The sequence below is a fragment of the Phyllobates terribilis genome, unplaced genomic scaffold (genome assembly GCF_046119375.1).
Source record: "Phyllobates terribilis strain yellow unplaced genomic scaffold, ASM4611937v1 Scaffold_1__5_contigs__length_1240528914, whole genome shotgun sequence".
NCBI lineage: Eukaryota > Metazoa > Chordata > Amphibia > Anura > Dendrobatidae > Phyllobates > Phyllobates terribilis.
In genome coordinates, this window is record NW_027362761.1 from 1,140,693,025 (window position 1) to 1,140,941,773 (window position 248,749).

The 248,749-nt window shown below is 45.9% G+C and overlaps 3 protein-coding genes across 7 annotated transcripts; 2 read left to right on the forward strand and 1 right to left on the reverse strand.

The window, feature by feature from the left end:
* Positions 1-111,756: 111,756 nt before the first annotated feature.
* TRMT44 (tRNA methyltransferase 44 homolog) lies at positions 111,757-151,588 on the reverse strand. Its single transcript, XM_073647756.1, has 11 exons — positions 151,052-151,588; positions 144,294-144,411; positions 139,685-139,904; positions 138,371-138,439; positions 136,029-136,136; positions 134,606-134,677; positions 131,291-131,397; positions 130,390-130,573; positions 128,850-129,225; positions 126,761-126,877; positions 111,757-112,041 (listed from the first exon to the last, which is right to left on the reverse strand). The coding sequence occupies exons 1-11, from the start codon at positions 151,359-151,361 to the stop codon at positions 111,809-111,811; spliced, it is 1,914 nt and encodes a 637-aa protein (XP_073503857.1). The 5' UTR covers positions 151,362-151,588; the 3' UTR covers positions 111,757-111,808.
* Positions 145,974-147,174, forward strand: LOC141167139 (CCR4-NOT transcription complex subunit 6-like-A). Its single transcript, XM_073654527.1, has one exon. The coding sequence runs from the start codon at positions 146,182-146,184 to the stop codon at positions 147,172-147,174; it is 993 nt and encodes a 330-aa protein (XP_073510628.1). The 5' UTR covers positions 145,974-146,181.
* Positions 151,589-151,823: 235 nt separating the features above from the next.
* On the forward strand, positions 151,824-243,555 carry ACOX3 (acyl-CoA oxidase 3, pristanoyl). Of its 5 annotated transcripts, none has more exons than XM_073647722.1 (18): positions 151,824-151,974; positions 163,055-163,223; positions 164,195-164,428; positions 165,969-166,043; positions 166,810-166,899; positions 170,629-170,772; positions 174,020-174,108; positions 190,982-191,078; positions 191,905-192,087; positions 193,808-193,930; positions 200,228-200,348; positions 203,096-203,218; positions 204,534-204,647; positions 224,634-224,749; positions 226,327-226,501; positions 235,443-235,510; positions 240,497-240,583; positions 242,524-243,555. In XM_073647722.1, exons 2-18 carry the CDS (start codon positions 163,077-163,079, stop codon positions 242,641-242,643), a joined length of 2,106 nt encoding a protein of 701 aa, XP_073503823.1. In that variant the 5' UTR covers positions 151,824-151,974; positions 163,055-163,076; the 3' UTR covers positions 242,644-243,555. The 5 variants fall into 5 exon arrangements, with proteins under 5 accessions (XP_073503823.1, XP_073503841.1, XP_073503850.1 ...); XM_073647740.1 differs by having other exon boundaries at positions 151,837-151,974; positions 163,052-163,223; XM_073647731.1 differs by lacking the exon at positions 151,824-151,974 and adding an exon at positions 161,176-161,330 and having other exon boundaries at positions 163,052-163,223.
* The last annotated feature ends 5,194 nt before the right edge of the window (positions 243,556-248,749 follow it).

Consider the following 248,749-nt stretch of genomic DNA (forward strand, 5'->3'; position numbering starts at 1 on the left):
GAGAGGAATGATGAGGCTGGGGAGAGCAATAATGGGTCTGATGGGGCCGGGGAGAGGAATGATGGGGCTGATAGGGCCGGGAAGAGAAATGATGGGGCTGATAGGGCCGGGAAGAGAAATGATGGGGCGGATGGGGCCGGGGAGAGCAATAATGGGGCTGATGGGGCTGGGGAGAGCAATAATGGGGCTGATGGGGCTGGGAAGAGCAATAATGGGGCTGATGGGGCTGGGGAGAGAAATGATGGGGCTGATGGGGCTTGGGAGAGCAATGATGGGGCTGGGGAGAGGAATGATGGGGTTGATGGGGCTGGGGAAAGGAATGATGGGGCTGGTAAGATGGTAATGATGGGGCTGGGAAGAGCAATAATGGGGCTGGGGAGAGCAATGATGGGGGTGCTGGGAGAGAGCAATGATGGAGGTGCTGGGACAGAGCAATAATGGGGGGCTGGGAGAGAGCAATGATGGGGGGCTGGGACAGAGCTATGATGGGGTTGCAGGGACAGAGCAATGATGGGGGGCTGGGAGAGAGCAATGATGGAGGTGCTGGGACAGAGCAATGATGGGGGTGCTGGAAGAGAGCAATGACGGGGGTGCTGGGACAGAGCAATGACGGGGGTGCTGGGACAGAGCAATGACGAGGGTGCTGGGACAGAGCAATGACGGGTGTGCTGGGAGAGAGCAATGATGGGGGTGCTGAGAGAGAGCAATGATGGAGGTGGTGGGAGAGAGCAATGATGGGGGTGCTGGGAGAGAGCAATTATGGGGGTTTCACTTTGCTTGTACTGTGAAGCCTTGTATGTTTTCTGTGTGCACATAGCCTTACAGTTAATTGGGGAGAGTCACAGAGACTGAATAATTTATATTATTGGCTGGTGGAGATTATAGTTAATGGGGGGCACAGTGCTGCTTATCACTTTATATTTTTATTACTAAGTGGCTAATAGTATACTAATGGGGGAGGGGGTACATATCTGTAGTCAGGTGTGCAGTGTGGGGAGACACATGTATGTATACAATATCTGACCTTGTTATTTTCTAGGCTGGAGATCATCGTGACAAGATGAGTCGTGGCTGGGAGATGTCGACATGAAGGTCCGACCAGATGGAGAAGAAGCAGCAGAAACCGACTCTGATCATATGACACGTCAGCGGTAAATGCCTGGATGTAAATATTATTCTGTATCTGCACTGTGTGACTTGGAGTGATAATGTTATCTGTAAAATCCCTTAGGCTGCATTCTCACATTTGTGTGAAATGTCCGTGTGCTGCCAGATTTTTTTATAGGATGGTCTACGGACTCGTACAGTTTTATAGATCCATTCACACATCCATGAAAATCATGGATCTGAGAATGAGATCTAAGAGGGTCAGACAATGTCCTGTTCTGATCCGATTTTGAGGATTAGAATAGGACATGCTCAATGCGTTGGTAAAACAGGGCAGCACACCGACACTGCACACAGATACAGGAATGTAGTCTTATTATGTATAGCACAGTCCCTTAGTATATAGTGTACTCACTTATTATGTATAGCACAGTCCCTTAGTATATAGTGTACTCGCTTATTATTTATAGCGCCATCCTTAGTTTTATAGTTTCCTCTTTTATTATGTATAACACCCTCCCTTATTATGTACCATCCTCTCTAGCTCTAGGGGCTCACAGTTGGGGGATCATACTGTGTTGGGGTTAGCATACTTTGCCCTAGGAGTTGAGGTTGGGTATAGTAGGGTCATTATTAGTGTTGAGCCACCCCCGTAGTGTTCGAGTTCGGTTCGGTTCGTCGAACACCCGTGTGTTCGCCGAACTGTTCGTCGAACTGTTCGTCGAACACCTTCGAACACCGTTAAAACCAATGGCAGGCAAACAAAAACACATAGAAACACATAGAAAACACCTTCAAAGGTGTCCAAAAGCTGACAAACTGCTCAGAAGACATAACTAACACATGGAAAAGTGACAAGTACATATAGTCATGCGAAAATAAAAGAGGTGGAGGAGTAAAAGGAGGGGGAGACACAGATATAGGCATGTCATGCCCTTCTAAAATCCAAAAAGTGAGAAGCCGACACGGCCAGTCCGCTCCTGCCCGTGCCACCTCCGTGTCGCCGGGTTTGTGCCAGAGCCGCGGTGAACCCTGACGGCCAGCCCCCCTCTCCCAATACTGGTGCCTGTCCGCTGGTGGGTCGAGCGAGCCCCCCTGTGGTGGAGGCAGCTCTAAGCTTTTTAATTTAAATTGTCCCTCTAATTTGAATGAATACACTTTAAATCCATTTACAAGGATCTATTGGAGGGCAAGTCTCATGCCAGCAGCCGCGTAATTCCAGCTCCAGTAGCGTCCACTAAAGCTGCTGCAGTTAAAAAGCTTTTATAAGGATCGAGCTCGGCTGTCCACCGCAAGGCATCCTACTGCCAGTCCCAGCCCCTATGCCCTGGGGTGCCTCCTGATGCTCTTCACTGAGTATCCCGTGGTCCCGAAGCATTTCCTTTGAAAAAATGAAGTGTCCAAACTACAGGTGGTGTAGCTTGCTTAACAGCCGGGATAATCCGCTGACTAGCAGACCCTGCTACTATGCACAAAGTATTTCCTGGGCTAGATGCAGTTAAAAATTTGTAATTAGATACTCTCGTTGGATGCTGAGAAAGCATTCCATAGAGTCTCCTGGCACGCCATATATGATTCTCTTAAAAAGCTTGGGGTAGGGGTCTAGGGGACCCTTTTATAGCCAAAATCACGGCCCTGTATCGCAATACGTCACCTAGGCTGAAGATAAATGGAACTGTAGCACCCTGAGGGCTCGGTTGCTACAGAGGTATTGCACCTCACCCAGAGGTGTGATATCTCACTCTCAGGTAAGGATGTAATGTGGATCAGGACCCGACACCTGCATGCATTACACCACATTGCCGTGGGGCAGGGCGACCAATATGCCCCTGAGATGGGCACGACAGTCCCTGTCCCTGGCTGGAGTGGGGGGAGGGAACACTGAGGAAGGGGAACCCTGTAGTGCAGGAGCAGGGAGGAAGCAGTTCCTGGGTGCATTGAGAAGGGAGTATAAAAGGTGGGCACCATCTTAGTTCAGTGCAGAGAAGTCTGAGCAGAAGTGGCAGGGAGCAGGGGCTCTGCATGAGCTCTGCTCCGGAGGCGGGCCTAGTAACAGAGGCCCAGGCCTGGAAGAGGGAGAAGGAAGGAAGAGGAGCGGAGAAGGCTCCAGGAACGAGGAATGAAGGGATCTCAGGGGTGCGGACGGGCGAGTCGCCACCGCACGCCAGAATCCACCTGCGTGGAGGAGTCAGGCCAAAGGGGGAGACCGGTCCCCGAAACTAGTGGAGGCAGGAAACGACCCTCAGCTAGAAACAGGAGGCTGTGACATTTTATGTGGCGCAGCCCCTCGCTACACCCGCTAGGAAGGCACCACATAGGGTCAGGGAAACTGGTGCCAAGTTTACCAAGAGGAGGCCCGAGGCAGCCGGACAGAAGGGTTGGTAAGAAAGGCCAGACAAAGGACACACAAAGGGGGTCCTGTGAAGCACTCCAAAGTTATCTGGGAGTTGTCTGAGCCCCTCACCTGGTGAGCACAGTACGACGTGGGCAGCCGTTACCTGCAGACGTGGTCTGGATAATAAGAACTGTGAGTAAAGGCCCTGGACTGCATCACTGACTCCGTGTCATTACTGCTGCTGCCCTGCACCATAACCCCCATCCTCCGCATACACTGCCCTGAGGCTATACTCCTCCCGTGGGGAGTTATGCTACGCTCTGCTGCACCCACAACACCAGCCTCAGCGGTCTGCCCAGGAGCGGCGGTTCACTCTGACCGCAATCCACGGGTGGCGTAGTCGGACATTTAAACATCAAAACCACATAAATAGTTCCGCCACTGGTTTGACCGCCCTGAGCCACGGAACCGGGTTGCCGCCACGGAGACTACAACCACCAGCATCCACCAAAAAGGGTCCGGCTCCGGGTGTCCCAAGGCCCAGGGGGCGCGTCAGAACATTTTCATCACCTTTCACAATCACCAATGGGACAAGGCAGGGATGTTCTCTGTCCCCTCTCTTATACATCCTAGTGACGGAGCACCTGCTCTCATCAATTCGCCATAACCCCAATATTAGGTGGATTGAGGTGGGAGGCACCGAGTACAAGTGCTCTCTATTTGCTGATGATGTCCTAGTATATATCACTCAATCACATATATCCATCCATGCTGTTATGGCTGAAATAGATCACTTTGTTACATGGTCAAATTTTAAAATCAATGCAGCGAAGTCTGAGGCCCTCGATGTCTCCCTCCCCAAATCCATATAGGATTCCATCCAGTCCAACTTTCCCTTTGCCTGGCCCTCACAGGGTATCAAATACTTAGGAATTCCTATTCATAGAGACCTCTCCCATCTATGTTATCTTAATTTTGGGCCCTTTATTGAACAACTCCATACAGACCACGGTTGGCAAGTTAGAACTGTAAGATTCACTACGTGAACCACTGGTGTTTTGTGGAAAAGCACATGTACACCGCGTTCCAAATTATTATGCAAAAAGTGTTTAGGAGTGATAAGGGAAGAATTTGTTTGTTTGTCAGTTAAACTCATTGATGGTGATGTGTGTCAGGGCTCTTTATATCACTGTAAGCAATTGCAGACACCTGTGCTAATTAGTTTGGCAGGTGTGTCCAATGAAAGGCAAGACTACTTAAGAAGGCTCTCTCACATTATTAAGCAGCCTACACTTTCTGCCAAAATGGGAAAGAAAAAGGATGTGTCGGCTGCTGAGAAGCAACAAATTGTGGAGTGTTTAGGTCAAGGCATGACTACAATCAACATTGTGCGATGATCAGGATGAAGTGTCTTGGCAATCAAGAAGTATGTAGCTGATTCACAGTACACACGTGTGCGTGCTGATAAGGGCAAATTGAGGACTCTTTCCTACAGGCAATTACGTCAGGTTGAAAGAGCAGCGGCAAAAAAGCCTTGTCATAGCAGCAGACAAGTTTTTGAAGCTGCTTGTGCCTCCAACGTCCCCAGAACAACAAGATGCAGGGTCCTTCAGAGGTTTGCAGCTGTGCATACGCCATCCTGTCGACCTCCTCTATCCACTTCACACAAGCAGAAACGGCTCCAGTGGGCCAAACATTACATGAAGACTGATTTCAAAACTGTTTTGTTCACGGATGAGTGCCGTGCAGCGCTCGATGGTCCAGATGGATGGAGTGGAGGATGGCTGGTTGATGGACACCCCACGCAAACACGGCTACAGCGCCAACAAGGAGGAGGTGGAGTAATGTTTTGGGCTGGAATCATGGGGAGAGAGATTGTCGGCCCCTTTAGGATCCCTGAAGGCGCTAAAGATGAACTCCATAATGTATGTGGATTTTCTCAAACAGCACTTCCTGCCATGGTTCAAGAAGAAGAACCGTGTATTTCACAGCAAGATCATTTTTCTGCATGATAATGCACCATCTCATGCTGCACATAAAACATCTGCATCTCTGGCTGATATGGGCATAAAAGGGGACAAACTTATGGTGTGACCCCCATGCTCCCCTGACCTCTACCCCATTCAGAACCTTTGGAGCATCATTAAAAGGAGTGTCTATGATGGCGGGAGGCAGTTCACATCTAAGCAACAGCTCTGGGAGGGTATTCTGTCCTCATGCAAAACAATTGAAGCAGAAACCATCCAAAACCTGACAAATTCAATGGACGAGAGAGTTCAGAAGCTCCTTTCGAACAAGGGGTCCTATGTGAAAATGTAACATCACCTAGAATAAAGTTTTGAGTTGAAAACTGTTTGATTTCAGTTTCTAACAACCTGCTAATGCTTATAATTTCAAAAATGACCATTTTTTTGGTCTTTATTAAAATGAAAAGGTTGATCGAAAAGTTTGGGGGATCTAAGAGTGTGGCAACCCAGTAGTCATGATTACTTCGAATTCTGACAATATGAGGGTCATGCTGCAGGTAGTGCAGCAAGAAGGCACTTATGTGTCTTGCGCATCTCGGAGCCCCAAAATTATTTTCCGGGCTAGATGCAGCTAAAAATTATTTTTAATTTTAAATCTGGTGAAGCTTTAGTATAGATGGCCTAATAGGATCAGTGCTGCACACTGCTACAAAGCCCAAATTATTTTCCAGTCAAGATACAGATAAACATGATTAGTAATTTGAAAGCTTAAAATGGTTGGTAGGGTGATTTTAACCAATCATCAAGCTTTTACTCTCCCCAGGATGACACAGGGGTAGAAAAGTCGTTTCGGATCCATGATTTGTTCATCTTTATGAACGTGAGTCTGTCTACATTATCAGTGGAGAGCCGCGTGCGCTTATCTGTCAGCACACCACCAGCAGCGCTGAACACACGTTCAGACAGAACGCTGGCTGCGGGGCATGACAAGATCTCCAAGGCGTAAGTGGCTAGCTCCGGCCATTTATCCAGATTGGAAGCCCAAAAAGAGCAAGGGTCCAGTGACACAGTCGTGGCTTCAATGTTTACTTGGAGATACTCCTGTACCATCGTCTCTAGGCGTTGACTATGTGTCAGACTTCTTGTCTCCTGTGGCCTTGCAAAGGATGGGCTAAAAAAGTGATGAAATGATTCCGCAAAATTGATGTTACCAGCAGATACTGTGGTTCTGTTACGGTTTGAGTGCTGAACACTTGACGGTCCCACGGTTGGCAAGTTGGAACTGTGAGATTCACTACGTGCACCACTGGTATTTTGTGGAAAAGCACATGTAAGATTCTGCAACAGTCTCTGCTGATACTCCTGCATGCGTGCATCCCTTTCTATGGCAGGAATAATTTCTGCAAATTTACTTTTGTACCGGGGATCTAACAGTGTGGCAACCCAGTAGTCAGGATTATTTCTAATTCTCACAATTCGAGGGTCATGTTGCAGGTAGTGCAGCAAGAAGGCACTCATGTGTGTTGCGCATCCATGAGCACCAAGTCCCTGTTGTGTTGGTGGCGAGGTAACAATCATGCTTCCTTCCTCTGTCCTCTCCCCCCAACCTCGCACAACAGAAATGTGATCAAGGTCTCCCTCATCTGATGAGTCTTCCATCAGTTCGTCCTCCACTTCTTCCTGGGCTCCTGCACCTTCCTCACTAGTTTGGCTGCTACCATGCGCCCTGGTAAAACCATCTCCCCCACCCTCACATGCCTGCCGCCTTGGTGCTGCCGACCGTCTGGACCTTGCAGATGTTAGCCCTTCCGCATACAACTCCTCCTCCTCTACTTCCTCCACCTCCTCTTGTGCTACCACCTGACTCCGAATTCTGTTTAACATGTGCTCCAGCATGTAAATCACCGGAATAGTCATGCTGATAATGGCATCGTCAGCACTAAACATCTTCGTCGCCATTTCAAAACTGTGCAGAAGGGTGCATAGGTCCCTGATCTGAGACCACTCCTCCAGCGTGATTTGCCCCACCTCTGAATCTCGTTGGCCCAGGCTATACGTCAGAACGTATTGCACCAGGGCTTGTCGGTGCTGCCACAGTCGCTGCAACATGTGCAGAGTTGAATTCCACTGGGTAGGCACATCGCATTTTAGCCGGTGAAGTGGCAGGCCCAACGACTTCTGTAGAGATGTAAGTCGCTGAGCTGCGGGATGCGAACGGCGGAAGTGAGCACACAGCGACCGTGCCCTCTGCAGAAGGCCATCTAGTCTGGGATAGTGGGCTAAAAATTGCTGGACAACCAGGTTCAACACGTGAGCCATACAAGGCACGTGTGTGACATTGCCCCGGAGAAGGGCCGCACCCAGGTTTGCAGCATTATCGCACACGGCCTTCCCTGGTTTCAGGTCCAGTGGAGACAACCATTCATGAAATTGGTTCTCCAGAGCTGACCACAACTCCTCAGCTGTGTGACTCACATTTCCCAGACATTTCAATGTAAAAACCGCCTGATGACGTTGAGCCCTACTGCCAGCATAGTAAGGAGGTGTGCAGGATCCCTTCTGCGCAGTTAGAAAGCTTGTGGCATGACCAGACAGGCTTTGGGTGCAGGTGGAAGACCGAGAGGAGGTTGAGGAGGCAGAAGCAGTGGAGGAACTTTGACATAAAGAGGATTGACGCACAACTCGTGGGGACGGCAAGACTTGGACAGCAGCCCCTTGTCCTGCTGTCACCATAGTTACCCAGTGCCCAGTCAGCGACATGTAACGCCCCTGTCCATGCCTACTCGTCCAAGTGTCTGTGGTGAAATGCACCCTGTCACACACAGAGTTTCTCAAAGAAGCGGTGATGTTGTGTGCGACATGCTGGTGGAGCGCAGGCACACCTTTCTTTGAGAAGTAGTGCCGACTGGGCATCTGGTACTGGGGCACTGCGACGGACATAAGGTCTCGAAAATCCTCTGTGTCCACCAGGCGGAAAGGCAGCATTTCTGTAGCCAAGAGCTTGCAGATGGTGAAATTCAACCTCTTAGCTTTCTCATGGCTAGGAGGAAATGGTCTTTTACTTGTCCACATCTGAGGGACCGAGGGCTGGCTATTGTGCTTAGACGGGGTTGATAAGGGTGTCCCCGGCAAACTGCCGGTCTGTGAGGAAGATGCAGGCGGACATGTTAGGTTGCCTTGATCCAAAGGTGGTGCTATCGATGTCGGACAGCGCTCAACACCAGCTGCTGTTACCACCTCCAAAGAAAATGATGACCTGCCAATCACGCTGGCTGTTGCGGGTAAAGAGGTGGCAGGTCTGCGCCCCAAAACAGGTGTGACTGCTGTCCCCCCAGTCACAGAGGATGAAGAGGCCGCGGATGCACAAGATATGGCAGACGGTGGTTGGCCCGGCCGGCTAGGCCGCATTGTAGCACACTGAGCTTCCCACTGCAACTTATGCTTCATGTCCATGTGCCGGTTCATGCATGAAGTACTCAAACTATGTATTTTTTGGCCTCTACTTAGCTTTTGCTGACAAATGTTACAGATAACACGAGTTCGGTCATCTTTATCGATCTGAAAAAATGCCCAGGCTATGCAAGGCTTAGCACCCATGCGACCTGAAGAGCCACCACGACTTGTGGTGAGAGGCAGAGTTGTGTTTGAGGATGCAGTTGTTGACGTGCTTCCAGTACTACGTCTCTGTCCAGGAAGGCGCAACCTGACCTCGTCGTCACTAGCATCTTCCTCCACCTCCTCTGCTGACCTCATCTCTTGGCTGACTGTGGGTTGACAGTAAGTGGGATCTCCAACCTCATCATCATCACCCTGTGTGTTATCACACCCGTCGTCCTCAGAGCCAACCTGTTCCTGCCCTGACAAAAAACTAAAGTTGTCGCTCCAATCAGGTATTTGAGTCTTATCATCGTCTTCCTCATTGTCTCCACCAACAGGAGTTACAGTTTGGGAATGAGGGTCTACATTATGGTCAGAACCTTCTGCGTCTGGTCCTGGATCCGACTCATAAAGATTCTGGGCATCAGTGCAGATCATTTCCTCGTCTGGATTCACAGAAGCGCTGGAGTCGACCTCTGATTCCCAGGCTATAGTATGAGTAAACAGCTCTGCAGACTCAACCATCTGTTCTACCTCATACTCAGACGGGCAGCTGGAGATTTGGGAGCTGTGAGGAAGCAAGTGCGATTTGGGTGACACCTTTGAGGACTGGAGTATTTGTGATGTTGAAGTTGATGTGGAGGAGAGCCCACTTAAAGGAGCACTTGATATCCGTTGAAGCACCTGCTGTTTTTGTGCCTCATCTGGAATTTGTAGCGATTGGCGTGGCCGTAAGAAAGGGATCTTATCACATTGTCCGCTAAAAGAAGTAGACATTTTAGTTTGGCTGGAAGATGGTCTTTCTTCTGCAGATGTTACTGTTGCTTTAACACCTACCCCACGGACACAGCCTTTTTTCCCCTTCCCAACACACCTATTCCCCTTTCCACCAGCAGCAGGCCTTTTTCCACTCATTTTGGTGGTTAACTAATTCACAACTCTGGAGTTGTTTGCACAAAAAAACAATGGATGGTAACCGAGCAGAGCTGAGTGGCCAAACTGTGGTATTAGGCCAAAACTATTGGCTGGGTTAGATGCAGAAAAAAATATATTCAGTTTGCAACCTGATGGAGGTCAGTATAGATGGACTAATACAACAAGTCCCACACACGGCTAGAAGCCCAAATATTTTTTCAGAGGTACTGTAGATGCAGATAAAAATTATTTTTAATTTGCAACCTGATGGAGGTCAGTATAGATGGACTAATACAACAAGTCCCACACACAGCTAGAAGCCCAAATATTTTTTCAGAGGTACTGTAGATGCAGATAAAAATTAGTTTTAATTTGCAACCTGATGGAGGTCAGTATAGATGGACTAATAGAGAAAGTCCGACACACTGCTAGAAGGCCAAATATTTTTTCAGAGGTAGATGCAGAAAAAAATATATTCAGTTTGCAACCTGATGGAGGTCAGTATAGATGGACTAATACAACAAGTCCCACACACTGCTAGAAGGCCAAATATTATTTCAGAGCTAGATGCAGAAAAAAATATATTCAGTTTGCAACCTGATGGAGGTCAGTATAGATGGACTAATACAACAAGTCCCACACACAGCTAGAAGCCCAAATATTTTTTCAGAGGTACTGTAGATGCAGATAAAAATTATATTCAATTTGCAACCTGATGGAGGTCAGTATAGATGGACTAATAGAATGATGCTATGCCCAAAAGATTTTACTTCACTAGGTGCAGTAAAAAAATTGGTATTCTATACACAGGTGGTATATCTTGCAACACAGATAGGCTACTCCACTGACTAACACACTCTGCAATAGGCCAAAAAGGATTAGCTTTGCTAGATTCAGCCAAATGCTGTGAAAAAAACTTGCACAGCACTGGCACAGACCTGCCTGGCAAAAACTGATAGGAACTGATGTAACCTAGTCCTGAAAAGGACTGCAATTACAATTAGTCTTTACTCCCACAACCTATCTATTTAAGAGCACAGACCTCCCTGATAAAAGTCGTAGGAAATGCTGTAACCTAGTCCTTAAAAGGACTGCAATCACAACTATTCCCTACTCCCAAGCTATCTGTATATTTGTGCGAAAATTGGCTTGAAATTAACAAGGTATAGCGCACACAGCAACAGCGGTGCCGTCTAACACGCAGCTGCAGCAGTGAGAAAATGGTGGCGACGGGGAAAATGGCTTGGTCTTATAGGGCAAGGACATGTGACATACACTGCCAATCACACATGCCCTTGCTTGTGTGAAAAAAAGCACTTCGCTCCGTGTGTGCGCTGCTGATAGGCTGACAGATTGCACCTCCCCACTGCAAATGCGGGAAAGAGAAAAAAAAATGGAGATCTTCATTGTTCCTGCAGAGATCCATCCCCTGCCCCTCCCCCCACCCCGCTGTACACTCAAACTGCGTATTAACATTAATTTTCAGCATTACTGAGAAAAAATCCAGTTATGATTTTGGTGCACGAACAGTTATCGAACATAACCTCGAACAGCCGAATTTTTCTCAAATTGTTCGTGTTCGCCGAACGGCTCGAACACCGCCCAAAACAGCTCGAATTTGAGATTGGCGAACAGTTCGAGTAGAACAACGCTCATCTCTAGTCATTATACTGCGTATGTGGAGGAGTTCACCATGGGGGTATCATACTGTGTTTGGGGGGCCCTTTTATTGGCATCACACTTTATGGGGCAATGAAAGAGATCTAGGACTTCAGCAGGAGGAAAATTACTGTGTAAAGGATGGAAAGTTGTGAGATCTGATCTTTGGTGACCCCCGACTATTATTTACATTTTCTTTTTTGGGGGGGGGGGCCCAATAAGAGCTTCTGCTATGGGGCCCCATGATTCCTATGTACGCCCCTGCTATAGGGGCTGCAAAGGTCACAATTATGTCCGGAACCTGGTGCTCAAAGTCTTCTCTTCCACATAAGAAGACACCTGTATTATAAATGGCACATGCCAAGTGTTGGGTTTTATTTTAGTTGTGGCGTTGGGGCGTTCAGGTTATGCCTCTCACGTACTTTTGTTTTACTGGACAGATTTGCCTTTCAGTCCTCTAAGCCTGAAGAACATATCTCCCATATCAGAAATATTTAAAATAATTGCGTACATCAATGCATTTTTAGAAATGTACCTTTTTGTATTAGTCAGCGCCGACTTTCAAATCTTCTCCTTGTCCTCCTCCCTCCTCCTCTAAAAGCCTCCGTATATTTCTATATCATTTCAATCTGAGACTGATAGAAGACTCTCATTTGCCGTTTTTCCTACATAAATCTAGATTTTCATCCGCCGAGCGCACTTTGTGAGTCGCGGTGATAGACGACTAAAAACAAAAAATGTATATTTAATGAGTATTTACTGTTGTGTCGTTCTAATGGATACAATTACTTGCTGAGCCTTTCCCCTCGGATCCTTCCTCTGTTAGAGATATATTCGGAGGAGATTAAACCCTTCGGCGCTCCAGAGCTGTCTTGCTTCAGGCCTTGATATTCCTAAAAGGACAACGCATGCAATATTTAGCGGCTGCAGAAAGCTTTTCTCCGATTTATTTTTAATGCCGTTTATTTTGGTTTCGTTGTTATGTTGGGTGATTTACGGTCGGAGTCATAAGCGACTCCCTATTTTAAAGTTTAGTGAGGCACTTAGGATGAATTTAGCACTGGGGCTATTGAATGTTCTTTTATTAAATGCTACAGAGTGTATCAATTAAGCAAAAGAGCTGAAAAAAGCATAGATGAAGTAGATACTGTTTACCTGCCGATGCCAAACCATGAGTGGCTTTCCGTGGATTGCCAGCGCCTGGGGTAAGGCAAGTAATTTACACCCTGAAGCCCATGAACCTTTAGCAATTCCTAGCACCAATCCAATATTGAACCCCTTAACCCCCAAGTCCATGTATTGTAATTTGTGGAAAATAGTGATCTAATTATAATTTGCACTTTGATATCCTTTTTTTCTACTTTTTACAAAACTTTAAAAGTTGTACATTGTTATATCTTTTTTTTTTTTGCACTTTAAGTTTTATTACACTTTTTTTATATAACAATTTTATTACCACAGTCCCATTTCTACACCTAAGCCTAACCTTTACCCTGAGCTTAACCCCAGCTTAAAGCCCAGCTCTAACGCTCACCCAATCCAAAGCCCTAACCATAATCCTAGTAAGGGCAGGTTCAGACGAGCATATTTTCTGTCCAAGTGCAATTCAACAAAACATCACATTGCACTCAGAACAATGTTATTCTATGGAGCCATGCACGTCCAATTTTTTCCTTGGACCAAGTCTGTCCAAGGAAAAAAATCACAGCATGCACAATTTGCATTATTGCATGGCCAAGTTTGATCCAATTTGCATTGCACTTTGTGGAAATCATTGGACTGCACTCGGATGACATCTAAGTGCAGTCCGATTTACGCACAATGGAGAAGATGGAGAAATTTTTTTCTCCTTCTTTTCCTCATCCAAGAGAATCGGATCACACTATGCTGACACTTTGATCATACTCTGATCAGAGTTTGATCAGAGTGTCATTTGCATAATTGGCCTGATTCTCTCGGATGAGAGAATCTACGGCCGTCTGCACCTGCCCTGAGGTTTGAAAAGAATTGTAAAAATATTAAAGCAACTCAGGGATCATCGTGGGACGTCCATATTATGGAGTACAGTGGACCCGCTGGGTTATTTTTTTTGCTAATAAATTGCTAAAAAAGGGTAATTGTTGGGGAGTGCTTTTTATAATTAAAGGACTTTTCTGTGTGTGTGTTTATTTCTTTTGACTATAAGGTCTGATAGACACCTCTTCATTACTAACCCCTGGGCTTAATGTCAGCAGACATTACACAGCTGTCATCAACCCCAAAACCATTACCACGCTTGCCAATGCACCAGGACAATCGGGAAGAGCCGAGGCTTTGTGCCAGAATTGGCGCATCTAATGGATGCATCATTTCTGGGGCAGCTGAGGGCTGGTGTTATTAGTCTGGGAAGGGGCCAATATCTATGGCCTTTCCCAGCCTATTAAAATCAGCCTGTAGCTGTCTGCTTAGCCTTTGCTGGTCATTAAAAATAGAGGGGACCCCACATAATTTTTTTTGGGGTCCTCCCTTTTTAATAACCATTTAACTCTAAGGAGACAGCTTTGAGCTAATATTAATAGGCTGGGAAGCTACATGGGTGTTTTTCCCCTTCTCAGATTAAAAAGACCAGCTCACAGCTGTCTGCTTTCCCTCAGCTGGTTAGTAAAAATAAGAGGAACCCCACAGCATTTTTTTTATTTATTTATTTAATTATTAGCTACATATAAGTAATAATAATAATAATAATAATAATAAATACAAGTACAGAAAACTACACACACAAAGCACTGATTATATATCTCACTGACATATTTCTATCTATTCTATTCTGACAAATCGTGCTGTGAATTCACTGTACTTGGCCGATGAAATGTCAGGTTTCCTTTGAGATGTGTGCGTAAAAATCATACAGCACACGCATGGTCCGTGCACCATGCAATTTATTTCTCGCACCCGATTCTCGCAGACAATCGCAGCATGCTGCAATTTTTTTCTGAGTCCGATCTGAGCTGAGAAAAAAGTCACAGACGAGTACGGAAGCATTGTATAACATTGGTCAGAGTACAATGCGGTATTTTCTTGCATTGCACTTGTCTTTGTATCCTGACATGAGCATGGATGTTAATATTAGTACAGTTTAATTAAATTAGTGATGTGTGTAAAAGTAAACAATGCCCTACCAACTCAATGCCCTACCAATGTTTGAAAGTAAACAATGCCCTACCAACTCAATGCCCTGCTAATGAGTGAAAGTAAACAATCCATGACCAATTCAACTTCCACCTGCTGTTTTTACATAAAAAAATGTTTTATTGTTTCACATACTTCTTGCAGTGGTGGCCTAAAACTTCTCTGTATTATACACTAATGTGAGCGAGCCCCTAAAAAATGGTGGTCACCTGAATATCGGGGTGGGCCTCACCATGTATGTAGCTATGTTACTGCTAACAGATAAATCTCTGCCCCATGATTCCTACATTATTTTACATACCTCCAATGGTTCTGCCATGAATTTCTGTAAGCTTCTGTCATTTGGTGAAGTGGTCCTTTAAATGAATAGTGACCTTTGGATGTCTTACTATAACATCCTACTACTAGACAGATCAGATTATGTATGACTTATAGCACAGATCTGGATTCTGTACAAGCGGCTTCATATTTTTACATATTTTTACTGGTGTTGTTTTTTATGATTTATAATTATTTTACATTTGTAGGAATTTTATCTAGAAATATCTGGAACTAAATGAACAGAGTTTATCAGTTATCACACATGCCAAAACCTTGGCTGAAGAAAAGTATTCATATCACATTCTCCAGGAATATTATATATAAACTGTCAGTGCGTTAGCAACTCCCATACTTTAGTCGGTCTGTCTCATCCATACCTGGAATGGCTAAAATCATACTAACAGGTTGAAAGTCCAATAATTAAAAAAAAAAACAATAAACCTAAGTCTGGTAACCTAATGAAATAATGTTTGGTCACCACCAACTGGCAACCTAATAATATAAAGTTTTGTCTAGCGATGGGAGAGCACTAAAATGCTCGGGTGCTCGTTGCTCGGGTCGCTCACATTGGAATACTCGGGTGCTCAACCTGAGCAACGAGCCCAATGTAAGTCTATGGGAAACTCAAGCATTTTTCCGCCGGCTCCCCCCGCCGGTCAGCAGAGGGTCTAAAAATTGCCCAAATCGATGGGAACAGTGCTCAAATGGCATGGTGGCATGGGAACAGCATGGGGAAGACCCCTGGAAGCATTTCTGACTCCCAGGTCAACAATGTTGTCAGAGGTATTACGCCACTTTTACGGACTCACAATAAAACATACAAAAACAAAACCAAAATGGATTTTCCTGGGAAATATGTTAAGGAACATCCTTTCAGGGGTAATGACTTATATAAACGCACCTGAAACACAGCAAGGACGGCTGAAGCTGTAATTGACTTTCTAAAATGGGCACACAGGCGGCGTACTTTAACAATCAGTTTCGGCAGCTTCGGGTAGGATTTGAGAAACCGCTGAACCACGAGATTAAGCACATGGGCCAGGTATGGTACGCGTGTGAGCTCGCCTCGCCTCAGAGCCGCCACCAGGTTCCGGCCATTGTCACACACGACCATGCCTGGCTGTAGGTTCAGCGGTGTCAGTCACAGATCTGCCTGCTCTTTCAGAGCTGTCCACAACTCTTCAGCATTGTGCGGTTTGTCACCTAAGCATATTAGCTTCAGCACAGCCTGTTGCCGCTGCAGTGCTGCAGTGCTTTCAGTTTGTGACTGATGTGGTCATTTCGGAGATGGAGGCTGAAGAGGAGGAGGAGGCTGAGGAGGATGAGGTGCAGGAGCTGTAGACTGTGGGGTCAACCCTGATTGACCTAGGGCCTGCAATCCTTGGCGTCGGGAGGACGTGTTCCGTCCCAAGATCAGACAGGGTCCCGGCTTCCACTATGTTAAGAGGCCCGAATCGATAAATGGAAAAGTGAACAGCTCTTCAGAGTGTCCAAGTGTGGGATCAGTTGTCTCTGGGTACTCGGCATGGTGGGAGGAAGGAGGCTGTAAGCCATAATCATCAACATTAACAGAAATAAACACTTGAAATAGATCACTCTGTTTCTAATGACTCTATATAATATATGAGTTTCACTCTTTGTATTGAAAAACTGAAATAAATTAACTTTTTGATGATATCCTAATTTAGTGAGAAGCACTTGTATTTACAACTACTGGGTGAGCTGCATCAGTGTGTTGGATCCAATTTTCATCCATTTTTGGCATGGGAGTCAATTTTTGCCCAAAAAAAAGCATGTGAACAGCAGAAAAAGACTAAGGGCCACTATGGGACCCGTGAGTTGGGTGGGCCTAGTATCAAGTGGCATTGCCCCTTATCCTCACGGTGCCACAATTTCAACATAATCTTCAAACATAAGCTGCATACACAGTTAAATTCAATGGTGGAACAGGGAGCTTTCAACTCTCTGTTCCACCATTCAGCCCGTGCATCAGAGTCTTAGAGCATCAGGTGTGAATTAGTCACTAGAACAGGTCTGCTGCATGGAGCCTTTGTCCACGAGATGAATAGTCCAGAGCAGCACATAGTATTTTTTTTCCAATTTTGTCAGTCAGTCAGTACTTGTGATGTGGGGGCCATCATACTTTATGGGGGGTGAGGAAGCATCATACTAAGAGCAATCATACTGTGAACTGTGGGGACCATCATACTGTGTGGGCAATGATATGTTTGAAGGGGCTATTGGGGCAATCATAAAATAGGGAAGCTGTGGGGGCATCATACAGTGTAGGGGGAAACTGTGAGGAACATTAGACTGTGAGTGGGGGTCATTGTACTGTGTTCAGGGCTGTGAGGGTAATCATACTATGTGTGTGCACTGTGGGGTCATCCTACTGTGCCTGTGAGTGCTACTGTGGGAGCAAGTTGTGTGGTGGTATCATACTATGTCTGTGTGTTGGGGGCATCATTCTTTATGGAAGCCATGAAAGGGGCATCATAGTGGGTGAGAATACTAGGAAGCTTCAGTTAGTATGTAACTACAGCTCAGCATACACCCTACTTCCCAAGATGGCAAACATTGATAGAGGAATAGGGTGTAGTTACAAAACTAGTTAAACCTAAGGTGTAGTCAGGCCTTTGAGACTTCCAGAATGGATCAACTTCCTGTACTCCCAAAGTCTGCCTGGTTCGGTCAGTTGACTCGCGATATGCTGGAGAAGACTTTCTCCAATGGCCCTTCCATTAGCACTCACTGAGCAGCCCAAATTTGCACAGGCAGTGCTCCTTCACTCCCCTGAATTCAATGAGGCCAAAATGTGGGATCAAAATTTGCTTAGTTTCGCTATTAATAATCAATTTCTCCTTCCATGGAGTATCTCAAGCCGCATCCATCCAAAACAAGTAGCTTAGCTATATAGCACATGCTGAAGCATAAACCAAAGAGCCCAAAAATCTCAAAAACACTCTTGTTTAAACTCATTTTATATGAGCACCATTGATCTGCATGGTGACATATTGTATTTCTTAGTACATAATTCGTCCGATCAGCATCTTTCTCCATTATTCTGCCACTTTTTCGGCTAATTACCGCTCTGAGGACACACATCATCACACAGCAGGCCGCAGTAATGGCTCCCTTACTTCACAATGATTTTGTAAAATGTTCAAAGCCTTTGAGATTTTGTTTTATGTTTCTTGACCGGAGAGATCATAGTGCGATATTCTGTTTCATCTAGAGCTTCAAATCTTTGCAGTTATACAATCCATAATATGGAAATGAATCCTTTCAGCTGGAAGTGAATAAATAGTAGAAAATATTATACTTATGGTCCACAAATGATGCAATACCACATGCAGTCTACGGACAAAAGGGGCGCTGTTTATGGTCATGTTTTTAATAACTTTTTTAATCTGACTGCACATTTAGATTTTGACAGTGACACAGACAGAGAAGGTACCTCTGGCAACCAAAAGATGCCTTATTTTTTCTAGAATGTGAGGAAATGAGAGACCATAGCAAAACAAGTGTAAATAAGAATCAGATAAAAGAATTGAAGAATATATGCATTCTGGCAAACACAGTGCCCATGACCAATCCTGGCTACATGACCAAAGTTATTTGGAAAATATCTGTGCTCCTTACAGGCAGCATATTGGGTTGCCACCTTTATACCACTCCTCGGCTTCATGGGGGGACCGACATGGCAGCTTTTTCAACCCATCAGCACCCCACAACTGCGTTCGTGGGGGAGGGGGTACAGTGGGCACAAGGAACGTCTGGACAGTGTGCCTTGAATGCTGCCGTCAGATTGACAACGGCATTTTAGGAGTTAGCAGCTTAGCTCTAATTGTTGCTGTTACACACAGATGCCAGCTGTATAACACAGCCAGCATCTGCCGGATATAGTGCAGGCTTACTACGCCCTATGTCTGTATGGGATTAATATTATTTTAATTAGTAAAAGGGTGGTCCAAAACTAATTTTTACTTTACTCCTAAATCTCTATTTAATGCCATAATCTAATCTTTTTTCTAATATACTTTAATTAAAAATTCCCTATCCTACTCTAATTACACTATCTAACTTCTTTATTTTTTTTCTACTACTTTGTCTTTGATTGTGCTTCGTTTGAGAATCCTATGCTGGGAGTCATCATCAGGGGGCAGTGGCTGTGGTCACTGCACAGCCTCTTCTCCGTCCTCAAAACAAAACATCATCAGTGACCTCCGTTTCAGGGGCCGGGCTGGTCCCTGCTGTACTGAGCATTTCAATCCCAATGGTTTCTCAGTAATAACTTGTCACTGCACTGCTCTTCTCAGTGCACAGTGACAGTTCGCTTTCTTGCCGGCTGTGATAGGAAGTGATGAGCTAGCAACAGAGTGCACTGTCATTGCACATTTTAAGTAAAGATCAATCTAACAGTGATGTCACTTGCAGGGAGTAGTTTCTGATCACCCGTTTAATCATTTTGCTGCCAGGACAATTTGTAGGCATATGACATAGATAAAAAAACTAAATTAGAAATTTAAAACTTCATCTTATACCCCCATACTTATATATTTTTTTGAAAGTAGACACCTGGCACATTTAAAAAAAATGCCACCCAGCACTCCTAATTCATGGTTTGCAAGAAATGTTTAAAAAGTTATGCTTGTAGTTAGTTAGACGTCTGACCAGAGAAGAACCTGGCTGAGATGCACCAAAAATTCTAAAAAGAAATGTTTAGAATGTGCAAAGTTTCACATATAAGGACTTGATCTGAGTAGACCAAAAAAGTGCTATGATCCAGTTAAGAGTTGTCAGGAGACACCTGTAAGTGAACAAATATCCTGATTAGGTGAGGGAGGTGATTACATCTGCAAATGCTCATTCTTTCAATCCTTTAGTAAAACCCCACTGTATGTAATCAGAGGGCACGTCTCCTCCTTGATTGGTATGAGGGTGATAACTTGAAGAAAAGTTCCTGTGCCTCCTCAGAAGCCCTACCTGCCGCACCACAATACCTAAGCTACGTCTCTTCTATTTAATATAATTTAAAAGTCCTAATAACACACTGTATTACATATGTCCCCGGCAGTAAACGGGGTTAATATTCACTTTTGAAACGGAACACTTTCCCTTTCACATTTCATGCGTTAAATGCCATACAGCGGTGGGTACATGCCTGGGTAATATTTGCAGGTGTTTATTGCACTAGATTTCTCTCCCGTCATCTGGAGATTGTTATGAAGTGCTGTTTAATGTCTCTTATCAGGACAAATGAGATTTGTGGCTTTTGACCTTTCGAAACTAAATGTAAGATTTGGTTCTTTATTAACTACGTGTGCAGGAGTGCGATTTCTGGTTCTATCTTCAGCATTCCAGGGTTAGACAAAAAGAGGGATCAATTGAATGAGACGCTGTGTAATCCTGAATCAATCAACACCTGGCAGTAGAGTATTCTCAGACAGGAATCTTTATCTGGAAAGTGGGCACTAACACTGCTGCAACAATTATTTGACAATCATGGACTAAAGCAGCTGCTGTAACTACATAGCACTAGAAGATTGTTTTATTTTTTATTTTTTTTACCTTTGAGCCCCTGGATAATACATTAAAGAGAACCTGCCATTTAATTCCTGGAGCCCCGAAGACAGCAGCCATGAGTGCAAAACAGCTTAGTGATGACTGTCATACGTTTTATTGTGCAAACTTCATTATCTTTTCTACTATGCTTGCATCTTATTAAAATCGTATGTATTACTGTAGCGTTGCAGTCATTTGTCTATTCTACTTCTGTGAGGAAGTCTGAGTCCTATTTCCTCCTCCCCTTGAAGACAAAGCCTTTGAGCCCTTCGTTCGCTACACATGCATAGAGAAAACCTGTTAAGATTTGAGAGTCCTCAATGGTTGATACCTTTTAATGGCTAACTGAAAAGATGGTAACAAATTGCAAGCTTTCGAGACTACTCAGGTCTCTTCATCGAGCATAGTACTATGCCTGATAGTACTTCATTTGTACTATGCCTGATCTTAAAAAATGTTCTATCTAGTGGCTAACACGGTACAAATATATACATTTTCCCTGTAGAGAAAACCTGTGAGTCTTACATTCCCCACCCTCTCACAGAGAAAGCCTGTGAGTCTTACATTCCCAACCCTCTCACAGAGAAAGCCTGTGAGTCTTGCTTTCCCTGTCCCCTCAGAAAGAAAGCCTGAATCCTGCTTTCACTGCCCCTTCAGAAAGAAAGACTGAATCCTGCTTTCACTGCCCCTTCAGAAAGAAAGCCTGTGAGTCCTGCTCTCCCCACCCTATTGTAGTGAGCTGGCCGACTCTGGCTGTTCTGTGATAATTGATATAGAGCCTGTTGCAGAAGTGATTACACAGGATGATGTTGCCACCTTGTGGCCAGAGGTTGCACCTGCGCAGGGTGTGATGACAGAGAAAGAGACTGAGCCTCCTGTGTCCCGCCCTAGAGAGTCACGTGACCAAAGTGGGAAGCAGGAAAAAGCGCGCGTAGAGTCTGCTGTGGTCTGTAAAAAGAGCCAGGACGGTGTGCAGGCCCTCGTGTGTGGCGCAGGAGAGACTCTCAATGTGATTTCTTCTATCTGACACCTTATCCTCGGAGCCTCCCCCAGCCCCTGCACTGCTGAAGGATACAGCTATTACACTCCCTGCTACTGGAGTGTGGACTACATAAGGGAATCCACAAAAGCTGCTATCCGGATCAGAGAGACTGTAAGCGGGACCTCTGGCGAGAGGCCGAAGTATCCCTTCCTTTCTTTCCGTGAATTCTGCTGTTCCTGTTTTTTTTTTCCGGCTGGGACGCCCTCCTGCAAAGACAGACAGGCCTGCGACGGGGGACACATCCTTCTGGAGTAAAGGACTGGTAACGTGTGAGTAGGGACAGTGAGGGTCAGCTTATAAGTACACGTTATTACTGTGCATATTTACGGTTGTCATTTATTGTTTTTTTTTGCTGTGTTAAAAATGTATACGAGTAAAGATACGGTTATCAAGATAGAGTCTGTGTGTGGGGATCTTGCTGGGCCAGATCATAGATACCAATGCGCAGCCTTGCCCGCGGTCACTTCACTATCATAAAAAAAAACCCTGTGAATCCTGCTCTCCCCACCCACTCATAGAGAAAGCCTGTGTGCCCTACTTTTCCTGTCCACTAATGGAGAAAGCCTGTGTGCCCTGCTTACCCTGTCCACTGGTAAAGAAAGCCTGTAAGTCCGGCTTTTCCAACCCTATCATACAAAAAAAACTGTGAATCCTGTTATCCCCACCCACTCATAGAGAAAGCCTGTGAGTCCTACTTTTCCTTTCCACTAATGGAGAAAGTCTGCGTGTCCTGCTTACCCTGCCCACTCATAGAGAAAGACTGTGAGTCCTGCTTTCCTTGCTCACTCATTGAGAAAACCTGTTAGTCCTTCTTATACCTTCCCTTATAGACAAAGCCAGTGCAACATGAAAGGAGGACTCGCAGACTTTTCTATGTGGAGGGAAAAGAAGCAAAACTGACTTTCTTGAGTGGGCCAAACCAGACAAACAGGATTTCTCTTTGAATAGAAAGGTAAATGACACGCCCCCCTGGGCCGTGGGGTACTCGGCAGCCGGGCCTATGGATGCCGGTATGGGGGAGATATCACGGTGGCTGGCCCGGTCCGTGACCCAGGGCGGTCAATGAAAAGGGGAGTTATTATATGGGGTTTTGGAAAGTTCGTGACGCCACCTGTGGATTGCGGCTAAAGGAAGCAGCCGCTGCGGTGTAGTTCCTCTGGAGCTGGTGTTACTGCAGCAGGGATGGTGTGGCTCTCCACAGGTAGAGCTTGCTCCAGGGCAGTGTAGGTGGTGTAAGTTGCGCTGGGCGTTGTAGTGCAGGGGGAGAGATGGCGCAGATCAAAGAATGGGCAGAGGCAGAACGGTGCAGTCATACGAGTCTTTACTCACATTCATTATGATGGTTCCACTGGTGCACCGTACGGGTGCTAGCCTCCCACGTCGCGCTGCGTTCACCAGTCAGGGGTCCAGTTCTTCCTCAGGCAGATTAGGAGTACCTGGCAGAACCCCACTTTCTTATGTTCCTAGCTAGACCGTCTTCACGCTGGGTCTTTCTCCCTCCTGCCCTGCGCTGCCCACTCTCAATCCTGCTCGGGTGCTCTGAAGTCCCTCCTGTCCGTCGGAGTTCACAGACTTGCTTGACCTTCACGGGGATTAGAATGCGGCATACGATCCCTCTGTCTTCTGACCCCCTAGGATCCCTCTCAACAGAACGGAACCTACTCCCTGGTCCCCTCCTGGGCCCCTAACACTAGGCCCTAGTTGTGGAGCAGAGCTCCTGATGAGACTCTGCTCCCAAACTGTTCTTCTGAACTGTCCTCTCACTGTCTGATCTGCCACCCTAAGATGGCTTCTCTATTTATATCTCTCTTTAACGTTACAGGTTACATTTTTCAAACATTATAAAACACTTTTCATAACGTCCTTGTAACAGGTTACAGTACATGCTGTAACCGGGTGTCCATTTTACTTTTAAACAGGGGCAACAAGTAGCTCAAGGGCGCCCCATCCTGGGATGCGCCTGGTTATGGGAGGTGGGTGTCCTGTTCCAACAGTTCCCTCATCCTCTGAACATTTAGGGCATGCTGTAGAGCCATGGGCACCATCCGTGACACAGCTCCTGCTGGTTTGGCGACTGCTCCTGCCTGAGCAGCGCCGGGCGCAGGTTGGGCACCAGGAGCGTTAACCGGTGCTCCGGCGGCTTGCTGGTCGTCGGCCATGGTTGCACCCCCCTAGTGAACCGGAGCCTACCTTCTTAACTTTCTTTATCAGGTAGGCCGCAGCTCCGCAGGCGACGGTCTTCTTCCAGGACCTTGCGTCGCTCGCATCTGACGTCAGAGCGTCCTCTGGACTCCTTCCAGGATCTGACGCTTCCTGGTTCGACGTCAGGGGTGGGGCGTGTCCTAGGCTTCGCGCGCTTCCAGCGGTTACGCCTCTCTTCTTCCGGCGGTTACGCCCCTCTTCTTCCCGCGCGGCGACAGGGAAATGGCGGTAAACCTCGGAAATGGCGGGAAACCTTCACCACAGTGAGTAACACAGTCTTTTAAGGCGCACAGTACCCGGTGGCAACGGGCACGGAATCCTGTTTGTGACGCCAGATCTGACGCGCCCCCAGGGCCGTGGGGCACTCGGCAGCCTGGCCTAGGGCTGCTTGCAGGGGATATCACAGTGGCTGGCCCGGTCTGTGACCCAGGGCGGTCAATGCAAAAGGGGTTTTATTTAATTGGAATTTATAGAAAGTTCGTGACGCCACCTGTGGTGCCTGGTGAGGATCACCAGCGCTGCAACAGTCCTCTGAGGCTGATGTTAGGGCAGCTTGTGATGGGACGGCTCCCCACAGGTGGAGCAGGCCTCAGGGCAGTGAAAGTGAGAGCGAGGGTTGCACTGGGCGTTGTAGTGCAGGGGGAACAATGGCGCTGATGAGAGAATGGACGGAGGCAGTACAGTGGAGTCATCCGAGATTTTACTCACAGTTCTTAAGATAGTCCACAGGTGCACTCTACAGGTGCTGGCCTCCCACGTTGCACTGCGTTCACCGGGCAGGGGTTCAATCCTTCCTCAGGCAGCTTGGGAATACCTGGCAGAACCCCACTTTCTCGTGTTCCTATTTTGACCGACTTCACACTGGGTCTTTCTCCCTCCTGCCCTGCGCTGCCCACTCTGAATCCCGTTCGGGTACTCTGAAGTCCCTCCTGTCCATTGGAGTTACACAGACTTGCTTGACCCTCAGGGGATTAGAATGCGGCTTACGATCCCTCTGTCTTCTGACAGATGCGGGGCGACGGGTGCCGTTCTGCACTCGCCGTACCCCCTAGGATCCCTTCTTAGAATGGAGCCTACTCCCTCCTCCCCTCCTGGGCCTCTAGACCATGCAATACCTGTGGAGCAGAGCTCCTAATGAGACTCTGCCCCCGGACTGTTCTTCTGAACTGCTCTTCTCTACTGTACTGAACTGTTCTCTTCAGACTTGGGCCTCACTGGCTAGGTCCGCCTCTGGAGCAGAGCCTCTGCTCCTCTCACTCTCCTCCTCTGACTGAACACACTCTCTAAGATGGCTTCCCTATATATACCTCCTTCTACAAGTGCTCCCTCTAACTACTTCCTCCACCCACACCCACTACTGGTTCCCCCTACCTTTGGGTTCCCCCCACTCCAGCCACGGACAGGGCTCAGCAGAAAACACATTGCATCTTGCCCTTCCAGCCGACCTGGAGTAGTGTAGTGTTGGATGCAGGTGTTTGGGGTTCCGGGCAGCACTCCTTCCTTACCTGAGAGAAGGGAGACACCACACCTCTAAGTGAGGTGCAGTACCTCTGTGGCGACCGAACCGTCAGGGGCGCCACATAAACAAGACTCATAAACTTTCATTGTGCATCCTGACTTGACAGTATTTAAAGAGAACCTATCACCAAATTTTTCATGTTTAACTGGACATACAATGTAATAGTGGTTGCAATGCGGCATAAAACTTTTTTTCATTTTTTTTATTTCACCTCTCAGTTGCAGAGATATTAGCAATCAAAGTGTTTGGCACCTAATGAGTTAACTTTAGTTAAGTCAGAGTGGGTGTTATTAGATTGTTTTCACTGTGGGCTTGTTCTTCTTCCCCCTCTTTGAGTTGCTATCTGATAACACTCACTTGGACTTAACAAAAGATAACTTAAGGCTGTGAGCCCACTATGTGTTTTTTAAGTGTTTCCGCAGCGGCAATTCCGCTGCAGAAACGCTTAAAAAACGCTTGATAGAAGGTCTGCTATGTTCCCCAATGATAATCCGCATGTGCTGTGCACATGCTGCGGAAATTTCGGCTGCGGATTTTCATTGCAGAAAAAAACGCAGCACTACCAATTATTTTGCGGAATCACAGCGATTTTGCTGCCATTGCATCGCTTAATATCCGCATCACTACATGTGCACATGCGGATATTAAGCGATTCAATGTGCGGATGGTACCCGGGTCGGGAGAAGAGGAGACTCTCCTCCAGACCCGGGTACCATAGTACCTGTAAAAAAAAAGAATTTAAAATAAAAAAAACATTATACTCACCTTCTGATGGCCCCCGGTCTCCATAGCGATGCGTCCTGGCTCCCCGGCAGCTCGCGTTGGTCTAAAAGGACCTTCCATGACGTCATTTAGTAATGTGACGGGTCACGCGACCGCTGACATCGGAGGTCACGTGACCTGTCACATGACTAAATGACGTCATGGAAGCTCCTTTTACACCACCACGAGACACCCAGGAGACCGGACGCATCGGATAAGGAGACCGGGGGCCATCGGAAGGTGAGTATATGTTTTTTTTGTTTTTTTTTACCATTTTTATTCTTTTTTTAACTAACTTGGTCACACTATATAAAATCCATGCCGGTTGCATGGATTTATATAGTGTGGCCAAGTTGTTAAGCACTTTTCCAAGTGATCCTAAAATCGCTTGCTTGGAAAGGCGCTTGACAACCCGCATGCGTAATCGCATGCTAAAAACGCTTCACAAACGCTTGTCCCTGGCTGAAAAAACGCATGTACAATTCGCATGCATTTTTCTGCCAGGGAGATACAGAAACGCTCAGGAAAAACCCGGAGCATTTCTGCATCGTGGGCACATAGCCTAAGTGCCAATACTTTGACCAGAGTGACACTAGCAAAGTTTGATGCCACATCAACACAGCGTGATGTCCCCTTAGCCCTCTAAACACAGTAAGATGGGCAACATCCCCCTATACATAGTGTGATGGCCCCCACAGCCCCCCTATACATAGTGTGATGGCCCCCACAGCCCATCAATGCACAGTATGATGTCCCCACAACTCCCTATATAGAGTGTTACGGCCCACAGCCCACCTGTGCACAGTATGTCCCCCAGCCCCACTATACACAGTGATGGTCAACAGCCCCCTATACACGGTATGATGGCACTCATAGCTTCCTATATACAGTATAATGTCCCCCCAGCTCCATATAAACAGTATGATGTCCCCACAACTCCTCTATACAGAACATGATATCCCCACAACTCCCTATATACAGTATGATGCTCCCCACAGCTCACAATATACAGTATGATGACCCCCATAGCCCCTGTAAACAATATTATGTCTCCAACATCACCCTTGGTGCAGTATGATGTATATGTAGTATGATGGCCTCCACAGTTCCTTTGCACACATCATGATGGCCCCCACAGCTCCCTATATACAGTATAAGGCCCTCATAGCTCCCTATATACAGTGTGATGGTCTCCACAGCTCATTTATACAGTATAAGGCCGTCACAGCGCCAAATACACAGTATTGGGTCACTTATGGGGGTTTCTGCTGTTTTGGCATTTCAGGGGCTCTTCAAATGTGACATAGCACCCGCACTCTATTCCAACCAAAATTGCACTCCAGAATTCAATTGGTGCGCCTTCCTTTCCAACCCCTGCCGTGAGCCCAAACAGTAGTTTTCCACCACATACGGGGTATCGGTGTACTTAGGAGAAATTGGACAATAACTTGTTTAGTCCATTTTCTCATTTTACCCTTGTACAAATTAAAACTTTGGGTAAAAAAAATATATATTTTTATGGGAAAAGTTTATTTTTTTCATTTTCACAGCTCTCCGCTATAAAATTCTATGAAGCACTTGTGAGCTCAAGTTGCTCACTACAGCTTTAAGTAAAATCTTTGAGGGATGTAGTTTCCAAAATTGGGTCACTTGCGGGGGGTTTCCACTCTTTAGGCACATCTGGGGCTCTCCGAACACAACATGGCGTCCTCTATCGATTCCATCCAATTTTGCATTCCAAAAGTCAAACGGTGCGCCTTCCCTTCCAAGCCCTGCTGTGTGCGAAAACAGTAGTTTTTCACCACATATGGGGTATCAGCATACTAAGGAAAAATTGCACAACAAATTATATGGTCCATTTTCTATTGTTACCCTTGTCAAAATGCCAAATTTGGGGCTAAAGCTAAATTTTTATGGGAATTTTAATTTTTTTTCTCTCACAGTGCTTAATTCCTGTGATGCACCTAAAGGGCTAATATTCGTCTTGAATGTTGTTTGGAGCACTGTGAGGGGTGCATTTTTTAAAATGGTGTTACTTTTGGGGATTTTCTGTCATATAGCCCCTGCCAAGTCCTTTCAAATGTGATTTGTCCCTAAAAAATGGTTTTGTAAATTTTGTTGGAAAAATTAGAAATCGCTGATAAACTTTTAAACCTTCTAACGTCCTAACAAACAAAATGATGTTTCAAGAATGATGCTGATGTAAAGTAGACATGTGGGAAATCTTATTTATTAACTGTTTTGTGTGATATAATTCTCTGGTTGAAGGGCATAAAAATTAAATGTTTGAAATTTGCTAAATGTTCAAAATTTTCACCAAAATTCAGATATTTTTACAAATAAACGGAAAAAATATCAACCGAAATTTACCAGTAACATAAAGTACAATGTGTCACAAAAAACAGACTGAGAACCAGTGGAATATGTTGAAGCGTTCCAGAGTTATTACCTCATAAAGTGACAAGGGTCAGAATTGTAAAATTTGGTTAGGTCAGAGGGTGAAAGGGGTTAAAGGGGCCATGGACACTGCTATGTACAGGTCTGTACATTATTTGTGCTTGGTATTGCAGCTCATTCTCATTGTCTTTCATTGATTGTAACACGAGGCTGAGCTGCTACAAAATATACATTTTTGGAATGTGGAAGAAAAAATGAACAAATAACTTTTTTCACAAAAATGTTAATTTAGACCCAATTTTTTTTATTTTCGCAAGGGTAACATGAAAAAATGGACCCCAAAATTTTTTGTGCAATTCCTCCTGAGCATGCCAATACTCCATACATAGGGGAAAACCACTGTTTGGGCGCACGGCCGGGCTCGGAAGGGAAAGAGCGCCATTTGACTGTTTGAATGTAAAATTTGCTTGAATAATTAGTGGATTCCATGTCACATTTGGGGAGCCCCTGATGTACCTAAATAGTGGAAACCCCACACACTGACACCATTTTGGGAACCTCAGGGAACTTATCTAGCTGTGTGGTGAGCACCCTGAACCCCCAGGTGCTTCACAGAAGTTTATAACGTAGAGCAATGAAAATAAAAAAATCAAACTTTTTCCACAAAAATGATGCTTTAGTCCCAATTTTTTTATTTTCATTAGGGTAAGAGGAGAAATGGACCCCAAAAACTGTTGTGCAATTTCATTTGAGTACGCCGATACCCCATATGTGAGGAAAATGCAATGTTTGGGCACTCAGCAGGGTTCTGAAGGGAAGGAGCGCTGTGTGACTTTTTGAACGCAAAATTGGCTGGAATCGAGAGAGGACGCCATGTTGGGGAGCCCCTGATGAGCCTAAACAGTGGAAACCCCCTACAAGTGACCCCATTTTGGAAACTAGACCCCTCAAGGATTTTATCAAGGGGTATAGTGAACATTTTGAATCCAGAGGTACGACACAGAATTTGATAACATTAGGTCATCATATTGAATAAGTTGTCATTAGTCTTGAGCGCAAGTGCTCGCTACTTGAGTTTGCATCGGGTACTCGGGTATGCACCATGTATCAAGGGTGCTCGAGTCCCCACTCGCATGTTTCACGGTTATTAGACACCCAAAAAAAACATGCAGGGATCGCTGGAGCATGGCAGGCAATCCCCGCAAGGTTTTTTTGGCTGTATAAGTCGCGAAACATATGGGGCGGAGACTCGAGCATGTCACTCGAGCACCCATGATAGTCGGTGCATACCTGAGCACCCGATGCAAACTCAAGTAGCGAGCACTTGCGCTCAACACTAGTCGCCATATCGTCATCTTTTTTTTTTCTTTACTTTTGAAAAGATCCCAACCCTAACGCTAGCGCAACCCCAAACCCTAGTACAATCCTAACCCTAGTACAACACTAACCCTAGCACAAACCTAACCCTAGAATTTATTTTTTACGCCTTTCCTCGTGTGGTATAAGTGATTAGACGACTTTATTCTTCAGGTCGGTGCGATTACAGCAATACCAGATTCATATCGGGTTTTTATGATTCACAGCTGTCACACACTAAAAAAACATTTTTCTTGCAAAGACTAGTTTTTGCATCGTCATATTTTGAGAGATATCATTTTTCCATATTTCGGCTGACAGAGTCATGTGATGGCTTGTTTTTTGCGGGACAAGTTGATGTTTTTATTGGTACTATTTTCAGGCACTTGACATTTTTTGATCGCTTTCTATTCCAATTTTTGGGAGGCAGAATAAACAAAAACCAACAGTTCAGGAATTGTTTTTTTTTTTGTTTTTTTTTAAGTCTTTCTGCTTGTGGTAAAATTGATGAGGCAGCTTTATTCTTCGGGTCAGTACGATTACAGCGGTACCACATTTTTATATTTTTTTATGTTTTGACGCTTTTACACAATAAAAACTGTTTTATAGAAAAAAATAAAAATTTTTGTATGAATTTATTCTGAGAGCTATAACTTTTTGATTTTTCGGCTGATGGAGCTGTATGGCGGCTTGTTTTTGCAGGAAAAGATGACGTTTTCAGCGGTACCATTTGCAACATACCTGGCGGCGTCCTTGCATAGTGGTCCATCTCCCACTGTGCAAGAGCGCGCACTTGATCTCCAGTCCAGACTGCCACTCTGGCTTCTTTCCATGGCGTCTGCTTTGCTTTGCTCTTGCTGTTTAGGGCGACGCCCGCCGAACTTCCTGATTCTTGTAGCTGCTGCAGACACACCCCTAATGTGTCCTCAGCCTATTGCTGTCTGTCACCTGGTATTTAAACCAGCTTCTTCTTGGAATCCATGCCTGAGCATCTTGTTCTGTCGGTTGGCTTCTGGTCGCTGACATGCCAGGTCCTGTCTATGTTTCCTGCCTTACGGTATCAGTTCCCGTGTCTGAACTGTGTCCTGTCTGTGCACTCTAGCCAGCTGTCTCTCTGCCTTCCTGGAGGCTGTATTTCCAGGCCTGTCTGAACACGTTCCTAGCCTGTTTGTCTCGCCCTCTGGGGGCCGCATACCCAGACTCGCTCCTGTATTTGTTGCAGTACAGTTCCTGTCTGAACTGTCTCCTAGCTTCCTACCTGTTTTGTCTTTATGTCCGTTTCTTCCCTTTTTCTGCAGTGTCTGAACCAGCGCTTGGCTTTACCTAGGCTCGTTCCTGCATTTTGTTGGAACAGACAACTGCTCTCAGATAACTGCTCCTTCACCCATATCCCACTGCCGCCCCCAATTACTCTCCCCTCTTTTGAAGTGCACTGCGTGCGCATCTACTCCCCGTCCAACCTCCAACTGGCTATCATCTACCGCCCCCCAGGATCAACCACCACTTTCTTTGACCACTTCACCGCCTGGCTCCTTCATTTCCTCTCCGTTGACATCCCCACTATCACCATGGGCGACTTTAACATCCCCATTGACACTTCCCTCTCAGCTGCCTCTAAGCTTCTATCCCTCACTTCCTCCTTTGGTCTTACTCAGTGGTCTTCCACACCCACCCACAAAGACGGCCACACGCTGGACCTCATCTTCACCAGCCTCTGTTCCCTATCTAACCTCTCTAACTCACCTCTCCCTCTTTCTGACCACAACCTACTCACATTCTCTTCTCTCTCCTCCCCGGGGCAACAATCCCCACTCCACAAACTTGCATACCCTCGTAGAAATCTCAAACACCTTGACCTACACTTTCTCTCTGAATCCCTCCTCCCTCTTACAGACATTAGTTCCTTACATGATGCAGATGCTGCTGCCTCTTTATACAACACCACAACAGCTGCAGCTCTCGATTCGGTCGCCCCCCTCACGCATACCAAGGCTCGCACAATCAACAGACAACCCTGGCACACCAGCCTAACTAAAGAACTGCAACGGGCCTCCAGGGTTGCTGAACGTAGATGGAAAAGGTCCCACTTCCATGAGCACTTCATCGCATTCAAACAGTCCCTCACTACCTTCAAGTCCACACTCACTGCAGCAAAACAAACATACTTTGCATCTCTCATATCCTCCCTGTCTCACAACCCTAAACAACTATTCAACACCTTCAATTCTCTCCTCCGTCCCCCAGTGCCTCCTCCCTCTCCTCTTATTTCAGCCGAAGACTTTGCCTCATTCTTCAAGCAGAAGATTAACACCATCAGACAAAGTTTTTGCCTAAAGCCCCCACCGCACCTCCCCACACCTACTCAACCCTCCTCCTCCAAAACTACATTTTCCACCATTTCTGAAGATCAACTTTCCTCCTTACTCTCCAAATCACACCTCACCACCTGTAAACTTGACCCAATCCCGTCCCACCTCATCCCAAACCTTACCACTATCTTCATCCCAGCCCTAGCCCACCTCTTCAACCTGTCACTAACAACTGGTGTCTTCCCCTCATGCTTCAAACATGCCTCAATCACACCCATCCTCAAAAAGCCCTCCCTTGACCCATCCTCCGTGTCTAGCTATCGCCCCATATCACTTCTCCCCTATGCCTCAAAACTACTGGAACAACATGTCCATTCTGAACTGTCCTCCCACCTCTCCTCCTGCTCCCTCTTTGACCGCCTACAATCTGGTTTCCGACCGCACCATTCCCTCTTACTCCAGACTCTCTCATCTCTCGGCATCACAGACTTGGCCCTATCCTGGATCTCCTCATACCTAACAGACCGGACATTCAGTGTCTCCCACTCACACACCACCTCTTCATCTCGCCCCCTATCTGTCGGTGTCCCCCAAGGTTCAGTTCTAGGACCCCTGCTCTTCTCCATCTACACCTTAGGCCTGGGACAGCTCATAGAGTCTCATGGCTTTCATTATCACCTCTATGCTGATGACACACAGATCTACCTCTCTGGACCCGATATCACCTCCTTATTAACCAAAATCCCACAATGTTTGTCTGCTATTTCATTCTTCTTCTCTGCCAGATTTCTAAAACTTAACATGGACAAAACAGAATTCATCATCCTTCCGCCATCTCATTCAACCCTCCCAATTGACCTATCTATCAACGTCAATGGCTGCCCACTCTCCCCAGTCCCTCAAGCTCGCTGCCTTGGGGTAACCCTGGACTCGGAACTCTCCTTCAAACCACATATCCAAGCCCTTTCCACTTCCTGGCGACTCCAACTAAAAATATCTCCCTGATCCGCACATTCCTAAACCATGAATCTGCAAAAACACTAGTGCACGCCCTCATCATCTCCCGCCTTGACTACTGCAACCTCCTGCTCTGTGGCCTCCCCTCGCACCCCTCCCATCTATCCTAAACTCTGCTGCTCGACTAATCCACCTGTCCCCCCCGCTATTCCCCGGCCTCTCCTCTCTGTCAATCTCTTCACTGGCTCCCCATTGCTCAGAGACTCCAGTTCAAAACCCTAACCATGACATACAAATCCATTCACAACCTGTCTCCTCCATATATCTCCGACCTAGTCTCCCGTTACATACCTGCACGCAACCTCCGATCCTCACAAGATCTCCTGCTCTACTCCCCTCTTATCTCCTCCTCCCACAACCGTATACAAGATTTCTCCCGTGCTTCCGCCCTACTCTGGAACTCTCTACCCCAACGTATCAGACTCTCGCCTACCGTGGAAACCTTCAAAAGGAACCTGAAGACCCACCTCTTCCGACAAGCCTACAACCTGCAGTAACCACCGCTCCACCACACCGCTGCACGACCAGCTCTACCCTCACCTACTGTATCCTCACCCATCCCTTGTAGATTGTGAGCCCTTGCGGGCAGGGTCCTCGCTCCTCCTGTACCAGTCGCTGTCTCATTGTGTTCAAGATTATTGTCATTGTTCTTGTATTATACCCCTTTTTCACATGTAAAGCGCCATGGAATAAATGGCGCTATAATAATAAATAATAAAAATAATAATAACTGTTCTTGTCTGAACTGTCTCCTAGTTTCTTACCTGTTTTGTCTTTATGTCCGTTTTCTCCCTTTTTCTGCAGTGTCTGAACCAGCACTTGGCTTTACCTAGGCTCGTTCCTGCATTTTGTTGCAGTAACTGTTCTTGTCTGAACTGTCTCCTAGTTTCTTACCTGTTTTGTCTTTCTGTCCGTTTTCTCCCTTTTTCTGCAGTGTCTGAACCAGCGCTTGGCTTTACCTAGGCTCGTTCCTGCATTTTGTTGCAGTAACTGTTCTTGTCTTAACTGTCTCCTAGTTTCTTACCTGTTTTGTCTTTATGTCCGTTTTCTCCCTTTTTCTGCAGTGTCTGAACCAGCGCTTGGCTTTACCTAGGCTCGTTCCTGCATTTTGTTGCAGTAACTGTTCTTGTCTGAACTGTCTCCTAGCTTCTTACCTGTTTTGTCTTGATGTCCGTTTGCTCCCTTTTTCTGTAGAGTCTGAACCTGCACCTAACTTCTACCCGTTGTCATTGTACTTCCGTTTGTGAGTTGGAGTCCTTTCGCTACTTCTTTGCAAGTACCTTGTGTGTATCTGGTTCTGCTTTTCTTTTCCAGTCTGTTCCGTGTGAACAGAGCCCTATCCCTTTTGCTTTGTCTTTGTTTACCTCTTTGGCGATTTATCTCAGCCTTGTCCACCGCGTCTGCGGTTTCTCTCTGCTCAGCCTTGTCCACCACGTCTGCGGTTTCGCTCTGCTCAGCCTTGTCCACCACATCTGCGGTTTCGCTCTGCTCAGCCTTGTCCACCGCGTCTGCGGTTTCGCTCTGCTCAGCCTTGTCCACCGCGTCTGCGGTTTCGCTCTGCTCAGCCTTGTCCACCGCGTCTGCGGTTTCGCTCTGCTCAGCCTTGTCCACCGCGTCTGCGGTTTCACTCTGCTCAGCCTTGTCTACCGTGTCTGCGGTTTCGCTTTACTCTGTTTGTTTACCGCATCTGCGGCTCTGAACTCGTCTCCCAGTCTGTACTGGACCCTACCCAGCCTGCGCTCTAGTCTGCCTGTTCCTGTATTCCCTGGTGTGGGTCAACAGCAGTGTCCGGAGTCTGACCTGGAGTAGACCCTGGTCCCTCTTCTCGGTTCCTCCCTGGTGCACTGGCGTCGTATGCCGTCATGCGACCTTGGTCGGATCGGGCAGATGCTTAGTTACGCCCCTCCAGGCACTCTCCGGTTCATGGCACAGTGGAACCACTAAACAAGCACACGCCAGTCAGTCCGGGCGTGTCCATTACAGCATGCTCAGGCCATGGTTCCCGTTGAGCCCCACGGCCTTCACTCTTTGAGACTTTTTTCAGTGAATACATGCATCTAGAGGAAATTTATTTATTTATTTTTAGCTACCAGCTGAATTCCAGGCGAATTACGCACCCGTCCAGATGGATCTATCAGCACTCGTTCCTGCGGATCTGCCACGGTACTATGGGGATCCAAGACTGAGTCGTGCATTTGTGGAGCAATGCTTGCTACACTTCAAGTTCTACCCTCTTTATTTTCCCACCGATCGGGTTAAGGTGGGATTCATGATGTCTTACCTAGCGGGTGATGCCTTGAAATGGATCACCCCCCTATGGGACGCACAGGATCCTATCGTCCTGGACCTGCAGGCCTTCCTGGTGGCCTTTCTAATGGTCTTCGATGACCCTGACCCGGAAGCCCCTGCTGAAGCTTCACTTCCCAATATCCCGGAGCAGCCCCGATCGGTAATGTGTGTGGGTAGCGCACTAGTCCTCCTGCCCGAAGAGCCTACTGCCCACCCAGTATCCACACAGGATGACTACGCTCTCCGGAATACTTCTCCCAACCTCAAGAGGCAGTCCAGACGTGCTAGGCGTAGAGGCAAGCCGTCACCCCAGGGTCTGTCCTCCCAAAGACCTCCTGACCCCAACCTTGAAGTCCCTGCTGAAGCTTCACTTCCCAGTATCCAGGAGCAGCCCCGACGGGTAATGTGCGTGGGTAGCGCACCAGTTCTCCTGCCCGAAGAGACTGCTGCCCACCCAGAATCCACACAGGAGGACTTCCTGCACCCGGTATCTGATACTTCACCCACTTTAACCGGTGAGCCTGTCCCAGGGTACTCCGAAGCAGTGATTACCTCCGAGTCCGTGCACCTCTACAACCTGGCGGAGGACCCCCTGTTGCCTCCTGAATCCTCCGGGATACCACTTGATGACAAATGGAGAGAGACTTACCTACACCCGGTACCTGATACCTCGCTCACTTCGTCCAGTGAGTCCGACCTAGTGTACTCCGAAGCAGAGGTTACCCCCGAGTCTCTACACCCCTCCGACCAGGCGGAGGACCTCCAGTTGTCTCCTGAACCCTTCGGGGTGCTACCTGGTAGCGAATGGACAGAGACTTTCCTATACTCTGCACCTGATGCCTCGCCCGCTTCGTCCAGTGAGTCCGACCTAGTGTACTCCGAAGCAGAGGTTACCCCCGAGTCTCTACACCCCTCCGACCAGGCGGAGGACCCCCTGTTGTCTCCTGAACCCTTCGGGGTGCTACCTGGTAGCGAATGGACAGAGACTTTCCTATACTCTGTACCTGATACCTCGCCCGCTTCGTCCAGTGAATCCGACCTAGTGTACTCCGAAGCAGAGGTTACCCCCGAGTTTCTACACCCTTCCGACCAGGCAGAGGACCTCCAGTTGTCTCCAGAACCCTTCGGGGTGCTACCTGGTAGTGAATGGACAGAGACTTTCCTATACTCGGTACCTGATACCTCGCCCGCTTCGTTCAGTGAGTCCGATCTAGTGTACTCCGAAGCAGAGGTTACCCCAGAGTCTCTGCACTCCTCCGACCCAGCGGAGGACCTCCAGTTGTTTCCTGAATCCTCCGGGGTACCACCAGATAACAAAGGGACAGTGACGTTTCTACACCTTGTACCTGATACCTCGCCCATTTCATCTTGTGAGCTTGACAAGATGTACCCCGAAGCACAGGTTACCCCCGAGTCTCTGCCCCCCTCCAACCTGGCGGAGGACTTCCAGTTGTCTCCTGTACCCTCTGAGGAGCCACCTGAAAATATGTGGAGAGAGACTTCCTTGTGTGCTGTTCCTGGTACTCCACCCATTTCGTCTGTTGCTGAGGATGGCTGGATAGGAGGTAGCATCCTAGCTACCCAGATGAGACCAGTTTTTTTCTGTGGACAGCAGAAGTAATCTCCTTGAAGTGAAGGATTGGCCCTCGAATTCCCTGCGGAAGATTCTGGGAGGCCTGAAGAAGCGGGGGCGTAAGGGGGGGGTACTGTAACAAACCTGGCGGCGTCCTTGCATAGTGGTCCATCTCCCACTGTGCAAGAGCGCGCACTTGATCTCCAGTCCAGACCGCCACTCTGGCTTCTTTCCATGTTGTCTGCTTTGCTTTGTTCTTGCTGTTTAGGGCGACGCCCGCCGAACTTCCTGATTCTTGTAGCTGCTGCAGACACACCCTTAATGCGTCCTCAGCCTACTGCTGTCAGTCACCTGGTATTTAAACCAGCTTCTTCTTGGAATCCATGCCTGAGCATCTTGTTCTGTCGGTTGGCTTCTGGTCGCTGACATGCCAGGTCCTGTCTATGTTTCCTGCCTTACGATATCAGTTCCCGTGTCTGAACTGTTTCCTGTCTGTGCACTCTAGCCAGCTGTCTCTCTGCCTTCCTGGAGGCTGTATTTCCAGGCCTGTCTGAACACGCTCCTAGCCTGTTTGTCTCGCCCTCTGGGGGCCGCATACCCAGACTCGCTCCTGTATTTGTTGCAGTACAGTTCCTGTCTGAACTGTCTCCTAGCTTCCTACCTGTTTTGTCTTTATGTCCGTTTGTTCCCTTTTTCTGCAGTGTCTGAACCAGCGCTTGGCTTTAGCTAGGCTCGTTCCTGCATTTTGTTGCAGTAACTGTTCTTGTCTGAACTGTCTCCTAGTTTCTTACCTGTTTTGTCTTTATGTCCGTTTTCTCCCTTTTTCTGCAGTGTCTGAACCAGCACTTGGCTTTACCTAGGCTCGTTCCTGCATTTTGTTGCAGTAACTGTTCTTGTCTGAACTGTCTCCTAGTTTCTTACCTGTTTTGTCTTTATGTCCGTTTTCTCCCTTTTTCTGCAGTGTCAGAACCAGCGCTTGGCTTTACCTAGGCTCGTTCCTGCATTTTGTTGCAGTAACTGTTCTTGTCTGAACTGTCTCCTAGCTTCTTACCTGTTTTGTCTTTATGTCCGTTTGCTCCCTTTTTCTGTAGAGTCTGAACCTGCACCTAACTTCTACTCGTTGTCATTGTACTTCCGTTTGTGAGTTGGAGTCCTTTCGCTACTTCTTTGCAAGTACCTTGTGTGTATCTGGTTCTGCTTTTCTTTTCCAGTCTGTTCCGTGTGAACAGAGCCCTATCCCTTTTGCTTTGTCTTTGTTTACCTCTTCGGCGATTTATCTCAGCCTTGTCCACCGCGTCTGCGGTTTCGCTCTGCTCAGCCTTGTCCACCGCATCTGCGGTTTCGCTCTGCTCAGCCTTGTCCACCGCGTCTGCAGTTTCGCTCTGCTCAGCCTTGTCCACCGCGTCTGCAGTTTCGCTCTGCTCAGCCTTGTCCACCGCGTCTGCGGTTTCGCTCTGCTCAGCCTTGTCTACCGCGTCTGCGGTTTCGCTCTGCTCAGCCTAGTCCACCGCGTCTGCAGTTTCGCTCTGCTCAGCCTTGTCCACTGCGTCTGCGGTTTCGCTCTGCTCAGTCTTGTCCACCGCGTCTGAGGTTTCGCTCTGCTCAGCCTTGTCTACCGCGTCTGCGGCTCTGAACTCGTCTCCCAGTCTGTACTGGACCCTACCCAGCCTGCGCTCTAGTCTGCCTGTTCCTGTATTCCCCTGTGTGGGTCAACAGCAGTGTCCGGAGTCTGACCTGGAGTAGACCCCGGTCCCTCTTCTCGGTTCCTCCCTGGTGCACTGGCGTCGTATGCCGTCATGCAGATACTTAGTTACGCCCCTCCAGGCACTCTCTGGTTCATGGCACAGTGGAACCACTAAACAAGCACACGCCAGTCAGTCCAGGCGTGCGCATTACACCATTTGTATTTACATTCATCTTTTTGATCGCGTATTATTTCATTTTTTGTTTGGCGGTATGATGATAAAGCATCGTTTTTTGCTTCTTCTTTTTTTTTTTTTTTTTTTTTTTTTTTTACCATGTTCATTAAAGGGGTCAACTAGTAGGACAGTTTTATAGGTCAGGTCGATACCAAATATGTATACTTTTATTGTTTTTTTGTTTTTTTTTTCATAATAATATTTTTTTATGTGTACAGTATATTTTAATTTTTTTGGATTATTTTTTCATTTTTTTTTAAATATTTTTACAATTTTTTTTTCACTTTCTGATACTTTTTCTTACTTTTACACTTTGTCCCAGTATGGGACTTTCACTTTTTGCAGTCTGATCGCCTGTATAGCATAGAGAGCAGCAGCAGCATCTCTATGCTATACAGCCTGTCAGCCTGATCGCGCACTGCGCATGACCAAAGTAACTTCCTGTTGTCTGGTGCCCAGATGTCACCACATTGGGTCACATGACAACCACCACCAGGACCCGGCAGAAACAGCACGGGACGCCGGAGAGGAGGTAAGTAAGCGGCGCATACCTCCCCTTGCCCCTGGAAAGCTGCGATGGACTTCGATCGCAGCATTTCAGAGGTTAATGTGCAGGGAGTAGTGCAACACCACTCCTTACACATAGTACTTGTGTCAGCTGTGACAATCGCGCCCTCACAGCCTCGTGTATCTAGCCCAAAAGGCCCAGGGCGCAGATACATATTTATATGCCCCACGTCAGAAAGGGGTTAAAGAGTAACCATAGTTTTAATTTTTATTTTATTAATCAATAACACGCATGAAAATAAGCAACTTTGTAATATATTTTATCAGAAAAATCTACTTCGTTTTACTAATTAATTCTCAAATTTCTGAATTCATGGGTATAATCTGTATTCAGTGTTAATTTTCTACATTACTGAGATAGGAGATGACAGTTGGTACTGATAAGATTCTATGTAGATGGCAGGAGGGAGGAGCTCTGCCTCTAGCTCCTCCCCTCTCCATAGAATCTAATCAGCACCAACTGGCATCTCTTATCCCAGTAAAGTAAAAATCTGTCTTCACTGAATACAGATTTTACCCATGAATTGAGAATGAATGATCAGTCCAGGAGGAGAAAGAAGCTGATTTCTCTGATAAGATATATTACAAAATTACTTATTCTTATATGTACTATTTATTTATGATTTACAAATTAAAACAATGATTACACTTTAAATAAAGGGTTTTGAAAGGGGGAAGGGGTAGTTGAGACATTAGAACAAGAGAGACCACTTTGTATTAAAACAAGATGCCAAATATGCTTCTTGATATAAAAATGTATCATCAAATCATTTTAAAATAAAGTAAAAAAAAGAATAAAATAAAATAAAAATAGATGCAAATATTGTAATTACCCAGCATGCCTCAGACGCCTCTAAAAACTAATTAAAGTTTGCTAAATCAATTCCAGGTTGTCACATAATTGACAGGCAGAGTTAACAAATGACAAATAACTCTTAACATATGCCATGTGATTATAATCCCCCGCAGCGTACGTATATCTTGTTTAAATGCCAAATGCTGACATTTAAAGTTTAGCATTGATTTCCAGCCAGAATCCATATGTAGTGATATTATTATTAATTACATTGAAGAAGTCATTTTAACCGGAGTTTAAATACAGCGGGAGGAGGACAGGAAGAAATGGCCAATACACATATAATAAAATGACAGTCTGTATTAAGTGGGGGGCAAGTGAGATTTGGGTTTGACAGTAATAGTACAGGTTGTCTGGAGACGGAACTGTGAAATAGCAGTAACCGTATCAAACTGGTGACACGTTGTCAGAGGATCGGAAACTATTATTTTATGCTAAATGTATGCAGCGTACATCCAATTTTATTGTCAGTCCACGGTTGTCGAATGACAAGATTTATTACAAAACACAAAAAAAATACCAATATTATATAATATATAGCTGAGCATTAAAGGGGCTGTCTCAGAAGCCCTTTTCTTCTTGCATAAATGAATAGTAGAACCAAATGCATGACATTTCTGATATACCTTGTCAGAGAAATATGCTACTTTCTCCACTTATGAGCCACTTCCTCTCCTGCTTCCTGGATCCATCATGCACTATAAACAACAGCTAAAATCTGTCCTGCTCAAAGCGACACATACTACTGGATTACTAAAAAAAAAAAATCAGATTACAGCTGCCTATCGATGTCTCTGGAGAGGGGAGTGTTGTGAATGCAAGTCAGTAAAATAAGAAAACTATAACTGAAGGAAAATTCTTAAAGGGAATCTGTGAGCATGTTTTTGTTATGTAATCTGAGAGCAGCATGATGTAGGCTCAGAGAGCCTGATTCCAACGATCTGTTACTTACTAGGCTGTGTTTTGCTGTTTCAATACAATCAGTGTGTTATCAGCAGGAGATTATTAGTACAGGACTAGGTGTCTCATGCCTCATTATCCATCCCTGCCCCCAGCACTTATTAGCAGCTTTCTGTCAATATAAAGGTGTACACAGAAAGCTGCCAATCAGTGGTGTGGGCGGGGTTATACAGAGCTCAGCATTCAGAGCTCTGCTAGATCTGCAGCAGAGAAAACTCACAACTCCTGCACCCAGTAAACTAAGTGACACCTCGCGGGAATCAGGGTCTCAGACCCTATTCATGCTGCTATCAGACTTAGAAGCAGTAACAGATTTCCTTTAAGATGTTAAAATTACAGTCAGGCTGGGTTCTTAGCGAGTCACATGGCTATCCCCATTCACCACCTCTCCAAATAAATAAACAAGCCTCACTTTATAAGTCTTTGTGCTCATGATGAAGACAAGATTCAATAATGCACTTTAATAGAGATTCAGTTTCTGTGTGGTGAGGTCTTTGGGACCCTCAAGTATTGGCTCCTGGTCACATAGATATACCACTGCCTGTAGCATGGAAAAAATATCTTGCAGAGCAACAATCTGCTGCTTTTAAGTAAGTGTGTATCTCATCCCAGAGATGGATTCACTGCTACACTTTTCAGTTCTGGATATTTAATGTCTTCCATGTTGCTTTCTAGTAAGTATGTATCTCATCCCAGAAATGGGTTCACTGCTATACATATCAATTCTGGCTATTTAATGTCCTCCATGCTGCTGCTTTCTAGTAAGTATTTATTTCATCTCAGAGATGGATTCACAGCTATGCCTCTCAGTTTTGGCTATTCTAAGTCCTCCAGCTGATGCTTTCTGGTAAGTGTGTTTATCATGACAGAGATGGATTCACAGCTATACTTCTCAGTTATTGCTATTTAATGTCTTTTAGAGTGCTGCTTTCTAGTAAGTGTGTATCTCATCCTAGACATAGATTCACAGATATATTTCTCAGTTAAGTTATGGATATTTAATATTCTCCATGCTGCTGCTTTTTAGTAAGTGTGTATCTCATGCCAGAGATGGATTCACAGCTATACTTCTCAGTTATGCCTATTTAATGTCTTTTATAGTGCTGCTTTCTAGTAAGTGTGTATCTTATTCCTGAAATTAGTTCACAGCTATAATTCTCAGTAATGGCTATTTAATGTACTGAATGCTGCTGCTTCTGAACATGTGCTACATATAGACAGGAAAACATAACCTAGAATAAAAACAAAATGAATAAATACCATGCAGTAAGTAAATAATTAAATGAATAGCAATAGTACATGCGAATAGCGTAGTATACTTAGTTGATACTGTTTAAATAAAAAAAGCAAATAGGTCATCCCACCGCGACAAGGTGTACTCACTCAGGATGGTCCTATCTCTGAAGTAAAACCTCTCTATGTGCCAGACGGCTTCAATAGATGTGGTCAGAGCAGGACCCAGGTCTGACTGCTTAAACACCTGCCTGTGGAAAATTATATAAACTACTGCAAATGCACAGTCCAATAAAGAGAGAACCACGCCCCTGACTGAATAAAGTGCACAAAACTGAAACAACACCAAAGAAATGAGCTGGAACACATGTTGATATAAGTGTAATGTGTAGGTGCACATACACACTGTTTTTTTGTACTTGGTACAAACAGCAGCATGGTTCACCCTTTTTTGGGTTTTGCATTTATTCTATATAGCTTTCCATGAGCACGTGTTTGAACAGTCAGGTCTGGGTGCTCTGCCCATATCTATTCAGGTCTGCTGGCACATAGAGAGGTTTATTTTAGAGATAGGACTATCCCAATTGGGTTCACCTTGTCGGGGTGAATTGGCTTATTTGCTTTTTTGATGAAAACAGTGTCAACTAAGCCCCCTATGTCATTCACATGTACTGTTACTATTTACTTACTGTAGGGTATTTATTCATTTTATTATTATTCCAAGTTATGTTTGTTAATGGCCACAGGGTGAACGTGCACCTTCCCATTACACCTTTATCAGCATGTGCTCCAGCTCATTTCTCCAGGAATTTCTCTTGTTATTGTATGTAGAGTGTTTTTACAAATGTGGCAATGGGACTGAACGGAAAACCTAAATTGAGTGATTAAATCATGTGTCCCTATACTTATTCCCCTCCTGTCACGCACTAGGAAATAAGCAGCATCTTGTATATTGTAGTATGCATGTAAATTATTTCTGAGTATTTCTCAGGGAAAAGCATTGGTGTCTTCTCCTTACAGGTTCCTCCTTGTCAGAATAAAGGACAATCCGGAGCCCTATTATAGATCTGATGTGTATCTGCGGGAACACCTCTGGGATTATTATTTCCATTGGATGCGTGTAAGGTCAAAGCAGAGGGGAATGTGAATAGCGGAGAGGAGGCTGAATCATGTTCATTGTACATGTATTGTGGCGAGGAACAATTAATTAAGGCCACAGACGTTCTCACTTTATTTTTAGCACTGATCTATGACTTCTTCGCACAGGGCAGATGCTGCTACATGCTACATTTACTCTCAATTTAGGAGAATTAATGGTGGCGCAGTAAGTAAATAGCGTTAGGTGTATCCTGCACTACCACACTAAGGGAAGGAGATAAATGAAGAAGCTCTAGGCTGCATATAAATGGCGTATACCATGGGCGAAATGGTATTCTGCTTCCTGCAAACGAGACATTCACTTATCCTGCGCCCAATACAATATAAGAAACGCCAGGAGCTGTTCTACTTGCAAGTACATGTAAAGGTAGTAGAGATGAGCTTGTTATTTAGCCATTTGGGACCAAATGCAAGGACATGCTGATATAGCAGAGATGAATTTGTCCTTTGAACCACACTTGACATTGAAGAGACCTGCGCGACCCCTTCTGCACACATCTGTGGAAAGACCTGAGCTGCTTCCCCTTTTCCCCACATCTGTGCCGAGACCTGGAGCTGCTTCCTCTTCTGCATTCATCTGTGCATAGACCTGCGCTGCTTCCCCTTCTGCACTCATCTGTGCAGAGACCTGCGCAGCTTCCCCTTCTGCACTCATCTGTGCAGAGACCTGCGCTGCTTCCCCTTCTGCACTCATCTGTGGATAGACCTGCGCTGCTTCCCCTTTTCCCCACATCTGTGCATAGACCTGCGCTGATTCCCCTTCTGCAGTCATCTGTGCAGAGACCTGCACGGCTTCCCCATCTGCAGTCATCTGTGCAGAGACCTGAGCTGCTTCCCTTTCTGCAGTCATCTGTGCAGAGACCTGTGCTGCTTCCCCTTCTGCAATAATCTGTGCAGAGAAAAGAGCTGCTTCCCCTTCTGCATTCATCTGTGCAGAGGCCTGAGCTGCTTCCCCTTCTGCAGTCATCTGTGCAGAGACCTGCGCTGCTTCCCTTTCTGCAGTCATCTGTGCAGAGACCTGCGCTGCTTCCCCTTCTGCAGTCATCTGCGCAGAGACCTGCGCTGCTTCCCCTTCTGCATTCATCTGTGCAGAGACCTGTGCTGCTTCCCCTTCTGCACTAATCTGTGCATAGACCAGCGCTGCTTCCCCTTCTGCACTCATCTGTGCAGAGACCTGCGCTGCTTCCCCTTCTGCATTCATCTGTGCAGAGACCTGCGCTGCTTTTTCTTCTGCATTCATGTGTGCAGAGACCTGCTTTGCTTACCCATCTGCAGTCATCTGTGCAGAGACCTGCGCTTCTTCCCCTTCTGCATTCATCTGTGCAGAGACCTGAGCTGCTTCCCTTCTGCATTCATCTGTGCAGAGACCTGCGCTGCTTCCCCTTCTGCACTCATCTGTGCAGAGACCTGCACTGCTTCCTCTTCTGCACTCATCTGTGCAGAGACCTGCACTGCTTCCACTTCTGCAGTCATCTGTGCAGAGACCTGAGCTGCTTCCCCTTCTGCAGTCATCTGTGCAGAGACCTGCACTGCTTCCACTTCTGCACTGATCTGTGCAGAGACCTGCGCTGCTTCCCCTTCTGCAGTCATCTGTGCAGAGACCTGCGCTGCTTCCACTTCTGCAGTCATCTGTGAAGAGACCTGCGCTGCTTCCCCTTCTGCAGTCATCTGTGCAGAGACCTGAGCTGCTTCTGTGGCACCCCAGGGGTCTGGTTTCCACAGTAACAAGCAATGTTATGTCTGAGAGCAGGTGGGAGGTCTCTTGGCCAGGGATCCTGTGCATGCCACACCTCCTGCCCAGTCTTGGGAGGGGAAGACCTTCCCCTATATAAACCCGGGGCTGAAGCAGGGTTAGTCAGTCAAGGAGAGTAGAGACAAGAAACAGTCACAGGAAGAAACAGCAGAAGCTCAGTGGGAGCAATACTACTACAAGTCAGGGGCTGGCAGCTGCAGAGCTCGCCCTGACTGAGAAGCTTTCTTACCGGACCCGGCGTCCGAGGCTGTGGGGACTAACTCTTACCCAGCAGCAGAAGCCGACCGGCAGGGGATTTCAGGTCCTCAGGCCCAGAAACCCGAAGGCACGGTCACACGCGTGGGACCAGCGCCGCCATCGTGGAGCGGAAGCCATTAGAAGGCCCCGAGTTACCGGCCATACGGGTGAGCACCACACGGTACACTCAGGGACGTGGGCTACTTATATCCGCTTCTAGCAAGGTAGCCAGAAGAGTACAGTCAGTTTGGGAGGCCTACAACTCCGCCTGGCCAGGGGAGATCCCATCTGCTCAAGGACTGACCAGGCCCCGTTCGCTAGCAAGTACTCCGGGAGGGTCTATCGTTGTTACCAGTAAAGACCCTGAATTACACCGCACCGTCTCTGAGTGGTTCCTGCTACCCTCATCTTCCACGTCGGCTGCCCTGAGGCCATACCCCTCCCGTTGGGGGTTATACTATCACGCTGCACAATTCTACACCGGCCTCAGCGGTCTGCCCTGCAGCGGCAGCTCCATAGCTGCAAATCAACGGGTGGCGTAGTCGACACTCAAATAACATCTATCAAGACTGCCACACACTGAGCTGACTCCCTGGGCACGGACCGGGTCCCCGCCACTCGGAGACTACAACCCTCATCTGATCCGGTTCCGGGTAAGCTCCCGTGCGCGAGACGCTGCGCGACACAGCAGGCCCAGGGGCGCCTCAACTTTGGCGTAGTCGGCAGGATTTCGTGCCCGCAACCACCGGGTACTGCGTGCCTGAAAAAGAGACTTTTAAAACTTACCATCCGTGAAGTTTTCCCGCCATCGGTGAAGATTCCCGCCATCCGGCGCCATTTTCAGCCTTCTTCCCGCCATCTGTGAAGATTCCCGCCATCCGGCGCCATCTTCAGCCTTCTTCCCGCCATCCGTGGAGTTTTCCCGCCGTTGGACGCCATCTTGAGGACGCCGCGCGGGAAGAAGAGGGGCGTGGACTCCGAAAGCGCGCGAGAACTGAAGCCCCGCCTCACGTCCGGACGTTGCGTAAGGTCCTGGAAGGAGCCCAGCAGACGCCGACGTCACCGGAGCGCGACGGAAGGTCCTCAACCCTGACGATCTACTGCGGAGCCGCGGCCTACGGAACAGGATCATCGCAAGGTAGGCCACGGTCCACTAGGGGGGAGGAAGATGTCGGATGCAGAAGAGAGCTTCATTGCCTCAACCCCCGCCAGCGCCACCGCTGCTGCAGTTATGCCCTTCACCATGCCCTATATCCCGGGAGCAGCTTGGCTACCCCAGTACTCAGGGGAGTCACATACCCTGCATGACTTTAGAGAAAAGCTGGATAGCCTCTTCCAGGTGTACCCCCTCACAGAAGAGCAAAAAGTGAGCATCCTGGTGGCCCAACTAACCGGGGCAGCCAAAAGGGAAGTAAAATCCTGGCCACCTGGGAGGAAGACTGTCGCAGGGATACTAACCCAGCTGAAGGATACCTTTGATACCCGCACCTCAGCCGAGATTAAGCTTAGATTCTACGGGTGCAAGCAGCGAGCGCATGAGAGTATAAGGGACTATGCACTAAACCTACAAGAGGCCCTGAGGGCCATTAAGCAGACCGACCCTGATGGAGTGGGAAACGAGGATAGGCTGTTGACCGAACAATTTATAGAGGGACTATATTGTAATGCCCACCGAACCCAGTTGCGGGCGATGGCCTTACAGGATCCCCATCTGGGCTTTGCACAGTTCAAGGACAGAGCCATCCGGGTGCTCCGAGAACCGGCACCGGGTGGCGTTGTGACCCACAGGCGCCCAGCTATCACTTACCACCAGGAGGCGGCGCCCTTGTCGGCAGGGCCTGTGGGAGCTGATGCGCAGGCTTTGGACAATGACCCGGCTCCAGACCTACACCATCAGGTCCAAGAGCTAGCTAAGAGCGTTGCTGCGCTAACCCGAACTGTGCAGTCTTTACAGGTTTCCACCCCAGGGAAGATCCAGCTGGCATCCGGACCGGAGGACATCCCGTGGCGTCGACCAAGGAGGACCCCACCGGCCAGAGGAAGACCCAGTGACCGATACAGCGAAGACGGACGACCCATCTGCCGCCGCTGCAATCAACCCGGACATATGGCAAGGTACTGTTCTTTAAACGGGCACAACCTGGGGTAGAGGGCCAACCCCCAGGAAAAAGATCACCAGGCCCATCGAACTGGCGCGACAGATATGTGGGAGGACGTCCAGTCTTGCCTGTGGTACTGGATGGCATTCCCATGAGTGCCCTACTGGACACCGGGTCACAGGTCACCACCATCCCGTACGTGCTCTTTAAGCAGTACTGGAATGACTCGGATATTACCCGCTACCCTGACGACGACTTGAGTATCATCGCCAGCAATGGCCAGCCCGTGCCACAGATCGGATTTAAAGAGGTGACCATCAAAATCGGTAGAGTCGAACTGGCAGCACAGGGACTGATCATTGTAGATATTGACAAACATGAGAGTCACCCAAAAATAACTCTAGGAACTAATGTAATTGAAAATTGTCTTGCAGAGGTGATTTTCCTTTTACAGCAGGTTGCCAAGAACGCCAGCTCCGGCGAGCAGCGGGTGCTCCAGAAAGAGATCCGGGCACTGATGCGACGGCAACAGGTGGAACTCTCCGGCGGTGAGATTGGTAGCGTAAGAATGTGTGACCCTTTTCCTATTGCCATGCCCCCAAAAAGTGAAATGATGATTTGGTGCCGGGCAGCTATTGGTCTGAGAGGTAGAGATTACCAGGCAATGGTAGAACCAGTTTACTCAGACAGTAGGCCCACCATCTTGACAGCACGGGGGGTGGTTAATGTACGCCATGGGAGGTTGCCCGTTCGCATAATCAATATCGGGAAGAGGGAAGTGTACCTGCCCCGGTATGCCACGCTAGCCAAATTATATACCATTAACCAAAATGCTATACAATCTGTGGAACCCTTGCCTCCATCTCACCCGGAGGAAGGTAACGGCTCTAAGAAAACAATGGAGGACTGGTGTCAGCAACTACATTTGGGTACTGACTCCACTCCCTCACATCAGAAACAGGGAGTCTATCGGGTAGTTCAAGAGTACGAGAGAGTGTTTAGTAAACACCCGTTAGACTTCGGGCGAGTCAAGGGGGTAGAACACCACATCCCCACGGGAGACCATCCTCCCATAAAAGAGAGGTATCGACCCGTACCCCCTGCACACTACCAACACGCCAAGGGGATGCTTAGAGACATGAAGGAGGCTGGGGTGATCAGGGATAGCTGTAGCCCCTGGGCAGCTCCACTAGTCTTAGTCAGAAAAAAAGACAACACCATGAGGATGTGTGTAGATTACCGGAAAATCAACGGTATCACACACAAGGATGCGTACCCCTTACCAAGGATAGAGGAGTCATTGGCTGCTTTAAGATCTGCTAACTTTTTCTCTACCTTGGATCTCACTAGCGGGTACTGGCAGGTTCCTGTAGCAGAGGCGGACCGGGAGAAGACCGCATTCACCACCCCGATGGGACTTAGCGAGTTCACCTGCATGCCGTTCGGACTCTGCAACGCACCAGGAACCTTCCAACGACTAATGGAGTGTTGTCTGGGCCACAGAAACTTCGAGACGGTCCTGTTGTACCTGGACGATGTCATCGTATATTCCAAGACGTATGAGGACCACCTGAAACACCTGGCGGAAGTGTTCGAAGCTCTGGCGAGTTACGGCCTAAAGGTGAAACCCTCCAAGTGTCACCTCCTGAAACCAAAGGTGCAGTACCTGGGACACGTGGTGAGCGCTGACGGAGTGGCTCCCGACCCTGATAAGATCACCGCAATTAAGGAATGGCCAAGCCCCTCCAGCGTAAAAGAAGTGCGGCAGTTCCTCGGGTTGGTAGGCTACTACCGAAGGTTTATTCCCGGTTTCACCAAAAAGGCAGCACCTATGCAGGACCTCCTGATAGGCCAGTCCCGGAAGGCCAAGAACCAGAAGCCGCCCTTCAAATGGGAGGAGCTGGAAGAAGAGTCCTTCCGCCAGCTGAAGATGGCCCTCACGGGGGACGAAATCCTGGCGTACCCGGATTATAGCCAGCCCTTTATCCTCTACACCGACGCCAGTAACATCGGGCTAGGAGCCGTACTGTCCCAGATCCAGCAGGGGAAGGAACGAGTAATCGCCTACGCCAGCCGAAAGCTGCGACCCACCGAAAGGAACCCCGAGAATTACAGCTCATTTAAGCTAGAGTTCCTGGCCGTAGTATGGTCAGTCACCGAGCGCTTTAAGCATTACCTCGCTTCTTCCCGGTTCACCGTGTACACGGATAACAACCCGTTGACACACCTGGACACGGCAAGACTCGGTGCCCTGGAGCAGAGGTGGATGGCCCGTCTGTCCAACTACGAGTTCACAATCAAATACCGGGCCGGACGCTCCAATACCAACGCGGACGAAGGAGAAGATCCGGAGGGACTGGAAGAAGTTGAACTCCCTGCGTTCCACCGTCATGGGACTATCCAGTACTCCCACCGGGTAAGGAGTAAGCAGGCTGCTACGTTGAACCCCTTACCTCACTACAACTGGGCGGAAACGCAAGACAGCGACCCTGCCGTCCGACTGGTGAAGGAGATGCTGACTCGCCCGGAGGCTTGCCTTGAACCAGACGCTCCGGAGGAAGCCAAACAACTATGGGCAGAGAGGAGTCGACTGTTCCTTTACAAGGGGAAGTTGTGCCGCAGAATGGTTAACTCCCGGACGCATGAACTACTCTGGCAAGTAGTGGTGCCACGAAGAGACGCAGCCATGGTGATGGAGGCATACCACGACGGAGCTGGACACTTCGGGTGGAAGAAGCTGGAGTTCCTGCTGCGCGAGCGATTCCACTGGGTAGGCATGAGGGGAACCATTGAGAAGTGGTGCAGAGACTGTGGCCCGTGCAACCTAAGAAGGAAGGACCGTGCCAGCCAGAAGACTCCCCTGCAGTCCATCGTCACCCGGCAGCCGTTGGAACTGGTAGCCTTGGATCATGTAAAACTGACCCCAAGCAGAAGTGGCTACGTCTACGCACTAACCATCGTGGATCACTACTCCCGGTTCCTGGTTGTCGTCCCCGTCAAGGACTTAACAGCTCGAACAGCAGCGAGAGCCTTCCAGCAGCATTTCTGCCGTCCACACGGGTACCCGGACCAAGTGTTGACAGACCAGGGACCTGCCTTTGAAGCGGAGGTCTTCCAAGAATTCTGCACTCTGTATGGCTGCCGGAAGATAAGGACGACACCCTATCATCCGCAAACTAATGGACTTTGTGAGAAAATGAACCAGGTGGTAATGGATCTTCTGAAAACGTTGCCCCTGGAAGAACGCAGTCTGTGGCCTGAGAAGCTGCCCGATCTGGTGGACCTATACAACCACATCCCGGTAGGTTCCACCAACTGTACCCCGGCTTACCTAATGAGGGCAAGACCTGGTAAGTTACCTGTTGACCTGGAAATGGGAGTCCTGACACCCGAGGACACTTCACCAGAAGCAGACTGGGACACAGAGAGGCAGCAGCAGTACCGGAGAGTACAGGAGAGCGTGGAGCGAAGTCTCTGTCAGGCTAGGGAAAGACAAGAGAAAACTTACAACCAGTATGCTCCCGCTGTTCCCCTGGTACCCGGAGAGCAGGTCTTGAAGAGGAAGAGACGGCTCCACAAGTTGGACGACCAGTGGGAGAAGGACCCGTACACCGTACTGCCCTCAAGCCACGAGAACCCGAAGGTTTGTACCATCAGTAAAGACGGAGGGGAAACTACAGCCATTGTATACCGGGACCACCTGAAGAAGTGTCCCGAACAACTGAGGAACCCTGAAGAGGAGCAAGAAGACCATCGACCCGTAGAGGAAAGGGAAGATATGGTTAGTACTGTGCTCGGAGACTTCCCTCGGTCTTGGACTCAAGTCAATGGTGCAGTTGTGGTACCCGTACTCACCTTCCTCCAACCAGCATCCCAAGCACCTACGGAGCAACAGGTAGAGCTGGAAGAACAGCCGGTCCAGGAGGCAGAAGACCCCACACCCGCAGACCAGGAGGATCAACCCTCTGCTTGCAGTGAGCCTGCCATATCCCTAGTGAGCCAAAGAGCCGGTAGACAGCTGCCCAGTTTACCCTTGACAGCTCCTACACCCTGTAGTTCAGGGCTAGACAGTCAGCTCCGTAGGTCCACTAGGGCCACTAGAGGCCAGTTACCCGCACGCTGGAGGATTTAAAGTGTATAAATTGTTTTATTTATGTTTACCTGTGTATTGTTGCTTGTGTATAATTTTGTGTTTCTAGTTATTTTTAGGAATCCTTGGTGGATCTACCGGGAATCCTTGTACAATTAGTTGGAGCGTAACCCAGGATGGACTAGAGACTGTTAAGGACTCGGGGTAGGACAGACCCCTACCTGGTTACGTCTCCCTGTTTTGGTGAAATGGACACCTTTGTTTCTTCAAAGACTGCACCCGGTTACGGACATGCCGTGACCACCTTTATGTGTTTCTTTATTGTATTGTTATTGTTATATCTTGTTATGTTTTTCTAAAATATGTTTAGTCCCGGAGTACTAAATTTCACTAGGGGGGAATGTGGCACCCCAGGGGTCTGGTTTCCACAGTAACAAGCAATGTTATGTCTGAGAGCAGGTGGGAGGTCTCTTGGCCAGGGATCCTGTGCATGCCACACCTCCTGCCCAGTCTTGGGAGGGGAAGACCTTCCCCTATATAAACCCGGGGCTGAAGCAGGGTTAGTCAGTCAAGGAGAGTAGAGACAAGAAACAGTCACAGGAAGAAACAGCAGAAGCTCAGTGGGAGCAATACTACTACAAGTCAGGGGCTGGCAGCTGCAGAGCTCGCCCTGACTGAGAAGCTTTCTTACCGGACCCGGCGTCCGAGGCTGTGGGGACTAACTCTTACCCAGCAGCAGAAGCCGACCGGCAGGGGATTTCAGGTCCTCAGGCCCAGAAACCCGAAGGCACGGTCACACGCGTGGGACCAGCGCCGCCATCGTGGAGCGGAAGCCATTAGAAGGCCCCGAGTCACCGGCCATACGGGTGAGCACCACACGGTACACTCAGGGACGTGGGCTACTTATATCCGCTTCTAGCAAGGTAGCCAGAAGAGTACAGTCAGTTTGGGAGGCCTACAACTCCGCCTGGCCAGGGGAGATCCCATCTGCTCAAGGACTGACCAGGCCCCGTTCGCTAGCAAGTACTCCGGGAGGGTCTATCGTTGTTACCAGTAAAGACCCTGAATTACACCGCACCGTCTCTGAGTGGTTCCTGCTACCCTCATCTTCCACGTCGGCTGCCCTGAGGCCATACCCCTCCCGTTGGGGGTTATACTATCACGCTGCACAATTCTACACCGGCCTCAGCGGTCTGCCCTGCAGCGGCAGCTCCATAGCTGCAAATCAACGGGTGGCGTAGTCGACACTCAAATAACATCTATCAAGACTGCCACACACTGAGCTGACTCCCTGGGCACGGACCGGGTCCCCGCCACTCGGAGACTACAACCCTCATCTGATCCGGTTCCGGGTAAGCCCCCGTGCGCGAGACGCTGCGCGACACAGCAGGCCCAGGGGCGCGTCACTTCCCCTTCTGCAGTCATCTGAGCAGAGACCTGCGCTGCTTCCACTTCTGCACTGATCTGTGCAGAGAAATGCGCTGCTTCACCTTCTGCCCTCATCTGTGCATAAACCTGCGCTGCTTCCCGTTCTGCACTCATCTGTGCAAAGACCAGCGCTGCTTCCCCTTTTCCACGCATCTGTGCCGAGACCTGAAGCTGCTTCCTCTTCTACACTCATCTGTGCATAGACCTGCGCTGCTTCCCCTTCTGCAGTCATATGTGCAGAGACCTGCGCTGCTTCCCCTTCTGCACTCATCTGTGCAGAGACCTGCGCTGCTTCCCCTTCTGCATTCATCTGTGCAGAGACCTGCGCTGCTTTATCTTCTGCATTCATGTGTGCAGAGACCTGTGCTGCTTACCCTTCTGCAGTCATCTGTGCAGAGACCTGCGCTGCTTCCCTTCTGCATTCATCTGTGCAGAGACCTGTGCTGCTTCCCCTTCTGCACTCATCTGTGCAGAGACCTGCGCTGCTTGCCTTCTGCATTCATCTGTGCAGAGACCTGCGCTGCTTCCCCTTCTGCACTCATCTGTGCAGAGACCTGCACTGCTTCCACTTCTGCAGTCATCTGTGCAGAGACCTGAGCTGCTTTCCCTTCTGCAGTCATCTGTGCAGAGACCTGCGCTGCTTCCCCTTCTGCACTGATCTGTGCAGAGAACTGCGCTGCTTCCCCTTCTGCAGTCATCTGTGCAGAGACCTGCACTGCTTGCCCTTCTGCAGTCTTCTGTACAATGACTTGTGCTGCTTCCCCTTCTGCACTCATCTGTGCATAGACCTGCGCGGCTTCCCCTTCAGCAGTCATCTGTGCATAGACCTGTGCTGCTTCCCCTTCTGCACTCAACTGTGCATAGATCTGCTCTGCTTCCCCTTCTGCACTCATCTGTGCATAGACCTGTGCTGCTTCCCCTTCTGCACTCATCTGTGCATAGACCAGCGCTGCTTCCCCTTCTGCACTCATCTGTGCAGAGACCTGCGCCGCTTCCCCTTCTGCATTCATCTGTGCAGAGACCTGCGCTGCTTTTTCTTCTGCATTCATCTGTGCAGAGACCTGCGCTGCTTACCCATATGCCCTCATCTGTGCAGAGACCTGCGCTGCTTCCCCTTCTGCATTCATCTGTGCAGAGACCTGCGCTGCTTCCCCTTCTGCATTCATCTGTGCAGAGACCTGCGCTGCTTCCCCTTCTGCATTCATCTGTGTAGAGACCTGCGCTGCTTCCCCTTCTGCAGTTATCTGTTCAGAGACCTGCGCTGCTTCCCCTTCGGCAGTCATCTGTGCAGAGACGTGCGCTGCTTCCTCTTCTGCATTCATCTGTGCAGAGACATACGCTGCTTCCCCTTCTGCAGTCATCTGTGCAGAGACCTGCGCTGCTTCCCATTCTACATTCATCTGTGCAGAGACCTGCGCTGCTTCCCCTTATGCCCTCATCTGTGCAGAGACCTGCGCTGCTTCCCCTTCTGCATTCATCTGTGCAGAGACCTGCGATGCTTCCAATTCTGCAGTCATCTGTGCAGAGACCTGAGCTGCTTCCCCTTCTGCAGTCATCTGTGCAGAGACCTGCGCTGCTTCCCCTTTTGCACTCATCTGTGCAGAGACCTGCGCTGCTTCCCCTTCTGCATTTATCTGTGCAGAGACTTGCGCTGCTTCTTCTTCTACAGTCATCTGTGCAGAGACCTGAGCTGCTTCTCCTTCTGCATTCATCTGTGCAGAGACCTGTGCTGCTTTCCCTTCTGCATTCATCTGTGCAGAGACCTGAGCTGCTTCCCCTTCTGCATTCATCTGTGCTGAGACCTGCGCTGCTCCTCCTTCTGCCCTCATCTGTGCAGAGACCTGCGCTGCTTCTGTGGCACCCCAGGGGTCTGGTTACCACAGTAATAGAAATATTACGTCTGAGAGCAAGTGGGAGGTTTCTCTGGTCAGCAGCCCTTAAGCATGCAACACTTCCTGCCCAGACCTGGGAGCGGAGGAATTTGCCCTTATAAACTGGGTCTGGGGCGGGATTAGGGAGTTGAGTCAGAGCCTGGAGACAGTTCCAGACACAGGGAGAGTTACAGCAGGAGCTCTGTAGGAGCAGTAGCTGAAGACCAGGGGCTGGAAGCTAAGCAGAGATATAGCTCGCCCTGGCAGAAGACAATAGGAACCGGACACAGGAGTCCGATGCTGTGGGGACTGATATTCACCCAGCAGCAGAAACCAGCCGGCAGGGGATTCCAGGTCCTCTGGCCATAGAAGTCCGGAGGCTCAGTCACAAGGAAGGGACCAGCACCGCCATCCAGGAGCGGAGGCTAACAGAAGGCCCCAAGTCACCAGCCATACGGGTGAGCACCACACGGTATACTCAGGGACGTGGGCTACTTCTACCCGATTACAGCAAGGTAGCCAGAAAGAGTGCAGATAGACGGGGAGGCCTACAACTCCACCTGGCCAGGGGAACTCCTGTTTGCTCGCAGACTGACCAGGCCCCTTATGTTAGCCAGTACTCCCGGGAGGGTCTGCCTTAATATCACCAGTAAAGACCCTGAACTGCACTGCAAAGACTCTGAGTCGTTCCTGCTTCATTGCCGCACCAGCACTACTAGTGCTGGGACTCCCATGCACTATCACCCTCACCATCAACTACACTGCCCTGGGGCTCCACTCTTCCCGTGGGGAGTCACACTACCTCAGCTGCACACACCATCAGCCCCAGCGGTCTGCCTTGCAGCGGCGGTCCGCGCTGACCGCAATCCACGGGTGGCGTAGTCGGACAATTAACCTAAAACCCCCACAAAATACCGCCATTGGCCTGACCACCCTGAGCCACGGGACCGGGTCACCGCCACGGATTCTACAACCCCCAGAGACCCGGCTCCGGGTATCCCACACACGTCCACACTAGGCCCAGGGGGCGAATCACTTCCCCTTCTGCATTCATCTGTGCATAGACCTGCACTGCTTACTCTTCTGCCCTCATCTAAGCAGAGACCTGTGCTGCTTCCCCTTCTGCAGTCATCTGTGCAGAGACCTGAGCTGATTTCCCTTCTGCACACATCTGCGCAGAGACCTGCGCTGCTTCCCCTTCTGCAGTCATCTGGGCAGAGACCTGCGCTGCTTCCCCTTCTGCAGTCATCTGTGCAGAGACCTGCGCTGCTTCCCTTTCTGCATTCATCTGTGCAGAGACCTGCGCTAGTTCCCCTTCTGCAGTCATCTGTGCAGGGACCTGCGCTGCTTCCCCTTCGGTATTCATCTGTGCAGAGACTTGCACTGCTTCCCCTTCTGCAGTCATCTGTGCAGAGACCTGCGCTGCTTCCCCTTCTGCAGTCATCTGTGCAGAGACCTGCTCTGCATCCCCTTCTGCATTCATCTGTCCACAGACCTGCGCTGCTTCCCCTTCTGCATTCATCTATGCAGAGACCTGCGCTGCTTCCCCTTCTGCCCTCATCTGTGCAGAGTCCTGCTCTGCTTCCCCTTCTGCATTCATCTGTGCAGAGACCTGCGCTGCTTCCCCTTCTGCATTCATCTGCGCACAGACCTGGCTTGCTTTCCCTTCTACATTCATCTGTTCAGAAACCTGCGCTGCTTCCCCTTCTGCCCTCATCTGTGCAGAGACCTGTGCTGCTTCCCCTTCTGGATTTATCTGTGCAGAGACATGTGCAGCTTCCCATTCTGCCCTCATCTGTGCAGAGACCTGTGCTGCTTCCTCTTCTGCACTCATCTGGGCAAAGACCTGCACTGCTTCCACTTCGCCGTCATCTGTACAGAGACCTGAGCTGCTTCTCCTTCTGCATTCATCTGTGCAGAGACCTGCGCTGCTTTTCCTTCTGCATTCATCTGTGCAGAGACCTGAGCTGCTTCCCCTTCTGCAGTCTTCTGTGCAGAGACCTGCTCTGCATCCCCTTCTGCATTCATCTGTCCACAGACCTGCGCTGCTTCCCCTTCTGCATTCATCTATGCAGAGACCTGCGCTGCTTCCCCTTCTGCCCTCATCTGTGCAGAGTCCTGCTCTGCTTCCCCTTCTGCATTCATCTGTGCAGAGACCTGCGCTGCTTCCCCTTCTGCATTCATCTGCGCACAGACCTGGCTTGCTTTCCCTTCTACATTCATCTGTTCAGAAACCTGCGCTGCTTCCCCTTCTGCATTCATCTGTGCAGAGACCTACGCTGCTTATCCTTCTGCAATCATCTGTGCATAGACCTGCGCTGCTTCCCCTTCTGCACTCATCTGTGCAGAAACCTGCGCTGCTTCACCTTCTGCAGTCATCTGTGCAGAGACCTGTGCTGCTTCCCCTTCTGCACTCATCTGTGCAGAGACCTGCGCTGCTTCCCCTTCTGCACTCATCTGTGCAGAGACCTGTGCTGCTTCCTCTTCTGCACTCATCTGGGCAAAGACCTGCACTGCTTCCACTTCGCCGTCATCTGTACAGAGACCTGAGCTGCTTCTCCTTCTGCATTCATCTGTGCAGAGACCTGCGCTGCTTTTCCTTCTGCATTCATCTGTGCAGAGACCTGAGCTGCTTCCCCTTCTGCATTCATCTGTGCAGAGACCTACGCTGCTTATCCTTCTGCAATCATCTGTGCATAGACCTGCGCTGCTTCCCCTTCTGCACTCATCTGTGCAGAAACCTGCGCTGCTTCACCTTCTGCAGTCATCTGTGCAGAGACCTGTGCTGCTTCCCCTTCTGCACTCATCTGTGCAGAGACCTGCACTGCTTCCCCTTCTGCATTCATCTGTGCATAGACCTGCGCTGCTTCCCCTTCTACATTCTTCTGTGCAGAGACCTGGCTGCTTCCCCTTATGCCCTCATCTGTGCAGAGACCTGCGCTGCTTCCCCTTCTGCACTCATCTGTGCATAGATCTGCGCTGCTTCCCCTTCTGCATTCATCTGTGCAGAGACCTGCGCTGCTTCCGTTTCTGCAGTCATCTGTGCAGAGACCTGAGCTGCTTCCCCTTCTGCAATAATCTGTGCAGAGACCTGCGCTGCTTCCCCTTCTGCAGTCATCTGTGCAGAGACCTGCGCTGCTTCCCCTTCTGCATTCATCTGTGCAGAGCCCTGCGATGCTTCCCCTTCTGCCCTCTTCTGTGCAGAGATCTGCGCTGCTTCTTCTTCTGCATTCATCTGTGCAGAGACATGCGCTGCTTCCCCTTCTGCCCTGATCTGTGCATAGACCTGCGCTGCTTCCCCTTCTGCATTCATCTGGGCGAAGACCTGCGCTGCTTCTCCTTTTCCACACATCTGTGCCGAGACCTGGAGCTGCTTCACCTTCTGCACTCATCTGTGCAATATACCTTCGCTGCTTCCCCTTCTGCAGTCATATGTGCAGAGACCTGCGCTGCTTTCCCTTCTGCACTCATCTGTGCAGAGACCTGCACTGCTTCCCCTTCTGCATTCATCTGTGCATAGATCTGCTCTGCTTCCTCTTCTGCATTCATCTGTGCAGAGACCTGCACTGCTTCCCTTTCTGCAGTCATCTGTGCAGAGACCTGCACTGCGTCCCCTTCTGCATTCATCTGGGCAGAGACCTGCGCTGCTTCCCCTTCTGCATTCATCTGTGCAGAGACCTGCACTGCTTCCCCTTCTGCACTCATCTGTGCAGAGACATGCGCTGCTTCCCCTTCTGCACTCATCTGTGCAGAGACCTGCGCTGCTTCCCCTTCTGCAGTCATCTGTGCAGAGACCTGCGTTGTTTCCCCTTCTGCATTCATCTGGGCAGAGAAATGCGCTGCTTCCCCTTCTGCATTCATCTGTGCAGAGACCTGCACTGCTTCCCCTTCTGCACTCATCTGTGCATAGACCTGCGCTGCTTCCCCTTCTGCAGTCATCTGTGCAGAGACCTGAGCTGCTTCCCCTTCTGCACTCATCTGTGCACAGACCTGCGCTGCTTCCCATTCTGCAGTCATCTGTGCAGAGACCTGCGCTGCTTCCCCTTTTGCAGTCATCTGTGCATAGACCTGCGCTGCTTCACCTTCTGCCCTCATCTGTGCAGAGACCTGAGCTGCTTCCCCTTCTGCAATAATCTGTGCAGAGACCTGCGCTGCTTCCCCTTCTGCAGTCATCTGTTCAGAGACCTGAGCTGCTTCCCCTTCTGCAGTCATCTGTGCAGAGACCTGAGCTGCTTCCCCTTCTGGCCTCATGTGTGCAGAGACCTGCGCTGCTTCTTCTTCTGCATTCATCTGTGCAGAGACCTGCGCTGCTTCCCCTTCTGCCCTCATCTGTGCATAGACCTGCGCTGCTTCCTCTTTTCCACACATCTGTGCCGAGACCTGGAGCTGCTTCCTCTTCTGCACTCATATGTGCAATATACCTTTGCTGCTTCCCCTTCTGCAGTCATATGTGCAGAGATCTGCGCTGCTTCCCCTTCTGCATTCATCTGTGCAGAGACCTGCGCTGCTTCCCCTTCTGCATTCATCTGTGCAGAGACCTGCGCTGCTTTCCCTTCTGAATTCATGTGTGCAGAGACCTGCGCTGCTTCCCCTTCTGCAGTCATCTGTGCACAGACCTGCGCTGCTTCACCTTCTGCATTCATCTGTGCAGAGACCTGCGCTGCTTCCCCTTCTGCAGTCATCTGTGCAGAGACCTGCGCTCCTTCACCTTCTGCATTCATCTGTGCAGAGACCTGCGCTGCTTCCCCTTCTGCATTCATCTGTTCAGAGACCTGCGCTGCTTCCCCTTCTGCATTCATCTATGCAGAGACGTGCGCTGCTTCCCCTTCTGCAGTCATCGGGGCAGAGACCTGCGCTGTTTCCCTTTCTGCAGTCATCTGTGCAGAGACCTGCGCTGCTTCCCTTTCTGCATTCATCTGTGCAGAGACCTGCGCTGCTTCCCCTTCTGTATTCATCTGTGCAGAGACCTGCGCTGCTTGTCCTTCTGCAGTCATCTCTGCAGAGACCTGCGCTGATTTCCCTTCTGCAGTCATCTGTGCAGAGAACTGCGCTGCTTCCCCTTCTGCATTCATCTGTTCAGAGACCTGCGCTGCTTCCCCTTCTGCATTCATCTATGCAGAGACGTGCGCTGCTTCCCCTTCTGCCCTCATCTGTGCAGAATCCTGCGCAGATTCCCCTTCTGCATTCATCTGTGCAGAGGCCTGCGCTGCTTCCCCTTATGCCCTCATCTGTGCAGAGACCTGCGCTACTTCCCCTTCTGCATTCATCTGTGCAGAGACATGAGCTGCTTCCCCTTCTGCATTCATCTGTTCAGAAACCTGCGCTGCTTCCCCTTCTGCAGTCATCTGTGCAGAGACCTGCGCTCCTTCACCTTCTGCATTCATCTGTGCAGAGACCTGCGCTGCTTCCCCTTCTGCATTCATCTGTTCAGAGACCTGCGCTGCTTCCCCTTCTGCATTCATCTATGCAGAGACGTGCGCTGCTTCCCCTTCTGCAGTCATCGGGGCAGAGACCTGCGCTGTTTCCCTTTCTGCAGTCATCTGTGCAGAGACCTGCGCTGCTTCCCTTTCTGCATTCATCTGTGCAGAGACCTGCGCTGCTTCCCCTTCTGTATTCATCTGTGCAGAGACCTGCGCTGCTTGTCCTTCTGCAGTCATCTCTGCAGAGACCTGCGCTGATTTCCCTTCTGCAGTCATCTGTGCAGAGAACTGCGCTGCTTCCCCTTCTGCATTCATCTGTTCAGAGACCTGCGCTGCTTCCCCTTCTGCATTCATCTATGCAGAGACGTGCGCTGCTTCCCCTTCTGCCCTCATCTGTGCAGAATCCTGCGCAGATTCCCCTTCTGCATTCATCTGTGCAGAGGCCTGCGCTGCTTCCCCTTATGCCCTCATCTGTGCAGAGACCTGCGCTACTTCCCCTTCTGCATTCATCTGTGCAGAGACATGAGCTGCTTCCCCTTCTGCATTCATCTGTTCAGAAACCTGCGCTGCTTCCCCTTCTGCCCTCATCTGTGCAGAGACCTGCACTGCTTCCCCTTCTGCACTCATCTATGCAGAGACCTGCGCTGCTTCCCCTTCTGCAGTCATCTGTGCAGAGACCTGAGCTGCTTCCCCTTCTGCACTCAACTGTGCAGAGACCTGAGCTGCTTCCCCTTCTGCAGTCATCTGTGCATAGACCTGCCCTGCTTCCCCTTCTGCAGTCATCTGTGCAGAGACCTGAGCTGCTTCCCCTTCTGCAATATTCTGTGCAGAGACCTGCGCTGCTTCCCCTTCTGCAGTGATCTGTTCAGAGACCTGAGCTGCTCCCCCTTCTGCAGTCATCTGTGCAGAGACCTGAGCTGCTTCCCCTTCTGCCCTCATGTTTGCAGAGACCTGCGCTGCTTCTTCTTCTGCATTCATCTGTGCAGAGACATGCACTGCTTCCCATTCTGCCCTCATCTGTGCATAGACCTGCGCTGCTTCCCCTTCTGCCTTCATCTGTGCAAAAACCTGCGCTGCTTCCTCTTTTCCACACATCTGTGCCGAGACCTGGAGCTGCTTCCTCTTCTGCACTCATCTGTGCAATATACCTTTGCTGCTTCCCCTTCTGCAGTCATATGTGCAGAGACCTGTGCTGCTTCCCCTTCTGCACTCATTTGTGCAGAGACCTGCGCTGCTTCCCCTTCTGCATTCATCTGTGCAGAGACCTGCGCTGCTTTCCCTTCTGAATTCATGTGTGCAGAGACCTGTGCTGCTTCCCCTTCTTCAGTCATCTGTGCAGAGACCTGCGCTGCTTCACCTTCTGCATTCATCTGTGCAGAGACCTGCGCTGCTTCCCCTTCTGCAGTCATCTGTGCAGAGACCTGCGCTCCTTCACCTTCTGCATTCATCTGTGCAGAGACCTGCGCTGCTTCCCCTTCTGCATTCATCTGTTCAGAGACCTGCGCTGCTTCCCCTTCTGCAGTCATCGTGGCAGAGACCTGCGCTGCTTCCCTTTCTGCAGTCATCTGTGCAGAGACCTGCGCTGCTTCCCTTTCTGCATTCATCTGTGCAGACACCTGCGCTGCTTCCCCTTCTGTATTCATCTGTGCAGAGACCTGCGCTGCTTGTCCTTCTGCAGTCATCTGTGCAGAGACCTGCGCTGCTTTCCCTTCTCCAGTCATCTGTGCAGAGAACTGCGCTGCTTCCCCTTCTGCATTCATCTGTTCAGAGACCTGCGCTGCTTCCCCTTCTGCATTCATCTATGCAGAGACGTGCGCTGCTTCCCCTTCTGCCCTCATCTGTGCAGAGTCCTGCGCTGATTCCCCTCCTGCATTCATCTGTGCAGAGGCCTGCGCTGCTTCCCCTTCTGCATTCATCTGTGCAGAGACCTGCGCTGCTTCCCCTTCTGCATTCATCTGTGCATAGACATGAGCTGCTTCCCCTTCTACATTCATCTGTGCACAGACTTGGCTTGCTTCCCCTTCTGCATTCATCTGTTCAGAAACCTGCGCTGCTTCCCCTTCTGCCCTCATCTGTGCAGAGACCTGCGCTGCTTCCTCTTTTGCACTCATCTGTGCAGAGACCTGCGCTGCTTCTTCTTCTGCAGTCATCTGTTAGGAGACCTGCGCTGTTTTCCCTTCTGCAGTCATCTGTGCAGAGACCTGCGCTGCTTCCCCTTCTGCATTCATCTGGGTAGAGACCTGCGCTGCTTCCCCTTCTGCATTCATCTGTGCAGAGACCTGCACTGCTTCCCCTTCTGCACTCATGTGTGCAGAGACCTGCGCTGCTTCCCCTTCTGCAGTCATCTGTGCAGAGACCTGCGCTGCTTCCCCTTCTGCATTCATTTGTGCAGAGACCTGCGCTGCTTCCCCTTCTGCATTCATCTGTGCAGAGACTTGCGCTGCTTCCCCTTCTGCATTCATCTGTGCAGAGACCTGCGCTGCTTCCCCTTCTGCTTTCATCTGTGCAGAGACCTGCGCTGCTTCCCCTTTTGCACTCATCTGTGCAGAAACCTGCGCTGCTTCCCCTTCTGCATTCATCTGTGCAGAGACCTGCGCTGCTTCCCCTTTTGCATTCATCTGTTCAGAGACCTGCGCTGCTTCCCCTTCTGCATTCAACTGTGCAGAGACCTGCGCTGCTTCCCCTTCTGCACTCATCTGTGCAGAGACCTGCGCTGCTTCCCCTTCTGCAGTCATCTGTGCAGAGACCTGCGCTGCTTCCCCTTCTGCATTCATCTGGGCAGAGACCTGCGCTGCTTCTCCTTCTGCATTCATCTGTGCAGAGACCTGCACTGCTTCCCCTTCTGCACTCATCTGTGCAGAGACCTGCGCTGCTTCCCCTTCTGCAGTCATCTGTGCAGAGACCTGAGTTAATTCCCCTTCTGCACTCATCTGGGAAGAGACTTGTGCTGCTTTCCATTCTGCAGTCATCTGTGCAGAGACCTGCGCTGCTTCCCCTTCTGCAGTCATCTGTGCAGAGACCTGAGCTGCTTCCCCTTTTGCAATAATCTGTGCAGAGACCTGCGCTGCTTCCCCTTCTGCAGTCATCTGTGCAGAGACCTGAGCTGCTTCCCCTTCTGCAGTCATCTGCGCAGAGACCTTCGCTGCTTCCCCTTCTGCCCTCATGTGTGCAGAGACCTGCGCTGCTTCTTCTTCTGCATTCATCTGTGCAGAGACATGCACTGCTTCCCATTCTGCCTTCATCTGTGCATAGACCTGCGCTGCTTCCCCTTCTGCATTCATCTGTGCAAAGACCTGCGCTGCTTCCTCTTTTCCACACATCTCTGCCGAGACCTGGAGCTGCTTCCTCTTCTGCACTCATCTGTGCAATATACCTTCGCTGCTTCCCCTTCTGCAGTCATATGTGCAGAGACCTGCGCTGCTTCCCTTTCTGCACTCATCTGTGCACAGACCTGCGCTGCTTCCCCTTCTGCATTCATCTGTGCAGAGACCTGCGCTGCTTTCCCTTCTGAATTCATATGTGCAGAGACCTGTGCTGCTTCCCCTTCTGCAGTCATCTGTGCAGAGACCTGCGCTGCTTCACCTTCTGCATTCATCTGTGCAGAGACCTGCGCTGCTTCCCCTTCTGCAGTCATCTGTGCAGAGACCTGCGTTGCTTCACCTTCTGCATTCATCTATGCAGAGACGTGCACTGCTTCCCCTTCTGCAGTCATCGGGGCATAGACCTGCGCTGCTTCCCCTTCTGCAGTCATCTGTGCAGAGACCTGCGCTGCTTCCCTTTCTGCATTCATCTGTGCAGAGACCTGCGCTGCTTCCCCTTCTGTATTCATCTGTGCATAGACCTGCGCTGCTTCCACCTGTGTAGAGACCTGCGCTGCTTCCCCTTCTGCATTCATCTGTGCATATGTAGCACCCCGAGGGCTCGGCTGCTACAAGGGTATTGCACCTCAAACCAGAGGTGTGATATTCCACTCCCGGGTAAGGATGGAGTGTGGACCAGGACTCAGTAAGCTGCATGCACCACACACACCCCATTTCCGAGGGACAGCTCAACGGTGCTCCCACTAGACAGAAGTGCAGGCACGACAGCATCTGTCCCTGGCTGGAGTGGGGAGGGGGGAGGAAAACCCAGTGATGTAGGAGCAGATAGGGGTGGGTCTCTGGGCATAGGTAGGAGCCCATTGGTTGCAAGTCACCTGGGCTCGGGTGTCAGAAGGAGGTATATAAGGTGGGCACCATCTTAGGACAGTGTTCAGTCTGAGAGAGGAAGTGACAGAGCAGGGCCTCTGTGGAGCTCTGCTCCGGAGGCGGGCCTAGCCTGTGAGGCCAGAGACAGCAGAAAAGACAGGAACAGAAAGGAAAGGAAGAAAGGGACAGAACACCAAGAGAGGCCCAGAGACACGAAGGCAGAAGGAACCTTAAGGACCCAGGAGATTGCGGGTGACGGGTTGGCAGAACAGGGTACCGGATCCCAAATTGGTGGAGGCGACTAATCCTCAGCCAAGGACCGGCGGTCGTGACTATATCTCGGTGCGACCCCTCAATACACCTACCAGGAAGGCACAACACATAGGGTCAGGGACGCAGAGATCAGCGTGCCCAGAGAAGGCCCGAGGCAGCTGGACAAACGTAGAGTCACTGGTGGGGCACGGCCAGAGAAAGGAAGAGAAGGGAGCCCTGTGCCACGCTCTGGAATTGCCTGGGAGTTGGTCGAGCCCCTTGCCTGGTGGACGCAGCACGGCTTGGGCAGTCACCGCCGGTACCAAGGTGACTAGGACCAGTAAAGAACTGTGAGTAAAGCATTGGAAACTGCAACCACACGTCTCTATGTTTCATCGCCGCACCAGCACCATTAGTACTGGGACGCTCACACCATCACTCCCATCATCCACACTAGCTGCCCTGAGGCAATACTTCTCCCGTGGGGAGTTATCCCATACTCGGCTGCGCAAACTACATCAGCCTCAGCGGTCTGCAGCGCAGCGGCGGTCCCCACTGACCGCAATCCACGGGTGGCGTAGTCGGACACTTATTATAACACCAATAGACTGCCACTGGTTTGACCACCCTGGGCACGGACCGGGTCACCGCCACGGAGAACTACAACCCCCAGCGATCCGGCTCCGGGGGTTCCCCAGCACAGCACAGGCCTAGGGGGCGCGTCACATAGACCTGCACTGCTTACTCTTCTGCCCTCATCTAAGCAGAGACCTGTGCTGCTTCCCCTTCTGCAGTCATCTGTGCAGAGACCTGAGCTGCTTTCCCTTCTGCACTCATCTGTGCAGAGACCTGCGCTGCTTCCCCTTCTGCAGTCATCTGGGCAGAGACCTGCGCTGCTTCCCCTTCTGCAGTCATCTGTGCCGAGACTTGCGCTGCTTCCCCTTCCGCATTCATCTGTGCAGAGACCTGCGCTAGTTCCCCTTCTACATTCATCTGTGCAGAGACCTGTGCTGCTTCCCCTTCTGTATTCATCTGTGCAGAGACCTGCACTGCTTCCCCTTCTGCAGTCATCTTTGCAGAGACCTGCGCTGCTTCCCCTTCTGCAGTCATCTGTGCAGAGACCTGCTCTGCATCCCCTTCTGTATTCACCTGTCCAGAGACCTGCGCTGCTTCCCCTTCTGCATTCATCTATGCAGAGACCTGCGTTGCTTCCCCTTCTGCCCTCGTCTGTGCAGAGACCTGCGCTGCTTCCCCTTCTGCATTCATCTGTGCAGAGACCTGCGCTGCTTCCCCTTATGCCCTCATCTGCGCAGATTCCTGCCCTGCTTCCCCTTATGCATTCATCTGTGCAGAGACATGCGCTGCTTCTCCTTCTGCAGTCATCTGTGCATAGACCTGCGCTGCTTCCCCTTCTGCACTCATCTGTGCAGAAACCTGCGCTGCTTCCCCTTCTGCACTCATCTGTGCAGAGACCTGCACTGCTTCCCCTTCTGCATTCATCAGTGTATAGACCTGCGCTGCTTCCCCTTCTGCATTCATCTGGGCAGAGACCTGCGCTGCTTCCCCTTATGCCCTCATCTGTACAGAGACCTGCGCTGCTTCCCCTTCTGCACTCCTCTGTGCATAGATCTGCGCTGCTTCCTCTTCTGCATTCATCTGTGCAGAGACCTGCGCAGCTTCCCTTTCTGCAGTCATCTGTGCAGAGACCTGAGCTGCTTCCCCTTCTGCAATAATCTGTGCAGAGACCTGCGCTGCTTCCCCTTCTGCCCTCATCTGTGCAGAGACCTGCGCTGCTTCTTGTTCTGCACTCATCTGTGCAGAGACCTGCGCTGCTTCCCCTTCTGCATTCATCTGTGCAGAGATCTGCGCTGCTTTCCCTTCTGCATTCATGTGTGCAGAGACCTGCGCTGCTTCCCCTTCTGCAGTCATCTGTGGAGAGACCTGTGCTGCTTCCCCTTCTGCATTCATCGGTGCAGAGACCTGCGCTGCTTCCATTTCTGCATTCTTCTGTGCAGAGACCTGCGCTGCTTCCCCTTCTGCAGTCATCTGTGCAGAGACCTGCGCTGCTTCCCCTTCTGCAGTCATCTGTGCAGAGACCTGCGCTGCTGCCCCTTCTGCAGCCATCTGTGCAGAGACCTGCGCTGCTTCCCCTTCTGCATTCATCTGGGCAGAGACCTGCGCTGCTTCCCCTTCTGCATTCATCTGTGCAGAGACCTGCACTGCTTCCCCTTCTGCATTCATCTGTGCAGAGACCTGAGCGGCTTCCCCTTCTGTATTCATCTGTGCAGAGACCTGCGCTGCTTCCTCTTCTGCTCTCATCTGTGCAGAGACCTGAGCTGCTTCCCCTTCTGCCCTCATCTGTGAAGAGACCTGCGCTGCTTCCCGTTCTGCATTCATCTGACACGCCCCTGGGCCTGTGTCGCGCTGCGTTGCACACGCGGGAGCTTACCCGGAGCCGGATCTCTTGAGGGTTGTAGTCTCGTGGCGGTGATCCGGTCCGTGCCCAGGGAGTCAGACTAAGTGGCGCTGTATTAGCGGTAGATGTTGGACGACTACGCCACCCGTTGAGTACAGCTAAGGAGCTGCTGCTGCAGGGCAGACCGCTGAGGCCGGTGGTAGGATAGTGCAGCGTGATAGTATAACCCCCAACGGGAGGGGTATGGCCTCAGGGCAGCCGACGTGGATGATGGGGGTAGCAGGAACCACTCAGAGACGGTACGGTGTAGTTCAGGGTCTTTACTGGTGACAACGATAGACCCTCCCGGAGTACTGGCTAGCGATTGGGGCCTGGTCAGTCCTTGAGCAGATGGGATCTCCCCTGGCCAGGCGGAGTTGTAGGCCTCCCAAACTAACGATACTCTTCTGGCTACCTTGCTGGAAGCGGGTATAAGTAGCCCACGTCCCTGAGTGTACCGTGTGGTGCTCACCCGTATGGCCGGTGACTCGGGGCCTTCTAGTAGCTTCCGCTCCACGACGGCGGTGCTGGTCCCACGCGTGTGACCGTGCCTTCGGGTTTCTGGGCCAGAGGACCTGCAATCCCCTGCCGGTCGGTTTCTGCTGCTGGATAGGAGTTAGTCCCCACAGCCTCGGACTCCGGGTCCGGTGATAACTTCTCAGTCAGGGCGAGCTCTGCAGCTGCCAGCCCCTGACTCCTTGTAGCACTGCTCCCACAGAGCTCCTGATGTTCTTTCCTATATCTGCTTCTCTTCTCTGTCTCTACTTCTTCTCTACTCACTAACCCTGCCTCAGCCCTAGGTTTATATAGGGGAAGTTCTTCCCCTCCCAGGACTGGGCAGGAGGTGTGGCATGCACAGGATCCCTGACCAAGAGACCTCCCACCTGCTCTCAGACATAACATTGCTTGTTACTGTGGAAACCAGACCCCTGGGGTGCCACATTCCCCCCTAGTGAAATTTAGTACTCCGGGACTAAACATATTTTTTAGAAAAACATAACAAGGTATAAACAATAATAATACAATAAGAAAAACACATAAAGATGGTTACGGCGTGTCCGCAACCGGGTGCAGTCTTTGAAGAAAACAAAGGTGTCCATTTCACCAAAACAGGGAGACGTAACCAGGTAGGGGTCTGTCCTGCCCCGAGTCCTTAACAGTCTTTTAGTCCATTCCTGGGTTACGCTCCAACCAATTGTACAAGGATTCCCGGTAAATCCACCAAGGACTCCTAAAAATAACTAGAAACACATAATTTTTTACAAGTAACAGACAGGTGACCACAAATAAAACAATTTAAACACTTCAAATCCTCCAACGTGCGGGTAACTGGCCTCTAGTGGCCCTAGTGGACCTACGGAGCTGACTGTCTGGCCCTGAACTACAGGGTGTAGGAGCTATCAAGGATAAACTGGGCAGCTGTCTACGGGCTCTTTGGCTCACTAGGGGTATGGCAGGCTCACTATGAGCAGAGGGTTGATCCTCCTGTTCTGCTTGTGTGGAGTCTGCTGCCTCCTGGACCGGCTGCTCTTCCAGCTCTACCTGTTGCTCCGTAGGCACTTGGGATGCTGGTTGGAGGAACGTGAGGACGGGTACCACAACTGGACCATTGACTTGAGTCCAGGATCGAGGGAAGTCTCCGAGCACAGTACTAACCATATCTTCCCTTTCCTCTACGGGTCGAGGGTCTTCTTGCTCTCCTTCTGGGTTCCGTAGCTGTTCGGGACACTTCTTCAGGTGATCCCGGGATACAATGGCTGTGGTTTCCCCTCCGTCTTTACTGATGGTACAAACCTTTGGGTTGTCGTGGCTTGAGGGCAGTACGGTGTACGGGTCCTTCTCCCACTGGTCGTCCAACTTGTGGAGCCGTCTCTTCCTCTTCAAGACCTGCTCTCCGTGTACCAGGGGAACAGCGGGAGCATACTGGTTGTAATTTTTCTCTTGTCTTTCCCTAGCGAGACAGAGACTTCGCTCCACGCTCTCCTGTACTTTCCGGTACTGCTGCTGCCTCTCTGTGTCCCAGTCTGTTTCCGGTGAAGTGTCCTCGGGTGTCAGGACTCCCATTTCCAGGTCAACAGGTAACTTACCAGGTCTTGCCCTCATTAGGTAAGCCGGGGTACAGTTGGTGGAACCTACCGGGATGTGGTTGTATAGGTCCACCAGATCGGGCAGCTTCTCAGGCCACAGACTGCGTTCTTCCAGGGGCAACGTTTTCAGGAGATCCATTACCACCTGGTTCATTTTCTCACAAAGTCCATTAGTTTGCGGATGATAGGGTGTCGTCCTTATCTTCCGGCAGCCATACAGATTGCAGAATTCTTGGAAGATCTCCGCTTCAAAGGCAGGTCCCTGGTCCGTCAGCACTTGGTCCGGGTATCCGTGTGGACGGCAGAAGTGCTGCTGGAAGGCTCTAGCTGCTGTTTGAGCCGTTAAGTCCTTAATGGGGACGACAACCAAGAACCGGGAGTAATGATCCACAATGGTTAACGCGTAGACGTAGCCACTTCTGCTTGGGGTCAGTTTTACATGATCCAAGGCTACCAGTTCCAACGGCTGCCGGGTGACGATGGACTGCAGGGGAGTCTTCTGGCTGACACGGTCCTTCCTTCTTAGGTTGCACGGGCCACAGTCTCTGCACCACCTCTCGATGGTTCCCCTCATGCCTACCCAGTGGAACCGCCCACGCAGCAGGAACTCCAGCTTCTTCCATCCGAAGTGTCCAGCTCCGTCGTGGTATGCCTCCATCACCATGGCTGCGTCTCTCCGTGGCACCACTACTTGCCAGATTAGTTCATGCGTCCGGGAGTTAACCATTCTGCGGCACAACTTCCCCTTGTAAAGGAACAGTCGACTCTTCTCAGCCCACAGTTGCTTGGCTTCCTCCGGAGCGTCTGGGTCAAGGCGAGCCTCTGGCCGAGTCAGCATTTCCTTTACCAGCCGGACGGCAGGGTCACTGTCTTGCGTTTCTTCCCAGTTGTAGTGAGGCAAGGGGTTAAACGTAGCGGCTTGCTTACTCCTTACCCGATGGGAATACTGGATAGTCCCATGACGGTGGAACGCGGGGAGTTCGACTTCTTCCAGTCCCTCTGGATCTTCTCCTACGTCCGGTAGGTTTGGCATCCTGGACAGGGCGTCCGTGTTGGTATTGGAGCGTCCTGCCCGGTATTTGATTGTGAACTCGTAGTTGGACAGACGGGCCATCCATCTCTGCTCTAGGGCACCGAGTCTTGCCGTGTCCAGGTGTGTCAACGGGTTGTTATCCGTGTACACGGTGAACCGGGAGGAAGCGAGGTAGTGCTTAAAGCGTTCGGTGACTGCCCACACCACTGCCAGGAACTCTAGCTTAAATGAGCTGTAATTCTCAGGGTTTCTTTCGGTGGGTCGCAGTTTTCGGCTAGCGTAAGCGATTACTCGTTCTTTCCCCTGCTGGATCTGGGACAGCACGGCTCCTAGCCCGATGTTACTTGCGTCGGTGTAGAGGATAAAGGGCTGGCTGTAATCAGGATACGCCAGGATTTCATCCCCCGTGAGGGCCATCTTCAGCTGGCGGAAGGACTCTTCTTCTAACTTCTCCCATCTGAAGGGTGGCTTCTGGTTCTTGGCCTTCCGGGACTGGCCTATCAGGAGGTCCTGCATAGGAGCTGCCTTTTTGGTGAAACCGGGGATGAATCTGCGGTAATAGCCTACCAACCCGAGGAACTGCCGCACTTCCTTTACACTGGAGGGACTTGGCCATTCCTTAATTGCGGTGATCTTATCAGGGTCGGGAGCCACTCCATCAGCGCTCACCACGTGTCCCAGGTACTGCACCTTTGGTTTCAGGAGGTGACACTTGGAGGGTTTCACCTTTAGGCCGTAGCTTGCCAGAGCTTCGAACACTTCCGCCAGGTGTTTCAGGTGGTCCTCATACGTCTTGGAATATACGATGACATCGTCCAGGTACAACAGGACCGTCTCAAAGTTTCTGTGGCCCAGACAACACTCCATTAATCGTTGGAAGGTTCCTGGTGCATTGCAGAATCCGAACGGCATGCAGGTAAACTCGCTAAGTCCCATCGGGGTGGTGAATGCGGTCTTCTCCCGGTCCGCCTCTGCTACAGGAACCTGCCAGTACCCACTAGTGAGATCCAAGGTAGAGAAGAAGTTAGCAGATCTTAAAGCAGCCAAAGACTCCTCTATCCTTGGTAAGGGGTACGCATCCTTGTGTGTGATACGGTTGATTTTCCGGTAATCTACACACATCCTCATGGTGTTGTCTTTCTTTTTGACTAAGACTAGTGGAGCTGCCCAGGGGCTACAGCTATCCCTGATCACCCCAGCCTCCTTCATGTCTCTAAGCATCCCCTTGGCGTGTTGGTAGTGTGCAGGGGGTACGGGTCGATACCTCTCTTTTATGGGAGGATGGTCTCCCGTGGGGATGTGGTGTTCTACCCCCTTGACTCGCCCGAAGTCTAACGGGTGTTTACTAAACACTCTCTCGTACTCTTGCACCACCCGATAGACTCCCTGTTTCTGGTGTGAGGGAGTGGAGTCAGTACCCAAATGTAGTTGCTGACACCAGTCCTCCATTGTTTTCTGAGAGCCGTTACCTTCCTCCGGGGAAGATGGAGGCAAGGGTTCTACGGACTGTATGGAATCTTGATTGATGGTATACAATTTGGCTAGCGTGGCATACCGGGGCAGGTACACTTCCCTCTTCCCGATATTTATTATGCGAACGGGCACTCTCCCATGGCGTACATTGACCACCCCCCGTGCTGTCAAAATGGTGGGCCTACTGTCTGAGTAAACTGGTTCTACCATTGCCTGGTAATCTCTACCTCTCAGACCAATAGCTGCCCGGCACCAAATCATCATTTCACTTTTCGGGGGCATGGCAATAGGGAAAGGGTCACACATTCGCACGCTACCAATCTCACCACCGGAGAGTTCTAGCTGTTGCCGTCGCATCAGTGCCCGGATCTCTTTCTGGAGCACTCGCTGCTGGCCGGAGCTGGCGTTCTTGGCAACCTGCTGTAAAAGGAAAATCACCTCTGCAAGACAATTTTCAATTACATTAGTTCCTAGAGTTATCTTTGGGTGACTCTCGTGTTTGTCAATGTCTACAATGATCAGTCCCTGTGCTGCCAGTTCGACTCTACCGATTTTAATGGTCACCTCTTTAAATCCAATCTGTGGCACGGGCTGACCATTGCTGGCGATGATACTCAAGTCGTCGTCAGTGTAGCGGGTGATATCCGAGTCATTCCAGTACTGCTTGAAGAGCACGTACGGGATGGTGGTGACCTGTGACCCGGTGTCCAGTAGGGCACTCATAGGAATGCCATCCAGTACCACGGGTAAGACTGGACGTCCTCCCACATATTTGTCGCGCCAGTTCGATGGGCCTGGTGATCTTTTTCCTGGGGGTTGGCCCTCTACCCCAGGTTGTGCCAGTTTAAAGGACAGTACCTTGCCATATGTCCGGGTTGATTGCAGCGGCGGCAGATGGGTCATCCGTCCTCGTTGTATCGGTCGCTGGGTCTTCCTCTGGCCGGTGGGGTCCTCCTTGGTCGACGCCACGGGATGTCCTCCGGTCCGGACGCCAGCTGGATCTTCCCTGGAGTGGAAACCTGTAAAGACTGCACAGTTCGGGTTAGCGCAGCAACGCTCTTAGCTAGCTCTTGGACCTGATGGTGCAGGTCTGGAGCCGGGTCATTGTTCAAAGCCTGCGCATCAGCTCCCACAGGCCCTGCCGACAAGGGCGCCGCCTCCTGGTGGTAAGTGGTAGTGGGGCGTCTGGGGGTCACAACGCCACCTGGTGCCGGTTCTCGAAGCACCCGGATGGCTCTGTCCTTGAACTGTGCAAATCCCAGATGAGGGTCCTGTAAGGCCATTGCCCGCAACTGGGTTCGGTGGGCATTGCAATATAAACCCTCTATAAATTGTTCAGTCAACAGCCTGTCCTCGTCTCCCACGCCGTCAGGGTCGGTCTGCTTAATGGCTCTCAGGGCCTCTTGTAGGTTCAGGGCATAGTCCCTTATACTCTCATGTGCCCGCTGTTTGCACCCGTAGAATCTAAGCTTGATCTCGGCTGAGGTGCGGGTATCAAAGGTGTCCCTCAGCCGGGTTAGTATCCCCGCGACAGTCCTCCCCCCAGGTGGCCAGGACTTTACCTCCCTTTGGGCTGCTCCGGTTAATTGGGCCACCAGGATGCTCACTTTTTGCTCCTCTGTGAGGGGGTACACCTGGAAGAGGCTATCCAGCTTTTCTCTAAAGTCATGCAGGGTATGTGACTCCCCTGAGTACTGGGGTAGCCAGGCTGCCCCCGGGATATAGGGCATGGTGAAAGGCATGACCGCAACAGCGGTGGCGCTGGCGGGGGTTGAAGCGGTGAAGCTCTCCTCCGTATCCGACATCCTTCTCCCCCCTAGTGTACCGTGGCCTACCTTGCGATGATCCTCTTCCGTAGGCCGCGGCTCCGCAGTGGATCGTCAGGGTTGAGGACCTTCCGTCGCGCTCCTGTGACGTCGGCGTCTGCTGGGCTCCTTCCAGGACCTTACGCAACGTTCGGACGTGAGGCGGGGCTTCAGTTCTCGCGCGCTTTCGGAGTCCACGCCCCTCTTCTTCCCGCGCGGCGTCCTCAAGATGGCGTCCAATGGCGGGAAAACTCCACGTATGGCGGGAAGAAGGCCGAAGATGGCGCCGGATGGCGGGAAAACTCCACCGATGGCGGGAAGGAAGCGGAAGATGGCGCCGGATGGCGGGAATCTTCACCACAGGTAAGTTTGAACAGTCTTTTTCAGGCACGCAGTACCCGGTGGTTGCGGGCACGAAATCCTGCCGACTACGCCAAAAGTTGACGCGCCCCTGGGCCTGTGTCGCGCTGCGTTGCGCACGCGGGAGCTTACCCGGAGCCGGATTTCTTGAGGGTTGTAGTCTCGTGGCGGTGATCCGGTCCGTGCCCAGGGAGTCAGACTAAGTGGCGCTGTATTAGCGGTAGATGTTGGACGACTACGCCACCCGTTGAGTACAGCTAAGGAGCTGCTGCTGCAGGGCAGACCGCTGAGGCCGGTGGTAGGATAGTGCAGCGTGATAGTATAACCCCCAACGGGAGGGGTATGGCCTCAGGGCAGCCGACGTGGATGATGGGGGTAGCAGGAACCACTCAGAGACGGTACGGTGTAGTTCAGGGTCTTTACTGGTGACAACGATAGACCCTCCCGGAGTACTGGCTAGCGATTGGGGCCTGGTCAGTCCTTGAGCAGATGGGATCTCCCCTGGCCAGGCGGAGTTGTAGGCCTCCCAAACTAACGATACTCTTCTGGCTACCTTGCTAGAAGCGGGTATAAGTAGCCCACGTCCCTGAGTGTACCGTGTGGTGCTCACCCGTATGGCCGGTGACTCGGGGCCTTCTAGTAGCTTCCGCTCCACGACGGCGGTGCTGGTCCCACGCGTGTGACCGTGCTTTCGGGTTTCTGGGCCAGAGGACCTGCAATCCCCTGCCGGTCGGTTTCTGCTGCTGGATAGGAGTTAGTCCCCACAGCCTCGGACTCCGGGTCCGGTGATAACTTCTCAGTCAGGGCGAGCTCTGCAGCTGCCAGCCCCTGACTCCTTGTAGCACTGCTCCCACAGAGCTCCTGATGTTCTTTCCTCTATCTGCTTCTCTTCTCTGTCTCTACTTCTTCTCTACTCACTAACCCTGCCTCAGCCCTAGGTTTATATAGGGGAAGTTCTTCCCCTCCCAGGACTGGGCAGGAGGTGTGGCATGCACAGGATCCCTGACCAAGAGACCTCCCACCTGCTCTCAGACATAACATTGCTTGTTACTGTGGAAACCAGACCCCTGGGGTGCCACACATCTGTGCAGAGACCTGTGCTGCTTCCCCTTCTGCAGTCATCTGTGCAGAGACCTGCGCTGCTTCCCCTTCTGCATTCATCTGTGCAGAGACCTGAGCTGCTTCCCCTTCTGCATTCATCTGTGCAGAGACCTGAGCTGCTTCCCCTTCTGCATTCATCTGTGCAGAGACCTGAGCTGCTTCCCCTTCTGCAGTCATCTGTGCAGAGACCTGCGCTGCTTCCCGTTCTGCATTCATCTGTGCAGAGACCTGCGCTGCTTCCCCTTCTGTAGTCATCTGTGCAGAGACCTGCGCTGCTTCCCCTTCTGCATTCATCTGTGCAGAGACCTGCGCTGCTTCCCCTTCTGCATTCATCTGTGCAGAGACCTGAGCTGCTTCTGACGCGCCCCTGGGCCTGTGTCGCGCTGCGTTGCGCACGCGGGAGCTTACCCGGAGCCGGATCTGTTGAGGGTTGTAGTCTCGTGGCGGTGACCCGGTCCGTGCCCAGGGAGTCAAACTGAGCGGCGATGTATCAGCGGTAGATGTTGGACGACTACGCCACCCGTTGAGTACAGCTAAGTAGCTGCTGCTGCAGGGCAGACCGCTGAGGCCGGTGGTAGGATTGTGCAGCGTGATAGTATAACCCCCAACGGGAGGGGTATGGCCTCAGGGCAGCCGACGTGGATGATGGGGGTAGCAGGAACCACTCGGAGACGGTACGGTGTAGTTCAGGGTCTTTACTGGTGACAAAGATAGACCCTCCCGGAGTACTGGCTAGTGATTGGGGCCTGGTCAGTCCTTGAGCAGATGGGATCTCCCCTGGCCAGGCGGAGTTGTAGGCCTCCCAAACTGACTGTACTCTTCTGGCTACCTTGCTAGAAGCGGATATAAGTAGCCCACGTCCCTGAGTGTACCGTGTGGTGCTCACCCGTATGGCCGGTGACTCGGGGCCTTCTATTGGCTTCCGCTCCACGATGGCGGTGCTGGTCCCACACGTGTGACCGTGCCTTCGGGTTTCTGGGCCTGAGGACCTGAAATCCCCTGCCGGTCGGCTTCTGCTGCTGGGTAGGAGTTAGTCCCCACAGCCTCGGACTCCGGGTCCGGTAAGAAAGCTTCTCAGTCAGGGCGAGCTCTGCAGCTGCCAGCCCCTGACTCCTTGTAACACTGCTCCCACTGAGCTCCAGCTCTTTCTTCCTATGACTGTCTCTTGTCTCTACTCTCCTTGACTCCTAACCCTGCTTCAGCCCCGGGTTTATATAGGGGAAGTTCTTCCCCTCCCAAGACTGGGCAGGAGGTGTGGCATGCACAGGATCCCTGACCAAAGGACCTCCCACCTGCTCTCAGACATAACATCTCTATCACTGTGGCAACCAGACCCCTGGGGTGTCACATTCCCCCCTAGTGAAATTTAGTACTCCGGGACTAAACATATTTTTAGAAAAACATAACAAGGTATAATAATAACAATACAATAAGAAAAACACATAAGATGGTTACGGCGTGTCCGCAACCGGGTGCAGTCTTTGAAGAAAAGCAAGGTGTCCATTTCACCAAAACAGGGAGACGTAACCAGGTAGGGGGTCTGTCCTACCCCGAGTCCTTAACAGTCTTTAGTCCGTCCTGGGTTACGCTCCAACTATGTACACAGGATTCCCGGTAAATCCACCAAGGACTCCTACAAATAACTAGAAACACAAAATTATACACAAGCAACAATACACAGGTAAACATAAATAAAACAATTTATACACTTCAAATCCTCCACCGTGCGGGTAACTGGCCTCTAGTGGCCCTAGTGGACCTACGGAGCTGACTGCCTAGCCCTGAACTACAGGGTGTAGGAGCTGTCAAGGGTAAACTGGGCAGCTGTCTACCGGCTCTTTGGCTCACTAGGGATATGGCAGGCTCACTGCAAGCAGAGGGTTGATCCTCCTGGTCTGCGGGTGTGGGGTCTTCTGCCTCCTGGACCGGCTGTTCTTCCAGCTCTACCTGTTGCTCCGTAGGTGCTTGGGATGCTGGTTGGAGGAAGGTGAGTACGGGTACCACAACTGCACCATTGACTTGAGTCCAAGACCGAGGGAAGTCCCCGAGCACAGTACTAACCATATCTTCCCTTTCCTCTACGGGTCGATGGTCTTCTTGTTCCTCTTCAGGGTTCCTCAGTTGTTCGGGACACTTCTTCAGGTGGTCCCGGGATACAATAGCTGTGGTTTCCCCTCCGTCTTTACTGATGGTACAAACCTTCGGGTTCTCGTGGCTTGAGGGCAGTACGGTGTACGGGTCCTTTTCCCACTGGTCGTCCAACTTGTGGAGCCGTCTCTTCCTCTTCAAGACCTGCTCTCCGGGTACCAGGGGAACAGCGGGAGCATACTGGTTGTAAGTTTTCTCTTGTCTTTCCCTAGCCTGACAGAGACTTCGCTCCACGCTCTCCTGTACTCTCCGGTACTGCTGCTGCCTCTCCGTGTCCCAGTCTGTTTCTGGTGAAGTGTCCTCGGGTGTCAGGACTCCCATTTCCAGGTCAACAGGTAACTTACCAGGTCTTGCCCTCATTAGGTAAGCCGGGGTACAGTTGGTGGAACCTACCGGGATGTGGTTGTATAGGTCCACCAGATCGGGCAACTTCTCAGGCCACAGACTGCGTTCTTTCAGGGGCAACGTTTTTAAAAGATCCATTACCACCTGGTTCATTTTCTCACAAAGTCCATTAGTTTGCGGATGGTAGGGTGTCGTCCTTATCTTCCGGCAGCCATACAGATTGCAGAATTCCTGGAAGACCTCCGCTTCAAAGGCAGGTCCCTGGTCCGTCAGCACTTGGTCCGGGTACCCGTGTGGATGGCAAAAGTGCTGCTGGAAGGCTCTAGCTGCTGTTTGAGCCGTTAAGTCCTTGACGGGGACGACAACCAAGAACCGGGAGTAATGATCCACGATGGTTAACGCGTAGACGTAGCCACTTCTGCTTGGGGTCAGTTTTACATGATCCAAGGCTACCAGTTCCAACGGTTGCCGGGTGACGATGGACTGCAGGGGAGTCTTCTGGCTGGCACGGTCCTTCCTTCTCAGGTTTCACGGGCCACAGTCTCTGCACCACTTCTCAATGGTTCCCCTCATGCCTACCCAGTGGAATCGCTCGCGCAGCAGGAACTCCAGCTTCTTCCACCCGAAGTGTCCAGCTCCGTCGTGGTATGCCTCCATCACCATGGCTGCGTCTCTTCGTGGCACCACTACTTGCCAGAGTAGTTCATGCGTCCGGGAGTTAACCATTCTGCGGCACAACTTCCCCTTGTAAAGGAACAGTCGACTCTTCTCTGCCCATAGTTGTTTGGCTTCCTCCGGAGCGTCTGGTTCAAGGCAAGCCTCCGGGCGAGTCAGCATCTCCTTCACCAGTCGGACGGCAGGGTCGCTGTCTTGCGTTTCCGCCCAGTTGTAGTGAGGTAAGGGGTTCAACGTAGCAGCCTGCTTACTCCTTACCCGGTGGGAATACTGGATAGTCCCATGACGGTGGAACGCAGGGAGTTCAACTTCTTCCAGTCCCTCCGGGTCTTCTCCTTCGTCCGGCAGGTTGGGCATCCTGGACAGGGCATCCGCGTTGGTATTGGAGCGTCCGGCCCGGTATTTGATTGTGAACTCGTAGTTGGACAGACGGGCCATCCACCTCTGCTCCAGGGCACCGAGTCTTGCCGTGTCCAGGTGTGTCAACGGGTTGTTATCCGTGTACACGGTGAACCGGGAAGAAGCGAGGTAATGCTTAAAGCGCTCGGTGACTGCCCATACTACGGCCAGGAACTCTAGCTTAAATGAGCTGTAATTCTCGGGGTTCCTTTCGGTGGGTCGCAGTTTTCGGCTGGCGTAGGCGATTACTCGTTCCTTCCCCTGCTGGATCTGGGACAGTACAGCTCCTAGCCCGATGTTACTGGCGTCGGTGTAGAGGATAAAGGGCTGGCTATAATCCGGGTACGCCAGGATTTCGTCCCCCGTGAGGGCCATCTTCAGCTGGCGGAAGGACTCTTCTTCCAGCTCCTCCCATTTGAAGGGCGGCTTCTGGTTCTTGGCCTTCCGGGACTGGCCTATCAGGAGGTCCTGCATAGGTGCTGCCTTTTTGGTGAAACCGGGAATAAGCCTTCGGTAGTAGCCTACCAACCCGAGGAACTGCCGCACTTCTTTTACGCTGGAGGGGCTTGGCCATTCCTTAATTGCAGTGATCTTATCAGGGTCGGGAGCCACTCCGTCAGCGCTCACCACGTGTCCCAGGTACTGCACCTTTGGTTTCAGGAGGTGACACTTGGAGGGTTTCACCTTTAGGCCGTAACTCGCCAGAGCTTCGAACACTTCCGCCAGGTGTTTCAGGTGGTCCTCATACGTCTTGGAATATACGATGACATCGTCCAGGTACAACAGGACCGTCTCGAAGTTTCTGTGGCCCAGACAACACTCCATTAGTCGTTGGAAGGTTCCTGGTGCGTTGCAGAGTCCGAACGGCATGCAGGTGAACTCGCTAAGTCCCATCGGGGTGGTGAATGCGGTCTTCTCCCGGTCCGCCTCTGCTACAGGAACCTGCCAGTACCCGCTAGTGAGATCCAAGGTAGAGAAGAAGTTAGCAGATCTTAAAGCAGCCAATGACTCCTCTATCCTTGGTAAGGGGTACGCATCCTTGTGTGTGATACGGTTGATTTTTCGGTAATCTACACACATCCTCATGGTGTTGTCTTTTTTTCTGACTAAGACTAGTGGAGCTGCCCAGGGGCTACAGCTATCCCTGATCACCCCAGCCTCCTTCATGTCTCTAAGCATCCCCTTGGCGTGTTGGTAGTGGGCAGGGGGTACGGGTCGATACCTCTCTTTTATAGGAGGATGGTCTCCCGTGGGGATGTGGTGTTCTACCCCCTTGACTCGCCCGAAGTCTAACGGGTGTTTACTGAACACTCTCTCGTACTCTTGAACCACCCGATAGACTCCTTGTTTCTGGTGTGCGGGAGTGGAGTCAGTACCCAGATGTAGTTGCTGACACCAGTCCTCCATGTTTTTCTTAGAGCCGTTACCTTCCTCCGGGTGAGATGGAGGCAAGGGTTCCACAGATTGTATAGAATTTTGGTTAATGGTATATAATTTAGCTAGCGTGGCATACCGGGGCAGATACACTTCCCTCTCCCCGATATTTATTATGCGAACGGGCACCCTCCCATGGCGTACATCAACCACCCCCCGTGCTGTCAAAATGGTGGGCCTACTGTCCGAGTAAACTGGTTCTACCATTGCCTGGTAATCCCTACCTCTCAGACCAATAGCTGCCCGGCACCAAATCATCATTTCACTTTTTGGGGGCATGGCAATAGGAAAAGGGTCACACATTCTTACGCTACCAATCTCACCGCCGGAGAGTTCCACCTGTTGCCGTCGCATCAGTGCCCGGATCTCTTTCTGGAGCACCCGCTGCTCGCCGGAGCTGGCGTTCTTGGCAACCTGCTGTAAAAGGAAAATCACCTCTGCAAGACAATTTTCAATTACATTAGTTCCTAGAGTTATTTTTGGGTGACTCTCATGTTTGTCAATATCTACAATGATCAGTCCCTGTGCTGCCAGTTCGACTCTACCGATTTTGATGGTCACCTCTTTAAATCCGATCTGTGGCACGGGCTGGCCATTGGTGGAGATGATACTCAAGTCGTCGTCAGGGTAGCGGGTAATATCCGAGTCATTCCAGTACTGCTTAAAGAGCACGTACGGGATGGTGGTGACCTGTGACCCGGTGTCCAGTAGGGCACTCATGGGAATGCCATCCAGTACCACAGGCAAGACTGGACGTCCTCCCACATATCTGTCGCGCCAGTTCGATGGGCCTGGTGATCTTTTCCCTGGGGGTTGGCCCTCTACCCCAGGTTGTGCCCGTTTAAAGAACAGTACCTTGCCATATGTCCGGGTTGATTGCAGCGGCGGCAGATGGGTCGTCCGTCCTCGCTGTATCGGTCACTGGGTCTTCCTCTGGCCGGTGGGGTCCTCCTTGGTCGATGCCACGGGATGTCCTCCGGTCCGGATGCCAGCTGGATCTTCCCTGGGGTGGAAACCTGTAAAGACTGCACAGTTCGGGTTAGCGCAGCAACGCTCTTAGCTAGCTCTTGGACCTGATGGTGTAGGTCTGGAGCCGGGTCATTGTCCAAAGCCTGCGCATCAGCTCCCACAGGCCCTGCCGACAAGGGCGCCGCCTCCTGGTGGTAAGTAATAGCTGGGCGCCTGTGGGTCATAACGCCACCCGGTGCCGGTTCTCGGAGCACCCGGATGGCTCTGTCCTTGAACTGTGCAAAGCCCAGATGGGGATCCTGTAAGGCCATCGCCCGCAACTGAGTTCGGTGGGCATTACAATACAGTCCCTCTATAAATTGTTCGGTCAACAGCCTGTCCTCGTTTCCCACTCCATCAGGGTCGGTCTGCTTAATGGCCCTCAGGGCCTCTTGTAGGTTTAGTGCATAGTCCCTTATACTCTCATGCGCTCGCTGCTTGCACCCGTAGAATCTAAGCTTAATCTCGGCTGAGGTGTGGGTATCAAAGATATCCTTCAGCCGGGTTAGTATCCCTGCGACAGTCTTCCTCCCAGGTGGCCAGGATTTTACTTCCCTTTTAGCTGCCCCGGTTAGTTGGGCCACCAGGATGCTCACTTTTTGCTCTTCTGTGAGGGGGTACACCTGGAAGAGGCTATCCAGCTTTTCTCTAAAGTCATGCAGGGTATGTGACTCCCCTGAGTACTGGGGTAGCCAAGCTGCTCCCGGGATATAGGGCATGGTGAAGGGCATAACTGCAGCAGCGGTGGCGCTGGCGGGGGTTGAGGCAGTGAAGCTCTCCTCCATATCCGACATCTTCCTCCCCCCTAGTGGACCGTGGCCTACCTTGCGATGATCCTGTTCCGTAGGCCACGGCTCCGCAGTAGATCGTCAGGGTTGAGGACCTTCCGTCGCGCTCCGGTGACGTCGGCGTCTGCTGGGCTCCTTCCAGGACCTTACGCAACGTCCGGACGTGAGGCGGGGCTTCAGTTCTCGCGCGCTTTCGAAGTCCACGCCCCTCTTCTTCCCGCGCGGCGTCCTCAAGATGGCGTCCAATGGCGGGAAAACTCCACGGATGGCGGGAAGAAGGCCGAAGATGGCGCCGGATGGCGGGAAAACTTCGCGGATGGCGGGAAGAAGGCAGAAGATGGCGCCGGATGGCGGGAAACCTCACCACTGGTAAGTTTGAACAGTCTTTGCTTTTCAGGCACGCAGTACCCGGTGGTTGCGGGCACGAAATCCTGCCGACTACGCCAAAAGTTGACGCGCCCCTGGGCCTGTGTCGCGCTGCGTTGCGCACGCGGGAGCTTACCCGGAGCCGGATCTGTTGAGGGTTGTAGTCTCGTGGCGGTGACCCGGTCCGTGCCCAGGGAGTCAAACTGAGCGGCGATGTATCAGCGGTAGATGTTGGACGACTACGCCACCCGTTGAGTACAGCTAAGCAGCTGCTGCTGCAGGGCAGACCGCTGAGGCCGGTGGTAGGATTGTGCAGCGTGATAGTATAACCCCCAACGGGAGGGGTATGGCCTCAGAGCAGCCGACGTGGATGATGGGGGTAGCAGGAACCACTCGGAGACGGTACGGTGTAGTTCAGGGTCTTTACTGGTGACAAAGATAGACCCTCCCGGAGTACTGGCTAGTGATTGGGGCCTGGTCAGTCCTTGAGCAGATGGGATCTCCCCTGGCCAGGCGGAGTTGTAGGCCTCCCAAACTGACTGTACTCTTCTGGCTACCTTGCTAGAAGCGGATATAAGTATCCCACGTCCCTGAGTGTACCGTGTGGTGCTCACCCGTATGGCCGGTGACTCGGGGCCTTCTAATGGCTTCCGCTCCACGATGGCGGCGCTGGTCCCACGCGTGTGACCGTGCCTTCGGGTTTCTGGGCCTGAGGACCTGAAATCCCCTGCCGGTCGGCTTCTGCTGCTGGGTAGGAGTTAGTCCCCACAGCCTCGGACTCCGGGTCCGGTAAGAAAGCTTCTCAGTCAGGGCGAGCTCTGCAGCTGCCAGCCCCTGACTCCTTGTAACACTGCTCCCACTGAGCTCCAGCTCTTTCTTCCTATGACTGTCTCTTGTCTCTACTCTCCTTGACTCCTAACCCTGCTTCAGCCCCGGGTTTATATAGGGGAAGTTCTTCCCCTCCCAAGACTGGGCAGGAGGTGTGGCATGCACAGGATCCCTGACCAAAGGACCTCCCACCTGCTCTCAGACATAACATCTCTATCACTGTGGCAACCAGACCCCTGGGGTGTCACACTTCCCCTTCTGCATTCATCTGTGCAGAGACCTGAGCTGCTTCCCGTTCTGCATTCATCTGTGCAGAGACCTGAGCTGTTTCCCCTTCTGCCCTCATCTGTGCAGAGACCTGCGCTGCTTCCCGTTCTGCATTCATCTGTGCAGAGACCTGCGCTGCTTCCCCTTCTGCAGTCATCTGTGCAGAGACCTGCGCTGCTTCCCCTTCTGCATTCATCTGTGCAGAGACCTGCGCTGCTTCCCCTTCTCCATTCATCTGTGCAGAGACCTGCGCTGCTTCCCGTTCTGCATTCATCTGTGCAGAGACCTGAGCTGCTTCCCGTTCTGCATTCATCTGTGCAGAGACCTGAGCTTCTTCCCCTTCTGCCCTCATCTGTGCAGAGACCTGCGCTGCTTCCCGTTCTGCATTCATCTTTGCAGAGACCTGCGCTGCTTCCCCTTCTGCAGTCATCTGTGCAGAGACCTGCGCTGCTTCCCCTTCTGCATTCATCTGTGCAGAGACCTGCGCTGCTTCCCCTTCTGCATTCATCTGTGCAGAGACCTGAGCTGCTTCCCGTTCTGCATTCATCTGTGCAGAGACCTGAGCTGCTTCCCCTTCTGCATTCATCTGTGAAGAGACCTGCGCTTGTTCCCCTTCTGCATTCATCTGTGCAGAGACCTGCGCTGCTTCCCCTTCTGCATTCATCTGTGCAGAGACCTGAGCTGCTTCCCGTTCTGCATTCATCTGTGCAGAGACCTGCGCTGCTTCCCCTTCTGCATTCATCTGTGCAGAGACCTGCGCTGCTTCCCCTTCTGCATTCATCTGTGCAGAGACCTGAGCTGCTTCCCCTTCTGCACTCATCTGTGCAGAGACCTGAGCTGCTTCCCCTTCTGCATTCATCTGTGCAGAGACCTGAGCTGCTTCCCCTTCTGCACTCATCTGTGCAGAGACCTGAGCTGCTTCCCCTTCTGCATTCATCTGTGCAGAGACCTGCGCTGCTTCCCGTTCTGCATTCATCTGTGCAGAGACCTGCGCTGCTTCCCCTTCTGCATTCATCTGTGCAGAGACCTGAGCTGCTTCCCCTTCTGCATTCATCTGTGCAGAGACCTGCGCTGCTTCCCCTTCTGCAGTCATCTGGGCAGAGACCTGAGCTGCTTCCCCTTCTGCATTCATCTGTGCAGAGACCTGAGCTGCTTCCCCTTCTGCAGTCATCTGTGCAGAGACCTGCGCTGCTTCCCGTTCTGCATTCATCTGTGCAGAGACCTGCGCTGCTTCCCCTTCTGCAGTCATCTGTGCAGAGACCTGCGCTGCTTCCCCTTCTGCATTCATCTGTGCAGAGACCTGCGCTGCTTCCCCTTCTGCATTCATCTGTGCAGAGACCTGAGCTGCTTCCCCTTCTGCATTCATCTGTGCAGAGACCTGAGCTGCTTCCCGTTCTGCATTCATCTGTGCAGAGACCTGAGCTGCATCCCCTTCTGCCCTCATCTGTGCAGAGACCTGCGCTGCTTCCCGTTCTGCATTCATCTGTGCAGAGACCTGCGCTGCTTCCCCTTCTGCAGTCATCTGTGCAGAGACCTGCGCTGCTTCCCCTTCTGCATTCATCTGTGCAGAGACCTGCGCTGCTTCCCCTTCTCCATTCATCTGTGCAGAGACCTGAGCTGCTTCCCGTTCTGCATTCATCTGTGCAGAGACCTGAGCTGCTTCCCGTTCTGCATTCATCTGTGCAGAGACCTGAGCTTCTTCCCCTTCTGCCCTCATCTGTGCAGAGACCTGCGCTGCTTCCCGTTCTGCATTCATCTGTGCAGAGACCTGCGCTGCTTCCCCTTCTGCAGTCATCTGTGCAGAGACCTGCGCTGCTTCCCCTTCTGCATTCATCTGTGCAGAGACCTGCGCTGCTTCCCCTTCTGCATTCATCTGTGCAGAGACCTGAGCTGCTTCCCGTTCTGCATTCATCTGTGCAGAGACCTGAGCTGCTTCCCCTTCTGCATTCATCTGTGAAGAGACCTGCGCTTGTTCCCCTTCTGCATTCATCTGTGCAGAGACCTGCGCTGCTTCCCCTTCTGCATTCATCTGTGCAGAGACCTGAGCTGCTTCCCGTTCTGCATTCATCTGTGCAGAGACCTGAGCTGCTTCCCCTTCTGCAGTCATCTGTGCAGAGACCTGCGCTTGTTCCCCTTCTGCATTCATCTGTGCAGAGACCTGAGCTGCTTCCCGTTCTGCATTCATCTGTGCAGAGACCTGAGCTGCTTCCCCTTCTGCAGTCATCTGTGAAGAGACCTGCGCTTGTTCCCCTTCTGCATTCATCTGTGCAGAGACCTGCGCTGCTTCCCCTTCTGCATTCATCTGTGCAGAGACCTGAGCTGCTTCCCGTTCTGCATTCATCTGTGCAGAGACCTGCGCTGCTTCCCCTTCTGCATTCATCTGTGCAGAGACCTGCGCTGCTTCCCCTTCTGCATTCATCTGTGCAGAGACCTGAGCTGCTTCCCCTTCTGCACTCATCTGTGCAGAGACCTGAGCTGCTTCCCCTTCTGCATTCATCTGTGCAGAGACCTGAGCTGCTTCCCCTTCTGCACTCATCTGTGCAGAGACCTGAGCTGCTTCCCCTTCTGCATTCATCTGTGCAGAGACCTGCGCTGCTTCCCGTTCTGCATTCATCTGTGCAGAGACCTGCGCTGCTTCCCCTTCTGCATTCATCTGTGCAGAGACCTGCGCTGCTTCCCCTTCTGCATTCATCTGTGCAGAGACCTGCGCTGCTTCCCCTTCTGCATTCATCTGTGCAGAGACCTGAGCTGCTTCCCGTTCTGCATTCATCTGTGCAGAGACCTGCGCTGCTTCCCCTTCTGCATTCATCTGTGCAGAGACCTGCGCTGCTTCCCCTTCTGCATTCATCTGTGCAGAGACCTGAGCTGCTTCCCCTTCTGCACTCATCTGTGCAGAGACCTGAGCTGCTTCCCCTTCTGCATTCATCTGTGCAGAGACCTGAGCTGCTTCCCCTTCTGCACTCATCTGTGCAGAGACCTGAGCTGCTTCCCCTTCTGCATTCATCTGTGCAGAGACCTGCGCTGCTTCCCGTTCTGCATTCATCTGTGCAGAGACCTGCGCTGCTTCCCCTTCTGCATTCATCTGTGCAGAGACCTGCGCTGCTTCCCCTTCTGCATTCATCTGTGCAGAGACCTGAGCTGCTTCCCCTTCTGCATTCATCTGTGCAGAGACCTGCGCTGCTTCCCCTTCTGCATTCATCTGTGCAGAGACCTGAGCTGCTTCCCGTTCTGCATTCATCTGTGCAGAGACCTGCGCTGCTTCCCCTTCTGCATTCATCTGTGCAGAGACCTGCGCTGCTTCCCCTTCTGCATTCATCTGTGCAGAGACCTGAGCTGCTTCCCCTTCTGCACTCATCTGTGCAGAGACCTGAGCTGCTTCCCCTTCTGCATTCATCTGTGCAGAGACCTGAGCTGCTTCCCCTTCTGCATTCATCTGTGCAGAGACCTGAGCTGCTTCCCCTTCTGCTTTCATCTGTGCAGAGACCTGCGCTGCTTCCCCTTCTGCATTCATCTGTGCAGAGACCTGCGCTGCTTCCCCTTCTGCATTCATCTGTGCAGAGACCTGCGCTGCTTCCCCTTCTGCATTCATCTGTGCAGAGACCTGAGCTGCTTCCCCTTCTGCACTCATCTGTGCAGAGACCTGAATTGTGACCCTTTGTCAGGGTTGTGGGGGTCATGGAGATCAGACCCCGACTAATCATTAAGTGCTGACATATCATAGCTTAACTCCTTCCCGACATATGAGGTAATAGTGCATGCTACGTCAGGTGTGGGTGTATAGAGGAGCTGAGCCTACTGTTTATCCGGCAGATGCCAGCTGTACCATGTAGACAGCACCTGCCTATAACAACAGCTACTGGAGCAGGCGCTGATCGCAGGTGTTTTACGCTTTAGATGCCACTGGCAATCACTGACAGAAGCATTTAAATACTTTGCTTGTTGGGGCACCAGCTCCCATTGGCTTCTCGATGACAATGGGCTGCCATCTTGGTCCTTCATAGAACATAAGTTTTACTACATACTGCAGTACATAAAACGATCAAATGATCAAAGGTTTACAAAGAACTTAAAAAAAAATACAAAAAAAACAACATACAGTTTATTGTAGGGTAAACAATATAAAAAAAAAAGCGTCTGTCAAAATGGAAGTCATTAAAAAATGCAACAAAAAAGGTTTGAAAAACAAGCCTTCCTATAGGTCTATCGATGGACAAATAAAAAAAGTTGGCGATGCAAACCTCAAAAATTATTTTTACAAAGGACGTAAAACCAAAACCCAAAAAAACAATGGCAGAATTGCGTTTTTATTTATTTTTTTCTCCATTTTCTCACTTGGAATTTTTTTTTCCCGTACATTGTCATTCAAAACTACAATTCGTCCAGCATAAAAAAAAACAAGATTTATACGGCTTTGTCGATAGAAAGTTTTGGGTGTTTGGAAGAAGGAGAGTAAAAAAGAAAAGCGGAAAATGAAAAAAAAAATAATCGCCCTGTTCTGAAAGGGTTAATGCTATCACTTACTGTAATGGAAATACCCTTTTAAATCTTTTTTGGGGGGAGGCGGTAATACCTAAATTGACCCATTATTATATATATTATCCATATATTCAAGTTAATGTCATCTTTTTCTTCCATTTCTAAGCCACTGACATGTCCATCTGCCTTAACTTCCTATTAATAAATGTATGTACCCCCCTCTGGACGCCTCCGAATTTAAATTTGATGGCGCACTGATGTAACATTAATTATAAATAACATATTTGTATTAGACGTGTCCTCGTATTTAGCCTCCTATGCTGCTACCTTGTAATTATAAGTGACAGCATAAAAATATGCGCGGAATTAAAGAGCGCGGAGGTGAGAGGACACGGGCGGACTGTGAATATTGATTTTGATGTGCCTTGTTCGGCTGGAGAACTGGCTGTGCTATAGATTGTCCAAAATATGAGAACGTCCTCGCGTGTCCCCACCACAGAGCAAATCCTGTAACTAATAATTGTTTGTTTCAGGAGATTAAGGTGAAATCTATAGTGACTAGCGGGGGAGAAATTAATTATATCTTCAAATCACACGGTGGAGACAAGAGACGCGGCAGAAATAGGCATTTAACTAGGGCACTGTCTGCTCACCAAACACTTCGGATCACATGGCTGATGCAGATAACATTGCTCAAATACGGGACAAAGTAGGGCGGCCGGGTGTTATTAACAAACACGAGATTTTCCATCTATGTTTGGCAAGGTTAGAAATCTGGAATAAAGGAAAGCTCTACTTATATTTCATATATTCTGCGGTTATATTCACTTAGAAAATTTGTAGTATACCTTAGATCACACATTGGTTGAAAATATACTAGTACCTGTAATATTCCTGGTGAACTAGAGTGGAATAGCAGCACATGCCTAATATCTCTGGTGCTAAGGGTAAATAAGGGGTTAAAAATTATATCCATTATCCACAGACTTTAGTAGCTATGGGGGAACAACTAAGATCCCTGGTGGTCTAGCGTAGCTATAGATTAATAACTAATATCTCGGATGGTCTAGGATAGCTATGGGGGAATAACTAATATCCCTGGTGGTCTAGGGTAGCTATAGGTTAATAACTAACATATCTGGTGGTCTAGGGTATGTAAGGATGAATAACTAATATACCGGGGGTTCTAGGCTTGCTATAGGTTAATAACTATCATCTCTGGTGGTCTAGGGTACGTACGGGTGAATAACTAATATTCCTGGTGGTCTAGGGTAGGTATGGGTGAATAACTAATATATCTGGTGGTCTAGGGTACATATGGGTGAATAACTAATATCCCTGGTGGTCTAGGGTAGGCATGGGTGAATAACTAATATCCCTGGTGGTCTAGGGTAGCTATGGGTAAATAACTAATATTCCTGGTGGTCTAGAGTAGGTATGGGTGAATAAATAATATCCCTGGTGGTCTAGGGTAGCTATGGGTAAATAACTAATATCCCTGGTGGTCTAGGGTATCTATGGGTAAATAACTAATATCCCTGGTGGTCTAGCGTAGCTATAGATTAATAACTAATATCTCGGATGGTCTAGGATAGCTATGGGGGAATAGCTAATATCCCTGGTGGTCTAGGGTAGCTATAAGTTAATAACTAATATCTCTGGTGGTCTAGGGTATGTAAGGATGAATAACTAATATCCCGGGGGTTCTAGGGTAGCTATAGGTTAATAACTATCATCTCTGGTGGTCTAGGGTACGTACGGGTGAATAACTAATATTCCTGGTGGTCTAGGGTAGGTATGGGTGAATAACTAATATATCTGGTGGTCTAGGGTACATATGGGTGAATAACTAATATCCCTGGTGGTCTAGGGTAGGCATGGGTGAAAAACTAATATCCCTGGTGGTCTAGGGTAGCTATGGGTAAATAACTAATATTCCTGGTGGTCTAGAGTAGGTATGGGTGAATAAATAATGTCCCTGGTGGTCTAGGGTAGCTATGGGTAAATAACTAATATCCCTGGTGGTCTAGCATAGCTATAGATTAATAACTAATATATCGGATGGTCTAGGATAGCTATGGGGGAATAACTAATATCCCTGGTGGTGTAGGGTAGCTATAGGTTAATAACTAATATCCCTGGTGGTCTAAGGTATGTATGGGTGAATAACTAATATCCCTGGTGGTCTAGGGTAGGTATGGGTGAATAACTAATACCCCTGATGGTCTAGGGTAGATATGGGTGAATAACTAATATCCCTGATGGTCTAGGGTAGGTATGGGTGAATAACTATTATCCCTGGTGGTCTAGGGTAGGTATGGGTGAATAACTAATATCCCTGGTGTTCTAGGGTATCTATAGGTAAATAACTAATATCCCTGGTGGTCTAGGGTATCTATGGGTAAATAACTAATATCCCTGGTGGTCTAGCGTAGCTATAGATTAATAACTAATATCTCGGATGGTCTAGGATAGCCATGGGGGAATAGCTAATATCCCTGGTGGTCTAGGGTAGCTATAGGTTAATAACTAAAATCTCTGGTGGTCTAGGGTACGTATGGGTGAATAACTAATATCCCTGGTGGTATAGGGTAGGTATCGGTGAATAACTAATATATCTGGAGGTCTAGGGTAGGCATGGGTGAATAACTAATATCCATGGTGGTCTAGGGTAGCTTTGGGTAAATAACTAATATCCCTGGTGGTCTAATGTAGGTATGGGTGAATAAATAATATCCCTGGTGGTCTAGCATAGCTATAGATTAATAACTAATATCTCGGATGGTCTAGGATAGCTATGGGGAAATAATTAATATCCCTGGTGGTGTAGGGTAGCTATAGGTTAATAACTAATATCCCTGGTGGTCTAGGGTATCTATGGGTAAATAACAAATATACCTGGTGGTTTAGGGTAGCTATGGGTAAATTAATATCCCTGGTGGTCTAGCGTAGCTATAGGTTAATAGCTAACACATCTGGTGGTCTAGCGTATGTAAGGATGAATAACTAATATCCCGGGTGTTCTAGAGTAGCTATAGGTTAATAACTAATATCTCTGGTGGTCTAGGGTATGTATGGGTGAAGAACTAATATCCCTGGTGGTCTAGGGTAGGTATGGGTGAATAACTAATATCCCTGGTGGTCTAGGGTAGGTATGGGTGAATAACTAATATCCTTGGTGGTCTAGCGTAGCTATAGATTAATAACTAATATCTCAGATGGTCTTGGATAGCTATGGGGGAATAACTAATATCCCTAATGGTCTAGGGTAGCTATAGGTTAATAACTAACATATCTGGTGGTCTAGGTTACGTATAGGTGAATAACTAATATTCCTGATGGACTGGGGTAGGTATGGGTGAATAACTAATATCCCTGATGGTCTAGGGTAGGTATGGGTGAATAACTAACATCCCTGGTGGTCTAGGGTAGGTATGGGTGAAAAACTAATATCTCGATATCCCTGGTGGTCTATCGTAGCTGTAGATTAATAACTAATATCTCGGAGGGTCTAGGATAGCTATGGGTGAATAACTAATATCCCTGCTGGTCTAGGGTAGGTATGGGTGATTAACTAGTATCCCTGGTGGTGTAGGGTAGCTATGAGTAAATAACTAATATCCCTGGTGGTCAAGTGTAGGCATGGGTGAATAACTAATATCCCCGGTGGTCTAGGGTAGCTATGGGTAAATAACTAATATCCCTGGTGGTTTAGTGTAGCTATAAGCAAATAACTAACATCTCTGGTGGTCTAGGGTATGTAAGGGTGAATAACTAATATCCCGGGTGTTCTAGGGTAGCTATAGGTTAGTAAATAATATCCCTGGTGGTCTAGGGTAGGTATGGGTGAATAACTAATATCCCCGATGGTCTAGGGTAGGTATGGGTAAATAACTAATATTCCTGGTGGTCTAGGGTAGGTATGGATGAATAACTAATATCCCTGGTGGTATAGGGTAGGTATGGGTGAATAATTAATATCCCTGGTGGTCTAGGGTAGGTATGGGTGAATAACTAATATCCCTGGTGGTCTAGGGTATCTATGGGTAAATAACTAATATATCTGGTGGTCTAGGGTATGTAAGGATGAATAACTAATATCCCTGGTGGTCTAGGGTAGGCATGGGTGAATAATATCCCTGGTGGTCTAGGGTAGCTATGGGTAAATAACTAATATCCCTGGTGGTCTAGGGTAGGTATGGGTGAATTACTAATATCCCTGGTGGTCTAGGGTAGCTATGGGTAAATAACTAATATCTCTGGTGGTCTAGGGTAGGTATGGGTGAATAACTAATATCCCTGGTGGTCTAGGGTATCTATGGGTAAATAACTAACATATCTGGTGGTCTAGGGTATGTAAGGATGAATAACTAATATCCCTGGTGGTCTAGGGTAGGCATGGGTGAATAATATCCCTGGTGGTCTAGGGTAGCTATGGGTAAATAACTCATATCCCTGGTGGTCTAGGGTAGGTATTGGTGAATTACTAATATCCCTGGTGGTCTAGGGTAGCTATGGGTAAATAACTAATATCCCTGGTGGTCTAGCGTAGCTATAGATTAATAACTAATATCTCGGATGGTCTAGGATAGCTATGGGTGAATAACTAATATCCCTGCTGGACTAGGGTAGGTATGGGTGAATAACTAGTATCCCTGGTGGTCTAGGGTAGCTATGGGTAAATAACTAACATTCCTGGTGGTCTAGGGTAGGCATGGGTGAATAATATCCCTGGTGGTCATGGATAGCTATGGGTAAATAACTAATATACCTGGTGGTCTAGGGTAGGTATGGGTGAATAACTAATATCCCTGGTGGTCTAGGGTAGCTATGGGTATATAACTAATATCCCTGGTGGTCTAGCGTAGCTATAGATTAATAACTAATATCTCAGATGGTCTAGGATAGCTATGTGGGAATAACTAATACCCCAGGTGGTTTAGGGTAGCTAAAGGTTAATAACTAACATATCTGGTGGTCTAGGGTACGTATGGGTGAATAACTAATATTCCTGGTGGTCTAGGGTAGGCATGGGTGAATAACTAAAATCCCTGGTGCTCTGGGGTAGCTATGGATAAATAACTAATATCCCTGGTGGTCTAGCGTAGCTGTAGATTAATAACTAATATCTCGGATGGTCTAGGATAGCTATGGGTGAATAACTAATATCCCTGCTGGACTAGGGTAGGTTTGGGTGAATAACTAGTATCCCTGGTGGTGTAGGGTAGCTATGGGTAAATAACTAATATCCCTGGTGGTCAAGTGTAGGCATGGGTGAATAACTAATATCCCTGGTGGTCTAGGGTAGCTATGGGTAAATGACTAACATCCCAAGTGGTCTAGCGCAGCTATAGATTAATAACTAATATATCGGATGGTCTAGGATAGTGATGGGGGTATAACTAATATCCCTGGTGGTCTAGTGTAGCTATAGGTTAATAACTAACATCTCTGGTGGTCTAGGGTATGTAAGGATGAATAACTAATATCCCTGGTGGTCTAGTGTAGCTACAGGTTAATAACTAACATCTCTGGTGGTCTTGGGTACGTATGGGTGAATAACTGATCTCCCTGGTGGTCTAGGGTAGGCATGGGTGAATAATATCCCTGGTGGTCTAGGGAATCTATGGGTAAATAACTAAAATACCTGGTGGTCTAGGGTAGGTATGGGTGAATTACTAATATCCCTGGTGGTCTAGCGTAGCTATAATATTAGTAACTAATACCTCGGATGGTTTATAATAGCTATGGGTGAATAACTAATATCTCTGGTGGTCTAGGGTAGGTATGGGTGAATAGCTAATATCCCTGGTGGTTTAGGGTAGCTATGGGGGAATAACTAATATCCCTGGTGGTCTAGGGTAGCTCTAGGTGAATAACTAACATATCTGGTGGTCTAGGGTATGTAAGGGTGAATAACAAACATCCCGGGTGTTCTAGGGTAGCTATCGGTTAATAACCAATATCTCTGGTGGTCTAGGATACGTATGGGTGAATAACTAATATCACTGGTGGTCTAGGGTAGGTATGGGTGAATAACTAATATCCCTGGTGGTCTAGGGTAGGCATGGGTGAATAATATCCCAGGTGGTTTAGGGTAGCTATGGGTAAATAACTAATATCCCTGGTGGTCTAGGGTAGGTATGGGTGAATTACTAATATCCCTAGTGGTCTAGGGTAGCTATAGGTTAATAACTAACATATCTGGTGGTCTAGGTTACGTATAGGTGAATAACTAATATTCCTGGTGGTCTGGGGTAGGTATGGGTGAATAACTAATATCCCTGATGGTCTAGGGTAGGTATGGGTGAATAACTAACATCCCTGGTGGTCTAGGGTAGGTATGGGTGGAAAACTAATATCTCGATATCCCTGGTGGTCTAGGGTAGGTATGGGTGAATAACTAATATCCCTGGTGGTCTAGGGTAGCTATGGGTATATAACTAATATCCCTGGTGGTCTAGGGTACGTATGGGTGAATAAAAAATATTCCAGGTGGTCTAAGGTAGGCATGGGTGAATAACTAATATCCCTGGTGGTTTAGGGTAGCTATGGGTACATAACTAATATCCCTGGTGGTCTAGCGTAGCTGTAGATTAATAACTAATATCTCGGATGGTCTAGGATAGCTATGGGTTAATAACTAATATCCCTGCTGGTCTAGGGTAGGTATGGGTGAATAACTAGTATCTCTGGTGGTGTAGGGTAGCTATGGGTACATAACGAATATCCCTGGTGGTCAAGTGTAGGCATGGGTGAAAACTAATATCCCTGGTGGTCTAGGGTAGCTATGGGTAAATAACTAACATCCCTGGTGGTCTAGCGCAGCTATAGATTAATAACTAATATATCGGATGGTCTAGGATAGCTATGGGGGTACAACTAATATCCCTGGTGGTCTAGTGTAGCTATAAGCTAATAACTAACATCTCTGGTGGTCTAGGGTATGTAAGGGTGAATAACTAATATCCCGGGTGTTCTAGGGTAGCTATAGGTTAGTAAATAATATCTCTTGTGGTCTAGGGTACGTATGGGTGAAAAACTAATATCCCTGGTGGTCTAGGGTAGGTATGTGTGAATAACTAATATCTCAGGTGGTCTAGGGTAGGTATGGGTGAATAACTAATATTCCTAGTGGTCTAGGGTAGGTATGGGTGAATAACTAATATCCCTGGTGGTATAGGGTAGGCATGGGTGAATAATTAATATCCCTGGTGGTCTAGGGTAGGTATGGGTGAATTACTAATATTCCTGGTGGTCTAGGGTAGGCATGGGTGAATAATATCCCTGGTGGTCTAGGGTAGCTATGGGTAAATAACTAATATCCCTGGTGGTCTAGGGTAGGTATGGGTGAATTACTAATATCCCTGGTGGTCTAGGGTAGCTATGGGTAAATAACTTATATCCCTGGTGGTCTAGCGTAGCTATAGATTAATAACTAATATCTCGGATGGTCTAGGATAGCTATGGGTGAATAACTAATATCCCTGCTGGACTAGGGTAGGTATGGGTGAATAACTAGTATCCCTGGTGGTCTAGGGTAGCTATGGGTAAATAACTAACATTCCTGGTGGTCTAGGGTAGGCATGGGTGAATAATATCCCTGGTGGTCATGGATAGCTATGGGTAAATAACTAATATACCTGGTGGTCTAGGGTAGGTATGGGTGAATAACTAATATCCCTGGTGGTCTAGGGTAGCTATGGGTATATAACTAATATCCCTGGTGGTCTAGCGTAGCTATAGATTAATAACTAATATCTCAGATGGTCTATGATAGCTATGGGGGAATAACTAATACCCCAGGTGGTCTAGGGTAGCTAAAGGTTAATAACTAACATATCTGGTGGTCTAGGGTACGTATGGGTGAATAACTGATATTCCTGGTGGTCTAGGGTAGGCATGGGTGAATAACTAATATCCCTGGTGGTCTGGGGTAGCTATGGATAAATAACTAATATCCCTGGTGGTCTAGCGTAGCTATAGATTAATAACTAATATCTCGGATGGTCTAGGATAGCTATGGGTGAATAACTAATATACCTGCTGGACTAGGGTAGGTATGGGTGAATAACTAGTATCCCTGGTGGTGTAGGGTAGTTATGGGTAAATAACTAATATCCCTGGTGGTCAAGTGTAGGCATGGGTGAATAACTAATATCCCTGGTGGTCTAGAGTAGCTATGGGTAAATTACTAACATCACTGGTGGTCTAGCGCAGCTATAGATTAATAACTAATATATCGGATGGTCTAGGATAGTGATGGGGGTATAACTAATATCCCTGGTGGTCTAGTGTAGCTATAGGTTAATAACTAACATCTCTGGTGGTCTAGGGTATGTAAGGGTGAATAACTAATATACCGGGTGTTCTAGGGTAGCTATAGGTTAGTAACTAATATCTCTGGTGGTCTAGGGTATGTATGGGTGAATAACTAATATCCCTGGTGGTCTTGGAAAGCTATAGGTTAATAACTAATATTACTGCTGATCTATGGTAGCTAGGGGTTAATAGCTTATATCCATGTTGATGTGGGTAGCAGTGGGTTAATTTCTAATATCTCTGAGGTCCTACGGTAGCCATGGGTGAATAACTAATATCCCTGGTGGTCTAGGGTAGCTATGGGGGAATAACTAATATCCCTCGTGGTATAGCGTAGCTATAGATTAATAACTGATATCTCGGATGGTCTAGGATAGCTATGGGGGAATAACTAATATCCCTGATGGTCTAGGGTAGCTATAGGTTAATAACTAACATCTCTGGTGGTCTAGGGTATGTAAGGGTGAATAACAAACATCCCGGGTGTTCTAGGGTAGCTATAGGTTAATAACCAATATCTCTGGTGGTCTAGGGCACGTATGGGTGAATAACTAATATCCCTGGTGGTCTAGGGTAGGTGTGGGTGAATAACTAATATCCCTGATGGTATAGGGTAGGTATGGGTGAATAACTAATATCCCTGGTGGTCTAGGGTAGGCATGGGTGAATAACTAATATCCCTGGTGGTCTATGCTAGCTATACTATGGGTAAATAACTAATATCCCTGGTGGTGTAGGGTAGCTATACTATGGGTAAATAATTAATATCCCTGGTGGTCTAGGGTAGGTATGGGTGAATAACTAATATCCCTGTTGGTCTAGCGTAGCTATAGATTAATAACTAATATCTCGGATGGTCTAGGATAGCTATGGGGGAATAACTAATGGGTAGGTATGGGTGAATAACTAATATCCCTGGTGGTCTAGGGTAGGTATGGGTGAATAACTAATATCCCTGATGGTCTAGGGTAGCTATGGGTATATAACTAATATCCCTGGTGGTCTAGGGTAGGTATGGGTGAATAACTAATATCCCTGGTGGTCTAGGGTAGGTGTCGGTGAATAACTAGCATCCCTGGTTGTCTAGGGTAGCTATGGGTAAATAACTAATATCCCTGGTGGTCTAGGGTACGTATGGGGGAATAACTAATATCCCTGGTGGTCTAGGGTAGGTGTGGGTGAATAACTAATATCCCTGATGGTATAGGGTAGGTATGGGTGAATAACTAATATCCCTGGTGGTCTAGGGTAGGCATGGGTGAATAACTAATATCCCTGGTGGTCTATGCTAGCTATACTATGGGTAAATAACTAATATCCCTGGTGGTGTAGGGTAGCTATACTATGGGTAAATAATTAATATCCCTGGTGGTCTAGGGTAGGTATGGGTGAATAACTAATATCCCTGTTGGTCTAGTGTAGCTATAGATTAATAACTAATATCTCGGATGGTCTAGGATAGCTATGGGGGAATAACTAATGGGTAGGTATGGGTGAATAACTAATATCCCTGGTGGTCTAGGGTAGGTATGGGTGAATAACTAATATCCCTGATGGTCTGGGGTAGGTATGGGTGAATAACTAATATCCCTGATGGTCTAGGGTAGCTATGGGTATATAACTAATATCCCTGGTGGTCTAGGGTAGGTATGGGTGAATAACTAATATCCCTGGTGGTCTGGGGTAGGTATGGGTGAATAACTAATATCCCTGGTGGTCTAGGGTACGTATGGGGGAATAACTAATATCCCTGGTGGTCTAGCGTAGCTATAGGTTAGTAACTAATATCCCTGGTGGTCTAGGGTAGCTATGGGTATATAACTAATATCCCTGGTGGTCTAGGGTAGGTATGGGTGAATAACTAATATCCCTGGTGGTCTGGGGTAGGTATGGGTGAATAACTAATATCCCTGGTGGTCTAGCGTAGCTATAGGTTAGTAACTAATATCCCTGGTGGTCTAGGGTAGGTATGGGTGAATAACTAATATTCCTGGTGGTCTAGGGTAGATATGGGTAAATAACTAATATCTCTGGTGGTCTAGGGTACGTATGGGGGAATAACTAATATCCCTGGTGGTCTAGCGTAGCTATAGGTTAGTAACTAATATCCCTGGTGGTCTAGGGTAGGTATGGGTGAATAACTAATATTCCTGGTGGTCTAGGGTAGATATGGGTAAATAACTAATATCTCTGGTGGTCTAGGGTATCTATGGGTAAATAACTAATATCCCTGGTGGTCTAGGGTAGGTATGGGTGAATAACTAATATCCCTGGTGGTCTAGGATAGCTATGGGTAAATTAATATCCCTGGTGGTCTAGCGTAGCTATAGATTAATAGCTAATATCTCGGATGGTCTAGGGTTGCTATAGGTTAGTAACTAATATATCTGGTGGTCTAGGGTATATATGGGTATATAACTAATATCCCTGGTGGTCTAGGGTAGCTATAGGTTAATAACTAATATCCCTGATGGTCTTGGAAAGCTATAGGTTAATAACTAATATTACTGCTGATCTATGGTAGCTATGGGTTAATAGCTTATATCCATGTTGATGTGCGTAGCAGTGGGTTAATTTCTAATATCTCTGGGGTCCTACGGTAGCCATGGGTTAATATTTAATATCCCTTTTAGTCTAGCATAGATCTGGGTTAATATGTCTAATATTCTTGGTGGTCTAACATAACTATGGGGTAATAATAGTATAGGGTCAGGTGGTATAGGGTCAGGTGGTATAGGGTCAGGTGGTATAGGGTCAGGTGGTATAGGGTCAGGTGGTATAGGGTAGCTGTGGGTTCATAACTAAAATCCCTGGTTTCTAGTGTAGCTATGGGTTAATATTTGATATTCCTGCTGGTCTAGCATTACCATGGGTTAATAATATACCTAATATCCCCTGTGGTCTAGATTGCTGAATTTGATAATTTTTTTTATAATTGTTTCTAACCAGCGTCCCAGACATGAAAAATACAAATAACTTCAAATGAATCTCATTTTACACCAATGGAAAGAAAAATGGAAAAAAAAGTAATAAAAAGTGAAATAAGAATAAAAAAGAAGAGAAGGAGGAATTCTTATTATGATAATCACAAGAGACCCCGATATAAATTAGTGTCAGAAATACCAGCAAAGGAAAAGTGCTGTCTAATATTGCAATCAAACCATTCGAGTGAAAATTAGAATATTATAACTGAAGGAAAAGGACACAGAAAATTCTTAAGATGTTAAAATGACACTAAGGCTGGATTCTTACAGTCACATTGCTACACCTGTTATCACTACCCAAGTAAATAAACCTCAAACAGGGACATACATAGAAATCATGGGGCCCCATGGCAGAAGTACTAATTGCCCCCACCCTCCTACTACTGGTGCCCCGTGATTCTCCTTTCATTGCACCCATAAAATATGATACCAACAAAAGTGCCACACAAACACAGTATAATACCCCCAGAGTGAATTCCTACACAGCACCCTCCATACGCACAGTATAATGACCCTACTGTACCCCACCTCAATTTCCCTGGGAAAGTATGGTGACTCCAACACAGTATGATCCCCCAACTGTGACCCCCACACAGCCCTCTATACAGTTGTCCCCCATATTTCACCACACCGTAAAATGGCCCCCACTAGCCCTCCAAACAGTATAAAGGCCACACACAGCCCTTCACACAGTAAGATGATCCCCACACAAACCTTGACACTGTATAATTGCATAATTGCTTGCATACAGTATAAAGGGCCTCCAAATATTATAATGGCCCTCACATAGCACTACATATAGTATAATGGGCCCCATAGTGCTCCATATAGAATACTGCACCCTATAATTCTCCATATAGTATAATACACCCCCATAGTCCTCCATATAGTATAATATACCCCCATAGTCCTCCATATAGTATAATACACCCCCATAGTCCTCCATACAGTATTGTGGCCACCACAATGTTCTCACTAATTTAAAAAAACAAACAAATAAAAACAACAATACTCACCTCTTCTCCTCGCTCCCGTGCTGCTCCGGGGTAGTGACGTCATCGCGCCCTCTGCGTTGAGACATCACACACAGAGGGAGAATGATGGAGGAGGGCGCGTCTGGTGAACAGATGCCAATACAGTTGAACGTGCAATGCTGGCACCGGGCCTCCCCCGGCTCACGGGCCCCATAGCAGCCGCGTGGCCTGCCGCCATTGGTGATATGTCACTGACCTCAAATCTCACAGGTCCAATTTCTGTGTGGTGAGGTCTTTGGGACCCTCAGGTATTGGGTCCCGGTCACATCGCTATACCACTGTCTGTAGCATAGAAGAAATATCTTGCAGAGACAAAAGCCATAAACCTCTGTTCTCTGTCGTTTAACTCGATAAAGCTAATTAAAAAATGTTAATAAAAACCAGTGAAAAAAGCATAAAAGTAACGTTTCTTTACAGTGGTTCAAAAAACACTAAAAAAAAATCATATATTTGATATAATCATAACAACTTGCATGATAAATTTATCACATTAAGGTGTTTTGTCAATGGCATAAAAAAATGTATGAAATGTTAGTTGAAAAAATATATAATTTGTGGAAATGTATTTTTTAAAAAAATTTTCATGATACATATTAAAAAAAATAGAAGACTTGCAATTTTCGCACTAGCCACTGGGGCTTTTCAGACCTCATCTTTTGTAACGAAGCATCTAAAGAGCGTGTGCAAAGGTCATTGTGCAGGAAGGGGGAAGAGGTAAGCTGTGACTTAACTTGATGTGATTGCCTGCGTTCTCAGCTGTCTATCGAGATGTTACTTGTCATTTGTAATCATGGCTGTAATGATAAAAAGTCTTCTGTAAAGACCATGAAGTGCGAGTCTAGAATAACCACATTGGCCAGTATGAAAGCTGCAAGATTCTTATTTTTTATTTTTAATGCAGATTGCGATTCGGAAAAAAAAAAACATAATAAAAGAAAAACAATTTTTTTTAAATGACATGATTCAAAACAATGGGTCATTTTCTGATGGTTAATACTTTTTAATACATTTTCTACATTGACCTAAAATTATAAAAAATATATGTATTTATAAAATAAAATAAAAATCTTTTGGCCTTTACAGAGGTTGCAAAAAAACCAAAAAAATAAATTCACATACCCTATATATTAAAAAATTATGAAGGTTGGCATCAACATATTTCTGACCTTATAATTTGTCCATAGTTGATACCGTATAGAAAGATCGTCTCTCTCTTTCCGGAGGACCAGTCCTGTCTTGCAATGCTCAGACAACATTTGAATGGCTTTGTGTAAAGCTTAGTTTGCCCTGCGGAGTTGCTGTACGGAAAACGAGCACAGATCACAACTGATCATTATGGATCACTTTCTGATCCACCTATTTTAAAGGAACCCTTCTAAAAAGCTGGAATTGTACAAAGCAGACAGTCCCCTTAAAATCAAGTATGGTCAGGTCTTCGAAGGGATATTGTTACACATCTATCTCGGGTATTCCAGGCTCAGCTCCCTTCTCCCTGGTCAACTGCCCTCTGTTGTGCTCCACGTTGGGTTTAGCAGGTTGCCCAGGGTGGATCAATGACATCATCTCTTAAGACCCATTGACACGCACACCTGTGTCTTGGGATTGAGACTCTAGTGTTCTTTGTTTGGTACAGTTGTGTTTCAACTTGCATCCATCCCTGCGGGGTTCCTCTCCATCTGTCTGTCTGCTCCTGAGATTTCAGATAGTCCTAGTCTCCAAGCATCCTCTGGAAGCTGCACCAACGCCTGGGGTTTGTGTTCCCATCTGAACCAGAGGCTTAGGAAATCGACCTCCCTTGCAGATATAGATGTCAAAAGTTTTCAAAAATGGGAAGAACTTCCACAGGTCTTGTAAAGTGTGTTCATTCTTATCAATGATAAAGGGAACAGGAAAAAAGTTTTCTCCAAAAGTTAAACTTCACATCAGAGAACGTCAGCGACAGATCCGACAAAATCAAAGGCGACACAAAGTAATCATCCTTCCACATCTGAGCCCAGAAATTATTTATGACGGTAACATTTGGATGAAAGTGATGAGGCAGAGGACATGTTCTCCTCAACCTCTGAAAACCAACAGGGAAGTCTATCTAATTGGAAGAGATTTGTTGAGTAGAGTGTCACCGGCGGTGACATGAGGTGGGGGGTAATCATCGCTTCCTCCTGATGACATTGCTTTATGGATTGAGGAGTGTGTGGGAGAGAAAGAAACACAGAGAGAGACCTTCAGCCACTTATCAATTATACATAAAGCAGGGAAGAAAAAGTTTTTGACAGCTGAAAGATTATGAATATACCTCTTATTTCCAGAAAATATTGGTCTTGACAATATGGAAAGAACAAGCATGGCGTATATTTTGTCAATGAGAAAAGATCTTTCTTAAAAGACTTTTATGGTTTTGATAGGGAAAATATATATTCTTGTACCGTGTTAGCCAGTAGATAGAAAAATATTTAGATTTGAGAGTCCATCTTTTCAGTTAGCCATTAAAAGGTAACAAATTGCAGGCTTTCGAGACTACTCAGGTCTCTTCATCAGGCATAGTATAACACAAAATCTGAAGAGTCACATATTTATACACAATAAGACACACAAGGAAAAAAAAAATGCAATAGGTAAGACAGGTGATGAAAAGCAGAGTTATTATAGAAGAGATAAACAGTTCTGGCTATAAATATTTTAGCAGTTAATAGATAAGGAGTGTGAAGGTTTTATTGTCCTGTGACCAGGTCCAGTGTTGTGATGGCCTCACAATTCTGAGGAGCACATTCCTCAGAATTGCTCAGAATTAAAAGGTATCAACCACTGAGGACTCTCAAATCTAAATATTTTTTTATGGTTTTTAAAAATTATTGGGACTGTTTGATTAAAAAATTTATGGACACAGCAATAAATAAAAGTTAATGGACAATAAAGTGTCAATAGACTAATCCAGAGTTCTGGAAGAGTACACCCCCCTCTGCCTGAGACCATGGAGGGTCAGGAAAGACTAACAGAGCATCATCTCTGTACATTGGGTTGCTACACTTCCTTATCCAGGCATCTAGATCTACAAAAGAAAGATCATTAATAGGGATGCCTTGAGTCTATCATATTACATGGTCTACAGTTGATGTCAATGGTGGAGACGATTGGGTTAAAACCGTCACCACCTTGCGATTTTCCATTTTTTTGTTTTTTTCTCATCTTCTTCTAAGAGCCATAACTTTTTTTTTTACTTTTCCAGCCATATAGCCTTATGATTTGTTTTTTGAGGGGCGAGTTGTACTTTTGAATGACAGTGAAATTGCTAAAAAAAAAAAAGTGCAATTACACTTTTTTTTATTTATTTATTTATTTTCAATACATAGTAAAACTGACCTGGCAGTATGATTCCCCAGGTCTGTACGAGTACGCAGATACCAAACATGTATAGTTTTTTTTTTATTATTTAAGTGGTGAAAAACAATTCAGGAATTTGTCAAAAATTTTTTGCTTTTGTTGACATTTTCCAAGACCTTTAACGTTCTCAATTTTCGGAATCTGTGGCTGGGTGATAGCTTATATTTTGTGCCCTGAGCTGACGTTTTTACTGATACCATTTTGAGGTAGATACTATGTTTTGATCACCTGTTATCGCATTTTATTGCAATGCTGCGGCGGCCCAAACAACATAATTTTGGCGTTTTAATTTTTTTCTCATTACGTCGTTTACCGATCAGATTAATTTATTTTATATTTTGATAATTCGGAAATTTCTGAATGCGGTGATACCAAATATGTGTGTTTTTTTAATTGTTTTATTTTTAATGGGGCAAACTTTTGGGAACTTGTGTTTTTTTTTATTTTTTTTAATATTTAAAACTTTTTTTTTGTTACTTTTTACTGTATTTAATAGTCCCCTTGGGAAACTTGAAGCTGCGATCATCCGATTGCCTGTGGTATATATAGCAGTACACCAGCCCAGCTCAACAATACAAATACAATAGTGTTCAAAATAATAGCAATGTGTTCAAAAACATGTGTTAAGCAGAAAATCTTTATACTAGTTTTGATTTCCATGCACACTGTTTTCTAATTCAAAACATGAAGAGAAATGTATATAATTTTTAACTTTACAGAAAACAAAAAATGAACATTGGGCTGTTCTAAAAAATAGCAGTGTCTGCATTTGTCTTTACAAACTCACAATATGTACTCTTTTTTTTTGAGGATTTAGCATGTCTGTGAATCACTAACCTAATATTTAGTTGTATACCCACAGTTTTTTTAGAGCTGTTCACATCTATGTTGCATAGAGTCAATCAACTTCTGGCACCTGTCACGTGTTATTACAGCCCAGGATGCTTTGACTACATCCCACAATTTTTTGGCATTTGTTGGCTTTGCCTCAGAAACAACATTTTTGATGTCACCCCAAAAGGATTCTATCAAATTAAGGTCCGGGGATTGGGATGGCCATACCATAATCTCAATTTTGTTGGACTGGAACCAAGATTTTGCTCATTTACTGGTGTTTTTAGGGTCGTTGTCTTGTTGAAACACCCATTTCAGGGGCATATCCTCTTCAGCTTAAGGCAACATGATCTCTTCAAGTATTTTACTATACACAAACTGGTCCATGATCCCTGGTATGCGGTAAATAAGTCCGGCACCATAGTAAGAGAAACATGCCCATATCATGATGCTTGTACCTCCATGCTTCACTGTCTTCAGAGTGTACTGTGGCTTCAATGCAGAGTTTGAGGGTCGTCTGACGAACTGTCTGCGGCCCTTGGACTCAAAAAGAACAATTTTACCTTCATCAGTCCACAAAATGTTTCTCCATTTCTCTTTAGGCCAGGTGATGTGTTCTTTGGCAAATTGTATCTGCTTCAGTACATTTTTTTTTTTAACAGTGGGACTTTGCAGGGACTTCTTGCTAAGAGATTAGCTTCACACAGGGGTCTTCTAACTGTCACAGTACTCACAGGTAACTTGAGACTGTCTTTGATCATCCTGGAGCTGATCATTGGCTGAGCCTTTGCCATTCTGGCTATTCTTCCATCCATTCAAATGGTAGTCTTCCGTTTTCTTCCACGTCTCTCTGGTTTGCTTTCCATTTTAAAAAACTGGAGATCATTATAGCTGAACAGCCGATCATTGTCTGCACTTCTTTATAAGTTTTGACCTCTCCAATCAACTTTTTAATCAAAGTACGCTGTTCTTCTGAACTATGTCTCGAACGACCCATATTTCTCAGACCTTCAAAGAGAAATGCATGTACAACATGTGCTGGCTTCACCCTTACATAAGGACCACCTGATTCACACCTGTTTCTTCACAGAATGATTGACCTCACTAATTAAACTCCACACTGCTATTATTTTGAACACACCACCTTTCAATTAATTATTCAAATACACAGACTCAAAAACCAGCAGATCCTGAATGCGGAGTCTGATGGTTCTCTTACAATCTACTGCACCAACTGGTAAATTGATTTACATGTGGTAATATAATTTATACCAAAAACAGTGAGTAATCTGGTTAGTCATATTGGACTGCTATTATTTTGAACACTACTGTAGGTGATATAAAGGCAATTGGGGATTTTGTTTTTCTCTTGGGTGTTGTCTGTTTAGTGGCCAGTGTGAACATGCACTTACATGCTTCTTGCACACCAATTTATATTCCAATTCATTGCTTTTGCTTTCTGTTTCAGTCTCTGCACCCTGTGCAGATAGGGGCATGGCCTCCCTTTTCTTTGAGTGGGACATTACCTTTAAGAAGCTCCCCAAGTGTCCATTAGGTCTGTTTCACATGTCAGTGTCTCCAGCAAGTGTGGTGACAGTTTTCACATGTACTGTAGACACTTACACACTTAGACCTATTCAAATGAATGAGTCTGCACACATATCAGTGTGTTTCTATGGACCCTGTGACCGTGGGCAAAACACGCTGACATGTCCGTTTTTGCACACAGCACAGGCCGCAAAATGTCCCACACACGTGCACATCTATATGTCATCAGTGTGACACGCAGCGGCGTTACAGTTCGCGCTGTTCCCAAGCACCGGGTGCTGGAGGCAGCTCTCATCACTGTCCCCTGCTTGCGCAGGGTTCATCGTCAGCAGGGGACAATGTTGACAGTAGTATTCTGCCCCCGCTGTCTACATAATTTTACACTCCATGAATAAAATGAAAAACACAATATACTCACCTTTACACCTAATTCCATGAAGCCATTGTCCCCTGTAAACAAACCAAAACTAGAAAAACACGCTATTCCTCACCTGTCTGAAGATTAAATAATCCAGTGTCCCACTCCATAATCCTTCTGACCGCCATTTCTTCATCAGCGTGCACAGCTTGAGGCGACCGCATACGCTCAGGACCAGGGGAGAATGACACACTGTAGCGAGTGGGCCCCTGAACTGCGCTGAACTCACTGAGTGACAGGACACCGCTCACTGAGTTTAGCGCAGTTCAGAGGCCCGCTCGCTGCAGTGAGTGATTCTCCTCTGCTTCTCAGCCTGTGCAGTCATCTTAAGCCACCGCGCACGCTAATGAAGAAATGTCGGTCAGATGGATTATGGCGTGGGACACTAGATTATTTCATCTTCGGACAGGTGAGGGATATTGTTCTTTTAAATTTTTGGTTTGTTTACAGGGGACAATGGCTTCAGGGAATTAGGTGTAAAAATGAGTATAAGGTGTTTTTTATTTTATTCTTATTTTTACACTTGTTGGAGACAGCGGGGGCAGAATACTACTCTCAACATTGTCTCTTGCTCGCGCTGATTGCAGCACAAGCAGGCGACAATGATGAGAGCTGCCTCCAGCACCCGGCACTTGGGAACAGCGTTAACTGTAAAGCTGATTCCCAGACGCCGGTACGTGTAATTCTGATGCAGTACACGGTTGCCACAGGTACACACGGACATTGCCGGTACTGGAAAAATCAGTGTGGAAAAAAACTATATCAGGATGTGTGGAAGAGGCCTTAGTAGGGGTCTTGGTCCTGTTCGGCCCTTATTCATATTTATGCAATTTGACATATGGTAAGGTTTTAATACTAGTGGTTAGGACCATCCCGAATAGGGTCACCATGACGTAGTGGGATGGCTTTCACATCTTTTTGATCAAAAATATGTTAACCAAATATCCTATATTATTTTCATGCACTGTTGCTATTTAGTCATTTACTGCAGGCTCATTTTGTTTTTCTCTTGGGTTTTGTCTATTTAGTGGCCAGTGTGAACATGCACTTAAATGCTGCATGCACACCAACTTATATTCCAGTTCATTGCTTTTGCTTTCTGTGTTATACACAGCAGAGCTTCAGCACAGCTCAATACAAATAGGAGATATAAAGGGGATAGGGAATAATAAATGCCTAAATCTAATTTTGGTGTGCTGCTGGATTGCTTAAAAACATTGAAAATGAAAGTGGCAGTCACAGTCTGGGAATAATAATAATATAAAGATTCAAGTGATAGGGAAGTGCAGGACCTGCAGAGTCAGTGTGACTGTGAGATGATTGATCTGTGATATACAGCAGTACAGCATCTTAACACGATTTTTTTTTATTCTTGACGTACTGCAAACAAAGAAAGAAGTTTAATACCCCTCTAGTTTTGCTACTGAAGAAAAATCCTGAAACCAAGACTTGTGTGACAGAGAGTGTGATTCCTGGGCTTGTGAGATGAACCTTAAGCAATATTTCTTTGTGGCTTTTTTGGTAATTTTTTGTTTTAAGAAAAATCTCCACATTGCAGAAATGTAAACACAACTGTCTACTTCAAGTGTACAAGTTGTATAAACAAAACGTAAATTTTTTTGCACATTTCCGTGGTGTAATAGTCCAATATTACACCTGTACACATCAACGGAATACACTGGTCTGTTGCACGTGCTGGCTTTTGTGAAGTAAAACTACCTAACTTTTCCCTTTTTTCTAGTGAAGGATCAGGAGTGATGTTATCGGTTTTAAAAAAATCTTTAACAATAATTACAAATTTTAATTTTTTAATACCTGTTTTAAGAGTCCAATTTAGCAACCACACACCCCAGGCCCATTCTGCACGCTGTTGCTGCATGTTTTTTTTTCCATGAATGTATATGTAGCCACTTAGCAATGAATCATATTTAGACTTTGGAGCATCTTGGTCAAGCGGGAGATAATTTAACCCCCCTCCCCTCAAAGAATACACAAAAATAAATGATAAAATACACAAAAAACGACTACATTTTTGCATTATTGTTTTGCTGGTCCAATTTAACTGTAAATGCCACAACCAGACTGCTGAATGTTGCCACAACCACTGTAGTATTCTTGGTCAGATATTTTTGTCAACCAAAAGGGGGGGGGGGGGGTAATGACGAAAAATATATATTATTTTAAAATATTTTACACACATTTTACTTTTTTCATGGCAGTTTTATCAGCAGGATGATGTTACCTCTGACAGTGACACGGTCAGTTAGAGTGTTTTGTATAGTCAATCTCCTAAACTGCAAAAACATCTAATCCTTTACACGCAGATTTTCAGGTCCATCAATGAAACTTCTATTCATTCAGCTCTTTAGTCCACTAAACAATAGCTCCCTGGTGCTCAGGAAGATATTTCACAAGAACAACTTCTTTCTGTTGATTTACTGGATGAGATGGAAAGTTAGCCAATGACATTGGGTACGAAATGAAGGAGACAAATGACATGCCTGTGTTGCAGTCTAGAGAAGCTGTCGTAGTACGGGTACTTTGAGTCAAGGCAAATATCAATGTGTGAATGAAATAGGGTCAACGAGCTCTAAACATTTCCAACACTGCCTAGTCATGGATAATGCTTTTGATAATGAACCAAATTGGGGAGCCGAGGAGGTTAAGTCATCAGAGGGTGGAAGCTGGTGGAGTCGGCGTTAAAGAGCAGAGCCGATGTTCCACAGATGATCTACTTTTTCCGCGAAGCTCGGTAACAGGTGATGTTGGTATAAGAAGATCACCAGTGCCTGAAAGCTCTGTGGGTGGTCGTGGCCAGTCCTAGGTGCGAGCGGATGGGAATTCTTGCTCAAATGGGAAAAGCAAGTGGACCAGCAAGATGAGCAAGACTCAAGTTGACCTTTTTCTCCACGCAATCATCTTTCTGGTGACCAGTCCTCATCAGCAAGTAATGCCTTGTTGTGATCATCAGCCCTGTCATCATCTTCATCCACTACTTTCCATACTTTTCCTCCTTCCTATACATTGCATCACCAGTTCATATTTTGTGTGCCCAAGAAACATGCGTTCAGTCATCTGCTTGTGTGGAAACTGAACTCCCACATGTCCATGTTCACTACAATCGACTCCAAGTCACCTGGATTCCACTGCCTTTTGCTAAAGAATTGTGAATGCTCGGCCTCAGTGCCAGACACGAAGCCATCATTATTTATTAAAAACAGCCGTCCCTGCCAGGTCTGGGCACAAAACGCAAACATTTTTCAAAAACAAAAAGTTATTGTGTTCTGTGCATCAAATTTTTGTTACGTCTCAGCTTCTTTAATATGTTTGGTGAATCATTTTTTTGTGACTGCACCGGTGGTGAACTCCACAGATCGGACACTGCGCAGGATTGACCCCCCTGCGAAAAGATGGCCACAAATGGAAAAACTGATAAAAAAAAATAAAAAAAATGCTTGGTTTCGATGTACATTTTTTGTATTCGATACACAAAAGGTTACAAGGCTTAATATGTCTAAAAAAAAATAGGAAAATAACAGACATACATAAAAGGTGCAAAAACAGGAAAGTTCTATACTAAGCACTCCCCTGCTCCCAGGGACATGGGTTACATCAGTGTTACCCAAATTCAAGAGTCACCGACAGATCATGTTTTCTTAAGTCCATCACTATCAATATTAAGGAAATCCTGAAAACATGATCTGTTGGTGACTCTTGAGGACTGGAGTTGGGGACCACTGGGTTAGAATGTGCACAAGTCCAATTTGGGTCCCCAACTAGGTTACTAATTGTACCCACATTGCAAAAAGTTTAGGCAAAGTGAGAGATAACAGCAATGCTTTTGGGCTGTGTAACGGCCATACAGCTATTAAAAGACAGTATTTTTCAGACCACAAGACACAATCTTAAGCAATAAAAACAAAATTCCAAAGTTAGAATATCTCTCCGGTTGTAGTGGACGATCATGGAAGATAAGACATGTCTATTTTAGTAAGTCCAGGAGGAACAACAGAGCAACACGATAATGGAAAGTATTGTCCTCTTACTGGGGTTCTTCGAGTGGAACCCAAATTTCTGCAGCGTCACCAGCACAATACAGATTGTCGAATCCGGAAAAGGATTCTGCTCTGTTGTCAGCTCTAGTGGTTGACGGGTGACGAGACCCCCAAAGCCGGCGTCGGGTGAGGAGTCCCCAAGAGCTGGCAGAGGCACTGCAGAAATTTAGCCCGGAAAACCCCATTAAAAAAAAATAGGGTGGGTACCTAGAGTGTCTGACATTGTCCAATCAGCAAAAAAAATTATGGAAAAGGATTTTTTTTTTTTTTTTTTTAGCATCGCCGAATTAAAGGATTAAAAGCTGAATAATTGAAATCGGATTTAAAATCAACAGGGTGATCATCCATATACAAATATCATGGGTTTTGGAATACAATGATCCTTATTCAGAGCATTACTATCCAATCAATATTCAAGGACAGACATTATTGATCAGGTAAAGACCCAGTTTTCAATTTAGTAATACATTTCCAGGAGGAATAACAGAGGACAATCAGAATTATGAAAACTAGCTCCTTATTGAAAAAATAAATGCTTTGTAGGACCGTTATTGCATAGAACTTGTCTAGTAACATGAATAAAACCAATCCGAGGTATAAAAGACATCCCGACATGGACATCTGGAAGTGCTCAGGTAAAGCGTGCAGAAGAAAGTGCGTCAGTGCGAAATGAAGGTTAAATGCTCAGATTGTTCCAGTGTTCTAGTCACCAGCCTAATTGTTTAAATGCGGCTTCTCGCAGGGTTCAGTAGGCAATAATTCACCCCGCACCTTATTGTTCTTCGACAATAGACATAAGAATTTAATATCCGCCAGCCACTTTTTCCTCATACTTCAACCAAAAAACAATTATAACATAAAGATCCTAATTATAAGAAAATCAAAGTCATTCACTTCTATTGAGTTTCGACGGAAAAAGAGCAAAAAGAATGAAAAAAAGGCAAAAAAAAAAAAAATAGAATTAACATAAATAAAAAACAGACAATAAATTACAGCAATAGAGAATTGATCGGAACAGAACATTTAATTAAAAAAACAACAAAATATAGATGGATCGTCATTGTCTATGTTTTTTGGGAAAAGAAGACGGCCGTAGTTCTTCAGCTCCGTGTGCGTAAGGGCAATGGATGGCGGCGCGCGGGCAGCCACCGGGGTGGTTGATATAGAACCAGCAGAGTCGTGTCTTTACTGCGTCGGCTGACAGTTTGCGTTTGGCTTCTGTCCTGTGCTTATCGGAAGCGGTTTGTGTCTCTTGGGCCCAATCACGAATGGAAACCATTGAATTCATCACTTAGAAGAAAAAAAAAGGAGAAGAGATCAATATCTAGCAAGGAAAAGGATTTGGAGAGATCAGTGGATGGTAAACTTAAAAGTTATAGACACCTGGCGGGAAGATGTTTTTTCTTAAATGTATGAATTTAGGGATAAAAAATAATTTTTGCAATTAGGTTACATTAAAAAAATGTTGCATCGTTTGGCTTTTACAGACTCTTTACTTCCCTGCACATCGCTGGCTGCAGAATGAGTTAACCGAAAATCAGTCAGTGACCTTAAAGAGCAGTGCGCAACTCTTATTAGTCTTTTTCTTAAAGGGAAATTCAGCCCAGAATGACTGTTCAAACCAAGCACAGACACTCAGTGCGCCCTTGGTGTGGCCAAACAGTTCAAAGCAGCCAAAGCAGCTGGGGCAGCCATCACACTGCGTAGGGGGGCTGGGGCAGCCATCACACTGCGTAGGGGGGCTGGGGCAGCCATCACACTGCGTAGGGGGGCTGGGGCAGCCATCACACTGCGTAGGGGGGCTGGGGCAGCCATCACACTGCGTAGGGGGGCTGGGGCAGCCATCACACTGCGTAGGGGGGCTGGGGCAGCCATCACACTGCGTAGGGGGGCTGGGGCAGCCATCACACTGCGTAGGGGGGCTGGGGCAGCCATCACACTGCGTAGGGGGGCTGGAGAAAAAAAAAAAAAAAATCACAGTGTGGGGGAGGGTGGGTGCCCACCATACTCTGTGGGGTTTTTGGGACCATCATGTTATGTATGAAGAAAAATGTGAGGGGGATTTTTGAAATACCATACTCTATGGAAGCCATGGAAGTCGTATTATAGTGGGTGAGAACACCAAGGGGCTACAGTAGGGGCAAAAGTGCTGCAATACATCCCACTCCCCATGTCTTTAACCCCTTCACGACATATTACGTATAAAACACGTCATATGTAGTGTTTCCCACTTTGATGCGGGCTCTGGCATTTTTTTTTTTTTTTTTTTTTACAAACTTTGGATTTTATTTTCACCACGTAAATAAAAAAGAACATATACATGCTTATTATCTACAAACTCAATGACCTGAAGAATCATAATGGCAGGTCAGTTTTAGCCTTTAGTGAACTCTTTTTTTTTTTTTTTTTTTTTTTTTTAACAATTGTTGAATTGCACTTTTTTTTTAAATTTCACCACACCGATTTTTTTTCCTGTTTCCAGTACATGATATGGTAAAACCAATGGTGTCATTCAAAAGTACAACTCGTCCTGCACGAAAACAAGGCCTCACACGGCCATATTGACCGAAAGAAAAAAAAAAAAAAAAGTTATGGCTCTGGGAAGAAGGTAAGCAAAAGACTGAAGTGCAAAAACTGAAAAAGGCCCGGGGGTGAAGGGGTTGAATGTTGTGAGGTACGCCCCTCTGTGACTGCGCCTGTGTACCGTGATAGGGCTTTGGCTATGGGGTTCCAGGATTTTGGAGTACGTCTGTGCTCAGAGGCATTATTATATGGAGGCACAATAGAGGGGAGGGGGCATTATTATATGGAGGCACAATAGAGGGGAGGGGGCATTATTATATGGAGGCACAATAGAGGGGAGTGGGCATTATTATATGGAGGCACAATAGAGGGGAGGGGGCGTTTTTATATGGAGGCACAATAGAGGGGAGTGGGCATTATTATATGGAGGCACAATAGAGGGGAGGGGGCGTTTTTATATGGAGGCACAATAGAGGGGAGGGGGCATTATTATATGGAGGCACAATAGAAGGGAGGGGGAGTTTTTATATGGAGGCACAATAGAAGGGAGGGGGAGTTTTTATATGGAGGCACAATAGGGGGAGGGGGCATTATTATATGGAGGCACAATAGAGGGGAGGGGGCATTATTATATGGAGGCACAATAGAGGGGAGGGGGCATTATTATATGGAGGCACAATAGAGGGGAGGGGACATTATTATATGGAGGCACAATAGAGGGGAGGGGGCATTATTATATGGAGGCACAATAGAAGGGAAGGGGCATTACTATATGGAGGCACAATAGAGGGGAGGGGGCATTATTATATGGAGGCACAATAGAGGGGAGTGGGCATTATATGGAGGCACAATAGAGGGGAGGGGGAATTATTATATGGAGGCACAATAGAGGGGAGGGGGCATTATTATATGGAGGCACAATAGAGGGGAGGGGGCATTATTATATGGAGGCACAACACGGGGAGGGGGCATTATTATATGGAGGCACAATAGAGGGGAGGGGGCAATATTATATGGAGGCACAATAGGGGGGAGGGGGCAATATTATATGGAGGCACAATAGGGGGGAGGGGGCATTATTATATGGAGGCACAATAGAAGGGAAGGGGCATTATTATATGGAGGCACAATAGGGGGAGAGGGGGCATTATTATATGGAGGCACAATAGAGGGGAGGGGGCATTATTATATGGAGGCACAATAGAAGGGAAGGGGCATTATTATATGGAGGCACAATAGAGGGGAGGGGGCATTATTATATGGAGGCACAATAGGGGGAGAGGGGGCATTATTATATGGAGGCACAATAGAGGGGAGGGGGAATTATTATACGGAGGCACAATAGAGGGGAGGGGAAATTATTATACGGAGGCACAATAGAGGGGAGGGGAAATTATTATACGGAGGCACAATAGAAGGGAGGGGGCATTATTATACGGAGGCACAATAGAAGGGAGGGGGCATTATTATACGGAGGCACAATAGAGGGGAGGGGGCATTATTATATGGAGGCACAATACAGGGGAGGGGGCATTATTATATGGAGGCACAATACAGGGGAGGGTGCATTATTATATGGAGGCACAATAGAAGGGAGGGGGCATTATTATATGGAGGCACAATAGAAGGGAGGGGGCATTATTATATGGAGGCACAATAGAAGGGAGGGGGCATTATTATATGGAGGCACAATAGGGGGGAGGGGGCATTATTATAAAGAGGTACAATATGGGGAGGGGGCATTATTATAAAGAGGCACAATATGGGGAGGGGGCATTATTATATGGAGGCACAATAGGGTGGGTGGGGGTATTATATGGAGGCACAATAGTGGGGAGGGGACATTATTATATGGAGGCACAATAGAAGGGAGGGAGCATTATTATATGGAGGCACAATAGAAGGGAGGGGGCATTATTATATGGAGGCACAACAGAACGGAGGGGGCATTATTATATGGAGGCACAATAGGGGGGAGGGGGCATTATTATAAAGAGGTACAATATGGGGAGGGGGGCATTATTATAAAGAGGCACAATATGGGGAGGGGGCATTATTATATGGAGGCACAATAGGGTGGGTGGGGGTATTATATGGAGGCACAATAGTGGGGAGGGGACATTATTATATGGAGGCACAATAGAAGGGAGGGAGCATTATTATATGGAGGCACAATAGAACGGAGGGGGCATTATTATATGGAGGCACAATAGGGGGGAGGGGGCATTATTATAAAGAGGTACAATATGGGGAGGGGGCATTATTATAAAGAGGCACAATATGGGGAGGGGGCATTATTATATGTAGGCACAATAGGGTGGGTGGGGGTATTATATGGAGGCACAATAGTGGGGAGGGGACATTATTATAAAGAGGCACAATAAGGGGGGAGGGGGCATTATTATATGGAGGCACAATAGAGGGGAGGGGGCATTATTATATGGAGGCACAATAGAAGGGGAGGGGGCATTATTATATGGAGGCACAATAGAGGGGAGGGGGCATTATTATATGGAGGCACAATAGAAGGGGAGGGGGCATTATTATATGGAGGCACAATAGAGGGGAGGGGGCATTATTATATGGAGGCACAACACGGGGAGGGGGCATTATTATATGGAGGCACAATAGAGGGGAGGGGGAATTATTATATGGAGGCACAATAGGGGGGAGGGGGCATTATTATAAACAGGTACAATAGGGGGGAGTGGGCATTATTATAGAGGCACAACAGGGGGAGGGGGCATTATTATAAAGAGGCACAAGTTATCATTATAGGAGAGCACAGGAGGCATTATGGTTATTATAAGGAAGCACAGGGAGGGGTTGTATTATTAGAAGGAGGTGCAGGGTCATTATTAATATAATAAAGGGTCCAGGGGAGTTAATACTAAAGGCGGCACAGGGGAGATTATTTCACGACCATTTGTTATGCTTGGCTCCTGCCGTGGTGTCCCTGGTGCAGTCGCTGTCACATTCACGCGCTTCTGACATTCTCTTCCCACATGGACGTTGTGTCTATTCCCAGCCGCATTACACAGGACGGTCAGACCCAGCTGACGGCACCCGACGTTCTGTTCCGCACCGGATGATCGTTATTGCATTTTTTTATTGTGTTTTTCTGGCTTTCTCGCTCTCCGGCCTTTTTCTCAGACAGAGGTTATTACATTTAGTAAGGTCGTAGTTTACATTTTTGAAGAAATTGCATTTCTGTTCCCCTTTCCGGTTTACATTTAGCCCCAGGGTCCGTCCACCTGGCGGAGGAGCGGAGGTCAGAACAGCAATTTATTCTGACCCAGAAATGTACTGATGGCTCAAACAGAAGGTGCTCCTCCGAATGCGGAGAACGTCTTTATCATCTTATGTATCGTCAAAAAAAAGTCAGGCGGATGAGAGGTTAAGCCACGTGGACAACAGTGATTAACACAGTCTATGGTCGTGGCGTGAAGAACCCAGCGTCAGTGATAGATCCGTATTACCTGGTTATTTTCATTAGTTTCTTCTCTGCAGTGTAGGAAACAACATTCTTGCTACCTGGAACCTGTCAGCAAGCAGGGAATCTGCCTCTTACAGATTTAATGATGCCCTTCATTATTAATTATATTCATTTTGGTTCCGAATGTGGTCATTTACTCTAGTTATTGTTCTGCATCTTAATGCAGCTTTACTTACACTGCCGATTTTGTACGTTTTCCCACCTACAAAGAATGGAGAGGTCTGTAATTTTTATCGTAGGTACACTTCACCTGTGAGAGACAGAATCTAAAAAAATCCAGAAAATCACATTGTACGATTTTTACATATTTCATACAATAAAATGCTAATCAATTAAGTATTTGATACAATAGTAAATCAGAACTTAATATTTGGTACAGACAGGGCTGTGGAATCGGAGTCATGGAGTCGGAGCCCATTTTGGTGGAATTGGAGTTGGTATAAAATGGACCGACTCCAACTCCTAAAATATATAATAAATTGGGTACAGTAGTTCAATGCAGTTTGTGGGGAATATTTTATTCATAAGAATTTGGGAACGTTATGAAATGTCCTATAAATGTCTGTCCTATTCCTGATCTAAGGGTCTAGAGTTTTAGCTGAGATGAATCTGTGCTACAGTAAATTTATCACTTAAACATGAGCCGTGTATGAGGGAGTCGCAGTCGTGGAAATTGAGGAGTCGGAGGTTTGGCTTACCAACTCCACAGCCCTGGGTACAGAAACTTTTGTTTGAAATTATAGAGGTCAGACGTTTCCTGTAGTTCTTGACCAGGTTTGCACACACTGCAGCAGGGATTTTGGCCCACTCCTCCATACAGATTTTCTACAGATCTTTCAGGTTTCGGGGCTGTCGCTGGGCAACATTAAGTTTCAGCTCCCTCCAAAGATTTTCTATTGGGCTCAGGTCTGGAGACTGACTAGGCCACTCCAGGACCTTGAAATGCTTCTTACGGAGCCACTCCTTAATTGCCCTAGCTGTGTTTCGAGTCATTGTCATGCTGGAAGCCACAACCCATCTTCAATGCTCTTACTGATGGAAGGAGGTTGTTGGCCAAAATCTCAAGAAACATGATCCCACCCATCTTCCCTTCAATATGGTGCAGTCATTTTGTCCCTCTTTACAGAAAAGCACCCCCAAAGCATGATGTTTTCCCCACCATGCTTCACGGTTGGGATGGTGTTCTTGGGGTTGTACTCATCCTTCTCCCTCCAAACAGGGCGAGTGGAGTTGATACCAAAAAGTTCTATTTCCGTTTCATCTGACCACATGATCTTCTCCCATGCCTCCTCTGGATCATCCAGATGGTCATTGGCGCACTTCAAAAGGGCCTGGACATGTGCTGACGTGAGTAGGGGGACCTTGCGTGCCCTGCAGGGATTTTAATCCATGACGGTGTAGGGTATTACTAACAGTAATGTCTGAGACTGTGGTCCCAGCTCTCTTCAGGTCATTGACCAGGTCCTCCCGTATAGTTCTGCGCTGATTCCGGACCTTTCTCAGAATCATCCTTGCATCACGAGGCGAGATCTTGCATGGAGCCGCAGACTAAGGAAGATTGAAATTCATCTTGTGTTTCTTCCATTTTCCATTCACCCATGACAGCACACCTGAGAGGATTCACCCATCGAGGACAGGAAACCATCTGAAATAAAAGGGTGGCACCTCTCCCCCACTTCAGTTGGTTTCCTGTCCTTGATGGGAATCCTCATGAAGTAATCGGCAGCGGTCATGCTAAGAAGATTTAGCCAGGCCTGTCCCGGCACTGGAACAGCAGGCTCTTGTCCGTGGCACCGGCCTTCAGGTGCTGGTAGCGCCGTCTGCAGGTTTCCCGGGGACCTGTTGCATGTGCGGGCAGTGCAGAGGTCCTGGGCTTCTGTACACCGCCGCGCCACCCTCCCCCTGCCTCCCATGTGACCGGAAGTGGCCGCGGTCATGTGCCTCCGACGTCGTGGTGCAGGGCACGCTGGGTAGGGCGTGCCTCGATGACGTCGGGGGCGGCGCCGGAAAAAAGATGGTGGCGCCCTGTGCAATGCCGGCCGGCATGGCAAAATGCTGGCGGCGGCTGCTGAAAAGGCGGGCAGGGGGAGGGGGCAAATCACTGGAAGGAGACCATAGGGATCTGGAGGTGGCTGACCCCACTCATCTCCCTATATAAAGGAGCACTTGGGGTCAGAACGCTGCTCAAAGTCTTGTCATAATGTCTGACACAGAGCAGCAGCAGCTGACGCCACGGCCACAGTCGCTACCACCTTCACTACCACCTCAGTCTGCTCGCCGGTCTAGAGGGTCCAGTGGAAGGAGCAGCAGTCGTCCCAGTCAGAAGGGTAAAGCTTCTCAGGACTCCACGGTCCAGGAGGGATGAGTTGCGTATCCTGAAACAGTCTTCAATTCCGGTATCCGCGGTAGCGGGGTGAGTGATCTTCATGAATGTCACTAGATATATTTGCTAATGGGACTCCTATTGGGTGTTTAAATCACCAGGAGGAACCCAGGAAAGTTACCGCCAAGAAGCGGAACAGGGAATGTGCGAAATGCAAATACCCCCTAGCAATAGACTGGCAGAAGGAGCTCTGCTCGGACTGCATTCAGAGAACCATTTGGGAGGGTTCCCCGGATTTTGCAGCTAGCCTCAGGTCTGTCATCAGATCGGAGGTAGAGGGTTCCCTTAAAACAATTTTGAGGAAAATTTTAGAAAAATCATATCTGATCCTTCTTCTGACTCCTCTGTTATCAGATGGACAGAGTCGTAGTGGGGCCTCATCCTCTTCAGACAGTGATAGAGGGGGGGAGACCATGCTTCCCTTTGGAAGACACAGATAGATTGGTGAAAGCTGTCAGAACCACTATGGGGCTAAAGGAAGATTAATCTGTTAAGTCCCTAAAAGACATCATATGTTTGGAGGGTTGGAAGAGAAGAAAAAACGCATCTTTCCGGTGAACGCTAAGGTCCAGGCACTTATCAATAGGGAATGGAGGAAGCCTGAGAAAGTAGGGGCCTTGCCTTCATCCTCAAAAAGGAAATATCACTTTGGCCAAAAGGACTCTGAAAACTGGAATAAGGTGCCAAAAATTGACGCTGCTGTATCTAGATCAAAGAGATCGGCACTCCCTCTTGAGGACTTAGGGGTACTTAGAGACCTGTTAGACAAGAAGGCAGATGCCTTCTTAAAGCATACTTGGGAATCAGCAGCAGGAGGTCTAAAACCAGCCATTGCAGGATCGTGTACCGCTCGTTCCTTTATGGTATGGTTACAGCAGTTGGAAAATCAGCTGAAAGATAAAAAGACCTCAAGGGAAAAAATTCTAGCCAACCTTCCCCTATTGCATGGTGCGTCCGCCTTCCTAGCAGATACCTCTGTGGACTCTGTAAAACTGGCAGCTAGGTCGGCTGGTCTATCAAACTCGGCAAGACGAGCTCTGTGGCTCAAGGGATGTCCTGGGGACTTACAATCAAAGTCTAGATTGTGTTCTATCCCGTGATGGACAATTTCTCTTTGGCAAAAAATTGTAAGATGTCCTTGAGAAAGCGAGCGACAAAAAAGGAAGATTCCCTGGGTTTTCGGCGGACGCCAGGGAGACCTATTTTCGGAGGGGGAAATTTAGTAGAGGTCGCCCCCATGGGAGAAAAAAGAAAGTGGGATTTGAAGAACAAGAAAGAGTCTGGATATATGTTCGGAGGTCCCTCCGCCGCCTCCAAAAAACCTCCACAATGACGCCAGGCCACAAGTAGGAGGAAGACTGTCTCATTTTGTTCAGGCCTGGGAAAACATTTCCTCCAGTCCCTGGGTCCTCAACATAGTGTGGGATGGATTAAGGATTCAATTCCTTCAGCGACCAAGGCGCTCGTTTGTGATGACCACTGTAAGAAAATCCCCAGACGAACAGCTGGCCCTAGAATCAGAGATCTTGAGCCTCTTGAACAAACGAGTGCTATGCGAGGTTCTGGTCAGTCAAAAAGGAAGGGGATTTTATTCCCCTCTCTTTCTAATAAAAAAACCCAGACGGTTCATTCAGAACTATTATAAATCTAAAAGGCCTCAACCGATTTGTAGACAACCATATATTCAAAATGGAATCGATAAATTCAACAATAAAGCTTCTTTTTCACAATTGCTTTATGGCGGTGATAGAGCTCAAAAACGCGTATTATCACGTCCCAATTCACTCAGACCATCTGAAGTATCTAAGGGTTGCTCTTTACATCCAAGGAAGTTGCAGACACTTCCAATTCCAAGCTCTTCCCTTCGGGTTATCGATTGCTCCAAGGGTATTCACCAAGCCAATAGCCGAGGTGACGTCCTTTCTCCGCATTCAAAACACAGTCATAATACCATATCTGGACGACTTCCTTATAGTGGGGAATTCAGAGAGCCACTGTATTTCACAACTGAAACAAGTCATGGTTGTCTTGCAGAACTTAGGCTGGTTGGTCAACACCCAAAAATCAAGACTAGAACCCGTAAGGGTCCAGGCCTTTCTGGGATTTAGTCTAAACTCCGAGTGTCAGACTTGTCTTCTACCCGACAGCAAAATAGACAGTCACAAATTTGGTCTCGGCAGCCATACACACCCCAGACACGTCCTTGAGGAAGGCTATGTCCCTGCTAGGTACTCTAACATCATGCATTCCGGCGGTCAAGTCGGCCCAAGTTCACACAAGAAACCTTCAGTGGGAAATCTTGTCAGCACAAAAATTGTTAAAAGGGTATTTAGAAGGAAAGGTACATCTCTCCTTGCGAACCAGGAAATCCCTCTTGTGGTGGACAGACAGGTCAAATTTAACTTTAGGGGTCCAGTGGGACCCACCAGTACAAAACATCATCACGACCAAGTCTCTTGGTCATTTCTAGAGAAAGAGGGGTCGTCAAATCTAAAAGAGCTATGGGCAGTGAGGAACGCTTTAAAAGGCTTCCTCCCTTTACTCCAGGGTCGTCATGTTTGGGTTGTCAGACAACATAACCACCATGGCTTACATAAACCACCAGGGGGGAACAAGATCTCATTCTCTTCTGGAAGCAGTAGGCAGGCTTTTTCAAATAGCGGAGCAAAATCTCCTATCTCTTATGGCGCTACACATTAGAGGCATAGAAAACACGAGAGCAGACTTCCTAAGCCGCAACAAGTTGAGACAAGGGGAATGGGCCCTGAATCTCAGAGTATTCTGACAGATAGTACAGCTATGGCGTCTACCAGCGATAGATTGGTTCGCAGACAAAAACAACAGGAAAGTGGAAAAGTTCTGCTCACTAGACCAAAGGGGAAACCCATTGGTAATAGATGCTCTCCAGATTCCTTGGCGTTTCCTCCAATAGCTATGATACATCTGGTAGTGAGGAATATCAGGAAGGATCAAGTGAGAGTGATTCTCATAGCCCCCTTTTGGCCAAAGAGACCATGGTTCTCCCTCCTGAGAATTATGTCACTATCATACCCATGGATTCTACCAGAGACCTTGGACCTTCTGGCACAGGGACCAATATTCCACTCTCAAGTGAAGGGTTTCCACCTAGCAGCGTAGAATTTGAGAGGGCAATATTGAGGGGCAAAGGTTTTTCAACAGGTTTAGTGTCTACTCTATTAAGAAGTAGAAAGCCCATAACCAGCAAAATCTATGCTATGGTAAAATTTTTAGATTTCCTAGGAAAGCAGTTAAGCCAAAAACCTTCAATTAATTCCATCCTGGAGTTTTTACAGAAGGGGTTTGAGTTAGGTCTGGCTACCAGTACGTATAAGGTCCAGGTTTCTGCCTTGGGTGCGCTATATAACCGTAATCTCGCAGCCAATAAATGGATTACAAGGTTCATTAATTCTTGCGGTAGATCTAGGCCAGTCTCAATACCCAAAGTTCCCCCATGGAACCTGAATTTAGTGCTTGACGCCCTAACTATAAAACCCTTTGAACCAGTTCCAGTTCAGGAGTTGTCTGCAAAATACATAACTCTCAAAACAATTATTTTGGTGGCTTTAACATCAGCCCGTACAGTAAGTGATTTGCAGGCCCTATCCATAAATCCTCCATATACACAATATTTGAGGATAGAATAGTATTGAGGCCTGATCCAGCCTACCTTCCCAAGGTTGCGCTCAAGTTTCATAGATCTCAGGAAATTGTTCTGCCCTCCTTTTGTAACAACCCGAACAAAAGTTTCATAACCTTGATGTTAGAAGGGCTTTTTTACAATACATAAATGTAACTAGCCAGTGGAGGCGCAGCCAATCCCTGTTTGTAGCCTTCCAGGGGAGTAGGAAGTGTTATGGTGTGACAAAAGCAACTATATCCAGATGGATTAGGGAGGCCATTTGCTTAGCCTACTCTACTAGTAACACCCCGATCCCTGACAGCATCAAGGCGCACTCCACCAGAGCCGTGGCTACCTCCTAGGCAGAGAAGACAGAGGTATCGATATATCAGATCTGTAAGGCCGCTACCCGGTCATCACCATCTACCTTTTTCAAACCCTATCGTTTGGATCTATCCTGCCTATCTGACTTAACCTTTGGTAGAAGGGTGCTGCAAGCGGTGGTCCCTCCCTAAGGTGTTTCTTTCTCCAAAATTCTCTCAGGTGTGCTGTCATGGGTGACGGGAAAACACCAAGGAAACTTACTGATAGCCGGTTTTTCCAGAACCCATGACAGCACCCATATATCCCCCCCCCTTCTTTCTTTATCACCATATGGGTGTGCACGTTTGTTGGGTGCTATATGATGTGGTGTTGGATTTTGTATATAACTTTTTTATGGAGGTCCTCTCAATGCACTGTAACCAACTGAAGTGGGGGAGAGGTGCCGCCCTTTTATTTCAGATGGTTTCCTGTCCTCGATGGGTGGATTCTCTCAGGTGTGCTGTCATGGGTTCTGGAAAAACCGGCTATCGGTAAGTAATCTTGGTGTTTTCAACAGCTGTTGACTTCTCACCAAGCTGCTTGCCTATCGTCCTGTAGCCCATCCTAGCCTTGTGCAAGTCTACAATTTTGTCTCTGGTATCCTTAGACAGCTCTTTGGTCTTGGCCATGGTGGAGAGGTTGGAGTGTGATTGATTGAGTGTGTAGACAAATGTTCAAACAGATGGAATTAATACAGGTAATGAGTGCAGAGTAGGAGGGCTTCTGAAGAAAAACTAACAGGTCTGTGAGAGCCAGAATTCTTGCTGGTTGGTAGGTGATCAAATACTTATTTCATGCAATAAAATACAATTTTATTATGTAAAAATCATACAATGTGATTTTCTGGTTTTTATTTTTAGATTCAGCCTCTCACAGGAGACGTCTCCATTCTTTGTAGGTGGAAAAATTTGCAAATTTGGCAGTGTATCAAATACTTATTTTCCCCACATTTTCCAGATTATCATATGCTACAAGTTTAGAAAATCCGAAAACAAGTAAATAAAAACATGTCAAATCACGTAAAACCTGGCTGGTGGTCTGAGGTAGTGTAAAGGGTTAATGGCACCAGGTTTGGAGGTCTATAGTGAAAAGCTTAATATTCTAATCCCTGGTGGTATAGGATAGGAGAAGGGCTATTATTGTATGCCCTGGTGGTATAAGTAAAGAAAGGGTTAATACTGTATTCCAAAGTTGACTTGGATAGAGGGCTAATAATGCACTCTTTGGTGGACTAGAATAGTTGAGGGTTATTATACCCGTTTTACGCTAGACCACCATTAATATTTTATTTCTTTGTAGTCTACGTTAGAATGGGGGTGGACGCGTAGGTTAATATTGTATTTCCTGGTGGTCTAGAATAGGAGTTAATATTATATTCTCTGGTGGTCTAGGGTGAAATAGAGGTTTATATGATAATGTATGTAGAGCGCTGAGGAATATGTTGGCGATATATAAAAATAAAGATTATTATTATTATAATCCATGGTGCTCTAGGAAAGCAGAAAGATTTATATTATAATCCCTGGTGGTCTAGGGTAGAAGAAAAGTTTATAGTATATTCCCTGGTGGTCTAGGGTAGCAGAGAGATTTATATTATATTCTGTGGTGGTCTAGTGTAGAATAGAGGTTTATATTATATTCCCTGGTGGTCTAGGGTAGAATAGAGGTTTATATTATATTCCCTGGTCCTCTAGGGTAGAAGAAGTGTTATTATTGTATTCCATGGTGGGCTAGAGAAGAACAAGGGATAATACTTTATTAGCTGGCAGACTAGGGAAGGACAGGGATAATATGGTATTCTATATAATGGGCTAAGACAGAAGGGTTAACAGTGTATTCCCTGGTGGCGTAGGGTAGAAGAGGGAGGTTGCTACCTGGCGCTCTTGTGGTCTTTACACGCCTCCTGCTTAGTCCTGTCTTTCACAGAAACTTGAATGCTATATTGTGACGAGACAGAATTTAATCTTAAATATCCAGATGTCTATTTTCAGTAGGACAGGAGACATGGGGTATTGACTGAATGTTGACTATTGAATTTGTGCGTTTTTCTTCGGTTGGTCAAGAAACATGGCCTATTGTCATAAAAGTGAATTTTGACACTAGAATTAATGTTTGTGAAATTTCAGAATGGTTGCTGTGTACCTCTTGTAACAGCTCCTACAGGTTAGTGTCTGCTATTTTTGCAAAACAGGGATGCAGGGTCATTGAACAATCGATATTTGCTAATATGCTGATTAGCCATTGGGTAAGTCCATGTAGTTTGTTGACCTGCAAAACGGTGGAGGACAATCTAAATACACAAACAATGAGAAACTAGCCTCTCTCACCTTCCCCCTGACCTGTGGATGATGGCTTGAAGGACAGATCTGAACTATAACAGGGGGATCTGCCTCTGTTCCAAGAGAGATACAAATTTGGGACATTACAAAACCACAACCAGAGAGACTCTACAAAAGCAACTGTCAGGACACCATGGCTCTATCAAGGGGACTTTACAAAACCAGAGCCAGGAACCCTCTGCAGGACAGCTGCCAAAACACCATGGCTCCATCAAGAGGGACACAGATTTGACATTCTATAGGATGCCAGCTTAAGGACCAATGTCCTAACTGCAAGAAAATAGATCTGCTCCATTTACCATCACGGAAGCCATGGAGACGTTTGGGGAAGCCAAGTTGGGACCCTCCGGACACCTAGTCACGTACCTCAATTGTCAGCTTGCTAAGCTTGTCATTACCTCCTCTCTGTGGGTGCACACCAAAAGCAGGGTGCCAATGGTGGGGGTAGTTGACCTTCGAAGGCCCAAGGTCGCAGCTGCACTGAATCCCCGCGAGTCACAGAAGGGTGAGACTGTCATTTTGCACCATCTTGTGTATTTTCTGGGACTGTACTACATGTTTTATTGTATGTTGGTGGTTGAATAAAGTATTGCCATACTGTTGTCTGAATAGTTTTCTGCCCACGGGAAAGGAGTGTGGGCATTCAGTGGGATGAGCCCTTGTCCATGCGGTCTAGGGCTAGCGGACGAGAGCACCCACTGACTCCCCCCGTGTCTCCACATATATACATACCACGTTCCACTGAGCTCAATGATTGGCTGCAGTGCTGTCGACTTGACGTCAACATTGCAGGCAAACAACAGAAACCGAAGCAGCGGCAGAGACACAGCTCTGGACCCGGGGAGGGCGAGTAACACTTTTTTTTATATTGTTACAGCAACCTATTACAATAAGTTTTCTGAAAAGGGCAACACCTTTAACATTAATGAGCAGGGACGCTTCATGCTAAAGGGGGAAACCGCTTTATTGCAAAGCACCGTGGTCCGATATATACAGTCACATTGGATTTCGCCACCATGTAACAAAAACCAGGTCCTGATATGTATGTTAATGTGAAGGTTTAAAGGACACCTAACATTGGTCATCCATAGGAATATTTGTGATCCACTTAAAGTGGTTCTCCACCCTGTACACTGCCAGGACACACAATATCTGCCAATTGCGCAGCGTCTCAGCAGTTGTGTGCAGAAACCCAGGGACGAGGGGACGCCGGCCCCCAACCCAGGGACGAGAGGATGCCGGCGGTGGTAATGTATTAACGTTACCTTGAAACACCTGATGATTGTTCCTGAGCAGGGTCTGCAGACCTCCGCACTCCTTCTTCAGTCTCTGTAATGTTTCCTTTTCAAGGACTTCAGCTACTTCCCGCAATGGAAGACTTCCTATAATGGATATGAAAAAACATCAAAACTGGCATCCTCGTGCTCCAAGTAAGACACATAAGTGTCCTCTACACGTGCCTTGTTGCTGCCATATACTAGAACACACACCGCACCGCAAAAACCTCAGGTACTAGTCCTAGATAACAAGGCAGAATTTACAGGGTATCAATCTAGGTCGACTATTTCCTAAGGAGCCTCCAATGTATGTAACCGCCAGATGCGACTTTAATACTAATGCCTCTCCTGTACAGCATTATTATTTGGCATCGTGTGACTGTATTGGGCTCCACTTACATCATCTTAGAGCTCCATGTTTGTTTTTTACACTAGAAAAAGCCTAGGCCCCTTCCAGTAATAATGTCCCCTATTCCGGGCTCTTTCCTGTAATGGGCTCCTTCCTGCAATAATTGTTCCTCGATCTGGGCTCCTTCCTGTAATAATCCGTCCCGTCCCCCTTCTGGGCTCCTTCCTGTAATAATCCCCCCCCCCCCCTTGTTCTGGGCTCCTTCCAGTACTAATGTCCCACATTCTGGGCTCCTTCCAGTAATGGGCTCCTTCCTGCAATAATATCCCTCGTTTTGGGCTCCTTCAGTAATAATGTCCCCCCCTGTTCTGGACTCCTTCCTGCAATAATGTTCCCCGTTCTGGACTCCTTCCTGCAATAACGTCCCCTGTTCTAGGCCCCTTCCAGTAATAATGTCCCCCGTTCTGGGCTCCTTCCTGTCTTATTGTCCCCTGTTCTGGGCCGCTTCCAGTAATGTCCCCTGTTCTGGGCTTCTTCCTGTGTTAATGTCCACCATCAAGTGTATTCATAGGGCTAAGAAACTGAAACTATCCTTGAGCGTGTGTGCTTCTTGTAGTCCGGAGACAGCTTCTTGTGATGCAGGAGAACGCTGAAACCACCCCCCTCCCAATCAGAGAGAGCTGCTGTCTCTCCTCCTGTCTGACATGGATCTATGTGATCAGTGCAGAGCAGGAGACGAAGCTGCTGGGACTGAACGGAGGCAGCAGGACCTTATGCAATTGTAATTGCAGGACCTTTCAGGTCATGTGACTGATTTAAGACTTGAAATGTGCTTGAGTTAATCATGTGGACGGTACTGCAACTGCTCAACTCCTACAGCCTCCGTACAGGTCCTGATCAGGAACTGCAGGAAGTAATATATAGTGTAATGTGAATATGTAGCAGAGCTGTGTGTGTGTTTTTTTAGGTGCATATGTAGCAGAGCTGTGTGTGTGTGCGCATTTATAGGTGCATATGTAGCAAAGCCGTGTGTGTGCGCATTTATAGGTGCATATGTAGCAAAGCCGTGTGTGTGTGCATTTATATGTGCATATGTAGCAAAGCTGTGTGTGTGTGCATTTATATGTGCATATGTAGCAAAGCTGTGTGTGTGTGCATTTATATGTGCATATGTAGCAGAGCTGTGTGTGCGCATTTATATGTGCATATGTAGCAGAGCTATGTGTGTGCGTCTATATGTGCATATGTAGCAGAGCTGTGTGTGCGCGCGTCTATATGTGAATATGTAGCAGAGCTCTGTGTGTGTGTGTGTATGTGCCTATGTAGCAGTGCTGTGTGTGTGTGTGTGTATGTATATGTGCATATGTAGCAGGTGTGTGTGTGTGTGTGTGTGTGTGTGTGTGTGTGTGTGTGTGTGTGTGTGTCTATATATGCACATATAGCAGAGCTGTGTGTGTGCATAACACTGCAGAGAAACACTAACAACAGATTTATTACCTCCATATTCTCCCCTAGTACAATAAAATGAGTGATAATGACCCCTGTACTTTACATGGCCAGGGAAGTTTTAATTAACAGGAAAAACTGTTTTTTTCCTCTTTTCTACTGTCTAAACCTGGGGTGCGTCTTACGGTAAGAAGTGTCTTATAATCCGAAAAATAAGATATTCAGTGAGGGGTGCCGGACAACCCTCAACAAAGGGTTAAAAAGAAAAATGCCGATGCTTACTGCCATTGTTCCAGGTTTGCTGGGCTCCTCCGTCTGTAGAGCGGTCGTACTTCTCTTCTAGTAATAGCTGTGCGACCTGCAGCACCACCTTATCAGTGAAGTCCCTGGGCAGTAAGGCGCAGTTCCTGACTTGTTCCACTTTGTCTCTGGGCCTGAACCCCAATATCCAGTTTGCAGGTTCTGGCTTTAGGCAATGGTTAGTGCCATCCGAGGTGACATCGGTGGCATCGTGTGCAGAGTCTGTGTTATGTCCACAGGTCCCAGAAGCATGTGTTATAGGGTCAGCGGCATGACTGGATATGTACTGAGACCTCCGGGCATCGGCCTGTGGCTCCTCTGCAGGAGAGTAACCCCGCGACTTCCCTATAAGGCACACCTGCAAATAGGTGATCAGAAAGGAAATTATATTATTTATCTTGTACTCTTACATCCTGTATTATACTCCAGAGCTGCACTCACTATTCTGCTGGTGGGGTCACTGTGTACATACATTACATTACTGATCCTGTACTGATCCACAGTTACATCCTGTATTATACTCCAGAGCTGCACTCACTATTCTGCTGGTGGGGTCATTGTGTACATATGTTACATTACTTATCCTGTACTGATCCAGAGTTACATCTTGTATTATACTCCAGAGCTGAACTCTCTATTCTGCTGGTGCAGTCACTGTGTACATTACATTACTGATCCTGTACTGATCCTGAGTCCTGTATTATACTCCAGAGTTGCACTCACTATTCTGCTGGTGCAGTCACTGTATACATACATTACATTACTTATCCTGTACTGATCCAGAGTTACATCTTGTATTATACTCCAGAGCTGAACTCTCTATTCTGCTGGTGCAGTCACTGTGTACATTACATTACTGATCCTGTACTGATCCTGAGTCCTGTATTATACTCCAGAGCTGCACTCACTATTCTGCTGGTGCAGTCACTGTATACATACATTACATTACTTATCCTGTACTGATCCTGAGTTACATCCTGTATTATACTCCAGAGCTGCACTCACTATTCTGCTGGTGCAGTCACTGTATACATACATTACATTACTTATCCTGTGCTGATCTTGAGTTACGTCTTCTTATATTATACTCCAGAGCTGAACTCTCTATTCTGCTGGTGCAGTCACTGTGTACATTACATTACTGATCCTGTACTGATCCTGAGTTACATCCTGTATTATATTCCAGAGCTGATGATCAGTACAGGATAAGTAATGTAATGTATGTACACAGTGACTGCACCAGCAGAATAGTGAGTGCAGCTCTGGAGTATAATACACGATATAACTCAGGATCAGTGCAGGATAAGTAATGTAATGTATGTACACAGTGACTGCACCAGCAGAATAGTGAGCGCAGCTCTGGAGTATAATACAGGATGTAGCTCAGGATCAGTGCAGGATAAGTAATGTAATGTATGTACACAGTGACTGCACCAGCAGAATAGTAAGTGCAGCTCTGGAGTATAATACAGAATCAGCACGGAATGTGCTAAAATATCAGAGAGAGGAGGGGGGCACTTACCCTTTTAGTGGATGGAATTCTCAGACAATCCTCTTCCACAATGAATCCGCATTGAACGCCAACTTCAGTGACAAAATCAAGGTATTCTCGGTACTGAGTCTTTTTACTGGATTTCCGGTTGTATTTTCCATAGAAGTTGAAGAAGCAGCACGGCAACACAAAGAAGCGGCAAGAATAAGATGACCTGGAGGAGAAGACGTCGTTCAAGGCAAGAAACAAGCAGGCGCCCTATCCACTCACTTACTACTGTAGAGGGACCCTGCGCTGTCATCACACACAGCGAGCGGCTCCTCCTTGTATGAGGGATTGTTTTTTGTGAGACAAACAATCCTCAGACAGTTCTCTTCTCCTCTTTCTGTTCTCCATGCTTAGTGTGGCACACACTGCAAAGATTTTTTTTAACTGGTTTCAGGTGTGATTTTCATATTGCCTCCACCTTTTACTTGCCATGGGTGCGTTTGAATGAGCATCACATGCTTGAAACAAAGTTGTTTACCCACAATTTTGGACAGGTGCAAGCAATTTTGTCCGGCCCATTTTTGAGGTTTTGTGTGAAATTATGTCCAATTGAGAAATACTTAATGTTCTATGTAATGAGATTAAGGTGTTGGGATGGGAGCTAGCTCTGGTTGCAGCAGTTACTGCTAGGTGCCTGCTGTGTTGCACTGCCGACACCTGTGCTGAAGGGAGCAGGCTCAGCTACTGAGCCCGGTCCATACAAGCAATATTTACATCTGTTCTACATATACAGCGGATGTCACTAAGGGTTTAAAGACACACATCAGGGGCACCCAGAGTCTCGGAGGCCCATACAGTCAGGTATGAATGGCTGATTACAGAGAACAGTAGCTGCACAGCCTATATGCAGAAGATAGGCCAGACATGACGCTTGTTTCATTACCGAGCAGCGATTACAGGAAGCCACGGTGTGAGCTCATCAGAATGGTTACCAATTATCCAATCCGTGTCTGGAAATAAGTCATTATCACTGGGCGTAATGGCAGATTCCTGGGGAAAGAAATAAATCAATGTTATTTGCTATGGGATATTAGAAAAGAACAAAGCAAGAATCCAGTTTCTGCACAAAAAAAAGAAAAAAAAAAAAAAAAAAAAAAGGAACAAGGACTTAATAAAAAGTAGATTGATAATGAGTATTATGCTGGGGACACCCGCAATATCTGGGCCTTTATGCAGTCTGGAGACTAGTGCAGTCAGTGACGGAGTAAAGAAGCATGGATAATACAACAGCTACAGTTTAGTTTCTCGTGGGCGAGTAATTTTGATTATTTTAGAATTTTTTTTTTATGTATGCACAGATTAATTAAAGAGGTTAAAACAAGCTTTCGCTAGGACCAATACAACGATAGTTTAAAAACCCCTTTAAAAAAGGAAATGTCACAATATGTATTTTTTTTTTTTTACCTGGTGTAAATGCCGATGTTTTCCTGAATCCGGCGCTGTTTTTCTTTTGTTCCTGCGCCTCTCTGTTCCGGAGATATGGCCTCCTGTATAAATCATAAATCTGGCCTTGTTAGCTAAATGGGCGTGATCCTATAGATGACGACTCCCACTTGGATAACAAGACTAGATTTATGTATAGGGTAAAAAAGGTCATAACTCCGGAATGGAGAGGCGCAGGAACAAAAGATAAACAGCTCCGGATTCAGGAAAACATCGGCATTTACACCAGGTAAAAAATAATTACATATTTATGGAAAATAACAGGTCCCATTTAAGGGTAGAGACTGATTGTCACCGGGAATCTCTGTGACATGATCAGAGCTCCAGGGCAGTTTGACCATATTCCTGTGGTTAGAACATAAATATGACCTTATAACTATGTGTACTAGGAGTATTCAGCCTTATATTCAGATATACAGTGAAGGAAATAAGTATTTGATCCCTTGCTGTTTTTGTAAGTTTGCCCACTGACAAAGACATGAACAGTCTATAATTTTAAGGGTAGATTAATTTTAACATTGAGATAGAATATTCCCCCAAAAAATCATGAAAATCACATTGTATAAATTAGATAAATTTATTAGCATTTTGCAGTGAGAAATAAGTATTTGATCCCTCTGGCAAACAACACTTAATACTTGGTGGCGAACCCCTTGTTGGCAAGCACAGCAGTCAGACGTTTCTTGTAGTTGATGATGAGGGTTGCGCACATGTCAGGAGGAGTTTTGGTCCACTCCTCTTTGCAGATCATCTCTAAATCATTCAGATTTTGAGGCTGTCACCTGGCAACTCAGAGCTTCAACTCCCTCCATAAGTTTTCTATGAGATTAAGGTCTGGAGACTGGCTAGGCCACTCCATAACCTTAATGTGCTTCTTTTTGAGCCACTCCTTTGTTGCCTTGGCTGTATGTTTTGGGTCATTGTCTTGCTGGAAGACCCAGCCACAACCCATCTCCAATGCTCTTACTGAGGGAAGGAGGTTGTTGGCCAAAATCTCGCCATACATGACCCCATCCATCTTCCCTTCAGTGCGGTGCAGTCGCCATGTCCCCTTTTCAGAAAAGCACCCCCAAAGTATAATGTTTCCCCCACCATGCTTCACGGTTGGGACGATGTTCTTAGGGTTGTACTCATCCTTCTTCTTCCTCCAAACATGGCGAGTTGAGTTAATGCCAAAGAGCTCAATTTTTGTCTCATTTGACCACAGCACCTTCTCCCAATAACTCACAGAATCATCCAGGTGTTCATTGGGAAACTTCAGACGGGCCTGCACATGTGCCTTCTTGAGCAGGGGGACCTTTCGGGCACTGCAGAATGTTAAACCTTTAAGACGTAATGTGTTACCAATGGTTTTCTTGGTGACTGAGGTCCCAGCTGCCTTGAGATCATTAACAAGTTCCCATCGTGTAATTTTAGGCTGATCTCTCACTTTCCTCATGATCAAGGATACCCCATGAGGTGAGATTTTGCATGGTGCCCCAGATTGATGTCGATTGACAGTCATTTTGTATTTCTTCCATTTTCTTACTATTGCACCAACAGTTGTCTCCTTCTCACCCAGCGTCTTACTTATGGTTTTGTAGCCCATCCCAGCTTTGTGCAGGTCTATGATCTTGTCCCTGACATCCTTAGAAAGCTCTTTGGTCTTGCCCATGTTGTAGAGGTTAGAGTCTGACTGATTAATTGAGTCTGTGGACAGGTTTCTTTTATACAGGTGACTATGGAAGACAGCTGTCTTTAATACAGGTAACGAGTTGATTAGGAGCATCTAACTGGTCTGTAGGAGCCAGAACTCATAATGGTTTGTAGGGGATCAAATACTTATTTCTCACTGCAAAATGCTAATAAATTTATCCAATTTATACAATGTGATTTTCTTGATTATTTTTTGGATATTCTATCTCTCAATGTTAAAATTAACCTACCCTTAAAATTATAGACTGTTCATGTCTTTGTCAGTGGGCAAACTTACAAAAACAGCAAGGGATCAAATACTTATTTCCCCCCCTGTATATATACATACTGTATGCTGGTAAATAACAGCTGAAAAATAAAAAAGAAATTCAACAAGGGATTAAAAAAAACACAATACCTTAGTAAATATTAGTCCCAAATCATTACATACAGTCCATATGATACCAAATGTGCGTGGAACAGTCTGTTCTGTAAATGTATAATGGCCAAGTTTATATGTATCAAAAATTGGCACCTACATAAAAGTACAAGTCTAGAATAATAAAAAAATAAAAAAATAAAATAAAATACAGCCCCAAAAAGCAAAGAGGAAAAATCAGGTGAAAAAAGCTCTGATCCTCAAGACTAAAATTGGCCCGTCCCTCAAGGGGTTACGCGGATTTTCCCTTGAAAGCAAATATACATTAAAATAATAATACGTTTTGTGTTTAAGAGAGAAGCGGGGGTCTCGTCATGCGTTGGCGCATGTGAAGGTCCCCGGCCATCATGTGCCTACTACTCATGGAAATAATACCCCACCCAACGGCGCCCGCCACCGTCACCCCCGGGGTCACTGCTGATTGCTACAGTAAAAGGTTTTAAGAGGTAAATGTAATTGATGTAATCGCTCTCACCAGAGACAAATGTCCCTGATCTATCGGGGTGCGGGTTTTGGAGAATTAGCCGGAGGTAAATTAAAAAGGGGAAAATAAGAAGCGGAGCTCTTCTAGGCAACAAAAGCTGAAATATAAAGCCGCGCACATCTCCTGTATAAATATCACAAGCAGCAGATACTGCTTACCTCTAAAATTGTTTGTGGCCCGTACATATCCCAGATTTTTCTCCTGCGGACATCTATGCCTCGACCTGGGTACTTTTTTTTGTAAAAATATAAAATAGACAAAAAAATATTATGTAATCTCCACCTGCTAGCCTAGTTTACAGCTCCTCAGCGTCCCTCCTCCCTGCTGTTGCAGAAGGTCTACCTGCTAGCCTTGTGTACAGCTCCATCAGTGTCCCTCCTCCTTGCAACAGTTTCCACATGCTAGCCTAGTTTACAGATCCTCAGTGTCCCTCCTCCCTGCTGCTGCAGAATCTCCACCTGCTAACCTTGTTTACTACTACATCAGTGTCCCTCCTCCCCTGTTGCTGCAGAATGTCCACCTGCTAGCCTTGTTCACAGCTCCATCAGTGTCCCTCCTCCCTGCTGTTGCAGAATCTCCACCTGCTAGCCTAGTTTACAGCTCCATCAGTGTCCCTCCTCCCAGCTGTTGCAGAATCTCCACCTACCAGCCTTGTTTACAACTCCATTAGTGTCCCTCCTCCCTGCAGCAGAATCTGCACCTGCTAGCCTAGTTTACAGTTCCTCAGTGTCCCACCTCCCTGCTGCTGCAGAATCTCCACCTGCTAGCCTAGTTTAAAGCTCCTCAGCTGTCAGGTTGTGTAGGCTGAATACATTTGGACTTATGAGCTCTCACTCTAACTGAATTTATAAAACATTCATTTATAGATCAGTATTATGCAGTAGAGATGAGGGAATATATTTACAGGATTCTGGTCCAGCGACTGCATCAGTATTCTGTTGGCGCCAGATGAGAGCCCTGTGAGCGGCCTTCTACCTGCCGGCATCCCCCGATTACCTAGTCTGGTGCAACATCCTTGTAGCGGTGTGGCGCATGACGTAGTGCTGGGCCAGCAAATCAAAACAGGATCCGGGGATGGTGACAGGTAGGAGGCAGCTAACAAGGCACCTAGCAGCCAGAGAACACTGGAGCAGTCGCAGGACTGGGGTCCTGGTATTCAATTCGATCATCTCCATTAGTGCGATATTTATTAACTAAGTTTCAGTCTGCAGTTATCATTCATTCTCAGGCCCCCAATATACAGTTTGCAGACTGATCCAAATTTCAGATTTTTCTCTTGTGGGATTGTCTCTCCGAGTAATATAGGCTGGACGTGAGCTCTGTGTGCTGCTAGCTTCACTGCTCATATCAGCACAGCTTCTATCCTGCACTTATTTCCTCCTTGTCTATAGCCTGTTTTCTCTGCCTTTCCTGAAACTGTACAGGCTTTCTTCTCTCTTTACCAGCCTCTCCCTTCTGCTATTAACTATTAATTACTAAATACAAGATAACAGAACATGTACAATAAAAGACAAAACACGGGGATTTGGAAGGAGAGACCTGAATACCCACAAAATCATAAAAACACAAATTTATATTTACCCCTTCATTGCTTAAAATATGCACCAGGAGCCCATTTCCACATCCCAGGTCCACAAAGGATTGCTTCTCAGCAAGTTGGTTTTGTAATCGCTCTTCTTCCCAAAGAACCTAAAATCAGCACAAATAATCAAAAAAAAAATCCTTGAACGTAAAAACAAACCTGATTATAAACTATATTCATATTTCTATAATCCCAACCCGCTTGAAAAAACACTCATATGAGTATCGCAGTGTTATATATCTCCGTGTGCTTTCCTCCTTGTCTACGACCTGTTTTCTCTGCCTTCCCTGATACTGTAAATGCTTTCTTCCCTCTTCACCAGAAGTCTGTGTACAACCCCTTTCCATGCTGCTATCTCTAATACTGAGAAAAGGGAATTTAAGAACAGAGAGCACATCAGAACCAGGACCCAAAGTCATCTCTGGCGAAAAAGAGGGCATCAGTACGGGAATAAACTACAGAAGACTGGGTGGTATACTGAACAGAGGCATAACACCGCGATCGGAAAGTTCTCACGATGCCCCTAGTGGTGGACATTATTTGCCCCCTAGGGGTGGATGGAAAATGAAATATCCCTAGTGGTGGCTACAGGTATTATTTTTAATATACACCCATTTCCCCCTAGTGGTGGCTGCAGGTATTGTTTTTAATATATACCCATTTCCCCCTAGTGGTGGCTGCAGGTATCATTTTTAATATATACCCATTTCCCCCTAGTGGTGGCTGCAAGTATCATTTTTAATATATACCCATTTCCCCCTAGTGGTGGCTGCAGGTATTATTTTTAATATATACCTATTTCCCCCTAGTGGTGGCTGCAGGTATCATTTTTAATATATACCCATTTCCCCCTAGTGGTGGCTGCAGGTATTATTTTAATATACACCCATTTCCCCCTAGTGGTGGCTGCAGGTATTATTTTTAATATATACCCATTTCCCCCTAGTGGTGGCTGCAGGTACTGTTTTTAATATATACCCATTTCCCCCTAGTGGTGGCTGCAGGTATTGTTTTTAATATATACCTATTTCCCCTTAGTGGTGGCTGCAAGTATCATTTTTAATATATACCCATTTCCCCCTAGTGGTGGCTGCAGGTATTATTTTTAATATATACCCATTTCCCCCTAGTGGTGGCTGCAAGTATCATTTTTAATATATACCCATTTCCCCCTAGTGGTGGCTGCAAGTATCATTTTTAATATATACCCATTTCCCCCTAGTGGTGGCTGCAAGTATTATTTTTAATATATACCTATTTCCCCCTAGTGGTGGCTGCAGGTATCGTTTTTAATATACACCCATTTCCCCCTAGTGGTGGCTGCAGGTATCATTTTTAATATATACCTATTTCCCCCTAGTGGTGGCTGCAGGTATTATTTTTAATATATACCTATTTCCCCCTAGTGGTGGCTGCAGGTATTATTTTTAATATATACCTATTTCCCCCTAGTGGTGGCTGCAGGTATTGTTTTTAATATACACCCATTTCCCCCTAGTGGTGGCTGCAGGTATCATTTTTAATATATACCTATTTCCCCCTAGTGGTGGCTGCAGGTATTATTTTTAATATACACCCATTTCCCCCTAGTGGTGGCTGCAGGTATCATTTTTAATATATACCTATTTCCCCCTAGTGGTGGCTGCAGGTATTATTTTTAATATATACCCATTTCCCCTTAGTGGTGGCTGCAGGTATTATTTTTAATATATACCTATTTCCCCCTAGTGGTGGCTGCAGGTATTATTTTTAATATACACCCATTTCCCCCTAGTGGTGGCTGCAGGTATCATTTTTAATATATACCTATTTCCCCCTAGTGGTGGCTGCAGGTATTATTTTTAATATATACCTATTTCCCCCTAGTGGTGGCTGCAGGTATCATTTTTAATATATACCTATTTCCCCCTAGTGGTGGCTGCAGGTATTATTTTTAATATATACCCATTTCCCCTTAGTGGTGGCTGCATAAAACATTTAAGCTCCAACCATTATAATGAGAATGAAGAAATTAATCGGCACATCATTTTGGCAGGGATTATAAAAGGTGAGGATTCCCTTTAAGTTTCTTGACATATTATCTGGCCAGATGAGCAGCTCTTGTCACTTTTTGTTCCCAGAGCTCAGTAATGATTCCTACAGAACAACGTTTAATATTTTTATTGCCAGCTGCAGACTCATTTCATTCTTGTGCTCGATACAAGTTTCCCACGTGTCGCTCATTGAAAGCCGACGCGATTCTGGCAAAGAAATTGGCCACTCGAGACCAAAAAAAGTCGGGTCACGTCCTGGGCAAAGTGTAAAAGCCGGGAGAATCATTTGTCCAAACACAAAGACTTACTAACAGGTACGTTGCAATAGCGACATCTTCATATACAAACTTCTCTGGATCTGTCACTTCAGGCCAGACCTTCGGGTGGAAGAAAAAACAAAAACAAAAAAATGGATATATTAATTAAAAAACTACATTTTCATCGCTCCTTTCCTGACAAATAATCAAAGAAAATATATATAATATAATAAAAATATATAAATTATAAAAATAATATACACACACAAAAAAAGCAAAATAAACAAAAAAAAACGAAATAATTATAATATAAATATAGAAAATAATGGCATTGCAGTTGCAACCTCTTTTCTCCCCATAAGAGCTAGAGGAACCTTTGGGCTGTGCTCAGTTACAAGAGAGAATGTCTGTACCCTCCACGGCTACTGTAGATACATTTAGGTGGCATATCAAAAACATAGGCAGAGGGGCTCCAGTACCCCCACCCACAAAATGATCCCAAATCTATGTATTGTTCCATGTAACATGAAAATTACTCTAGCTATAACCTTTGGCCAATCAGATGTGGCGAAAGAGATCACATGGTACAAAATTCCGCCCATGAGGATCCAGCCAGAAACAGATGTAAATAGAAAATGGGTCCAGGGGGGTAAAAATCTGCCCCTCTTTAGCAGAGATGGTTTGGAGGTTAATTTTGGATGTCCTGGAGCAGAAGATGGCGGACTGTGAGGTCGGGAAACAATTCCCTGCTCTGATATAACGTGTGTGGCGCAGTGACGGATATAACGTGTGTGGCGCAGTGACGGATATAACGTGTGTGGCGCAGTGACGGATATAACGTGTGTGGCGCAGTGACGGATATAACGTGTGTGGCGCAGTGACGGATATAACGTGTGTGGCGCAGTGACGGATATAACGTGTGTGGCGCAGTGACGGATATAACGTGTGTGGCGCAGTGACGGATATAACGTGTGTGGCGCAGTGACGGATATAACGTGTGTGGCGCAGTGACGGATATAACGTGTGTGGCGCAGTGACGGATATAACGTGTGTGGCGCAGTGACGGATATAACGTGTGTGGCGCAGTGACGGATATAACGTGTGTGGCGCAGTGACGGATATAACGTGTGTGGCGCAGTGACGGATATAACGTGTGTGGCGCAGTGACGGATATAACGTGTGTGGCGCAGTGACGGATATAACGTGTGTGGCGCAGTGACGGATATAACGTGTGTGGCGCAGTGACGGATATAACGTGTGTGGCGCAGTGATGGATATAACGTGTGTGGCGCAGTGATGGATATAATGTGTGTGGCGCAGTGATGGATATAATGTGTGTGGCGCAGTGACGGATGAGGCGGGTACCTTCACCATATCTCTGTACTTCTCCTTCAGGCTCTGATACCGCTTGCCATATTGATCCACGGCAATGAGGGACAGGGTGCTCTTAAAGTCGCTCCTCTTGTCCTCCGTGCACCACTTCGCCAGCCGAGACAGCAGCTCATTTTTCATCCAGGAGATTTTAGGATATAGAACGCCATCCGATTCCCAGCCGTCCGCGTATAGGGTGTACAGGGAGAGCGACCTGGAAAACAGGGACTATGACTGGGACCAATCCTGCGGGAAATGCTTTCAGGGACTTTAACCCCTTAATGACGCAGCCAATTTAAATTTCTGCAGTTTTTTTCCCCTCGCTATCTTGTAAAAGCCAAACTTTGTTTATTTTACCGTCATTTTTGGGGGGATTTGTTTGAACGGCAGCACAGTAACAATGACCTGGAAGCAGGATTATCTAGGGCAGGAGAATTACCGGTGATACCAAACTTGTATTTTATTATTATTACTTATCATCATCATCATTTTTCTGCTGCTTAACATAAATGTGTAACTTGGCAAAAAAATAAAAAAATACCAGTATATACACCCACTATTTATATACAGGTGCATCTCACTAAATTCAAATATCCTAATAAAGTGAATTTATTTCAGTTCTTCAATACAAAAAGTGAAACTCATATTATATAGAGTCATTACAAACAGAGTGATCTATTCCAAGTGTTTATTTCTGTTAATGTTGATGATTATGGCTTACAGCCAATGGAAACACAAAAGTCACTATCTCAGTAAATTAGAATAATTAACAAAAAACACCTGCAAAGGCTTCCTAAGCATTTAAAAAGGTCCCTTAGTCTGTTTCAGTAGACTCCACAATCATGGGGAAGACTGCTGACTTGACAGATGTCCAGAAGGCAGTCATTGACACACTCCACAAGGTCCCACACTGCCAAACGTACCAATACCTGGTTTACACACAACAGTACCACTGTGCTTGATTGGCAGCAAACTTGCCTGACCTTAACCCCAGAGAGGATCTATTATAGAGAATCTATGGGGTATTGTCAAGAGGAAGATGAGAGACACCAGACCCAACAATGCAGACGAGCTGAAAGCAGCTATCAAAGCAACCTGGGCTTCCATAACACCTCAGCAGGGCCACAGGCTGATCGCCTCCATGACACATTGCCGCATTGATGCAGTAATTGATGCAAAAGGAGCCCCGACCAAGTATTGAGGGCATTTACTGAACATACATTTCAGTAGGCCAACATTTCAGATTTTAAAAACATTTTTTCAAGCTGTTATAAAGTATTCTAATTTACTGAGATAATGACTTTTGTGCTTTCATTGGCTGTAAGCCATAATCATCAACATTAACAGAAATAAACACTTGAAATAGATCACTCTGTTTGTAATGACTCTATATAATATATGAGTTTCACTTTTTGTATTGAAGAACTGAAATAAATTAACTTTTTGATGATATTCTAATTTAGTGAGATGCACCTGCATATAAACATACACACAATTATATATCTATATATAAATAACACATGCTCAATCTCCATTAATGGAGCAGTGAACACTTGTGTTTTAAGTGCCAAACTATAGAATATGCTCAATTTTAAAGATTTTTTTAATATTTATAAAAAAAAAAAAAAATTAAAAATGTAAATTACTTTTCACAGGGACTTGAACCTGCGATCGGTTGACTGCCTGTACTACTATATAAACAAGGGCCTTCTGCAGGCAATCGTTATGACACCGCAAAAGCTTTTATTGCATCGTGCCACTTCAATTCCATTGTCAGAGATATCCTGCAGCATTTAAGTGGTTAACAGCAGTGATCAGAGTTGGCTCTGATTGCTGCTGTTACAGGGCAGGTGCCGGCTGGATAAAACAATCAGCACCTGCATTGTATGGCGCAGGATCACCTACACCCTCAATAAGATGTACTACAGACTCCTGGAAAGGGACTAACAATGGTGACCGTGCCTTACAATAGGACATATTCGATCAGTGGCAGCTGATCAGCTTGTAGATGGACCAGTGATTGCAGCCTCCTCTTCACCAGTTACCATACACAGCGCCATACATTCTGTAGTGGTTGACGCAGGTACTGCAGCTCTTTGCAACTCTGTTCCATTCAAACATAACAGGGCCGCAGTACCAGAAACAGCCACTACAAAACATAAGGCGCTGTGCCAGGTAAGCAATGAAAATTTACGCAGCATTGCGCCCCCCCGCTGCCCCTCTATCAGCTGATCAGCAGTGGTGCAAGAAGTCGGCCTTCCACCAATGCGATTTTTATGACCCTCACCAATTTTAATGACTCAGAAAAACAATTTAATACATCTCTAAAATCGGGGTGCCAAGAACCCCTTTGTCCTGACACGGAAGGTGGCCGCATTCCCGTCTCAGACATTTACAGCATTCTCGCACCCGATCTGCACGGTTCTGTGCGCTGTATAGTGGCCATTCTTGGGTACTACAGCTCAGTTCCTATTTAAAGGGGTTGTCCACCTTTGGGGACTTTTTACTTAAATGCATGGAATTGGGGCTAAAAATAATTTTTGCAATTGGGCTTCATGAAAAATTTCACCCCGTTTGACTCCTATAGCCGCTGTATTGAAGGAATAAGAAGCTAGCTGCAATACCACATGCAGCCTGTAGAAAGGGGTGGCACTGTTTTTTTCAATCTGGTGAACCCCTTTAATTAGGTTTTGAAAAGGTTCACACAGGAGGATGGAAGGAAATCAGGGCCCAGATCAGCTGTAAATCCACAGAAGAAGCGATTCCATAGATGCCACATTGATTTGTGCCGTCACTTGCTATTTAGCCGGCGACAAATGTCCTGACCGCGCGGCTCTATATCGATAAAGGGCGGCTGACATAACGAGGCGTCCGTCTTGTAGCGCACATCCAGGGGGTTAATGAGAAAAAGCACAACCTGTCTGGCAGAGCCTTATTAATCAACAGCCGGTAAATAATAGAGGAGACGCGGAGAATTAGCAATGCTCCTGCTGACGCTGACGCGCGCCAAGGAGAACAAAGAGCCCAGAGACTTAAGCAGAGAAGAGAAAATATGGAGGCGCGAGCCGGAACAAAAGAACAGGATCTTCATTAACATTTTAACAAACTGACGAGGAGCCGCAGACTAATGTGCCGATGCCCCGGGAGATAAATGTGCTGGCGGATTATCCTACATGAAGACGGCACGCGAAACCAGGAATAGAGGTCACCAGGAATAGTAGGGTATAGGGGCGTCCTACAACTGGGGACCCCTATCTATGAACCACTAACCAGCGGCATCTCCAGCTCCAGTGGGCTCTTATCTAACTGCCATTTAATAATACTTTCCCCCCAAAAAACTAACTGATTGACACTCAACCCTGAAACAGCGCCACTCTTGTCCATTGGTTGCATCTGGTATTGCATCTCAGACCAAACAGTCAAAAGGACAAGAGAGCTCTAATCATATCTTATATAGTGATGGGGTATCGCCGATTTTAGTGCTGCGGTCGTCTTCACCATTTACCTCCCACCATCACCATGGGTCCCGACCACCTACCTGTGCGGTGGAAATGCAGGACAGTCTCATCTAAGGGACCACCCTGAAGCCGCCCGCACAGATGGTCACCCAGGAACGCTGCAATGCAGGGAAAAGTCAGTGCTGAAGCCCCTTCGTTTTTAGGATTGTTGGGGGTCCAAAAATCAGACCCTGAACCGATATCATATCCAGACCCCCACCACATAATTTCCAACGTTCCCTTACTTAGATTTAATGTCTGATTTACTAATAAATGGCTGTTTTTTGGTAGAAATGTTTTTACTCCATAGAGAGGGCTCAGTAAGTAAGAGCGCTACAGGCCAGGGAGGTGTCTGCTAGCTCTGATCGCTGCTATTTAACCACCTAAATGCCGCTGTCAATCCCTGCCCGCGGCATTTCAGTGGTGCGATGACGGCTGCTGAAGTCCTCAATCATCGTCATCATAGTGTATTGCGGTACTTGATACTTCAAGTCCCTTAGGGGGGGGAACTAAACAAATAAAAGTAAAAAGTAATTAAAAAAAGTTTTTCAAACTATAATAAAAAAAAAAAGTTTAAGACTACACAATTTAACCTATCCAAAAATAAATAGATAAAATAAAAAAAAATGTTCACTATGACTAAAGGTCCGATCAAAATGAAAAAAAAAAATAAAAGTTCACAAAGAAGTCGATTGATGGGCAAAGAAAAAACAGAGCAAAATGACAACTGGCTGCGGCATTAAAGGGTCATTGGGGGATTTGTTAGATTGAAGCAGACACGGAGGGTCGGGCTCCTGCTGATTTGGAAATGGGAACATATTAAAATATCGCCACCAAATGTCTCCTGTGTAGTAATGGCAGGTGCTGAACATCGCAGGCGCCGCCACCTCCTGTTTATCTGCTGATCCCTGGCACAAAATCAATGCAAAACAGAGAGAAAACAGGGGGCAAAATGAAGAAGTGGATGCAGAGACGTGAGCGCCGCCGGACCGCCCGTAGAATAAACCCGCGCCATTAATAAGTGATAGGGTCTCGCCGGTCACTGGAGGCGTACATCACCGCCGAGGGACCCAACGCTAATGTATGCAGCGCAGAGAAGCGCTCACCATTCATCATCCTCCACGTGTGCCAGACGGATCTGATAGATGTTATTTCTCCTGACCTGGAAGTGTCCGCGGCTCGGCTCCTCCAAAGGCACAAATGTCGCCACGCTGCCGGAGACGTCTGGAAAGGGACGTAGGAAACAGGGAGCGTTACTCATCTGTCATCACAGACAGTGGATCAAAACATTGTCAGATACACTTTGTATGAACTGGTTTTCAAAGCTTCTCGTTCCATAGGAATCGTCATTGGTTACTTTTAAAGGTAAAATAAAAAAAAAATCAGAGGTGGTCCTGTGAGGGTGGACAGCGCGTCCCCTACAGAGATCTGAGATTACCTGCGAGTCCATCACACAGAGTTGTGTCTAAACTTTGCGACTTTTCAAAACTTTTTGAGCCAGAATTCCGGTGTGAAAGTTTTGATGAATCGGACCCAAAAATCTTTGTAGTCCCTTGAAGCAACCACAGGTCAGGCTTCATTTTTACTATAAACGGCAATACTAAAAGTATCACGACCGCAGGTTTATAGGCCCCTAAGGGGACATTAAGAAAAAAAGTTTTCAAAAGATATTAGAAAAAAAAAAAAATTAAAAAGGTTTAGGCTCACCCTCCTTTTCTCAAATGAAGAAAAAAAAAATAATAATAATCATCTTTCGCCCTGTCCATATCAGACTGATTTATCAAAACATAAATTTAATTAACTCATATGGTAAAGAAAAAAAAAAAAATATATATATATATATATATATATATATATATATATATATATATCAAAACGTTGAATGTGCCCCAAAATGGTATTAAATAAGACTACAACGTTATTGGAAAAATGAAAAATTTACGGCAGAAGAGAATGGCAGCACATACCCAACTTTTTTTTTTATTCTTCTTTTTCTTTATTATTTTCAAAAAAGTTCAACATTTTTCACTGGCTTCAAAAAGCGAGTAAGTAGTCCACCAAAAGTACAGTGAACGCCCTATATTAAAGCGTGGGAGAAGGCGGAAAAAGAATTCACACCATTAGAAATATGTGGAATTAATGTGATGCCCATTGATGTCAATGGAGCTCCTGCCTTCTGTTCACCCATTATATTGTTTTGTAGTCCTGCATGTGAATGATGTTTATGTCCATTCATGACTAGTGTTGAGCATTCCGATACTGAAATATCGGGTATCGACCGATATTCGCGGTATCGGAGTTCAGATACTGAGTTCCGATACTTTTACAATATCGAATACCGGAATCGGAAGTTCCCATAATGCCTGCGCTCTGCAGTGTCTCTGAAGGATGACAAGCTGGATGGCAGCGCTCAGCTGCGATCCAGCCTGTCATCAGAATGCCATCCCAGCGTGGGAGAATTCTCCTGCTCAAGCGCTGACATTACATTATCTCCCTTACATTACAATTAAATAGAATAGCAGGAATTAATATTTTTTTAAGACGTTAATGCCACAGCCATGGTGGTTGTGGCATTACAGTGATTGCCCAAATCGATGGATCAAGGAATCAAGGAAAGAAAGGGTTTATTTTCATTACGATATTTGTGTCCCATTGACTTGCATTGGTTTCCGGTATCGGAATCGGCGATATCCGATACTCAAAAAGTATCGGCCCGATCCAATCCGATCCGATATTTCCTGATATCGGAAGGTATCGCTCAACACTATTCATGACCCTATAGCGCGGTGTGGAGAGCAGCCCGATACCTGGAGCTAGAGAGCTGAGCGCGGCCAGTCCCGCACCGCCTGCCGCCGCTGACTGCATGTATTTACTGTCTAGTGGCTCCCACTTATCCCGCCGCCGCCGCCAGCAGCAGCACCCAGGCCCGGAAGGACCGCGACAAGAGAAGCGCCTGAGCCCGGGCTGTGAGGTGCTGAATGCAGATTAACAGGGATGCCCAAAGAAAAATATGACCCTCCTGATCCTCGTAGAATATATACAATCATGTCAGCAGAAGAGGTGGCCAACGGCAAGAAGTCTCACTGGGATGAATTGGAAATTTCTGGGAGGGTGCACAGTTTAAGCACATCGCTTTGGTCATTGACTCACTTAACTGTGTTGCACCTCAGTGATAACAACCTCTCTCGTATTCCACCTGATATTGCCAAGCTCCACAATCTGGTTTATTTGGACCTCTCTTCCAATAAGCTCAGAAGTTTACCAGCAGAGCTAGGGAACGTTGTGTCTCTCAGGGAATTGCTTTTAAATAACAATCTGTTACGGGTTTTACCTTATGAGCTGGGGCGACTGTTCAGGCTTCAGACCCTGGGGTTAAAAGGCAATCCTTTATCACAGGATATTCTCAGTCTGTACCAGGAACCAGATGGGATCAGAAAGCTACTTAACTACATGCTTGACAATCTAGCAGTTCATCCAGAACAGCTTCCTCAGAGGCCGTGGATAACGTTAAAAGAACGAGACCAAATTCTCCCCTCAGTTTCCTTCACAGTTATGTGCTACAATGTCCTTTGTGATAAATATGCTACAAGGCAGCTTTATGGCTATTGCCCTTCCTGGGCATTAAATTGGGAGTACCGGAAGAAAGGAATCATGGAAGAGATTGTCAGCTGTGATGCGGATATCATCAGCCTTCAGGAAGTTGAAACCGAGCAATATTTTACCCTTTTCCTGCCAGCATTAAAAGAACGTGGATATGATGGTTTTTTTTCTCCAAAGTCACGTGCCAAAATAATGTCAGAGCAAGAGAAGAAGCACGTGGATGGATGTGCAATATTTTTCAGAACAGAAAAATTTTCCTTGGTGGCAAAACACACTGTGGAATTCAACCAGGTAGCGATGGCAAATTCCGAGGGGTCAGAAGCTATGCTGAATAGAGTTATGACAAAGGATAATATTGGCGTATCTGTTTTGTTAGAAGTTTCATGACCCTATATGTAGATTTTGCATTTTATAATCTGCCATTGTTACTGCCATTTCAATTGGCTGATCATATGAGGTTTACAGAAATATGTGGGGGTGTACTCTGTTTTCTAGGGCTTGATAAAGACCTATCCAATATGTAAGGTTGAAACATTGCCGTCTCCCTGTATTATGTGATGTACTAATAAAAAAGAAGATCCTTTTTGCTATTGTGGAAGCTGTTGTCGCTCTCTTCCCCTTTGGATCTTACGGAGGATTGGGATCATCCTCTTTTTCGCATACTTGCAACCACTACCTACATATCAATGTATTTGTGCTGAGGTACAGCCTTACACTTGTATTTTTCTAAATGTGCTACCATAGCCTGCAGCATCTCTGGACTTGTCTCCCATCGAGCACACTTGGGTCATCATTGCAGAGGGAGCTGCCTGCAGCGGATCTTGATGATTTGTCCAATTGCACAGGGAGCTGCCAGCAGCGGATTTTGAGGATTTGTCCAAAAGCACAGGGAGCAGCCAGCAGCGGATTTTGAGGATTTGTCCAAATGCACAGGGAGCTGCCAGCAGTGGATCTTGATGATTTGTCCAATTGCACAGGGAGCGGCCATCAGTGGATTTTGAGGATTTGTCCAAATGCACAGGGAGCTGCCAGCAGCAGATCTTGATGATTTGCCCAATTGCACAGGGAGCTGCCAGCAGCGGATTTTGAGGATTTGTCCAAATGCACAGGGAGCTGCCAGCAGCGGATCTTGAGGATTTGTCCAATTGCACAGGGAGCTGCCAGCAGCAGATTTTGAGGATTTGTCCAAATGCACAGGGAGCTGCCAGCAGCGGATCTTGAGGATTTGTGCATTCGGCGTAGCAGAATGTTCCTCAGATGACGATTAATGACCTCGCTGATAGCAGCCGAGACTGTAGGTGCGGGGATTTCTGCACATGGCGCTCATACTCCGTACATCGAGATGTTTTGAAAATGTTGTTTCTTTTTTTTCACCATTTGCAGATCAGTATCGTCTGCATCCTGTGATTTCCGTAATTCCACGACTTTTCCTTCTTGGTGTTTCAGTGTTAATCTTGAGGAGTGTGACATACAACGACATAATAGTATACGGTGTCCGCCCCGCTACTCATCACATCTTACACTATGTTAATGAACCTCCGTCTTGCTCCTCGCTCTGTATACTGAATCAATGCAGCGCGCGGCCATCAATTCTCTCCAGGACGGCACTTTGTGGAATTACTATTGATTTCCGTCACTACAAATCTGCTAACAACACAATGGAAATAAGGAAAGCAGGAATTACTGCAACACAAGAATGGCAAAGAGCCCCTCGGGAATCCAAAGGGAATCTGTCAGCAACTCTTGCTATATAATCTGAGGGCAGCATGATGTAGGGGCAGAGAGCCTGAATCCAGCGATGTGTCACTTACTGGGCTGTGTGCTGTATCTTTACTACAATCAGTGTTTTATCAGCAGCAGATTATCACTGCAGGACTGGCGTCATGTGTGGACCAGTCCAGGTAATCTGCATAACTCTTGCCCTCATCACAGATCAGCAGCTTGCTGACAATGCACAGTGTACACCGGAAGCTGCCAATCAGTGGTGTGGACGGGGTTATACACAGCTCTGCATTCAGAGCTCTGCTACATCTACAGCAGAGAAAACAGGTATTTCATTAAAACTGCACCAACCAGACCAGTAAGTGAAACATCACTGGAATCAGGGTCTCTGCCCCTACATTATGCTGCTCTCGTGTTACATAGCAAAGACCTAGTGACAGATTCCCTTTAAACCAGGGATCACTTGATCGCCCATATAACACTGTAATAGTCACTCTATTGTATAATTACCAGTCCTCTATAAGGCGCAGCTAACATGACAGACATGGGGGCCATGGCATCCCATCAGCAAACTATGTCGCAGGGGAGAGGTGGTGTTGAGGGACCTCAAAAGAATGGCCCCGCTTCAAACTGCCTAATTGCTACTTTTACAATTGAAAGCGGCATCTAAAAGGTTAAACTGCTGTGATCGGAGCTAGCTCTAATCACTCTTAGGTGGGTTTCGCATTTCCGGATATTTCCGGTACCGGAGATATCCGTGTCTGTGTGGAGCACACGTACCGGCGCCTGGGAATCAGCAGTACAGTTAGCGCTGTTCCCAAGTGCCGGGTGCTGAACGCTGCCCTCATCATTGTCCCCTGCCATCTCTGCGATCAGCACCAGCAGGGAACCATGATGAGAGTCGTAGTGTCTGCTCCTGCAGTGTCCACCTGGAAAAATAAGAATACAATTAGAGAGCGGCCCCGGACCTCCGCTGCGCTGTGAGTGACAGGACACCGCTCGCTGCAGGAGTTATTAGTTGGGAACAGCGCTAACTGTACCGCTGATTCTCAGGCGCAGGTCCGTGTCACACGGATGGCATCTGTGTGCGCTACGTGTTTACATGGAGCCATTGACTTGAATGGGTGTGATCTGTGCCAAAACCCACGGTCCGTGGAGACACACTGACATGTGCACAGACCCATAGATATGAATGGGTTTACGTGTGGAAACTGTCACTACACGTACCAGAAATACTGTCGTGTGAAAGAAGCCTTAGGTGCCTGCTGTATAACACAGCCAGCACCCACTCCACGGACTGATGGTGCTATTCTGCTGCACCTGGGGCACTACACAGCCAGCCTTAGAGGATTTTCAACAGAGCGGAGGGACAGATTTCAACACTAAAAGTAAGATTTTTGCAGGGGCCGAGTATGAGGTTCCTTTAAAAGTGGGCAACTCGATGGCTCAGTGGTCATCATATATAAGTATAGTACAGACCAAAAGTTTGGACACACCTTCTCATTTAGAGATTTGAAAATTGTACATTCACACTGAAGGCATCAAAACTATGAATTAACACATGTGGAATTATATACTTAACAAAAAAGTGTGAAACAACTGAAAATATGTCTTATATTCTAGGTTCTTCAAAGTAGCCACCTTTTGCTTTGTGACTGCTTTGCACACTCTTGGCATTCTCTTGATGAGCTTCAAGAAGTAGTCACCGGAAATGGTTTTCACTTCACAGGTGTGCACTGTCAGGTTTAATAAGTGGGATTTCTTGCCTTATAAATGGGGTTGGGACCATCAGTTGTGTTGTGCAGAAGTCAGGTGGATACAGATATGTTTACAGAAAATTGTGGGAAAGTTATGAAATGTCTGTCCTGTTCCTGATCTAAGGATGAATCAGTGCTGCACTTTATGTACACGCTCAGTAGCGAGGCAGTGAGGAGGAGTCAGGGAAATTGAGCAGTTAGCGGTTAAAAACTTATATTTTTGGCAATATTTTTTTTTAAATTTTTATATATATATATATATATATATATATATATATATATATATATATATATTTATTAATAAACTTGCAATTTTCACATTGGGGTTTTTTTCGACTCATACTTAGTCTTTAGCAGTCTCCTTATCATCACAGACAGGATTACAAGTAACACCTCTATACACAGCTGATAACACAGGGTCCACCAATCACAACAAGCAATGTCACATCTCACCTCCTCCTCCTCCCATCACAATGACTTTTCCACGCCCATTAGATGCTTCAATACAAAACTTAAGGTCTGTGCATCTGACCCCTGTGTCTAATGCGCGTGTGCAGACAGAGGCCGTACGGCCTATAGTGATTGGTGGATCCTGTGTTATCTGCTGTGCATAGAGGTGTCACCTGTCTGTGATGATAATGAGACTGCTGAAAAGTCTTCCTGATCGGACAGGAGTATGGACACGCCCCGGCTGCTGGAGTGAAAATTGAAAGATTTACATCAAACATTTTACAATAGAAAAAGTGATAAAAAAATACAGGAAACCCAGAATCCTCTGCGATCACCTGTGAGGAGCAGCTCGGTGCCGGGTTCGCCGCTCTTGGGGATGAGGCTCCGCAGTGTGACCTCCCTGTCTCCGCCGTCCTCACAGCCCCTGATCCGGGCCAGCACCTCCTCATCTCCTCCCGGGCACTCCAGCCCTGACAGCAGCCTCCGCACAGCTGCCGCCTCCTCTTGGCCCCTCTTCACACAGGATCCGCACAGTCTCTTATTCAGCACCTGCGGTTTCTCCCACCACACCGCCACCGCAGCCCAGAACCCCGAGGGCAGCAGGGAGCCCGGATCCCGCACACCGATCCTCCCCAGCTCCGGCATCTCTCAGCTACCACGTGTGTGCGGCGCCTAGTAGTGACGTCACCATCTCAACTGTCAAACCAGATGTCCCCTTTGCATCGGCTATTGTACATGAGACTACTTCCCTCTTTTTCCCAATATTATCGGTCTTCATAAAATAGCGACCAAATGGATCCAATAATTTGTCCTCTAGGTTCAATCATGAGTGTTTCCGTAAATCCGTACGGCGCATGAGGATGACGCAATAATGGTGCCATTACTAGCCGCCATATTGTTTACTGGCAATGCGTGACTAGACTAGGTAAGACCGTGATTTATTATTAAAATCCTCAATGGCGGCCATCTTGGTTGTGGGCAAACAGTTTGATTCGTCCTATATAAACCATATATTATATACAGGAACTTACATAATCGTTTCCACCTTTCCCCCCGATTAATATATGTTGTGTGTACCCCGCACCACACCTCTCCACGAAATTAGAAAATCACAATCATAAATTTTGCCCATAACAAATATGGCGGAAGAGACTTCCTTTTCTTAGATTAGAGCTGTGCCTGCTGGGAGTGGAGCCAGTTTCTGGCTGTCAATTGTGGACTCTGCTCTGTACAATCTGGGAGGTCGTGGCTGGTAAAGGTGAGCTGTGAGGGGCTTAATATGGCTGCAGGGAGGGGGGCATCATCATCATCCCATTGAGCTCTGATGTGTTCAGCTGTGGTTGTACCACAAGTCTCAGCATGTCACAGGGGGAGATCTCACTTGTCCAATTGAAAAATGACCAATCACACCGCAGTTTTCTGGCGCTAGGTTGCTATGGGCAACAAGGCCTGCCTTACTCAGTTTTAATGCATGTGAGGCAATGTCGCAGAAAATAGCTGGGAAATTATTGGAGAGACTGTAAGACGGCCAATGGCTGATTACAGGAGGATCCGCTGTACAGTGTCCATTTTAGGACATGATCAGATATCAAAATCAAACATCAGAATGATGTCAGTTTGAGGCTAAATACCCTGTCTGAGAACTGATTCTGACGAGTGACTTTTACAACTGTAATAATAATAGTTAAAAAAAAAAAAAAAAGTAACTGTTCGCTGAGGGGACTTGAACGCAAAATTCCGTGTCCCAAAGCCGGTGCACTAACCACTAAGCTATTAACTTGGTTGTAAAAACCTTGGAGTTATATTTGGTTATATGATTTTCAGTGCAAACTTGTCTAAAACTCATTGGGACTTATGCACAGACTGCAAGCAAGCCAAATTCAAATGATGTTTGGACAGTTCAGCCAAAATGACCGGAATAATAATTTTTATTTTTATAGCGCCAACATATTCCGCAACACTTTACAATAACATTTTTGGCGAGGCGCACACCACTGTTAAGATGCAACAAAATCATTATAGGGGTTGTCCAGGTTTGGGCTCTGTAGTCATTCACACTCTGAGAGCAGACAGGCATGTGTCCATAAGTATGTGATTTGAATACATGCGGTCACATGCCGACTAAACGTGTCAGGCCTCACTCAGTACAAGCGTATTGAACAAGGCCGGACACATCTAGTCGGAATGTGGCCAGAAGGATGCAAATCACATGACTGCCGGCACTGGAGAATCCTAACAGCGCGCACTCTGCAAGCTGTGAGGATACACTGGTCTGTTATCACATAGAGTGACTGCGGACTTGAACCCCAAGCCTGGACAACCTTTTTAGACTCCTGCACATCGTTATTGCCACCCATGAAGGATAAGTACATAACGGGAAATATCTCCTGAAAAAAATGAATCAAGTGAAACAGCTTTTTGGATACAGCACTCGTGTTAAGTACAAAAGAGCAAATGATAAGCAATAATTTAAAATAAAAAAACAATAAGAGGGAAAAATAGAAAACCTAAGGCTGCGTGCCCACTATGCGTTTTTCAAGTGTTTTTGCCTCGGAATTTCCGCAATGAAAACGCTTAAAAAACGCTTGGTAATTTGTGCCCCATGGTCCCCAATGATAATCCGCATGTGCTGTGCACATGCTGCGGAAATTTCCGCTGCGGATTATCATTGCGGAAAAATACTCAGCATGTCCATTAATTTTGCGGACACTCAGCGTAATCGCTGCCATTGACTTGCATTGAATCGCTTAATATCCGGAGCACTACATGTGCACATGCGGATGTTAAGCGATTCAATGTGCAGATGAGGAGGAGAAGAGGAGACTCTCATCCAGACCCAGGTACCATAGTACCTGTTAAAAAAAGAATTTAAAATAAAAAATGAACATATACTCACCTTCCGATGTCCCCCGGTCTCCATAGCGATGCGTCCGGTGTGTTGGGCGGCTCATGGTGGTCTAAAAGGACCTTCCATGACGTCATTTAGTCATGTGACAGGTCACGCGACCGCTGACGTCGGGAGTCGCGTGACCTGTCACATGACTAAATGACGTCATGAAAGGTCCTTTCACACCACCGCGAGCCGTACAAGAGACCGGACGGAGCGGAGAAAAGACCGGGGGCCATCAGAAGGTGAGTATAATGTTTTTTTTTTTATTTTTTACCATTTTTTTATTCTTTTTTTCAACTATTAACTTGACCAAGTTGTCTAGCACTTTTCCAAGTGATGCTAAAATCGCTTGGAAAAGCGCTTGATAACCCGCATGCAGAAATGCATGCAAAAACGCTTGACAAACGCTTCTACCTGGCAGGGAAAATGCATGTAAAATCCGCATGCGTTTTTCCTGCCAGGGAGAGGCGGAAAAAATCTGAAGCATTTTTGCATCGTGGGCACATAGCCTAAAGCTTACTGTGACACTGGTATTGGCACCATTTACATTAATTTAGAATGGAAACACATTTTGACTCGCCTATGGTAAATCACAAAAGAGATTCTCTAGTTATTAATTGTCGATGCCCATGTGACATGAATTAGCCAATGAATGATGACTTCAGTGTTTTAAAAAGCCACATGATAGGCTCTGAACTTTGTCACAATGGTGAAGACAAAAGAGCTGTCTGAGGGCATCAGAACTGCTATTATTAGCAAACACAAGACTTATAAAGTGTATAAGGCCATCTCCAAACACTTTGGTATCCCAGTTTAATCAGTGCACAATATTATTAAGAAGTTTGCCCAGCATGGAACCGTCAAGAATCTCCCTGGACGTGGGGGAAAGAGGAAAATTGACAAGAGATGTCTTCGAACATTGGTGCGAATGGTGGAAAAAACACCACGTCAAACATCCAACCTGGAACAGTCTGGGGTCATGGTTTCAACAAGTACCATATGCTGCACACTAGACCAAGCAGAGCATTATGGGCGAAGGCCAAGGAAGAATCCATTGCTGAAAAAAACACATAAAAAGGAACGACTGATCTTTGCCAAAGAGTTCCTTGACAAACCACAATCCTTCTGGGAAAATGTTCTGTAGACAGATGAAACAAAAATAGAGCTTTTTGGCAAAGTAAAGCAAAGGTTTGTTTTCAGACGGCGCAATGAAGCTTATAAGGAAAAGGACACCTTACCAACAGTTAAGCATGGTGGAGGATCCATAATGCTGTGGGGTTGTTTTGCTGCGTCTGGTACTGGAGGCCTTGACCGTATCACAGGAATCATGAAATCAGAGAATTATCAAGAGATTTTAGAGCGAAATGTCCTACCCAGTGTAAGAAAACTTGGTTTGAATCGAAGATCATGGGTCCTCCAGCAAGAAAATGACCCAAAGCACACATCCAAAAGTACACAGGAATGGTTGAAAAAGAAAAAATGGACTGTTTTAAAATGAGCAGTAATGAGTCCTGACCTCAATCCCATTGAAAATCTTTGGGGTGAGCTGAAATCTGCCATTGAGAAAAAGAACCCTGCAAACATTCAAGAGCTTGAACAAACTGCAAAGGAAGAGTGGGAGAAACTTCCAGCTGAGAAGTGCAAGAAGCTTATAGATGGCTACAAGAAGCATTTGGAGGCTGACAAAAATGCCAAAAGGTGTGCAACCAAGTATTAATTAGGGATGCCTTTATTGCTGCACATGCTGCTTATTCTGTTTCTGCTTTGAAATTGCAACATGAAAGCTGAAAAACAATGTTTTATTGTTGTATTACTTAGGACCACGAATTAAAAAATCCTGAGGATATAACTTTGGTACATTTCCATTTATTTCTGAAGATATTGTACAGTCTATGAAAAAAATGAAGGGGTGCCAATAATGGTGATCAGCACTGTAGCAGCGTATGGTTCTTAAATGGAATACGTCAGCAGGGTTTTGCTGTGTAATCTGAGAGCAGCAGGAGGTAGGGGCCGATGTGTCACTTGCTGGGCTGCTTTCTGTCATTTTGATACAATCACGGTTTTCTCTGCTGCAGATCTAGCAGAGCTCTGAATGCTGAGCCCTGTATAACCCCGCCCACATCACTGATTAGCAGCTTCCTGTGTACACTGTGTATTGACAGAAAGCTGCTAATCAGTGGTAGGGGCATGGTTGGACCAGGAGGCATGAGACACCTAGTCCTGGAATCTCCTGGTGATAAAACACTGTGTTCAAACAGCAACGTACAGCCTAGTAAGTGACACATCGCTGGAATCGGGGTCTCTGTCCCTACATTATGCTGCTCTCCGATTGATATCCAAAACCTGCTGTCAGATTCCTTTTAATGATTCGGACACCAGTGTTCAGTGCATTCCCTCCACGTGGAATTATAAGCATTACATCGGTTGGATTAAAACTGATGATTTGTCTGTGTAATACAGGATCGATTCTCCGGACAGGAGACACTTTTTATTACTCCTCTCCAACCCCCATCACTGAAAGAATCTTACTATAAACTTTTATTAATACGCAATAAATAAATACGCAAACTGTGCACGGCCATTAAAATCAGACAAGACAACTGTTCCCCTTCAAAATCCCCCCCGGCCTTCACCCTACACCTTATAGTCTTCTCACAGCTTTGTGCATTGTATTTCTTGCTAGCTTAGCAGAAGAATACTTACTGCAAATGTGTAGATTTCCTTTAGTACGTTGCTGTACCCCTGATGTGTGAGGTTTACACAAATGTATCCTGTGTCGCCACCGTAATGGGCAGCACGGGATGTCGGTAGTGTTTCATTGGGCAGTGCGTATGCCCAGCCGTGGGGCGGCGCGCATGCCCAGCCGTGGGGCGGCGCGCATGCCCAGCCGTTGGGTGGCGCGCATGCACAGACGTGGGGCGGCGCGCATGCCCAGCCGTTGGGTGGCGCGCATGCACAGACGTGGGGCGGCACAATCTCGGCAAGTTACGCTGAGAGCTGATGATGACTGCCACACCGGTTACATTTGCTCAGATACATCCTATATACGTCTCGCTTTTGCCAAATATTCCCCCATATTGTGTTTGGGTGAAACTGAACTTAAAGGTATTGTCTAGTTTTCACCAAAGGTGATAACCGATTGGCAGAACGGCAAATTTTTATTCCAGACGGGGAAATTTGATTCTTGTTACCAAGTATAGCAGCAGGTGAGATTGTTTTTCTTATTATTATTTATATAGCACAGTTGATTCCATGGTGCTGTACATGAGGAGGGGTTACATACAAAATACAGATATCAATTACAGACGGGTGCAGAGGGAGGAGGACCCTGCCCTTGCGGGCTTGCATTCTACAGGATGATGGGGAAGGAGACAGTAGGTTGGGGGTGGCGGCAGCTCCGCTGTTGGTGAGGCGGCAGCTCCGCTGTTGGTGAGGCGGCAGCTCCGCTGTTGGTGAGGCGGCAGCTCCGCTGTTGGTGAGACGGCAGCTCCGCTGTTGGTGAGGCGGCAGCTCCGGTGTTGGTGAGGCGGCAGCAACTAAGCTGGTGGTGAGGAGGCAGCCGGGTCATTGCATGTTGTAGGCTTTCTTGAAGAGATGGGTTTTCAAACTCCATCTGAAGGATCCGAACGTGGCAGATTAGCGTATGTGTTGGGGCACAGAATTCCAGAGGATGGGGGATATTCAGGAGAAATTTTGGAGGCGATTGGGTGAGGAACGAATAATTGAGGAGGAAAGAAGGAGATTTTGAGAGGAGCGGAAATTGCGTGAGGGGGGATTAGTTCTGAGATATACAGAGGAGAAAGGTTATGGATGACTTTTTAGTTCAGTATTAGTAGTTTAAACTGGATACTCTGGGGAATTGGGAGCCAGTGAAGGGATTTGCAGAGGGGAGAAGCCGAGGAATAGCGAGTAGAGAGGAGGAATAGTCAGGCAACAGAATTAAGGATGGACTGGAGGGGTACGAGAGTCTTAGCAGATAGGCCACAGAGGAGGACATTGCAGTAGTCAGAGCGGGAGATGATGAGGGCATGCACTAGTATTTTAGTAGATTGAAGGTTGATGAAAGGACGGATTCTGGAAATATTTTTGAGCTCTTTTATTCATTCTCTATGGGGCTGATGAAAAAAGCCATCAATTTCTAGTTAATTTTTTCAAATGAAAAGAAAAAATGTACATTTTTCCCCTTCTGATCTGTGTCCTATGTTCCTTTGTGAATAAAATATGGCTATATATATATATATATATATATATATACAGTACAGGCCAAAAGTTTGGACACACCTTCCACTGAAGCATCAAAACTATGAATTAACACATGTGGAATTATATACTTAACAAAAAAGTGTGAAACAACTGAAAATATGTCTTATATTCTAGGTTCTTCAAAGTAGCCACCTTTTGCTTTGATGACTGCTTTGCACACTCTTGGCATTCTCTTGATGAGCTTCAAGAGGTAGTCACCGGAAATTGTTTTCACTTCACAGGTGTGCCCTGTCAGGTTTAATAAGTGGGATTTCTTGCCTTATAAATGGGGTTGGGACCATCAGTTGTGTTGTGCAGAAGTCTGGTGGATACACAGCTGATAGTCCTACTGAATACACTGTTAGCTGCTTTTTTCTTGCCATAATACATATTCTAAGTAAAGAAAAACGAGTGGCCATCATTACTTTAAGAAATGAAGGTCAGTCAGTGCGAAAAATTGGGCAAACTTTGAAAGTGTCCCCAAGTGCAGTTGCAAAAACCATCAAGCGCTACAAAGAAACTGGCTCACATGTGGACCGCCCCAGGAAAGGAAGACCAAGAGTCACCTCTGCTTCTGAGGATAAGTTTATCCGAGTCACCAGCCTCAGAAATCGCAGGTTAACAGCAACTCAGATTAGAGACCAGGTCAATGCCACACAGAGTTCTAGCAGCAGACACATCTCTACAACAACTGTTAAGAGGAGACTTTGTGCAGCAGGCCTTCATGGTAAAATAGCTGCTAGGAAACCACTGCTAAGGACAGGCAACAAGCAGAAGAGACTTGTTTGGGCTAAAGAACACAAGGAATGGACATTAGACCAGTGGAAATCTGTGCTTTGGTCTGATGAGTCCAAATTTGAGATCTTTGTTTCCAACCACCGTGTCTTTGTGCGACGCAGAAAAGGTGAACGGATGGACTCTACATGCCTGGTTCCTACCATGAAGCATGGAGGAGGAGGTGTGATGGTGCGGGGGTGCTTTGCTGGTGACACTGTTGGGGATTTATTCAAAATTGAAGGCATACTGAACCAGCATGACTACCACAGCATCTTGCAGCGGCATGCTATTCCATCCGGTTTGCGTTTAGTTGGACCATCATTTATTTTTCAACAGGACAGTGACCCCAAACACACCTCCAGGCTGTGTAAGGGCTATCTGACCAAGGAGGAGAGTGATGGGGTGCTACGCCAGATGACCTGGCCTCCACAGTCACCAGACCTGAACCCAATCGAGATGGTTTGGGGTGAGCTGGACCGCAGTGAAGGCAAAAGGGCCAACTAGTGCTAAGCATCTCTGGGAACTCCTTCAAGATTGTTGGAAGACCATTTCCAGTGACTACCTCTTGAAGCTCATCAAAAGAATGCCAAGAGTGTGCAAAGCAGTCATCAAAGCAAAAGGTGGCTACTTTGAAGAACCTAGAATATAAGACATATTTTCAGTTGTTTCACACTTTTTTGTTAAGTATATAATTCCACATGTGTTAATTCATAGTTTTGATGCCTTCAGTGTGAATGTACAATTTTCATAGTCAAGAAAACACAGAAAAATCTTTAAATGAGGTGTGTCCAAACTTTTGGTCTGTACTGTATATATACAAACTGCTCAAAAAAATAAAGGGAACACTTAAACAACAGAATATAACTCCAAGTAAATCAAACTTCTGTGAAATCAAACTGTCCACTTAGGAAGCAACACTGATTGACAATCAATTTCACATGATTTTGTGCAAATGGAATAGACAATAGATGGAAATTATTGGCAATTATCAAGACACACTCAATAAAGGAGTGGTTCTGCAGGTGGGGACCACAGACCACATCTCAGTACCAATGCTTTCTGGCTGATGTTTTGGTCACTTTTGAATGTTGGTTGTACTTTCACACTCGTGGTAGCATGAGACGGACTCTACAACCCACAGAAGTTGCTCAGGTAGTGCAGCTCATCCAGGATGGCACATCTATGCGAGCTGTGGAAAGAAGGTTTGCTGTGTCTGTCAGCGTAGTGTCCAGAGGCTGGAGGCGCTACCAGGAGACAGGCCAGTACACCAGGAGATGTGGAGGGGGGCCATAGGAGGGCAACAACCCAGCAGCAGGACCGCTACCTCCGCCTTTGTGCAAGGAGGAACAGGAGGAGCACTGCCAGAGCCCTTCAAAATGACCTCCGGCAGGCCACAAATGTGCATGTGTCTGTACAAATGGTTAGAAACCGACTCCATGAGGGTGGTATGAGGGCCCGACGTCCACAGATGGGGGTTGTGCACACAGCCCAACACCGTGCAGGACGCTTGGCATTTGCCACAGAACACCAGGATTGGCAAAGTCGCCACTGGCGCCCTGTGCTCTTCACAGATGAAAGCAGGTTCACACTGAGCACATGTGACAGACGTGACAGAGTCTGGAGATGCCGTGAAGAGCGATCTGCTGCCTGTAACATCCTTCAGCATGACTGGTTTGGCAGTGGGTCAGTAATGGTGTGGGGTGGCATTTCTTTGGAGGGCCGCACAGCTCTCCATGTGCTCGCCAGAGGTAGACTGACTGCCATTAGGTACCGAGATGAGATCCTCATACCCCTTGTGAGACCATATGCTGGTGTGGTTGGCCCTGGGTTCCTCCTAATGTAGGACAATGCCAGGCCTCATGTGGCTGGAGCGTGTCAGCAGTTCCTGCAAGATGAAGGCATTGAAGCTATGGACTGACCCGCCCGTTCCCCAGACCTGAATCTGATTGAGCACATCTGGGACATCATGACTCGCTCCATCCACCAACGTCACGTTGCACCACAGACTGTCCAGGAGTTGGCGGATGCTTTAGGCCAGGTCTGGGAGGAGATCCCATAGGAGACCATCCGCAACCTCATCAGGAGCATGCCCAGGCGTTGTAGGGAGGTCATACAGGCATGTGGAGGCCACACACAATACTGAGCCTCATTTTGACTTGTTTTAAGGACATTACATCAAAGTTGGATCAGCCTGTAGTGTGCTTTTCCACTTTAATTTTGGGGGTGACTCCAAATCCAGGCCTCCATTGGTTAATAAATTTGATTTCCATTGATGATTTTTGTGTGATTTTGTTGTCAGCACATTCAACTTTGTACAGAACAAAGTATTCAATGAGAATATTTCATTCATTCAGATCTAGGATGTGTTATTTGAGAGTTCCCTTTATTTTTTATATATATATACTGTATATTGTATTGTGTCTTAAAGTGGACGACCCAACCGGATTACCCTAAACCCACTGTATGCTTTCCTCCATGAGTGTCACAGCCCAAGGTCCGATAAAAGACAGAGAAGGACTTTCATACCTCCACACTGCAGAGTCCCAAGTCCGGATATCTTATCGATGCGATCAGGAAAGTCAGCAAATATTACCTTAGTAATGTGTTACAGCGCTGTGGTTACATAGGATCCGAGCTGGAGACGTCGCCTCCTCCATTATCTGCTGCTCGTAGTCTGCGGGGTCCGGATTAGTCTCCTCTTATTAGTAAGTGTGATGCTGCCTGTAGCTAAGGGTTGAAATGGCTTTAATATTTCTAAGAATAGTGGAAACTAGTTATGGGGGTGATCCAGGACTCATTGAGCTTTTGGGGATGTCATTAAAAGGCTGTGTCCACTGATCGTATGGATAGACAAAATATGGACAAGCAAAGACCCTCCCAAACCCCTATAGTAGCCGGGACAAGGCTCCATTCACAACCTCTGTTACATTTTAGGAACAGAGAGATGAAGTTCATGCCGGGGATTGACTTTAACGGGATCTGTTGGCTTTTCTATCATGGTGCTGTCATTTTATTGGGGGTGAATACATATTAAAGCATTTAAGAAGCTTCTTAGAGGAGGCCGTCTCTATCTGTCGGTCGGTGCCCCAGGGTGCGATCGTGGGCTTGACAAACACGCTGATGTGTGCCGGAAACATCGGGCTCGGATGTGGTGAACAGGCGACAGGAAAAGTTCTGGCTTCTTACATAACATGTAAATGGCCTCGTAGGAGAGGAAGAATTCTTGAACTCTAGTGTCACCTAATGGAAGCAGCGATTCTATAAATCATTATCGACCCTTTAACGAGCCTTGCCACATGACTTACGATAAAAGCCAAACCAGAATCTCAAGTTGCAGACAAATTTTTTGGTGTGTTGCCCCTCCTCAGTGCAAAGCAATAGATCTTATTTGGCTGTATGAGAGGCATCTGACTAGGATCTAAGGGGAAACTTCTCTCCTTGTGGAGAGTGACATGCCGGTGTAAAGAGACTTATAGGCCATGTCATGCTCTTCTAACTTGGAAGAGAAGGAGAGAAATAGTAACTTGTATTATTACTGATCACTGCACTGTGCGATGTCACTCCGGCCACCTGGAGACCTGAGACTCCTTAGGGTGTTCCCATTTTCTAAAATGATGGTGTATCGCTAGGATGTGCCGTCACTCCATGGTCAATGTAGCCCGACTTCTGTATACCCGGTGATCCTGAAAAAAATGAATTTCAGCACTAATTTAGCTCTGCGCCCCCTTCACTTTATTTCTCTGCGCAGTGGTGCTCCTGCAGGGTAAACAGGACGCAGCACATAATCTCACGACTGATTGGGCCAGACGGGTCGGAAGCCCACCAATCGTAATATAAAGGCGTATGCTAGCAGAACTCAAATAGCAATGAATGGAGAGAGCTGGCACATGTGCGGCCATCTCTGCTTGTCGGATGTCAGCCGGAACAAATGATTAGGTGACCCCGGTACTGGACATAGATGAGGGTCCCACCTTTAGGACACGACCCCCTAAAACAATTATGGCATATTTTATGGATATGCCATAAATATTTGATGGGATCAGGTGAGACGGGTCTCTCCCTTTAACCGCACGGTCGTAATGAATCATGTGAATGTATACTTTGGCGGCTGAGACTATCCGGTTATCTTCACATTATAACCACATATTGTTTTTTAGGGGTGACATGAATGCGGGCTCCAAAGCTAGTTTTTATAGATTTGTATCTCCATGATTGAGGCGCCTGTCTCCCAAATAAATGAGCGGGCCACAGCTGGAATAGTATAAGATTTCAATAATCCAGAATTTCTGATATTCTAGCATCTGATTAGATTAAGGGAGTATTACTGCATTGTTCTTCTGATGTGGGATACGGCCGGTGACGACAGACATGTTTGTTCGGCTTTTCTATCATATTACTCCATGGTATGATACATGGTTTTATCCAGCAGAATTAGTACGATTACTGCCAAGATGACAGATGCCAATGAGGCCACCTCCCGGATTGAACTGCTGCCTGATTTACCCTATGGACCACTTGCTGAATACCGCAGGAAGGCGTCCTTCAGCTGGAAGGACATGGTGATATTTCTGGATGATGAAGACATTGTCGCTTTTAAGGTACGAGTACTATCGACCTCCAAGCTGCGGGGCTTCAGAGACACAGGCTGAGGAACCTTGTAAATTAATGTGTAATCAAGCCAACTCCTGTCCAGAACTGGTACGGCAGGTCCAGGATGAGACTGTATGTCTGCACTGAGTACACTAAAGAGGACCTTGCTAGTATAACTTACTTGGCGCATTCTTGAGAAATCTACTCTTGAAGTCTTATTCTCAAGTGCAGCGGGGCAGGCACCTCACTCCTCTGTAATTTGCGGGTGGCCTCTGGTCATTGTCCAACAAGTCACCCTTCCCTCAGTGACCTGTCTTCTCTGTGCAGTTGCCGTCATTGCCCAGGTTTGTTTCATCAGAAGAGGCGGCACCGGCCCAATGAGCTCCTGTTGATATTGTAGTTGCTGCCGCAATGTCATTCAGGGCAATGATGGCTCCTGCTGGAAGAGAGACCTGTCAATCAACAACCGGTGGTGGGAAGAGCTGAGGAGCGAAGTGGACCACCCCAGTGCACTTGAGAATAAAACTTTAAGAATAGATTTCTCAAAAATACCCCAAATAAATTCTACTAGCAAGGTATAAATGGAATAACAATAAAAGGGCTTTACGCTTTAATGTCCTCTTTTGTCAAGTTGTAAAAAAAAAAAAATGTAAAATTGAATAATTGGATTTTTTTGGGAAATTTGTAAACCTGTCGTCCATTGCTCTAGGGTCCTACTTATAGAAATGTTATAAAGTTATGTCATATTGGTAGGATGGGCCTTTTTCTTGCTATCAGTGAATGGTCTCATCTGTGGGATCCTCACAACACTGAAAATAGAGAAGTTGCAGCTCTGTTTTAGTTCTGCGCCCCCTTCAGCGCAGCGTGGCGCCCACTACCAGGCCGTGGTGTCCCCAATATGCCATACCCATACTCAAAGCTCCAGTAGCAGAGATATAGAGAAATTTTGACAGCCTCTTCTTTTTTTTTTCCGTTTCAGAAAAAGATCTTCTCCACTCTAGAGAATGATCCGCTGTTCTACCGCCAACCCGGGGAGGATCTGCCCCTGGAGAAGTACAGAGAGCTGACGTTTCTACGATGCAAGAAGATATTTGAATACGACTTCCTGACTTTCGATGCCACCATGGAAAAGCCTCAGAAGCTACTAATCCTTATTAACTGCCTGGGCATGTATGACTGGTCCCTGGCTGCTAAATATTTCCTGAACACGCAGGTTAGTCCAAAGACTTCTCCACTAAATGATGAGAGGTGAGAAAAGAGCAAATCTCGGGAGTGACAAAACCTGGGAGTCTGAACTGAAACGTAAATTGATGTGCATGCAAAATGTAAATGCATGTTCACATAAGGCCATTAGACAGAAAAAAAACAAAGACAAAAGCGAAATACACAAATAACTAAAAGTAAATGGATAAATCGCACAGTGCATAAAAATAATGATAAATAATAAAAGGTATTTAGTTAACACAAATTTTGATTGTAGTCTAATGTGCAGTAGTGCATATAAGGGTGTGGCCGCCCTTTGCCTGAGCTGAAAGGTTCATTCTGCCTCTCAGGTCCATGCTTCTACTAAGGGTTCAGTCTCTCTGCCCTCATCCATATGTATGTCACTTGACAAATGGTAAGGTTTTAATATTAGAGTTAGGACTGTCCCATAAGGGTTGCCGTGACGTGGCGGGATGGCTTTTACATTATTTTGATCAAAATTTATGTTAACTGTGCGATTTATCCAAATCTAGGGAGTGAGTCTAGTTATGGACAGTGTGAGGCCAACGTACACACTTTGACACTTTTCACTCCCTCCTCAGTCCTAAAGTGAAGGTCTTGACCACCACTCTCGATGGTGACGATCTGGCCACCTATTTAACCCCTTTCTGATGTGAGACGTATCTATATATCCCCGTGGCCTGGGCCTTAACAACCAGGTACTTATAGATACGCACAGCCTCTGTGACAGCCGACACCCGGCACTCAGTACCAGGAGCGGTGCCTGCACCGCTCCCAGCACTTTAACCCCTTATATGGTGCACTTCATGTAGCCTTGCGGCTGAGCGTTACCAGGGTGGCTCAGGTCTCACATATTGAAGTGGTTTTCTGGCTTTAGGGTACATGTCTGCAGTCACGTTTGCTTGCTGTGAAGATTCTCCAGGCGCCTGACCGCAAGTATGTGATTTGCATACATGCAGTCACATGCCAACTAGACTTGCTTAGCCTGGATACGTCTAGTCGGAATGTGGCCGGAAGTATGCAAATCGCATAAAAAGCGGTTACACTCGCGCTGTGAGGATTCACATACAGTGACTACAGACTTGTACCCTAATGCTTGACAACCCTTTTAACGATCTATCTGTAGCATAAGATTGGTGGGGTTCTGATACCCATCACCCCCAACAATCAGCTGTTATCAGCTCCGGTGGCAGCCGGATGTAAACATTGTACAGCTCTATTATGTTCTAACCGTCAAGTCATCGCCTCTCTCCTGCACAAATGAAGAAGAAATCAGTCTGGACAGTAGAAGGTATTTGAGTTTGGGAACATGAAGCAATTCAGCAAAGATAGAATCCAACTCCTACACTAATGTATTTAGAAGGGTCGGTCCCTGATGCCGTATTGGTACGAGTGCACCTGATGCCTATATATACGGGCTGTGCCAGGAACACGGCCATAACGTTCCTCGTGTATCGGAGGCTGTTGCGTGTATATATAACTATGCAGCTCTGCTCCTATCGCCACATAAATGTTTTTCCATTTCCCAGGTCTTCGCCGGCGCCGTGGGAAATGCGGGCTCAGAGAGGCACGAGACGTTTCTAAATCAGACGCGAAGCATGGAGGTAGGTCCATGATGTATGTCCTCGTCACAGGAAATATCTCACATCCGCTTCTATTAATAATGGACCTCACTATCTAATGTCCCCATCACACATCAGGACCAGATTCATAGAAAGAGGCTGTACCGAGCTCCTCTTACTGTAAGAGGCCGAACGGATCGCGATTATTATACCTTTACTTTATTGGGTTCCATGGAATTCAAGAAACATCACAGAAAAAGACTCCCGAATTTACCAACACCGGGTCCCAATATTAATGCACTGCAGTCCAGTATTACACATGCACAGGGATGAGGCACGTACCGCCGGGGTGCTCCGCAGATCACAGATGATCACTAAGGTTTCCCAACAGCAAAACAACCTGTGATCATCATCTTAAATCAGATCCGTCACCAAATTTCACAATACATTGTTCAAAAGATTTCTTCGATCTGATGAGGCTGGTGAACTTATTTTGAAAATTAATGACAGTCCTTTGGGAAAGTTTTCCCTGTTCACTGCGTGGTCCGGATGGGCATTTGTTCGCCACACCTCATTGTCACAGACTTCTACATGTCCTCTTGGATGGAGCAGGAAGGGCAGAGACCAGAGAAGGGGAGGGGGGGTGGTCCCGGGAAGCGTTGCATCAAGAGTAGCAGAAGACTAAAGTAATTTAAGTTTTTTTTCTTATAAAAAAAAAAAAAACGTTTTAAGTGGCCGGACAATCCCTTTAAATTTTGGGGGCCTCGGTTGGTGTTATGTGCGCTGTTACAATGTTTTCTTCCTGCAGATTTTCGGCTGCTTTGCACTCACAGAACTAAGTCACGGCAGTAATACAAAGGCGGTTCGGACAACTGCGACCTTCGATGCTTCCACCAAGGTAAGAAGAGAGCGGACGGCATCCGATTACTGCAGTTCTGTTGTATGTAATATAAAGAGGTTGCCCACTACTTTTTTTAGGTTAGGTCATCAATGTCTGATCGCCCGGGGTCCGACACCTGGCACCCCCTCCAATCCAGCCGCCTGCCAAAATTGCTTGATTGCAAAGGTGCTCCGTCTTCTGATTGATCTTATTGATTTGAATAGGAGGCAGATGTGCAGTATCTGCCGCGGCCACTATCAGAAGATGGGTCAGCTTCTCCATCGCGCAGCTTTGGCCAGTGGCAGTCGCCATCTGCACCAGTAACAGCTGATCGGCCAGGTTTCCAGGTATCTGACTCTGACCGATCATACATTGATGACCTATCCTAAGGATAGATTAGCAATGATAAAGTAGTGGACAACCTCTTTAGGAAAACTCTGTCTCTTTCTCCGTTAAAACCTAAGATTTCCGGTGTCTGATATTTACACTGTAGGAAACAGTTTTATGTGTGTTCATTCCTCGCTAGGATGTCGAAATGAACCCAGTTAGTTTCAGACTCAACTGATAAAATATGGTAACATAGGCCAACTAACCCTTGCTCGTACCCTTCCTATCATAGGATGCACCGGTACATACAGTGTCAAGTCACCTTCTTTGATACAGGCTCAGGAGTTGAGTCTGCGCCATTCCCGGCAGATGATGGATTTGTTACATAGCCATCATCTGCCTTGAATTGTAGCAAGTGCAGCTGAACTCTGCTTTCTGCTGTTAACCACTTACATGCTGCTGTGAGTCTCTGACAGAGGCATTTAAAACAGGCGGTTGGGGGCCACGCGATGACGGTATTACGGTGTACCGATTGTTTTCCATAATAATCTGAAGGCCGCCATGCCTACCATTATAGTGCTCTTGTTAAGACGAGTCTGCGCCTGGCGTTCATAAGAGACTATGATTTTTTAAAATATATAGTAAACTGTGGTATAGCAGTATATAGTATAAGCGATCGGAGGATTGCAGGTTCAGGTCCCTTAAGGGGACTAAAATATACAACAAAAAAATAAAGAAATGTTTTTAAGAATTTGAATCACCCCTCTTCCCACCGCCCCCCAATAAAAATAAAGAAATTTATAGTAAAATTTAAAAGAAGTAAACTTCTTTGGTATTGCTGTGTCCATAACAGTCTGATCTGTCAAAATGTTAAATTATTAAACTTGATCAGTAAATCAGTTAAAAAAAAAAAAAAAAAGCGCCAGAATTGCAGTTTTTCGGTTGCTGCAAAAAACAAAACAGATAAGCAATCAAATGATCGTATCTACCCCAAAGTGCTATCGTAAAAAAAGAATCTTGCCACACAAAAGAACAAGCCCCCACCTAGCTTTATCTACGGAGAGATGAAAGCTATTCAGGCATCAAAAAATTGGCGACACAAACTTTTTTTTTTTTTTTCCATGAATTTCTCCATTTTCTTTCACCATTTAAAAAAGAAAAAATTAAAACTACACACGTTTGTTATCTTCATAATCGTACTGACCTGGAGAATCAGGTTGTTGGGTCATTTTTTGCTGCACAATGAATGTTGTATAAAAAAGGTAAAATTAAACCATTGCGGAATTGCTTTTTTTTGCACACTTTTTTTTTTTCCTGTTTTCCAAAACTACATCTCATCCCACAAATAACAAGCCTTCATATGGCTATGTCAATGGAAAAAATATACAAGTTACAGCTCTTGGACGACGGAAAGGGAAAAAAAAGCAAAGGCTCAGATATGGAAAGGTCACCAGGTCAGAAAGGGATTAAACTGTCTCAGTACTTTTGACACAAGTTGACCTCATTTTATGGATAAGATGATGAATAAATAATCTGCAAATCACTTTATTTATAAATTACATTGTCTTACCCCAAAAATGTCACGGTAGAGTACCGGCCGCTGGGTGTCTCCTTTCTGTGTAACTTGCAGTCCGCTGCCTGTTGTCAGGTGTCATCCTTCTCCAGCAGCAGAGACACCGGGAAGGATCACACGACTTAAGGTAGCGCTCACCGTTTCTTCTCCATAAAATCGTTCTTCCAGATGTCCAAAACAGTTTAAAGGAGGCTTCATCAGAGAAAAGAGCTTTATCCAATTTTGCAGTCCAATTCTTATACTTTCTGCAAAATTATTTTCTGTGATGAAGCCCCCTTCAGACTTTTTAGGACATCTGGAAGAATGATTGTCTGGAGAAGAAAAGGTGAGCACTACGATGAGTTCTGGGTTTGCCAACAGTAAAGCCTCCTGAGACCATTCATGTGTGGGGGCTTTTCATCCATGGAGGGGGTTTTCTTCACAATTTTGCCATGAATAGAGAATGGGATCTAAACGTCCTCCAAGAACAACTTCGCCCAACGATCCAGGAGCAATTTAGTGATGTTCCCAGCATGATGGAGACCATATCACAAGCTAAAAGCGATAACTAAGTGGCTCAATGAGCAAAACATTGACATTTTGGGTCCATGGTCAGGAAACTCCCCAGATCATAATCCCGTTGAGAACCTGTTGTCAATCCTCAAAAAGCTGGCATCACGCCAGGTGTGGTAAAGACTTAGTGCAACACAGAGGGAAAGGGAGCCCAGACACTAGGGAATGGGGGGAGTGGAGACCTCCTAGTCTGGTCTAGTGACACCCTGTCTCAACTACTGTCTCTATATTCGCTCTTCAGCAATAGCCGCACGCATGCCTCGCCCTGACTTTCCCTGGCGTATGGCTGAGGCTAGGGAAGGAAGGAGATGAGCACTAGTCGATCTCCACTAAACACTATAGACAACAAGGGTAGACAAACAGGGGGAAATTGCTTAGCTTTAGACGACTCCAAACAAATATGCACACGTCCTCAAGCTCCTGAGAGGACGGAGTACTGCTCTTGCTAAAGTCTCACAAGTAGAAATTAATATCGCTGGCACCTCCCTCTCAGACACACCAGGTATTTATACACCCAGGCCAGGGTGCTAATTAGCCAGAGGGAGGTAGCCGCTGGGTCCTAGAGACCCTAAGAAGATGTCTGTAATACCAAACGTAGAGATCTCCTGCAACCAACTGCAGGCGACTGTCTGTCACCTCTGACACACCCGAGACAGCGGGAGGACAAACAAAAACACAGGCATTGTGAAGAATTCCAAGCACTGATTAGAATGGGCGGTCATCAGTTAGTTTTTTTTTTATGTTTTTTTCATTGATCTTTTTAATAAATGTTATTTTTATATATTGAAGATTATTTTTATTCGGTGCTGGATTCACAACCCCTTCTCCCCAATCCCCTATCTTGCCTATGTAACTATTGAGTCTTTACATAAACTTGATGTATTTGTCAATAAAAGTTTAAAAGATTCTGAAATGCCGGTAATTGTACTGCAGTAACCGTAGAAACATCCGTCAAAAAGATCAAAAAACACCGAAGCGGAAAATATGTGAAAACCAAAATTTATGTCAGTCTGAAGCCTTTTGGGTCAATCGTGTTACACTTCTCTAAAATAAAAACTGCTGGAGTATACAACAGCTTCAGGCTTATGCGACAGGCACCGTGCTGAGCAGACAGCAGATGGCGCTGTGTTCAGTGTTACAGCTCAGTCTTTTCTATACTGTAGACTGTACTGTATGACCTCTGTCATTGTGTGCACTTCTCTTCCTATGACGATGATTGATCGATGATTCTGTTCTGCTCCTGAGCGCCGGTGTAGGCTATAGTCATTTTAATGGGATTGTACGTTTATTTCCAGGAATTCATCCTCAACTCTCCAGACTTCGAGGCCGCAAAATTCTGGGTGGGTAACATGGGAAAAAACGCCACCCACGCCGTTGTGTACGCCCAGCTGTACTCTACGGACGGACGGTGTCACGGACTGCACTCCTTCGTGGTACAGGTAAGAAAGGTTTAGTATGGACAGGTGAGCTAGAAATCATGAAAAGATGACAAATAAAGCAAAGCATAAAAATAGTATTGATTTGCTTTAATTTAGTATATGGTAAGTTACACATATACATCGCTTCCTAGTTATTCCTTCAATTGAAAATGTAACATTTTGACATATAAAAATATATATATATATATATATATATATACACAGTACAGACCAAAAGTTTGGACACAGCTTCTCATTTAAAGATTTTTCTGTATTTTCATGACTTTGAAAATTGTACATTCACACTGAAGGCATCAAAACTATGAATTACCACATGTGGAATTATATACTTAACAAAAAAGTGTGAAACACCTGAAAATATGTCTTATATTGTAGGTTCTTCAAAGTAGCCACCTTTTGCTTTGATGACTGCTTTGCACACTCTTGGCATTCTCTTGATGAGCTTCAAGAGGTAGTCACCGGAAATGGTCTTCCAACAATCTTGAAGGAGTTCCCAGAGATGCTTAGCACTTGTTGGCCCTTTTGCCTTCACTCTGCGGTCCAGCTCACCCCAAACCATCTCGATTGGGTTCAGATCTGGTTACTGTGGAGGCCAGGTCATCTGGCGTAGCACCCCATCACTTTCCTTCTTGGGCAAAAGCCCTTACACAGCCTGGAGGTGTGTTTGGGGTCATTGTCCTGTTGGAAAATAAATGATGGTCCAACTAAACGCAAACCGGATGGAATAGCATGCCGCTGCAAGATGCTGTGGTAGCCATGCTGGTTCAGTATGCCTTCAATTTTGAATAAATCCTCAACAGTGTCACCAGCAAAGCACCCCCACACCATCACACCTCCTCCTCCATGCTTCACGGTGGGAACCAGGCATGTAGAGTCCATCCGATCACCTTTTCTGCGTTGCACAAAGACACGGTGGTTGGAACCAAAGATCTCAAATTTGGACTCATCAGACCAAAGCACAGATTTCCACTGGTCTAATGTCCATTCCTTGTGTTCTTTAGGCCAAATAAGTCTCTTCTGCTTGTTGCCTGTCCTTAGCAGTGGTTTCCTAGCAGCTATTTTACCATGAAGGCCTGCTGCACAAAGTCTCCTCTTAACAGTTGTTGTAGAGATGTGTCTGCTGCTAGAACTCTGTGTGGCATTGACCTGGTCTCTAATCTGAGCTGCTGCTAACTTGCGATTTCTGAGGCTGGTGACTCGGATAAGCTTATCCTCAGAAGCAGAGGTGACTCTTGGTCTTCCTTTCCTGGGGCGGTCCTCATGTGAGCCAGTTTCTTTGTAGCGCTTGATGGTTTTTGCAACTGCACTTGGACACTTTCAAAGTTTTCCCAATTTTTCGGACTGACTGACCTTCATTTCTTAAAGTAATGATGGCCACTCATTTTTCTTTACTTAGCTGCTTTTTTCTTGCCATAATACAAATTCTAACAGTCTATTCAGTAGGACTATCAGCTGTGTATCCACCAGACTTCAGCACAACACAACTGATGGTCCCAACCCCATTTATAAGGAAAGAAATCCCACTTATTAAACCTGACAGGACACACCTGTGAAGTGAAAACCATTTCTGGTGACTACCTCTTGAAGCTCATCAAGAGAATGCCAAGAGTGTGCAAAGCAGTCATCAAAGGAAAAGGTGGCTACTTTGAAGAACCTAGAATATAAGACATATTTTCAGTTGTTTCACACTTTTTTGTTAAGTATATAATTCCACATGTGGTAATTCATAGTTTTGATGCCTTCAGTGTGAATGTACAATTTTCATAGTCATGAAAATACAGAAAAATCTTTAAATGAGAAGGTGTGTCTAAACTTTTGGTCTGTACTGTATATAATATATATATTTATTTATTATATTATATATATACCGTATTTTTCTGATCATAAGACTCACCTAGGTTTTAGAGGCGGAAAATAAAAATGCAAGCAAAAAATGTGGTCATGATGCACTTTTAAGGGGTAGGGGGGTCTTCTGCTGACACTGGTATACGGGTAATGTCCCCCAATTCTGACAATATCCCTCATCCTGGTATATATGCCGCCGCCCTTCCTTTTATATGTGGTCCCCATCCCCATCCTGGTATGCCTGGCATCCCTCCATCCTGGTATGCATGGCACCCCTCATGCCTGTCCTGATATGCATAGCACCCCTCATCCCTGTCCTAGTATGCATGGTACCCCTCATCCCTGTCCTGGTATGCATGGCACCCCTCATCCCTGTCCTGGTTAGCATGGCACCCCTCATCCCTGTCCTGGTTAGCATGTCACCCCTCATCCCTGTCCTGGTTAGCATAGCACCCCTCATCCCTGTCCTGGTATGCATGGCTCCCCTCATCCCTGTCCTGGTATGCATGGCACCCCTCATCCCTGTCCTGGTTAGCATATCACCCCTCATCCCTGTCCTGGTTAGCATGGCACCCCTCATCCCTGTCCTGATTAGCATGGCACCCCTCATCCCTGTCCTGGTTAGCATGGCACCCCTCATCCCTGTCCTGGTTAGCATGGCACCCCTCATCCCTGTCCTGGTATGCATGGCACCCCTCATCCCTGTCCTGGTATGCATGGTACCCCTAATCCCCATCAGGCTGCACATTAAAAAACAAATAAACACTCCTACTCACCTTTCTTCTCTCCTCCAGCGCTGCATCCTGTCTGCCCGCACTGATCTCTCCATGTGAGCCGCGCATGACGTCACTGCCATGCGAGGCACACAAGGAGAGATCAGCTGCCGGAAGTCAGTGCTCCCCACGCCGGGTCTGTGTGCGCGGGGAGCAGTGACTTCACACTCCTTCATAGCCGGCACACAGCGGAGCCGCGCTGCGGCTGCTGCTGCTGCCGGCTATCTCCTGTGCCCGCTCATGAAAGGGCATGAATATTCATCCTCTCCCCACACCCATGGGCGTGGAAAAAGGTTGAATATTCATGCCCTTTAACAGAGGGCACAGGAGATAGCCGGCAGATGCAGGAGCCGCAGCGCGGCTACACTGTATACCGCTATTAAGGAGCATGAATACTCAGTGCTCCCCACGCCCCATGGGCGTGGGGAGCAGTGAATATTCATTTTCTTTAGCAGCGGGGACAGTGTAGGCTGCAGTAGGCGCTGCTGCCTCCTGTGCCCCGCTCCTCCACCGATACCGCTCCCCCCACACCACACATGATTATACACCACCCCCAACATTCGGACTATAAGACGCACCCCCCATTTTCCTCCAAAATATATATTATACACATTTTTTTTGCTGTTTAGATTCGGAATCCCAAAACTCTGCTTCCTATGCCCGGAGTGATGGTGGGCGACATTGGCAAGAAGCTTGGCCAGAATGGCTTAGATAATGGGTGAGTAGCATCTTGCATACAGTCATGGCCGAAATTGTTGGCCCCATTGAAATTGTTCTAGAAAATGAAATATTTCTCTCAGAAAACTTGCATTTACACAGGTTTTGTTACACATGTTTATTTCCTTTGTGTGTATTGGAACAACACAAAAAAAAATAGTTAAAAAGGCAAATTGAACATAATTTCACGCAATACCTCAAATATTGATGACGCCTTTCCATAATTGTAGGTAATCAACTTTGTTTCAAGCATGTTATGCTCGTTCAGACTCACCTGTGACAAGTAACAGGTGTGGGCAATATGGAAATCACACCTGAAAGCAGATAAAAATGGGATAACGTGGCTCAATCTTTGCAGTGTGTTTCTTTGTGTGCCACACTAAGCATGGAGAACAGAAAGAGGAGAAGAGAACTGTCTGAGGACCTGAGAACCCAAATTGTTGAAAAATATCAACAATCTCAAGAGTGCCAACACTTTTGGCCATGACTGTATATTTGTTAAAGGGGTTCTCCTCTCTAGACGACCTCTACTTGTTGGAAAGCATCACACAATAATCTCATTTTCAGAAGTTGTTCTATCATCTTGATGGGATAAAATTGCAAAAAACCTTTTAAAAGAAATTTAAAAAAAGCAACTTTGTAATTTATCGCTAATTAAAAATCCTCTCCATTCTCAAAACCGGAGGGATTTTTAACTATAGTTTACTGCTCCTCTCTTAGGCGAGCAACACTGCACCTACAATCTCTTTTCTTTGGTCGATGCTGCAGAGCTTTTGTTTGCAGCCTCGTAGAGCGCAGAGTTTGGACCAGCGGCGCAGCATGCCTCCAATTTTGAACTGTCAATCTTCAGAAAGAAGATGAGAAAATGTCTTTAAGAATCCCACCGTGCTCGTGAATGTGTGATGCAGGACTGGACATTCTTCCACTATTCTTCTGCTTGATTCTACTCATTTTTCCTACTACTTCATCATGTGTATACGAATTGCAGTCACCAGGTGGCGCTACCGTGTCATAGCATAGCAAATGGAATTTTTGCATTCTACAGCAATTCACACTTGCTGCTTTTAAAGGAACCCGTCAGCTGGTTTTCCAAATACTTTCATGATCTGGATCCATAGCCGACTTAAGGCTTGTTCACAGACTATACTTTTGCCGTGTTTTTTTTCCCACACGTTTCTGCTGCAGAAAAAACGTGGAGTTTTATGGCTTATGCACACATTGTATACTTATCGCAGTTTTTTTTTTTTTTTGGGGGGGTGGGGGGGGGGTTTCTGCACAGATTTTTAGCAAAATCTCAAAGATTTCCTGTTGCCAATAAAGTGAATGAGAATCCTGAAGTCTCTTGCACACGTTGCTTATTTTTTCCTTGCTGATTTTGGAGCAGATTTAAATCTGTCAATTCTTACAGCGTTTTTGCTGCAGATTTCACCCGAACTAATAAGTTGGGGAAAAACTGCACCAAAAACGCATGTATAAATGCATAAAAAATAAGGCAAAAAACGCGCTTATTGTACGCTGCTTTTTTCCTACCAAGAGATGCAGAGATGGTGCAGAAATTTCTGCACCAAATACTTAACGTGTGCACAGACCCTTAGGCTATGTTCACATATCGTGTTTTTTTCAGTGTTTTTGATGAATTTTTTATGAAAATTTTCAGCTGCTTTTTACAGTACCAACAAAGTCTATGAGATTCCAGAAATCTCATTCACACATCTTGTTTTTTTTTATCATGATTTTGTGCTTTGCATGTTTTTTTGCAAAATAGAGCATGTCACTTCTTTCAGCGATTTTCACTCATTAGAAGTAATGGGTAGTGAAAAAATGCCTAGTGTGAACAGGGTAAACATTGGCTCACCAAGGTGTGAGATTGAACAATACCTGTGGCCCAGGGAGGTGTGAAATTGAGCAATTAAAAAAAAACGTACGTAAAGTCCACTCACCATTGGGGTGTGGTGCAGTCTCGGCCTCCCTTGGATCCAGCCAGGGCAGCCTGGTTCATGAATCAGACCATGATTAAGACTGTAGGTCGAAATGCGTAGGTCGAGACAGCTGTGATCCTTGTGTGCACAAAGACTGATTATGGTGGTAGCAGCATTTTTTAATGACTCAATAAAAGCTATGTTTTATTCAAGTTTATAGCCTGATACGCTGGATCATTCCTCCTATTTTCTGAACTTGAACACTGCCCTGAGCAACTCAATGGCAGACCTTAGTGTGAAAGTAAATAGTGTCATACAAACTCAATACACTGCCAGTGTCTTAGGTAAACTGTTGCTGAACAATTCACCTCTCCTCACTGTTATGCCAAAAGCAGAATGAGATTTTTTTCTTTTCACTGAACTTTATGTACATGCATAAAAGAGACAAAAGAACAGTGAAAAAAAACAAGCAAAAAAGCAAGAAAAATCCTGAACAACCTCCTGGTAAGAGATCAGGAGTGTGATTTCTGAAGTCTTGTGCACATGCAGCTAATTTTTTCTTTGTACATTTGAAGCATCAGAGCAGTTTTTCAAGTCTGTAGGTAATGGGGTAAAAACTCACACAAAACACATATTTTACTCAGTGTGTGCACATAGCCTTACTATTAAAAAACAAACAAAAAGAAAACACTGTAATGTCACGTTTTCTTTTTTTTTTGCCCAAATTCTGGTGTAAAACCACTTTAAATTTTCCTAAATAATTTCCACATTTTGAAAAAAATAATTTTCGTTAAGTTACGAAGGGAAGTACGGCGGCTGAACAGTGCACCGAATTCTTTAACGAGACGCAGGACTCCATGAATTCGGCACATTTTACTCCATTGCTCCCACGGTTACAACTGACGTACAACGCAAAAGTCTTGATGAATCGGGGGCTCAATGTTCTTGTAGCACCGCACATCAATCTGCACGTGATGAAACCTCACAGACAACGTCCCTTTAAATAGATGAACAGCTCCATTCCATTTCAAGATGTCTGAATTTTCTGTGGTTTATTTGTATTTCACGGAGCAGAACCTTTCCACACCCGTCCTCACGATTCGACATTTGATACGCCAAGTGTATGGGAACGTGCCCTGTAGTCATCGCTCAGTATTGTTTTAATTATCTGCTTGTTACTTCATCTGAAAAACACCCAGAATATTTTAAGACCTGTTATGTCAGATGGAGCAGGTTAAGAGGGTGCACATAATGATTTCAGCATTGTTCACAAAGCATAATCAGAAAAAGCACTGTATAGACTTACATGGTCACCATCCATTCAATATAAGAGACTTTGTAATATATCTTTATCCACTTATGAGCCACTTCCTTCCACCTCCTTAACTCCTCATTCACTCGAAAATACTCCTATAATCTGTCTTTAGAGAGGAGACAGATTTTCAAATCACTGAAGGATCAAATTACAGCAGCCAATCTATATCTGTATAGAGGAGGGAAGAGCTTATAGAGAAAGATATACAGATGGTGGTTCTGCTGCTGTCTATTAGGTGTTTATTTCACCCCAGTGCTGGATTCGCAGCTGCACTGCTCAGTACTGCTGCATCATTGTTCTCCAGTCTCCTGCTGCTTCTCCATAGAGACAGGGGAGCAGATATCCATCATCTTTGTGTGTTCTGCATATTTAGAAACCACCCACAAGCTCAGAGAGAACTGAAAATCAGTGAGAGAGACATAATTTCAACTCACTGAAGGGTCAAATTACAGCACCCTATTGGTAGTGAAGAGCAGATAGAGAGAAACATACAGATGTTGCTGCTGTTGTTTGGTAAGTGTTTATCTCACCACAGTGCTGGATTCACAGCTACACTGCCCAGTACTGCTGGATAATGTTCTCCATTCTGCTGCTTCTCCATAGAGACAGGAGATCAGAAACTCCTCATGTCTGTTAGTACTGCACATTTAGAGACCACCCACCAGCTCGGAGGGAACTGTAAATCAGAGACAGAGAGGCACAGACTTTCAACTCACTGAAGGATCAAATTACAACAGCCTATTGAATTCTGTAGAGAGAAGGAAGCAGCTGATAGAGAAAGTCATACAGACGGTGCTGCTGTAATTGTTTATCTCACCCCCGTTCTGGATTCACAGATACTGTATACTGCTTGTAGTGGAGAGAAAATTTCCCTTTTTCGGCGCTTCCAGAGGATAAGGATCGTTACAGATGAATTCTTTTTCTCAAAATCAGATTTATTCGGACACTATATTAAGAACAAACAACGCGTTTCTGCCAGCAACAGCCTTCATCAGGTATAATATGCACTTGTAAGGACTTTAAGGGAAGACAATCTTTATAGACTGGTTACTCTTAAGATGTCGTGGTTTTTTTTCTCCCTTTCCTTGACTTGGTTGAATTGATTAGGATTGACACCGCACCCCAATTAAGTTAGGAGAGTGGGTAGTTGTTGAACATTACATTCTATCACCATTCTGTGTACTAGAATGGTATATTTTTTGATATTAGAACGAACAGATATATAATAAAAATTCCTTTCTCTTTTCATTTCCTTCCCTTTCCCCTCCTTACTTCCTCTTTCTATATATATAATATATAATAGTAATTTTAGAATACATAGTTGTGATTAAAATATACCTGGTGGTGGTTATATATAAAAAAAAATAAAATACATGGTACTGATGATAAGAATACATAATTGTTAGTCTAGTATATAAAAACTTCATAAAATATAATTTATTACAATAAAACAAATATTTTTTTCAGTATTGGTAAATAGGGCTGTGCATTAATAAATATACACTTTTTTTTTTTTCTCTCTCTCTCTCTTCTTTTTCCCCCTCACACATTTTCCACTATATCATTAAGACCATCTGGATATAGGGTTTTCAATCGAAAGATCCAATAAGACTCTTTTCTGTTTAGTTTCTGGATCCTATTTATGTCATTCTGTGGTATTTGTTCAACAGGAGTTACCTTTATGTCAAATTTTTTGTGGTGTTTAACTAAAAGGTGTCTGGACAAACTGTGTTTTAAAAAACCTTTTTTGGTGTTGTGTCTGTGGCCATTCATACCTGACCGCAGTGTCCCTGATTAAAAGCGGTAATGTTCTGCTTCCATTTTGGATAATGTGCGCTCCGAAAGTCCAAAAATCCATTAGAATCCGTTTTTTTAAAAAAGGTTTTAGTTATAATTTTATTATTAGAGTGACTGATTTCCAGGTCCAGATAATGGATTTTTTCTTTATCCATATTATATGTGAATGAAATACCCCAACTATTTTTGTTAAGTTCCTCTATAAGAGAAATTGCTTGTTTTTCTGTGCCCTTCCAGAAGAAGATTAAATCCTCTATATAGCGCCTATATAGCAATATGTGTTCTTTATATGGTGTTTGGCTGATGGGCGATCTGGAATTCAAAAACATTATGCTCCAATATAAATCTATCAGGCTTAAAGTTTATATTGGAGCATAATGTTTTTGAATTCCAGATCGCCCATCAGCCAAACACTTTTTTAAAAAAACGGATTCTAATGGATTTTTGGACTTTCGGAGCGCACATTATCCAAAATGGAAGCAGAACATTACCGCTTTTAATCAGGGAAGTGTGAAAGTAAGACAGATTTTAAAAAAGTATTGGCACATTCTAAGAAAGGATTCCTTTCTCAAAAAGTGATTACCGGAGAATCCTGGTATCACATTCCGGAGGGGGGTTACTATTGGGAACATTATTGCGCCTAGTGTCTTAGGGAAACCCCTCTCTCCTTCAAGACCAAAAAAGACTCCTATACAAAATCCCCTTGGAGTTTTTAGATGTGGATCAAAAAAATGTCATTGCTGCAATATCATTAGTCACAAACAAAAATGTATCACATCAAGAAGCACAGGAGAGACATTAAATATAAACCAGCACCTTACTTGTGAGAGTGATCACGTTATCTACGTGATCAATTGTGCCTGTGGTCTTCAGTACGTGGGCCGCACTACACAGACACTGCGGTCGGGTATGAATGGCCACAGACACAACACCAAAAAAGGTTTTTTAAAACACAGTTTGTCCAGACACCTTTTAGTTAAACACCACAAAAAATTTGACATAAAGGTAACTCCTGTTGAACAAATACCACAGAATGACATAAATAGGATCCAGAAACTAAACAGAAAAGAGTCTTATTGGATCTTTCGATTGAAAACCCTATATCCAGATGGTCTTAATGATATAGTGGAAAATGTGTGAGGGGGAAAAAGAAGAGAGAGAGAGAGAGAAAAAAAAAAGTGTATATTTATTAATGCACAGCCCTATTTACCAATACTGAAAAAAATATTTGTTTTATTGTAGTAAGTTATATTTTATGATTTTTTTATATACTAGACTAACAATTATGTATTTTTATCATCAGTACCATGTATTTTTATTTTATTTTTTTTTATATATATAACCACCACCAGGTATATTTTAATCACAACTATGTATTCTAAAATTACTATTATATATTATATATATAGAAAGAGGAAGTAAGGAGGGGAAAGGGAAGGAAATGAAAAGAGAAAGGAATTTTTATTATATATCTGTTCGTTCTAATATCAAAAAATATACCATTCTAGTACACAGAATGGTGATAGAATGTAATGTTCAACAACTACCCACTCTCCTAACTTAATTGGGGTGCGGTGTCAATCCTAATCAATTCAACCAAGTCAAGGAAAGGGAGAAAAAAAACCACGACATCTTAAGAGTAACCAGTCTATAAAGATTGTCTTCCCTTAAAGTCCTTACAAGTGCATATTATACCTGATGAAGGCCGTTGCTGGCAGAAACGCGTTGTTTGTTCTTAATATAGTGTCCGAATAAATCTGATTTTGAGAAAAAGAATTCATCTGTAACGATCCTTATCCTCTGGAAGCGCCGAAAAAGGGAAATTTTCTCTCCACTACAATATCCAACATGCAAGCCTTATACCAGGGCTGACATAGTTCCCGCATTTGTGCTGCAGACCAGAGGATTGCAAAGAGCTGATCCACTATTATACGGATCATTTGAGTGAAAATACAAGACATCTAAAAGGTGAGTGCACAAAAACAAATATTGTTGTGGCAAATGCATATATTCACCTACACTTAGGCTCTGCGCCCCTTGTCTCCCCTTTTATTCTTTTGTTATATCACTGTGAGATATACTGCTTAGTACCTCTGTATAATTTTCTCCATGAAGCATCTGTCTCTGCTGCATAGAGACAGGAGAGCAGATATACATGATGTCTGTGTGTACTATGTATTTAGAGACAACCCACTAGCTCAGAGACAACTAAAAAATTAGAAAGTGAGCCTGGAGAGGTGAAAAACTAGGAAAATAGTTTTGATTAAACATCTATTATTTGGTGTTTTCGTATAAGTGGGCGACTAAGAACGATGCAGGAATTGTGCCATGTAAAAAAGTTTGTTCAACTACAACCATCCTAGATCGTTCCTTCTTCCAGGGTCTGGGATCTGGATCTGTGCAAGAAGTCTGAGCAAGAACATGTGACAGTAGGCTTCTAGCCCATCTTAATGCGCTGTTATGGGTCATTGAGAAGCTACTCCCTGCCACAGCCAGCCCCTTTTACAAGCAATTTGTAACAGTCCCTTAGTAAGGGAATCGTCCTGTGGCTCCGTTGGTCCTTACTTTTACGTCACTACGTTCCAAGGGCTCCAACCTCACTTGGCTGTAGGCAAAAGTACAGCCCTCAAGCCAAACGTAGGAAGATAAAGACTTGGACTACAACTTTATTAGTAGGGCACGGACTCTTTGAATAACCACTTATTCCCATCTGCAGCAATATAACAGTACCTTTATGCTATAGGGGGGCTGAGTAACTCTTCTACGTTTTACTTTGCTATGTAGGAGGGGAGAAGAAATAGTTTTGTGGCTTTTCTTTGTACTTTTTCTATCTGCAGGGCATCCTTTCTCTAAACCGATGCCTAGAACTGAACTGCATATTCCAGATGCTTTGTATGTCCCTGTCCAGCGAGTCCATGTCTCTTTAAATACACAACATTATCCCGCTGGCTTTCGAGGCAGCTGATTGACATTGCATGCTTTTATCCAGTCTATGATCTACACCCAGATCCTCCTATATAAGTCTTCACTATTTTCCCTTAGACTGTTGTGTTTCAATTATTGCCTAACCTTTTATAGTAAGGGTCAGTACATGGTCATTTCATAATGTGACACCATAATGCAAGATATAGATAAGAGGTTGGGTGTGTACAGTCGGGGAAAGTTAGAAAAATGTTGTGCCAAACATGCTTTAGGGTAATGTCTACACTTTAACACAATTTTTTTGTTTTAATCTTGGTAGATCCAACATTTTGTGCTGATTAATTTCCTATTTTATTTTTTCTGATACAAAACCTTAAATTCTCTGTTTAGATCTAGCAGCATAAAATGATGATTTTCTGCCTGTCTGCAGCCACCTCTAGGGGGAGCTTAGGAGCATATACAATACAGTTATACGCTGGACACAATAAGGCAGGAGTGGGTAATTCGTTTTCCTGAGTGACCAGATGAGAAACCATGTTTGTTGTGGAGGCCGAACCTATAGTCTGAAATTATTTCTGCTCAATATTAATATTGAGCAGAATTACATAGCCTCTCTATTCACAGTATGAGCCCCCACATAGCACCTTTGTATACAGTGAGACCCACACACAGCCCCATATATACAATGAGCCCCCACATAGCCTCTCTATATACAGTAGGAGCCCTTACATAGCCTCTTTATATACAATATAAGTCCTCACAAAGCCCCCTGTATACAGTATGAGCCCGAACATAGCCTCCTATATACAGTATGAGCCCTCACATAGCCTCCTAAATACAGTATGAGCCCCCACATAGCCTCTTATATACAATATGAGACCCCACATAGCCTCATATATACATTATTAGCCCACACATAGCCTCTTGTGTATAATTGTGTATGAGCCCCCACATAGCTCCCTATATACAGTATGAGACCTCACATAGCTCCCTATATACAATATGAGACTTCACATAGCCTCCTATATACAGTATGGGCACATATATACTGTGTGAGCCCCCACATAGCTCAATATATACAGTATGAGACTTCACATAGCCTCCTATATACAGTATGGGCACATATATACAGTGAGTCCCCACATAGCCTCCTATATGCAGTGTAAGCCCCCACATAGCCTCCTGTATACAGTGTAAGCCCCCACATAGCCTCCTGTATACAGTGTAAGCCCCACATAGCCTTTTATATACAATGTGAGCCCCAACATAGCCTCCTAAATACATTCTGATCCACTCTTAGCCTCCTATATACAGTATCAGCCCCCACATAGGTCCCTATATATAGTATGAGACCTCGCATTGCTTCTTATATACAGTATGAGCCCACAAAGCAGCCTCCTATATGGAGTATGAGCCCCCACATTGCCTTCTATACATGCAGACATCCCATATACATGTTTAAAAAAAAAAAACAACACATACTCACCTTGCTCCCGTTCCCTCGGCGCTCTGCGCCTGTCTCCTGTGCACTGACTCGCCATGCAGCCGAAGCAATGTAATGACGTCATCGTGTCTGCTGTCTCACACACTGAGTGGTGGAAGAAGGAGCCAGCGCTTTCTGCATCCTGATGATGCGGATAATAGTGACATTGTGAAGTGGGTTGCCTTGGCAGACGTCGGCTGTCTCCTAACCTTAGTATAGGTCATCAATATCCGATCGGTCGGGGTCCGACACTCGACACTGCCGATCAGCTGTTCGCGATGCTGGCCGTCGGCCGGAAGTTCTCAATTGCGGAGCGGCTCTGTCTTCTATAGTAACCATGGTCAGGTACTGCACATCCGTCTCCTGGTGATTTGAATAGGAGGTGGATGTGCAGTACCCAGCCACGGCCTCTATCAGAAGACGGAGCAGCTCACAGGGTATGAATACTTTTTCAAGGCACTGTACATAATGGCAAATTTATGGTAATGTAAAGAGTTGTTTTACAGTCTGACATGTTGTACGGTATTAGTCATGTATCTTATAGAACCGCGTATAGAGATCAGGAATGAGTGCAGTGTTTTGGGCGGTTTAATTAAGGAATCTCAATTTTACTTGCCTTTGTTTATGGGAGCTCTGGTATCAGCTTCCTTGTATGATAGATCTCTGCTCGGGTGGTTACACATAATGTATCCATAGTTCCATTCATTTTGCTGCTCACATAAATATTTATGGCAGCAGTAAATATTCGGCAGAGTTTAGTAACACACCAACGCCAAGATAAAACAAACCTTCAGCTTTTACTAGAAACGAGAGCTCAAAATAAATCCCAGAAAGTTTGCCAACTTTTTTTGTTATGCTGTGCAATACTTTACTCGTACACGCCTGGCTGTCAGACTTCTCCTTTGTATAAATAATATTTGTCTTGTTGGAAAAAGAAGCCGTGAGACCTTACTGAGGAGAACTTTAAAGGCTATGGACACCTTTTGACATAGAATATTTTTTTTTTACGTATGTTACTGCTTACCTTTAGTTCATACAATTGCACTGTTTCAGTCTGCCATCTTCATTCCTCCATTGATTTTTAGACGCCCTGTTATGCAGTTTGATCTAAGTTTCAGATTTTTCTCTTGTGGGAGTGTCTCTCACTGCAATACAGGCTGGATGTGAGCTCTGTGTGTATCCAGCTTGTATCCTGCACTTATTTCCTCCTGATCTGTAACCTTTAATCTCTGCCCTCCCTGAAACACTAAACATGTTTTCTCCCCTCGCCAAACTGTAGATCTGTGTACAACCCCTTCCTCCTGCTATCTCTAACAGTGAGAAAAGGGACGGGGAGCAGAAAGAATCATAAGGAGTAGGTACTCTAATTGATTTGTATAAGTTTTGCAAAAGCACTTCTCTGGATGCAGGAATGGTTGAAAAATTGTAATGAAGACTATTTAGGCTACAATAGCATTCAGCGCTCAAATATAGGAACAGAATAATGGAATGTCAGAAAAGAAACACATTCTTCTTATGATAGATACAAATGACACCAGACGGACCACATTCACTATAATACAATCTGCTTCTTTCTCCACTTATGATCCACTTCGAGAGACATATAGAAATGGCGCAGTTTAATCCCCTTTTCCCTCCAAGTTTGGATGACGATGTCTTTCGTACCTGGCCAAATAGAGGCTACTTCAGAAGATCTCCTTTCCGAGCTAGACAAAACTGGCACTCAAAGGAACACCTCCTCAGCATCTCTACAGCATCGCCCTTGGGAATCTGGAGAGTTGGTCAGCTTTCCCACTTTTTTCACTATCTACCCCCCCCCCCAGACTCCTCTATAATGATGACGAAACAACCGTTAAAACCGCGTGTTCGGGCTCGTGACCTCTAAGACATTCTCTATCCTTCTCGTACTCCTTACTGAGTGAACCCCAGCAACAACCTGCCACTCCTTTTTAAATTCAATGGGAAGGGGACTTGGGTCTCTCCCTATCAAAGGATCAATGGAGACATATTTTTACCCTAGCACACACATGTCAAACTCTGACCCGTGGGCCATATCAGGCCCGCAGGGTGGTTATATTCGGCCCCAGACACCAGAACCGCCACCCCTATGTGGGGCCATTGTTCTGTATGGAGGACTGTGAGGCCCATTATTCCGTATGGAGGACTATGTGGGGCTATTATTCTGTATGGAGGACTATGTGGGGCCATTATTCTGTATGGAGGACTATGTGGGGCCCATTATACTGTATGGAGGACTATGTGGTGCCCGTTATTCTGTATGGAGGACTATGTGGTGCCCGTTATTCTGTATGGAGGACTATGTGGTGCCCATTATTCTGTATTGAGGACTATGTGGGGCCCATTATACTGCATGGAGGACTATGTAGTGCCCTTTATTCTGTACGGAGGACTATGTGGTGCCCGTTATTCTGTATTGAGGACTATGTGGGGCCCATTATACTGTATGGAGGACTATGTGGGGCCATTATTCTGTATGGTGCACTATGTGGGGCCATTATACTGTATGGAGGACTATGTGGGGCCCATTATTCTGTATGGAGGACTATGTGGGGCCCATTATACTGTATGAAGAACTATGTGGGGCCCATTATACTGTATGAAGAACTATGTGGGGCCATTATTCTGTATGGTGCACTATGTGGGGCCATTATTCTGTATGGAGGACTATGTGGGGCCATTATTCTGTATGGAGGACTATGTGGGGCCATTATTCTGTATGGAGGACTATGTGGGGCCCATTATTCTGTATGGAGGACTATGTAGACCCATTATACTGCATGGAGGACTATGTGGGGCCCTATATTCTGTATGGAGGACTGTGTGGGGCCCATTATTCTGTATGAAGAACTATGTGGGGCCATTATTCTGTATGGAGGACTATGTGGGGCCCATTATTCTCTATGAAGAACTATGTGGTGCTCATTATACTGTATGAAGAACTATGTGGGGCCATTATACTGTATGAAGAACTATGTGGGGCCATTATACTGTATGCAGAACTATGTGGGGCCCATTATACTGTATGAAGAACTATGTGGGGCCATTATACTGTATGAAGAACTATGTGGGGCCATTATACTGTATGAAGAACTATGTGGGGCCCATTATACTGTATGAAGAACTATGTGGGGCCCATTATTCTGTATGGAGGACTATGTGGGGCCATTATTCTGTATGGAGGACTATGTGGGGCCTGTTATTCTGTATTGAGGACTATGTGGGGCCCATTATACTGTATGAAGAACTATGTGGGGCCCATTATACTGTATGAAGAACTATGTGGGGCCATTATACTGTATGAAGAACTATGTGGGGCCATTATACTGTATGCAGAACTATGTGGGGCCCATTATACTGTATGAAGAACTATGTGGGGCCATTATACTGTATGAAGAACTATGTGGGGCCATTATACTGTATGAAGAACTATGTGGGGCCCATTATTCTGTATGAAGAACTATGTGGGGCCCATTATTCTGTATGAAGAACTATGTGGGGCCCATTATACTGTATGGAGGACTATGTGGGGTCTACTATGCTGTATGGAGGACTATGTGGGGCCCATTACACTGTATACTGGTTGACCCGCGACTTTTTTCCAAGTTTTTCATTTTGGCCCTCTGTGTGTTTAAGTTTGACATCCCTGATCTAGCACATAGTCACCCATTTGCTCTTTTTTCCATATGGTCAGGTTATAAACTACTGTCACGGTGGTATAGGGTCCCAACTCGCCTACACTTCCCAGATGCCAATCCCATGTGTTGGAGAATCGGGGAGGAGGAAGGGGACATGTTACTAGTGATGAGCGAGCATGCTCGCCACTGCTCGGTACTCGCCCGAGCATCTCAGTGCTCGAGATAGATAGAAACATGTCACATATATAATAAGTACAGTGACAGTGTTGGTTACTGTCCTTGTTATTTAGTGTTAAAATAAAGGATTTATTAAAAAAAATAAATAATAGTGTTTTCATGCACCTGTCTCTTTAGAAAAGCCGGCCGGCAATTCATCAGCGGCATACACCGGTACCCGACAATTTATAACAGACAGAATAGAGCTTCACACATAGATTAGATAGATAGAAACATGTCAGTCACATATATAAGAAGTACAGTGACAGTGTTGATTACTGTACTTGTCATTTAGTGTTAAAATAAAGGATTTATTAAAAAAAAAAATTGGCGTGGGGTTCCCCTTAATTTTAGTCTCTAGCGGAGGTTAAGCAGACGGCTGGGGCAGATGTTTGAAGCCTGGGAAGGGGGTAATACCCACGGAGCTTCCCAGGCTACTAATAATTTCATGAAATAATTAAAAAAAAAAATACATGGGGCTTCGCCCTATTTTTGTGTCCAGCCAGGTACAACTAGGCAGCTGGGGGCTGGAATCCGCAGCGCAGGGAGGCCCAAGCTTTCTGCCCCCCCCCCCCCCACTGCAAATTGCAATCCGCAGCCACCCCAGAGAGTGGCGCGTTCATAGAAGCGCCACCTTCTGGCGCTATACCCAACTCATCCAGGGCCCTGGTGCGGTGGCTCACTGGGTAATAAAGGGGTTAGGGCCAGCTTGGTATTATCAGCTGGCCCTAAGCCCGAAATTCATGGGGTCACGCCAATATTAGACATGACCGCCATGAATTTCTAGTAAAGTATTTAAAAAAAACACAACACCCAGAATAAAGTCCTTTAATTCAAATAAACACACAATTCTTTATTGTTCTAAATTAAACCATACTTACCATCACGCCCATTCCAGCTGAAGCCAATGTCTTCTGCAATAAAAGTAAAATAATAAAGCAACCTCATCCTTACCTTTCCATGGTTCCCAGGACAGCTTCAGCTCTGCTACATTCACATGACAGGCTGGATCGTAGTAGAAAGCTGCCATCCAGCCTGTCATCCCGCAGACACTGAGAAGCGCAGGCATGCTTGCGCTCTTCAGTGTCTGGCTGTGACGGCATCCAGATGAGCCGAGTTCATGTCACCGCATGCGCAGGACAATTCTCTCACGCTCACGGCATGCGCAGGAGAATTCTCCCACGCTGTCAGTGACGTGCATGAGGTGAGCTGAGTTCATTGGACATGAACTCGGCTCATCTGGATGCCGTCACAGCGAGACACTGAGGAGCGTAAGCATGCCTGAGCTGCACAGTGTCTGCGGCATGGCAAGATGGCAGCTTTCGGCTGCGATCCAGCCTGTCATGTGAATGTAGCAGAGCTAGAGCCATCCTGGGAACCATGGAAAGGTAAGGATGAGGTTGGTTTATTATTTTATTTTTATTGCAGGAGATCGTTGGCTTCAGCTGGAATGGGCGTGATGGTAAGTATGGTTTAATTTAGAACAATAAAGAATTGTGTGTTTATTTCAATTAAAGCACTTTATTCTGGGTGTTTGTGGGGTTTTTTTTAACTTTGACTATGGGGTTAGTAATGGGGGTGTCTTATAGACGCCTCTCCTATGGATGCGCCATTTCTGGGGCGGCTGACGGCTGGTGTTTCTAGCCTGGGAGGGGGCCAATATTCATGGCACCCTTCCTGGTCTATTAAGATCAGCCCCCAGCTGTCTGCCTAGCCTTTGCTAGCTATTAAAATAGGGGGGACCTCACGTCATTTTTTTGGGGGGTCCCCCATTTTAATAGCTAGTAAAGGCTAGGTATTCAGCTGTGGGCCGATATTAGTAGCCTGGGAAGCTCCGTGGGTATTACCCCCTTCCCAGGCTTCAAACATCTGCCCCAGCCGTCTGCTTAACCTCCGCTAGAGACTAAAATTACGGGGAACCCCACGCCAATTTTTTTTTAATAAATCCTTTATTTTAACACTAAATGACAAGTACAGTAATCAACACTATCACTGTACTTATTATATATGTGACTGACATGTTTCTATCTATCTAATCTATGTGTGAAGCTCTATTCTTTCGGTTCTAAATTGTCGGGTACCGGTGTATGCCGCTGCTGAATTGCCGGCTTTTCATGTTTCACTGTGAGCACTGTTCCCATCGATTTGGGCAATCACTGTAATGCCACAACCACCATGGCTGTGGCATTACAGTGAGTGGCAGACAATCCCTGCATGATTGGTGCTCTAAATAGCGCCAGACATGCAGGACGGGGACCCGAGCTCCCGCCCGAGCATCGCGCATGTACCCTCCTATATACCCTGCCTGTCTGTCTGCCTATATATTTTGCCTGCCTGACGTTTAATTGAGCACCGTTCCTATCGATTTGGACAATTTTTGACCTTCTGTAGACCGCCGGGGGGGACCATCAGAAAAATGCTCGTTTCCCATAGACTTACATTGGGCTCGTTGCTCGGGTCGAGCACCCGAGTATTCCAATGTGCTCGACCCGAGCTTCGAGCACCCAAGCATTTTAGTGCTCACTCATCACTAGTCTCAACCCTTTTTGGCGAAAAGTGCAGCGAGTGATACATAAGATCACTGATCTGGGATCAGACTTGAATCCAGCTCTCGTCCTTCTATTTTGAGGCACCTATTTGCGACGGCACATGCTTGCATTCTCTTGGTTTGGAAAAAGGACTCCACGCCGACTTTTTTTCCTTTGCTTTTCTATAATGAATGCTCAATTCTGCTGTCAGTAATTCCTATAAGCCTTTTTACAAGGTTTGGTGTTATTGGCTGGAACTTAGAACCTCTTGAATATCTGACCTTTATTAAGGAAAGCTGAGCCCATAGATCTAAAACTTTTTGACCTATTACCTCCAATCCCCCCCACCTCCCTTTATTCCTTTTGTCCCGTTTACTCCTTACATCCCTCCCCCCTCTTCCCTTCATTTTTCTTCGTTCTCTCTTTTTTTGTGTTATTAGGGAATGGTTCATCCGGTACTACAATGTAAGTTTTTGGCTCTACTATTATGGCTGGATTTCATGTTTCAATGTTCAAGCAATACTTTGTGCTGTGTGTGACCATCTTTATTGATGTATTTGTCCTTTTGTATCTGTTTCCGTTGTTGCACTGCTGCACATGACTGTATTATCCCTTTAAAAAAAAGAAATGGCGCAGTTGCTCTCTAGTAAGTATTTATCTCACCACAGAGCTGGAATCGCAGCTACACCTTTCAGTACTGCTGTTAAATGTCCTCTTTTCTGTCGCTGGGTCTGAAAATGTGCTACATGAAAACATCAGAACAGGAATCCCCTCTATCTCATCACAGCAGCTACTCTCCCCCCACTAGCTCAAAGACAACTGAAAATTAAAAAGAGAGATGGCAGAGGGGAAAACTTGTGAAAAATGCAGGACACACTTCATATAATGGTCAGAAATAGTGTTTTTTTTCATGCACACACGACTGCTTATTCGGAGAAGTCACCTGAAACAGCAGGAATGCTTTTAGCTTCATGGCTAACAATACATAGTATAGACCGTATATGTTTATTTAGTTATTCCTTTTTTATGTCTTCACAGATTTGCAATGTTTCACAATGTTCGGATTCCCCATGAAAACCTTTTAAACCGTACTGGCGATATTTCCTCCAGTGGAAACTACACCAGCGTATACAAGGTGCTATATATTCATTCACATACTTTTTATATATTTTTATTTTAGATTTTGATTGATATTTGCATTCGGTACTTATACATCTTTTAGTAAATACTTCTTTTTTTTACATGAAATAACAATGCTGAAACATCTTTTTCTAGGGCTTTGCATGGAGCGTTTCTCAGTCCTTCCTACAAATGTATGGATAACTTGACAGAATATGTGGAGACATGTCATTGACAGAAAGGACACCCATTGTGTTCACACATTTCCAGGAGGAATAACAGAGGTGTAAAGATGCTCCAGAATTGTTATTTTAGGAAGGACGCCATTCTTTTTACTAAACCAGGCATGGAACTGAAAGCTGTAGGATTATATAGGGAATGGGAAAGTTGTATTTGTTTTTCCATAAGGTCCTGGTTCTAGGTGGCATACCCAAACAAAATGATTGATTTATTATTTAAAAACAAAGAAAAATCCTTCTAGCTTTGTAATAGCAGCTTTTATTTAGTGGATTTTTTTCGGAGTTAGTTTTCTATCAATGTAGATTGCAAACTGATCCAAGTTTCATATTTCTCCCTTGTGGGAGTGCTTCTCCCAGTAATATAGGCTGGATGGGAGGTCTGTGTGTATCCAGAGTGCTTTTGTCTTCATTAACTTGTACATCAGCACAGCTTCTGTCTTCATGGGCTTTTCTACAGCCTGATTTTGTTTTCTCTGCCCTCCCTCAGACTGTACATGCTTTCTCCACTCCTTTATTTTTAGGTTTTGTTTTATATCATTATAGATCTTTACTGTGACTTATGCATATTGTTGTTTTTTTTTTTTATTATTCTTTTTTCACTAGGACCCAAAGCAGCGTCTTGGTGCTTCTCTTGGCACGCTGTCCAGCGGGAGGGTTTCAATCATTGGCATGGTAGTCACAAACTTGAAGCTTGCCATCACTATTGCTATCCGTTTCTCTGCTACACGCCGTCAGTTTGGACCTACTGAAAAAGAAGAAATCCCAGTTCTTGAATATCAGCTGCAGGTACATGTAGTCTCTGTTTTATAAGCTTATGATATCCTGACCATCAGAATTTGTATCCTTGTTCACTTCTTGAGTATTTCAAGTTGTATAGGGATCTTATCCTGCCACATTACAGTCTTTGGTTTAAAGCCGAGCAATTAATAACTAAGCGTATAACTAAGCGCATAACTAAGCGCCAGGGCGGCTTATATAAGCATATCCTATTATATTTGGGTGGAGGTGTTTCTGACAGCTCCTAAATATTTATTTAATTTTGCCATGTGTCACATCACTCACAAATGTATTTTTTAAATTTACGAATCCTTAAATATCTCACGTTCCCTCTTATGCCTTAGAATAATGAGGATGACATTTAGATGAGAGGGGAAAACCGATACTGATGATGGTAAAACACAGATAAAGTTTATGCAGCAATTCAAATTGTCTAATTTTACTGCAAGGTTGAGCGGAGACATCAGTTTCCTGAACGTTGCGAATATACCAGAAATAAGATTGGATTGCATGAGAATTTACAGCTGAAAATGAAGTCAGTCTGCTATGATAAAGGCGTGCGTAAAAAAATAATGCTGTGTATAGGTTGTGGAGCTGTAGGAGACTTCAGCTTCTTATGGGTCAATCAATATTTAAAAGCTGGACATGTAGACAAGGGAAAAATGATTTTTACATCCGGCAGAACATGTTTATTAAATGTATGCACAGAGAACGCGATTCACCATTTGTGGGTTTCATTTTAGTGACTTTTCCTCACTTGTCTTGTGGCATTCTTTGATGTTTTTTGCACCAAATTCTGCAGAATAGCACACATGATTCATGAGTTTTGCCTCCAACCTTCCATGCGACTATTTAGTGCTAAAAGTTCCACTAAAATGTCGCACAATTTGCAACTTAAAAAAAAAAAGCACTTAAGTCTATGTAAAATCATTCCGGAAGCTGGACTACATTTCTTTAATTAATATATATATATATATATATATATATATATATATATATATATATATATATATATATATATATATATATATATATATATATATATATATATATATATATATATATATATATATATAATAAATACATACCTATATAATATTTTTTTTAAAGAAAGTCGCAATTGATGAATCGGCAGAGAACCCCAACCCCCTCCCACTTAAAGAAATACAGATAAAACAACAAAAACAAGACAAAAAAACACAAATGCAATAATGAATCAGGTCTCGCGTTTGAGTCTTCAATCCTCATTTCTTAATTTACTTTCTGAACCCCTGATATGCAGTTTGCAGACTGAACCAAGTTTCAGATTTTTCACTTACAGAAGTGTCACTCCCAGTGATACAGGCTGGATGTGAGCTCTGTGTTTATCCAGGGTGCTGCTGTCTTCATTAGCTCATACATCAGTAAAAACTTCTATTCTGCACATTACTTCCACTTCATGTGCTTTTCTTCCCTTCCTACAGCCTGTTTTATCTGCCCTCCCTGAGACTTTACATGCTTTCTACCCTTTCCACTCTGTGGAGACTGGTGTACAATCCACTTCCATTCCCTGGTGCTATCTCTAACACTGAGGAAAGGGGAGAACAGAAGGAGCCTTCAGAACCATGAAATAGAGCTTTGATGGATTTTTAGCGTTTTTGCAAATCACTCAGCTAGATAATGGACTTACAGAAATTTTTGGGTGTGTTTCTTTAACCATTTATTTTGTTTATTATTTTTCCTTTTTCAGCAATGGAGGCTGATTCCTTATCTCGCCGCAGCTTATGTTTTAGATTACTTCTCCAAGAGCTTCTTTTTAAACTTGGTTGAACTTCAGGTTGGGATTCTTATGAAGGATCGGAGCCCGAGACAGGTGCGTACTGCTATTGTAAAGGTCACTAAAATAGTGATGGTGTATTCTTATATTCTGGCGGGGAAGTGGCCATGTGACCTTCCATGAAATCCTTCCTACCGCCGCTGATTGTTCCTGTTTGCGCTTTTGTTTTTCCCCCTCCTCTACCTTCTCACTTCTCCATTGTTATAGCCATACAAGGGCTTGGGCTTTTTGCAGAACCTACTATAGTTTTGAATGATACCATTCATTTTACCATACAATGTAGTGAAAAATAGGAACAAAAAATTCCAAGTTCTTGTGAAGTAGAGAAAAAAAAAATCATAATTCTGCTATTTTTGTGGGGTTTTTTGCGTTCATTATGCTTTTAAAAATGACCTGGGAAAATTATTCTTCTTGTTAGTACAGTTACAGCTATGCCAAACTTTTATTTATTTATTTTTTATGATTTTTTTTTTCTTTTTAGTGGTAAAAAAAAAATTCTGAAATGTGTTTAAAAAAAAATGGTTTATGTCACAATATTCCGAGACCTATAACTTTTTTTTTTTTTTTTTGTGTGTGTGTGTGAGGGCTTGTGTTTTGCTTTGTGACCTATATGGGCTACTGGTGACCTCTATGGGCTATTGGTGACCTCTATGAGCTATTGGTGACCTCTATGGGCTATTGGTGACCTCTATGGGCTATGGGTGACCTCTATGGGGTATTGGTGACCTATATGGGCTACTGGTGACCTATATGGGCTACTGGTGACCTACATGGGGTACTGGTGACCTACATGGGGTACTGGTGACCTCTATGGGGTATTGGTGACCTATATGTGGTATTGGTGACCTCTCTGGGCTATCGGTGACCTCTCTGGGCTATCGGTGACCTATGGGCTACTGGTGACCTCGATGGGGTATTGGTGACCTCTATGGAGTATTGGTGACCTCTATGGGCTATTGGTGACCTCTATGGGCTATTGGTGACCTCTATGGGCTATTGGTGACCTCTATGGGTTATCGGTGACCTCTATGGGCTATTGGTGACCTCTATGGGCTATTGGTGGCCTATATGGGCTATTGGTGGCCTATATGGGCTATTGGTGACCTCTATGGGTTATCGATGACCTCTATGGGCTATCGATGACCTCTATGGGCTATCGATGACCTCTATGGGCTATCGATGACCTCTATGGGCTATCGGTGACCTCTATGGGCTATCGGTGACCTCTATGGGCTATTGGTGACCTCTATGGGCTACTGGTGACCTCTATGGGGTATTGGTGACCTCTATGGGGTATTGGTGACCTCTATGGGTTATTGGTGACCTCTATGGGTTATTGGTGACCTCTATGGGCTATTGGTGGCCTATATGGGCTATTGGTGACCTCTATGGGCTATTGGTGACCTCTATGGGGTATTGGTGACCTCTGTGGGCTATCGATGACCTCTATGGGCTATTGGTGACCTATATGGGCTACTGGTGACCTATATGGGCTACTGGTGACCTCTATGGGCTACTGGTGACCTCTATGGGCTACTGGTGACCTACATGGGCTACTGGTGACCTACATGGGGTACTGGTGACCTATATGGGCTATTGGTAACCTCTATGGGGTATTGGTGACCTCTATGGGGTATTGGTGACCTCTCTGGGCTATCGGTGACCTCTCTGGGCTATCGGTCACCTCTCTGGGCTATCGGTGACCTCTCTGGGCTATCGGTGACCTCTCTGGGCTATCGGTGACCTCTCTGGGCTACTGGTGACCTCTCTGGGCTACTGGTGACCTCTATGGAGTATTGGTGACCTCTATGGGCTATTGGTGACCTCTATGGGCTATTGGTGACCTCTATGGGTTATCGGTGACCTCTATGGGCTATTGGTGACCTACATGGGGTATTGGTGGCCTATATGGGCTATCGGTGACCTCTCTGGGCTATCGGTGACCTCTCTGGGCTATCGGTGACCTCTCTGGGCTACTGGTGACCTCTCTGGGCTACTGGTGACCTCTATGGAGTATTGGTGACCTCTATGGGCTATTGGTGACCTCTATGGGCTATTGGTGACCTCTATGGGTTATCGGTGACCTCTATGGGCTATTGGTGACCTACATGGGGTATTGGTGGCCTATATGGGCTATCGGTGACCTCTCTGGGCTATCGGTGACCTCTCTGGGCTATCGGTGACCTCTCTGGGCTATGGGTGACCTCTATGGGCTATGGGTGACCTCTATGGGGTATTGGTGACCTCTATGGGCTATTGGTGACCTCTATGGGCTACTGGTGACCTCTATGGGCTACTGGTGACCTCTATGGGGTATTGGTGACCTCTATGGGGTATTGGTGACCTCTATGGAGTATTGGTGACCTATATGGGCTACTGGTGACCTACATGGGGTACTGGTGACCTACATGGGCTATTGGTGACCTCTATGGGCTATTGGTGACCTCTATGGGCTATTGGTGACCTCTATGGGGTATTGGTGACCTCTATGGGGTATTGGTGACCTATATGGGGTATTGGTGACCTCTCTGGGCTATCGGTGACCTCTCTGGGCTACTGGTGACCTCTCTGGGCTACTGGTGACCTCTATGGGCTACTGGTGACCTCTATGGGGTATTGGTGACCTCTATGGGGTATTGGTGACCTCTATGGGGTATTGGTGACCTATATGGGCTATTGGTGACCTCTATGGGTTATCGGTGACCTCTATGGGCTATTGGTGGCCTATATGGGCTATTGGTGACCTCTATGGGCTATTGGTGACCTCTATGGGTTATCGGTGACCTCTCTGGGCTATCGATGACCTCTATGGGCTATCGGTGACCTCTATGGGCTATTGGTGACCTCTATGGGCTACTGGTGACCTCTATGGGCTACTGGTGACCTCTATGGGCTACTGGTGACCTCTATGGGCTATTGGTGACCTCTATGGGCTATTGGTGACCTCTATGGGCTATTGGTGACCTCTATGGGCTATTGGTGGCCTATATGGGCTATTGGTGACCTCTATGGGCTATTGGTGACCTCTATGGGGTATTGGTGACCTACATGGAGTATTGGTGACCTATATGGGCTACTGGTGACCTACATGGGCTACTGGTGACCTACATGGGCTACTGGTGACCTCTATGGGCTATTGGTGACCTCTCTGGGCTATCGGTGACCTCTCTGGGCTATCGGTGACCTCTCTGGGCTACTGGTGACCTCTCTGGGCTACTGGTGACCTCTATGGAGTATTGGTGACCTCTATGGGCTATTGGTGACCTCTATGGGCTATTGGTGACCTCTATGGGTTATCGGTGACCTCTATGGGCTATTGGTGACCTACATGGGGTATTGGTGGCCTATATGGGGTATTGGTGGCCTATATGGGGTATCGGTGACCTCTCTGGGCTATCGGTGACCTCTCTGGGCTATCGGTGACCTCTCTGGGCTATTGGTGACCTCTATGGGTTATCGGTGACCTCTATGGGCTATTGGTGACCTACATGGGGTATTGGTGGCCTATATGGGCTATTGGTGACCTCTATGGGCTATTGGTGACCTCTATGGGCTATTGGTGACCTCTATGGGTTATCGGTGACCTCTATGGGTTATCGGTGACTTATATGTCACATTGGGAAGGGGTTAGAGTAAATACTTAGAAAAAAAATTGTGCACAGTAAATGGGGACCCTAATTATTTTGATTAGCAAGAGGTCCAGGGTTCACCGCCAACATTTAGGACTCAGTAATAACACTTTGCTTAGACAAGTTCTTACAGCAATTAGGAATGTGCAACCCCCCCCCCCTTTAGTTAGAACAGAGTCCCCTATTAGTGTCTATTCCCACCCCTAACTTTAAGTAGTAATAATGGTACTCCCTCTCTCCGCACTGCTCCCCCAGTAGTTGGAGCAAGCCTCACATCTCCCCAGTAGTCGCAGCAGGGCTTTCTGGCTCCTCCCTATGTTGGTGAATACTTTATTCCAGCATTATATCCACAGCATATGATATCATTTGATGATCAAAAGAGTAGTAGGGGTCCCCAGAGCCCTGTTTTAGTGGCGCAGCAGTCAAGCATTGTCTATGTTGTTAGCAGATAGAAGTGAGTACAGCTGTCCTCTGTCCCTTAATGCCCTGTTCAGATTAGATGAAAGTCAGCCAAACCTGCTTTTTTTTGGTGGGACTAGTCGACCGACTCTCCTGATCATTTACTGTGTCCCATAATTTTATTTGCTTGTGCAGCAGCTGCCTGACGCTGGTCACTAAAGTTATGGGTTTTTTTTCAGTAATAATTTGAATAACTGTATATCTTGTTTTCTTAGGCCCCGGTTCACACTACCTTACATTTTTCTGTCCATTACACTTCAGATGGTTTTCCCAGTAATTTAGTGATTTGGCCTTTAAGGCCACGGCCCCACTATCAGTATTTGGTCAGTATTTTTTCTCAGGAGTGGGAGCCAAAACCAGGAGTGGGTGATAAATGCAGAATTGGTGACTTGTTTCTATTATACCTTTTCTCTGATTGTTCCTCACCTGGTTTTGGCTCCCACTCCTGAGAAAAAATACTGACCGAATACTGATAGTGGGGGCTGTGGCCTAAAGGGGTATTCCCATCTCCAAGTATGTATCGCAGTATGTAGTAACTGTAATAATAATAATAATATTAGCAAATATTAGAAATGTAGTATAGTTCTTCTGATTTGCTATGTCGCTCACCCCATGTGCAGGGCATTGCAGTAGATAAGGTATCCATGGTTACAACTACTCATATAGTGACAGTTAGCTGTTACTGGTCATAACCATGGATATCTAAGCTACTGCAACGCCTGCACATGGGGTAATCAACATGGCAAATCAGACGAACTATACTATATTTCTAATTAGAGATATTTACTGATATTATTATTATTACACTTACTACATATTGGGAATATCCCTTTTAAACCATTTAGAAACAATCTGCATAAAAGATTGAGTAACTTTCTATCCGAGTGAAAGCCTGTATGATACTACATAACTGCCGTCTTCAGAGCTGAAATCCTCCAGCTACGTTTTGTCAGACCTGTAGACCCAAATTTGCACTGCAGAGGGTGAGATCTGTGCAGAACCTGCAGGATTGGTTTGCAAAAAAACACAATGTATCTGCGCCTTGTGAACACGGCCTTACCGTTTCAGCCGGTACATAGTGTTTGCATGCAGATCATTTTTGGGACTGTATGAGACGACCTTCTCGTAATCACCTGGTAAGTGCCAAGAACAAACCCCGGGCTCCGTGCCGGCACCGCGTCCTTCTTCTATGGATATCAGATAATGTTCTGTGTGATCCCAGTTCTTGTTCCCAGTTCGTGACGTCCCGATCCTTTTTATCTCCATTCTCTGAACAAAGCATTTCAGATATTCCACAAAGGGCTTTTATTAAATTCTGTTATTATTTCTATCCTTTTTTTGTTTTACTTTTTACTGTATTTTACTTGAATTTTTGTAATTTCCAAGTTAAAAATTCAAAAAAAATAAATAAATCTGGAAATCTAAATCGAAACGAGGAACTGAGTTTGATCTCACTTACTCATTTCTATTTTCACATTTTATTTTAGGTTTATTTAAATTTTATTTTCCAGATTTTAAAAAAAAAAAAAAAAAAAAAAAACATCTATTCTGTCCTTTAGGCTTTTGTTCACACCAAACTTATACACACCGAAATATTTGGGATCCATCAATAATACACCCACTACAAAGGTCCGTGATCAAAGATAACTCTGATCCCAACCCCTGAGATGCCTCCTTCAAAAGCAAACACGGCATCTAAGCGGTTAGGGGGTCCTCGTGCTAACCTACGCTCCCTATGGCGTGATCCTGAGGTGCCAAGGGATTGCTCCGGTAGTTGGGAGCCTAACAATGGCCCTCAAGTCCGATGGGCAAAGATATGGTAGTGCATTGTATTGTACAAGCGATCCAATGTCTGAAGTAGCGGTCGTTTTTTTTTTTTTGTTTTTTTTTACCTTTTGGTCTAAAAATCATTTTTGCAATTGGGTTTTATTAAAAAATTCTGCATCTTTTGGCTTTTACAGGCTCTTTGTTTGCCTGTTTGATTGAACTTTAATGTTTTCTGTGGCCATAAATCAGCAGAGAGAACAGCTCAGAAAAAAAAAAAAAAAAGAATGAGCGCACTGACAGATTCTCAGTTAACTCATTCTACAGCCAGCAACAGAAAGAAGCTTCTAGAAAGCAAACGTTGCAAAATTTTTAATGAAACCCAATTGCAAAAATGATTTTTAGCCCCAAGTACATGTGCATTTAGGTAACGTAATTTCCTGCTTTATAATGTCTATAAAAAGTTTATGTTGTTTTTCAGGCTGAACTTGGCAAAGAAATCCATGCTTTGTCCAGTGCCGGTAAACCACTGGCCTCCTGGACTGCACAGCACGGCGCTCAGGAATGCCGGGAAGCATGTGGGGGTCATGGTTTTCTTGCCAGTAAGTGACCAGAAAGTGGATTACTGTCATAAGAGTGGACATGATTAGATCTCGGGACGGGTGGTTATTACGCCTCACAGATTATTATCAGTCATAGTTCAGAAAAATTCCAAGATGTAATTAGGGATTACTGGATGCGTCTGTTTCTGACAGGCAGGTGAGGCCGACTTCAGACGGATCGGACACGGGCTTTGTCTGATCCGATTATAAGCTCCAGCTGCAGCGACGGCTCAGATAAACTCCATCTATTTTCAATTCACAAACTTCTACCTGAACTTTGAACATAAAACTTATCTTGGTTGTAGCTCTAAAGAGTAACCGTCACTTTAATTTTTATTTGATAAATTAGTGGCACACCCGAAAATAAGAAAATTTGTAATCTATCTTATCAGAGAAATCTGCTTCTTCAGTCTCAATTCAGGGGTAAAATCTGTATTCAGAGAAGAGAGACTTTCCTATTACTGAGATAGGAGATGACAGTTGGTGCTTTTAGAATTCTATGTAAGGAGGGTGGAGCAAGAGGCCGACACTTCTACATAGAACTATATGAGCACCAACTGACATCTCCTGTCTCAGTAATGGGAAAATGTGCATTCAGTGAAGAGAGACTTTCCTATTACTAAGATGACAGTTGGTGCTTTTAGAATTCTATGTAAGGAGGGAGGAGCTAGAGGCCGACACTTCTACATAGAACTATATGAGCACCAACTGTCATCTCCTGTCTCAGTCATGGGAAAATGTGTATTCAGTGAAGAGAGACTTTCCCATTACTAAGATGACAGTGTGTGATCTTACAATTCTATGGAAGGAGGGAAGAGCTAGAGGCCGACACTTCTACATAGAACTATATGAGCACCAACTGTCATCTCCTGTCTCAGTCATGGGAAAATGTGCATTCAGTGAAGAGAGACTTTCCCATTACTAAGATGACAGTGTGTGATCTTACAATTCTATGTAAGGAGGGAGGAGCTAGAGGCCGACACTTCTACATAGAACTTTATGAGCACCAACTGTCATTTCCTATCTCCGTCATGGGAAAATGTGTATACATTGAAGAGAGACTTTCCCATTACTAAGATGACAGTTGGTGCTTTTAGAATTCTTTGTAAGGATTGAAGAGCTAGAGGCCGACACTTCTACATAGAACTATATGAGCACCAACTGTCATCTCCTGTCTCAGTCATGGGAAAATGTGTATTCAGTGAAGAGAGACTTTCCCATTACTAAGATGACAGTGTGTGATCTTACAATTCTATGGAAGGAGGGAGGAGCTAGAGGCCGACACTTCTACATAGAACTATATGAGCACCAACTGTCATCTCCTGTCTCAGTCATGGGAAAATGTGCATTCAGTGAAGAGAGACTTTCCTATTACTAAGATGACAGTGTGTGATCTTACAATTCTATGGAAGGAGGGAAGAGCTAGAGGCCGACACTTCTACATAGAACTTTATGAGCACCAACTGTCATTTCCTATCTCCGTCACGGGAAAATGTATATACATTGAAGAGAGACTTTCCCATTACTAAGATGACAGTTGGTGCTTTTAGAATTCTTTGTAAGGATTGAAGAGCTAGAGGCCGACACTTCTACATAGAACTATATGAGCACCAACTGTCATCTCCTGTCTCAGTCATGGGAAAATGTGTATACATTGAAGAGAGACTTTCCCATTACTAAGGTGACAGTTGGTGCTTTTAGAATTCTATGTAAGGAGGGAGGAGCTAGAGGTGGACACTTCTACATAGAACTTTATGAGCACCAACTGTCATTTCCTATCTCAGTTATGGGAAAATCTGTGTTCATTGAAGACAGATTTTACTCCTGAATTGATAATTTTTTGAGAATGAACCAACAATTCAGGAGGAGAAAGAAGCAGATTTCTCTGATAAGATATATTACAAAGTTTCTTATTTTCAAGTGTACTATTGATTTATGAAAAAAACAATAAAACAATAATTACTCTTTAATATGATGAAAAATCTGTCCCAATAATTGTCAGTAACATTAAATTGGTTACATGCCAGTAATGAGGATCAGTATCAGATTGGCGGACCTCCACCGACCAGATGGAAACAATGTACTGAGCAGAATACTATCGCTCCGTCACACTGTTTAGCGTCCGCTCCTGGATCATATCCATATGGGACACTTCTGCTATCATTTTATATTTTACTCTATCTGATGCACCTAATATAAAAGTGCTAAAACTTTTTGTTAAAAAAAAAAAAAAATATCCCTTTGTTTTCAGTTCACAGCTTTTATGCAGAATTTTGCGTCTCCATGGTTACAGACTACAAACAAGCTCTCTACGTAGTCAGAGCCTCCTTTTTGACTCCTTTGTTGCCCTGTGGACTCTGTGGGTTGAGAGGCTGTATTGTAAGCCCTTATTCAGACTACATTTGTTTGTCGTCTGTAACCTTTGAGACCATTTGTAATATTATAATTTGTTGGTGTCGATTTGCCGAGGATTTCACCCAAATCTTTTCAAATTTAAATTTGGTAAAAAAAAAAAACCTAGCAAAATCTCATCGCTTTCCTAGCTATGTCATACCCTGGGATATGCTGAGCATGGCCGCCCCGTGTGAGGGTATCCCAAAAGTACAAGCGCTCCCTCTGCTCTTTCTGTATTACTCTATGCACTGTAATAACATACCTGTCACTGGCTGAGACTTTCTTATTTGATACATGCACGGTATATTTTCTGTCTATAAATCGGCCTTAACCGTTTATTTTTCTGTTTGAAGTGAATCGTTTAGGTGACATCCGCAATGACAACGATCCAAACTGCACGTACGAAGGAGATAATAATGTCCTACTTCAACAGACCAGCAACTATCTACTGGGTCTAATCCACGCTATACATGAAGGTCAGTGTCTGTATTACATCCCCGTGCAGCTACAATTCTGTATAAAGGAAGTATGTCAGCCCCCAAATAGTCACATGGGGGACTTAGCCTCTATTAAAATCATCAAAAATTCTAATTAAATCCTCAGCCGCTCATTACACTGGAGTGGCGCATACAACTCTTTTTTTTGTAGCCGCTCTCTACACTGGAGTGGCGCATACAACTCTTTGTTGCAGCCGCTCTCTGCACTGGAGTGACACTCGCAACTGTCTTTGTTGCAGCTGCTCTCTATACAGGAGTGACGCACACAACTGTCTTTGTTGCAGCTACTCTCTACACTGGAGTGACGCACACAACTGTCTTTGTTGCAGCTACTCTCTACACAGGAGTGGCGCACACAACTGTCTTTGTTGCAGCTACTCTCTACACAGGAGTGGCGCACACAACTGTCTTTGTTGCAGCCGCTCAATACACTGGATGGGTGCACAAAACTTTTTTTTTTTTTTCAGCCACAGCTCTGTTGCAGCTGCTGTGAACACTGGAGTGACGCACACAAGTCTTTGTTGCAGCTGCTCACTACACTGGAATGGCGCACACAGCCCTCTCTTTGGTGTGGCCACTCACTATACAGGAGCTGCGTACACAGGCCACTCTCATGAGAGCGCACTAGCAAGCGGCCTGTACAGAAATGAGAAAGGGCTGTGTGCGTTTCACTCTGGATGAGCGAGGCCTGTGTGTGTTCGCTCTCGTATACTCTGATCCACAATAACGCTGACGCAGTTGGCGCATGTGCACAGTCTTCTCTCCAGAAAGCACTCGTCATGGGCAGCTAGCGATGTCAATTTTCTACTTCACGGGCAGAACTAAAGGAATGTGGCTGTGTAGTTAGTTGGGCTGACGGACTCCCTTTAATGGATTTCCCTATAAAAGATTTATAGGGCATAAAATGAATGGTGGGGGTCCAAGAATCCCGCCTATTCTCCTGGCCGCTCTTCTTTCACCCAATCCTTACTCATTCACATCATTCTCACAATCTCTGAAATACTGGAATATCTCCCTGCTCCAGTCGTTCATGTTCTACCAAGATTTAGGAGAGAACCTGCAAGATGGCCTTGTGTGTAACATTGCTACCTGGGGCATTGGTAAGGAGCTGGCTCTGTCACCATCACATCTTACAGCTCCAAACTACAGCTTGTAACCTCTCCTGTAATAACGGAGAGGAAACTAATTTTTATGGGATAGAGAAGACAACATCACGTTATCAGAAGATGTTGTGGACTCCATACCTTACGGTTGGGTTAGTCTCTAATTATTGATTTTATTTATTTTTTAACAGATAACGCCCCATGTGAATCTCCTCTGGGCTCCATACATTTCCTCAATGATTACAAGACAATCATGAAACAGAAGTTTACTGCAAGCTCCGTCAGGGAGTGCCTGGACTCTGCAGGTAATGGGGAGGTGAAAAATTTGGAAAAGGGGATTAAAGCGGGTCAGATGTGTCGATTACTACAAGGTTATTGGAATGTCATATCGCTGGGACAGACCGAGGCAGACACCGCTTTGTATTTTCAAACAACTCTTAAGACTGGAGCTCACGACATTTATTTCTAGGTACAGAGTTCAAGTCCTGAGAGACGTGCAGAAGTATAAAGCAGGACTGATTTGCCTGCCTGTAATAATGTTTTACCTTTATTACAGTAGATCTATTAGGTATGTGAGGGTAGCTTAGCATACAGGGCAGCTAAATTTCATAGTTTAAAGGTTTATATATACAGTCATGGCCAAAAGTGTTGGCACCCTTGAAATTGTTCCAATTATGATTCTCAAGTCCTCAGACAGTTCTCTTCTCCTCTTTCTGTTCTCTATGCTTCATGTGGCACACACAGACACACAATGCAAATATTGAGTCAACTTCTCCCCTTTTTATCTGGTTTCTGGTGTGATTTTCACATTGCCCACACATGTTACTTGCCACAGGGGAGTTTGAACCAGCATCACATGCTTGAAACTAAAGTTGTTAACCCACAATTTTACAAAAGGTGGCAACAATTTTGTTCTACCCATTTTCGAGGTTTTGTGTGAAATTATGTCCAATTATGATTTTTTCTGTTATTTTGTGTTGTTCCAATACGCACAAAGGAAATAAACACATGTATGACAAAACATGTGTAATTGCAATAATTTTCAGGAACAATTTTAAGGGTGCCAACACTTTCGGCCAAGACTGTACTTTGATGTGGTATTTTAGAGGATGAGGTTCTCTAAAAATGACGCCAGACATTCTGCTTTTTCCCACCAATGAGGACGAGATAAGCCAGACTCATTAACTTACAAATTAAGTTGTCCTAACCCTGAAAGATCACTCCAACGTGTCAGCCACTTGGGTATCTTGCCTGTTGTCAAGTGTAATCCACCTCTAGTAGCAGAGATGCAGACTGTTTAAAGGGAGTGGGGCAGGTCTCTTTGTCTTTCTGCTTCTATTCTCCCGTCTTTCAATATAGTTATACTGGCACAACAAAGATGCTAGCTTTCTGTTTGGGACAGACAAGCTATTGGACAACTGCAGGAGCCATTGTGATGGAAAGGAAGTTCCAGCTCCTATAATGTTGGCAGAATGCTGCTGAAAAGTAACCACCCACTACAGACGAGTGTATGAGAAGTTACAGAGCATAAGAGTTGGGACAGTTCCTGGACATACTAGACTTGATACGTGCATCAAAAGTAGTATCGCTTTGTTGGGGGACATGAAGTCAGCAAAATCATGGTTTTCTGCAGGTTATGTGTGAAAAGACCGGCTAACATTAAAATGTATTACTACTTCAATATGACCTCTAACCTTAAATGGGTTGTCTAGGCTGACACACAAGTCTGTAGTCACTCTGTGTCACTGCACATTTGTGAGTCCTCACATTGCGCCCAGTGTACACTGTCAGGATTCTCCAGTGGCGTCGGCGAGACTGAGCAGTCATGTGACTTCAAGTATGCGATATGAATACTTCCGGCCACATTCCGACTAGACATGCGCGGTATTACTCAGCTCACTTGTATTAGGCGAGGTCGTGCACATCTAGTCGGAATGTGGCCATGAGTATGCATATCACAAACTTGCGGTCACACCTCATGTTGGCTCCAAAGGAATCCTGACAGCATGCACTGTGTGTGATGTGAGGACTCACAAGTCTGCAGTCTCTTAGAGTGATTGCACACTCTCATGCCAAACCTGGACAGCTGCTTTTGAAGGGGTGTTCCAACAAGTGACACATTTTTGAAGAAATGAGTTGCTGTCTAATCTCTGACTCTGTGGAAATGTAAGTATTTTAGACACTGCTCAACAATGAAATTCCAACTCCAAGAAGGAAAAGTCTTGGAATTATGGAAATCACAGGATGGATAGACAGGTTACTGATATGAAATGATAAAAAAAATGGAAACATAATTTTCAAAACATTTCTGTTTATTCAGTTTGGAGTATGAGCACCATGTGCAGAAATCCCCGCACTTCCAGCCTTGCCTGCTATCAATGAAGTTATTAATGGTTGTCTGAGGAAGGTTCTCCCACACTGAATGCACTTGGGCAAATCATCAAGATCCGCTGCTGGCAGCTCCTGTACAATGGCCGTCCTATGTCATCCAAGATTTGTTAGATGGAATACAAGTCCGGAATTAAGACTATAGGAGTCCCGGTACCGTACATTATGCCACCGCACACCATAATCCTGGGAGTACGCCAGTGTAGTGTGACGTTCCCCCATAAAGGCCTATTCATTGATCTCACGCCACTGTTCTCAAAGGCTATTGTGGTTCAGAGCAAGACTGCAAAAGAAACTGGAATGGAGGTCTATTCTCTTCAGCAATGAGTCCAGCTTTTGTCTTCGACACAGCAATAGCTGGAGATTGGTCTGGAGACCACATGGGCAACATCATGAAGACACCTTCACATGTGAACATCACAACCATAGTCCCAGGACTATGGTGTAGAGTGGCATAATACACAGTAGCTGGACCTATCTAGTCTTCATTCCAGGTGTACTAACAGCTCAACGTTACATTGATTTGGTGATGGAACTAGTGGTGCGACCATTTCTCCAGAGTGTCCCATGAGCCGTTTTTCAACACGATATCACCAGGCCACATGTTGTTCGTGCTACTATGAGCAACCTGCGTGGCCTAAGCATGCTTCCATGGCCTGCAGCATCTCCAGATTTGTCTCCCACCGATCTCATCTGAAACGTCATCATTAGTCGGCACTTGCACAGGAGCTGCCAGCAGCAGATCTTGATGATTTGCCCAAGTGCATTCAGCGCAGCAGAACTTTCATCAGACTACCATTAATAACCTCATTTGTAGCAGCCAAGGCTGGAAGTGCGGGGATTTCTGCACATGGTGCTTATACTCAATAGTGAATAAATAGATTATTTTGAAAAATATTGGATTTGAGAGTCCTCAGTGGTTGATACCTTTTAATGGCTAACTGAAAAGATGGTAACAGATTGCAAGCTTTCGAGGCTACTCAGGTCTCTTCATCAGGCTAGTATAACCCAATATCTGAAAAGTCACATATTTATACACATTAGGACACAGAAATAATGCAGTAGATGAGACAGGTGACGTAAAGCCGAACAATTACTGTGGGAGAAAGATGAACAGTTCTGGCTGTAAATATTGGATTGGTTCATAGATGAGGACTGTTATGATGACCCCAAAGTTCTGAGGACCACATTCCTTAGTTGATGTAGAATGACATAAATCCATGCGACACATTCATTCCTGCTCTCAAGGTGTCAAAGGTCCCCGTCAGTTTATATTCCCAAACCTTTCTGTCTCTCTGAGATTTGAAGTTACCTTTTAATACCAGTAATTTCATGTCTGTGATGCTGTGATCAGGTAGACTAAAATGCTTGGCTACAGGTAGATCTATTCTTTTTTCTTTTATTGTGTGGCGGTGATGATTCATCCTTGTCTTGTTTTTGCCCTGTCTCCCCTATATACAGACCCCCATCTGGACATTTGGTACATATAATTAAGTACACCACATTAGATGTGATGCAGCTGAGCGTACCTGGGATCTTATAGTCCTGATGTGAATTGGGAATCTTTATCTTGTCTGTGGTCGTTATACATGGACAGGTTTTACATGTTTTCTGGTTGCAGGGAAAGGTACCTGTAGCTGGTGGAGATGACAGGCAGCTTCTGACAATGATGCTTCTTAGATTTGGGGGCTGCCTGAAACACAGAAGTGGGGGGTCTGGAAATATGGATTGTAATAGGGCATCTTTTTGTAGTAGGGGTTGTAGTTTCCGTGCAGGTCTCCTTAGCGCCTCCAGATTTGGATTGTAGGTGACTACTAGAGGCACCCGGTTGCTTTCTTGTTTGGTTTTGTAATGTAGGAGATGATTCCTTGATATTCTGGTGGCTCTTGTAATCTGGTTCTCAATTGTTCTTGGATGGTGGCCCTGATTCAAAAAGGTCTTTCTGAGGCCATCAAGGTGTTTGTCTCTATACCATATGTATGGTGATCGGCCGCACTACGGAGTGTGTTCTTGGCAGCACATGGAGGATTGCTGTATAGGTCCAGCTGCGCTCTCCAGGAGGATTTCCCTAGCAGACTTCTCTAGAATTTGGGTCATGTTCTATGAGAATTCTCTGGGGTTTCTATAAACTCCACACCCTGATCGTCTGCAGAATTAGGGACTCGTCAATATGTCGCCCTCCATCTCCACAGCCGGTGCCTGCAGTTACTTCTCGTGCCTGTCATCTGCTGTTCTGCATAACAAACAGATTTATATAATTAGATTACCCGTATATAGTTACTGTAATTGCAGCATTCTTAGAGACATCTTCATGATCTCATAAGATAATGTCTTCAGAGCCCTCGGCGATTCCATGTTATTTCTCCGAGAAGAAGCTTTTGTGATTTCACATGCAGTTGATTACAATAGCCGACTATGTAATACATGATCATGCTGACTCTTCCAGAGCAAAAGTCTTTTTAAGTATAGGAGCGACCCTCTATGGCGGCCATATGCATTTGATGGGACGTCCCCTTTAATATCAGACAGTAATTCTCTAATGTTTATTCATTTTTGGATTCTCAGGAGTTGCCCTGGATTGCAGGGAAATTAAAAAAATATATATTAAAGGGGCTGTCTAGTCTAAATAATGTATAAGTCAGTTACTGGGTGTTAATTACTTGCTGTTTATTTTCCTCAGTTCTTGCTTTTTTGGATTTTTTTTCACTTTTTATCCATTAGGACAGAGCTGTGATCTCGGTGTTTTATGGTCTTCTCTGGTGCGGTGGATTCTCTAGGCCGCGGGTCAGGGTGAGAAACACAGAGTCAAGGCGAAGGCACAGTTCAAAACTTGCAGCAAACAAATGGTTAAAGAGAGCCTGTCGTCAGGATTACACATGTTAAACCAAAGGTATGGGCATAAAGGTGCTGTTATACTGATGTAATAGATACCTTCAGTGTAGAAGTCTGCAACCTGATTGTTGGTTATTTATCATTAGAAGTTTGGGTGCAGTAAGCTCTTTGTGCATCAGGGTGGGACTGTGGGGAGGGTCTTCCGCTTTGCCACGGTTCCTTTGATGTCCTTATCTTCTTACTGTTATAAATTCTGCACTGGCACCATCTTAACCGTTTGCGCACATTGATTGCTCGCCGGTGACTGCGCATGCACAGATTGAGATCTTGGCTCGTGATTGGTTAGGACAGCGCTGGGGAAAAATCTAAAACCGTAAGAAGATACGATCACCAGAGGCAGTGGAGGGGCCGTGGCAGAGCCAAAGACCCTACCCACAGGCCCGCCCTGATGCACAAAGAGCTTATTGCACCCAAACTTCCAATAATAATTAAAAAACAACCAGGCTGTGCACTTCTATACTGAAGGTACCTATAAAATCAGTATATCAGTGATCCTGATGACAGGTTCTCTTTAATAGCAGAGATGTATGCTATCAGCAGACAGATAGATGGTCACTGACAAAGATGTATGCAATCAGCAATTGAATGGTTAACCACAGGTAGAAGTGATGAACAGGCACACTAGCCACTTGCTTGCAGAAAAGGTTACATACTGTTGCAACAGCTTTGTAGATGAGAAGAGTTAGTTATGCATACAGCAGGCAAATGGTTAACCGCTGATCTTATTCGAGAGTTAAATGCAGATAGATGACAAGCAAGAGTTTGCAGAAGAGATGACTAGCCAGCGGAGAAAAATGGATGATAAAGCAAAACTTAGAAAGTAAACATGATAACTACAAATATTAAACATGATAACTACAAATACATTTTATTTATATATATATATATATATATATATATATATATATTTGTACAATATACATATATAAAGCTACTGAGTATCAGCTTTAAAGCTTTTCTGTCTGCATTATTTCGCATCCTAAACTATTTATATGCACCTGTAGCACTTTCAAACACAAGTCCTGCAATACCTTTTAATGGCCAGTCCATTCCTCCATTACTGAGAAATCAGTGTTGGAATTGATAAGCAAATGAAGCGGATGCGCTATTTATAGATCTGAATCCTATGTCACTCCAGCTCTATTCCCCACCTAATTCCACCTCCTCCTGCTTAACTAACAGCCTCTATGTTTTTTGACTTCAGGCAAAAGAACCATCAGTCAAGCAGGAGGGGACGGTGATGGGTGGGGGAATAGAGCTGGAGTGACAAAGTCTCCAGATCTACCATAGCTCTTCAGCCTCATTTGCATATCAATTCAAACACTGCTTTCTCAGTAACTGAGGAACAGACTGGCCTTGGAAGGGTATTGCTGACTTTATATACACGTGTAACTCTTTCAAATAGTTTGGGGTGTGAAATCCTGCTGTTAGATTCCCCATCAAAGACTTTGGATGATGATCTCAAAGGAGTTTGCAGTGTTACTTGAAAAACCTGGCGTTGATTACAGATAAGGGATGTGGCCATTGGAGAAGAAAGCAGGGCCTGGCGCTGGTGGCGAGACAGGTGAGCTACATTGTTGCTGATAATCTATGGTAGTCTGAGGTACACCCCTTGTATTCTGATTGGTTCAGGCAGCAGATCTCTGCCCCCTGCAGCTCTGCCTCTTCAGATGGCTGATGTCCAATACAGCAAGGGGCCTGAAGACTAGTAAGGGGGATTCCGGAGCGTTGCTTTAATTTATAGAAGCTTGTATGTACCCCATGGTGTTACTGTAAACCCAGGGGATAAACCCGACATGTGTAATTGGTGAGGACCCCTTCTTTTTGGGTTTGATGATAGATTTTACTGCTGGCTTTTATATCTTCATAACTCTTTTAGATTTTAATGAAGAGTAAATGTTCCTGTGCTTTTCTAGTCTATTGTGGCTACCTGTCTTCTAAAAGAGCCCTTACATACCGTGTAGATAACTGTCTGCCAGAATCTTGTGGATGCTCATCTCAGCCGAGCGTTCATGTGTTTTTAATGGAGCGAGAAGAACAAGTTACGGCCTTACACTACTGAACAAAGGGTCACTGCCCATGCGTTTCTTCCCTGATATCCTCTGTCCTGGGAGAGTCAGGAGCCCCCCCCCCCCATATCTATATAATCAATTTTAATCAAATGTGTCTGAGGGCCTTAGTTGAGTTCTGACACAACCCTGTCCTGTAATACTAATAAGACAGGTGTCTGTGAACATGTGCAGTAGAAGCCCTGCCACCTTTCATCTTATGTAGGAGGATGTGCACCCAGTAGTTATACCAGGTGTGCAGAGGTAAGAAGAAGCTTTTCACACTGCTGTCCACCGTGTCTATCTGATCTCGTACTGGAGATATCAGGGGTGCTGAGGTAAGAAGAGGCTGCTCACTCTGCTGTCCACCTTGTCTATCTGATCTCGTACTGGAGATATCAGGGGTGCTGAGGTAAGAAGGGCTGTTCGCACTGCTGTCCACCATGTCTATCTGATCTAATACTGGAGATACTAGGAGTCTTGAGGTAAGAAGAGGCTGCTCACACTGCTATCCTGCCTGTTTATCAGATCTAATATTGAAGATATCAGGAGGCTCACACTGCTGTCCACAATATCTAACTGATAAAATAATGGAGAGGTAAGAGGCTGCTCACACTGCTGTCCACCATGTCTATCTGATCTAATACTGGAGATAGCAGGGGTGCTGAGGTAAGAGGCTGCTCACACTGCTGTCCACCATGTCTATCTGATCTAATATTGGAGATACCAGGGATTCCCAGGTAAGAAGAGGCTGCTCACACTGCTGTCCACCCTGTCTATCTGATCTAATACTGGAGATACCAAGAGTGCTGAGGTAAGAAGAGGCAGCTCACACTGCTGTCCACCATGTCTATCTGATCTAATACTGGAGATAGCAGGGGTGCTGAGGTAAGAAGAGGCAGCTCACACTGCTGTCCACCATGTCTATCTGATCTAATACTGGAGATAGCAGGAGTGCTGAGGTAAGAAGAGGCAGCTCACACTGCTGTCCACCATGTCTATATGATCTAATACTGGAGAGGTAAGAGGCTGCTCACACTGCTGTCCACCATGTCTATCTGATCTAATACTGGAGATAGCAGGGGTGCTGAGGTAAGAAGAGGCCGCTCACACTGCTGTTCACCCTGTCTATCTGATCTGCTAATGGGGATATACCAGGTGTGCTGAGGTAAGAAGAGGCTGCTGACACTGCTGGTCACAGGACCCTCGAAGGTGAGGAGTCCATGAGGTATTACCCCACCTCTTTAACACCTATGAACTTTTCTATGGATATCTCATACATAATCAATGATGTTCTAAAGAGTAGTAATATCCTTGGCCTGAGATGCTTCACACATGCCTGTATCATGGCTCTGCACGCATAGCTTAGTACCAAGTGTTCAGCTGTAGAATGGACATTTTTTTTTATTCTATTGTTTTCCTTTTGGACCTAAATATGCAATGATAATAATGTTATTCAGGATAATTTCGCTTTTAAAACTGAATATATGATAATTCATATACATTTTATGCAGCATTAGATGCAGTCAATATACAGCAAGTAGCTGATACTGTATTTGGACGCCCTATTGTCGTTTGACGATAGCCTCCAGTATTCCCAGCCAGTATGGGACAAGTTACCAGTCACTAATGGAAAACATATTAATATTTCATTTATATTTGGATTTCTCCAGAATAAGATGCTGGATAATAAGTTACAGAGAGACCCCCGTCTTACATAACTTCCATCTCTAGGGAACCATACTGTCGTCTATTACCGTTCCAAGCATTGTTACTGGCTGCTCCCTCCTTCTAACATGATGTCTGCCCAGATTTCCCAATATTTGCCGTCATCACCCCTATGATATAAATAAGAGCCGTCTGCTTTCTACACGAGACCCTTTGATGGTCGCCCATTTGCCGGCCCGGCGCACAGCGGAGGAGACACAGTGATAAACGCTTTCTTGCGGCACTTGGGAAAATTACACAGCACATCACTTTGAGGCAAACAATGGAAGTGAAGTGGAGAACAGCTGTGAGTCATGGGAACCTCGGAGCGTACAGAACGCCAGATGTTCCTTATCTACCGTTCAATGTTTGGGTGTTTTTCTTTCTTTTCCTGGAATTTCATGGTATATGGGCAGCAGTTTGCACTCGCAGTATAGAAGGCTTGGATTTCTCACCTTCTCTTATAGATAAGCAGCTTTGTGATTCTCCGTATTGTTAACAGAGTTTTCTTTTGTGCTATTCAGTTTTTCTTTTTCACCCAAATGTTACTTAAAAAGGTGCACACTAGGGGGCAGTCTATTACATACATTTTTGGCTACATGGATGTCAAATATGTGTTAAAAGGAATCTATCAGCAGGTAATATGCAAGCAGCATAATGTAGGGGCAGAGACCCTGATTCCAGCGATGTATCAACTACTGGGTTGATTGCTGCAATTTTGATAGAATCCCTGTTTTCTCTGTTGTAGATGTAGCAATGCTCAGAATGCTGAGCTCTGTATAACCCCGCCCGCACCTCTGATTGGCCGCTTCCTCTGCCAATCTGTGATGGAGGCGTGGTTAAACAATTAACTGAACTGCATGGCACATGACACCTAGTCCTGCAGTGATAATCTCCTGCTGATAAAACACTGATTGTATTGAAACTACAGGAAGCTGCTGAGCAAGTGACACATTTTTGGAATTGGGCTCTCTGCCCCTACATCATGCTGCTCTCATTACATAGAGGAAAAGCCTTCTGACAATGTGATGGCGATGAGTGTGGACCCACTGTGCCACTGGCCGGGCTTACCCTGGAGGGGCGTGACTAAGTGACTACCTAGTTTTGACTAGAGCCTCTGATGGTGAGGATAGGCTTGGGCCATTAGGGTAGGTACCTGGTGCCACAGCTTCACTCAGTCCAGAGTGGGGAGATTAAATTTGGGGGATCCATAACTCTTTTTTTGGTTTGATCATCGATGGGGGGGGGGGCACAGCAGTCGGACCCCCAGAAACCACACATCTATTACCTACATAGGGGTTCTTTTTTTCTCTTTTGTATGGGGAAAATCACTTTCTTACCAGGATGTCCAGTTCAACATTGGGGGGGCTGTGTGTCGAAGAAGTGTTGTACTTCTTTATAGAACCAGAAACCCCTTTTTAAGTATTAGGCAACGATAACAAACTACAGAAATCTCCACTCGCCTTTTTTGTATTAGGGGTTGGGATATGAGAATATCTCGTTCCCGTATACAGTGTACAGTCATTGAGCGTTTCTTCCTCTTAAGAGTAACCACGTAGCAGCCGGTGACGCTGAGCCCCATCTATCACACTCTGGCAGGTCACAGTCCCTTTTTCTGTTCTGTTTAGTCATCCTTTCTTCTCGAGGATTTTGATGACTGGGTCGTGTCTTTCAAAGAGAGTAATAACACTGCTGCCATGAGCCATAGTGAAAAAATGTGACTTTGTGCAGGAGAAAGTCTTTTCTTTGTATGTCATAGTCCCATATGTCTATATATTGAGGCCCGAGGCCAAGTTATCTTTGCGGTAAGTCTTGTTTTTATGCTTTTAATGGTATTATTATTGGGAGAGGTCATTCTGGGGCCTCTACGGGTCAGCGATCTACATGGGGAGGAGTAGTTTCCAACATATGCTGCTAAATACAAAAGAAGACAAACTGCATAATATGCATTTTTAGTGGTGGTCCACTATATAGGAAAACCAAGTTTTAGGTCCAGCTATTCACATACCACCCCGACAGAGGCCAAAAAGTACAACACATCATATACCTATTTTAAAATGGATGTTTTGAAGAGAAAAAAAAACTATACTGACCCAAGTGATGCAGAGAAAACACTATTTTACCGTCTATTGAGTAAAATGGGCCTTATAGATATGAGCAGTTGGGAGAATGAGGTGACCATTGTTCTGTTCACATTTCTGGTACAGAACATGGATAGTCAAAGCAATTATCCCACTCAACGGAATAGCTAACTAATTTTAATACACTAGGACGGTGGTCTCTAACCTTTGTCTCGCAGCCCACTCATGTGTGGCTCGCAGCCCCCTCATATGTGGCTTGCAGCCTCGTGTTGTATGGCTCGCTGCTGTCTGCCAGCTCGGTCCATTAGTATCCAGTCTAGCGACTATATCTTATTTCAATACCGCAAGGAAAGACAGCTCAGCACTCACTAAGAGTATAAGTTGGAGTAAGAGGAGCCATGAAAAGGCTGGAGCTCCACGGCGGCTGCCTCCTCTTCTTAGCTGGTGACGTCACTTAGTTAGTTGTTCCAGCTCTATTGTCTCTCCCGACCACTAACCTCTTCCTTTTTCTCGTTACTCCATGGCTCCCTAATAATCTCCTCCATATATTACTCATTTGTCGCATCCTTATGTGTTACAAGATGAGCTCTCTGTATACGCGGCAGGTGCCGGTTGTTTTACACAGTCGGCACCCGGAAGCAGCTGTTGGGACAAGAGAGGACTCAAATATTGAATGACTGGCAGAAAATATATGGCGCCAGATTTTACAATGTACTGCTTAATTTGGAGCCATTTCCAGTTGCTTCCTATTTTTTCTCGATTCTATGGCTTCTGCATTTTCTTTGCACAGAATGTGGCCCACAACAATCTTAGCTGAATGTGGCTCTCAAAGCAAGGAAGGCTTCGGGAGCCACTGCACTAATGGCCCCCATACACATTAACCTAATGTCAGCTGAACCCGCTGAAATCAATGGGGCCGCCAACGGTCTACTGTATATGGAGATGCCGACCGACTGATGTTAGGGAGAGCTATCGATTGGACATGTCCGATTTCGCACTGCCGATCACATCGTTCTCTAGCTGAGCAGTAGGACATCTGCAGGATCTATAGCTGAGCAGTAGGACATCTGCAGGATCTATAGCTGAGCAGTAGGACATCTGCAGGATCTATAGCTGAGCAGTAGGACATCTGCAGGATCTATAGCTGAGCAGTAGGACATCTGCAGGATCTATAGCTGAGCAGTAGGACATCTGCAGGATCTATAGCTGAGCAGTAGGACATCTGCAGGATCTATAGCTGAGCAGCAGTAGGACATCTGCAGGATCTATAGCTGAGCAGCAGTAGGACATCTGCAGGATCTATAGCTGAGCAGCAGTAGGACATCTGCAGGATCTATAGCTGAGCAGTAGGACATCTGCAGGATCTATAGCTGAGCAGTAGGACATCTGCAGGATCTATAGCTGAGCAGCAGTAGGACATCTGCAGCATCTATAGCTGAGCAGCAGTAGGACATCTGCAGGATCTATAGCTGAGCAGCAGTAGGACATCTGCAGGATCTATAGCTGAGCAGTAGGACATCTGCAGGATCTATAGCTGAGCAGTAGGACATCTGCAGGATCTATAGCTGAGCAGTAGGACATCTGCAGGATCTATAGCTGAGCAGTAGGACATCTGCAGGATCTATAGCTGAGCAGTAGGACATCTGCAGGATCTATAGCTGAGCAGTAGGACATCTGCAGGATCTATAGCTGAGCAGTAGGACATCTGCAGGATCTATAGCTGAGCAGTAGGACATCTGCAGGATCTATAGCTGAGCAGTAGGACATCTGCAGGATCTATAGCTGAGCAGTAGGACATCTGCAGGATCTATAGCTGAGCAGTAGGACATCTGCAGGATCTATAGCTGAGCAGTAGGACATCTGCAGGATCTATAGCTGAGCAGTAGGACATCTGCAGGATCTATAGCTGAGCGGTAGGACATCTGCAGGATCTATAGCTGAGCGGTAGGACATCTGCAGGATCTATAGCTGAGCGGTAGGACATCTGCAGGATCTATAGCTGAGCGGTAGGACATCTGCAGGATCTATGGCTGAGCAGTAGGACATCTGCAGGATCTATAGCTGAGCAGTAGGACATCTGCAGGATCTATAGCTGAGCAGTAGGACATCTGCAGGATCTATGGCTGAGCAGTAGGACATCGGCAGGATCTATGGCTGAGCAGTAGGACATCTGCAGGATCTATAGCTGAGCAGTAGGACATCTGCAGGATCTATAGCTGAGCAGTAGGACATCTGCAGGATCTATAGCTGAGCAGTAGGACATCTGCAGGATCTATAGCTGAGCAGTAGGACATCTGCAGGATCTATAGCTGAGCAGTAGGACATCTGCAGGATCTATAGCTGAGCAGTAGGACATCTGCAGGATCTATAGCTGAGCAGTAGGACATCTGCAGGATCTATAGCTGAGCAGTAGGACATCTGCAGGATCTATGGCCAACTGTCCAGATATATCAGGAGAAATTATTTTATATGTCCTTTAAAGGAATTTTATATTGGAAAGTATTGAAAATAGTTTTTCCTGGTCTTGCACTATATTGATGATTTGGCATCTGACACTTAGGACCCCCACCAATCGGCTGTTTTCAGCTCCGACGGCGGTCAAATGGAAACGGTGTATAAAGCCAAAATGGCACTGTTCCATACACCGCATAGTGGCCTTTCCAGGTACTGCACATCAGCTCCCATTCACTTCAATAGTGGCTAAGCTTCAGTACTTGAGAATGACCACTACACCGTGTACAGAGCTGGGCTGTTCCAGGCGCCATACACTGTGCATCTGACTGCTGATCGGTGGGAGATGCTGGGAGTTGGAACCCCATTTTATTTTGATGAGGACGCAGTCAGACAGACATATAAATCGGACTTACATGAAGCGGTCACGCTCTGGTCTGGAGAGCCGCTGGCCAGTCCGATCTCAGTCCGATTGATACGTCCGTCTGAATGCACCCTAAGGAAAGGTCATCAATATACTGTAGTATGCTTTCTCTTTAAGAAAATTAAACAAAAGAAAAAACATATATATGAAAGTAACTACACCTATCTCTAAAAGACAAGCCAAAAATGTGTGGAAGAACCCTGCTTCTTTGCCAGATTTCCAAGAATGGCTCAAGAGCTCCCCCTTATTCATCTCAACATGTAGTCTGGGTTTGGTATCACTTTAATTATTCACCATCTTTGATCTCACTTGATAGATAATATGATAAATAGATAATCTGCAAATCACTTTATTTATAAATTATATTGTCTTATCCCAAAGCATTGACTACTAGGTGTCTCGGAGCTCGGACACCGGCTCTGCCACAGCCCAGAAATGCAAAAAGAAAGGAGCGCAGTCCAGCTCAACGAACAGGTTCTTCTTTATTCGGATGAAATTCCTGCAGAGGACATCTGGTAAGATGATAGTGAATGGATTGGCGCTAACCTAGCGCTGGCATCTACGCGTTTCAGGTGTCGCAGCCCCCTTAATCATGATTCTGAACCTGTTCGTTGACCTGGACTCCTTTCCTTTGTAATTGTATAACGATATAACAGAGAGACAAGCTGTCAGTTGAGGGCCGGCAAGTTGTTAGTCAATGGCAACAACTGGGAAGTCAGGGAAATTAAGTTCTAGCTCATATAGTGCTGGCAGAATGCTGGTAAAGTGGAATAAACCATGAAAATGAGTGAACGACAAATACACACCATGAGAATCAGTAGAGCTCCTGGACATATTATACTGGTATGTGCACACACAGCAGTTTTATCTTGTTGTGGGGCACAATGACAGCAAGACCGTGGTTTTCTACATGTCTTGTGTGGAAGGACAGGTAAACTTTAACTAAACAAAAGTTTAGTGTGAAGTGCACTCCGTTTTTTTTTTTTTTAGAATGTTGAATTTAATTCCATTCTTTGTAACCAAATGAGCAGCAAAAGCTAGATCATGTGTCTGGATTCTGTAGGACAGGTTTTGCCAAAAATGTATACTCAATCCAAAACGCATGCAGATTGCCGGCCAATCTATAAACCGTAAAGTGCTTTCCATTATTTAACCTAAAAGAGAATTATTGACATATTTGGATCACTTTTTTTTTTTTTTTTTATAAATTGTAATTGTAAATTAAAATAAACATTTTGTGAAGCTGAAATACACGACTTACTACAGACATGCTGTACACCCCATATATCAGCCTGGTGTCTGAACCAGTGTTATTAGCAATGTGCTGTTCTCTTGTACAGACTGATCTCGGGTCCCTGGATCTTTGCCATGTGACTTCTTTGGATCATGAGTATCCATCAGATGAATCCTCTGTGTATGAGCGTGCATATCTTAGGTCCCTGGATCTTTGTCACATGACCTCTTTGGATCATGAGTATCCATCAGATGAATCCTCTGTGTATGAGCGTGCATATCTTAGGTCCCTGGATCTTTGTCACATGATATCTTTGGATCATGAGTATCCATCAGATGAATCCTCTGTGTATGAGCGTGCATATCTTAGGTCCCTGGATCTTTGTCACATGATATCTTTGGATCATGAGTTCCATCAGATGAATCCTCTGTGTATGAGCGTGCATATCTTAGGTCCATGGATCTTTGCCACATGACATCCTTGGATCATGAGTATCCAACAGATGAATCATTTGTGTACGAGCGTGCATGAGTATGTGTGGTCGACAGAAAAAGCAATGGGCTAGAGATGGGCAAATCGATTTGCAGACGTTGGTCCGGTGGCCATATCAGTAACCCGCCTCATAGGAACCCTGCAAACCACCTCCTAGCTGCCAGCATCCCCTGCTTCCCTTTAATTTCTAGCCTAGTGTGATGTCATGCGTGCATTATGCTGCAATGATAACGTCGCGCCAGGCCTACAAATCAGAAGTGGCACCTGGGATTAAGGCTCTGAGGAGGAGGTCTGCAGGGCGCCTATGGACTACAAACATAGATGCTGGACCAGGGTCCTGCAAATTTATTCTCTCATCTCTACTGCTCTATTGTCTGTAGTATATGGCCACTTTTAAGGTGTATTTACACTGAAAGATTATTGCGTACAGTTTCACTTGTGCGCAGGCGCCAGAGAGTCACTCTGCCTTCGCGGCGCCTGCGCATAAGTTTCCTGCTTCACAGACGGCAGGAAGAAGAGCGCCTTCCATACATGGTAAAATGCGCAGACGTGGGATCCGGCCGGGAACTGCAGGTCATAGGGCCCTGTGACGTGCAGGGGAGGGGGAATATGGAAATGAAGCTAATAGGTGGGGATTTGCGTCCCCCGGACGTGAAGCTTGCCAGAACAAATTTAATAAATATTATAAAGCAATCAGACCGCTAATATGGGCCATACAGGTAAGTATAGATTCTCATTTCTATCACCTCTATGCCAATATTAGAGGTCTGATAGGTCCCAGGGGATGACAGATTCCCTTTAAGAATCACTACATGCTCCCTTGATAGCTGGCATTGCAAACTTCTCCAGAATTTCCCTTGTGACAGAGTCACTGGTGATGTATATGAGGGGAGATATGTGTTACTGCGGCTACTAGCCTCAGTGAACTGAACCTAGAAGTTTCTTCATCATGTTAGGTGCTGAAAAGGTTAATCAGCTATCAAGGGTCTGGTTCTTTGTGAGTAGGTGTGAGACCGGCGGGACGCCTACTCGCCTACTCACCATATCTCCACCTCAAGGTTGTGGCTGGGGGAAGTTAAATGCTCAGTCACTGAGTTTTTTTTCTCTGGTGTCTGGTCGTGAGAAGGAATTCTCCAGACTGTGAGTGGATGCCATAGAGCTCCACAGAAGGACTTTCCTGAACTGTTTGTGTTACCGAGAGCGGGCGAAACCCGCTCACCTATGAACTGTACTATACTTTTATCTTTTGTTTTCCCGTTATCCCAGAGACGATTTGTTTATTTTGTGGAACCCTGGCGTGGTTTATGTCGTATAATAAACCCGCAGGAAGTTAACCCGAGACGTGTTTCCTGTGTCTGCCTCTGTGAGAGCCGAACTCGTCGCTTTACCCCATCCTTAATGTGGAGGTCAGACTTCTCAGGGAGACTGTCAAGAGTATGTGTGACTGAAGATTGATGTATAAAAAACTAAGTAACTAATCAGTAATTACATACTTTTTTCTAATTTAATAACTTCCCTGAAATAATACAGAAATTATATAAAAGCATATTCATCCGAAAAAGCAGCCAAAACAGGGCACAATTTGTTCCAAAAGTGAAAAACAAAGTACAGTTCACTTGGGTATGACTTAGAAGTGTTACTCTCGGTTAAAGTACCCAAAGATGAAATAATATTTCTGCTCTACGCTCTATTAGGAATCTAAAAGGGGCACATTCCCCCAAACTGCCCAGTCACCCCTATGTGGGACAGCTTTATTGCCAACCTTGCTCTATTCACATATAAACTAAAAAGGTAGGATGAGCATTTGTTCATTGGCCCCCGGCCACCCAAAGTGAAGGCAACTTCATCCAGACAGTAGGGCTGCTCTGCAAGTCCCTGTACAGCAGGTTGGCCGGGCCATAAAGGAGATGCCATGCTACACCAGTTGTCCACCTCCTTTCTTCTCAGGGTTGGTGGGTGTCGTAGAGGCTTGTCCCCCACCAATCTCAAAGTGATAGTACTTTAAATGGGAAACCCCAAGGGAAAAGTCATCTTATAGCTGTGGTGCTCTGCACCCTAGGCTTTCCTTTTCCATTGATTTGATTGGCCTTGTCTTTGGATTATGATGTGGTGAGCAGTGCCAAAGAAAGACTCTCTGTAATTCTGGTAACTAGTGAAGGTCTAAGATCAATCCTACAACAAAATCTTTTGATGTTCAGGAATCACTTTTGGGTGGCTTTTTTCTAGACTCTGCTTCTTTAACGGCAATTGGCTCTTATCACTGGAGAAAGCTACATGTGGCCATTGATTTCTCCTGCGGGGAAAACTGTACAATTCCTTGGTGCTTATTTCAGATTTGAGTCCTCATGGCTGGAACAAGTTTTGCCAGATTTCCACATTGGCTCATACCGGAGGTGCCACGTTTATAACTCCAGTCATAGACTTCATACTTACTTTACAGCTTTTGGAAAGAGTTGTTCAGGTGGGATGACCTCTTCGCGAGTGTCAATCGATGACCATTCTACAGTTTGCTAGTCTACGGTAAGAAGATTCCTCCAGTCTAGATGTCCTTACCCCGATAAATATGCCTGGGGAAAGGCGAGTGATGACTACCATGGCAGCATGATAGGTCGTCCATAGTGGGTAACACTAGTTAGCCTCCATTATTTGGGGGGTCTCTCTTACAAATCAGTCATATTGAACAATCTGTACCGACTACCAGTAATGATCACGCTGTAATGGGAAAGTGGAGTAGTGCTCATCGGACACTAAATATTCTAGCAAGCAGGTTATGAGAAGTTCTGGAAAGAAGATCTTGTGCTTTTCATGTAAACATTCAGGATCCTCCATAGGCGTTATGACCTCAGACTTAGTAACGCAGATCCTGTTATTTCCACAACACGACTTTACCAAGGACTTTGTGAGCTTGTGTAATGCTGAGACGAGAGATGACAGCAGCATGTAATGAGCTTTTTCTACATGTTTCATGCCGTCAATGGATTGTATTCAGTCATGCTAAGTAACGTCGCATTCCCCTGATTAGCACAATGTCCTCGGCCCGTCCTTGGTATGTTGTTTTGATGGAAACACTGAGACGTTACAGCAGTTTAATGCCGGTTTAGTGCTTGTATTATAAAACGTTGAGTGCTCGGAGTCCTGTATGACATCAGTGGAACAGGCCCGGCAGGAAAATGCTCTGCTCTGACTTTTTTATATATAGTTTTGATTTGCCCTTTGTTTAACTGAAACTTGAATCAGGAAATGGGCGCACGGCATCTGCAGGTTTTCTTTCAGGAACTCAGTTGCAGTTATTGTACAGTTCATTTAATAGTAATGCATTAAAGGGATTGTTCAGTTATCACCTATCTGCAGGATAAGTGTTTAACTTACTGATTGGTAGGTGTCCCACCACGGAGACCTGCACCAATTTGCAGATGGGGGAATTTTTATCCCCAACGGGACTCTTTTATCTTTGTTACAAAATGGCACACCATGTTCGACACGCGAACCACCCCGCTACATTCATTCTCTATGGGCCTGCCTGAACAAGTCAAGCACACAGCTCAGCAGTTCCTTATGGAATGAATGCAGCAGCGGTTGAGCATACATTCTAGCAGAGATAAAAGTTCTCCGTGCTTCCAGTCGGTGCAGGTCCCAGTGGTCAGACCCCACCCCTGATCAACAAGTTATCACCAATAAATTGGATGGTTTTCATGATACAACCCCTTGTAAAGAGGATCTGTCACCTGGTTTCACAGTACAAAAACTACACATCAGATCTTAGACCTGATGAAGCTGGTGTACTAACTTTTGAAATCCATATAGGAAAGGCTATATTATTCCTTCTGAAAGTTTTCCTGCCTGTTATTGGCCCCATTAACACAGGGCAATTTTTCGATTTTATGTTTCTATTGACATAGCCATACAAAGGCTTTTTGGTGGGCCGAGGTGTATTTTTGAATTACCATATAATGGACAAAAAAATGGGACAAAAATTCAAATGCAGTGAAATGGTTAAAAAAACGCAATTCTGCCGTTGTACTTTGGGTTTTGTTTTTACCACGTTCGTTGTGGGATAATGCGACGCTACAGGTAAGTACAGTTACAGCAATACTAAACATAGGAGTTTTTAGATATAAAACATTTTTGTTGCTCAAGGATTTGTGTCCTTTTTTCTTTTTTTTTTTTTTTTTTTTAAAGCAAAGTCACCATATGCGGCCTGGTGGCCGAGGGGTTTGCACTGTTATCTTGCAGCTCTAGGCTTCTGGGTTTGATTCCAACCCAGGGCAACATCCTTATGGAGTTTATATTTTTCCCCCATGTGCTTTGTTTTTTTTTTTCCATCCTCCCAAAATCATACTCCTTGGTTATTTTGAAATTTTGATTGAGCCCCAAATAGGGAGAAGGACTGATGTGATAGGCCAAAGGGCCACAATATTTCTAAAATGACCTCTTTCTTACAATTTGTCACCCGCACAGAGTATGGCATTTATAGTACCAGCTCCTGGTCCGCTGCTGTATTCTTTGTCACTCCTCTAGGAATATTTACCTGCAATCCCTTTGTTAATCAGTAGACCATTTTCTTGTCCTTTCAGTCACCCTGGATGCCTACAAATGGTTGGTCTGCTACCTCCTAAGAGAAAGTCATCATAAACTCCAGCAAGAGAAGCGGAGGGCCGCCAATGATTTTGATGCCAGAAATAACAGCCAGGTGCAGTTCAATGCTGATAGGCTAAGCCAGATGTGGCAATAAAAGCAGGAATTAATTATTATTTATTTAATTCAGCTGAGACATCACTGTGTGCATTATTCCTGTGCTGTGACTTCATTGTGTGCATGACGTCTCGCCTGTGACATTACTGTGCATTATTATTCTGCTATAACATCACTGTTCACACTATTCCTGCATCGTGACATTACTGTGTGCCTTATTCTTCTTCATTGACATGACTGTGTGCATTAACACTCTGCTGTGACAACATTTTTACATTATTCCTCTAGTATTCTTGCATTATGACATCACTGTGTGCATTATTCCTCTGCTGTTACATCACTGTTTGCAGTACTCCTGCATTGTGACATCACTGTTTGCAGTACTCCTGCATTGTGACATCACTGTTTGCAGTAGTCCTGCATTGTGACATCACTGTTTGCAGTAGTCCTGCATTGTGACATCACTGTTTGCAGTAGTCCTGCATTGTGACATCACTGTTTGCAGTAGTCCTGCATTGTGACATCACTTTGTGCATTATTCCTGCATTGTGACATCACTGTTTGCAGTACTCCTGCATTGTGACATCACTTTGTGCATTATTCCTGAATTGTGACATCACTGTTTGCAGTATTCCTCTGCTGTTACATCACTGTTACATCACTGTTTACAGTACTCCTGCATTGTGACATCACTGTGTGCATTATTCCTCTGCTGTTACATCACTGTTACATCACTGTTTGCAGTACTCCTGCATTGTGACATCACTTTGTGCATTATTCCTGCATTGTGACAACACTGTGTGCATTATTCCTCTGCTGTTACATCACTGTTTGCAGTACTCCTGCATTGTGACATCACTGTTTGCAGTACTCCTGCATTGTGACATCACTGTTTGCAGTAGTCCTGCATTGTGACATCACTGTTTGCAGTAGTCCTGCATTGTGACATCACTGTTTGCAGTAGTCCTGCATTGTGACATCACTGTTTGCAGTAGTCCTGCATTGTGACATCACTTTGTGCATTATTCCTGCATTGTGACATCACTGTTTGCAGTACTCCTGCATTGTGACATCACTGTTTGCAGTACTCCTGCATTGTGACATCACTTTGTGCATTATTCCTGAATTGTGACATCACTGTTTGCAGTATTCCTCTGCTGTTACATCACTGTTACATCACTGTTTACAGTACTCCTGCATTGTGACATCACTGTGTGCATTATTCCTCTGCTGTTACATCACTGTTACATCACTGTTTGCAGTACTCCTGCATTGTGACATCACTTTGTGCATTATTCCTGCATTGTGACATCACTGTGTGCATTATTCCTCTGCTGTTTCATCACTGTTGCATCACTGTTTGCAGGACTCCTGCATTGTGACATAATGTTTTGCAGTATTCCTGCATTGTGACATCACTGTGCGAATTATCCCTTCGTTTGATATCATTTTGTATATCCTCACTGTATCGGGTGCATTTTCCTGCATGTTTTCTAATGGAGATATGGATTGGTAAATAAATGCACGTGTCCTTCGTCGGCCTTTGGGGTGACATATTTTTCTCTTATCTTGAAGGCATATTACTGTCGCTCCTTGGCCTTGGCATTTATTGAACACACAGTTCTACAGAGATACTATGACTATACCCATGACCCGAGTACACCCGGCTCACTGCAACCCGTCCTGAAGAAGTTGTGCTGCCTTTATGGATTGTGGTCCCTAAGCAAACACATCGCGGTGCTGTACCAAGGTGAGGACCTCCTCCATGCACCGTGCCTACAAAACACACAGGACATTTCCACATATACTCTCCTGAATTAAAGGCTTTGTCCTCCTATATTCGGCATATGCAGATAATGGAGGAAAGGTGACCCCGATAAGGAAGCTCTGCTATTCTCCTGTCTGTTCATGCTGGAGTCTGTGCATTCCTAGATACATCCCAAACGTCACCGGCAACTGCACGGCTTACTTGCAACCACAGGACTTTGTGAACAAAGACAGTCAAGATTTCTGCAAAGAAAAGTTCAATAATACATTTTACATCTGGCACTTGCATCATTTATGCAAAACGTTGCTACTTAGAGATAATAATGGCGCTCCTCACTTAGCAGAAAGTAGCTTCCACCATAGCTACGTACAACATCAGCAGTCTGGTGTGACCTTTTTTATTTAAGAATAGAGTAGGCATCCACAGAAGGGTCCCTAATGCTTCATCGAAGGACCCAACTTTCCGGCAAAAGGCAGATCTGAAGTTCCAGGTTGGCCATCCGACATACCCTCCATTGCCCTCCTCGCTGTGAGATCTCCTGTATTATCGTCAGATCTCGCTCATTGCACTCGCCCAGCGCTGTCACATTCTTTACTGAGGGGGCAGCAAACAGTAACCGCTCTAATGATGTTCGGTAACTGGTTAGAAAAGTATATGGCAGCAGTGGGTTAGTGCCAAGCAGCCATGTTTATCTATTCCTGGACGGCCCCTTAAAATAAGCATGCAGAGCATAACTCCTCCCCTAGGACATCACTGTGTGCACTATTCCTCTTCTGTGACATCACTATGTGCATTATTCCTCTTCTGTAGCATCACTATGTGCATTACTCCTCTGTTGTGACATCACTATGTGCATTACTCCTCTTCTGTGACCTCACTATGTGCATTACTCCTCTGTTGTGACATCACTGTGCATTACTTCCCTGTTGTGACATCACTATGTGCATTACTCCTTTGTTGTGACATCACTATGTGCATTACTCCCCTCTTGTGACCTCACTGTCTGCATTACTCCTGTGTTGTGACATCACTATATGCATTATTCCTCTTCTGTGACATCACTATGTGCATTACTCCTCTGTTGTGACATCACTGTGCATTACTTCCCTGTTGTGACATCACTATGTGCATTACTCCTTTGTTGTGACATCACTATGTGCATTACTCCCCTCTTGTGACCTCACTGTCTGCATTACTCCTGTGTTGTGACATCACTATATGCATTATTCCTCTTCTGTGACCTCACTATGTGCATTACTCCTCTGTTGTGACCTCACTATGTGCATTACTTCCCTGTTGAGACATCACTATGTGCATTATTCCTCTCCTGTGACATCAACTATGTGCATTACTGCTGTGTTGTGACATCACTATGTGCATTATTCCTCTCCTGTGACATCACTATGTGCACTACTTCCCTGTTGTGACCTCACTATCTGCATTACTCCTCTGTTGTGACATCATTATGTGCATTACTCCTCTCTTGTGACATCACTATGTGCATTACTCCTCTTTTGTGACATCACTATGTGCATTACTCCCCTGTTGTGACATCACTATGTGCATTACTCCTCTTTTGTGACATCACTATGTGCATTACTCCCCTGTTGTGACATCACTATGTGCATTACTCCCCTGTTGTGACATCACTATGTGCATTTCTCCTATGTTGTGACATCACTATGTGCTTTTCCCCCCCGTTGTGACATCACTATGTGCATTACTCATCTTCTGTGACATCACTATGTGCATTACTCCCCTGTTGTGACATCACTATGTGACATCACTATGTGCATTACTCCCCTGTTGTGACATCACTATGTGCATTACTCCCCTGCTGTGACATCACTATATGCATTATTCCTCTGCTGTGACATCACTATGTGCATTACTCCTCTGTTGTGACATCACTATGTGCATTACTCCTCTGTTGTGAAATCACTATGTGCATTACTCCTCTGTTGTGACATCACTATGTGCATTACTCATTGCTCCTCTGTTGTGACATCTCTATGTGCATTACTCCCCTGTTGTGACATCACTATGTGTATTACTCCCCTGTTGTGACATCACTATGTGCATTTCTCCCCTGTTGTGACATCACTATGTGCATTACTCCCCTGTTGTGACATCACTATGTGCATTACTCCCCTGTTGTGACATCACTATGTGCATTACTCCCCTGTTGTGACATCACTATGTGCTTTACTCCCCTGTTGTGACATCACTATATGCATTATTCCTCTTCTGTGACATCACTATGTGCATTACTCCTCTGTTGTGACATCACTATGTGCATTTTTCCTCTTCTGTGACCTCACTATGAGCATTACTCCTCTGTTGTGACATCGCTATGTGCATTACTCCTCTGTTGTGAAATCACTATGTGTATTACTCCTCTTCTGTGACATCACTATGTGCATTACTACCCTCTTGTGACATCACTATGTGCATTACTCCCCTGTTGTGACATCACTATGTGCATTACTCCCCTGTTGTGACCTCACTATGAGCATTACTCCCCTGTTGTGACATCACTATGTGCATTACTCCCCTGTTGTGACATCACTATGTGCATTTCTCCTATGTTGTGACATCACTATGTGCTTTTCCCCCCCGTTGTGACATCACTATGTGCATTACTCATCTTCTGTGACATCGCTATGTGCATTACTCCCCTGTTGTGACATCACTATGTGCATTACTCCCCTGTTGTGACATCACTATGTGCATTACTCCCCTGTTGTGACATCACTATGTGCATTACTCCCCTGTTGTGACATCACTATGTGCATTACTCCCCTGTTGTGACATCACTATGTGCCTTACTCCCCTGTTGTGACATCACTATGTGCCTTACTCCCCTGTTGTGACATCACTATGTGCCTTACTCCCCTGTTGTGACATCACTATATGCATTATTCCTCTGCTGTGACATCACTATGTGCATTACTCCTCTGTTGTGACATCACTATGTGCATTACTCCTCTGTTGTGAAATCACTATGTGCATTACTCCTATGTTGTGACATCACTATGTGCATTACTCATTGCTCCTCTGTTGTGACATCTCTATGTGCATTACTCCCCTGTTCTGACATCACTATGTGCATTACTCCCCTGTTGTGACATCACTATGTGCATTATTCCTCTGCTGTGACATCACTATATGCATTACTCCTCTGTTGTGACATCACTATGTGCATTACTCCTGTGTTGTGACATCACTATATGCATTACTCCTCTGTTGTGACATCACTATGTGCATTACTCCTCTGTTGTGAAATCACTTTATGCATTATTCCTCTTCTGTGACCTCACTATGTGAATTACTCCTCTGTTGTGACATCACTATATGCATTATTCCTCTTCTGTGACATCACTATGTGCATTACTCCCCTGTTGTGACATCACTATGTGCATTACTCCCCTGTTGTGACATCACTATTTGCATTAGTCCCCTGTTGTGACATCACTATGTGCATTACTCCCCTGTTGTGACATCACTATGTGCATTACTCCCCTGTTGTGACATCACTATGTGCATTATTCCTCTTCTGTGACATCACTATGTGCATTACTCCCCTGTTGTGACATCACTATGTGCATTACTCCCCTGTTGTGACATCACTATGTGCATTACTCCCCTGTTGTGACATCACTATGTGCATTACTCCCCTGTTGTGACATCACTATGTGCATTACTCCCCTGTTGTGACATCACTGTGTGCATTGCTCCCCTGTTGTGACATCACTATGTGCATTACTCTTCTGTTGTCACATCACTATGTGCATTTTTCCTCTTCTGTGACCTCACTATGAGTATTACTCCTCTGTTGTGACATCACTATGCATTACTCCTCTGTTGTGACATCACTATGTGCATTACTCCTCTGTTGTGAAATCACTATGTGTATTACTCCTCTTCTGTGACATCACTATGTGCATTACTCCCCTATTGTGACATCACTATGTGCATTACTCCCCTGTTGTGACATCACTATGTGCATTACTCATTTGTTGTGACATCACTATGTGTATTACTCCTCTTCTGTGACATCACTATGTGCATTACTCCCCTGTTGTGACATCACTATGTGCATTACGCCCCTGTTGTGACATCACTATGTGAATTACTCCCCTGTTGTGACATCACTATATGCATTTCTCCTATGTTGTGACATCAATATGTGCATTACGCCCCTGTTGTGACATCACTATGTGCATTACTCCCCTGTTGTGACATCACTATGTGCATTACTCCCCTGTTGTGACATCACTATGTGCATTACTCCCCTGTTGTGACATCACTATGTGCATTACTCCCGTGTTGTGACATCACTATGTGCATTACTCCCCTGTTGTGACATCACTATGTGCCTTACTCCCCTGTTGTGACATCACTATATGCATTATTCCTCTGCTGTGACATCACTATGTGCATTACTCCTCTGTTGTGACATTACTATGTGCATTACTCCTCTGTTGTGAAATCACTATGTGCATTACTCCTCTGTTGTGACATCACTATGTGCAATACTCATTGCTCCTCTGTTGTGACATCTCTATGTGCATTACTCCCCTCTTCTGACATCACTATGTGCATTACTCCCCTGTTGTGACATCACTATGTGCATTTCTCCCCTGTTGTGACATCACTATGTGCATTACTCCTCTTCTGTGACATCACTATATGCATTACTCCTCTGTTGTGACAACACCTATGTGCATTACTCTTCTGTTGTGACATCACTATGTGCATCATTCCTCTTCTGTGACCTCACTATGAGCATTACTCCTCTGTTGTGACATCACTATGTGCATTACTCCTCTGTTGTGACATCACTATGTGCATTACTCCCCTGTTGTGACATCGCTATGTGCATTATTCCTCTTCTGTGACATCACTATGTGCATTACTCCCCTGTTGTGACATCACTATGTGCATTACGCCCCTGTTGTGACATCACTATGTGCATTACTCCTCTGTTGTGACATCACTATGTGCATTTCTCCTATGTTGTGACATCACTATGTGCATCCCCCCCCGTTGTGACATCACTATGTGCATTACTCCTCTTCTGTGACATCACTATGTGCATTACTCCCCTGTTGTGACATCACTATGTGCATTACTCCCCTGTTGTGACCTCACTATGTGCATTACTCCCCTGTTGTGACCTCACTATGAGCATTACTCTCCTGTTGTAACATCACTATGTGCATTACTCCTTTGTTGTGACATCACTATGTGCATTATTCCTTTTCTGTGACATCACTATGAGCATTACTCCCCTGTTGTGACATCACTATGTGCATTATGCCCCTGTTGTGACATCACTATGTGCATTACTCCCCTGTTGTGACATCACTATATGCATTTCTCCTATGTTGTGACATCACTATGTGCATTTCCCCCCCATTGTGACATCACTATGTGCATTACTCCTCTTCTGTGACATCACTATGTGCATTAGTCCCCTGTTGTGACATCACTATGTGCATTACTCCCCTATTGTGACATCACTATGTGCATTATTCCTCTTCTGTGACATCACTATGTGCATTACTCCCCTATTGTGACATCACTATGTGCATTATTCCTCTTCTGTGACATCACTATGTGCATTACTCCCCTGTTGTGACATCACTATGTGCATTACTCCCCTGTTGTGACATCACTATTTGCATTAGTCCCCCGTTGTGACATCACTATGTGCATTACTCCCCTGTTGTGACATCACTATGTGCATTACTCCCCTGTTGTGACATCACTATGTGCATTACTCCCCTGTTGTGACATCACTATGTGTATTACTCCCCTGTTGTGACATCACGATGTGCATTTCTCCCCTGTTGTGACATCACTATGTGCATTATTCCTCTGCTGTGACATCACTATATGCATTACTCCTGTGTTGTGACATCACTATGTGCATTACTCCTGTGTTGTGACATCACTATATGTATTACTCCTCTGTTGTGACATCACTATGTGCATTACTCCTCTGTTGTGAAATCACTTTATGTATTATTCCTCTTCTGTGACCTCACTATGTGCATTACTCCCCTGTTGTGACATCACTATGTGCATTACTCCCTTGTTGTGACATCACTATTTGCATTAGTCCCCTGTTGTGACATCACTATGTGCATTACTCCCCTGTTGTGACATCACTATGTGCATTATTCCTCTTCTGTGACATCACTATGTGCATTACTCCCCTGTTGTGACATCACTATGTGCATTACTCCCCTGTTGTGACATCACTATTTGCATTAGTCCCCCGTTGTGACATCACTGTGCATTACTCCCCCGTTGTGACATCACTGTGCATTACTCCCCTGTTGTGACATCACTATGTGCATTACTCCCCTGTTGTGACATCACTATGTGCATTACTCCCCTGTTGTGACATCACTATGTGCATTACTCTTCTGTTGTCACATCACTATGTGCATTTTTCCTCTTCTGTGACCTCACTATGAGCATTACTCCTCTGTTGTGACATCACTATGCATTAGTCCCCTGTTGTGACATCACTATGTGCATTAGTCCCCTGTTGTGACATCACTATGTGCATTATTCCTCTTCTGTGACATCACTATGTGCATTACTCCCCTGTTGTGACATCACTATGTGCATTACTCCCCCGTTGTGACATCACTATGTGCATTACTCCCCTGTTGTGACATCACTATGTGCATTACTCCCCTTTTGTGACATCACTATGTGCATTACTCTTCTGTTGTCACATCACTATGTGCATTTTTCCTCTTCTGTGACCTCACTATGAGCATTACTCCTCTGTTGTGACATCACTATGCATTAGTCCCCTGTTGTGACATCACTATGTGCATTAGTCCCCTGTTGTGACATCACTATGTGCATTATTCCTCTTCTGTGACATCACTATGTGCATTACTCCCCTGTTGTGACATCACTATGTGCATTACTCCCCTGTTGTGACATCACTATGTGCATTACTCCCCTGTTGTGACATCACTATATGCATTATTCCTCTTCTGTGACCTCACTATGAGCATTATTCCTCTTCTGTGACATCACTATGAGCATTACTCCCCTGTTGTGACATCACTATGTGCATTATTCCTCTTCTGTGACATCACTATGTACATTACTCCCCTGTTGTGACATCACTATGTGCATTTTTCCTCTTCTGTGACCTCACTATGAGCATTACTCCTCTGTTGTGACATCACTATGCATTACTCCTCTGTTGTGACATCACTATGTGCATTACTCCTCTGTTGTGAAATCACTATGTGCATTACTCCTCTGTTGTGAAATCACTTTATGTATTATTCCTCTTCTGTGACCTCACTATGTGCATTACTCCCCTGTTGTGACATCACTATGTGCATTACTCCCTTGTTGTGACATCACTATTTGCATTAGTCCCCTGTTGTGACATCACTATGTGCATTACTCCCCTGTTGTGACATCACTATGTGCATTATTCCTCTTCTGTGACATCACTATGTGCATTACTCCCCTGTTGTGACATCACTATTTGCATTAGTCCCCCGTTGTGACATCACTATGTGCATTACTCCCCTGTTGTGACATCACTATGTGCATTACTCCCCTGTTGTGACATCACTATGTGCATTACTCCCCTGTTGTGACAGCACTATGTGCATTACTCTTCTGTTGTGACATCACTATGTGCATTTTTCCTCTTCTGTGACCTCACTATGAGCATTATTCCCCTGTTGTGACATCACTATGTGCATTATTCCTCTTCTGTAACATCACTATGTGCATTACTCCCCTGTTGTGACATCACTATGTGCATTTTTCCTCTTCTGTGACCTCACTATGAGCATTACTCCTCTGTTGTGACATCACTATGCATTACTCCTCTGTTGTGACATCACTATGTGCATTACTCCTCTGTTGTGAAATCACTATGTGTATTACTCCTCTTCTGTGACATCACTATGTGCATTACTCCCCTATTGTGACATCACTATGTGCATTACTCCCCTGTTGTGACATCACTATGTGCATTACTCCCCTGTTGTGACATCACTATGTGCATTACTCATTTGTTGTGACATCACTATGTGCATTATTCCTCTTCTGTGACATCACTATGTGCATTACTCCCCTGTTGTGACATCACTATGTGCATTATGCCCCTGTTGTGACATCACTATGAAAATTACTCCCCTGTTGTGACATCACTATATACATTTCTCCTATGTTGTGACATCACTATGTGCATTTCCCCCCCGTGGTGACATCACTATGTGCATTACTCATCTTCTGTGACATCACTATGTGCATTACTCCCCTGTTGTGACATCACTATGTGCATTACTCCCCTGTTGTGACCTCACTATATGCATTATTCCTCTGCTGTGACATCACTATGTGCATTACTCCTCTGTTGTGACATCACTATATGCATTATTCCTCTTCTGTGACCTCACTATGTGCATTACTCCTCTGTTGTGATATCACTATGTGCATTACTCCTCTGTTGTGAAATCACTATGTGCATTACTCCTCTGTTGTGAAATCACTATGTGCATTACTCCTCTGTTGTGACATCACTATGTGCATTACTCATTGCTCCTCTGTTGTGACATCACTATGTGCATTACTCCCCTGTTGTGACATCACTATGTGTATTACTCTTCTGTTGTGACATCACTATATGCATTATTCCTCTTCTGTGACATCACTAAGTGCATTACTCCTCTGTTGTGACATCACTATATGCATTATTCCTCTTCTGTGACCTCACTATGAGCATTATTCCTCTTCTGTGACATCACTATGTGCATTACTCCCCTGTTGTGACATCACTATGTGCATTATTCCTCTTCTGTGACATTACTATGTGCATTACTCCCCTATTGTGACATCACTATTCTTCTGCTGATGTTTTCAGGTGGATACTTTGCTGGTGAACTGCCCAGCAGAATCGTGCAGGACGCTATTCTGGACCTATGTGCTCAGGTAGTGTATTGGTACTGAAAGGTTGACATGTTAGGTACATTTTTGTATTAAGTCGCCCTCCTCTCGCCTTTTGCAAAAATAACAATCTGAACTATTCATGGCTTGGATTTGCCTCACAACAGATTAGATGGCTGCACTCTCTGATGCCAAGTTTTATTTCCACCACATCCCAAAAATTCATTATTAGCCCATAAAGGGGGCGCACATGGCACCTAGTTCCCACCAGACCGTCCCATGTTTCCATATGGTGGAAATGTCAGAAAATCAAGAGCTATTGGATCCATACAGATCGCCTCATTTGGTCTGAGTTATTCTCCGCATGGACGCTGAGCCTTTTTAAATGCTCGAATTCCAAATGTTCCAAAAAAATAAAAATAAAAGTTGATTTATTTACTTTTTCTGGCAGCTAAAATGGCCACAGCCAGAAGCTGGAGGACTCTGCCGGTGCTTCTGGACCTAATCAGAAACTAACTAGGATGGAGAATGGTAAATGATAGACGTATGAGGTTCCTACTGACGGCCAAGCAAATGTCACGGCGTCTGGCAGCCACGGGTGTCGTGTTTGGCCGTCCGTCATAGTGACTCTTGCACCATATGGTTTTAGGAACATTACGATCCCCCTCCCTTATATGCAATGTTCCGAAGTCTCATATGTTTGAGTGGTTACCCCAGCATGGCCAAAAAATTAGGAAAAATATATACTTTCCTGCTGATACTCTTTTGTGCCACTCCAGGTCCCCTGCTTGTCTCTGTGCCTTCTCTTCTGGTGGGTACATTATGTGACCCCTGCAGCCAATCAGTGGCTGCAGCAATGAACATCACACCACTTCTGGGGCCAGTGATTGGCTTCAACAGTCACATGATTTCTCCACCTAATGAAAAGTCTTGGAGATCGGTGGAGGATCAGTGGAGCACTATGGAGGGGGACCAGTGGAGCACTATGGAGGGGGACCAGTAGAGCACTGCGGAGGGGTACCAGTGGAGCACTGCGGAGGGGGACCAGTGGAGCACTGCGGAGGGGGACCAGTGGAGCACTGCGGAGGGGGACCAGTGGAGCACTGCGGAGGGGGACCAGTGGAGCACTGCGGAGGGGGACCAGTGGAGCACTGCGGAGGGGGACCAGTGGAGCACTGCGGAGGGGGACCAGTGGAGCACTGCGGAGGGGGACCAGTGGAGCACTGCGGAGGGGGACCAGTGGAGCACTGCGGAGGGGGACCAGTGGAGCACTGCGGAGGGGGACCAGTGGAGCACTGCGGAGGGGGACCAGTGGAGCACTGCGGAGGGGGACCAGTGGAGCACTGCGGAGGGGGACCAGTGGAGCACTGCGGAGGGGAACCAGTGGAGCACTGCGGAGGGGGACCAGTGGAGCACTGCGGAGGGGGACCAGTGGAGCACTGCGGAGGGGGACCAGTGGAGCACTGCGGAGGGGGACCAGTAGGTATATATATATTTTTTTGTTTGTTAAAAGATAAAACAAATACTGGACAACTCCTTTAAGATTTCTCAGTGGCTTATCCTGTATTTTTTCCTAACTAGAATCATTTTTAAAACCTTCAATAACATTTTTTTTTTCTGGAAAGGAAAGGTTGCGCATGACCAGTGAAAAGATTGCAGTTGGTGCTCATAAAATTCTGTGGAGAACTCGCTGTGGCTTCAGAAGAACTTGCAGCAGAATGTCTGTGTCTGCCTCTAGCTTCTCCCTAGAGTAGGAGCACTAGCTGTCATCTCCTACCTGCGTAATAAGGAAATCTGTCTTCACTGACTACAAATTTTACAGATTTTACCTGTGAATTGAAAATATTGAGACTGAGAATATCAGTCCAGGAGGAAAAAGAAGCAGATTTCTCCCATAAGATACATTACAAAGCTTCTTATTTTCATGTTGACTATTGATTTATGGCAAAAAATGACAACGGTTACTTTTTAAAGGCTCAGAGATAATGAAGTAGCGTGAAAGAGCAGAAATCATACAGTATGTCAGTTCACATTTTCTCTTTTTTTTAACTTCACATGAAAAATTAAAGCGGGACAGCTTGTTTAAATGGTTTGTCCCCTCAGTGACCACCTTCTTCAAAATGTGGCTCTTGAGGCGATCAGCTGATCATCTTGGGTCCTACTTGGGGCTCACACTGTATGTAGGAGGCTATGTGGGGGCTCATACTGTATATAGGAGGCTATATGGGGGCTCAAATTGTATGTAGAAGGCTATGTGGGGGCTCATACTGTATGTAGAAGGCTATGTGGGGGCTCATATTGTATGTAGGAGGCTATGTGGGGGCTCATACTATTTATAGGAGGCTATGTGGGGGCTCATACTGTATTTAGGAGGCTATGTGGGGGCTCATGCTGTATATAGGAGGCTATGTAGGGGATCATACTGTATATAGGAGGCTATGTGGGGGCTCAGCTGTATATAGGAGGCTATGCGAGGGCTCATACTGTATATAGGAGGCTATGTGGGGACTCATACTGTATTTAGGAGACAGGGGGCTCAAGCTGTATATAGGAGGTTATGTGAAGGCTCATGCTGTATATAGGAGGCTATGTGGGGGCTCATACTGTATATAGTTAGACTATGTGAGGTCTCATGCTCTATATAGGGGGACAATGTTGGGGCGCATACTGTATATAGGAGGCTATGTGGGGGCTCATACTGTATTTAGGAGACTGGGGGCTCAAGCTGTATATAGGAGGTTATGTGAAGGCTCATGCTGTATATAGGAGGCTATGTGGGGACTCATACTGTATTTAGGAGACAGGGGGCTCAAGCTGTATATAGGAGGTTATGTGAAGGCTCATGCTGTATATAGGAGGCTATGTGGGGGCTCATACTGTATATAGTTAGACTATGTGAGGTCTCATGCTCTATATAGGGGGACAATGTTGGGGCGCATACTGTATATAGGAGGCTATGTGGGGGCTCATGCTGTATATAGGAGGCTATGTAGGGGATCATACTGTATATAGGAGGCTATGTGGGGGCTCAGCTGTATATAGGAGGCTATGCGAGGGCTCATACTGTATTTAGGAGGCTATGTGGGGACTCATACTGTATTTAGGAGGCTATGTTGGGGCTCATACTGTATATAGGAGGCTATATGGGGGCTCAAATTGTATGTAGAAGGCTATGTGGGGGCTCATACTGTATGTAGAAGGCTATGTGGGGGCTCATATTGTATGTAGGAGGCTATGTGGGGGCTCATACTATTTATAGGAGGCTATGTGGGGGCTCATACTGTATTTAGGAGGCTATGTGGGGGCTCATGCTGTATATAGGAGACAGGGGGCTCAAGCTGTATATAGGAGGTTATGTGAAGGCTCATGCTGTATATAGGAGGCTATGTGGGGGCTCATACTGTATATAGTTAGACTATGTGAGGTCTCATGCTCTATATAGGGGGACAATGTTGGGGCGCATACTGTATATAGGAGGCTATGTGGGGGCTCATACTGTATTTAGGAGACTGGGGGCTCAAGCTGTATATAGGAGGTTATGTGAAGGCTCATGCTGTATATAGGAGGCTATGTGGGGACTCATACTGTATTTAGGAGGCTATGTGGGGGCTCATACTGAATATAGTTAGACTGTGAGGTCTCATGCTGTATATAGGGAGGTTATGTGGGTGTGCATACTGTATTTAGGAGACTATGTTGGGGCTCAAGCTGTATATAGGAAGGCTATGTGGGGGCACATACTGTATATAGGGAGCAATGTGGGGTCTCATACTGTGGGGCTTTGTGGGAGTCCATACTGTATGTAGTGGGGCTCATGCTGTATATACGGGGGGCTGTGTGTGGGATCATACTGTATATAGGGGAGGTGTCTGATTACTTAATTCTGGTCAATAATAAGTGATACAATTTAAATGAATATAAAATAATTAATATGTTAATATTAATATTGAGCAGAATTTATTTCAGCCTATTGGTTCGGCCTCCACAACAGTCACGGTCTCGCATATGTCCCCTCGGGATAATGAATTGCCCACCCCTGTGCTAAGAGCATTGCCTGACAGAAAGCTCCAAGTCTTTGCCTAAACTGATACATTGTAACAAGCTCAACTTTGTGAATAGGACTAAGTCAGGAGTGAATATCAACCTCAAGTTTCTGTTCACTGACAGCAAGCACAATTTAGAAAATGGGGAGGGATGTAGGCACAATGGACCCGAATCATCCAGAGGTTTTCTCCAGTTTTCTGGCTTAAAACTTTGCAAAATTTTTTGCATAACTGGAAGTTGCACGGAAAGTTTTCAACTCTTGGTGTTTTTTACCACCCTCGCACAATAGATAAAAGATGCGCCAAATTTATTAAAGCGGCAGACGCCTTATATTTGAATTTGACTCAGTGTTCACTTCTTTAAGACTGGAGTACAAAGGTCCACTTTAAATGAATGGGGTCCAAAGTATATTGGAAATTTGCCAAACTTTTTATTGCATAGTGAATAGCGGACAACTTGATGCATTTACAGATGTAGCAGAGCTGAGATGACTTGAGTAGTTTTACAGAAGAGCACCGATAAGGAGGCGGACGCAAGGAGATAAATAGCATATTCAACACTGCTGCATTTGTAAGACTGTCCCGTAATTAGATGAGCATTTCTCGGACAATGGCTCAGCAGGGATATTTGTGCGCAGGACATTACGTAGCCCCCTCGTTAACCGCTTTCGCTGTTCTTGGTCCCTCGAGACTGAATATATGGCAGGAGCCAGTTTATGACACGGTGCGGATTACACGGCAGCGGTCGTTCTGTGCCGCAGATCAGATGTAACTCCACCACTGCCGTGTAAAGGTTAATGAGACATGCGGAGAATTCGAGAGGGGACGTAACAAATGGAAAAAAATTCAATGGCGGCTCCAAGACAATAAAACCCGAATCCTGCGCTCCCCTAAACAGCGTGACCGCTCGCATTTCACTCCTCTGTTTTGCTCGTGTTACTATGGAAAGTGAGGACGGCTGCCAACATTTTTTATTCTTGTAACGCAGCTGAAAGACGACGCCGTGTCTCTCGTGGACGCCATCGCACCTCCAGATTTCATCTTGAACTCCCCCATTGCCAAAGCGGATGGAGAGGTAAATCCAAAGGAGCTGAAATCAGTTTTTTTGCTATAAAATGTCAAAAAAGTTCATCCATTTTTCTAGAATTGTTGAAATGCAGTCGCTTGGATGCCATAGTGCAGGTCCAGATGTAGCAGAGCTGAGTTTCTCATTTAAAGGAGACATTTATGACTTATCCACATCTGTGGGGCCGAGACCTATCTCCAGCATGGAGACCCCCGTCTTGCTGAAATGGCTCCGATGTTTCCGTCACTCCTATAGAAGTGAATGGAGAGAGCCACACACATGTGAAGTCATGTATTTATTCTCCCGGCAGCAGGTGGGCGCCTGTCCACATGGGAAAAATGTTGTAATGAAGGCCCCCATACAGATCGTACTAAGGGAAGAGTCGGACGGGGATCGCAACACTATGCCCGGACTGGCCAGCGGCTCTACCCACCTGAGCGTGACTGCATGTATTTCTATGCAGCTGTCACGCTCAGGTAGGGAGAGCCGCCGGCCAGTCCATGCTTTGCGCTGCGATCCTGGTCCGAGTTATTTGGCCGTCGGACTCTTCCCTATCCGATATAGCCGTGACTTGCCCACAGTCTAATGTTCATGGGGGCCTCCTGACTCTCACCTCACAAATGATGTTGGGGGAGAAAAATTTCTGACATGTTCAATTTCGGGCTACCAATCCTTTTGTTCTCAGCGAGATAACACAGAAGCGCTCCTTTGTTTGAAGGAGTCGGGTGAGATATATGCCAGACCAACAATCGTTGTGAATGGGGCCCCTTAGAATTCCCCATTATTAAAAGTTATCACCTATCTACAGAATAGATAACTTAGAGATCGGGGGGGGGGGTTCTGACCTTTGGGACCCCCTGTTATCCAGAGAAATGAGCTGTGAAATGCCCCTTTAGAGCGGAGCGGAGGTCACACACGTGGAGCAGAGGTAACACACATACAGCACCGCTCTATTCATTGTCTATATGGGACCGCCGGAGATTGCGGAGTTCCTTTTTTATCCAGCAGGGAGCGGTGGTGTGCATGTTCGCCCACGTCTCCATTCCAATGGGGCATTTCAGAGCCCTGTTCTAGGCAATAGTGGGGGTCTTAGCAGTCAGGCCCCCACCGGCCCACAAGTTAGGTGATGACTTTTAATTATGGGAATATTCCTTTATCTAATGGCGGTTCATATTATAAATTATAATTAGGCTGGTGTCACAGCAGGTTGTCGTGCCATAGTCGCCACTTTCACTCATTTTCTGCAATATAGTGGTGCAACATTGCAACGTTATGAACCACTGGGTCCACAAGAGCGTCTTTTGCTCTGGAGGACCCAGCACCTAGGTATTACAAAGACAGCCAATTGGTTTTCTATAGGGATTGTGTAATGCTTCATTTCCCCCGTGGGGGAGCTGCAGAGAAATAGAACAGTTGCTGCTGTGCTTCTGCATAGATGATATCTGATCGCTCAGCAGCAGGACATCCTGCCGTCAGTCTATTGTCCAGGGTCCTTGTAAGAAGTTGATGACACACATGTATTGTGCCGCTCAGGCACCAGCAGGAGGCAGCAGAGCGACAGGGGGCAGTTTTTTTAACTAGTTAAGAGTTTGTAGTAACTTCCTGATGGATATTGATATGTTACTTTTTGGTTTGAACAATTAAAGGGGTAGTCAATGACTGCTTTCTTCCAGAAACAGCGCCACACCTGTCCATGTCTGGTATTACAGTTCAGTGACCTGAACGTGACTGAGCAGTAATACCACAAACAACCTGTGGATCGGTGTGGCGCTGTTTTTGGAAGAAACCATCCATGTTTTTCCAAACCTTAAAGCTACCTTTTAAAGAGGATGTCTTGACAGAATGTGATGTGTTCCCAGTTATGAAGTAAAGGGTGGGATCTGAGGCCCCCCATTATGTGACAGGTGGACCATCAGTTACCATCTCTAACTGGCGTTACGTTCTTCCAGCTGTACAAGAACCTGTGGTCTGCGGTCCTACAAGGAGAGAAGGTTTTGGAGCGCGCATCATGGTGGCCTGAATTTTGCATCAACAAGCCCGTAATAGAGAAAGCTCGATCCCATCTCTGAAGACGCCCAGAGATTGACGTCTCCACGTGCCACATCCGTGTATGATGAGAAGATGTCTCCTGTCACACACCACAGATGGGAGCTACAAGGAATAATAAACTGATATTACAATGGAAGGGGACAACACTAGTCAAAGAGGCAGGACCTACTGCACTTATTCCCACGACGCTCCGCTAGATTGTACCTGTAAGTAGTCAGTCAAGTGGAGCAGGACGGGGAGAACTACCGGAGACCGCCCTTTTGGACCGGTCATTATAGTCACATCATCCCCTATTTTAAAGTATATGAAACATAATAAGACTGCCGGTGTCTGATTCACGCTGCCCGCGGTTCGGACTTTAAGAATTAGCTGATCAGTTCCCTCTAACCCAGGGGTCTCAAACTCAGCTGGGCATATGGGCCGCACACGGAAAAACATTTAATTTGGGGGGCCGCATTATTTGCATGACAAAGTGACATTTTTAGTGATACCATTTTATTTTCTATACACCTTTTGAACTGGTCCTCATCTTGCAGACATGGTCTCCCATCCAGGTCCCTCATACTGCAGACATGGTTTCCCATACTGCAGACGTGGTCTCCCATCTAGGTCCCCCATATTACAGACATGGTCCCCCATCCAGGTCCCCCATATTACAGACATGGTCCCCCATCCAGGTCCCCCATATTACAGACATGGTCCCCCATCCAGGTTCCCCATATTACAGACATGGTCCCCCATCCTGGTCCTTATCTTACAGACATGGTCCCCCATCCAGGTTCCCCCCATACTGTGCAAAGGGTCCCCATCCCCCCATACTGCGGTCAGGGTCCCCATCCCCCCATACTGCGCACAGTGCCCCCCTGTGCTGTATTTCACATGACAGAGAAAAAAAAAAAAGATTCTCACCTGTCCTCCGTTCCCTCGGTATCCTTTCTGCACCTGTGGCCCGCAGGCACAGACCCCGTAACGATCGCGGCTCTCTCCAGCAGCCGCTGACATCAGCGCTGTAGCACAGTGTATTGCCGCGCAGAGACCGGCTCTCTGCACAGCAATACCAGTGTCAGCCGCCGGCCTATCAGAGGCCAGCAGCTGACATCTGCGTCCCAGCGCAGCGGCGTATGACGTCACTGCCATGCGCAGATGTCAGCGGCTGCTGGAGAGAGCCGCGATCGTTACGGGGTCTGTGCCTGCGGGCCGCAAGAAGCAGCCGGAGGGGCCGCATGTTTGAGACCCCTGCTCTAACCCAATATTGGTGCCATTGTATTACCAATTTCTTCAGAGACTTCTCATTGTCGGTCCATCATCGTTGCCCATCCATCCCCCATTTAGCTACACATATAGTTTAGATAAGATTTTGACTTTTTTTTTTTTTCTTTAGGCAGCACATGTCGAATTCTATAGCACAAGTACTGCATTATATATATATATATATTTATATTTATATTTATATATATATATATATATATATATATATATATATGTATACACATACATACACATATATATATATATATATATATATGTATATATATATGTATATATATATATATGTATCTATATATATCGATTACACACACTACACTATGGCAGCAGATGAGAGACTCGAGTGTTGTCCAGCCATTTAGTCTTGCAACTCTGTAAAGATCACATGACCTCAAATCCAGCCTTAAAGGGGTTGTCCGGTCTGAAACTACAAGTCTGCAGTCACTCTATGTGACTTCAGACTTGTGAATCTTGACATCGCGCACACTGCGGCGCTGGGAATGGTGGTCATGTGACTGTAGTTATGCCATTTGCATACTTCCGGCCACATTCCAACTAGATTGTTGAGCGAGGCCGTGCACGTCTAGTCGGAATGTGGCCGGGAGTATGCATATCACATAATTGCAGTCACACAACCGCCGTTCCTGGCACCAGAGAATCTGCACAGTGCACAGTGTGCAGAATGTGAGGATTCACAAGTCTGCAGTCACATAGAGTGGCTGCAGACTTGTAGTTTAACACCAGACAACCCCTTTATATGTTCCCTGCACTTCCAGACGACTTGATCTCATTTAGTAGATAATGTGCTAAATAGGCAATCTGCAAATTACTTTATCCAAAAATGATGTTGCCTTACCCCCAGAAAAATTACTACAAAGTGTCAGCCACTAGTCAGTCTTCCTTCTGTGTAACTTGCTGTCCATCGCCTTTTTTAGCATCAGAGACTCAAAGATGGAATACGGGAAGTCAGGGCTGTTTTTTGTCTTTCTGCTTCTGCTCTCCTGTCTGCTAAAGTGAATACAGGTATAACAGAGAGGCAGGCTTCAAGTTAAGGGCAGGTAAGCCATTGGCAAGTGCAGTGAATGCTGGGAAGTGAGGGGAAAGAAAGTCCTAAAACCTATAGTGCTGTCAGGATGCTGAGGAAGATGAATCGTCCAGTGAAAGGGAGTAAATGGCAAGAATCTGGACAGGGGGCAACATCTCCAGCATTCCCCAGAGAGCACCATCTGGTGGGACTGGTACTGAGGCGCAGAGACTGTGCCGCCGCAGAGCCGTCTATGCAGAGCTCTCGCATGGATTCCTCTATGTACAAATGACAGCAGGACGCCCATAGGGTCCCAGGCCCAACAACTTTACAAAGTGATTTTTTTTTCTCATTGAATAAACATTCAGACTGTCAGAGCCCATTAAACCTGAAAATTGGTCCCTTGTAATTTTGGATGATTTCCAAAAAGCCTTCAACAGAATAAGCACAATTACAGTCTAATAACCCGCCATACAGCACAGGACGTATGTTTTCCATAGAATTTTATACCAGATAATGGGAATAACCCTGACATTGAACTGATTTTTTTTACATTTTAGCCTTTAAAGGAAATGTCATCAGAAAATGTTCTGTTAAACGTATTTTTATAATGTTTTCTTCGTTATCTAAGCACTGTGTGCAGAATTATCAGGCAGTGATTATTGTGACCTCAAACCAACAGCCATTGTTTAGAAGACACTTTCTTCAAGCAATGGTGCAAGACTTTCAAGAAAACCATGATTCTTATTCAGGTCAATGCTCCATCACAGCATCGCCTGTCTCCACTGCTCGGCTAAAATTAAAGGGGTATTCCCATCTCCATGATCCTATCCCAATATGTAGTAGGTGCAATAATAATATTAGCAAATACATCAAATTATAAATGTAGTACATTTCTTCTGATTCGCTCTGTTGCTTACCCCATGTGCAGGGCATTGCAGTAGCTTAGGTATCCATGGTTACTACCACTAACAACTAACTGACACTATATGAGTGGTCATAACCATAGATACCTAAGCTACTGCAATGCCCTGCACATGGGGTAAGTGACATAGCGACATGCCCAATCGTTCTGCACACAGCGATATTCTCCTAAGGCGGAAAAAAAACCTTGTTTTTACTTAAACATTCGGGTTTATTAACCTTTCAGATTGACCAACTGCAATTTAGTTGTTCAATAATAACATGAATAATCAAAAAATGCACCTGGCAGGAAGTAGGAGTCTAATACAAAATTACAAGATTTCTGAATTTTTTTTTTTAATATATTGATGCAAAAAAAAAAACTAATTAAAAAATTAATTTAATATAAAACCTTTTTAAAACAATAAGCCGTTTTCTGATGACACATTACCTTTAAGTGACTAATACAGGAAGCGCTAACCTCTGTGTTTATGGTAGATTATGCCGCCATCCCCACATTGTCTGCAGGGGAATGGTAGTATTATATGACAAGTATTAATTTGATGCATGGAAGAGTCATGTCCACCATGGTGCCTCATTGTTCACACTCTAATCACTGGACCCCCTTTTGACATCCAATATGGTTTATGTATATAGACAACCCCTTTAAATCACTGAAAAAGATGATGATACTTGTAAAGTCTACTGAAAAGCTGGTGGTGCATAACCAGACCTGTCATCAGGCTAGTCTGTCGTATGTAAGGACAAGTCTGCTCTCATATTAGCTAAAATGGTACCTATTGGGGCGTTTGGCTAGTAGAATACACCAAACCAAGGCTATGCAGGGAAGGCACCCGCCACCTTTTCTGCTTCTAAGATTCATGATTGGCGTCATCAATTCTTTCTTCCTGAACAGTAATAGGAAATGAGAACATTTCACGCTTTTTTGTGGCTTTGCCATCCCCCCTTTTTGTGGTTTTGCCACCCCCTTTTTGTGGTTTTGCCATCCCCCTTTTTGTATGTTAAGATTGTGTAGTGTCATTGTGCAGTGCTTGTAATTATGTAGGTAGATTGCAGGTCAGATACCACTCCCAGGAGTAATACACCCCTATTATTACTACATTCCTGTCCGTCCTGAAATCTGCTGCTAATCCAGTGTCAAAATCCCGCGACTGTGAAATCTCCGTTGTATTGTAGACATTCACCATGATTTCATTTCATTCCTGAATAAATTTGTACCATTTATAATGAAATTGATTTGTACGTCTTATTCTGGATGTCTCGTTTTTCCTGCTCTTGTCCAGATATTTTTTTCTTAGTCCAAGTTTGGTTTGGTTTCTCTATCACAGGTCAGTGATTCTCATCAGACTATTCGGATAATTATAAGACATGTTGCGTTTTCAGCAATTTTTGACCGAGCCTGACAAGACGTAAAGGATTTTCATGGACAACCTGCGCTCCATAGATGTAAAGGTTCTCAATAATGACCTTAGACTTTACATCAAAGGTGGTTTACATTAAAGTGTGGAGTATAATGGAATCAGGGGTCTTCACTATTGGCTCTTTCAAGAGAGTTTTGGTTCCATTACAAGGATCTCATCGGTCCAGAGTCCTTGGAGGAACCACCAATGGGGAGCAATAGACGTAGCCTCATCGAAACCAACAGGTGTGAATTGGGTAATAGACTGAAGGACAAGAAGCCAGATGAGTCCTAATGGCTACAGATTGGACAGATTAACCAAGAACACCCAGGTAATGATAACCAGACATATGATGGACCTTCACATGCCTCTAAGTCCGCAAATGTTTTCCCATCAGTATAGAAATTGTGGTGATCTGCTGAACACTGATTTCTGTACCTAAGAAGAAAAAAATTTGAGGACTCTCCAATCCCAAGAGGAGAAAACTGGGCTTCTTTTACCCTGGAGCATAATATGATAAATCATGAAGATCTTCCCTCTATTGCATCACATGAAGACATACCAAGGATATGTTGACGTCACTTTTCTGGAACACATTCATACTATGTGGTGGGTGGGGAACTCTTGGCCCATGAGCTGAACGTGGTCATAGACTGTCATTGACCAAGATGGATGCCAAAATAGTGTCTTGCTTCGGTTGTATGTATTTGTGGCGCCCCTGAGGGTTCAGTCGCCACAGGGGTACTGCACCTCAGACCGAGGTGTGGTATCTCCTCTCCGAGGTAAGGGTGGAGCGCCTCTCAGGACTCAGCCATCCATTCAATACTACACCACTCCTGTCCTGAGGGGGGGCTTTAAGGCACCATAGTGCCGCCCAAGCCGGGATAGAGGAGATGGGGGGAACCAAAAGATAGGGGGAACCATGTAGTGGGTGAGGGTGGAGGACGCACTTTAGGTTACACTCATTCAATCATATTTAATCAACGGCCATCTTAGGTTCAAGGTCCTTTGATTGTGGTCTTCATCACTGAACATGGCTTTCCGGTGGAACCTGCAGCTGATTAAAGATACACGGTCCTCGTTCTCTGGCCTTGAGGCGAGGAGCGGGTTAGAGTTAACGGCTGTCTCTACCCGGTCAAGGTCCCTACCTAAGAAGGCCTGGAGGAGACTAGCTCCACAGGCAAAAGGATCCCAGGGGGATGCAGACAGAGGGGCATACGCCACCTGTCCTCACTATTCTGGCCTAGTCAGAGGGACTCCTGCTGCAAAAGGGGTACCGGCCCCCGATATCTGGCTTTGCTACTTCATGTCCTAGTCAGAAAAGCCCGGAGGCTTAAAGGATCCCGCCGGGTAACGGACGGAGCGGAGTCGCCACCCGTACCCTTGTTCTGTGTATAGCCAGAGGGAGACCCAGCCTTGTAACACGCACCACATACGGACAGGAGAGGACCTAGTGGGAAAGTCTAGGAACACTCTGGTGCAGGGGGTCCTGACTGATGCACCCTAACTACC

Coding starts and splice junctions, on each gene's coding strand:
- LOC141167139 (XM_073654527.1), top strand. CDS start 146,182: ATGCCCAAAGAAAAATATGACCCTCCTGATCCTCGTAGAATATATACA.
- TRMT44 (XM_073647756.1), bottom strand. CDS start 151,361: ATGCCGGAGCTGGGGAGGATCGGTGTGCGGGATCCGGGCTCCCTGCTG. Junction 144,412..151,051: donor CACCGAGCTGCTCCTCACAG/GTGATCGCAGAG, acceptor GTCCCTTTCCAG/ACGTCTCCGGCAGCGTGGCG. Junction 138,440..139,684: donor AGTACAGAGATATGGTGAAG/GTACCCGCCTCA, acceptor TTCCACCCGAAG/GTCTGGCCTGAAGTGACAGA.
- ACOX3 (XM_073647722.1), top strand. CDS start 163,077: ATGACAGATGCCAATGAGGCCACCTCCCGGATTGAACTGCTGCCTGAT. Junction 200,349..203,095: donor GGGTCATGGTTTTCTTGCCA/GTAAGTGACCAG, acceptor TTCTGTTTGAAG/TGAATCGTTTAGGTGACATC. Junction 203,219..204,533: donor AATCCACGCTATACATGAAG/GTCAGTGTCTGT, acceptor ATTTTTTAACAG/ATAACGCCCCATGTGAATCT.